The sequence below is a fragment of the Perissodus microlepis genome, chromosome 7 (genome assembly GCF_051167445.1).
Source record: "Perissodus microlepis isolate ML-2025 ecotype Zambia chromosome 7, ASM5116744v1, whole genome shotgun sequence".
NCBI lineage: Eukaryota > Metazoa > Chordata > Actinopteri > Cichliformes > Cichlidae > Perissodus > Perissodus microlepis.
In genome coordinates, this window is record NC_140467.1 from 37,120,086 (window position 1) to 37,363,878 (window position 243,793).

The 243,793-nt window shown below is 39.3% G+C and overlaps 2 protein-coding genes across 4 annotated transcripts; one reads left to right on the forward strand and one right to left on the reverse strand.

The window, feature by feature from the left end:
• Window positions 1-111,422: 111,422 nt before the first annotated feature.
• Window positions 111,423-176,911, forward strand: grin3a (glutamate receptor, ionotropic, N-methyl-D-aspartate 3A). Its single transcript, XM_084934865.1, has 10 exons — window positions 111,423-112,847; window positions 120,740-121,449; window positions 142,052-142,721; window positions 143,509-143,892; window positions 144,464-144,609; window positions 148,650-148,765; window positions 149,490-149,641; window positions 164,504-164,665; window positions 164,934-165,004; window positions 175,007-176,911. The coding sequence occupies exons 1-10, from the start codon at window positions 112,092-112,094 to the stop codon at window positions 175,569-175,571; spliced, it is 3,732 nt and encodes a 1,243-aa protein (XP_084790991.1). The 5' UTR covers window positions 111,423-112,091; the 3' UTR covers window positions 175,572-176,911.
• A 2,774-nt stretch (window positions 176,912-179,685) lies between these two features.
• On the reverse strand, window positions 179,686-236,336 carry plppr1 (phospholipid phosphatase related 1). 3 transcript variants are annotated; one of them, XM_084934866.1, is made up of 8 exons: window positions 236,118-236,333; window positions 216,456-216,566; window positions 204,774-204,962; window positions 190,696-190,828; window positions 188,386-188,636; window positions 186,996-187,172; window positions 181,633-181,764; window positions 179,686-181,074 (listed from the first exon to the last, which is right to left on the reverse strand). In XM_084934866.1, exons 2-8 carry the CDS (start codon window positions 216,513-216,515, stop codon window positions 181,042-181,044), a joined length of 975 nt encoding a protein of 324 aa, XP_084790992.1. In that variant the 5' UTR covers window positions 216,516-216,566; window positions 236,118-236,333; the 3' UTR covers window positions 179,686-181,041. The 3 variants fall into 3 exon arrangements, with proteins under 3 accessions (XP_084790992.1, XP_084790993.1, XP_084790994.1); XM_084934867.1 differs by lacking the exon at window positions 236,118-236,333 and adding an exon at window positions 235,527-235,647; XM_084934868.1 differs by lacking the exon at window positions 179,686-181,074 and adding an exon at window positions 181,086-181,294 and having other exon boundaries at window positions 236,118-236,336.
• Between the last annotated feature and the right edge of the window lie 7,457 nt (window positions 236,337-243,793).

The window sequence follows — 243,793 nt, forward strand, 5'->3', positions numbered from 1 at the left end:
TTAAAGTTAACTTTACAACCATTACAAATACAGCTCAATGCCTTCTTTGTCAAAGTAGAATGACTATGAAAGTTGAGCTTTGTATTTTGGTTTTGGTTTTTCTATATATATATTTTTTGTTATTTTGGATGAAAAGAAATGCTAATTCAAACATCACATAGGAGCACAATATCTGAGAGCACATCAAAAAGTTATGAAAAAGTTGCGCATTTGTGATTCCATGTTGGTTCTGTTTTGTAGTTTTACAGCGTGCTCGTATTTTTCCCAAATCTCATTCCAATGTAAGACTAAAGGATATGCAACTGTACAGAAGTAACACTAGCTTCCCAGTCCAGATCAGTTTTTAACACTTGTCAATGTTGTAATTAAAACATTTTAAGACATCTGGAGGCGTAAAATACAGATCATTGGATTTTACACCTTAGGACCTTTTAGGAACTGACAGAAAGCATGCACTTCAAATTAGCATATTGATTTAATGATATAGGCCTTTACAATATCAAAACAGAACAAAGGACTCATTACTGATATTATAAGCACCTGGAGTATACTTTCAAATTGCTCAGCATTCCTATTTCATTTCTGCATCGTACCACACTCCTGATTATGAGGTCTGTGAAAAGATCTCTGGCAGGGGTATTTTGAAAACATTACAGCAATGAGGTCTTAGCGGCAGCACGTCATTACAGCAAAAGGCTTTGGTGATCACTGTGAACACCATGAATACAATTTTCAAGGCTTAGAGAATTGTTGCTGACCAATTATTTCCATATCAATCAATGATTGCAAGTTATTACAAAAACGCACACAAAATGAGAAGCAATGGGCTCTGTTTAAAGAAAAACAAAGTGTTTAAAAGAAAATACCTCGGTCCATCAAGTCACCTCAACATTAAATTTTACTGGCACTGTTGATGGATGGGAAACTTGTCAGGGATTGTGTTCTTGTCACTACACTGGTGGCTCTAACTGCTTGACCAGAGTGCCTGTGGGAAAAGTGACAGGATCTGGGGGGGTTGCATGAGCTTCTAAGTGCGTCACATCCTCCCAGGAAAGTTTCATTCTGTCAGGTGAAAAGAAGAAGCTGTCAACTCAGTGTTTATCAGATGAGAAATGCAGCTGTCCAAAATCTCCACAGAATAACAGCGGGAGCTATTCAACCAGAGCTGCAGTCCACAGGCCAGTGGAGGTTCAAACTGGGAGGAAAAGAGGAAAATTAATTGGTTGGTAGTAAGCATTTGTGCTTAGAACTGGATGAATTTCATTAGTCTTGGCAGTTATATTACATAAAACACTAAGAAGCAGCAGAAAATATGACAGGTCTGGTCATGTCATGAATCTCTCGTTTTGCTGAGTATTTCTCCCTCCCCTATGGACACCTTATGAATCTGTGTTAAGCCCTGATATGATGGGCTCGGCTGGGGATGCAAACTGCTGTCTGTAGGACTTTCAATGCCAGAGGGCAAAGGCCTTGCTGTGGACAAAGTATTGCAAAAGTCTGCCAAAACAGATAATGACAGCCATCAGCATGGTGTCTGTCTAATATATAGTTTTGAGGAGAATAGGGTGACTGACGTTGTGAGTGAGTGAGTGAGTGTGTGTGTGTGTGTGTGTGTGTGTGTGTGTGTGTGTGTGTGTGTGCGTGTGTGTGTGTGTGTGCACGCATGCGTGTTTGCCTCATGGCAGGTATTCTTGATAAAAAGTGCACCCTCAGCCATTAAGGATTACGTTCAACTGATGTTTTTGATGGAAGGCAGATTGCAGTGTGTTTATATGTGTATTTGCTCAGCTTGAGTAGTCTTAATAAGAAAAGTCCCTCTCTGCTGAAGAACTATCTAGTTGTGTTTTGCCATATAAAGACCGATTAAACTGATTGAAAATTGAAAATCTCAAACTAACCAATGAACAAAAAAATACTGTGCTGGTTTTCTTTCTGGATTTGTTGAAGGTTGTTGAACACAACTGATCATGTCACCTTGGAGGATATTGTATTATAGATTTATCCAAGCAAAACTATAGCTTGGCTTTCAAATTACTTGCCTTCTAGAACACAAAAACACACATTTTGCTGGGCCTTCATTCCTGTATCCAAAAAGGATGCCTCCATATTATTCCGTTCTTTGATGGGCCTTCCTTCTCATCACACCCTTTATCCAACTATATCCCTTGATAGCACCAAAGCTCTTCCCATACATAAAAATTATGTTTTGATGTTAATACATTCATTTATTTCTGCCTTTACCCAGAGGATACAGTTCTCTACTGCTCATACCTGTCAATAGAACAGACACTTGGTTTCCTACAGTCATACAGTATATGTTGCTGAGTCCCAGTAATAGTACTAGTAATGTTTACTTATAAATACAGACACATCCAACTTTATACTGTTTTAAAATGGAAAAGAGTCATCATTTAAGATGAGACACCATCATCTACACCCGACTAAAACCCATGCTGTTCTTTTTAAATTTATTTTTATTACTGGGTATAAGAATTGTTAATATCACAACTTTCTCTGTGTTGTTACTAACTGAGCATCTCTGTATGTTCACAGGTTTTTCCATTTGTTCACTTTTATATATAAAAATCTCACCTCAGTTCACTTTTAGAAATATTTGAAATATTCCTAAATTTTCTAATATTTGTTTTCCTGGACTGATCTACAGAAAGACCTGCAAACTTAGTCTAGTGGAATTTAAGTCATTTACAGAGAATCAAAAAATAGAACAGTGGTCAGGGTGATTTCTCTTAAATCTGTATTTTGTTTAAAATTGTACCTGTTTTTTATCTTGAGTTTCTTAATCACATATGATCTGAATATTGTGATATTGTGTAAGTAACATCTGTACCGGTTTGTATTTGATTATGTGCATAAATGTTACAATCCCTGCTGTCATCTTAGCCACATCACTTCTCAAATCTTTTATTCCAGTTAAGCTTAAGGAAATGATTAAAGGGTCACTATAGCTTTAAGCCAAACAACATACGCTTTTAATTTAGGATGTTTCATGTGGGTCTTATGCAGACTGTGATAGGCATGGTTGATCTGAGCTCGTTCAGACATGGTTACTTTTTGTGTGCACTGAGGATTTTATGGTGGTCTTTGTTTGCACAGGTTTTTTTTCAAAGCACTGTTTTGAAACAGCTCTGATCACTTCTCTCCTTTTTCATTGTTATGTTTAAGTCAGAATTGATTTGGGTTTTTTGTGGGGTTTCATGACCGATGATCAGATCTATCTATTCAAAGGTCAGCCTTGAATGTAATCTATTCCTGTTTGTTGTTTAAGAAACAGAAGCAGATCAGCTGGTCATTAACATCACCGCAAGATACACATTATTGGCACGTACTCATACTTACACATCAAAAAAGCTTTTATCTTAAAGCTGTTGATTTATTAGAATTAGAATATTAGAAACAGAAAAAAAACCCAGACAGTTTTTTTTCATTGAAATGATATGTAGATATATTTCACATATGTCTTCTCACTGTCTGAACTAATCATCAGCAGTAAGAAGGAAACTGAACTAAACAGAATAAAAAAGTTGCAGATAACTTAATCAGAGGGAAAGAAAGCTGTGTGTTTGCTTGTGACAGAGGGAGAGCAGAGTGCTTCAAGCTGTGTTTTAATTAATTGTGTAGCACAATGCAATACTTTTAACTGTTCTTTAACAGGTTTTAAAAAGAGGTATCACTCCAATTTAAGTCGACAATGCAGATGAGAGTGACTCTTAGACCTTGGAGCAATGTGAGATGAAACTCTGATATGCACGTAAGTAAGTAGATAATATACACTATATAGACAAAAGTACTGAGGCACCTACACATAACATCTACAGGAGCTGCTAGACCAGGGATGGGCAACTCCAGGCCTGGAGGGCCAGTGTCCTACAGGCTTTATATGTGTCCTTGATCCAACACAGCTGATTTAAATGGCTAAATGACCTCCTCAGCATGTCTTGAAGTTCTCCAGAGGCCTGGTAATGAACTAATCATTTGATTCAGGTATGTTCACCCAAGTGATAGGACACTGGCCCTCCAGTCCTGGAGTTGCCCCCTTTGCTAGACCATGGGACCCCATGTCATTAAGTAAATGGTGCACAGTTTGTTGTGTTGATGTTACTGTCAGTGGAGGTTTGGAACTCTGCAGGTACTCAGTTAGCAGAGCATTGGTGACTATACAGCTCAGCACCTCTCTTTAACAGGAAGAAACCTCTGGCAGAAGCAGGCTTAGGGAGAAGCAGCCATCTGCCACTCCAGGTTGGGAGTGAGGGAAAGAAGACTAGATAAAGAGAGCCAGAGATGAAAGATATCTATTATTAATCTCAAATAATAACTAAATGCTATAGTCATGACATAACCAGGAGGGAAAACATTTCACAAACTGATTTATTGCAACACTAGCATCCTATTACAGAACTATGCTCAAATTTAGTGAGCTCTTAAGTACAACCCATTCTTTCCTAAATGTTTGTAAAATGGCTAGGTGTTTGATTTTATACACCTCCACTTGTTTGTGTGAAAATATTAATTAATCTCATTCATCTATGTCAAAATTGCATGCTGTATTTAACTATTCATTCACCCAGCAAGCTCCCTGAGAATTATTCTAGCGCTAATCTCACCCTACTTCCACCCACGTTCTTGTCAAGACTCATAATTCATAAGGCAAGCAGAGATCAGAAAAAGGTGAGGATGAAAAAACTAAACATTGTATGCATAAGAGTGCACACTGCTGAATTTGCAGTTATTTTGCTTCTATAATTTAAAACCATCAGTTGAATGAGTGAACTGGTTCTATAAGGCAAACAGTTGCACGGGCTCTTTGTTATCCAGATCATCCAGTGGCCTTCATTGTTATTTCAGTTCCATGGGAGGAGGTGGGAAATGAAGCAGGGATTTGAGGGTGTCTGGGGGTGAATAATTGTGGACAGCTGCAATGTGTGCACTGAAATTATTATCATTTGATTGTGATGTGTTCCTTTCAGTGGACTGTGATGTGTTTATTCTATTCAGTATGTTTTCTGTTTACTTATCTCGTGTAAGAATGTGACTGTGATTCAAACATAATGAGCAGATGTATAATTGAGGACAACTGAACAAATAATCACAGCCTGGTTTAAGCATAGTTGGTTCAAGTTAAAAGAGATCCCTGTCATGAGGTAGGGAAAAACCAAAAGGTCTAAAAAATGTGTCAGACAGGAGGAGCTTTGGGAAAACATGGCTCAGCTGATGTTGCCCAGTGTGCTCATCAACAGGAATGCTAAAATCTGAAATGGCAAACCTGACTTTTTGATCCCCTCTTGAGTGCTGCTCAGCTCTCTTGAACCAAGTGAGATGTCAGTTTGATGAGTACATAGGAAGGATAAAAATGTTTGCTGTATCAGAGAACTTGCTCCTGGAAACAGGGATGTAATAATACTCCACAACAGTTTGCATTTTATTAAACAAACTCAGTTTTTTGGTTTTTGGGGTGTTTTTTCCCCATACAAACACTTCACAGTGTGACATTAAAACTGCCTAATATTGAGTAGGCTTGTGGGATTTCAGCAACCTAATTTTTATTGCAGTCCTGTATAAAATAAGAAACTTTGATATGACATAAAGTTGGATGGAAACAGACAACAGAAATTTTTGACAGCAAACAGAGAAAATATAAAAGCAATGATTTAAAACGTGAAATAGCATTTTACTGTAGAAGGCTCATGGGTCAGTGTCTTAATAAAATGTGAAATCAGAATGAAATGAAACAAAAAACAAACAAACAAAAAAACAACAACATATGAGTCCCAAGTCCCAAGCTTGAAGGTTTGTTCACATTGTTTATATAAAAAAAATGTTTGTATGTACATTTGTGTATTTGTGAATGTGCTTTTGTTAAAACCAAAGTTGAATGTGTTGCTTCTTGTTATGTCTGATGAATTTATTGATGTAATATTTGTTTTCTTAAAAAGAAATGTCTTTACTGCCAGGTGACGTCTGTGGCCGAAATGATTGATATACATGAAATAATGATAACAACAACAATAACAACAACAAAGAAACTGTTTATAAAATAATTTCACACTGTATCATCAAAATTGTTACTTTTAAATTACCCGAATAATTTCATTATACATCTTTTTTTTTTCCAAAATCAAGCTGAAATGGCACATTTACAAGTTACAGGATTCAGAATCAGAATACTACAGTTATCATGCTTGTTAGTTTTCCCTGTTTAAAAACATTTATTTAAAACCTTGTGTTTAAAACCATTAGGTGCTTAACACAGTCTTCTCTCTCTCTCTAACCTACCACTGTTGCTCTCTCTGCACTGTCTACATCCCTAAAACATCTCAGGACTAAAATATTGTTCATTTTCAAGTAACTAAGTAACAAACAGTGATCAAACGAATGCTACTGACAGTAGTTTGATCCCTGATCACATGTCATGTGGCTTGCAGTTAAAATTCCCAAGCTACAAGCTGCCAGTCTTCATCACTTAGTCACAAAAGATTAAAAATAAGATTGTAACCTCCTTCCAACTAGGGAAAAATCAGTGGTTGCCTGAGGACTGCAGTGCAATCTTTTGCTGCCAGAGACTGATGGAAATTAGTTGTGGGAACCAGCTGGTCATCCAAAGGTTGAGAACAACCCAACAACTGGGTGACCACTTTATATCACAAGGGAGGCAACCTGTCTCCATGCACCAGCTTGCACCAGTAACCAGCTGCATCAGCAATGCAGCTCTTTATGATGGAGGATTTGACTTAACTGGTTGGTACTGAGTTGTACTCTAGTTTATTGGTGCCTCGATTTACTAATGTTGCTTTTAAAAGTCAGCTGACTGCAAATGGTAGCAGACCTGGTGCTCATCTGCAAAGCAGATATTTCAAAGTCCATGTGACTATTTTCTAATAAGTCTTTTTTTTAAACCTAGCAGGGATTGACCTACTTATGAAGAGAAATGAAAGGCTAAAAATAATGTGGTTGTTTCTGCAAGATAGCTACCTATGTTAGTTTCTTTCCATGTCACAATGCTAAGGTACTTACTTACTGAGCATATTTACCTACAAGCTACATATATTAACTTACCTTTAGCTCTGTTGTGACGAGGCACTTTTTCATGGTAGAGGTGGGTTGAAGCGCTGAGGTTTTGTGAAAGGTTTCCTGATCCAGTGACATCAAAAGACTCAGTTACATGTTTGTGTTGTTGTAAAACTCTTACTGACCCATGTTATTTTTTGTGGACCGTATCATGGATTAAAACACATTTAAGGACAATTAGCCCCATGTATAGCAAAGGTAATGAGTGTGTGTTACCAAATTTGATAGAAAAATTTGGTAAACAAAAATATATTGCTCATGCTTGATTTAATCAAACTCAAATTAGTAAATGTGTTTAATTTCTTTTTTCAAAATACAGATGACTGTTGTCCAGGCCTTAGATAAATCATTCAGTGCCAATCATTCCTCCATGTCAGGAAAAACCTTTGGCTGTGCCCACCACAAACATCAATTGACACTGCTCCTGGAATGCTTATTACTCCCTTTTGTTAAGCTGTAACATTATTAATAAATCTTTGATGGGTAAAATTATGAGACCATGGGAAAACATCTTAATGTTTATTTTTTGCTCTTTATTTTAAAGAAAACTGTTGTGAAATCCTAAATGTGCTTACAGCTTTACTTTAGCTGTGTAATAAATAGATGATTTTGTTTTTTTTTCTTCTTCTTTTTCCCCCCTAACCAGAGGAGCACTTTCTCTAAACATCTGTCAAAGACTGTTAGCTAAATAGGCTTTTTAGTGGACTGAGGCAGGATCCTCAACTGATGAAAGCTGACTAACACAGGAGAATTAGATTTTACATTGGAAGTGCTACGCTCCTCAAAAACAGAGCTTTTCTTTTTCCATCTCTGCCTTAATCAGCTGTGTTAGAGTTTATATTTTGATTGCAAATCAGCACATCATAAAGCTGCTTTCTACCTTATTAATTGGCCAGCCATAGTGTCACATGCTTCACCACTGTATCACACAATAAGAGCTTATAAGATGCACCCAAACCCAGACAAACATAAACATTTGGCCATACAATATGAACATATTAATTGAATGCATTAAATGACATTTCAGATGGTCACAGTCACATTTGTTTTATCCATAATATTACAGATACATATACACACGCAAGAGTAAATTGTGTCTTAGATTTTGTATTAGCTTTACTTTAGGTTAGGTTCATTGATTTTAGTAAATAAATTGCCCTTTAGTAAAATGAAAGAATTTTCATTTATCAATCTATATATCTGTACATTCAGCAACCTTTAGCAGTTATTGACTTCTTCAAATAACCTTACCTTACTTTTCTTGTAGAATTCTGATGGAGGCTTCTGACTGAGAAATATTTCAAGTTCCGTGTTAGACAAAAATTTAAGTCTCTTCAAGGTAGTATTAAAATCAATTAAGAAAAACCTTTTAGGGTGACAATTACCTCAAGGCTGGGAACATTAAGAAATAGTCCAGATGAGACAAATGCTGAAAGACATCAGAATGTTAATAAAATTCAAGGCAGCTCACCAAAAGTACGAAAATTCAAGCTAAACACTGGTTTGCACAACTCTCCACAAGGGAACTGCAGCATGCAAGGCTGATGAATAATAAATACTAACTAGTCACCAAATTACTTCAACACTTTACCCACCAGAGTGTTTGAACTTTTCATTTGTAATTCACTAATCACTGAAAAAAAAATCCCCTTTTTTCTTTTTACTATACAGAGCAGAAACGTTTTACACTATCACATAACATGAAAACACCAATTGCTGGAGTATTTTATTATTGGCAGAGAAAGCTTTAAGAAAAACCACCAATAGATTAAAAGCCAGAAAAGTATTTTATTAATACCGATTTTAATAAGTTAATAGTCTGTATCCTCCGAGTTTGTGTTTGTTTTTATAGACTTTCGTCTTTATGCTGTCCAGAATTTAATGAAGCTTAGTTGATCATTTGTTGGTTTGTTTCAGCATCCTGGCTGTGAATCATTGTTCACTGTTGTTGTTGTTTTTTTCTTATAGTTTGCTTGTTTCCTGTACCTCCCAGAGTCTGAAATCTTCCGGTGCTGCACCTTCCTTATTAATCTTCTTGTGTACCAGTATTTTCAGAAATTTTTTCGGCCACCTCGTTTTCACATTTGTATTGCATTGGACTTCTTTTTATTTTTTATCATTTTATGTATTTATACATAGATTTATTCCTGGACATTATGCAAGTACATCTATTCATTGACTTTACTTTTGATCTTCATATGCATCATATTGGCTGTAAAATCAAACCAAAACAAAAAAGAAGACAATAAGAGATGAACATACAAGTCAACATGTCAATGCAAAGGAATGCTTAGGCAGATTATGTGCTTGTGTAAGTATGTGGCCCACTGCCATATTGATTGTTTTACAAGATGCATGCTCAGGGTTTGTAGTGTATTTGTGTATTGAATCTGCCGTCCTTTGCCATCTCATGCAATATATGCATCTGAGGGAGAAAAAAAGTAGGACACTGTACAGATAGACCAAATATCAGAATAAGTTACAAAAAAAAAAAGAAAACATGAGAAATTGAAAGACTGGAAGTAAAAGTGTAGGGAAAAAAATAGGACAAATAGGGAAGAAAAAAATCTCATCTTCTGAACAAGGGCCAGATGTAGAATTAAAATCCCCCTTTTTGTGTTTAGTATGCTAAACACGTTGTCGATCACTCATCACTATCCAACTGCCTTGGCACTTAGGGCAGCTCTATCTCTCCCTCTCTCCGAGCCTTTGATGCCAGCTGAGCAGGAGAACGGGATGGGGGGGGGGGGGGGGGGGGAGAGCACACGGTGCAGATGTTAAGTGTGAAGTTGAGTTGACATGCTGTGTTCAAAATATATCACAAGTGGGCTCACATGGAGGAGGAGATTGTTGTGCAAAAGCTTGCAAAACAAGAAGTGGCACGCAGCTTTGCTGATGAGAGGTGACACAGAAGCTCATCAGTCAAAAGCTTTTGAGCTCTTGAGGTGATTTAGGCTTTTAGCTTATATCAACTTGAAAGCATACAAAGATGCACGATGAATATTTGGGAAGGACATGCTGGCACAACAAAAGCGTCAAACAATGTTTATTTCCTGTTTGCATTAATCAATGGTGTTTTTGTCTAAAACAGGGGTGTCCAAACTCCGGCCCGCGGGCCAACTGTGGCAGTTATGAAAGAGTATAATGTACGACGTCATTATGAAACCAAACATCAGGCCTATGCATCCTACACTGGTGCTGAGCGAGAGCAGAAATTAAAGCAAAGGGTAGCTCTCCTGCAGGGTCAGCAACAGTATTTTTTTCGTGCTCAAAAGGTCCAGGAAAAGGCTACAATAGCCAGCTTTGAGGTCGACCAACTCATCACAAGACATGCAAGCCTTTTTCAGATGGAGACCTCATAAAGCACTGCCTCGTTAAAGTCACCGAAATAATGTGCCCGGAAAAAGTGCAGGACATCAACAACGTCAGCGTGTCCAGAAATCCAGTTGTGCGACGCATTGAAGACTCGTCAGCCAACATTAAACTGCAACTGTCTGATAAAGCAGTGCTTTTGATTTTTACTCCATCGCATGCGATGAGAGCACCGATGCCACAAACACCGCACAGCTGCTATTTTTTTGCGGGGAGTGGACGAGAGCACGAGCACTTTAGGTGAGTAAAAAATATATTCCACAGTACCCGTGTGTTAATAAGCATGCATGTGCAGGTACACATGGTTCAAATATCAATAATGCGCATCAATTCTGTCACTACCCTGCTTTTGCGCACCACTTTCTTATATACGTTTTTCTTGTTAACACACAGAGTACACACCGCTGTGCACAGCGTGCGCACACGCAAAGTCAGCTAATCTCATCTGATGCAGATCTGCTCCTTGATCAAGTGACATTTGTCCGGATTTTTGGCACGAGTGGCGTACGATCAGCACCGCGGCTGGATGGCCCGATTTACATACCCAGCGCAGCTGATACTCACCAGAATAATTTACTAAAATTATATGCACTCCTGTTATTAAGTCCAGTTCACTCTGTTAATGTTGATAACGGTTTCAAACGAACGTTAATAGGTGTGTTGCTAAGCCTTATAACTTAAATAACAAACTTGAAATGTACCCGTCCCATTTTCTCCTTTATTGTTTTTTCCCTGTACTGTAAACCTTCTGTCTAAGAAGAAATCTGAGGCTGCTGTTCTGAGAATGAGCTACCAAAGGTTTTTCTGAATAAATCAATAAAGATCCATTTATGGAAAGCTGTGATGAAGGCAGCTTTGTCTTTAATTATATTCAACAATATAACATATTCGACCACTTTTAAGTGATTTTTCTAACTTTAATACACTAAAGTTAAGGTTACCTAATTTCTAGTAAGTGGCCCAGCCCCTCCTATATTTTTATGTATGTGAAAAAAGTTTGGACACCCCTGGTCTAAAATATAGAACTTTTCAATAAGTAACGTTCAGATCTCAGTAATGGACTATAATTATCTTCTACATGTCTGGATAAAGTGCATGATGAGCAGCATTTTATTTTTGCCAGTTGTGTTTGCCAAGACTCAACTGAACATAATTTACAGTAATTGCAAAGACTGTTTTTCCTATTTGAGCAATTAGTTAATAAATGTTTATTTTTTAATAATATATCCTTTATAATCTTAGATCACTCTCCTGAATGCCGAGGCATCTACAAAATTGACAGTATTACAAATACCTTTGTAACACATTCTGTAATTTAATATTTAAAGGATACCTTAGTTTGTTTATTTGTTTTTTTCCTTGCTATACTTTGGAAAACTCAGTTATGCAGTAGCTTATCTGCATCAACTTGAAAAAAAAAAAAAAGGTTTCTAAATTTGCTCTTTAGTTAGAATCAATTGTGACTGTCTTCCCTAACATTTTATGCTTTTACATCCACAAAGAATATATATTTTTCTATTATTTCGATTCACACAATGTGACACAGGCCATTTATGTCCCCATTTTAAGAACTGCAAGAAGGGGGAAATGTTTTCCACAAGGATCACTAAGGAGCTCAGCAGAGGTCCGTTGTACTAATCAGCATGAGAACAGACAAGATAAGATAGCATCTCCTTTTGCCTAACAGCTATTATTGTAGCCCTTTTAAAGAAAGCTATTTTGATGGTAATCACAGCTCAGCTAAACCTAAAGATAGAAGATGCCCAGTGTATGGTTGTGTGTGTGTGTGTGTGTGTGTGTGTGTGCGCGTGTGTGTGTGTGTGCGTGTGTGTGTGTGTGTGCACAGATGCATGTGTGGGTGTGTGCCTTCATGGTGTAGTAAGGAACTGAATACAAAGGAAAAGGAAAAAGTGCAGGAAAGAATAAGAAATATGTGAAAGTAGGGATTTATCAAAGGACATACACACCTGTTGATGTTCAGTGTACCAAAGTTGATTTTTCTGACAGGCTGGAATTCCAATTAGCACACAAGGGAATGCAACTATTGGTAAAACAATCCAATTACAGTTGAAGCAGATGTTCTTTCTAGAAAACAACAGGCAGCAAGAGACTGTTTAGTCATTAGTGCTGTGGCCTCTGGAGCAACAACAATATATGTTTAAAGTGAACGTCTCTAAATCCTCTCACACTCCAAATTCCGCCTTTCCAGTTTTTAACTGCCTGTCACTTACCTGTCTCCCCTGGTTTCCTTTCTATGTCTCATGCACTTTCTCTACTAATTACATGTCCTTATCATGCAAAGTTCCCACCTCTGTAAACTTTGTATTGACAAATATCTTTTGTTAAAATAACCTAAATTCATATATCGTCATAATATCATCTTCCCAACATCCATTTTCTTTGGCAATAATCTAGAGCTATGCTTATTTCGTAGATTGTGAGAACACAAAGAAATTCAAGTAATTCAGTGTTAGCTTTTAATAAAACACCCTGAGGTGAACATCCAAAATCTGGCCACATGCTGACAGCATTTCAGACAACAGGAAATCAGTGACAGAGAGGTAGATGACAGATAATTAGTCGGGCAAGGAGGAGGTCTGGAAAACTGTGCGGTTATCGATCGGGCATGCTGTACGGTAATGGCTTTGCTGCCTCTATTTAACCTGCCTGTCTCATGATAGACACACACACACACACGTACAACAGAAATGCACACTCAGATCCTCTTACACTCTCACACGCGTACACACACACACACACACACACCATCAGCGGGAGAGGCAAGCTATTTCTGTCTCTCTTAGATGTTCTGAGGAGCTGATCATCTTACCCATCTTACTCTACCAGGGTTCCCATCGGGCTTTCTAATTGCTCGACAAGGTTTCTAACAGGATTTCCCTCACAGAGAAAGTCCACCTCGGATTGGTTACATCGTCCTAGGGGGCAGACTGGAACATGGCAGGTCAGAGGTGTCCAAATTATAAGAAACAAAGAGGAGAGGAAGAAAGCAACATATGTCATTTACTCACACACATTCACAGAGACAAATGGCTTTTGTGGGATCATATTTCACACAGGGGAAAGAAGAAGCAGTGTGTCTTATCAAGCTGCAAGACAGACATCCTTGAATGATTGAGCAAATTAGTGTTTTTCTCAATTGTCCTGTTTGTTGGTGTTTTCATATACATGCAGATCTAAGCTTGTGCTCATTTTCTTTTACTCTTTACTTACACTTATTACACCTTTTTTAAAATTTGACTTTTCCTTTCCTTTAGAGTTAAGGTTAAAAAATATTGTGCATGTAAACGTAATATAAGGATAAGAGAGTAGGTATTGCCCAAGTATAATTCAGTGTAGTATATGTGCACAACAATAGTGTTTGAATTTTTGAATGTGTAACAGTGTGTATGCTGTCATAATTTGTGTGTGTTTGTGTGCACTGTACGCCTATGTGTGAGGCTATATTATACAGTATGTATGCATCTAAGCATAATTTTTGACCCCAGTATAGATATGCATGCTTGACTGTCTCTATTATGGATGTATTTGCTCTATACTCTTTTTATGTTTGTGTCTTAAATTGCACAAACAGTATGTCCATATTGTACCACCTCTCTCTACATTTGTTTTGAATTTAGCATAGACTTGGTGCAAAACACACCAGCAGCACAGGTACGGAGTGAAGAGGTCCAATTTCATGACTCAAAGGAATGGATGAGGCCTAGTAGGTGGTGAGCTGCTCTGCATACCTGTGCCAGGACGCCTGTCAATCAACATCTCCATATCCCTAACTTCAGATAACAGGGGGATAAATTGCAAACAGAAGTTCACCCCACTCAGAGTTGTTCTGAAGGGGAAACTATCCTTAGAGGCCAAAACTGTTTTTAGTATCAGGCTGTAAACATGCTTTTTGATGCTGCAATTTCATGCGGGCATTTTAATGTGGAAGTCTGGGATTCAGTTCCTTTTGGAGACAGCCTCAAGTGGAACCTTGAGGAACTGCGGTTTTTGTCGTCCTTGTTGGCTTCATTTTTCCGCTCTGGAGGTTGCCCTCTGGTGTTCAGCTGCATGTGTGTGTGCATGTGTATATGCATGTGTCTTAGCAGGCCCCCAAGTGGCAGGTCTTCTGTCTGTCACAGTGATACAAGCTGACAGCAGGGTCTTCTTCAATGAGCTCATTGGAGCTCAGCCAACAACCTGCTTCATCCTTTTTTACTTCTCCTTCCCCTTGTGTATACCTCTCTCTACCTCCTGTGGCTTAATTTCTTTCCTTCTCATTTATATTCTCTTTCTTCCTGGTTTTCGTCTCTCCCCTTTTAACCCCCTTCTTACCTTTTGAAGGGTATTTTGCCGGCATATAATGAGAGCATAAACAAGGGAAGAAGAAAAGTCCTTCATGTTTTCTTGTTTTCCCTTGGTCACACAGTGTCAACATACCTAAGGGGACATTTCCATTATAAGAGGTTGATACTTGACAACAAACACTGGGAAATTCCACCAGGAACAAGGCTTTGAAAACACAGCTAAATTACATATGAATTATAAAGATGCAGCTGCCATCCAGCCAGATGCTGCACAAGCAAACATCAGATGGAGAATTCAGAAAGTACACGAAAACAAGATGAAACGCTGTGAAACCTTTCTGTTCTACAAATACAACAGATAAATAAACAGCAACAAATTACAATAGGGATACAATTATTACTGTTATTTATAAAGTATATAGTAAAACACACACACATACAATGTTAATACTTTGAAAAATCAAATATTTAGATCATTGCTCATGGAGTCACCCATAGATTAAAGGCCAGTATGCTTTGCAAGTACTGCTAGTTGGATTGATTGATAACAGCATCCTTCAAACACCTCTGCAGCATTGGTCTTTGGGTTCTGGGTCTGACTCCGTCTGTGCATTCCCCTAATCCAATGTTCTGACAGGGTGAAAAAAAAGATTTAAATTTCTCTGTCCAGATGTCTGTTTTCATTCTTGACCCAACTGCGTCTGTCTCTTTTTATATGAGGTTCACAATATGAATAACACCAAGTGAGGTGATACTTCTTTCTGAGGTATAATCAAATGTAAGCAAAGTAGTGTCGCTAAAAATCTGTCCAAACATGTTACTGCTTGTTTCCTTGTTGGATTATTGTTGTTGCTATTATTGATTTTCAGCATTCAGTAATTGTATACCTGATGTTATAGCTGAAAAGAAAACAGTTGAGTACAAGTGCTTTGAGGAATTCATGTGGACATCCAATTAAAGCTAAAATAATAAGAAAATTTGTCACACTTGGTTCTTCTTAAATTAAGCATGTCAAACAGTTTAAAATCCATGAAATTCAAAGACTCCACTTTTAGAAGAGGTATTACCAACAATTCTACAAAAATAGATATGGCTGAAATGCACAAAAGGATTACTTGGTATGTGTTTTATACACTAACTACTACTTCTACACCAGCTTACAATGGAACGATTAGTGCATCTGAAGTACACACGTCTGCTCTTCATTCAGACATTAAGATATTGGTTTGTCCAAGGTAGGTTAGGTCATTTTATTTGCTTCATTTTCTTTGTCATGTAAATTGTGAAATATTATCCATGTTCCTCTGTAAAGACGGTACTTAAGCTAGTGACACATCACATAACTTACTACACTAGAAGGACAGTATCTGTAGTCTCTACAAATAAAATTCTATATATGGAATTATACATGTGCCCATTCTAATAGCATGTCTATTAAAGCTGCAAGTTTCAGCTATTTCTTTTTTAAATCACATTTTCTACAAACAGTGCATAATTGTAACAGCCCAAAAAATAATGGTATTTTTGGTCCATATGTTACGAAACATCAAAAGTCAGTTACATGTGACACGCCTTTCCTTCTTCAGTTCTGTATCTGCACACTGTTATAAAATATGATTCCTAAGCCGTTTAGAGTTTGTTGAATTTGTGCTGAGGCAGTGAGCTCACAGAAGAAATGCTTTGTTGTGCAACCCCACTTCCTCATATTGATCGAGTCAATCAAAATGATTAACTAAAATAGAGTGAGATGGGTTGTGGGAGTGGTTGATCAGAAGAACAAATAAAATCAAATTAAGGATGGGAAGATAGGGGTGGAAGAGGGAATCAGGAGAAAGTAAAAACAATGAGTAAGATGTCAGAGCAAGGATGGGCATACAAAAGGAACATAAGGCAGCTCAGTGAGCAACGAATTGGACTTGTTTATACAGAAAACAAAATGGAGTAAAGTGGAACACATTGCTAAATTTCTGAATCATTAATTGTCCACATGAGAGCTTAATCATATGTTCTCTGATATGTTGTGTAGGAAAGTTAGTCTGAATTAGCAGTTTTCATAGAAACTCTGAATAATATGTATTCAAACCAAGTGAGTGGGTTCATCCGATCAAAGAGACAGAGAATATACCTGTGCATCTGTGCCCCACTACTTTAAGAATGAGCCAAAGAATGAACAAATACATAAACGCCCTGTTGATATTTATTGCATCCTCAAGCTAATTACTATTTCAATTCTACCAGCTCCTGCATTCAAAATGCCCAATAATTTGCGCTTTCCTTGTATTATGTTGGACTGATGTGTTGTCACTTTGATGCATGTAACAAGTTCTCTATGCAATTACAGCATCACAGTAAAACATTACCTGTCCTCTTTTATTTGATGAGATGTTCAGGTTTTTTTGTTTGTTACACAAAAACTTTGAAATACTTGTGCTGGTAGAGGGAATTCCAGGTTTAATCCTCTTGGGACAGCAAAAACTTGTAATATGTTACAAGTTGTTGAGCTCGTTTAATTGTTCTAGAAAAGAAGAACCAAAATGAAATGATCTAACATTGCCATTATTATATGGAGATGTTTGGGGGGGGGGTTGTTTTGTTTTGTTTTTTTGTTTTTTACTTTTCTCACATACCCATTAGAATTTAAGAAAAAGCATGTTCATATAAAGTCTGGCTGTTTTAAATCTAGAAAATAATTCAATAAATTCTGCACGGATTGGATGTGGATGTAAGTATCAAAGCCACACATCATCTCTAAAATTAAAAAAGAGCCACATACAAGTCACATAATGGGTAAAAATGTTATGATTGTTATGATATTTGTTTGATGTGGCACTTCTCACTCCTGTCTTCAGAGCTTATGTTTGGTTATGAGCAAGTGGGGCCAGGTGTTGGCCAATTCAAAGAGACTGCTTCCACTGAGTTGGAACAGTGGATGACAGCAGCCTTTGTAAACTCCATCTGACATCCACCTTTCACTCTCTCCATCTTAGGCACTTCCAACAATGAGCCAGCACATCGTTCTCAGTGTTGACACGAAAATGTATTTCCAAACAGGGGAACTTTTGGAAAGTTAGTTTAATCCTACACCTGCAATTGTAAAACTGGAAAAATGGTTATTCTGTTACTATCTGTAAATTCATATTTATAATTAGTATTTTACCATAAACACAGAGGACCCATTGGTGCATTTGCAGGAGGAAAAGAATGCCCAAATTCTTTAACACTTTCTTCTTCTTTTTTCCCCTTTTGTATTCTGTTAGGAAAATTTAGATTTTCTTAAGTTGAAAAAAAAGATTTTTCCTAAAGAAGATTTAAAGAATAAAATTCTGTTCGGGTTTTATAACTGTGGCAACTGAGTGCACTCATTTGTTACTAAATATAAATATAATATAATTAGGTTAAATTCCTTCTGTGTGAAAAGCTGAGGGAAAGGAGTTTGTTTGGTGAGCCAGGTCCTTTAGATGGAAGTGAGCCAGGTTCTCTGACTGATACTCCTGTGAGACCTCCAAGTCAAATTAGTCACATAGCATGCTAATTCAAAGTTTCCACTTGAATGAAGTTTTAACAAGAGTTACAGAATGTTACCAAATGTGTATTTTAAGATTTAGTATATATCAAGTCATTGTCTTTCAAAGTCAATAATATATCCCGATTACTTTCACTCTTAAGTAACCTGCACACATAAGCAAAATAACTCTCAAAAAAGAATTACCAGTCAATCATAGTTATAGGAAAGCATGTAAATTAATTACATATGCAGCTAAAAGGGAACTTGTAAAACAGCACACTTCTGCTGTCTGCTGAAGCGGCACATAAGAGACTCGGTTTAGCAAAGCGTATGCGTGGTCACATACACATATGCTCTGGCAATGTTTCTTGTGAACACAATTTTTGGTAAATTTTGTAAAGCTCCATTTGGCAAGCCAAAGTGTTATATAAATATAGCTGACTTAAAATTTGGACTTGATAGCTCCTTACCCCTTGAGGTAAGAGATATAAATATAAGTACATAAAAAGAGAATATTTGTCAGGGATGCATGACTCATTTCAACAACGTCAGTTCATGAAAATGTGGGAAAGATGTAGATCGTTTATATTGAAACTGATGACTAATACATATATGATGACACCTACTGAGGATTATGTTTTAAAAAAAGAACTCAGAAAGTTTTAATTAGACTAATTTAGATTAAAAATGCATTCATAGTTGAATTATTATAGCCTGAGAGATAATTTTCAAAATACTTGGCAGGCTAAGTTTCGAGCTGCAAAGGCCTAGAGACCAGTCAGCAAACACCTGGCAACCAGTGGAAAAATGTGCATTCCAATTCCCATGGTTGCATTGAAGGCACCTCTCTGCAAACACACAACTGCTCACTGAGCATTGGTGAAACTTAAAAAATTGCAACACAAATTGGAGACAGAGAATAATATATTTAATTTTCACTACTACTTGGCTTGCAGTTGGCAAGTGTTTGCAGACCAGATGGCATCTTTCACACAGACTATGTGCACAAATAGACAAATGAGGATATTTTGGCCAGTCCTCACTTTGTGACATCTTAAAAACCATGTCTGAGAGATAACATCTGGTTTTACGGCAGAGATTACAATTACATTTTGGTTACAATAAGGGTCGAGGTAAGTCATTTTGGTTTTGATGGATAAAATACTAAGGAATAGATTATGTTGGTGTTTGTCCTAGACAGATGGAAGTGCAGATATATTCAGACTGTTATGTGTGTGGACAGCCCAGTGAGCTCCATTACTTCTTTCCTTCTGTGAACCCCAAGTGTCTGACATGTTGTAACTCTCATTTCCCTCAATAAGTGTGCCAAACCTTCCTGCAACACTATCTGATGGTTAGTTCAATAAGACCCCAGACAAACTCAGACATGAACATTTTTGTACATCCAAAGCTGAATGCAACAAACGTGTTGCAAAAAACACTCTCACAAACCATTACACACACACACACACACACACACACACACACACACACACACACACACACACACACACACACACACACACACACCTTTAAAAGCTTATGTATGAGAAAGAAATTCATGCTGGGAAAAAAGGGTGGCATACAAAGACAGGAACAAGCCCAAAGAAGTATAATAATCACAAAGTGTTGCCCAGCATGTGATGTAGTTAAGAAAACCAACAGGAGCCCACATTCATGAGAGCAAGTAATCCACTGAACGTAAAGACACTCGTGCAGAGTACAAGAGTTGATGCATCATTTACCAGGATTTCCTAGCTGTGCTGACACGTGGTGTGCGAGAAAAACTGAAGTGTATGTTGGTGCTTAAATGTAGATCTATATGTTTTAATATCATATGGTTGTGAACATTTTCAGTGTTAAACTACATGAAATATGGAACCAAATAATTAGATGTGGAGAATGAGGTAGTGCGAAGGGCAGTTAGGGGGTGCAAAGAAAGAAAGAAAGTGAAAAGAATGTAAAGGGGAGACTGAGATTTGGCTTCAGGCAACTCACAAAACTCTTTGCTTCCTCCTCGCAGCAATGATGGCACGATTGTTATTGAGTAGGTGAAGATAGAGGAATAGTAACAAATGATCCAGTGCATCCCACCTGATGCCGATACTGTAGAAACAAGACGTAACAGTAATACATAGATAACTCTGCCACCTGTCTCCTCTAGCTTATGTTATAAAACCAGTATCGTATTGTAACGGCATGAAAAATAAAACAAAAAATAAAAGTGACTTCCAGTTATTCCCAGAACACTTCTAGGGCTTTCCCCTCGAAATAAAATTTCAAATGCAATTTGCTTAATCTTGTTGACATCCATGAAAATAGTGACTCAGGCAGCTGGTTTGCCACCATGCCAAGCTTATGACAAATCAGTTAGATAATTAACTACATTATGTGGCCTGCCTTCAGCTCCTTATTGGTCAAGAACTGGACAAAAGATAGCAAAAACAGTTTTTATTTGTATTTTTTTGTATGTTTTTCACTAATTGTAACTACATGTGAGCAATTTTCCCTGAAAAACAAACACGTGTTAGGACCTCATTTATCAAAGGTCTTACACTCATTGTCTAAAGCAATAGTTTGTTCATGCTTGTTTCATAAAAAGGTGTTGAGGGTAACCTGCTAATTAAATCCCAAGATCTTTACCTGATAATTCAAATTTATCACACGTGCATGAGACTTGGATGCATTTTTGTCCCAAATTGCAATAGCATTTACATCAAGTCAATGCTTTAAAACTTTAGAAATAATATTTTTAAAGTCAAAGTAATGTTTTTTTATGTAACTAAATATGCCTAAATTGATTGATGTAACACCCTTTTTTTAAAAAAGAGAGAAGCACCTTTACATGTGCTGTTTTTCCTGGAGACAAGTCATACAACATCCTTGAAAAGACTTCTTTGAATTCACTCTTTGGAAACACATCACATCTGTCACCAAGCAACACACAAGCACAACTCTTTCATAAGTCTCTGTTCCACCTGCAGAGACTTATGTGCAGCTTAAATTTGTTAGAACGCTCTCACTGCAGAGTGCACAGCATAGCAAACACATGTCCCGTGGGTCAGACAGGAAGGTTAAATAGGTATAGAAGAGGAGAAGACGAGGGAGGTCACCGCAGCTTATCTTCTTTTCTGTCATTCTGCCTGCCGCCCCTCAGGCCTAAGAAGACAGCACACGCACACATATGCATGTACATAAAACCACAGAGACATGTACCTGCATACCCATGCAGTGCATGCCATGGTGATTGACCCACAACAGCAGTATAAATTGTGAGTGCATATTACTTGCACCACAAGAAGAAAGATTGTTCTTACATAGATCTACATGACTGGCTTCCTACCTTCATTTTTGTAAGACATTTGTAAGGAAAAACAATCATGCATTTTTAACTCTCATATAGGAGAGTGAGGCTTACATTTTTCACCCTACTTATACTTTTGAGGCATCGTAACTGGTTTGTGTCATTCAGATTTTTGATCTTTTACATGCTTCAGTACAACAGCATGTAGGAACAACCGTCGCTGTGTGTAAAAGCCAACTCAGCTGTGCATAAAAGAGTTTATGAGTCAGTAGAGTGAGAGTGCATGCTGCTCACAGCTTTCTCTCACTCTTCATAATTTCAGCTAGAAGTGTACTTTAATTTACTGCCAGGACAAATGTGTACGTTTGATGTTCAGTGGTGTGTTCTTGGGGACAGATGTTTGGAGGAAATATTTTCAACACAGCTGGTTATGTGACTTGGAATCGTGTCATTACTTTGATTATGACAGCCAGTTGTCAGATGACAAATGGCTATCAAAATGAAATTCATTGTAGGATGAAGGCATTGTGTAGCCCTGCTCTTTTAGATGCCACCGAGCGGAGGCCTGTTTTCAGGAACTCTTTGGGGAATTATTATTCTCTTTATGGTGTTTAAGGGACACTGAGGTTTGTATGTCACTTTCTAGAATCGCCTGCACTGATAGTTAAGTTATTTATTCTCCTGGATGTAGTTATATATATTACTTCGTTAGAGTTATTTGATACTATGTCTTGCACTATCCTACTGTATATTAATGCATACTACTATTCTTATTGTATATATTGTATATCTTATTCATCTGTTCCTCTGTCTCTCCTGCTGCTTTGAGGTTGTACATGACAAAAGAATTTCCCTCGGGATAAATAAAGTTATTCTTATTATTCATCCCTGTTTGTACATATATGCTGAAAGCATATAAAGAGTGAAAGAGTTAATATTTTGTTATGTGAAGTGGAGCAGTACATGTGTAGCATTCACTTTAAGGTGTAGCACATTTGTTTAATAAATATTTAGTAATAAATATCAAATGAAAATCTTTTGAGCACAGGTTTATTTTGTTTTCCAAAAATGCATACTTACTCAGGAATATTGTACATGTATTCAATTTGTATTCAATTATTATGTATTAAAATGATTATAACTTGTTACTGTAATGCATGTAGCAAAGTCATAATAAAATAACGTGACATTTAAAATGTCCACATATCATTCCCTATATGTGTATATGTTGTCAGCACAAATTTTTCCTCTGTGTTTCTTCTGCTGATTCCTGTTGTCCTGTTCCCCCCCCCCCCCACACACACACATACACCCACCCCTCCTTTATGGTTCTCAGTCTGTCATGTTACCTCTTTGTCATCTTTTCTTAGATAAAAATTTCCTTTCTTTTTTTTTTTTGTGTCCCGTTTGGATCTTTAGCCATCAGAATTGTTGTCTTAAGGCCAAGAAAGATGCCAAGCGGATTTATTTTACCAAGTGGATCATCATGGCCTTGCCATATTGGTCCATTTGATTGACCTTTATTATAATTATGTATTTATTTTATTTTCGGTTGCTACAAACGGGACAGACGTGACTGGGGGATAGGACAGGGAGAAAGAATGAAAGAAAGAGAGGGAGAGAAAGAAAACCAAAGGGGAGAAGAGACGGTGAGAAGGGGGGGAAGAAAGGAAAAAACAAACAAACAAACAAACAAAACGCCTGGATCACCTGTATGGAGAAAAAAAACAGAAGAGAAAGCAAACAACAAAGAGCAACATAATAAAAACAGCACCATCACAATAAACTAGCTAGCAGTAGATAACAGTAGATACTAAATAATAAACGATATTGTGCAGCACACAAGATAGACAGCGCACAATGTGCTTTGAGGCAGCAGCCAAGAAAGGTGTAGTCCGCGTCTGTGAACACCCGTGTGTACACCTGTGTGCATACCTGTGTGGATCAGCATGCTTGTATTCCAAAGGTTTCTCCATGTAACGATCTGCTAGGGAGTGTGGGGAGCCATAGCCCCGTCCACCAGGGTATGAAGCAGGTATGGAGGAGATCCAGGCCCCAGATATCCAGAGGCCCCAGAGTACAAGGACCCGAGGAGGACCACCAAAGGGGGGGGAACCGTGCCACCCTCCTGGGAGGAGCTGAGTAGAGCCCCAAACGAGAGGTCACCCCGCAGCTACGGAGCAGAGGCCAGAGGGGGTTGCAGTGGCGTGCCCGCGGGCTCCGCCGGCAGCCAGCTGTGCCAGAGAGGACCGAGCTTCAGGCCCAGAGGCCAGAGGCCTGAGGGCATCCCACCCCCCGGAAGGAGCCCAGCCGGGCCACAGGCGCCCGGCCCCGCCAATCGGCCACCAGGAGTGAGCCGGTACATGCATGAGCGCCCAGCCCCAGATGACAAGGACCACCAACACACCAACGTCTAAGGGCATCAGCCACCGGCAGGGAGTGTGGTGAGGGGAGATAGGCCTCCGTACTTTAGAGTGCCTGAGATGTACCCAGAGAGGTTGAGTCTAAGACCCAACCTGACATATAGACACAGACAAACAGGCACACGCGGACACAGACGTGCATTCCCACCCCCATATGCACAACCAAATACTCGGCACTCACCCAACGTGTAGACAGACACAAATAGACACTGCACAGACAGTCGCACTCCCCAAACATACTCTATATCCCAGGTCCAGGTACCCCCGCCCCCAGAGGGGCAAGCCGCACCTAGACCCAGGAGATGTAACCCTTCTCTCTGGGGTGGAGGCAAGCGGACCACCTCCTTATCTGCAGTAGCAGGGAGGCCCCGCATCCCAGACCCCAGTCTGACGGCCAGCACCTCCTCCCAGCCCCCCAGCCCTGACGGCTAACAGAACCGGGGTGAGTGAAGACCTCAAACCTCCCTACGCCCGCTCATATGTAATGTTGTTGTGTGCTGTTCTAAAGTGCATTTAAAACTCAGGAGAGCATGGTACTAGCTTCCTCTCAGAGAGCAGCATGGCTCCTCCCGAAAACCCTCAATGTCTAAATGCATTTAAAATTGAGGGTAGGGCACCAGCGCCAGAGGTGGGTTGGAGTACAACGACCATCCTCTGGATGCTGTAAAACGTGCCCACCCCCAAGGCCCTATATGTATGTGTTATGTGAGAGTGTGAGTAATGTGGATGTCTTGGTTGCAGAATAAAATTGAGGCACAGGCGGCCAGAAGGGGACAGAGGGGGAGTGCCTCCCCTGCACCCTGGTGACATACCTGCACCCCAAGCCCTGCGTGTGTGGGTGGGTGTGGTAGAGCGGGAATAGGGAGGCAGCTGAGGATGGGGAGGGAAGAAAGGGAGGGGCAAGCGGCCCCTCCCTGGGGCCAGCTCCCCCGCTGACCCCAGTAGGCACCCCCACGCTCTGGAACCCACCAGGGCAAGGAGGCCCAGGCCCATCCGGACCGGGGCCCGCAGCAGCAGCACTGCCCAGCCCCACAGAGTCCGGGGCAGCCCACCCGACTCCACCCCAGAGAAAACTGCACCCACCCCATCATCCAATCATCTCCCAAACTACACAAGACAATAGACACCCAGGTTGAGTTCATTCTCCCCCTCTCCTATATCTCTCCCCCTACCTGCAGAGTGAGCTCCTGTAGTGAGGAGACCACCTGCAAAGATATAACAACCTCCCCACCAGTTAGAGAGCCCCCTAGTTGGGCCGATGCACCAGAGGTCCCCTGCACTGGGGCTGAGCCCCCCTGCACCCACCCGCCCACTGCTCCGGCGACACAACAGCCAGGACCCAAGCCCCCAAGGCCCGGCCAGCACCCCAGACCGGGGGGCGGAGCACCCCCAGACCCCCAAGCCTCCACGCCCGTCCCGGACCCTCCCAGGGGCAGCCAGGCTACCAGGCCAGTAACCAACGTCCGCCAGCACAGACCCTCCCCCATCTCCGCTGTATGCAGCCACAAGGAAAACACCATCCAAGAGCCCCAGAGCTTCTAACCAGGTCATGGCCACAGCCCCCAGGTTAGGCCCTCCAGGGAAACGTCCCTAGGGACTCCCCAGACGCCCTGAGGCCGTCCCTACCCCCACATCAACCACAATAGCGAAGGCAGGACCAAACCATGACCCCCCACCCCCACTAGGTGATGAAGCCGATCAAAGGAGCCCAAAGGGATTGATCAAATGTGATGGCAGAGGTTGTATCAAGACTAATGTGATCTATTAGATGGTTTTTATATTGGTTAGAATTAAGATTATTTTTATTTTTCCAGTTAATGAGGACCATTTTCTTGGCAATGCATAGGGCCGTAAAAACAACGTGGGCTGTGTTTATTTCTGCAGTGACCTCATCCAAGTTGCCCAGCAAGCATACTAAAGGGGAGGCTGGAATGTTACATTTCAGACACTTTGATAAGTCTTCACATATCTCACGCCAAAATTTCTGAACTGGTGGACAGAACCAAAGAGCGTGGATGTAATTGTCCGGTGTATTTGCTGTGCAGTGTGAGCAGTTGTTGGAAGGCGTATAGCCCATCTTGAACATCCTATGACCAGTATAGTGCACTCTGTGTAATATTTTGTATTGTATTAATTGCAAACTGGGATTTCTGATCCATTGAAAGGTTTTTAAGCATATCTGAGACCAAAGGTTTGGGTCTAAGTTGATTGATAAATCTGCTTCCCATTTTGCAATAGGAAGGGATATTGATTCATCTATTTTAGAAAGTGTTCTGTATATTTTAGACAATAATTTGGGGGGTTTTAGACTAAGAAATTGTACCACACTTGGTGGTGTTTGTAATTCAGCTTCACTGGGATTATATTTCTTTTTTACTATGGATTTAATTTGTTGATATTCCAAAAATCGTTTCTTGTTGATCCCATATTGTATAACTAGTCTGTCAAACGAAATAAAGTCTGTTCCTTCCAATATATGTTCCAAGTATTTAATTCCTTTGCAACTCCAATCTGAAAAGTTTATCATATTATTGTTTTGTAATATGTCCGGGTTGTTCCAGATAGGTGTACGTTTGCATGGGATTAATGAAGACTGTCATTTTTAGAAACTCCCACCGTGCTGTCAGAGAAGAGCTAATATTGATGCTTTTAAAGCATTCATGTCGTTTGATGTTTGAGCTGATAAATGGTAGGTCTGAAATTTCTAGGTTATTACATAGTGCCTGTTCTACATCTATCCAAGGTTCATCTAAGAAGGTGTGTTTAAACCATCTAGAGATGAACTGAAGCCTGTTGGCTAAAAAATAGTGATTAAAGTTAGGCAGATCTAATCCTCCTTTATCCTTGGTCCTTTGTAGTGTTTTTAAGCTGATACGTGGGGGTTTATCTTTCCAAAGGAATTTAGAAATGTACGAGTCTAGAGATCTGAACCAATCTTGTGATGGCTTATTTGGGATCATTGAAAATAAATAGTTTATTTTTGGCAAGATCATCATTTTTATAGCGGCGACCCTTCCCATGAGTGATATGGGTAAAGATTTCCATCTAGCCAGGTCGCCTTCTACTGTCTTTAAAAGTGGGATGTGGTTTAATTTAGTTAATTCTGAAAGTTTAGGAGAGACATTGATACCTAAATATTTTATATTTCCACATTGCAGTGGGGAAGGAGAAGAATTATGGAAGGAGCAATTAATCGGAAGAACTGTTGATTTCGACCAGTTAATTGAATAATCTGAGACACTTGAGAAGGAATTTATCAATGCAATTACCCCAGAGATATTGGTTTGTGAGTTTTGGAGAAAAAGTAACACATCATCTGCATAAAGGCTGATTTTATGTTCTATATTCTTACATTTTATGCCCTTAATTGTTGTAGCCTGTCTAATTGCTGCTGCTAATGGCTCAATAAAAATTGCAAACAGTGAAGGGGAGAGTGGGCATCCCTGTCTGGTGCCCCTCAGAAGAGAGAAGCGGGAGGATGTTTGGTCATTTGTTCTGACACAAGCTGTTGGGGAGTTATATAATATTTTTAACCAGTTTATGAAACAGGATCCAAAACCAAATTTATGTAAAGTTGCAAATAGAAATTTCCAGTTAACTCTGTCAAATGCTTTTTCTGCATCTAAAGAAAATATTATGGTTTCAGTGTTTTTACTGCATGAGTAGTCTATTAAATTAAGTAATCTACGTGTATTTGTTGATGAGTGCCTACCTTTTATAAAACCAGTTTGGTCAGGATGAATTAAAAGGGGGGTTATTTTCTCTAATCTCTTTGAGAGAGCTTTGCAGATTATTTTAAGGTCTACATTAATAAGGGATATTGGACGATAGCTTGAGGGATATACAGGGTCTTTGCCTGGTTTTTGTAAGAGACTGATATTTGCAGAGTTCATATTTGGTGGTAGTCTACCATTTTCTTTGATTTCCTGCAACATCCTGTGAAAAACTGGTGCCAGAATTGTCCAGAATTCTTTGTAAAAATCTGTTGGAAAACCATCTGGACCTGGAGCCTTATTATTGGGCATACTTATCAGAGCTTCCTGGAGTTCACCTGGCGTCAGTGGCGAATCCAGTGCTATTGCTTGGGTGTCTAATAATTTTGGAACAGTTATGTTGTCGAGAAATTGATCAATTTCGTTTTTAGATGGGTTTATTTGTGGTGTATATAAAGTTTCATAGAAATCCCTAAAAATGTTATTTATTTTTTTAGGATCATATATTGTATTCCCAGATAAATCTTTAACAGCACGTATAGTTGTTTTTTCTTTATTGATTTTTAACTGGTTAGCAAGAAATTGTCCGGATTTGTTACCGTGTTCATAATTTTGCAGGCGAAGTCTTTGTACTAAGAATTTAGTCTTTTTATTAATAATTTCATTTAATTCTAGTTTTGTCTTGCGTATTTTGTTTAATATTTCTTGATCTTGGTGTGACACATAGGCTTTTTCTAAGGATTTGATGTTTTTCTCTAGTTCCTGAATTTTTTTGTTTTCTTCTTTCTTCTTATGTGATGAGAAAGAGATTATTTTACCTCTCATCACGGCTTTCCCTGCTTCCCAGAGGACAGATGCTGATGTTCCAGGAATGTCATTAAAGCCTAAATATAGAGTCCATTCTTTTTTAAAGTATTTGATAAACTCTTCGTCTTTGAGCAGTGATGTATTAAATCTCCAGTTTTTTCTTGGTGTAGTATTATTCATCTGTATTAGTGTTAAAGATACAGGAGCATGATCGCTGACAGCTATAGGATGAATCTCAGTGTCTGTAATGTTACTCAGCAGTGAGCTGCTGACCAGAAAATAATCCAGACGAGAGTAGGAGTGATGGACATGTGAGAAGAAAGTGTATTCCTTACTATTGGGGTGAAGGGAGTGCCATGCATCGCAAAGACCAAAGTCGCTCATATACTGTTTGATTATATTTGTGGTTAGAGATTTGACCTTATCTTCTTTTCTGTCATTCTGCCTGCCGCCCCTCAGGCCTAAGAAGACAGCACACGCACACATATGCATGTACATAAAACCACAGAGACATGTACCTGCATACCCATGCAGTGCATGCCATGGTGATTGACCCACAACAGCAGTATAAATTGTGAGTGCATATTACTTGCACCACAAGAAGAAAGATTGTTCTTACATAGATCTACATGACTGGCTTCCTACCTTCATTTTTGTAAGACATTTGTAAGGAAAAACAATCATGCATTTTTAACTCTCATATAGGAGAGTGAGGCTTACATTTTTCACCCTACTTATACTTTTGAGGCATCGTAACTGGTTTGTGTCATTCAGATTTTTGATCTTTTACATGCTTCAGTACAACAGCATGTAGGAACAACCGTCGCTGTGTGTAAAAGCCAACTCAGCTGTGCATAAAAGAGTTTATGAGTCAGTAGAGTGAGAGTGCATGCTGCTCACAGCTTTCTCTCACTCTTCATAATTTCAGCTAGAAGTGTACTTTAATTTACTGCCAGGACAAATGTGTACGTTTGATGTTCAGTGGTGTGTTCTTGGGGACAGATGTTTGGAGGAAATATTTTCAACACAGCTGGTTATGTGACTTGGAATCGTGTCATTACTTTGATTATGACAGCCAGTTGTCAGATGACAAATGGCTATCAAAATGAAATTCATTGTAGGATGAAGGCATTGTGTAGCCCTGCTCTTTTAGATGCCACCGAGCCGAGGCCTGTTTTCAGGAACTCTTTGGGGAATTATTATTCTCTTTATGGTGTTTAAGGGACACTGAGGTTTGTATGTCACTTTCTAGAATCGCCTGCACTGATAGTTAAGTTATTTATTCTCCTGGATGTAGTTATATATATTACTTCGTTAGAGTTATTTGATACTATGTCTTGCACTATCCTACTGTATATTAATGCATACTACTATTCTTATTGTATATATTGTATATCTTATTCATCTGTTCCTCTGTCTCTCCTGCTGCTTTGAGGTTGTACATGACAAAAGAATTTCCCTCGGGATAAATAAAGTTATTCTTATTATTCATCCCTGTTTGTACATATATGCTGAAAGCATATAAAGAGTGAAAGAGTTAATATTTTGTTATGTGAAGTGGAGCAGTACATGTGTAGCATTCACTTTAAGGTGTAGCACATTTGTTTAATAAATATTTAGTAATAAATATCAAATGAAAATCTTTTGAGCACAGGTTTATTTTGTTTTCCAAAAATGCATACTTACTCAGGAATATTGTACATGTATTCAATTTGTATTCAATTATTATGTATTAAAATGATTATAACTTGTTACTGTAATGCATGTAGCAAAGTCATAATAAAATAACGTGACATTTAAAATGTCCACATATCATTCCCTATATGTGTATATGTTGTCAGCACAAATTTTTCCTCTGTGTTTCTTCTGCTGATTCCTGTTGTCCTGTTCCCCCCCCCACACACACACACATACACCCACCCCTCCTTTATGGTTCTCAGTCTGTCATGTTACCTCTTTGTCATCTTTTCTTAGATAAAAATTTCCTTTCTTACATAATACCACGCTTACATAATCTCGCAGAGGCAAAAACACTGACAGACAAATAGTGACTGCCCTGTCTGCAGCACTGCTTCAACTGTTGTTACTGTTTACAAAAGATGAGAAATAGTTTGGAGCAGATGTTGTCATTTTTTACAATTCGTTTTACTTAAGGTTTGTGAGCTGGACTACAGATCACTGGACAGTGAAAACACTCGTGCAGTCTGACCCATGTATATTTCCTTAGCATCTGAGTGTACAAAATCAAAATTTTTGCCTGGCATATTTTGGTGTTATATGAGTTTACAGAAACTTTCATAGAAGTTCCAATACAGCCATACTCTTTGACAGCAAGCCTTAACAAAAATACAAACAACCACCAGCAAACATACAGGCAAGTTCATTTGCACCAAATACAGTATTACTAGGTCACAGTGTGAGTAGGCTCGGGTGTCTTTTAGTTTATTTTAAAGACATTCTTCATAGCAACAGGTTATATTTACTTAAAGTTCATTTACTTTTCACCCATTGAGCTTTTAGTTTGTCTACTCTACCTGCACTGCTGTTACACTCACCAAACCACATTATTCCTGTATTTATCCCTGCACATAGTGGCTCTGGGTACAAGGGTTATTATGTTAGAATATTCATGAATTGTATCAGATAATGATGAGCAAAATCCTGGAAACAAATTCCCCCTACTGAACCAGCCTGTTCAAGAGCCTTGTAGTCTATGTCTCACAGTAATCCCTCAACAAAAGCTACAAGAGAGAGAGAGAGAAAACCCAATGACAACAACAACAACAGCTAGAGTGTAAAAAGACAAAGAGCATGTAAGTAACATAGCCCCTATCCTTTATTATTTTTTAAAATCATCTTTAAAACTGTCAGTTATAAACATGAACATTGTAAAAAAACAACAACATTATATTGTTGAATTATATTAAATATATAGCTAAGTTTTTACTGTACCATTGTCCATGGCTGAGTGTGCTGCCTGGCTTCTGTCACATATATGACAGAGAATTCAGGTAAGTCCAGTTTTGCTTTCCTGATCATCCTCATTTATTCATTTCCCAGCAGCCTGAAGCTCAAACAACAGTCCAGGGAGAATGTGGTTCTGCCTTCAGTCCACGCTTTGTCTGTTTTTTGAATAACTATCGAATAATTCAGGTAAAGTACAAGGATGTTGTTTTTCCATTCTTAGTTTATTATAATAACTTAACCAGTATCTGTCCACTCTAGTCTTATGCTACTCTAAGTAGTAATAATACTATGCACACTGAAGTCTAGGGTAATAACTATAATTTAACTATAATTTAAAAAATCTTTTCCTTCATAAGCATCAAATTGAGTTTTTATGCTTTTAAAGAACCCCTGAGTGGAATTAAAATATCAAACACATTAGAGGCCATAATGTCATCCTTATGTTTATTTGCAAGTTCTCTTAAGTTTCATGCAAGTTTTCTTAATGCCATAAATAAATATATCACATGCATTTGTCCTTTGGGACAGTTTAAATACATAACAAACCCAACATTTAAACTCTTTTTAAAATTACTTGCCGTTTAGACTGGAAAATTGTCTATAATTTCCATAAAAATGGGCCAAATGCCGAACTGAAATAGCTTACATACATTAAAATCAAACCTGCTCAGGTTTGATGTTCTACTAAATCAAATGCCTAAATCATGCCTCACACCATACGTCATTTTCTGCTAAATCAAACCTGGGTTTAGTAGTTTAGGATTCAGACAAAAGTAAAGTTTGTTAAAGTATTTTAAAAATACATTTTTGGGGGGTGGTCCATAAGACTACAGGCTTTTGGTGCAAACCCAGAAAAATAAAAGTTAAATAAAAATGAAAGAATAATTGAAATGTTTTCTTATGATGAAACAGTTAAAAAACTGGAACTTAACCACAATATATTCACACAACCTACACACAGAAAACAGAGTAATTATGTGAACCCCAAAACCCACAAATTGTTAAGTGCATCAATCCTGAAATCTACCAGGTTTTCAAAGAGAAGAGCAGTCAGACTGGCCTCCTTCAGAGCAACCGTTTTCGATTCTTCTGTCAACATCCACTCAAATACAGTCAGTTCATGGAGAAAAACCCCACACCATGCGTGAATTAAATGCCCCTTAATGTCTCTAAGTTGATATTTAGTTCAAAACACAAAGCTTGAAATGATATCCACTTTGTGAGAACAGCTTGCATTCTCTGGAGACATGAAATTACTTTTAATGTTACCACTACAAACCTCTCTTTTCACACTGCTTTCCAACAACAAGAGTGGCGCTTCAAAGGGGTCAGTGTCATCTGGAGACGTGACCAAAAACAATGGCATCTTTACCTCCCCAGGTATATATAATATACATACATAATGTTTAAGACAGATGCTAATATATTAGTTGTAAAATGAAGCAAGAGAAACGAGATTGAGAAAAGTGGAGAAAACCCAGAGTACAGAAACAAAGGGACAAAATGTTTCTTTTTTCATTTTTTATTTTTTTTAAACACTCTCAGGTAGTGCTGTGACAGTACTGCCAATTTGATGCCAATTCTAATTAGAAAAAAAGAGCTCCAAACAACAGTTCCAAAAACAAAATGTCAATGATCAATAGAATTAAAAATATCTAACATCTAAAATCAAAAGCTTCCAATAGCAGACATGTTTTACTGAAGTCTGTTAAACACTCCACTTTGACATTATAATTATTTTATGACACATGTTTATTACTGTATTGGATTCTTTTTTGTATTAGATTTTTAGTTCATCCAACAAGAAGTAAATTACACTGAGATATTTTATTCCACTCAGGAAAGTGAGCTCTTCTAATGAGTAATGCTCTTCAAGATTCATCAAAGCTTATAAGTAGAAATTCTTCTGAGAATTCTTCTGAACTAAAAGCCGGCTTATATAACAATTGCTACATAATCACTAACAAGGTAATATACAATATTAGTAATATTCAGTAACCTTAGGTTTCAGTTTAAATTTCCAGCACCTATTCCACTCTAAAATCATGGTGAATGTCTTTCTTTTACAGCAGATGAACTATCATTAGTCGAGATTTAAAATGAAATGAGTCAGCCTGTGGGTAGGTAATGGCATTTCAGTTAAGCCTTTTTTGCTTCAAATTAGAGTAATACCCTTACGACCAGTGGGCAAGAATCTTGACAGTCTTCTCTACACAAAAGAAAAAAAAGAAAGAAAGAAGAAGAATCAAGAAAGTCCTTAGATTTACTTAAAGAAAAAGTGCTTCTAGACGACAACAATTAAGAGACAAATACTTTTTTTCTGTGTGTCATCCTCATAACTGCATAATCCTACAGCTACTTCCAAAAGCTGCTTCATAATAAACCTCAGTTTTCCGAGTGTGTTTCAGCATGCCGTTTCTGTGAAATATTTTTCACATAAATATATTGCTACAACAGCAAGCTATCTCAGCTCATAGTTCATTATGTTAAGGTACTCCATCAATCCATTTTCTTCCATTTATGTCGGGCCGGGTTGTGAAGTAGCAGCCTAAACAGAGAGGCCCATAGCCATCTCCTCCAGCTTCCAACACCGAAGCATTCCCAGGCCAGTTGAGAGATATAATCTCTCCAGCATGTCCTGGGTCTGCTCTGGTAGCACATGCCCGGAACAATTCACCCAGGAGGCAGCCACCTCAACTGGCTCCTTTCGATGTGGAGGAGTAACAGGTCTGCCTGTGCAGCACTCGGATTACTGAATTTCTCATTCGATGTCTAAGGAAGAGACCAGCCACCTTTCGAACAAAGCTCAATTCTGCTGCTTGTATCTCTGATCTTGTCCTTTTGGTCACTACCCAGAGCTCGTGAATGGAAGTCAGAGTGGGGACCTGGATTGATTGGATTGACCGCATTGATCCTCTTTTATCTAAGGTTTGACTACAAATAACTTTTACTCTTAATGCTGAATCACCTACATTTAGCTGACATCAATCTTGTATAGCACAAAGAGTATTTTTTAAGTAGTTTGGAGTGTAAACATGTGACCTTTAGGAGTTACTCTATGAATGGCATTCATTTTAAAACACTGCGTGGCAGATAAGGAAAGCCCAATGCACACCACGAGTGCTTAAAAATAATGAGGGTCACATCTGACTGGTATGACCTTATATGCATGTAATTCACTCGAGATGTTTTATTAAATTTGCCAGTTTATGATTTACTTCAAGTGACTAATTTCCATCAGCTGTCAGTAACAGCTTATACTCTAATGCATCAGTCATAGAAGCCGTCATGTGTGACTGCATAGCTGATGTAATGTTCATCGTCATTATTACTAGCCTCCAGTATTGCCCATTCTCCTGCCAACACACACACATACACACAAATGTTTTAGAGTGATTTCATCTGCTCCATCATAATGACTGACACATACTCACATAATTATACTACACTGGGTTGTGGCATGTCTGTATCAACGCTGGCATGGTGTGGTGGCAAATTTTCCACATAATTCCCAGAACAAAAAAGTTAAATGTTATAAATGGTTGGTTTTATGTCAGGGTTCTATAGAGTGAATTTACACAGATGATCTGCCTCCACATCCACGTCTATTTCCATACCCCAATCAGCCAACATTCTTTTAAAAATTCACTGTTTCTTGTTATAGTATGTTATAGCCCATTATGCAAAGCTAAAAAATAAATCCCATTCTCTTAACCAGCTATTTAGTACTAAACCAAGTTAACAGATGCTATTTACATATCTTATTCTCATGCACTAACACACATTTTTAGTGCAGATAGCAGAAGTTAGACACAAATGCACCACAACAATTTAAAATTGCTCACACTTGTTACCAATGATGGAAATCCAATACATGCCAGTTCAGAATGCAGGGCTGGCAGGAGCTAGTTGGTAGGTTGATGCCAACAAATGATGTAAACAATCTAGAGACATGGGAAGAAAGAGCGTCTGCAAGAAGTGTTTGACAAGGAGGAAGAGAGGAGAGAGGGAGAGGAGAATAAGACCCAAGCTTAATTCATACTCATGGACTTAGACACACACTCCCACTAAGACTGAGTGCTTAGGGCTGTCCCACCTTCAAAATGTCAAGTGCATGACGTCTTCATTGCATTCATTTTAGCTCACTTTCCCCAAGTCTGTTTTTCCTGCAAACTTTGCCTGAGGGAATTACCCATAGTTCATAGCGTTGTGATGTTAAAGACAGAGTTAGGGAACCCTGAAACCATAAAAACACTGACAACAGTAAACAAGGAATTGTGGAAAGAGCAGCTTACAAAAAGATTACTAGAAGGAAATCCAAGGAATGCACCAAAGACATACTAAATTACACAATACTGCTAAAATAATATTTTTTTTTGTGTATGTCTATATAATTCTTAAACTATGCAGCATCACACACAGTAATTAGAGTGTGTGATAAATGCTCAGTAGCAGTTTTAGTTTAAGGTCTCATGTTTACACTTTTAATTTGCACAGTTGGCACAATTTGCTCATTTGGACTGTCCATTTTTTTTTCTTCAAAGCCTCCCTTAACATTTTTTTTGTTAAATAAATCACTAAATGCATTCATTTTGGCGCTGCTGTCTGCATTTCTGTCCAATTCCTTGGGCACCAGTTAGCCTACTAACACCAATTATAGCAATTCCAGCTCAACTTTTGCGACCCATATTTTAACCTTTAATGTGAAGAACAGTACTAAAAACCATCTTTCCTCCCTTTCCTACAGTATCACAATCCTTTGACCAACTGCAGTTTATTTTAAAGTAACCAAAATGCTTAATGCAAATGTATTTTTCTTGTTTTAAATGATCAAAGCATCCATCCAGTTCCAAAAGTTCACTGTAAAAACTCCCTACGTAGACCACTTTATACACCATTAATTTTTCTAAATAAAATCAAATCCCTCTTAAATAATCTCAACTATACATCTGGTTTTAAACAGAAGAATGTTATCTCCAGTTATATGTATTCGATATTTCAACACTTTGAGAAGACTGAAAATCAATATTAAGGCAAGATTTGAAATATAAACTCAAATGTATTTAGTGCAGAGAGCCACTGTCACATGAGGGCAATTTAGCTTAGAGGTTAGACTTGTGAAAAATATTTAATATCTGCAACAGATATCACATGAGCAGAAATTCAATGATAAGTACAAGCAATGAAAACCCAGCCTTTGCTTTACATTCCCCGCTGACACTCATTAGTTTCTGAAATGTTCTGGTAAGAATGTCAGTCTTTTATTTCTTTTGTTTCACTGTCAGAATTACTGCAATGATATACCTCACCCTTTGGCAGACACCATGTCCTTAGGGTGAACAGTCTCTATCTACATTTGGTTAGACAATCAGATGAAAAGTTAAAGACAAAAAGGCAATGATGAAATGGCACAAATGGACATAAATACAATTTGAACAGTCTATGCAAATAAATATTCCAGTAATCAACACAAGGTGATAAAGGTGGTCAAGACATTGGGCAGTTGGAAGAACTGCATTCCCATGTTGCACTGGGTGAAAAGATGAAAGCTTGTTTGAACAGTATGAGCATGCACAGAATAACTCAGAGATTTGTGTTTCAACTCAAAAACAACACAGCGACAGAAAAAACAAAATTTAAACAAAATTTAAAACATAAATCTGTATGCATACATGACAGTCCCACATTCATATGTAGTCTCAAGCATGTAAAGTGCTTCATAAACCTCTCTTTTTGGTTTTGCATCCTCTTTGCGGAGAGATTTTAGGAGCTGCCTCAATAAAAGTCTATGATTTGTAAGAGGGGCCAAGTAAATCACTTGCAGGCGAGGCCATGTAGCCTGTTAAACATTTGTACACGTTACACCTAAAATGATAAGATTTTAACATTTCATATTGCACTTGTGTAACAAAATTACACCGAAAGTTTAGATGTAATGAAAATTCTAACATTTTATTGAATCTGGCTGAATTAAAATTGATTGATTCATATTCTGTTTATGCCAAAGATATTTTCCTCAATGATTTGATTTGATATATTTCAGTTGTTTTTTACAAAACATTACAGCTTCCTGTTTACAAGTGCAAATAATCTTTTTTTTTTCAGTGCATCTTTTTAAAATTATATTCAGTCATTCATTTCTTTTGTCACTTTTTGTTCCATTTGTTCTTGACTCTGTTTATATTTGCTGCCAGAACATACAAATTATGGCATAATTATGCATGAATGTGCTATTAACAAGGCCCGATTGTGCTATAATTAAACTACTCATAATCTCAGAAATCCTGAAGTGATTTTCTATTGTTTCTGTGTGTGAACAAATATTAAGTATTTTTTTCTTTTTCTTTTTGTTCACAGTTACATAAAAAAGAGAAACAAAACATAGATAAGCCAGTAAGAGAGGTCCAAACTGACTAATTTGTAATTTCTAAAATGATCTAATCAGATTTTGTTAGGTTTTTCTCATAAAATTATTATTTTTTCCCCCTCCTTAACTCAAGTTCCCGTACAGTGAAGCAGAGAAGCCACTTGCCCTCCTAGACCATGAGATCACTTTAAACAGATTACTTTAACCTTTCATATATGGTACCAATTTTCCTTGTTTCCCTCTTTCTCCATTGCTTCGTACTCCCCTATTTGTCTGCAGTCACAGCCCAACAAGGCTTTCTTTATTTTACCCTCTGCTCCGTCTCTTTTCATCTGTTCCCTCATCATTTTCTTGTCCCCTGTTACTCAATACTAATATCTTTTGAGTGCCAACACAAATGAGTCTATAGACCTGAGAAGATGAGTAAAGATGTAAAAAAAATGGAAATGGAACTGATGTCGAATCCACTTCCCCTCCTAACCTCATCCCTAGCTCTAAATCAAAAACAGAAAATAACAAATCCAGTTGTAAGAACATCTATTAAAATATGGCTTCAATTCAGAAGGCACTTCTGTTTGCAACAGGTTAGTAATTTTTTCCCTGTTGCTTTTAACCCTTTTTTTTGCCATCCATTTCAGATAAAGCATTCCAAATTTGGCATAATAATGGTTTGAAGTTTTTTTACAATTTATTTTCAGGAGAAACTTTTAACACCTTTGACGCTCTGATGAGAGATTACAATATACCAACCTCACATATGTTTAGATACCTGCAAATACGAAGTTTTGCAAAAACATTGTTTCCTTCTTTCCCCTACCTACCTCCTAAAAATCAAGTGGATACCATTTTGGAAATGGATCCTTTTGGCAAAAGGAGAATCTCCGCCATATACAAACTGATACAGAGCTTAAGGCCTATTACTTGGGAAAAAACTAAAAATAATTGGGAAAAAGACATTGGGGTGGATTTATCTGATGATGAGTGGAGATCTTGTTTGAATCGTATACATACTTCCTCCCTTTGCATTCACCATGGTTTAATTCAGTTTAAAATTCTTCATCGTCTTCATTATACAAGAGAGAGGCTTTCAAAATTTTTCCCAGAAGCCGATCCTGCCTGTCCCAGGTGTGGACATAATCCAGCAAATGAGGGTCACATGATGTGGTCTTGTCCGAACCTGGATAATTACTGGGGACATATATTTAAAGTATTATCTCATATCAGTGCGCAGAATTTAGTGCTTGATTTCCGCATTGGCATTTTTGGAGTTATGCCATCTCAATACAAAATTAGTAAATCTCAGGAAAATGCCATAGCATTTGCTACATTGCTTGCCCGTAGACTTATTCTATTCCACTGGAAGTCTGATAAGGCTCCTTCATACATACAATGGTTAAAGGAGGTGCTTTTCTTTTTACCACTGGAAAAACTTAGATACAGAGTTCTCTCATCACAAAAAAAATTCTCTGCGACTTGGAACCCATTTATTGACTATATAAAAACGTGTTTTCCAGATGTGTGACATACGTTTTTTGTTTGTTTTTGTTTTGTTTCTGTTTACATGAGCCTTGGGTGGGGAGGGAGGGGGGGGGGCTTCTCTTTTTTTTTTTTTTTTGTTTTGGTTTGTTTTGTTTTTTGTATAATGGCAACGTTTTCATTATGTATTGTGACCATGATTTGTGAAAAAAAAAAAAATTTAAAGTAGAAGTTTAAAAAAAAAAAAAAAAAAAGATGTAAAAAAATGTACCCCTATCCCCTTTCTCTTCTTTTCCTTCCCCAGTGTCTTACTTCGTCACACTGAATACTTTTCCATATAGCTCTTTCAGCCTTCTTTATGCCCTCTACAAAGTTTGCGTTTTATCTCTTCTTACGGTTTTATTATATGCGCATCTTCTTGACAATACAATACCTTTAAATCTGCCTCTTTTATCACCAAAGTTTACATTCAGCAGACAAATCTGTAGAGCTTTCAGAGGCAGTAAAACACCAAAAAGTTAGTAATGCTAGCACCAGGAGGATTTCATGCAATAGTAAAACTTTCTTAGCATTTCTCACAGCATTTCTCACAATGCTAACCAAAAATAGTCACAAAGCTAACTAGCTTACTGTGCTATAACATTTGAGGATTAGCACCAAAACATTTCCTAGTACGTAGCAATGAACCATTAGAGTAATTATTTTTTAAGGTCATGACACAAATCAAAAGTTTGGAATTAATACATCCCATACACGCTAGTTTGGTTAGCTAGTTTGTTTTTAGCCAATGTTTTTAAAACACTTAATAGGAAGAAATTTCACTCAAGCACATTCTAATAAAGGCAGTGTTGGCTTTTTAAAACCACAGCTGTGATAATTTCCAAAGAATACCATACAGATGTTATACATTAACATTACAAATGAAAATGTAGGCTGACTCTACCTACCATTGACATAAAGTTGACAAGTACAATTACTGTAGGTGTCTCTGTTTTTGATTTCTCCTTTTAGATTCATTTGGTTGGTTGTTCTGCCATCAGATTGTCTGGATATTCATTGAAGTTTTCAACCTGCAAGCTATAGAACATTTTATTCTTCTTTTTCATTAGAATTCACCTCGGCTTGTCTTACCTTCCTGCCTCTGAGCAGCTTCTGAAGCCTCATTTAAAATTAAATGCAACATTTTTGCAAAATTAGTCCACATATTTTCAGAATTCACCCTCTTTTTATTTTATTTCTGGTCCTCATTCTGCTTCCTTCTATTGGGATATAATCATTTAAAAAAAATTTGCACTGTCTCCCCTATATCAACGTTATATGCCTTCCTCATTACTATTCCCCCTTCCTTTCCACCTGTTCTCCAGATTTTCACCCATTTGTTATCAGTTTCAGTTGATGGATGTTTAATGTTTCATCACTGACCGTTTTCAACCTCCCTAACATCTCATGCTATGCCCTTCCATGTCAGTTACAGTTAAATATTGCAGTACTAATTCCTCCACCTGAATTTCGTGTTCTGGCTTTTTTGTGAAAAGAAAAAGATTGTTTTTCTGAAATACGTTACAGTTTTTAAGCATAGTGACCCTCCTCACCTGCTTCTTTTATTGCCCTGCTCTTAAACCTTTGAAGAAGTAATCAATCAAAAAAAGGAAAAAGCGTTTATTGATGTTATTCATCATACCATCGTATTTAAGTTTTATTAGGCCACAAATATGTTCTTCCCTATGCATTCATCTTCTGTCCTTTTGAATTCAAATCAATGAAATTTTTAGTATGCCTATAAAACTTAGTATACACAATTAATTTTGCGCCTACTCTGTGGCTTGTATGCAGAACATATTCTCACTTAGACCACAAATCTGTCTTATCAGCAGAAATTGGCACATATACAACTTTATATTATCATAATATAATAATGCATACATGAAAGCACAAGTAAATCATATATACAATACCAGCTGTTTTGCTGACCCATCTGTCCTTCACTCAAACATCTGGGAAGCACCCTGACAACAATGTCTCCATTCAGCATTAGATTAGTGTTTTTGGATGACTGTTTGCTTGTATGCAAGTGTTCAAACCTTTGCAATTGGAGAGGTTTTTAGGATTCAGCAACAGCAGCTGGCACGCTCAGATGTAAGAAAAAGGAATGAGGTAGAGGTGGGCTGGGGAAATGTCTACTGGTGTGGATTGGATGTAAACACTTCTAAAGCACAAAAGATCGAAGTTTCTTTTTAAACCAGGCTGCCTCCACTGGCAGTGCCACAGTACTTTTATTCTACCCAGGGAACAATTACCACTCGCTTGATCTTTCCATCTTAATCTATTTGTTCCTATCTTTCAGCGATGTATTTTTTCTATCCATCTCTCCCTTTTACTTCAGTTTTTGTCTAGCAATTTCTTCTGACTTGTCTGTCTTCTTTTTTTCCCCCACTAATTTTGTTGGCATTTCTGAGATTCATCCCATTTTTATCTGCTAGTATAAGAGCCCTTCTATGGCTAGTGGGCTGCTCATTATTCACTGCAGGAGTGCTACTGAATATAATGCATTTGCTTAACAAAAAAAGCTTTGCTCAAGATATTCAAGTAATGTTTACTTGCTCTGAGCCCTAGAATTTGTGTGTGGCATCAAGTGCAGGTGTTTACAGTGCAATGAGTGATGCACTGTGTGGAGTCAGAGAGATGCATGACCAGACATTTCTGTTATGACAGATAGCAATGAAAAACCACTTCTCAGCTAGCACCAACTATTGACATTGCCTTCTTGTGCCATCATTCTTGTGTCAAGCAGTAAATTACTCACACTGAATACACATTGCAAAAGCTGAGTGGCATGGTGGCGTTTAGGCCAATGATTCAGGCAACTCTGAAATCTTTTTGCTCAAGACTATTTTTTAAATGTGTATGCTTTTTTTCTTGCTTATTCAATATTTGAAAATTATGCTATTCCACCTTTAATGAGATCCAAAAGCTTAAAAAATGTTCATTGTCTAATAAGTGAAGTTAATCCATCACTTTGACACAAAGCAGGTGTACTGAGCCTGATGCAGTACATTTCAATGAAAAGCACAAATTGTGTAAACTAATTTCCACAAACCAATTAGTGCAGATGAAAATGCCACTCTACTATGACTGGCTTCTGTCCAACTTTCTTTAGCATCCCTGATATAATATTATGTAAACAGTAGGAATGACTGATGGTTATGCCAACTGGGAATTTACCTGCTGCTGCAGGAACAAATACCGGTGCTACGAGCTTTACCTTACACTTCCTCTTCCTGCCTGTCATGGCTCTACAGAGGCTTTTGAAATTAAGGCACATCACAATGTTAGGTTACTAAGAATTACAATAAAGTAGCCCTGAATTCAGTAAGTGGTAAAGAATGGCTTTGTATTATTCTCTACAGAGATTCTTCGGCACTGTTGTTGTTTGAATCAGAATGTTGCTCTTGTACATTCAGATCATAAACAGCTGTTAGTTTTCATCCAACACTGTATTTGGTTTATATTCTTTATATAGCTCTTTTATAGTCTTATTGGCTAAAAAGTGAATAATTTATCCTGATTGCTAAAGGCTTAAGGCTCAAGATACAAAATAAGAACATGAAAATCTAATTTAGCAACAAACACACTTGAAACTAAAGAGAAAGAGTAATTATAAACAAAAATCCAAAGTCTCAAATAAACCCCAAAATTCAGGGTCAAAGACCCAGGACCATGACTGATCCATGATCACATAATACAAAGCTCATGCTACAGTGCCAACCAGGTTTAATGTTTACCTACATAGATAGCTGTGAAGAAACCTAAGCAGTGGACATCGACATTACCACTCTACAGTATGTAAAATCATTTTTTAGCCTGCTAACTATCATTGAACACAAGCATGGTTTTGATTTACAAGCCTTAAAACAAGCAAGACCAGATCTAAAAGGTAACATCACACACACCAGCACACACTCTGTTAGCACAGCAGTGTTATCAGAGTGGATTAGTCACACATGGCAAAAGAACCAGAATGATGGAAGACAGAGAGTGAAGAGCATGGAACAGAATGGGGCCATGAAATAGAGATAAAGATGACAGGGTTAACAGAGATCAAGACACACGAGAGAAGGAAGAGTGGTCTGCTGATAACCTGTCTTTGTTTGGGTGAAGAAAAAATTCAAAAGCAAAAAACAGTCACATCACACAGTGAAGAACCAGACCAGGGGCCTCATTTGTAAAAATGCTTTCAGATTTATACTTGAACTTTGTAGGACAGTGCGCTTGTGTCCAATTTGTAAAAGAATATCCATCATAAGAAACCTTACTGATGCTGAGGACCAAGAATTCTTTGAGAACTCTTTTATGCATGTACCATCCTCTCTGTAGCTACAGTACATTTGTCACACGCTCAAAGGCAATTCACACTTTAAACCCTGATGTTGACAAATATTTACAGATTAAAATAGCATTAACTTTATTTTGAGACTACAAGAAGCACACAGATTTAGTGACATTACTAAATAGATTGTAACAATCAAACTCAGATGCAAGAGGGTTTTTTTTTCCTTTTGGATGTAGATGGTAAAATAAATAGAAGCTTTAAAAAGAGGTTACACTGTCCCTCATTTTAAAAGTCTTTGTCTTAAGAACTCAACAACAAACGGCTCTATTGCCCTTACAGGCATATGATTTTAATTTTCTCCCCATCTCACCAACAGATAGGGATGGGAATCAAGAACCGGTTGTTTTACATAACTGTAGTTCAGTTCCTTGGAATCCATTCCAATTACTGGGTATTGAATTTGCATTACAATCTGCTGAATTCAGTCAAATCTGAGGCCATGGTCCTCAGCCGGAAAAGGGTGGAGTGCCTGTTACGTTCCCCTGAGGGGTCTAGGCGGTGAGGGGGAAGTAACAAAAAGTGTCCGGGTCAGAAAAAGGAGACAAGAAGGCATAAGGGTTAAATTAAAGAGTTTTATTAAAGTTTCTATTAAAACTAACTAAAAGAGACGGACAAGCCGCTATCACCATTTAAGAAAACAAACAAAACTCAGGCGTTGGTCAATAAAGCAAAACGTAAGCCAAAAAGAAAGAGCAGCTCACTAGCTGAAAACCACCAAAAACACACACACACAGCTCACTAGCTGCAAACACCACAAACACACAGTTCACTAGCTGTAACCACACTAATGGCACTCTGGCCCAGAGCTCACCTTTCCCTGGGCTTAAATCTCCTTAATTACTGACGAGAGTCAGCTGCGTAAAAGGGAAAGGTGGCACCTCAGGCAGAAGGGGTGGTGGGACACGCCCACACAGGCACCTTCAGGAGGAGGCCCTGCTAGGGCCGTAACAGTGCCCACTCCGGGTCAGGGACGAGACCCTGCCCCAAGTGGAGGAGTTTACGTATCTCGGGGTCTTGTTCATGAGTGATGGGAGAAGGGAGCGGGAGATCGACAGACAGATTGGTGCAGCAGCTGCAGTGATGCGGACGCTGTACTGGTCGATCTACGTCCCTACCCTCACCTATGGTCACAAGCTGTGGGTAGTGACCGAAAGAACGAGAACGCGGATACAAGCGGCAGAAATGGGTTTCCTCCGAAGGGTGGCTGGCCTCTCCCTTAGAGATAGGGTGAGAAGTTTGGCCATTCGGGAGGGGCTCAGAGTAGAGCCGCTGCTCCTCCACATTGAAAGGAGCCAGTTGAGGTGGTTCGGGCATCTGACAAGGATGCCCCCTGGGCGCCTCCTGGGCGCGGTTTTCCGGGCATGTCCCACCAGGAGGAGGCCCCAGGGCAGACCCAGGACACGCTGGACAGATTATATCTCTCGACTGGCCTGGGAACACCTTGGTGTTCCCCCGGATAAGCTGGAGGAGGTGGCTGGGGAGAGGGAGGTCTGGGCTTTTCTGCTTGGGCTGCTACCCCCGCGACCCGACCCCGGATAAGTGGAAGAAAATGGATGGATGGATGATTTCAGTTTGTGTGTGGGAGGAGAAAAACAGCAGCACAGTCTACAGCGTGTATATGGACATTACTTTTATAGTAACACAAAAGGATTACTGCAAACTACTGCATGCTAATGCTAAGCTAGCCAAAAACACAGAGTGATGTTAAAGCCAAGTGGATGCTGAAGTGTTATAACAGGTCATAATTTTGTATTGATTTTGTTCCTCCACACCTGACAGTGGTAGCAATGTAATGAGTAGTGTAATAAATTACTTTCTCCTGGGAGTAATTAAGTAACGTACTGCATTACTTTTAAGAAAAGTGTTTTGTGTAATACGTGTAATATATTACTTTTTTTGAGTAACGATCCCAACAAGAGGTGAAATACATTGACCACATAGCAAGCAATTAATTTGCACAAATCTAATGTCTTTGATATGTTGCTTAGCGATGATGATGACTCTCAAAGCGGAGCCAATGAGAACTGATATGAGAATCATTAAGGAATCGAATTCATAAGTGATATCGATAATGGAATCAGAATCGCTAAATTCTTATCAATTCCCATCTCTTGTTACACCCATAAACAAATAAAAGCATTCTTTTCTTTAGAGACTAACACACATGCACTCTCTATTCATGAAGGCACACTGACACACTCCCCTCGAGGGTGGGCTAGATGAATGGCTCAGCTGTCCGTCTTTGACAGCAGGATTGATGTTGTCTGATTCCCAGGTGCCTCGTTTGACCACAGTGAGAATAGACCTCTTCTCCATGCTTCACTGACCTACCCCATGCATGTGTAAGTGTAAATGTTAGTAAGAGAGAGAGAGGCTGAGACAGAAGAAAAGAATGAGTCAGGTCTCTTTGGCTCAATCACTATGCTTTAATAAGCAATTATTATAGGGGACATGGCAAGATAGAGGGAAGGAAGAAACCTAAATCAGTCAGAGGAAACCTGGAATTGTGTGTACTCATCTACCTGTCTGTGCATACTGTAATGCCATTTTATATCCTTTCCATGCCTTTGGTATCAAAGTTGAGGTAGAAGTACCGGTAGAAAGAGAGGCTGCAGTGCTTCATTAATGCTTGTGATGTTGCTTTGTTAAGGAAATCAACATCATTCTGAGCTTGAGATTCTTTGCTACTAGCTTTGTGTTACCATGGTACCACTGCAGATAATTACTCAGATTGTTACACAGGCATAGAGACTGGTCTACAATCTCCCAGCAACCTCTGGTCCCTAGGGAAAAAGTTTATTCCCCGAACGGCTGGCAAGTGGTGGTTGGAGGTGGTTACCAGTGGTTACCAGTGGTTGCCAAAGGGTCACTGACCAACGCTTGTCCAACTGAGGTCTTGGCTAATGTTGTGTCAAAGTAGTGGATAGCCATTTCTATCCTGGGTGTAGTTTGGACTTTATCATTATGCTCTTGCCCTTTAGTGCAATTTAAAGTTAAAGCGCTGTTTATATCAGACTGCTTTATTATGTTTCTCCTCACACGGAGGTATGTGTGTAAAATGAGAGTATAAGTGAAATGTGATTACTGAATTAAGCACTGTAATGTGATAGTTATCTGTAAAAGTAAGAGTTATGAAATGTTGTTTCACATTATTAACAGCAGACAATAGTGACAATACTCTTGTCAATTACCAGATAGACTAAAAGGCTGCTAGATAAAAAATGTAAAAATAAAAAATAGTGTGAGGTTCTCTAGTAGCTCGTTGCATATTGTAATTTCTGTGTGTTGCGTTTAGTTAATAACTGCAGTGCTTTGATCAGTGTGCATCTCCACTGGTCTGACAGGTGGTCTACAAATAATGTTATTTTATCATTCCAAGTTTAAGTATTACTGACTGATGGAAATGTGTCTCTTGGGTCTTATTCAAACTCATAATGGTCCTGTACAAAAAAGGCAGTTTGCATTTGCAGAAATTGCATGGTGCAGTAATATTTTTTTGCTGTGAGCATTAAATCAGCTTTGTCTTTGAAAGTGCTGTGCAATCCTGTAAGCACCACTTTCTCATTTACATGTAATACCCCACTCAAGGCGATGGTCTCTATCTGAGTGCAGAAAAATTGTCTGTATTGCAGTAATTGCAGTAAGAGGAACAGTGATGAAGTAGGAGTGCCAAACGCTGAAGATGGTCTTTAAACGATATAGAATGCTTAAAAGAAAGTGGAAATTTGCTTTATTTTAGCAGCACTTAATATAAATCTGATAAAAAGATTACAAATGTTTTGATTTTGTCCATGACATTGTAGTTTTACTAGATTTACAGACCACTAGATTCATCCTAATTATTTCCATCAATGTCAAATGCATAATACATTTCACATTCTAAATTGATAAAATGCCTCTTGTCCATTAACCTCTCAATTTTTAGATTTTTTTATAAAAGCAGCTCTGCTCTCTTCACCTTCTCCTTCTCTGTCTTTCATTCTCTAATTTTACATTTTCTCTGTATTCCTCTACTTCTTATCTGTTCCTTCCTCTTTGTATTTTTTCATACATGACAACAGTCCTTTTTGTCTTCTCCGTGCATTAGCCATGGAGCAGATTTTACAGATACGTGAACCACTGCAGTAATCATTTGCCATTTCAGTCATATAGACTCCAGGGTATACATACAATACACATTCATTAAACCTACCTGTAAATTTTACAGGTCATCCTGTCGTTCTCCAGTTTTGTCATTATGAAACTAACCATGCTAAGTTAAAGAGAAAAAAAAGAGACCTCTTTATGTTCGCTGCAGTGCTTCATTAGGACTGAATGATACCACTCACTCTACCAGTCTAAGAGACCACAGAGACAGAATCAGGACTGGAGGAAGAACCATGCCAGATTGTTTTTTATTGACTTTTCCACAGCTTGTAATTGTATATAGCGCCATGTTCCTGGAGGCTCATATCCAGCTCTGATATGGACTGTAATACTGTGTGTTGGCGAGGGGATTTTCTAACAGCAGGACCCCAGCCAGTGCACTTTCATCCTCTACTGGATTGCTACAGGACTGTGCTCTCCACCTTGCTTCATTTTGTGTTTTATACTGATCTAAGCTCATATACAGTGTTTATTATTAACTATATACTCCAAGTGTACTTAGCAGTATAGTCACAGTATAACTAATTAGTATAATTTATTTTAATGTCTAAAAAAATACTAGAATTAATTTTTATAGAAAAAGCATGTTATATTTGCAACATTAAGTACTTTTCATTGCAAAATATGCATTCTCATGATCTGGTACTACATTATATTCTGGATGCAGACTCAGTCCCTGGTATTATTACTCAAAACGCAGAGATAGAAAGAGTTCCCCCAACAGAGCACCTGCAGCACTAAAATAAAAGTGTCTGGATTAGGAGGATTAAATTGTCAATGGGTGTGATAGCAGCTGGCACCAATCAAGGTCAATCAGATCAACTATTCTGATTCATTTTAAATGCAGTGCACACCTTGCTCTGAGGGATCAACAGCCTTGTAAGGTAGAGGATAGTCCTGCACGGACTGAGCACTGAGGACCAGCTGCCAACGTCAGTTTAAAGGCAACCTGTTGTTCCTGCTTATGTCACAAACAAAAAATAAACATCTGAACAAAAAACCCCAAGCCCCATGACTTGACCTCCACATTGATACCCACCCACATTCAGACAGAAAGCAAAGGAAACAGCAGCAGCTCACAAACACACACACAAATGAAAATGGTAAGAAACAAAAATAAAAGGCAAAATAGTTACTGATTGTGTCTTAGACATAGAAACCTGCGAAGGTTTCTTGTGAACAAAGTCACATTTGATTTCTCACTTGTATTGTGTGTGTATCTCTGCATACTAAAAAACCTATTATTATTTTTGTTGCTACATTTGTCCACACTTTAACACTATGAAATATTGATCTATGAATTAGTGGAAAAGCATTAGCTCCATTTTATCATCTTTCTGCACACATAAAATGACAGTATGTTTTTGGGGGGTGGGGTGGATAAATACATCCACTTTATTAGTACTCCTTCCTCGTTGGATATCCTTTTGCCTTCAGAATTCTTAATGGCACAGATTACACAAGCTGCTGCAAACATTCCTTAGAAATTTTGGTACATATTGACATGATAGCACAGCATCAAGGTTTTGATTGGACTGAGATCTGGTTGCTTTTGAGGCCATCTGAGTAAAATGAACTTTGTGATGATTTGAGCTTTGAGAAATGGAGTACTCCACCAGCAGGTCATCTTTCCTCCTGAAACACAGACTGGAAGGTAGCGACTGTTTTGGCAAATTGTGTGTTATAACTGTCTGTAGTGTGTATTTAGCTTTTGTTGTTTCTGGGCACTATACCAGTGTAGTGAGAGATTTGGTTTGCATTGCCAGCAATATGTCAGACTTGTTACTGGTTGGCATTGGACTCCACCACAGCTGGTGACTTCTGTTCACAATATTTATAGACAGAATTTCTAGGTGCATCCAAAAAGCGGAGGGTGTCAGGTCCAGTGGCCACAGGATCTTGTCTTTGGTTTTCGCAGATGATGTAGCTCTGTTGACTTCATCAAGTTGTGACCTCCAGCTTGCACCTGGGAAATTTGCAGCTAGTGTGAACTAGCTGGGATGAGAATTATCACCTTGCATTTGAGGCATCTCTGGGTTTTGTTCACAAGTGAGGGGAGATAGAAGAGGGAGATTGACAGACAGATTGGTACAGTATTTGCAGTAATTGGGACGCTGTATTGCTCTGTTGTAGTGAAGCGAGAGATGTGGATGAAAGCAAAGCTGTCAATTTACAGGTCGAGCAACATTCCTACCCTCACCTATGGCCACAAGCTGGGGTAGTGACGTAAAGAATGACTGTGGATGAAAAGTAGTAGAAATGAGCTTCCTCCAAAGGGTATCTGTGCTCTCCCCTTGAGACAGGGTGATGAGCTTGGCCATTCAGTGGAGAGAAACACTACTCCTACACACTGAAAGGAGCCAGTTGGTGTCTTTTGGGCATCTGATCAGGATATTTTTGAATTCAACTTTCCTTTCACTTTCTTTGATACTTCACTGTGTGCTCCTTGCTTATTTTAGCATAGGCAGTGCAATGATAAGCCAGAAAAGCAGTGAAATTACCCCTTTGCTAGCACAAGGACATTGCACATGTTCTGCACTGCCATAAAATACACTGCCATAAAGTTGGTAAACAAGCAGGGAAGGGGACACAGACACAAGTGGATAAATTTATATCTATGTCCTGATGTGCATTTGTGTGTAATGCACAGAACAGTGTAAGTGTGTACATTAAGTATCTATGGTTGTACTTCTATTCTTTAAAACAGAAAAGCTTGCATCTGATGGTTGAGGGGTCAGCTTCTACCTGACATGAATGTGATTACACATCCTTCTAGTCCAAAATGTACACCAGTTTAAAGCAGTGGGTCATGACCTCATAATATGTAAGGTTTCTAATCTCTGCTGCCTCACCAATTCGATTAGAATGCTTTGCCATAAAAAAAGTGCCCCACTTTTGTCCTACAAAAAGCAGCTAAACCCAGTGGGGTTTCACCCAGAATCACGTCCACAATTTCTAAAATATTCTGTTGTGAAGACATTCTGGGTTAAAGCTTTCATTAAGGAAGAAAAAAGTCTTTCTATTCTATTCTTGCAACAAGACCCTCGTGTAACTCCTGCACTAATTCAAGGGACTGCCTGACTTCCTCCTGGATCATACACACACAGACAAGGAAACGTCACCATCATATTATTACGTCCTTATTCATGAGACTGTAATATTAATGACAATGTACCTTCGCCACATGTCAGTTCACATTGGTATTCAGTACACGAATCAACCTTGCCTCCAGAGGTTGACATTACAGTAAAGAGTTACCAGTAACTAATGAGGGACTCAGACACCGTCTCAGCATAGATTAGAGCCAAGGGTAACTAAAAAGGACACATGGTGATGACATCAAACAGCTTCCTCATGTCCCTCCGGCTCCTTGTCCCCAACGGCCTAACTGTTTGAACACACACAGACAAACAAATACTCTGGAAAAATGCACACACATGCAGAGAGTAATAGCTATTTAATGGAACTGCTCACAAATGCATTACTATCTAGTCAACACATGCACATTATACATCTCATATGTTTCTCCCTCTATCTTGCTCTCGGTCTATCACTTTCATCCACACATATGCTGACTGTCTCTGATGTAATCAAATGTAATATCGGAGTTCAGATCAGATCATGAATGTGACAGACTAGGTCAAGACTTATACTTAACCCTTTTCATCGCTGCAAGTGCACTTCTAACTTACCATAAAGATTGCTGATAATTCACACCTATAAAATGAGCCCTTTCAAACATCTTCTTGACATCCTAATGATGAGATACAATAATATCCTTATTGTTATTAGCATATCAGAATGAATCAACCATGTCCAATAACTAAATGAAAGGGAGCACTGTAGAAAATGCATTTATTAAAGATCCACAAAGAGCAAGAATCACTGATTAGCTCGCAAATATTGAAAATTCTGCATTTCATGACAACTCATCTTTTCTTGTAGAAACCACCCAGAGTTAGATTTTATTTTTAAACTGTCAGAAACACTGGGTGGAGAGGACTCTATTGCAGGACTCAGAGAGGTCAAGTTTAGTGCATTTATTAACAGTGAAACACCAGGGTGATATATACAGGTTGTGATGGGAGAAACAGGGGCTCCAGTGATCCAGGGAAAAGGGGCATCCAAACAATCCAAACTCTCCTCACTCACTCAGCTCAGGCATCCTCTCCAAGCACTCCTGGGAGGGAAAAACCCAGGGAAGGTTTGTATATGAATGAGATTAGTTGCGAAGGAAGAAGCCAAGGAAACCACACTAGACTAAAGAGTGTGATTTCCTTGCCTAACAGCATAATTCAAAAACCCAGCAAAGAATGAATCTCAGCCACCACCGTAAGTAGTGGTCTCCTGATGAGATCATCTGGAACAGGTGGTTGACTGCTTCAGGTGTGTTCATGATGAGTCCCACCCATGAACACAGATAGACACACGAGCAAAGAGAAAGGAGACGGAGAGAAAGCAAAGCCTGGAGAAGCAGCTCATGAGGACTGAGGTACCATGACATAAGCACAGTCTGATGCCTTATGAAAGGCATGTGTCACCTGGTAAATGAGTTGCAAATTTTCAAACATTACTGGCGATTTAACCAAGTAAACACTGAGTTTGTTGTATAGGCAGTAGAGACTGTGGTGTAAAGGCATTATCAGACAGAGTATATTAATGGAATGATGCAGATGCTGAATGCCGACAAGTGCAGGACAGTTGTCAATAGCAGCAGAAATATAATGACTATCTCTTGTGACTTGGGGAATGATTTCATGTCTCTAAGAAGCCTGGGGAAAAAGACACAACAAAAAAGAAAACAATTTTTTTTTTGATAATTAATTGTAGATATTAAACTCATGTGTTGTTGAATTTGACTTTCATCTGAGATTACTTCTTTTAAAATATCCAACTCTTAACACCTATCAGGAGTTTGAATAACAGTTGTTTTCACCTATGCAGACCTAAATGTACCTAATGAGGATAGAAAACTACGGTGAAACATGACTCATCCACTCTACATTAGGTGACATCGAAAAGAAATTTTAAAAACTTTCATTAGAGCCCTAAGCAACTGAGATTTGATTAAAAAGAAAACAGGTTTATAAGCCATCCCTTCATTTGATTGAAGATGGAAAAAACCTCTCCAAACTCCACAGATGTTCTGGTAGATTCTAAACCAGACCAGGTGACAGTCCTAACAACTGCAGCACTATGGCCCTCAACATATGGGAAAAATACGTTCTCAGTGAGCAAGGGCCCCCCACACCTTTACACCAACACCAGTCTGAACCATTAATATAAGGCAGAAAAGATCCATGCTTTCACATGGTTTACACCAAATTGTAAACCTAACATTTGAATATTCTGGCAGAAGTCGAGACTCATCAGACTAAGCAATATTTTTCTAATCTTTTATTCTCCATTTTCATTTTTTGGTACTTCACTACATACTCTTTACATATTTAATCATAGGTTGTGCAATAAAAAGTGAGAAAAGCACTATCCATTTGAAAACACAAGGTCACTGTACTTGATCTGCACTCCCATAAAACACAGATCTGAGGGCTGGCTGGACATTGCTGTCTGACATCACACACCTTTCACAAATACATTTTTCAAACAATGTTATTTTAGCCTTGATGGCTATATACAATTTAGACATCAATTCGACCTAATCAGCAGGAAATCTACTACAAAGAAACATATTTTTAAAGTCTATGGTAGCCATCCAGATTTAACCCTGAACACAACACCCATGGACATCTAGTGCTTGCTGGGATACAAACCTGGATGCCCCACACATTTATCACCTCATCAATGCAGGGATACACTCGCTGTTTTTGTAAAGTGCAAAAATAAAAAGTAGACTCCATTAACAAATTTGCATTTCAGTTGAACTTCATGTGGAAAATCCACTAATCACAGACAGGGCACCGAAATTATTTTCATTTGCTGTTAAATGTCACTCTGATTGGGCTCTGACACAGAAACCAGCAATTGAGTGCACCTGTTACTGACTGTATGTGGCTTAGGGAAATCTGTTTGATTTCACAGCAATACTTGCCAAAGTTTTCTTTTTTTTTTTCTCCATATGCATGAACTGAGAAGAGAATGGTCACAGTGTTTGTCTGTAGTTACAAAATGCTTTTCAGTTGTTAAAAAAAGGATTAAATCTGAGAAAGGTTGCTGTCTCCAAAAAAACAAACAAACTGTTGATTTTTTCCAAAAGATAGAAGAATTTACATACCTTCTAATGCATTTTATCTTAAAAGCACAAGTAAAAAGTAGATATAATCACTTTCTTACTCTTCTGGAGCTGCACTTTCTACAACCATATCACACGGATATCAAAAGACCACACACACCAGCTGCTCAAGATAGTGTTTTATATCCACACTTCGTAAAAGCTACTAAAAGCTCTGCTTTCTCCACACTACGTGATTTCCAATAAAAGCTGACACTGAACACAATCTTGCCAACTAACTTGGCCCTTTTCCACAGCAAGTACACACACAGAGACACACAGACACAAACACACACACACACACACACACACATAGCTGATACAATCTTAGATCTATGGGCTCCCCCTATATAACCTCCCATGGTGCTAAAGAGCAGATATAAAGTTGTTTTTACGTCAAAGAGCAAGGAGTATACAGCACTGTGCTTCTGGGATGGCTAATTGGTTCACTAACTTAATGTAAAGCCTCCATTTCTCTAGAAAGAACTTGTAAAATGACAAGAAAAAGAGTGACTTTTTTTAAGGAATCAAAATAAAACTTTAAAATCATTTTGTCTTTATCCAAGAAGGGCAAAAAAACAAGAAGGTCGGCCCAGTGTGAATGGACACAGTTGTATCCAGTTACAGAAGTTAAAATAGAGAAGCATGCACAAAGTTCAGTAAAAGTGTAAGAAGAGCTAGGGAAAGAATCGTTGAGAGGACAAAATGAGACAGACACCCATGGGTGCTGAGTAAGGAGGACGGGAAAAGAAAGTCAGAGATGAAGACGGAAATGCGGGAAGACAGAAACATGCAGGCGTAGGGAGACCGAGGAAAGAAACGGACAGAGAGACAGATGCTGCAGGACAGAAAAAGCAGGCTAGGCCCCTGTGGAGTCAGCGTGTCAACAAAGTTCTAATTGCCATCTCATGGTGGACAGTGCAGGCAGGAAGATGATGGTGAGGGAGGAAGGAAAGGAAAGGAATATTGCAGTGATAACAGAATGAAAGACAGAGGAAGGACACTGGGAGTGGCGTGTCTAGCAGGATTAGGATCTGTCTGGACTGAAAGAGTATGAGGTTATCACTGCTCTTAGGTAATGACACAAATACGCACTTAAAGACACACTGTTATCGCATTTAAATTTAGATTATTATTATAGGTGCATAATTGCACCTAAAAGATGTTTAGTGACTCAATAGATTTGGGAGGCAAATTTACTTACGTGTTGCACCAACATAAACTTGGTTTTGGTGTGAAAAAAGTACTTCACACAGTAGTGGAAGTGGAAATTCAGAGATTTTTGAGTTTTAAAAAATTAATAGCGTACCAAGTCACCTAATTCTGAATTTGTGACCTAAGAGATGAGCCTCCAACCAAAAGGATTCAAGCAAAAACAACTCAAAACTCCTTCCAGCTCTTCAGTTTTGGCTTTTGGCTGGAGATAACAGAGGGATGACAACATTGACTTTGGAACCTATCCTGAAAATAATCAGGCCTTGGATTGATGTAGGCACAGGAAGTCTTAATAGCAGCCCATTTTCTGCTGTGATATTTTGAATTGGTTTGATAATTTGAAAGTGTTTTTGTTCTGATCAATGCAATTATTTTAATAAACTTTAAAAACACATATTTCCTAAAGTTTTATCATACTCCAATAAATAGTGAAATATTAAACTTCATGGACAGCAGAGATGGTTTTCATCATGAGCTCATGACGCGCAAGCACTAGTGATGTTCGATTCGTGAACGAATCGTTCAATACTCGAGAATCACTTTACTGACTCGTGAATCATGATTCACAAGCCCAACTGACTCACTGACTCATCCCTGTTGCTGTTAGCAAACTAATTCCATTAGTGGAAATATATATAGCTTATAATTAAAATTGTGGGGGGGGGGGGAACAACAGCCAGTTTCTTAACAAAAGCATTTCTGCTCTGAACTGGAAGAAAAAACCCTGAGTAGAAGCTCACATCAAGAAAATAGCTCCTCGGTTCACAGTAGCATCGCTCTGCTAACATGCTAACAGCACATTTGAGCTACTCACCCCCTTCCTTCCTGTGCTGAATCTTAAGCGTAAGCGAATCACTCAGGACTCGCTCACCCCCTCCCTCCTGTGCTGAATCATAGAGCAAACGAATCACTCACTCACTCACTAACCCCCTCCCTCCTGTGCTGAATCGTAAGCGTAAGCGAATCACTCAGGACTCACTAACCCCCTCCCTCCTGGCTCACAGCTTCTTCATCTTCTTGGTTGGCAACCAATGTTAAGGCGCATTACCGCCCCCTGGCTCACAGCTCAGTGGACATTTAGATGAGAAAATATATATTTGACACATTTAAGGAAAATACTAATAAAATACAAATAAACAAAATAAATGTTTATTAAGCAATTTTGATAGGAAATTGCTTAATTTTAGAAATGTTTTTGCTCTTTTTTGCTCTATAAAATAGTTGTTTTTTTTAGAATCATTCATCTTAGCAGTGCGATTTACATGAAAAGAGAAACAAATTAAGTTTGAGTGAAAATGTAAATTTTTTGCACTCTCTGGTCAACTGACTCAGTGAATCAAATGACTCAAAAAACCCGATTCACTTTGGTGAGTGACTCATTAAAACTCGATTCAGTAAAAAGAATCAAATTTACCATCACTAGCAAGCACTCTTTCTAGCAGCAGACCTACACAGTTGCATGCACTTTAACAGTATTTGGGCTTTAGATTGTACATATACAACACTTTGGTAAAGCAGTCAAGACTCCCCCATGAAATATGCAAATCCCTTTTATTGCTACAAAAATAGCATAGAAAAAATGTGGCAGTACTGCTTACATGACCAGTCGCAGAGTATAGAAATAAACATTTTCAGATTGTTTTAACACAAGGGTGCTACAAAACATAATTCAACAACAGTTGTAGTGTAAAAACAATGAAGTACTTGGCAGATTAAACTGAGAAGTTTGCAGTATTGCGATCAAGTTTACAGCAATGCATTGTGTTGGACAGATGCCAAGTAGGCTGTAGCATTCATTTGGTTATATCAAGCGTAAAAGACGTCGTTATATATTTAAGGTGATGCTGTTTGGATTCACTAACTGAATTTTACTTTTCATACTGACTTAATATTATGTGGAGGTTGGAAATCAGCTATAGAGCTTGTGTATCTATTTGTATCTTGTTTATCTCAGGTGGATAAATCCATAAAGGGCATTCAGTAGCAGCAGCACTGGTCAGCTGATCTCAGCCTGTGTACAAAGAAAAATCTCCTGGAGCTCACAAACAAATTATTATGAGATTTTTTTCTGAGTGATTCTTTTCCCCATGCAGTGCCCATACACCTGATCCTATAGTTTCTTCACCTGCCAAATCCCAATTTACCTCTGCTTAAACATCCATGAAAACCCTCAATAAAACACACCAAGTCCTGCACACACACCATGCCACACGTAAAACAGACATTTTCTTCTAACTTCCAAAATCAATAACCATGTGTAACCATGTCGACCACAGTATTTCAGAATCTTTTACATTTTCTCAGTTATCAATGAGACAAGCATATTGCAATAAGACTGATGTGGGACAAGTGGGCACCTTGAGGTATTCTGGGCTGTGTGCTCGGAGTGTTCACTGCCACAAGGTATAAAATCATGATCGAGGTCGGCTGTGTTAAAAAAAAAGAAGAAGCAAAAACTGTCAATATATCTGTAGCTTAAAAAGGCAAGAAAAATCTGTGGTTAAAAACAAACCAACAAATCGTGACTGGGTTACAGCTGCAAAGAGGAACCCTACTCTGGCTGCCTGTGATGCTGTGCATAATTTGGGACAGTTCAATGTGTTACATATTGGCTTTCTGGCACCAAATCCAGATGATGGATGAGAGGAAGCTTCATAAGAGGTGGCTCTTTCTTGTGGATCTGGGCATGGCTTTGATGAGACCTCAATTTCTGAGGAGAGAACATGTTCCAAAGATTTGCGCCATTGTGAATGGGATTCAGGAGGACAATGCTGGTGACCCATCTGCCCAGCCAATACAATCAACACTAACTCCAGTGCTTGGAGAGCAAGTGCTAAAACTCTGTATTTGGGTGAGTTATTGGACTGTTTTCATCTTTCTAGGCAGCAGACAGCAGCAACAAGGAGACATCCTGTCAGGCACTAAAAAGCTGCTTTTTGAGCCACTAAGTGAGAGCAGGGGCCAGATCCTTTGTACTCTGTGTAACCTAGAACAAAGGCAGAAATCATCACACACACGCACTCTTTTCAGATTTAAAGCTCTTTGGGTTCTCTTATAAATCTCAGTTTTTATTAAAATGTAGACACATATTTGAGCCTGACATTTGTTCCCATCTAAGGTCATGAAACAAAACAAGCATTCGCATATAACTTTTTTCAGCATGGTGATGAAAACAAAAAGAAAAAAGTGCTTCTTACAAAATCTGAATCTAACATTCAGGTGGAGAAAAGAAAATATGTGATTTGGTACTCTCAGCTCTGGAATCACAATGTGAAGAAAAAACACTGAATATAAAAATAAAGGAAACAGACTATCAACTCTGTAAGTTCAGAGGACAGAGCCCTCACAGACTTTTAAAAAAAGAACAAAATGGCTAAACTACAAATACATCGCTAAGTTCAAATCCCTCCAACAATAGCAGGGCTGCTATCCTTACACAACTATTATGTAAGGCTGCAGCCTGCTAAATTTTACTACTCTACATTTGGTGTATTGTGGATGCTATGTTGCACATACATATGTAGGTGCAGTGTTGGGGAGTAACGGAATACATGTACCGCCGTTACGTATTTAAAATACAAAATATGAGCAACTGTATTCCGTTACAGTTACCGTTTAAAAAGGTGGTATTTAGAATACAGTTACTTTGTTGAAATAAATGGATTACACGGCGGTATTTTCCTGTTTGATATTGCGGCGGGTCAGGACTGTTTGGGTTTTGTTTGACAGCTATGTTCTGTTGTTCCAGGCGGCAGCGTTATGGTTGCCATGGTGACGCGCTCTCTCTCCGACTGTGTGTTTCCTGGGTGAGAGAGCGCCTTTTTGTTGTTGTTGTGCTAAGCTAATAGGCAGAATGCTACAGGCATAGCCCTAAAGAATGTAGCATCATGGGCAGTGTAGTCCGTGCTGCAGGGAGAATGGACTGCCATACCCGTTATGTGTATGTGAGCGCGAGGAGGGAGAAAAATGACAGTGGAAAAGTACGAGTTGTCATCGAGCAAAAACGGGAGCTGGAAGCATGTAAATATAATAATAACCACTGCAGCCAAGCAGAGTGCCTGACGAGCCCAGTTGTAAGTAAGCTATTAAGACTCGACTGTACACCGTGTTTGTGTTTTCCTCCAAAACAATAAGTTCTGTTGCAGCAGCCTTTCAACGCCTCTCTCTGTCTCTTGCTAGCAAAGTTGACCCAGACAACAAAGTAAAGCTATTTTTCGGCTACGAGCCCGACACAGAACCGACGTATTAGTCAGAGGTCCCTTTACTACGGTTTGGAGCCGCGGACCTTCAGTAATAGTAATAAATCACACAGCAATAGTACATTAATGTAGTTGTAAAAAGCATGATAATATATTAAGTAATCCAAAGTATTCAGAATATGTTACTCTCATTGAGTAATGTAACGGAATACGTTACATTTTGGGGCATGTATTCTGTACTCTGTAGTGGAATACATTTTAAAAGTAACCTTCCCAACACTGTGTAAGTGTATGTGTGTATGCAAATAAAAGTTATTCAGTCTTACAGAATCAGTCCTCTGTTTTGGCATCGGAAAAACTTTTGCAATTAATGTGTAATTCAAACTAGAGTTCCAGAATTGTTTTTCAGTGACTCACGAATGCCTTTTTAGACAAAACCACAGATGTAAGATAAATATTAAAAACCTTTATCACGGAATTACATTAATCTCATAAAAACAAGTTCAACCTTTATCTGTTATTCTTTGTGCATTTTCAATGAACACTAGTCAAACCATCTGCTGTGAAAAACATTGTTTACCCAGAAATTTCAGGTGGCCTGATCCAGTGGATGTTTATACCTGTGTGAAGGATGTGCTCTCATCTGAGACCAGTTCATCAGATCTTTAAAAGAAACAGAGCAATCTGCAGCTGGCATTTATACCATGATAGCTAAGAGGTGGGTAACAGCTGCTTTCCACTTTTTCTGTGAGATCATGTATGAAATCTAAAATGATTTCTTGCCCCGCTCATTGGGTGTCCGCAGCTACAGACTCTGAAAGAGCTGGTGAACTAAATATAATATAAAACGGTATGTGTTATATTATATTTAGTTCATAGAATAGAATAGTCCTTTGTTGTACATTGTACATGCACAACGAAATTGTACATCTACTGTACGTATTAGGTACAAGGTGGCCCCAAATCAACTTCATGGTGTCATAGTAAGGTAACATTCAGATTAGGACTACAATATGCTGGAGTCAGCAGGTAATCCAAATAAAACTAAAATAGAACTTACAAAAATGTGAAAATACAAGTTACTGCCCACAGCAGGCCAGAATTTCAAATGAAAATCCAACATAAAAAAACCAAACAGGTAACATAGGCACAAGACAGGACACACTGATAACTGATGAGCAGAAGGGCCAATGTGGCCTCATTCTATCTGAAGCAGCTCACATTATAGACACATATGCACAAGGCTCCCTTTGGTGTCTGAGCCAAGGGAAGACACTCAAAGATAATCTTCCTCCAAAGAGCAACAAAGTCTACATTAAGATCATCCATACGTGACAAGTTGGGAGTGAGTCCTGTCTAACTATTGCTATAACTCCAGTACATCATGACAAGGATGGTAAAGGACACCTTGTGCATTAGTGTGAGTTACCTGCAACTTGAAAAAATACAAACAAAGAGCGGATGTGAAAAAGGAGGAACAGGTGGAACCAATGATGCAGCGCAGACAGTCATGTAAGAAAACAAAAAGGACACACAGGAAACGGTAAACACTAAGAAATGGAAAAGAAAAGGTGATCTAGTAAAAAGGCTGCATTAACTAGATGTACAAAAACCAAAGTGATGGCAAACACATTGTGTTGACACATGTTTAAGATCAAATAACAAAACCAAGACTACTTTAAAATTTGCACAAAAATAAGAAAAATTAAAGCAGCTCAGACTGTGTCATACAAAAGTGGAACATGCACGTGGATGCTTTATATGGGGAAAAAAGGTCAGTCATGACACTGATGTAATCATCGTTAGTATCTTTTGTTAATCAGTTACCATATGAAGATTTCTTATCACTCAAAATCATTTGTCCTGCTCACTTTTTGTAAATAGCTAAAATGATTTCGGATGAAATTTTGAGACATGGGTTAACAGCTTGTCCTCAAGATTAGCATTTTAAATCAAACCAGCATGTGTTATACAGAATTTGGAGAAAACAAGGGTCACTGGCTCACTGGCAATGTGAATTCAATACAATACCATACAATTCAGTTTGACTATAGAATAAGACTGTCCATCGAGGTGGATTGCCTTTGATTTATATAAAGCTGAATTATTTTCGTCTTTACAGCTTTTTTTTTTTTTTACTGTGAAGCTACTCACTATGTGTAGCTTCACTTATGTTTTTTACTGTACTAGAGAAATTTGGAGAGACTTCAAATTTACTGAGTAATAAACAAACAATTTGGTTGAAAAATCCAACTTATATGGCGATTCAGTTTAGATGAGGAAGGCAGCAATAATGAACTGAGAGTCAATGCACCAAAGAGCACACATGCATTAAAAAAAACATGGTGGATGCACGTATTGATTTTAGAATTTGTGTTGTATTTCATTTTGCACAAGCAGTGTTTGTGTATAGAATTCAAACTGCAAAACCTTGAATATGAAAAAAAATCCTTGCATGCATGTTTACAGATGAAGACAGAATTATTATTTCACAAAGAAACTACCAAAAGTATTAGCCACCCTGATGTTGACAGTCAATTGCATATCCTTTTTGCTGGCCAAGAGCCTGCAGTCATTTAGTTTTTAACAAGTCTCCTGAGTACACTGTAAAAACTGTGACTAGACGTTACTTAAAAAAGTTATGGCAACAAAGTGACACTTGAAATAATTAAGTAGATTTTAATTTCAAAAGATTTATGTAATATTTAGAGAAAATGTTAATTAAATTCAAATAGAAAACAAAAGTAGATATTAATAGAATTAAACTGTAAATATGTGTTGGATTTAGGGACAAAATCTCAAACTGAAGGTTGAAATTGCCCAACTTTAACAAAAAAAATAATTGATATGAAATAAGTCTCTGAGAAAAATTACTTTGAATTTACTAACTATCTGGCAAAGGTTTAGTAAAAACTTCCTAAAATATCCATTACAAAGAAATACATTTTTTTTGTTTTTTCAGTAAAACTCAAATTGGATTCAATAATTTTCCAAATAAACCTTAAAAATAATGACTGAATAATAAGAGAAAATCAAATGAATTTAACTTATTTTCTGAGTAAAATGAATCAATTTCACAAAGAAAACATCAAAACAGTAATTTGTTTTATTGTGGAAAATAAAACACGGTAATTTATAATATAACATTTTTCTGCTTGTATACACTGAATTCTTATCAACAATCTCCTGATCTCCTAAATACATTCCCCTGCTGTAAATTTGTTTTAGTGTCATAAACAGTTTATCACACGGCTTTGTGTACAGAGCAACAGCAACATAAAGGAACTGCATGAATGTAAACCAGTTTTGTAAAAAAGAAATTAATCTTTAGATTAGACTGTAATATCAACATGAACCTGAAATTTGAATATCCTTTACTGTTTCCTTTATCTCTGTTACTTTATGATTGACTAACAAAAACTTTAAAAAAAATGGAATCACTCAATATAACTGTAGAACAAAGGTTTTTCACTCATGTACATGGAATATCAATAATGTAAAGCAACCTTTTATCCCAATTTGGATGTTTAACCTGAGAAAATCTAAGACACATGTAAGAGGAAGTAACATTTCTACAGCTACAGGACTGCACTTCTGTTAAATTTTAAAGTTGTTTTAAACTAATGTTTTATATTAACATACACTATAAAGAAAGAAAAGCTTCACAAGTGATTCCTCCAATTTGTTGCCTTTCAAACAGAATATTCCTAAGAAACTTGTAGGTAATAAAAAACAAACATTAAAATGAAGAGCACAAATACAGCCTGACACATTGCAGGTCATTTGGGTAAGATATGAATAAGTTGAAATTAACTTGAAAACTGAAAAGATAGCTGCATCTAACAAAGACAAACCAAAGGTTTTCAGTGAGCTTACTTCCCTTTCATTCTTTCAGAGTCCTCGTTTAAGCCAATAACTTGTTCTTGAGGCTGTTCACTTTTGGTGAGAGCTTAGCACAATCCAGTTCAAGGAAAAGTTTCTGGAATACTTCCAAGGTGTATTTTAGCTCTTTGGGATAGGCAAGATCGACTGCATATGTCAATCCAACCAGCACTGCGCATGCTCTTGGAAAATTAACCAGAGCAGGCATAACTCTCACACCCTCCAGCACAATGCCAATGTCATCCTCCTCAGATCTAACAGCCTTGATTTTGTAGATTTTCATCCTCTGTTCAGAAAGATCTTGTGACACACCATCCTCATCAGCATCCTGAAACAACAAACACATGGGTTTTCTGACTGTAGTTGCACACATGAAATATTTCCTGGACACATCCTGTAGCTGAATGACAAATAAAACATGATAATGCCTCAAATTATTTGAAACTTGACAAACACATACACAAACACATATGAATAACAAAAACAGAATAATGTTTCTACTTCAACACTTACACTGTACTCTTTGATCAGTTGATCAATGGACTCCCCAAGGTACACCATCAAGCACTGAATAACCAGATTTCTGGTTATGTTATTGCTAGGATTGCTTGGTGACTGAAAATGAGCAAGAATTCCAAAAATTACCATCAGGTAAGTGACCATTTATTAAGACAAAACTGAGAATTGGCAGTATTAAAAAAAACCCTGTTAAATATCAAATTATCATCACATGGAACATTATGTGCGATAATTAGCTGATGTTAATGCACATGCCTGGGTGCTGACAGTCAACACAAAGGTATTGTCAACATTATATAGGTAAAGACAATTCCAAGTTGTATGCTTCAACAAGTTGTATGCTTGTAAGCTTCAAGTTGAGGGATCTTCCATTGCCTGAAAGGAAAGCAACATTATCATTAATAGCAGTCTCCAAAATAAAAAATTTACACAAACACACGCAGATTGTTAAAGACATGTTTAAATTAATGCTAAAATTTTAAAGGTGAGGTTCCTATATAACACAAGGAAACTCTTTATTAGATTAAAAAGGGGATAGGCCCTGGTTTCTGTAGCAATTTGGTGACAGATCACAACATGAAACAAACAGTAATAGGTAAAGTAATAAAATCTCTGACTAAAGATGTTTAAGATAATTCTTCCCCCTTTTTTCAAAATTGCAAATGTGAGCACTTGATATGCAGTCATTCCAATAGATTAACACATTTCAAAACATATAAGGATGTTTACTGTTATTTTCTAATAATGATTCTACAAATTTTCTGGTGAGATATTTACTCTTAACAGTAAATATAAACTCAGTGACACTGACTTAACGCCTCTAAACGAACACAAAACGTTAGAGCACTTTTGCAAATATGCGATGTCTTGATAAACCGAGCAGGTATTTGAAGTTTACACAGCACCATTCTCGCATGAAAATATCTTAAAAGTTTATTTTGTGACCCAGAAAGAGTAATATTTCAAACTCCGCCACTCTGGTCGTGTCCAAATTCATGGACTGCATCCTCCTGAGGACCCGGCCTTCGCGGTCTACGTGGGCCGGGTCCTCAGAAGGTCGGGTAGGCTGGAAGTAAACGGCTGGGGAAATTGGACGGTCTAGCCTTCTGATTAGCGTCACCGCTGTCTCGGTGGAGTTTAATAAACTCGGCCGTCTGCTCCTTGCCATCTAAAATATAACAGGACACTGGCGTAAATTCTCGACCGTCTCACACTTTTGTTTAATCAGTTTTCTGTAGTCAGCTGTGTGAAAATCCCGGAGGATTAATAAAGTTTTATTTTATCTAATCTAATCTAATAACTTTAATCTCAGCCAAACCGATTTACTCACGAACAAATAAAACACTGAAAAAAGCCCAACAATAACATTTTTAGGTTGTCTAAGTGACTTATATATTACGTTTAACCTGAGTAGCGAAACTCCGCGGTGATCTGAAAATGATGTGCCGGGAGTTGTGCCGTTCTCAGCGGCTTCAGTGACCCTCGAGCACCCGGCTTGCTATCGAGCTGGTGGGTAGCAGATGCTCCGAAAACGTCGAAGCACTTTTGCAAATATGCGATATCTTGATAAACCGAGCAGATATTTGATATTTACACAGCTACTTTCTCGCCTGAAAATATGTTAAAAGTTTATTTTGTGACCCAGAAAGATTAGTAAGAGTAATTTAAAAACTTAGTAGCGGCCGCCATTATTGGAAACTGGAGTTTGGCTGGGCTGCGCTATGAATTCTGGGATATGGTAGGCCACGAAGGACACACCCGACCCATCCTTCAAATTCGGGGAAAAGGAGGACGCATTTGTCGGCTCAAAATAAATTTCTCCTCAAAATGCAACACTTGCACCTGCAAACTTTTTTTTTACGTGCGCTCAGAATAGTGGCACAAAATTAACGCCATAAAGTCACGGGGCTCCGACAGCATGATGCGAAAAAACAGTTATGTCGCTGGACTGAGCCACTTTAGCTTCATTAACCACAACTGAAAACCACTGCATCGAGACAAAAGCTTCGAAAAACTGACTGTGGCTGACAAAATCCGGCACAAATGATTTAAACTAAATCACTCACAACTGAGCGCAAAACCTTTTCATGAACTTTTAAACGTGGATGAAAGACGTTAAAACTCATCGGAATATATCGTTGATATTTTTTAATACGGTAAAACATGTGGTTAGTTAAAGCTGTTCAGTAACACAGTCGTGAAGGCTTGGAAAGTGACCTTGTGCTAGCAGACAACTAACTGCCATTTGTGTAAAAATACGATACTATCATTACAGTGATGATTATTAATCTAATTTTGACGCATCATACTGTTTAAAACCTTTACTCAAAACCGATATAAGTTATTGTTTAAACCGTGTCTTATATTCGAACAAATTAAGAAGTCTTACCTCTGACAAAATGGAGATGTCCACTCATGAAGCACGTGTGTCCTGCACGTGGCACAAAGGATTATGGGCGGAAGTGTACAATGATTAAAATGAAAATGCTTTCATCAGTTAAATCTATTAGATTTCTTAAATTTTTTTGGTACTCAAACATTTTTTTTTAAATCTACTCAACAAATCATTGCTGAATTTACCCCAAACAAAACTGTGTAAATTTAAATAACTGAACATCTCAAAATTGTTGAATTTTGCTTAGATTTGATTAAAACTACTCATACACGTTTTTACTTTGTAATAATTACTATTACTCTCCTATTAGATTCTAATTAACCCCAATCACAGTTTTTACAGTGTAATCACAGTTATTTTTCCTTGGCAAATCACTGATGCTCCTCCAGATTTACTGTGGGTTTTTTTTTTCTTTCTTTTTTTTTGCAACACCTTCTTGGATCTTGGTCTTCAGTTCACCACACAGGTTTTCAGTGGAATTTAAATCTGGACTTTGTGTGCTCCAGTTTAGCTGCTGACTGTTTGAAGGACATTTTCTTTCAAAATGTTCATGTATTCTTTTTTTTCATGATTCCTTTCACCTTAACAAGTTTTCCCGTTCTAAATTCATTGAAGCATCTCCACAGAATAATACTCCCACCACCATGTTTCACTGTGGGAACAGTGTTCTTTGGTTGGTGCACCTTTCCCTTCTTTCTTCATTTCTGAATCTTGAATTTTTTGCACAGTGAGGATATTTGGGGAGACCCAACATTTACAAAATAAGCTTAAGCAGTGTACAAGTGAGATGGCTGAGGTTGTTTAAGTTCAGCAACAAATAATAATTAAGACTGCTTTTAAACATTAAATTAGGAACAATTGAACGCGATTAAACAATGAAATTACCTATAAACAAGGTCAATGAATGCGGCAATAGGAATAATAATACTTAAATGTACAGAAATATACAGTTAACAGTTGGTTTAAATAATAATGGATTGCATTCATATAGCGCCTTATGAGACCCACAAAGCGCTTTACAATTCCACTTTATAATTCCCCTCTGGCCATCACCAGTAGGTGGTAGGTGAAGTGTCTTGCCCAAGGACACAGTGACCGAGAGTGTCCGAGCCGGGGCTCGAACCGGCAACCTTCTGATTACAAGGCGAACTGCCAATAACAACAATAATAATAATAATTATTTGATGTGAAAAAAAGTTTATACGAATCATTTTATATATTTTTCCATAGCATTACATTTGAATTTAACAGTTCAATCTTTCAAATAAATATTTGTGAAATTATGATGCATTTGTGAATGTATTTTAACAATCTAAATATGTATATGCAGGGCTCGCAAAATCTCTAGCCCGACGTCCCGGAGCCCTGATATGTACAGACAGATACATTTAAAAAAAACAAGAAAATTGTTTTATTACATTTACAGTGATTTTACGTTAATTTACATTTGAAATGTAAAATCAGTCTATTTATGTGAATTTAATAATATTCTAGAAGAACAGTACAAAACTGTAAAATACACAGTAAAATACTTTTATATTATAATTTTTTTTTTACAGTGTAGGGTTATAAAAGTAAAGTCTTTACAGTTGAGTGATTGGCATATTGTTGCAAGACTGGAGGAATTAAACAAAAACAAAATGCAGCAAGACATTTTTGTCTTTCTTTGTTTGTTTTTTGAGACATAATAATCATGGCAGATTAAAGACTGAGGCATCACAGCATCCAAAATCTGAGATTAAAGAGTGTCGTAAACTTCATGTATTACAGATAGCCACACTGTAGAGATGTGTTGAATGGTACATCACACAAAATATTTATAGTAACTGGGAACAGGAAACTTTTTTTGGTGCTCGTGAGCTGTCATGGGCTGAACTGGTGAGCTTATTGCACCACAGGTTAACAATTCTTGAGGGGAAAAAGATGTCTCCCAATTTAGTATGCTGGCACACTATGCCAAAAAAAAGCATTTGGAACAGATGGCTTGGTGGGCAGAGACCATGGCAATTCCTCCATTTCTTTTTTGTGGCCTGATGCAATGTGTTTAATTTACATAGATGACATTCATTCACTCACACAACTGTGAGGGAGCAGTCCACAGAGCTGGAGTTTCCCCAAGTGGAACTTTACTGTGAAAGGTAGACTGCAAAGATACTTTTAATCACCCATTCGTAAAACTGGACTTTGTCTGTGGCATCCAGGGTAGCTCAGTGTCTCACTAGCAGTGTGTTCGTTACAACAGCATCTTCAGGCTTCAAATTTAGCTGTGGGGTAATTGAGCATATGTGTGTGTCATCATGGTCCTATTGTTGGCATTACCCCTTCATCAAAAACTTTAAAGCTGTTCTAGGTTGACACTATTGTAGCAAGTAAATATGAAGTGCAAAAAACTGCTTCTAGAAAGTTGAATGAGCTCCCATGTTAATAGAGAACGGACGGGTCCACAGATGGGGAGATGGCTGGAATCGCTTATTATAAAAAACATGCTTAAATGGGTCAGCAATGGCAAATTGGCTAAGTGATGTCATAAAATCAAGCTGTTAGTTTGAAGCAAAATTAAGAAACAGTCAAGTTGATTTTCTCCCTTTTATACAAGATTACACTTTCTCCCTGTTCTTTTCAACTGCTTTCTATAATTCTTCCATTATCTGCTTTCACCCCTCCATTTCTGCTCTGTTATTTTCTTTTATCAGTTCATCTTCTGGCCCTCCTTGTAAGCAGAGGAAATGAAAAATATCTATCTGAAGTGCCATTTCCTTTATCCATTCATCCTCTGTTCTCTCCCCATATCTACACCTCTTCTTCAATCTCCTTATTGCCCCATTGAAGTGCTGTAACTTTTTCTGGCCAGTTTTACTGCAGTCAAATAAAATGCACCATCAACTTGAACAGCTACAGTAAACTATCTGACACCCCCCAACAAAAGCACAGCACTTGATAGAGAAAAAAAATGTTACCACCTTGAATGTACTCAGTCCATGGCAAATCTAATCTGTCAAGGTTCAACATAAGGCCAGTTGGCATTTTAACAGAGATGGCTGTTTTTAGTATGGATTTTAAGTGATTATGGGTATTGACCTACAGTTTCAATAAATGATAATATAACCCTTGACTTTCAGGCCACAAGCAAGAAAAAAAATCCATTTTGAAATGTTTCCATATTCCCTGCTGTTAGGTATTTATTCTGAAGAACTATATAACCTCCCTATTTGAATTTTCACTAAATATCTGTTGCTCACCACGCATTCAAAATGAGTAAATATATATAGTATGTATTTTTCAGGAAGAAAAGGGTCATTCTAAGCATTTGCTGTTATTGTTACTATACATTTTATATAATAATATTGCATATTACTCCAATTAAATACAGAACAGCATAGACTCGCCTGAGATCATATGAAGGTGGACAAATTCTATTAATTTGCAACACATTTTTCACCTTTAAACTCCATGGCATGAAATCATATATAAAGTGAGCTTTTGACCTGATTATTGTAATATCTAAAAATAAATGAATAAATACAAACTGGAGAGTTTACAGTTTTTTAGCAATATTTGACTGTATTTTATGAGACAAAGTGACGGGCGATCGTGGCTCAAGAGTTGGCAGTTCGTCTTGTAATCAGAAGGTTGCCGGTTTGAGCCACGGCTCGGACAGTCTCGGTCGTTGTGTCCTTGGGCAAGACACTTCACCTACTGGTGATGGCCAGAGGGGCCATTTGCTTTATAATTAGGGACATCTGCCAACAGTGTTGGTCAAGTTACTTGAAAAAAGTAATCAGTAACTAATTACTGATTACGTCCCGAAAAAGTAATTACTTTACTGATTACTTATTATTTTCAAAAGTAATTAGTTAGTTACTTTTTAAAAAAATTATTTACAACCTGAATAGGTGATAAAGCAATAGCTCTTTCAGCCCAATTCTACTTTTTCGGCATAATCCATCATATAAAATGTAATCAAATGAAAAAGTCTCTTTTTAAAACTTGTTTTATTTAGTTTTAATCTTTTAACTTTATGCATCAAGCAAAAATTAAATTATATGCAACATTCTCTGACTGGAAGAAATTTGTTTAACATTTAAACATTTTTCTTGTCATAGTTCGGCTGTGTGCCGGCAGGAATTGGACCCAAACGCAAACTCACTGGAGACAGGACTGAACTCAAAATGGCAGCTTTTATTGCTGAACACAAAAACTCTACAAAATCTAAACTGGGAAGACTCTAACAAAACACACAGGGAGCTACAGGTAGAAACACACAGCATGAGGGAGAATGCGACCCCGAACTGAGGGAGACGCAGACATAAATACACAGAGGGTTAACGAGGGAAGTGGGAACACACGGGAACACAGGTGACACTGATAATCATAACAAGACACGGCAGGAGTAAATGCAACACTGACGGGAGACGTCAAAGTAAAACAGGAAGTACACAGAGGTTCAGACAGGAGGAGAGAGAGCACAGGGAGAACACAGACATAACGGGCTGGGGAAAACATGGAATAAAACACAAGGAGAGACGAGGGCTCACAGATACACAGAGGGGCACACAGGGGGTAAGAGTCACAAGGGGAAAACACATAAGGAACAATGTAACAGAGCAACCCAGGAAGCATGGCCTAAATAAGGAACAATACACAAATACATGAAAACTAAGAATACAGGGCCAACATGGCACAGGACCATGACACTTCTGCCCTCAGCTGAATGTCTCTATCCAGCTTATGCAGAGAGCTAAACATTAAATGGCTTCAGTAAACACTCAGGAGACCGCGTGGCATTCTTCAGAGCTTTACTGATCCTTATTTTTCTTTTTTGTAAAACTGTAATAACAGAAACAGAATACAGTGTATTCACTCTCCATACAAATACACAAAGATTACATTAAATATTGTTGACTTATGTAAACAATCACTACACAATCTCAGTATCAACACATGTCAAGAGATACAGCTAACACCACATGCTGGTATGCTTCATGTTAGCAGGCTAAACAAAGGGCTAACAGCTAGCTTGTGCTAGTAATGTAACAAACTCGCTAAACACACAAGAAACTCATTACTTTGCTGAACAAGGTACTAATAAGTGGGAACAATAAACCGTTTTGCCACACTTACAGATTATGCCTTTTCAAGGGCTTCAGATGCAGGAAATTACAGAGACACAGAGAAATGGACCTTCCCTGTCGAGCGCTGGGAGAAAACCACTGCTTGCGCTCTAACATGGCGCGACCCTGTCAACCCACTAGATGGCAGGCTTTGCCCAGACAAGATCAGGAATAAACATATTTTCTGACACGTTGCAACAGTTAATTACAGAACGAATGATTATGACCCGCCATATAACAAACTTATAAAAAACATACCTTAGAAATAACAGGAGGGACAGAATAAACATATTTTCTGCACATTCCAGCACATAAAATAAAATAGTTTTTTGTGTTTACACTCACTCTTTCAAATAGATGCAAGTAAAACACAGCAGAAAATAAATAAAATCAAAGACTCCTGTTGCTCTATTTTCACCTGTATAGCAGGAGTGGGGCAGGCGGAGATTTGCCCTGGTGCAGGTGTGCCGCAGCGGTCAGTGGAAGGATCTGGGAGTTTCTCTGTGAATTTCACATTCGCGTGGCAGCGTACTGTCGGTGCTTGCTCGGAAGTTTAGGGGGTTTTTTTCGCTGTAAAAATAAGTTTTCTTCCCACACAGTGAAGAGCGGACGCAAATGTTTTTGTTACTTTTTACGGAATCAAAATTAAAGTAAGGTCAGTACTTCCACGCTTTAAAAGCTGCACGCTCATACTCTCTCCGCACTCAATATATTATCCATTGTTGATCTGCACACAGCTGCTGCCACGAACTTCGCACTCGCTTACGTCATTGTCATGAGACACTCTCGCAAAAAAAATCACGGTTTTGGTAACGCAGTAACGCAGCGTGCTTACGGGAAAGTAACAGTAATCAAATTACCTTTTTTGCAATAGTAATCCCTTACTTTACTCGTTACTTGAAAAAAGTAATCGGATTACAGTAACACGTTACTTGTAACACGTTACTTGTAACGCGTTACTGCTAAAGATGGACCGATCCGATATTACATATCGGTATTGGTCCGATACTGACCTAAATTACTGGATCGGATATCGGAGAGAAACAAAAAATGTAATCTGATCCATTAAATATCAGGAAAGCACCTCACAAAACTTGCGACACGCCGTAACTCGCCTCATAACCTTAGCCGTCGGAGCAGTATGCATCACGTGATAGAGCAGCTGTGGCATGCGAGACCTGTCCGCGGTCTGGTTGAGCATTTGGAGCTTCGCTACCAACCCTGCATTTCATCTCCAACAAAGTTATCCCAGAGAGAAGTAAAGCAAGTGTGTAAGTTCATCTCTGAATGTTTGTAAAGCATTCCCACGTTAAGCTTAACAACCGATTTATGGAGCGACTGCCTCTTCTCTCTCTCTCCCTCTCCTGCTGCTACTTCAATCATGAAACTGATCAATGATCAGCTGATCGGCTTTTCTGTCGCAACTCTCTTTGCACCAGAAAGAGGAAACCGGCAGATAAACAACAGCAGCACGTTTAAGTTTGATAAGCTGTTGTTAGAATTTATTTAATATTACTTTCTACACCAGGATCCTTTTCTACGTAGCTGACGGCTGGTAACTGTGCAGGGGCGGATCTAGCAAAGTTTAGCCAGGGGGGCCGATAGGGCATTAACAGGAAAAGGGGGGCACAAAGAAATACTTTTCTTTCTTATTCTCATTTAAAATGTCTAGCTTTCAATAATTAATTATCTGACACCCAAAGTTTTAATTTGATGTAAAATGAATAGAAGTCCATTACTGTATATAGTAACTATTAAGTCTAATATATACCCTAGTAAGCTATAGTACTTTTTCCTTTGGGAAGGTACCATCTGTGCAGTCTGCAATTCTGTTAAAGAAAGATGTTGAATCTATTTAATATTTCTTGAAAAATAATTGATTTCTGTGCAATTTTTTTTCACCCTGCATCAAATTAAGGTTGATTACGTCGATTAAGCATCATGAGGTGGAGGGTGGTTCCCTATTTTTTTTGTTGTTGTTCTTGTTGCTGGGAGTTTGCAACCCTATTAGTTAGGTTGCTTAATATTTATGCTAAGTACTCTTTAAAATACCAGAATAGGGAGGATGGTGTAGGTTTAAGTTTATTAGATTGATCAGTATTGCTGAACTATGAAATATTTTTTTTGCATACAGGTATAACAGAATAGCTTTAGTGTTGTTGTGTTTTAAACTTGAGTATGAACTTATACAAAATGCAGCAAGATATTAAAAAAACTGTTTTATTGATTAAAAAACACACTATATCGGATTCATATCGGTATCGGCAGATATCCAAATTTATGATATCGGTATCGGACATAAAGTGGTATCGTGCAATCTCTAGTTACTGCCTATCTCTGTCTGCCACTGGGTACATTATCATGGCTATTCCTGAGCTCTCAATTGCTAGGTTGTTTCTGTTTAGAGCACAACTCCATTTGGCCTCCATTTACTCTATGTAGGTTGACATAAAAAATAGCTGGATGACTAGAAGCTGATAGCAAAATATTTCTGAAAAAGGTCATCATTCACCAAGAAATCACTGTGCACTTGTGAAAAATAAGCTGAAACTGGTAACGTGGGTGCACTCCTGTGTGCATGCTCAAAAATAAACTATTAATTATGATTTACAAATTCAATTAAAATCTTAAGTAACCTCTGAGAGTTTTAATTTGCCTCTCTCACACTACTGATGAGGCAATGGAGATTGGATGTGTTTGTAAAGAAACGAGACTTTTCTAAGCCCTTTTGCTTTTTGCATGGCAAATGAGTTCCTGTGTCTTGTATATGGGGTGGTGGCCCTACAGGACCACTGACCAATTCAATCTGGAGAATGGATTTTATCAGTGAACTGGAAAACCCGGTCTTACTCAAATTGCACATTAAAACAGGGTTATAAATAAACAAATAAATAATTAGTGATAGCATTAAAAGTCGTAACACAGCAAGAACTTTACAAAAAGAATTCTAATTAAAAGAAAATATTACACACAACAGAACAAATGCTAAATCTAATGTCACTGTGGATGAAAAATATATATATTTTGCAACTTGATTGCAGAGGGCAAATTCATCTCAATCTATGAACATAATTAACTTAATACAAATCACTGCAAACACATTTTCATTACAACCTGGAGAGCCAATTTTGTAAAAAGTCAAGAAGTCAAAATGTTAATGCGTCTTTTCATGTTTAATATTAAGAATAACCACTTCTTTTCTCTTCAGAACAAGCTTTTCTTATTATAAAGATGTCTTTAGGCTTGATCAAGCTGCCATTCCCTAACCTCCACAAATCAGTACAATCATCTTTATGCAATAATGAAATATTTTTATCTGGAGTGTTTTTATTTTTGTTTTGCATATCATCATATTGCCTATTGAACATGGAAACTGTAGGAGCTTTTGGACTGATGCATTAGACAGCACTCTCCATCACCTCTAAACACCAAATGAGTGACAATCTTGTGACAGAATGGTAGCTTTTATTCCATGGAGGTTACAGAGACCTGCAGAATCAATGTCAAGGTGTACTGAAGCTGATCTAGCAGTACGTGGTGACCAAACACTAAGTGTTCCAACCATTGCATATGCATTAAACAAGGCTTTAAAGAGACATAAACTACTTACTATTCAAATGAGAATCAGGAATCTATACAAACAAACTTGACAGGAGAACGTGCACTCCCGTACTGAAACTGCAACCAACTCATACAAATGTTTTGTAACTTCTCTCAAAATGTAAAAGAACCCACCCACCACTTTAATCACACTCTAGATCTTGTTTTAACATATGGCATAGAAACTGAACATTTAACAGTGTTTCCTGAAAACCCTCTCCTGTCTGATCATTTCCTGATAACATTTACATTTACAATAATTGATTACACAGCGGTGGAGAGTAGATTTTATCAAAGTAGATGTCTTTCTGAAAGCGCTGTAACTAAGTTTAAGAATATAATCCACCCACTGTTATCATCTTCAATGCCCTGTACCAACACAGAGCAGAGCAGCTATCTGAACGCTACCCCAACAGAGGTCGATTATCTTGTTAATAATTTCACCTCCTCACTACGTACGACTCTGGATACTGTAGCTCCAGTGAAAACTAAGGTCTCTAATCAGAAGTACCTGACTCCGTGGTATAATTCTCAAACACGTACCCTAAAGCAGATGACTCGTAATCTGGAGAGGAAATGGCGTGTCACAAATTTAGAGGATCATCATTTAGCCTGGAGAAATAGTTTGCTGCTTTATAAGAAAGCCCTGCGCAAAGCCAGAACATCTTACTATTCATCACTGATTGAAGAAAATAAGAACAACCCCAGGTTTCTCTTCAGCACTGTAGCCAGGCTGACAAACAGTCAGAGCTCTGTTGAGCCAACCATCCCTTTAACGTTAACTAGTAATGACTTCATGAACTTCTTCACAAATAAAATTTTTATCATTAGAGAAAAAATTACCAGTAATCATCCCACAGATGTAATATTATCTACAGCTACTCTTAGTACCATTGATGTTAAGATAGACTCTTTTTCTCCAGTTGATCTTTCTGAGTTAACTTCAATAATTACTTCCTCCAAACCATCAACGTGTCTTTTAGACCCCATTCCTACAAAACTGCTCAAAGAAGTCCTGCCATTGATTAATTCTTCAATCTTAAATATGATCAACCTATCTCTAATAATCGGCTATGTACCACAGGCCTTCAAGCTGGCTGTAGTTAAACCTTTACTCAAAAAGCCATCTCTAGACCCAGCAGTCTTAGCTAATTATAGGCCAATCTCCAACCTTCCTTTCATATCAAAAATCCTTGAAAGAGTAGTTGTCAAAAAGCTAACAGATCATCTGCAGAGGAATGGTTTATTTGAAGAGTTTCAGTCAGGTTTCAGAGCTCATCACAGCACAGAAACAGCTTTAGTGAAGGTTACAAATGATCTTCTTATGGCCTCTGACAGTGGACTCATCTCTGTGCTTGTCCTGCTAGACCTCAGTGCAGCGTTCGATACTGTCGACCATAATATCCTATTAGAGCGATTAGAACATGCTGTAGGTATTACAGGTACTGCACTGCAGTGGTTTGTATCATATCTATCTAATAGACTCCAATTTGTGCATGTAAATGGAGAGTCCTCTTCACACACTGAGGTTAATTATGGAGTTCCACAGGGTTCAGTGCTAGGACCAATTCTGTTTACATTATACATGCTTCCCTTAGGCAGCATCATTAGAAGACATAGCATACATTTTCACTGCTATGCAGATGACACCCAGCTCTATCTGTCCATGAAGCCAGATAACACACACCAATTAGTTAAACTGCAGGAATGTCTTAAAGACATAAAGACCTGGATGGCCGCTAACTTTCTGCTTCTTAATTCAGATAAAACTGAGGTTATTGTACTCGGCCCTGAAAATCTTAGAAATATGGTATCTAACCAGATTCATACTCTGGATGGCATTACCTTGGCCTCCAGTAACGCTGTGAGGAACCTTGGAGTCATTTTTGACCAGGACATGTCCTTCAACGCACATATTAAACAAATATGTAAGACTGCTTTCTTCCATTTGCGCAACATCTCTAAAATTAGAAATATCCTGTCTCAGAGTGACGCTGAAAAACTAGTTCATGCATTTATTACTTCCAGACTGGACTACTGTAATTCATTATTATCAGGATGTCCAAAAAACTCACTGAAAAGCCTTCAGCTAATCCAAAATGCTGCAGCAAGAGTACTGACAGGGACTAGAAGGAGAGAGCATATTTCTCCTGTTTTGGCTTCCCTTCATTGGCTTCCTGTTAAGTCCAGAATTGAATTCAAAATCCTGCTCCTCACATACAAGGTCTTAAATAATCAGGCCCCATCTTATCTTAATGACCTTGTAGTACCATATCACCCTATTAGAGCACTTCGCTCTCGCTCTGCAGGCCTACTTGTTGTTCCTAGAGTATTTAAAAGTAGAATGGGAGGCAGAGCCTTCAGTTTTCAGGCCCCTCTTCTGTGGAACCAGCTTCCAGTTTGGATTCGGGAGACAGAAACTATCTCTACTTTTAAGATTAGGCGTAAAACTTTCCTTTTTGCTAAAGCATATAGTTAGGGCTGGACCAGGTGACCCTGAATCCTCCCTTAGTTATGTTGCAATAGACGTAGGCTGCCGGGGGATTCCCAAGATGCATTGAGTTTTTCCTTTCCAGTCACCTTTCTCACTCACTATGTATTAATAGACCTCTCTGCATTGAATCATATCTGTTATTAACCTCTGTCTCTCTTCCACAGCATGTCTTTTATCCTGTCTTCCTTCTCTCACCCCAACCGGTCGCAGCAGATGGCCGCCCCTCCCTGAGCCTGGTTCTGCCGGAGGTTTCTTCCTGTTAAAAGGGAGTTTTTCCTTCCCACTGTCGCCAAAGTGCTTGCTCATAGGGGGTCATATGATTGTTGGGTTTTTCTCTGTATCTATGAAGCGCCTTGAGGCGACTTTTGTTGTGATTTGGCGCTATATAAATAAAATTGAATTGAATTGAATTAACTACGGGGTCACTGGCAACACAGTGGGGTGTTGAATTTTGTCTATGAATTACATTCGCATTTAATTTCACTTTGTCTTGCAAATTACTTCCAAATCCACATCAACACTAAAACCAACAGTCATATTTGTGCTGGTGAGGCATAACTTCTAGAATCTTTCAAATGTAAAAAAATATCAGCCAAGTCAAGCCTCAACTCAAATTCCACTCAATATTTCATCAGCACTGACTCACCCCTGGAGCAGAGAGGAGAGGGTCACACTGTGTGCTGCTGACACTTGTGGTCAGTTTTGGAGCACACTACAGCAGTTAAAATGCAGGGTGTGGCAGATGGGAAGATTCACAAAAGTCTAGTTTGTAAATATAGCCTGTTCAGTCCTTTACACCTCATCACCTCACCCTACCAGTCTGAGTTATGAAATTAAATTTTAATTAAATTAAAGATTCCCTGAAAGAACATTAAAGAACTGTGGAAAAAAGTTGTGTGATACATCCAAAATGTACCAAACAAAAGGTGCAATTTAGCACTGTTTCAACATGTGCACAGCACTTCAGGAAACATCACATCACCGCAGAAAACACAAGCACACAAAGCATGTTGAAGGCACAGCAGTTCTTGCAGCAGCCACTCTGCCTTCTTTTGGTCACCTCCTCACATGTACTGTGCAAATTTGCATTCTGGAAAAAAAAAAGCCAGTGACAGCTCTTTTACAGTCATTAAACTGAATACCCTGATCATGATGCAGACCAAGTTTTTGGCAAATTTTGGATCAATGAGTCTGGTAATTGTAAACGAAGAGACAATCATGCATAATGCTGCATGATGAATGTACTGGTACTGCCATAAGACAACACGATTGGAAGAACCATTGATCACCAGGCTGATTTCTAGGCATCTGCATTGATGAGGTGTTTTGCATTGATCACTATGGTTAAATATGTGCATGTAGAGGGTGGAACGGAGGGTCTTATGGATCTTGGTTTCTAAAGAAAACATTTTCTGCAGGTGTGCGCACACATGGTTTTTTAAATGTAAATTTTATTTTCTGACCCACTGCATTTTTGTAGCACATTCAGTTTTAGCACGCGTTTTACACTGGGTTGTTTCTTGCAATTTCTCACCCTTCTGTAGATTTCTCTTTGCTTTCTAACTCTTAAGATAGAGAACCCTCTTAACTACTCAGCCTCACTTCATTCTGTCAGGGAGATTGGAGCTGAAAAAGACAGATTGAACACTCTGGGAGCGTGTTTGTATTTTGCAGGGTTTGTAAAAACAAGTGTGCTTATGTGTCTGTCCTGCCTAAGGAGGCCCTGTGTAACTGATGCATAGTTTAATCAGCTGTAAAGGGATATTTGCTGTTGCCAATGCACCCCCAATTTAAAACTTGATTTCCTAATTGCATCAAAATTCTGTGTTAATGGTGACCTTAATTTACCCAGTAAGTGAAACTCTTGAGATTAAGTAGCTCTTTTGTAAAGGTGACCCGGGCAAAGAAAGGCAGTTGTATTTACAATTTTAATGTGTCCCATATTGTGCTAACTAGTGTTGAGGTTAAGTTGTTGTCGACTCACATACAGTACTTAGTTTAACAAGGTTTAATGTCACAGTGATCTGAGAATCAGCAAAAGGTGTAATGTCATGCAGGAGTTCACAGGAGTGAGTGGGTCCACAGCTCAGGAGCCAGTGTCTGTTAGAGACGTTGACTTGGAGCCAGAGAGTTGCAGTGAGTGAATGTTTGAATTGATCTTAGACTCCTTCCTCGATTCCAAGCAGAGGCGGTGGTGGGAGGTTGTCCAATAGTAAATGTGGAGGGTGGACAAACAGGTGAGTTTTGGAAGGTGAGAAAGACTTTCCCTTGGAAAGTAGGCCAACTGTGGATCAGGAGGGTCATCTGCCAATTGAAAAGTCAGTAGCTAATCCAGCCTGCATGCGGATGGATCCTTGGGCAAAAAAGTGAACCAAATGCATCCATCAGTGTGAGCATGTGAATGTTAGACTGAGGTAGAGAAAAAAACTCACACACATTGTATCATTGTGTGTGATTGGGTGATTGAGACTCATCTTAACGATAATTCCTTTACTTGAAGAACACAAGAAAAACAAGAAGTCTTCAGGTAACTGCAAGGAAGAGAAAAGTAAAGTTGGCACAAAGAATACACAAGCAGTTTTCACAAGCATGAGGGAACCTGATTACAACACAGCTCATGACAACAATCTGGTGGAGAATATCCCTTAAATACTGGCAGGTAATGAGCACATTTAGGAACTGTTGTATTGTTGAACGGTAGGAACAGAGCCTGCACACCTCCACCTGTCAAAGAGATTGAGAGAGAAAGCAAATGCTTCATCATATTTTCTAGTCTTTGGCTTGGAAGGAAGTTGGTTTGGGAGCATATTTGGCTATGCTTCATCCTCTGCTTTGCGTTTGTATGGGAGCCCTGTCAATGGTTCTGCGCCCCCCACTTTGGGAACCACTGCCCTAAGCGCTGTAATTTTCCTTATAACTCAAAAACTTTCACACTTTTATTAAAAATCAAAAGAAAGCAATTCTTTTCATGTTACCATCTGTATTTATTTATTTATTTGACAAACATAATGTCAAAGATACATATCACTCATAGGCTTTAGCAATTTGTATCTTGCTGTAACTAGCAATAGTAAGATTTTCAGCCTTGTTGGGGTTGAAGTCCTTCAGGGTCATTTCATGTTAAAAATCGATCCACACAAAGAAGCCAGGATCTGAACAGGGAATAGGTAATATTCCTACTTTGATTAAGGTGAGCTGGTGAATAAATAAGCAAGTTTGACATATAAATGGATAGTACACAAATGATAGAAAAAGTAAAAGAAGTAAAAGACCTGACATAGCAGCACACATATCACGGAATGAAAAGATGAAAACAATGCGTAGGCAGAAGACGAGTGGAGTGTTATCAGGGTGCCCCAGACTCAGAAATAATGTAGCAGTGCACTAACAAGCAGAATAGTGGAAACCCCATTTGCATTGAATGAGAGGCCGCAGCCAAATCCTACTGGCTGGACATGTATCCAGAAGGCAAGCAATGAATCCCCACTTCTCTCTCTCTCTCTCTCTCTCTGTTTCTCTAAAGCTATGCACACTCATAATAATATAATTCACCTTTCTGTCCTTGCTTTTTTTCTGTCTTAGTTGCCTCTGTTTCTTTATCTTATCTGTTCACTTTGATTTTCTCTCATTTTTGTCTTTTTCTCTTTGTTATCCAAGGAAAAAAGACTGCTTGACACAGAATTAAAGTTTTATACTGTACATTTACACATGGAGTTCTGTTGTGTTATGTATATTGCAAGTTACCTACACAGCTTCCTTTCCTTTCAATAAACTTTCAGTTTTGCATTTAATTTCTGCAGGTGAGGACTGTACAAAAAAGGAAAGCTTGGGAGTTAGTGGAAGAAAGGTTTCGATTAAAGGAACTGACCTTGAATTGAATTGCTGACCATAATACAAGAACATTATTTCAATAATTTGAACAATGACAACATAGAGTGCTTGGCTGCATGGAATAAAAAATTTGAGATACCACACTCGATGGAACCTGTCTGTGTGCTTAAATAAAAAACAAACAAATAGTGTTAAAATTGAAAATGGATAGAAAAGGTGAGTGTATCAGTCTTATCTTGATCACTGTGTGACTTTGAAATATGCTGGCAGAAACCTGCGTATTGGAAAATGCTAAAGAGGGACACACTGCATCAGAAAGAGATGCCAGGGGGGTACCCCTTGCTTTAAAATGTGATATGCCAGGGCGTTCCTGATCAAGGATCAGAATATGATTTTTACAAGTGTACTAAACTTTCTTCCAAGTATATTACATACATTGATGTACAGGATGCAATACGCTACCAATGTCATCACAAATCATTTCAAATTGCATTTGCAGTGCAGTTTCAGATCACATAAGTTCTCTACTGGCCTCCATGTAGTTGTGATCTGATCACAACCCATCACTGAAGACTGGTACGGTACAAATTTTATCTCACACACTTTGTGCGTTGTGAGATTTTCCATTTTTAGATGTTTCATATTCAGCAGAGGCTAATATTTTCAACTATTTCAAATAAATAACATTCCACTGTAAAAAGTTAAACATCCAACATAAGTAACAGAGAGTAAAAGTACAGCTTTTTACATGCAAAAAATTAAAAACTATCACTTAGATCAACAAAAATGATGGCAAAATATGGGATAAAATTAGACATTTAACAGCATATATCTTAAAATTTGAGTTGTGGAATGCATTTCTTTAAATAAAGAACACAACAGTATGAAGGAATAAGATGGAAAGTTTTACATTTTTCTTTCCACTGAGACAATCCCCACCCCCACCCCCACACACTGAATATTTTAATGCTGAAATAAGTATCCAATTGAATATAAGTTACTGTAAAGGCGATAACTTAAAACTGTTTTCATACTAACTCAAAGAAGGTTCACCACACAAAGCAAGAAATTACAGCTGACTATGAATTAGAAAGAGAGATAGGGACCTAATTCCAAGGCCTCTGTATTTAAAAATATAAACTATAACCCAACTGATGCAACATAAAGGATCCACCAAGGTTCATTTAGCTCAGAGCTGAGAGCAGAATACAGCTCCACTGAGTAAAAAAAGAGCTGGGAGCTTATCAACATTTTTTTCATTAGTGCCTGAGCTCTCTGAGGGTTGTCTTTTATGTTATGGATCAACAGGCTTTCAAAGCAACAGATTTGAAGAGCGAGTGTGACAGAGGAACTGGAAGAGGAAAAGAGGGAAATACATACATTTAAGGAAGAAAGAAACAGTGCACATGTTAATATATTCTGAACTTCTACACTGACACAGCAGGACATAATCCTATCATACAGAAAATCTGAGAAAGCTGTGCCAAGTAAACATCTACAAATATCTGTGCTGTTTATTGTTGGATTGCACACATACGTGCTACAGTGTGATCATGTAGAAGAAACTGCAGAGACATGGATGAAAAACTATGAGCAGTTTAAATGCCTTTTACAGAGATACAAACATTCACTGACACAGAAGGCAGAATTCAGGTTGGTGGTTGGTGGTTAATTACAGACTCATTAAGTCTCTGTAAGTTTGTAAGAAGCCTTTTACTCAAACAGACACATTAGGCAATCAGAGAGTGACAGAGTGGAGACAGGAAATGAACCTTCTTCTTTATCATTTTTATGTATGTATGTATGTATGAATGGATGGATGGATAGTTGGATAGAAGGATGGAAGGAAAACTAAAAAGCAAAGGACACTCATGAGACAAAATAAAAAATAAAAAATGAGTCGGGAGGTGAAAATGGTCCAAATATGAAAAAGGGGAGGTTATGGTGTGGAGAGGGAATACAGTAATGGGTAGTAAAAGAGAAATAGCAGTATAAATTTCAGAGAAGAGCAGAGACAGACAGCCAGAGTGACAGCCAAGAACGGGGATTCAAAAAAGCAGCAGTAAGAGAGTAGCAGATCATTTCAGGCCAGCTTGTAATGTAATACCTCTGCGAGAGAGGCCCCCTGCAGAGCCAGTAATCCTCTGCCTCTACAAAACAGGGAAAACAGAAAAGTTGGAGAAATGAAACTAAATGCTGACTCTGGTGCCTTTTGAAAAAAAGAGGGTCCAAAACATTATTGGATTATTTTGCTGATTTCTCTCGGATGCAGGCTGATACTGAGGGGTTTTTTTTCAGTTAACGTCGCCACACTCTGACCTGCTTAGTGGCACTGTGTTTTCAGACTATTTCTATTTTTCATTCAGAAACCACTTCTCAGAGATGCAAGAGCACTGAATGCATCTTAAATACATATCAGCATAAATGCATTTGAGTAAATCTGTAATTCGTGCAAGTCAAGGTTAAGTTAGGTTAGTTAAACTACATCCTTGCAGTATTTAAAAAAAGGGAAAAATTAACATTTTACATAATGTTTAAAGAGCAGAGATGATGCAGTATTCCCTCTGACACCACAGGTTCCCCTAATAGAGTGGATGACCTGATTAGACTTCGGAGCTCTCTGTTGCATAACTTTACATATGAATAGGGGAAAAGGGGTAAAACAATTTTGTTGAAACTGTTACTGCTAATTGCTTAGACTGTGTGAGGACAAATTGACATTACAGTTTCTTCTAATTTATCAATTGCCTTATTTGCATAACTGGCTGCATTAGGTGCAGTATATCATTATTATGGACTGACATTAGACAGTTCAAGTGCCTCTTGTCTGTTTTTATGTCTTCAGCAGACATGAAATACCATCTATAAAGTGTCTGCTTCTGCTCACCTAGTGATTTACAGTTGAAGATAAGTTGACTGACTTATGTTCTGTGGTCTGGCGATCAGTGGGAGCTAATATCCGCCCAGTATTATGTTTATTGCATGTCAAACTGGGATGAAGGCACCATCAATATTACCCTGACTACACAGAAGGTGAACTTTTTAGTCAACTTGAAGTTCAAAGGTACTGTTGTTATTATTATTATTATTATTATTATTATTATTGCTGGTATTTATTTGTAGCAATTTCTTTTACACCTTGGTAATAAAGTTGTAATAGTGAAGCTAATCCAGTTAGTACAGTAATATTTTGGTGATAGCAAAAAATTTGTAATATCTGTACATTTTATTTTTTTATATTAATTAACCACCATTAATCAATCAACCACTTTAAAATGGATATTACCTCAAAATAAAAAGAAAATATTGTGTAATGTTTTAATATACTGGCAAACTATTTCCACACCATAGGTGTTTTACAGATTTACCTGCATTCTTTGTTCATAAGTAACAATGTTAATCACATTTTTAATATTGGGGTTTATTATCCACAAATTTGTTTGGGGGAGTTCATATGTAATAACCAGGAATCAGGGCTGTTGTTTAATATGTTCGGTAGTTTATGAATGTATACAGATACAACTGTGTTACTAGCAGATTATTGTAATGCTACCAAAGTATTCCTAATTATTTTTCCTCATAGTTATGCCTTTGTTTCCACATCATTGCCTCTAGTTTCAGGCAAATTCTTACCCAATTACATGATCTTCTGTGCAATATTATTCAGGTGTAATTATTGTCAAATATTAGTGATATGAGCTACGTATTTGCATAATATTACTTTGTAAGTAAGTGACATTGACTTGCTTGATTTCCATAGTATTGCCTTCTAGTATTACCCCACTATAACTACAATATTAACAAGCTGTCATGGGATGTGCTACCAGCATTATCATTATTATTAGTAGTAGTTGTATTGTGGGTGCTATAAACAGTCCTAACTGATGATAGAGCTCTTTCTTGTTTATAAACCATGTTAAATACGGTCCAAATATGATGCTGTTGTTAAAAGAAACCCTTTTCATAATGATTTATCCTCTTTCACTACAGAATCCATGTCAGTCATTTATTCTGTAAAAAATATGCAAATTATAAAAGATTATAAATGTTTAGAATAGTCACACCCCTTTGGCACAACACATAAAAGTTCATTGCTATGTGCCAAGGACTGCCAAGAACAGAAGACATCTGCTGGCAAAATACAAAACATATAAATCAATAAAACATCGATGGACACGGCCTGAAAGAATAGGCTGCCTTATGATGTTATGATGATGTTTAGTTACTCCTCGGCCTCCTTTAGCAGTAATGATATCTGTAACAAATGTAGCATATTTGCAGCTCTGGAGGCCAGGATTACTGAATTGGAGACTCGGCTTCGCACCCTTCATTCACCCGTAGCTAGCCAGGCCCCTGTAGCTGGTGCAGCCGAAGATAGCGTAGGCCCCGCTAGCTGTTCCCCGGCAGACCCCAAGCAGCTGGGGAAAGAGGGCGGCTGGGTCACGGTGAGGAGGAAGCATAGTCCTAAACAGAAGCCCCAGGTACACCACCAACCCGTTCATGTGTCTAACCGTTTTTCCCCACTCGGTGACACACCCGCCGGGGGTCAAACTCTGGTAATTGGTGATTCTGTTCTCAGACATGTGAAGCTAGAGACACCGGCAACCATAGTCAATTGTCTTCCAGGGGCCAGAGCAGGCGACATTGAAGGAAATTTAAAACTGCTGGCTAAGGGTAAACGTAAATTCAGTAAAATCATAATTCATGTCGGCAGTAATGACACCCGGTTACGCCAATCGGAGGTCACTAAAATCAATATTGAATCGATGTGCAACTTTGCTAAAACAATGTCGGACTCTGTAGTTTTCTCTGGTCCCCTCCCCAATCAGACCAGGAGTGACATGTTTAGCCGCATGTTCTCCTTAAATTGCTGGCTGTCTGAGTGGTGTCCCAGAAACGATGTGGGCTTCATAGATAATTGGCAAACCTTCTGGAGGAAACCTGGTCTTGTTAGGAGAGACGGCATCCATCCCACTTTGGATGGAGCAGCTCTCATTTCTAGAAATATGGACAAATTTATTAAACCTCCCAAAATATGACTATCCAGAGTTGGGACCAGTAAGCAGAGTTGCAGTCTTACACGCCTCTCTGCAGCTTCTCTCCTCCTGCTACCCCCCCAAAAACCCATCTCCATAGAGACTGTGTCAGCTTCCAAAAAGACAAAAAAACAAACTAAAAACCAGCAACAAACAACTTAAACATAAACAATTACAAAGAAAGAACAGTACAGTATCCACATCTGAACCAAAGAGTAAAACAGTGAAATGTGGATTATTAAATATTAGGTCTCTCTCCTCCAAGTCTCTGTTAGTACATGACTTAATAATTGATCAACAAATTGATTTACTCTGCCTTACAGAAACCTGGTTGCAGCAGGATGATTATGTTAGTTTAAATGAATCAACACCCCCGAGTCATTCTAACTACCAGAAACCTCGAAGCACAGGCCGAGGGGGCGGTGTGGCAGCAATTTTTCACACCAGCCTATTAATTAATGAAAGACCAAGACAGACTTTTAATTCATTTGAAAGCCTGATGCTTAACATTGTCCACCCCAGCTGTGAAACTCAGAAACCAGTCTTACTTGTTATCATCTATCGTCCACCTGGGCCTTACACAGAGTTTCTGTCTGATTTCTCAGACTTTATATCTAATTTAGTTCTGAGCTCAAATAAAATAATTATTGTGGGTGATTTTAACATCCATGTAGATGCTAAAAATGACAGCCTCAACATGGCATTTAGTCTGTTATTAGACTCAATTGGCTTCTCTCAAAATGTAAAAGAACCCACCCACCACTTTAATCACACTCTAGATCTTGTTTTAACATATGGCATAGAAACTGAACATTTAACAGTGTTTCCTGAAAACCCTCTCCTGTCTGATCATTTCGTGATAACATTTACATTTACAATAATTGATTACACAGCGGTGGAGAGTAGATTTTATCAAAGTAGATGTCTTTCTGAAAGCGCTGTAACTAAGTTTAAGAATATAATCCACCCACTGTTATCATCTTCAATGCCCTGTACCAACACAGAGCAGAGCAGCTATCTGAACGCTACCCCAACAGAGGTCGATTATCTTGTTAATAATTTCACCTCCTCACTACGTACGACTCTGGATACTGTAGCTCCAGTGAAAACTAAGGTCTCTAATCAGAAGTACCTGACTCCGTGGTATAATTCTCAAACACGTACCCTAAAGCAGATGACTCGTAATCTGGAGAGGAAATGGCGTGTCACAAATTTAGAGGATCATCATTTAGCCTGGAGAAATAGTTTGCTGCTTTATAAGAAAGCCCTGCGCAAAGCCAGAACATCTTACTATTCATCACTGATTGAAGAAAATAAGAACAACCCCAGGTTTCTCTTCAGCACTGTAGCCAGGCTGACAAACAGTCAGAGCTCTGTTGAGCCAACCATCCCTTTAACGTTAACTAGTAATGAATTCATGAACTTCTTCACAAATAAAATTTTATCATTAGAGAAAAAATTACCAGTAATCATCCCACAGATGTAATATTATCTACAGCTACTCTTAGTACCATTGATGTTAAGTTAGACTCTTTTTCTCCAATTGATCTTTCTGAGTTAACTTCAATAATTACTTCCTCCAAACCATCAACGTGTCTTTTAGACCCCATTCCTACAAAACTGCTCAAAGAAGTCCTGCCATTAATTAATTCTTCGATCTTAAATATGATCAACCTATCTCTAATGGTCGGCTATGTACCACAGGCCTTCAAGCTGGCTGTAGTTAAACCTTTACTCAAAAAGCCATCTCTAGACCCAGCAGTCTTAGCTAATTATAGGCCAATCTCCAACCTTCCTTTCATATCAAAAATCCTTGAAAGAGTAGTTGTCAAACAGCTAACAGATCATCTGCAGAGGAATGGTTTATTTGAAGAGTTTCAGTCAGGTTTCAGAGCTCATCACAGCACAGAAACAGCTTTAGTGAAGGTTACAAATGATCTTCTTATGGCCTCTGACAGTGGACTCATCTCTGTGCTTGTCCTGCTAGACCTCAGTGCAGCGTTCGATACTGTCGACCATAATATCCTATTAGAGCGATTAGAACATGCTGTAGGTATTACAGGTACTGCACTGCAGTGGTTTGTATCATATCTATCTAATAGACTCCAATTTGTGCATGTAAATGGAGAGTCCTCTTCACACACTGAGGTTAATTATGGAGTTCCACAGGGTTCAGTGCTAGGACCAATTCTGTTTACATTATACATGCTTCCCTTAGGCAGCATCATTAGAAGACATAGCATACATTTTCACTGCTATGCAGATGACACCCAGCTCTATCTGTCCATGAAGCCAGATAACACACACCAATTAGTTAAACTGCAGGAATGTCTTAAAGACATAAAGACCTGGATGGCCGCTAACTTTCTGCTTCTTAATTCAGATAAAACTGAGGTTATTGTACTCGGCCCTGAAAATCTTAGAAATATGGTATCTAACCAGATTCATACTCTGGATGGCATTACCTTGGCCTCCAGTAACGCTGTGAGGAACCTTGGAGTCATTTTTGACCAGGACATGTCCTTCAACGCACATATTAAACAAATATGTAAGACTGCTTTCTTCCATTTGCGCAACATCTCTAAAATTAGAAATATCCTGTCTCAGAGTGACGCTGAAAAACTAGTTCATGCATTTATTACTTCCAGACTGGACTACTGTAATTCATTATTATCAGGATGTCCAAAAAACTCACTGAAAAGCCTTCAGCTAATCCAAAATGCTGCAGCAAGAGTACTGACAGGGACTAGAAGGAGAGAGCATATTTCTCCTGTTTTGGCTTCCCTTCATTGGCTTCCTGTTAAGTCCAGAATTGAATTCAAAATCCTGCTCCTCACATACAAGGTCTTAAATAATCAGGCCCCATCTTATCTTAATGACCTTGTAGTACCATATCACCCTATTAGAGCACTTCGCTCTCGCTCTGCAGGCCTACTTGTTGTTCCTAGAGTATTTAAAAGTAGAATGGGAGGCAGAGCCTTCAGTTTTCAGGCCCCTCTTCTGTGGAACCAGCTTCCAGTTTGGATTCGGGAGACAGAAACTATCTCTACTTTTAAGATTAGGCTTAAAACTTTCCTTTTTGCTAAAGCATATAGTTAGGGCTGGACCAGGTGACCCTGAATCCTCCCTTAGTTATGCTGCAATAGACGTAGGCTGCCGGGGGATTCCCATGATGCATTGAGTTTTTCCTTTCCAGTCACCTTTCTCACTCACTATGTATTAATAGACCTCTCTGCATTGAATCATATCTGTTATTAACCTCTGTCTCTCTTCCACAGCATGTCTTTTATCCTGTCTTCCTTCTCTCACCCCAACCGGTCGCAGCAGATGGCCGCCCCTCCCTGAGCCTGGTTCTGCCGGAGGTTTCTTCCTGTTAAAAGGGAGTTTTTCCTTCCCACTGTCGCCAAAGTGCTTGCTCATAGGGGGTCATATGATTGTTGGGTTTTTCTCTGTATCTATGAAGCGCCTTGAGGCGACTTTTGTTGTGATTTGGCGCTATATAAATAAAATTGAATTGAATTGAATTGAATTATAGACAGAAGTTTGAAGCATCTAAACACTTCCACAGAGTTATGTGCAGTTTACTGAGTGTTATGGTGTGCAGTTGTGTGTTCAACAAAATAAATAAAAACTCTGTTCTATTTAGTTTTTCTTTCGATTTTATAGGTAAATAGCAGCTATTATAATGTGTATAAGTCCTTATTGGTTGACACAGACAGCTGCTTAAGGTATGGAAGAATGATTTTAATGCAACTATCTTAGGCCTTTTGCTTCTAGCCTATATATGAGTTTCCAGAAAGCAACAAAACAAATTTCTCAAAAGTGTTTCCTCAAACATGGATAACTGTTATCTGTCGCTTTTATCATCTAATTCATGATGGAAAGAGTAACGAGACAAAAGTAATAATAATCTTAAAGCCCAATAATTTTGAAAGTTTTAAATGTGAGTGCATGGGCATGCCCTGGTAAACCTTCTTAATCACAGGAGCTGGCAACAATGGCAAAAAGCCAGACTGACAGTCTGGCTAATGACAAAAGTTACTAAGCAGATTGAGTCTGCTGGACTAATAGTAGTGTAATGAGGGGCCACTAGAAGGACCAGATGTCTGGTAAGGGCAGAAAACTCACCAAGGGTAACTGGTAGACAGATGGACGATGACATGATCTGGAAACATCTTCAATGGCTGAGGGGAAGGAGGAGAGTTAGACTGAAGAAGGGTGAGTGTTACACTGGAACAAGAGACAGGCAAGGTGTCACCACAGAAGATGTAAGCCCTGAAATCTCGTGAAGTGCAATTTAGTGTCTAACTAAAATCACTTTTTGAGTCTTTTTATTCAAGCTTTCACAACATTAATTAGAAAATCCCCCCAAATAAAGACTGCAAATGAATTAAGATTAATGGAGTGTCAGAGTGATATTGGACTTGAAGGGCAATTTTGCACTGCTTCACAGTTTTGTCAGGGTCATCTCAAAAAACCTCTTGATTGTACAGGGTTGGATCTAATTTCACCTCAAGAACTGCTTTAATTCTTCATGGCACAGATTCAACAAGTGCTGGAGATGTTGCTTAGATTTTGGTGCTGTTATCACATTGACATGATAGCAGCTGCTGCAGATTTGTCAACTGCACATACATGATGAAATCCTCCTGTTCCACAAGATCCTCTGTTCAACTAAGAGCTGGTAATTTGAATACAGTGAACTTTGTCATCTACAAGAAACAAGTTTGAGATCATTTTAGCTTTTTGACATGAGGGATTATTCTGCTGGAAGCAACCACCAGAAAATAGGCACAGTGTGATCATAAAATGACGGACAGCAACAATCCTCAGGTAAGCTGTGGTGCTCACCTGGTACTAACAGACCAAGAAATGATCCTACACCAGCGGCATAAACCAGTGATACAAGGCAGGATGGATACAAGTTTATTTTTTGTTTACATGAAATTCTGACCCCACCATACAAATGTCACACATTTTCTGTGGGGCGATCGTGGCTCAAGAGTTGGGAGTTCGCCTTGTAATCAGAAGGTTGCTGGTTCGAGCCCCGGCTCCGACAGTCTCGATCGTTGTGTCCTTGGGCAAGACACTTGACCCGTTGCCTACTGGTGGTGGTCAGAGGGCCTGGTGGCGCCAGTGTCCGGCAGCCTCGCCTCTGTCAGTGCGCCCCAGGGTGGCTGTGGCTACAATGTAGCTTGCCATCACCAGTGTGTGAATGTGTGTGTGAATGGGTGGGTGACTGGATGTGTAAAGCGCTTTGGGGTCCTTAGGGACTAGTAAAGCGCTATACAAATACAGGCCATTTACCATTTCTGTTGTCTGCTGTTCCTCCTTCCTATGAGCTTGAAGCAGTCTGGCCACTGTTATTGTTACAGCGGTGTCCTTGTTCTTTGACTGATTCGGCTGCCACCCATTTCTCGTAAGGAGCCAGTGTACAGCTGACTCCAACCTGCAGTACAAAACTGGTGAACAGCTGCTATGTCTGTAAGTGTGGGCCAGCTGTAATGAACTTCAGTAATGTATCACGGCTCATGTTGAGGCTTTAACTGATGTGGTGTCATGGTGTCTTTGAGTAAAGCTTTTTAATAAAATATTATGATTTGAAAACCGCTTTGACTATTTTTTTTCCACCTGGATTATTACCTCCCCAGACCTTTTTTCTGGGACATATCAGGCATAAACGAGACATTTTTGCCCAGTGGACTACTGTACACTGAATATTTTCTATGTTTTTGGGACAATTCAGCAGTTTCTAAAATACTCTGGCAAGAACAATCACGTCATATTCACTTGAGTCACCTTTCGTCCCCATTCTGAAGCTCAGTCTTAATCTCAGCAGTTCATCCTGACCATGCCTACATGCTTCACTACATTGAATTGGTGCCAGCCAATTGGCTGATTAGATATGTGTTTACAAGCTAATGAAATGCTGGTAAGTGAATTATAAATTAGTAAAAGTCACATCTTTAGTCACTTTACGATCATTCTAGCTTATACCTTATGGCTCAGTGACACCTCTGAGTTTTGGATCCTTTTCATGTTTTCACCTATTAAAATAGCCTTAACACACACTTAGGAATACCTTTTCGTTCGTAATAAAATATTTCACTACACTGTAGTATACACGTTTATTATCCAGACTTTTGGCGTATGTTCAAATTATTCCTACCCTTAAGGGTTTCACTAAAATACTCATCTTAAAAGAACTGTCTGAGCCTTTCAGAAGGAATGTTTGTTTCTTATGAATATAACAGTTGAATTCATTACTTGAATTGAACTAAAAAATCAACTTAATTGCTTACCAAAGAGGCAATCCATCTGATGAGTCCTGCTTTTTTGTATTACAGCAGCAATCATGTTAACAAAAAAAAAAAACAAAAAAAAACACTGGCACATCTAAGGGTGCCTCTCGGTGCCTTGCTTTGACATTTCAATCACACATTAAAATTGTGAATTATCAAAAGAAAAATTAAATTGGAGGACAAACCAACAGCAGTAAAATTAATTGTTTGATGTGATGACAAGACTGCTGTTCAAGTCAAGTCAAAATGTTGTTGATGGCAGTTTACTTAGACAGAGCACCAGGTGGCTTGAATAATGGGTTTAAAACCTACATTCACTGTGTATTCAGTCACAACTTTAAACATTGTCATATCTTCTCTCAGAAGGACCCTTAAGTATGCTGACAACATTGTGGGATGATCTGACGGTGTGTTGACTGTTCAGTATTTCCTTTGTACTTTCTTTGCAAAGCTTCATTTACTTAAGTGCATATTTGGTATATGCAAAGCAACCCAACAAGCTCCTCTGTGTCTCACCTGCTGGCTGACATTTGAAAGGCTCAGTCACCTTCAAATGCCACTTGGCTTTCTGCTCAAGTTGAACAGAACATTTAAGCAGTGCTGTTAGTGATTCTAATTTAAGTTTTACACTCAGATGTCAGCACCTCCTGGTGAAATGGATTTCATTTGGATAAAATGAGAAAAAATAAGGTCTCACCCACAAGCACCTCACACCTAGTTAGATTTTGGTAGCCTGAACAAAAGTTGAAAGGTTATGCTGTATTTTGTACCTTAATTTATTCAATCATTAACTTGTCATCTTAACATGAGCAGGTTTGCTATGATAAGTACTTGTGTCTCCCTGTTATAATTCATTATTGTATAATTATATTAGACCATTGCACATCTCCTCCACGACCTATTGGTCAAACAGCCAAGCACTTTCAGTAAGAGACTTCTGCTCTTCTCTGATAAGAATACTAGGAAGTCATTCCTTCCAAAAGCTATTACTCATAGAATAATTCTCCACTGTGTTGGATGAGAATTCTTCTGACAGCATGGGGATTTTCCTCATAACAGAACATACTGTTCACCTGGAATTCCCATCTATTATAGTATGCATAACATTAGTTAGAACTCAGATTCAGATATTATCTTTCTGGTATTTTTTTTCCAAATGTGCATATATATATATATATATATATATATATTTATTTATTTATTTATTTATTTATTTTATATACAAATATTGTGCTCAATGTTTATCTAGTTAAAAACATACTTGACTAACATGATGAGGACATCTGAGGTTAACTATCCACCCATCCATTTTTTGCAGATCACAGGGATGCCAGGACCTCCATTCACCCAACCATCATCGGGGTGACAATGAAGCTTTCTCAAGCCACATGAATGACAGTCTCACAAGCATGTTGTGAGTTTTCCCTGGCCTCCTTCCAGTTGGGTATGCCCAAAACACTTAGACGCATGGTAGTCAGATGCCAAGAACCCCCTTAAGTGGCTCTTTTAGATAAGTAGTCAGCGGTTATACTTGTAGTCCCTCGCAAAGGTTTATCCTCCTCAACCTTCAGGGAGAGCTAATTCTTGCTGCCTATCAGCTATCTCAATTTTTTGGTCACTATGCAGAGCTATGAAAGGAAGGCTATGAACAAAAATTCACCTGTAAATCAGCAACTTCACTGTCCTGCTCAGTTCTCACTTTACCACAACGAACCTGCACAGGTTCTGCACCAATCTGTCATTCTCCTGCTCCATTCATTTTGTCTCTTCTTAGCAAAAACACGTGATACTTAAACTTTGCAACTTGGAGAAGTAATTTGTCCCCACATCAGAGTCGACACTCAAGCCTTTTCCAGATTAGAACTATAGCTTCAGATTTGGAGTTGCTAATTCTGATCCCAGCTGTTTACATCAGGCTGACAAATACCCCAGTTTAACCTTGTGGTCATCACTTGATGAACATGTTCACAATATGAAGCAAAATCATAACACACATTGCGTTCACATAAGCCATATAACAAAAATCTCATTTTCCTGTGTTTGCTAGATCCAGTGCAACCTAGCATTGATATGTAGGAAAAGTATTCACACGTGTAATGCTGTGGGGGTACAGCATTACACATGGCCAATAGAAAAGAAGAACAACAGGGAGCTGGAACACAAAAAATGGCACAGTAAAGATAAAGCACAACACAAATTATCTCAACCTAGCTGTCAGTGCAGTGTGTGCTGCCTTCTGTTTGAAAGCACCATAAAAGGGATCAAACATGGTGCACATAAAGAACAGAGGAAATACAGAGGACAGAGAGTCCCTTGAGGGAGGGTGCATTGACACTGACAGAACACCTGCACCTGCAAGCACAAATGTTGGCTATAAATGATCTAAAAATTAATATTTTTTTAACTACACAAAAATTAACAAAGAAGCACAGTGGTGTGGTGGTTAGCACTCATTGCCTCACAACTAGAACGTCCTGGGTTTGATTCCACCACCTGGCCCGGTCTTTCAGTGTGGAGTTCACAAGTTCTCCCGAAGTCTCACCTATGACAGCTGGGATCAGCGCCAACCTTGTTAATCTGTTGTGAACATAACATAATCTGTTAATTTATGTTGAATTAAACTGGATAATTACAGATGATGACTATAAATATTTTATAATGATATAGAAGTGAAGCCTGTTTCCACTGCTTATTACATAGTTATATGATAAATCCCACGTTCTCAAGTGTTAGTTAAGACCGAATGTGGTTTTGTGCGATGCATCAAAATTGACCCGGACCATACTATGAAGGGATGAAATGTGAAGGGTAAGGATTAAAAAGAAACAGCTCCTCTTATTGCTTGAATAACTGTCCATGAGTCTCCAACAGCGCTTTGCAGAAATGTTTTCCTTCTCCTTCCCTGCAAAGAACCTTCAGTTTTTAGATGATTTGAAATTTTTTTAATCATGTGCTGTTTCAATCCAACCTTTTCTTTGCCAGCCTTGTGTGCAGTTTAATCTCATTACAAAAAAACAAACAAAAAAAAAAACAACCATTTTAAAAATCAACAGTTGCGAAATCCTTTGATGAAATTGTAGGGTTTTGGAGAAGTCTTGCATCAAACAGTCTGCTGTGAACTGTGTTGTGTTTTAGCTTGAATTTGGGGCAGTCAATCCTGTACAAACTGCCCATTGGTAAATGACTAACCTTTCCATGGAATGATTTATTTACTGTTTGAAGAACTTTTTAAATCACTTGCCATGATCACGGCATGATAACACCACACAGCTTCGATAGAAAAGAGAACATCAAAGGTCTAAATAAATAAATATGATATAAAACATCATGAAATACTTGCAGCGTCTGAAGTGCAATAGTAGTATGCAGGTTTTTCTTATATCATATTCACACGATGTGTTACACTTGCTTTTGCCTTATTAATATAAATAATTTCAAATTTAAGTAATTTAGTTGCCTCAAAGGAAGCTTATACAGCTTTCATGCAGCTTATCATCGAAAAGTGCCCCTCTGTTGTTTACCTCATCATCTGACTGTTTCCTGAGCATGGGGGAAAAAAGAAAAGAAAACAAGTCTGACTGACTGGCTACATTTGGAGTCATTCACACAGATAGTTGATAGTTTAGACAGTTAATAGCTGAGAAAGCACAATAGCACAGTAGAAGTGAGACAGAATAATGCTATGATCATTGAAATCTATTGATTGGGATTGAGTCTGTAATGTGTGTTTGCCACTGCACATCTTTGTGTGTGTGTAATTCTGTGCTCACTTAGATTTGCATCTATTTTTAGTGGAAATTACTTTATGTAATGATGAGAAATTGGGGTAGAAAATTGACTTTGCTTCCCTTTGATTCAAAGGCAAAGGTCCAGTTGTTCTCCTGTGAATAGCATGCAAAATAAATCCTGGCAATGCAAAGTTTTGGCTGCTTAAAAAAACACATTAGGAAGATATGGTAAAATTTGGGAGTTCATATAATACACATATTCTGAGGCCTATAGGCATGAGTGTTTTGCATCTCTTTGGTGTTCTTTTTTAGTCTCTGAGATTTGGTTTTACATACTGATGCAAATAATACAGCAAAACACCACCATTATCCCTGGTACAGCTTATGTTGCACGCCTTCTCTGAAGTCTCTAATGCTAGTGGTGTGATTTCACTCATTCTCTGGTTTGGGTTCACAGGCTCAGACAGCTGTGTTAGTTTTTAACGGATGGGATATTGCTTATTGTCAAAGACAGTCTGTATGGATAAACATTCTGTCATTATAAACAGAAAACACTGAAAGTATTGTATGCTGGAGTCATTAAAAAGCAGAAGCTGCTCTTTTGCATATATAGTGCACTTGGACATAATGTACCAAGACTGCTGGTCAGGGACAGACTGCAAAATCTTAACTGAGGTCCCAAGATATAAGTAAAATACTGTCTAGCATGCTGGTGATAGCATCATGCACTAGGGCTGTTTGGCTGCCAGTGGTACTAGTAAACTGCATAAAGTTGTTTGAGTAAGGAAGTAGGAGGAGCGCCTCCAAATTCTTAAACTTCACCTCCAGTTAGCAGCTAAATGGTTGCAATTTCAACACAGTTGGGTGTTTTAACAGGACAGTGATCCCAAACAAACATCAAAACATGTATTTGTAATGGATAAAGGAGGCGAACATTAAGTTTCTGGAATGGCCTTTTCAAAGTCCCAACCTCAAACCCTTGAAAAACTTGAAAGCCATGTAGAGGAGGTCACTCTTCTTGTGAATTCATATTATTCGTTGAGAATATCTGGCTGACGGGTTTCTTTAAATATGTGGCAATTATTTATTTTTTTTAATATGTAGGAACTTTATTATTAAAACAGCATGGTTTCATAATGATATTGTAATCTTTATCAAATATCCATGAGGTGCACCAGTGGCTTAGCCCACATCCGTGTTTGAGCAATAATGATCAAGCATTTGTACGGCTAAAATGAAGAAACCTTGCTGCAAGTATCACACTCAAGATTAAACCTTCTAGAAATTAAATCCTGTCATCCCTTCACAGATCCCGTATGAGCACTATGGATGGAGTGAAACCTGCATGTCTCTAGGCTATGATCCCTCACTCTGCCCATATATCTTCTTGCCATAATCTACCAAACCTATCAAGCATTTTTTTTCTGACAGTTCTTTTCAGACAGACTCAACCTGTCTGTCTACTGACCTGACCTTCCTACTTGTCAAAGGAATTTCGGCGGTTAAGGATACAGAACAGTGGAAAACATTTAGCTTTCAGTTTTCCTGTCTACTTTCACATAATCCTTCATAAATATTATCTACATATCCCTTTAGTATCTAACCTGTTTATTCTGCAGCTTGTTCTACTCTTGGTACACAAAGGTGTGAATAATCACAAAATCACAACTGCAGTCAACCAATCAATAGTTTAATTTCATTTGAAAAGCACTTGATAATAAATGCTGCAGAATGCGTGAACATATTTCTGTGGTGGCTCATATCCCATCTAACTGGTACACCGCTCTGTCAAGACAAGCAATCCATCAATTTACACAGACAACATAATCTCAGGGGTTCACCATGGCCGATAGGCAACATCCCAAGTTTCCTCTATGCACTTAATTTGCACAGTAACTTTTATACTGTTTATTTGACTAAAACATGCCCTTTTAACTCACACATAAAATACATCTCTGGGTGTGCAGTATTTTCAAAATCATCAAGCACATATAGGCTGGATTATTGTAATTTCATAATATCAGGAGATCCATGAAAACTGCAAAAAGAGTAATGAAAATACAATAAATAGAAGGGGAGGTCATATTTCTCATATATTAGCTTTTCTTTATTTGTTCCCTGCAAAATTGAGAACAAAATTTCAAACCCTACTGCTAACATAACCCCCTAATGACCAAGCTCCATCATATCTGAAAGACCTTATAATACAATATTATCCCAGTGGGCCACTTCACCCTCATGGGGCAGGCTTACTGGTGGCTTGTGGAGTTGACAAAAATTAAACGAAAAGCAGAGTCTTTAGCGTTTAGCTGTGAAAACAGCCCCTTGTCTTTGGAGAAAGAGAGACTTTTAAGATCAGACTGAAGAACTTTCTATTATGATAATAGTTAGGTTCATATCAGGTGATACTGAGTTATGCTGCTAGAGGCAGAGGCCTTTGAAGTGTGTGTGTATGTTTACACATCTTTGTAAGGACCAAAAATTGGAATTCGGTTTTAGTATCAGGCTACAATTAGGTTATGATTAGGTTTAGACTGAAGGTTTAGGGTTTGGCATTCATTTTTGATGGTTAGGGTTAAGGTAAGCGGCTAAGGAAAACATTATGCCAATTTGATGTCCTGACTAAGATATGAAAACGTGTGTGTGTGTGTGTGTGTGTGTGTGTGTGTGTGTGTGTGTGTGTGTGTGTGTGTGTGTGTGTGTGTGTGTCTTTGTGGTGTATCTACCTGTATCTTTGTGTGTCTCTGGCTACAAAGCTGCACATTTTGCTGGCTGCTGAACATTTATTGTCCTCATCTTTTCACCCTGCTCTCCCCTGATCTCAGCTGATTAAGGCAAGAGGACTGCCTTCCCTGAACCTGGTTTTGTTAGAGTTTGTTTCTTTCAGATGTATGGTCAAAGCTAAAGGGTCCCTCACAATAAAATTGCAAGTGCTGTAGAAGAAGAAAAAGAACACTGTGCAAAGATGAGATAGGCTTGACATCATTTCTGAGACAGGCATAACCCAAATGTCCTCTTACCATAATTACTGCCATAGAAGTGCTAATGTCACTCCTGGCTATTTAATAGTATGAAGTGTTCTTCCATAATGGGCAGTGGCATCTTTGCAGTTAGCACGAAGCTAACATCAGTGTGAGATTAGTGTGACAGGGATGATGACTTCTAGTCTGTGTCAGTAATAGCATTCCTTTGTTTGCCAGGGTCCTCTACCAGGAAAATGAAAGCATGCACATGAGCTGGTGTAATAAGCATCTCACTGAGATGAATAAGAGGTATTGATTAAGTATTGCTGATGTTTGCAGAAGCAATTACCAAACGCTGTATGGATCACAATGTGGCATTTGAGATGAGACTGCAGATCTAAAACGGCAGCTTTACCTTGACAGAAGGACACCTAAAGGACAGAAAATGGTACAGTCATTTCTTTCTGTGGTGACACTCTTTTCTCCCTTCTTTTCTATCCCTGTTGATGCTGATACCATTAAAAAAATTAAATGGCATAGATAAGCAGCTCTATCTTAGTGTTAAAAATGAGGTACAAACCAAAAGGGAGAAATATAGAAATTACTGGTTAAATACATATTGCTCAAATTCTCACGACCAGTGAGACGAGGAGAAGAATTTTACCTACTGACAACTATCAGCTGTAGGAAATATGTATTCAGAAGTTATTTTCTCCTTTGGTTTTTATTGTCTAAGCTGCTCATATTACCTCCAACCACGATACAGCTATGACTGTATGTGACATTTCTGACATGTCATTTACATGTCAGAAATGTTGGAAAAACTATGCTGATTTAAATGTGGTCAACCTCCTCTTTAAGGTCATCATCTTGTTCACTTCCAGACCACTTTCAATGCAGTTCCTACTTTTAGATCACTAAGGTGAGGAAAAATCACAATTTTTCTGGGTGTCAAGCAGAGTCGTTTTCAGCAGTTGTCAGTTAAAGAATCCAGTCTCCAAACCCACCATCGGGTGAGGAGTGAGACCAGAAACATGCTAATAATTTTTTTTTTCAGCATTCACAGAATTGTGCACTTTGAATTAGTCTCCCGGGGTGAGACTGTCAACATGGACTTCATCTGTAACATCCTAAAGTGTCTGATGTGTCCTAAATGACTGGAACTGTGATTCATGTCAGCGTGTCATCATGCATGACTAAAAACACATAAACTAACACAGTCTAAACTTACCACCTGCCTCATTCACCAGATTTGCCTTCCTATGACTTCATCTATTCCCCAAAAATAATCATCAGATTGAAAGGTTGCTGTTGTGACACACTGGAGGAGATTCAGTGCACATCATAGAGGCACAAGTACAAATGCACATAATGGGACTTCTTCAGAACCATCTACAGAAGAGAAAACGACTCAGTGGTGCACAACAAGAGGATCAAGCATAAGCCAATACAAATCAGGGTTTTCATTTTTTTTTCATTTTTTTTTTTTTTTTTTTTTTTAGCTTTTTTAGCCATTCCCAGAAAGTTTTGATTACACCTCATATAATATACTGATGAGCCTTATTTTTTAAATTCTTAAGCAGAAAAAAAATCTCATATCACATGTTACACATTAGATAAAACAAAGGATGCAAAACCTTCCTCTGTGAAGAAATTCAAATTGTTTATACCTTCTTTGGGAAAGTCTTTAAAGTGCCTGATGCACTAAGCCTCATGTGTCCAAAGGCCTGTGTAAGAAAAAGCAAAGAGCTTTAAGCCTTTAGCTGTCCTGAAGTGAGGCCTTCACCTCTAGCCAAGGACCAGGGGTGGATGGACTGTCTCCAGCTGAGACCCTGCAACATTTACACCTTCAGAGCTGTCACACCTCGCCCACAGGAGGAAAGGAATATTTTGGCCATCATTCACATGAACATGTTGAACCACATTATTCAAAACATTTGTTGTAATACAAGAAAAAAAAAAGCATGACAAGTATGTTGCATCACATATTGTGGTGTAATGGTGAAACTGACACCCAATTTTCTTTTCTGCAAACACAAACACAAGTTTAATCGTTTTACAATTAATTTACAATCTCAGCACAAACAATACAAATTGATAGGCTGTGGTTTTGGTTGTTTTGCACATACACTTTGAATTTGTTGCACTAAATTAACAGCTGACTCTCAGGGTGCTGTTTGTTCCCAGCTTCCCCCTGAACCAAGCGCAGGAAATGGAATGGGGCAAAGTGAAATGCCCTGCCTTGAGATGATTCTACTTTAAGAGGAAACCTTTTGACTCAGCTTCAACATCCCTGCAGTGCAAATGGAAGCAATGAAAATCAATCACTAGGCTCATTTTTCTTCTCACCCCAGTTCACCAATTTGCCTCTGCACCAGTCAGAAATATTTTAAGTGCTCCTTATCTTCGTCAAATCAAAGAGCTTTAAACCACCGTCTACTAATCTAATATCCCTCAAACTTTTTCCTACTGCAACCTTAGTTCTGAAAAAGTTGAGTCTTATGCAGAATGTAAATCAGAGCAGAATTCATTTAAACTGTATGCATTTAAATGTGTGCTTAAATGATCTAAAAATAGGAGAACTAGGAAAAGAGAAAAGATAAAGGCAAAACAAAATTTGAGGGAAAGAATCAAAACAAAGACAGGGCAGAGAAAATAACACAACAGTCCTCCCCAACCATGCGGTCCTTGGGGTAGCCAACAGAAAACAGAAGTATTGTTCTCCTCTGCCGAATCTCGGTTTTGAAATCTGGGGCGATGGTCCAAAGGGGAACTGACAGACACTGTCTGTCTCTGAGATAAAATGGAGCTTCAAAGCAAAGGCCAGTCGCAGTTTAACATTGATTGGAAAGCATCAAAAATGTTTTCTCAAAAAACTAAAGCTGCCCACTCACTAACCTCAGCTTTCAGTGCATTTTTTCTACTGTTGGTGGTTCAATATTGTTTCTTATACACTTTCTTGTTGTCCGTCTTGCCATGTGTGTTTCTGTTCATTGTATGAGGATGTCATTATTCTGTAAGCATTAAACACGACTTTTGCACAGAGGGGGTCAGGCAGAACCCAGAAGTATACAGCTGTCTTCAAATCAACCACAGTACCAAAAGTGTAGCATGTAGGGTGATTACAACAGTTTGCAAAATATGTTGTAATACCGAAATGGATGTAAATTATATTTAAGCTTAAACTCACATTTCAAATATAAAGCACTTGGTACACTTAAACATAATCAGTTATAAATCCTTGTGAGGATGTGCACATATTAATTCACAAACACAAACCATTGTCAATAGGATTTTGGCACCTGGAGGAGATAATATTTGAATGAAACATGCACAGAAATAAACTGTACTCAGCTCATGTGGGAGATGACTTAAGTGAGGTACTGATGTATTCACTTTCCTTAACACCTCTAAACACCTCATGCCAGAGTCCTCTGCTGGTGTATCATATTAAGATGAGACATAAAAAGAAAGTAAGATGGTACGCTCTGAATGCTACAACTGACAACAACATTATAAACATGTCACATACACTACAACATGACAATGGCCAAATATAACAGTATGGAAAGATGTTAGATCTTTTTCTCCTGCTAGATGTGATTCAGCATTGAACACACGTTATTTGCTTCTTCACATTATCTCTGTATTGTTACAATACACAAAGAAATATAGAGTCCAGAGAGGACTCACTCCATCATCCCATTATTTTACAATACTCACCTCAAAATTAGTCTTTTTAATAAAAAGTAGTTTATTTATCAGGTATAGTTGCATAGTTAAATGCAAAGAAGTTAGAAAAACAAGATATGAATGAAATAAAAATGAAAAAGTATGGAAAATAATGAGGTGGCATTAAAAAGCTTTGGTACTATCCAGTATCAAGACTTTATAAAACCCATCTGAAACTGTGTCATTGAGTTTGAGTTCCTGTGAGTGAAAGAAGGGAAAAAATGCGATTCATTGGAGGTGCTGCTGTTTGAATACCTAACGTGAGTTGCTTAAAAATGTATAACTATGAAATATAATATGGCTTTAAGTAGAGTTATTTTTCATGTGTGAATGCTTGACCTTGGCAGGGAAGTGCTTCAAAATGTAAGTCATGCTGTGAAGAACTGATTAACTACTTGAGCATTTATTTGTTCTTTTTATTCTGCGCATGGTGGTCATGAGTGAAGGGTTAAAGATACGAAAACTGAATAAAAAGTTAATATCAAGATCATAAGTATTTTAATTGCAAAAATGTTGTTGTTAGCTCCGTCCATCAGTATATTGAATTTGAAATGAAATGTTGAATACAACATTAAAGTGTCAAGTCTTTATTTTTACATCAATACTGAAAGAACAGACTTGGCTGCTAAATACTGAGTGTTCATACAACTGAAGTGAAGCTCTATGAGAGACTGAAAAAAACAACAAAAAAACGGTTACATTTTTAAATAGGCACACAGAGAAGAGCTAGAAAAAAAATAATCTTGTGGACTGATGGAAAATCAAGCATTTATTGCTTGGAGGTGTACCATCTGCCAGTAAAACTGGCACACTATCTACAGATACCACAAGTGCTTCCAAACTCACTGGCATTTTATCATTCAGCAGGACGATGACCCAAGTGGCAACCACTGTTGATGATTAGAATCTGTCACCTTAGTCTCAGTGCAACATGCATTCCCACAGTCTGAACACCAACCATGCAGGACAGGCAGAGATATCCCACAATAAAGAATGGCCAAAAGGCCTGTGCAGTTGAGGACTTCGTTATGTCTGTTGGTTAAAGACCTCAGCATTGTTGTTCCAAGGTGTGTCCTTACAGTGTGAAGCCCACACGTTTTTTCTCTTTATGTTAAACATCACAACAGAATAGTCTAGAGCTACGTCAAAGCAGGGATGTCAAACTCATTTTACATTGTGGGCCACATACAACCCAGTTTGATCTGAAGTGTGAAAGACCAGTGAAAAATATTTAAATTATAATGAGTCCTTAAGATGTGTTAATATAAGAAAAAGAATTGCAATTTCAACAGTACGTATCAGTTTTTTGATATAATAAATGTATAAAATTACAAAAAAAAGGTACCTCATTGCCAAGACTGTCCTGTATTTATACAGTAAAGCATAAAGTTTTTGGTTCATTTACATTTGGTTTACTGTGGACCCACTGTAAAGAAATAAAATAAAAAAATCTACAATAGATACATTTAATCTTTTACTTATCTACTTTGGTGTAGTGTGAATGGCAATGGGGGAGGGCTTTATGAATAGAAAAGCTTTAAAACTTGTGAAAATACAGTTAAAAGTTCAAAATATGTGCAGTTCTTCAGCTCTTCTTCTAATATTCTTCCAAATATTATTAATATTATATTAATATTACAAATATTATTTCCAAACTGAAGTCTTTGCCGCGGAGATCATAGTCCCCAGGACTCATGTTTGGTACCCCTGGTCTATATAGACCAGTGGACTTAAAATTAAATATATGGTGAAAGTGAGTAAAATAATAAACACCAGTCCTTACATCAACAGTGGAGAGCTGAATCTTGGATGCCTGCTTTCTAAGCAGTGTTTCAGATAAAATGCCAAATCTGAGACTAACCGAGGAACAAATAACATATATATATTTTTTAAACTTAAGGAAACAATAAAGATGAGCAAAAGAAAACAGACAACGATCAGAAAAATATTATTTAAAAAATGTGGTTTGGAAAGATGAATCTAAATCTGATGTTTGAGTATATTTGAGAACAAACAAAAAAAACCAAAACAGGATATCTGTGGAAAAATAGTCTGGATATTTACAGTCTGGGCTAATGTAACATACATGCATGTCTACATATCATGAATAATTTAGCAAACACCAAAAGTTTAGCTTTGTAACTCCAAATGCTTTGTTTGACTGTGTTCGTACGTGCGTGTGTGTGCAACAAGACAATAAGACAGACAAAAATTCATTCCTATGAACAATGGGAGTATTTGATATACACAAAAATTCAGTTTAAAGGTTATGGCAAGTTTTGAGCTGCGACAGCAGACTGATGAGTAGGGATGAGTATCGTTTAGGTTTTATCCGATACCGGTGCCAAACCGGTACTTTTGAAACGGTGCCGGTGCTTAAACGGTGCTCAAACCGGTGCTTAAAGAATGGAGAACACAAAATTGGTCCAAAAACCTCTCATGTTCAGCTGTTTTTTTGTAAAAAGATAACAATGTTAGCCTTTTCTGCAGCTATGGGGCATATATGGTATCACTCTTGGCTGGAAGCAGTGCTTAAACAATGGAAAAAACACAAACTTTGTCCAAAAACCTCTCATGTTTAACTGTTTTCCACTTTTTCTTTGGTCATTTTAGCCTTTTTGGCCAGGGTGAAGGGAGTACCTGCCATCAAACAAGAAGACAGCCGCATGTAGCTATGATGATGTTTGCTAGTTCACCTTACATGCATTAATGTAATAACGTGGTGAGCCTACTCAACGTAAATTACACACGAACAACATTAAGCTACTCACGCAGAGAAGAACGGCTTCTGCTGCCATCATCATCCGTCATCATTTCTGCTACACTGGCAGGGCTAGGGGCCAGGACTCTCCTCTTCGGGTTTTTGGGGGATGTTGCTCCGGGTCCGATAACAGGCACCACACCCGCAGTAGATGCGCTCGGTGTGAGGTCTCGCAGCAAGCTATCAAATACGGCGCATTTCTCGGCTTTTAAAAAAAACGCTATGCGTCGCCAGGTGTTTCATCGGATTTGAGGTGTTACCTCCTTTGACAGTATCACAGTATCACCTTAAAGCACTTGTTGCAGGCTGCTGAGTTTGCATCTTTTGCTGTGAAGTACAGCCATACATTTGACCGGTCCTCCTTGGACATTTTTAATCTGTAGCTCTGCTCTAAAAGAACGTACGTACCTGGCCCCGCCTACTATCCTCGGAAACGTAAAATGATTGGCTAGAATCTAAAGTGTATCACAGCTCAGGGAAAAAAAAGCACTGAAATAAAGCACCGAAATGTGCGCTGCTTTTCGGTCTGGTTACTACCGTTTATGTCAGAACCGGTGCCATGATGGCACCGGATACCGGTACCCATCCCTACTGATGAGGGGATTAAATAATTAAAAAGAGGCAGTTGCTCATCCTGTCTCAACTGAATCTCGGCTTCTGTACCCAGGTGAAGCAGCTATTTGTGTGTTAAACTCAAAGGCAAATTATTATTTTATGCCCCCTTACAGACAATGCTGAAAACACTTCACTTGAACACAGATTTTGATGTATCAGTAATGAAGTCCAGTTTTCCCCCAAAAAAAGAAGTAAACTGTGTCAGACATCCTTATAACAGAGTATTTTAACACCTTAAAATACTTTTTTTCCCTTCAGTAACTTTAAGACATCTGACCATAGAATAGACATTAAGGCGGGGCGCTAAAGCAGACAGTAATGTGATTTGCTGTGATGCCAGCAGCTACTGAAAATGGCAATAATAGGCACCCTGGGATGAGAATGCATTGAAAACAAAATGGTTTTGATTGTAAGCTATTCCGTTTTTTAAATGTCATTTCTTTACTTTGTAAAAGTGAGAATGCAGATGTCATTGTTCTTATAAATCAATGAACATGTATAAATGAAAGGATTTTGCCTGTGTGCATCGAGGCTGGTGCAAGCTGTGTTTTCAGGTTTTGTCTCCAATAAAATCTCAGAAATCTTCCCATGTGAGGTGTAATCAATGTCTGTTTGTGTGTGAGAGAGAAATAAACCATAGGTGAATTTGGCTGGCAGGTGAAGGGGTCAGTGAAGTTTTCAGCACTGCTTTGGCTGATAGTCATAGGAAGGCAGATGGACAGGTTGGCAGAGCGATAGACAGGCCGACGGTTGCGCAGTGATGCTGACAGAGAAAGAAGACAGACAGGTGGGCAGAACAGCAGGACAGGTGAAGGAAATGGTCACAAAAGCAGACAAGCAAAGCGGACAGAGGAACATGGATGAATATTCAACCAGGCAGGGGGTCAGACGGATATTCAGACAGGGACAAAAGAGAGGGCAGGCTTTAAGGTGTACCAACTAGACGAGAGGAGAGGCATATGAAATCAGATGTGTTTGCAAGCAGAAAAACAGAAAGGTGGCTGGTAGGTACAAATAATTCAATTCAATTCAATTCAATTCAATTTTATTTATATAGCGCCAAATCACAACAAAAGTCGCCTCAAGGCGCTTCATAGATACAGAGAAAAACCCAACAATCATATGACCCCTATGAGCAAGCACTTTGGCGACAGTGGGAAGGAAAAACTCCCTTTTAACAGGAAGAAACCTCCGGCAGAACCAGGCTCAGGGAGGGGCGGCCATCTGCTGCGACCGGTTGGGGTGAGAGAAGGAAGACAGGATAAAAGACATGCTGTGGAAGAGAGACAGAGGTTAATAACAGATATGATTCAATGCAGAGAGGTCTATTAATACATAGTGAGTGAGAAAGGTGACTGGAAAGGAAAAACTCAATGCATCATGGGAATCCCCCGGCAGCCTACGTCTATTGCAGCATAACTAAGGGAGGATTCAGGGTCACCTGGTCCAGCCCTAACTATATGCTTTAGCAAAAAGGAAAGTTTTAAGCCTAATCTTAAAAGTAGAGATAGTTTCTGTCTCCCGAATCCAAACTGGAAGCTGGTTCCACAGAAGAGGGGCCTGAAAACTGAAGGCTCTGCCTCCCATTCTACTTTTAAATACTCTAGGAACAACAAGTAGGCCTGCAGAGCGAGAGCGAAGAGCTCTAATAGGGTGATATGACCTTGTAGTACCATATCACCCTATTAGAGCTCTGCTGAAAATACAGTTAAAAGTTCAAAATATGTGCAGTTCTTCAGCTCTTCTTCTAATATTCTTCCAAATATTATTAATATTATATTAATATTACAAATATTATTTCCAAACTGAAGTCTTTGCCGCGGAGATCATAGTCCCCAGGACTCATGTTTGGTACCAAGCAGGATTTTGAATTCAATTCTGGACTTAACAGGAAGCCAATGAAGGGAAGCCAAAACAGGAGAAATATGCTCTCTCTTTCTAGTCCCTGTCAGTACTCTTGCTGCAGCATTTTGGATTAGCTGAAGGCTTTTCAGTGAGTTTTTTGGACATCCTGATAATAATGAATTACAGTAGTCCAGCCTGGAAGTAATAAATGCATGAACTAGTTTTTCAGCGTCATTCTGAGACAGGATATTTCTAATTTTAGAGATGTTGCGCAAATGGAAGAAAGCAGTCTTACATATTTGTTTAATATGTGCATTGAAGGACATGTCCTGGTCAAAAATGACTCCAAGGTTCCTCACAGCATTACTGGAGGCCAAGGTAATGCCATCCAGAGTATGAATCTGGTTAGATACCATATTTCTAAGATTTTCAGGGCCGAGTACAATAACCTCAGTTTTATCTGAATTAAGAAGCAGAAAGTTAGCGGCCATCCAGGTCTTTATGTCTTTAAGACATTCCTGCAGTTTAACTAATTGGTGTGTGTTATCTGGCTTCATGGACAGATAGAGCTGGGTGTCATCTGCATAGCAGTGAAAATGTATGCTATGTCTTCTAATGATGCTGCCTAAGGGAAGTATGTATAATGTAAACAGAATTGGTCCTAGCACTGAACCCTGTGGAACTCCATAATTAACCTCAGTGTGTGAAGAGGACTCTCCATTTACATGCACAAATTGGAGTCTATTAGATAGATATGATACAAACCACTGCAGTGCAGTACCTGTAATACCTACAGCATGTTCTAATCGCTCTAATAGGATATTATGGTCAACAGTATCGAACGCTGCACTGAGGTCTAGCAGGACAAACACAGAGATGAGTCCACTGTCAGAGGCCATAAGAAGATCATTTGACAATAAAAAGACAGAAATGGGATGTTAGATAAAGAAAGCCAAAGTGGAACAAAAGAGCAAAGTCAAAAGAGTGTACTGGAAGCAATTTTACCTTTTCACATGTTTTAGGTTACGTTTTGGTCTGGTGTCTGGTAACTTTAATATAAATGATAGTATAATAATAAAAGTCATTATCAATATGACTAATTGAGTGCAACATTTATTGTAATGTAACACTTTCATTTTTGATCTTCAGTAGGCAGTAGTAAAGTAAGAAAAAAAATTTTATATAGCGCTTTTCAAAACAGTGATCTATTACAAAGTGCTTTACAAACATGTTAAAAATACAATTGAATGAAAATATCTTAATCACACAAAAACAGCATAATACACAAAAGCATTATAATAAAGCATGATCTTGAGGAAAGCTACTATTCCATTTCAAAATGCCAATCCACACCCTGTGGCTGTTGCATTACTGAAGCAAATTTACTCCTATAACAATGATCTAAAGTACAGCTCGAAACTATGCAAGACTTATTTAGCAAAGAATTTGTCATCTGGTTTTCTGTGTATAGTGGCACAGAAATCAGACCTCGGGGTATTTAAGTTGTTGTGAGAACAGTTTGATTAAAGGGTATATAAGTGCCCATTAAAACAATTAACACTGTGGGAGGATCTTCAGGAAGCATGTCGCCACATTATCTCATCAAACTGACAGCTATAGTGTAAATGTATAAAAGGCAGTGGATACTGCAAATGGACCATTCTTGGATGAAAGCAGTTTGGGTTACAAAATGGTTATTTTAAATAAAAGTTGTCGTTTCTATCCTGTCTGTGACTTGACCACATTTCCTATTATCTCTCAGATTGGATTACTAAAAGTATGAGATTTTAAAAAATAAAATTAAAAGTAATAGGGCACTGTGAAAGTGTGGGCCTCTGGAGACTAAGAAAAGTGTGTTGTTGTTTGCATATGACCAAGCCAACCCTGATCACTAGTGGACCACACAATAGTCTTTTGATGTGTGGCGGTTGTTTAATACTTTGGAAATATTCCTTCCAAACAGAATGATCATACTGTCTCAAAAAATGAGGAATTTCCTCGAGTCAGGTGAGGATACCAGGCTACAATACGAAAGTGCTGAAAACATATTTTCAGTATTTATATACAAGTGGGAATTTCCACCACTAAGCCAAATTTAAATGGCATGTGGAGGTAATCTTCAATATTTATGTGATTGACCTATTTTTTCATCAAGACCTGGAATAAGAATGAACACTGTGAAGCCCTTTTGAAAAGAGCTATGCAGCATATGGTGGCCTGGTATCCCACTTCAACACACAGTGTAAGACAGGCTTAATTCTCACCTTGAATATGTCTCTTGATGTAATTTTCTTTCTGTTTTCCCTCCATCTGTTTTTTCATTTTCTTCAATAGCCTTGATTCTTTAAAGACGCAGCAACTGAAGCACCATCTTATATCACCTCACATTCTATTTTCATTTACCTGTTCTTCTCCTCTCTCACTCCTCTGCTCTTCTTCCCCACTTACCATTCTCCTCTCCTCACTTTTCATCTCTTATCCACGGTTCCCTCCTAAGCTTTCCCCCCCCTCACCATAACCTCTGCTTCTCTCCCCTCCTACCTACCATTAGTCACCACCTCCCGCTCCTCTCCTGTCAAAATTTCTCTTCCCCGACTCGCTCCCTGTTTCAGTCCTTTCCTGTAAGGTCAGCCCATATTGGATCGATCAGGGTCATCTATCTTCCACTATCTCAGTGGGCGTGCCTCCTATTTCAAAAGTGATCATTAGCCAATCATTAATCTAGATCAGACCATCAGACCATTAACCAATCTTTAATCTGGATCCTGTTTAAACTCGGCCTGCTGATTGGGTCCCGGGTGACCTCTGACATGTGAGTTACCAAAGAAACACATCCGTTAAACAATGTATGATTGGGTGTCCTCATACATAAAACAGGTAGCTGTCTGGTTTCGTCTCCAGTAAAATCTCACAAATCTTCCCACGTGACACATAATCAATGTGCTGTATTTTTTTTTTTTTTGACATGTCGGGATTATGAATAAATGACACCAGTACCATGCCCATGACCATGTCCGCATTTCTTTCGCACTGACACTGTGAAAAGTGAGGGGTGGCTGGGTTGTAAAGTAAACATGGGGTTAAATCTCCTTGGAATGTGCGCAGAAAGACCACGCTCTGGTGCCAGTGGTCTCACCAGCACAGAGGCTGACTCGAGCCAAGCAGCGCGTGCGCTCTGGAAAGCTTCTACTTGGGTGTCTTTTGTTTTTCTGGGTGTTTTTTTAAGAAGGGGGAAACGTTTTAAAAAAAAAAACAGCTGCCTTTGCCCCTGCCTTGTGGATGATAATGGGATGATTTTCCTTTGACTCCATTAAGCTATCAGACTTTTCCAGAGGTGGATTTCACTGCTTTGGAATGTGTTTGATGCACATTAACCTTTTTCGACCTAGGCAGGGCTTGCCTACACACTCTGCTGCATTTTCTTTTCTGCCTGTGGAATATGTGGAAATGTTTCCGTTTGTTTCCACGACATGTTTAGTAATCCGAGGCTTGAATGATGAAAATCTTTTGAGATGAAAAACAGCACTTTTGGAGATCATTTTTTGCTTGTGCGCGGCTCGTGCCTAATCTCGCGCCTCAGCAGCCTGTTGTCTGTGTCCGAGGGAAAACGCACAACTTTACCACGAGCTGGAACCGGTCCTGTTGCGGGGGCTACCGCTGGTCTGTGCGGCACACCAGGGCCACAGGCAGGGGGCCAAGACGCAGACCAACGGAGCGGTCCCGGTGTTCAGCCGCTGTGTGGTTGGACCGGGCATCCGGAGGAGCTGTGGAGCGGGGATGATGAAGTCGGTGGGGATGGTGATGATGAGTGGCCCGGCAGCGCGACCAGGCACCAGGGTCTTGCCACTAATATGTTTAGTGTTGTGCGCTCTCATCTTTCTCCCGATTTGCGCTCACTCGCACCCGCAACCGTGCCAAGTGCTCAAACGAATCGGCCACACGGTTCGGATAGGAGCTCTGCACGTTCAGCCTCGCTTGCTCTCTGCTAGGGCTGTCAGCGGCTCTGAGGACTGGGGAAACGAAAGAGAGTTGACAGAAGAGCAGCAGTTGGAGTTGGAAAGACCGTTTAAAACAAGTGCCAGTGCGCCTGGGTATGGAAGCCTTAGGACTAGAGCGTCCGTTAACAGTCAGCGGGGCGCAAACAGGAATAAAAGCCAGGCACGCCAACGGGAGGAGAACACCTCGGCGGAAAATCGCGTGTTCGCACCCCGAGACTCGGTTTTGCTCGCCGTCGAGGCTCTGAACCGGGCTGGGTTGCTACCCTACAATTTATCCTTGGAGATTGTCATGGCTGTTGGATCCACACTCGGAGAACTGCCCGCGTTCTCCTTTTCCTCTACGGGCAACCCCGAAAACGAGGACCCGCTGTCCTTCGTGGAGAGTGTATGTCACACTGTGGTTGTGCAGGGGGTTTCTGCCATGATCGCCTTTCCACGGAACAGGGACGAGTTCGTCAAGTTGGAATTCGTCTCACTCGCGCTTCAGGTACCTGTAGTCAGCGTTGTGCAGAAGGAGTTCTCGCGCCACAGTAAGGTAAAAAGTTATTTCCTAGCTAAATTTGAACTGTTAACTGTTGATTGCTTCACTTCGGCATACAACTGCAATGTGCTGTGTCTGCATTGGTGTGACGTGTTATAGTAATATAACGCAAGAAACTTTACATCGCAGTCTGACAACCTCTTTAAAGTGCGTGTACACCATGCACCGAATGCATGTAATTTATTTAACTAATTTAAATACGTGTGGATACAGACTACAGTGCACCGCGAGCCATGAGTGGCCATCATTTAAGCCTGGGACTGGAGCTAGAAACGCCTCCTTCAGTGGCTGATTGTTGATGTCCTTTCAACAAGAGCACAGATCTTCCCGTTCTTGTTCAGCGTTTACCCAGTCAATCAAACTTAAATGGCACAATTTAAGGTGAAATGGCACAAGCTGGCTTTCATAACTCTGAAACTCTGAAAAAAAAGTTTCATTAAACAGTCAAAGACAAAAGGAGCATGGGGAAAAGCCGCTCTGTCCATGGTGCTGAAATCTGCTGAATTTAAAGGGTGTTTCAGCAGAAAAAAGAGCAGTGCTTCTCTTCTGCAGAATAAAATGTTTAAAAATGTTTTGATTGACAGTGTGTAGTCAACAACAGTGTGCACCTAGCAGCACATGCCCCGCGGTATAGATACATAAACAAATACTTTGTTGATATTCAGAATCCCACTATGTCTGCATAAGTAGACGTTCAGCACTGTGGTGAAGGAGGTTACGGCAGTATAGTGCAGTCAAAACTCTTAGTCATAAGTCAGTGTGATGCTATATTTTGACATCTCATTTGCTGGACAACGGAGGTAAAGGCAGACAACACTCTTTAGTTAAATCACTGTGTTTGAATGTACATTTATGACCTAACACCTTTCCTTTTAACAAAGAAGTAAAATGTTGCTCCTTTAGCCACCCAGCTACAAATATTTAGCAGGCCCATATCTAATAATGAGATTAGTGTCAGAAAACTGTAGCATACAAGAAAAACTCATTCATGCAGAACCGTTTTAAGCTGCATAACACTCCTCTCATTGGACCAGTTCAAGCGGTGAATCCACATAATAAACCATGGAGGAGGTTTTGAGTGTATTTCGGTGGTTTTACAGTGAGGCTAAAACTTTGCTTCATTTTTTTTTTTACATTATACCACTGGAAATACCTTGAGTACAGTTCCTTGTGTATACCATATGGAGTCCAGACTTGGCAGGAAACCATTACATCACTATATATACTAAAGTTTGCAGTGGTGTTCTGATTTTTTTTCCATATACCAATATACACCCCTTATTATTATTATAAATAATGAGGTACTTTAATACTTCAGTAAACATTTCTTTTGGCACAAACATATATTCTTTTGTAATTGTAACTCTTTATTTACTCAGACTTACATATATGAGTCAAAAGTGCTCAAAAAATTTTAATAGCTAGACAAGTTGTGAAAAATCTGAATACTTGTTGTTTACAGACATCATATATATCTATATATATCTATATATACACAAACACAATATAGATTCTTGTCAGGGCTTTTGGAAAATAAAACAATACCCTGAAACCAGTATAAAATGATATGGATTTTTATTCTGATTTATGTCAATTTTTAACAGTTAAGGCAAAAGAAGCAGCAGTTCTTAAGTTGGAGATGGTTGAAAAATAAACTCTTGCACAACACACCAGTGCGAAGCTTGCTGGTGGAGTTTGCAGCTAAAATGAGAGCAAAGGGGAAACTAGTTAGTAATGTAAATACTATATTCATTAGCGTGGAGGGGCATCAGTAATAATTCTGTGGAAAAAACACCTGCTGTGAGTTTGCCCCCTTATTTGTTTGTGCTATCGAGCACAAGAAGGAATAGGCACACGCACATTCCCAAAAATGATTTGGTGTAATACACTGTAAACCTCTTTAATTGGGTGATGCTACAAAGAAGAGATATTGCACATCAGTGAGAGAAAGCCAACAATCTGCATGTGTTTCTGTATTTGTAATATTCTACACACAAACATCCAAAGGAGGGACAAAGAATGTGTTTTTTTCATGCACACATCCAAACCCATTAGCTGGACTGAAGGGTTCTGGGATACTTGCCACCTACTAGGGTATAGTAACGTGTGTGTGTGTGGCTTTGTCAGACAGTTTGTGTCTGTTTATGTGTTGGTGTATGTGTGTGCGTAAGAATGTGTGTGTGTTTCTAGGATAATATCTAATTTCCTGCTCTGTGCACAAGGAACGGTTTCTCTGTAAGGAGTCAGCAGGTGTTTAAAGTCAAAACTGATTCCTAGAAGTGAAATAACAGTAATGGATACAGCTGACAAACCAAAAGTTAAGGATGATTGATTGATAGAGGAGTAGATGGGAAGACTGTTGAATGGAAGGATGAACATGTGCAAAAAACTGACTAGGAAATAGTGTGTGCAGTGCTTGTGTGAGACTTTTAGAGAAATGGCTTAACTCCCTTCTGACTCAATCTAGTTTCACTGGCAAATCCCAACTGCAGGCTGACAGCAATTTCTCTAAAACATTTTTTGTGTGTGAAAAGTGCGAAAACTTTTTGGATGTCTTGAGATGATCTCATTAGTGTTTATTTCCTCACTTTGTTTGACCTTGAGTTTTTATTTTATCCTGGAAAAGTTTAAAGTCAAAGTTTAAAGACAAGGTTCACAGCTGAACATTTGTGTAATACAATGAATCATCAAAAAAAAACCTTTTGATAACGTGATCTGCCCACAGTATGTTATGTAAGTGTCAGAATGATGAAGCTGCATGAGAATATGGAGATTATGGAGCAAAGGATAAAGTGACCTCAGAGTAAAGGAACTGGGCTGGGAGTTGTGGTGAGTGGTTTTGATAGCAGGAAAGGGATGAGAATTTAGCATATAAAAGCCAAAGAACTGAGGAACTCTTGGCAAAAGGAAGCTTTCTGGGAAATACCAGTCATCTCAGATAGGGGGACTTAGTTTTAAAGTGGAAATATATCCCATGCTGACCCAGAGACTGTGGAAAGATAGCTACATACACGCATATATACAGAAAGACAGAGCATCTTCACTGACAACTTAAAGGATATATGCAAATATCCATTGCTACTTATTCCAGTTATGTGTCAGCACTAACTGTATGCGAAAAATCAACATTGCTACCATAGGGTATGCGCCAATATCATGATGTATGTGCAATATATACCATATAAACACTTTATTAGGTATACTGCTCCAATGTAATCAGACCTACAGAAAACATGCAATAAATTCTGTCTATACTGAGCAGCCTTTCCACATAGTGTCATGCAAATGGTCATTCAGTTTGAGCAGTCGACTTGCAATCTTTAAAACATCCAGCAATCTAACAGTATATGTGGTATAAAAAAGTATAATAGGCCCATGTTAAGTGCTAAGTTTAATATATGTGCAAGAATGCCTATGTAGCCAAAGGTTTGAGCTTTAGACTGCTCTTAATCCTTAGTTTCCATCATGATGTCAAGAGAGTGGATATCATTAACGCGATCATCTCAGCCACACAGCTCTAGCTGTGATCAGTGCAGTATCTCCCACGCAGTGTTCAAACCTGTTTGCGAGGGCCATCCAATCAGAAGAGACTTGGCTTCAAGGCAAGGCTGGCCTTGAAGGGAGACAGAGGATGAACTGAGGGTGCAGATAGATAAGGATTATTTTGAACTGTGGATCCTCCACAGCTTTTCTAGTGGAATACAAAAATAAAAAACATGAAACTGGTACTGAGCGTAATAGGTCTTCCATAACAATTCAGTTGTTCTGCAATGCATTCATTTAACTAAATTGGTTAACTAACGACTGTATTACAATAACAAATGGTAGATGGTTATTGATTTTTCTTTGATTAGATGATTAATTGTATTAAGAACAATAACTAAGTCATTACTGGATTTGTCCACTGGCTCATGAGTCTGTCAGTCCATGCATTCTTTTACCATACAGCAACCTCTGCAAGTTTCTTAGCACAACAAGTTGCAGCTAATGTGTTTTAGATGTGGAAATCACAGGGGAAAATCATTTTTTGAAGCAAGGAGGGATTAAAAAAAGAGAGCACAGTGACAACAGAGCCGGGATTTCACAGCACACTGAAAGCAGCAGATCTCTGTATTTATGTAGGGGAGCAAGGAGCCACACTCGGTACAATTTTTTTTCCTGTTTATTTACATGAAGAACAAAGAGAGGGTTACAGATTTATGGAGATCACAGTGCAGAAGTGCCGCAGTTGAAAATAATCCATCCAATCCTCCTGGAGAATGAGAGCAGGTGAGACTCTGATGCCCTGTGGACTGCATTACCATTTTCCTCCCTGATAGAGGACTTTTAAATCTGAAATAAAACATTTGCAATTGCTTTTGTAGGTGCTTTTGTTCCAGCAACAATCTATCCATGTATATGCAATAAGCTGATTAATAAATATCCTATTTGCATGTCTATTAGACAGAGTGATTAACGGGATAAATCAAATTAAACAACAGATTAATCTAATGAACTTTTTTGTGCAAAGCTTGTGTAAAAGTTGTAAAGCAATTAAAGTGAGTCACTCAGGCCCCTTAAACAACTTTAATTCTGTGTTTGGTGTTGTGGGTTCAGGCAAGCAAACAAGTGTGCGACTGATTAAGTGGCATATTGTATACTGGGTACAGTATGCTGAGGTATACTGACGCAGATCTGGCAGCTCATGCAGCTCATGCAGCCCTCTGACCTATTTAATGTTATTTCAAGTATTACAGGGATGAGAGTGTCACCTTTCAAATGTATCTGCTCTGATCTATGTGTGTAGTCTGCATTTAACTGATTATTGTAAACAAATTAGCAAATTCATTACCACCAAACAGGAAATAACTATGCCAATGAAAGAGCTTCAGACTATAGCTCAACACTATGGAACTGAGTGTTTTGTTAACAAGGTATGTCTTTTGGAACCAACCAGTGTAGAACAACTTGAAACCCAACATCAATTATTCACCTTAATAGTGAATTTGATTATTTATTCTCTGACAGTAATGTCTTCAGACACCTGCTGAGTTCAATATTGACTCTTCTTTTATCGTGTTTCTATTCTGAGACTCTTGAAGAAAATATTTCAACTGCTATTAAAACCAACATGGTCTTTCATTCATAATTTGAATACATCAACGTACGAATAAAAAAGACTTTTATAACCTTTCATGAACATAAAATTAAATAAAACTGAAACTAGAATTAGAAACATAAACTGGAAATTTGCAGATTCTGGTGAAATTGCCGTGTTACTGCCGTAAGCTGCGACTTGCTTTCAGTTTTACATAATAATAGTCCTGTAAGCGACCTGATGGTGGTGCTGCGATGAAAGTGGGTTGGATTGGATTGCATTAAAGAGTTAACTGTTAAGAATGGGACTGTGTTCTTTAGCCTTTAGTGAATTCGAGTAGCAGAAATTTGCATCAAGCAATATTTGTTATTGTACTTTGGCAAACCTTAAATGTGGCACGGGTGTAAAGACTAGCCAGACTACTGATAAAACTTTAAGTTCAAGAGTTATAGGCATTTCACTTGATTTGGCATGATATCTCAAATCAAACAGATGTGCAGAGAAGACTGGATTCAATATAAAGACCGGCACTGCTGTTTCATAGTTGGTTACAAACTAACGTGAGCTCATAAAGTTTGACATTTTGAGCAATCATGGTTTTAGCGTGCTGGAATAGTGGCAACTGAAACTCACTGGACACTTCATTGGATACACCTTGCTAGTGCTAAGTTCGAGCCTTTCTCTCTTTGGAAGTACCTTAATTTTTCATATCTGAAAAATTCCTCTCAGGTTTTGGTCTAAATTGGTATGATGGTATCACACAGGTGCTGCAAATTTGTGGGCATCAAATCTATGATGTGAATCTCCTGTTCCACCACATCCCAAAGGAGCTCTGCTCAAACTGGATCATTTTTGTGCCAAGAAAATATTCTCCACTCCATTAAACCATAACTACCACTAAGTGTTGGTAGAAGGCAGTGAAGTGTTTTTCTTGTTGTTTACACCAGATTTTGAAACTCATCAGACCAGCGAGCCTGTGTTAATCTTAGCCTCAGTTTCCTGTTCTTAGCTGACAGCAGGTGTACCAGGTGTGGTTGTCTGCTGATATAGCCTGTCATCTTCAAGGTGCAACATGTTTGCATCAAGAGATGATATTCAGCATACCATGGTTGTAATGCATAGTTATTGGAGTTACAGTTTCTTTCCTTTTGCGGCTCTAAGGAGCATGGCCATTCTCATCAGACATATGGCATTTTTATTTTAAGAACTTCCACTTATTGAATTGAATAGTTTCTCTTTTTTGGGTCATTCTCTGTAAACCCTAGTGATGATTGAGAGGGGAAATTTCAGTAGATTAGCAGTTTCTGAGACACTCAGACCAGGCTGTCTGGCACCAAAAACTATCCCACAGTCAAAGTCACTTAAATCACATTTTTCCTTATTCTGATGCTTGTTTTGAACTTTAGCAGGTTGACTTGACCATGTCTACAGGCCTAAATGCATTGAGTTGCTGCCACATGACTGGCTGATTAGATATCTGTGTTTAATGAGCAGTTGAACAGGGGTACATAATAAAGTGGCAAGTCAATGTAAATAACAGGGGGCTGGGGACTGTTTATCAGCCAGTGTTTGTTACTTAATTTAATGTTAGGGGCAAAGTTCCAAAAAATCAGCAGTTTTGTTTGTTGCACTGCTACGGTTGGAAATAAGTTTTCGACACTGGCAAGGATTTGTTAGCGGATTACAGAATAACAGAACAAAGGAACCAAATTCAAACATGTCAAGTGTATGAAAACAGTTAAACCAGCTCTGACCTATTTAGAATGAAAAATGTCTATTAGAAGAAGAGTAATACGAAATGTGTCACCAATGGTGTAATACATGCAATGCTGCATTACTTGCATAAAGCGCTAAATAAAGCGCAAAATTTTTACCTCTGCAGGTGGTACAGCAGATTTAAAACTTAAAGCCAGTTAGGCCGTACATTTTGGAATAAATCTATTTCATGCTTCTCATTTTACTTTCTTTCTAGAAAGATGCTAAAATTGGTGAAAGGTTTTCCTCACAGCAACAACACTATGAGACTGCACAATTTTATTGTATCAGATGAGGTCCTAGTGGTAATCAGCCACCATGTACTCATTGATCTGTCTAGGTCATTAATCAACTGCTGAAATTATGAATCACATAAATTCAACAAAGGTGTAAACTAAATTAAATGTTGTGGTGCTGAGTAGGTGAAAGGCTCTTTTGAAACGAACTGCAATTCTTAAAGTGACTACACAATTAAAAAATGTGATTATTTATAGAAACAGGTAAGTGGAGGTTATCCATTATACACAGCAAACTATGTTAACTGAAGACAAAAAGTAACTACATTTGGATTTATGAACCCTTCTCTTTCTCCTGTTTCTTCTTCTGCTCTTCTGTTTTATTTCACTTCCTTTTTCACCAACATCATTTCTCCACTATCCTCATGTTGCTTTTTCTCACAATATCATAAATTCCAAAACCAATCATCTGATGCTGTGTCTCTCTTGCTATCTGTCTCCCATATACAAAATCCAACTGATTCCCATCGACACTTTGTCCTCCGATCACAACATTTTTATTCCCTCCTTTATTTCCTTCTGTTTATGTTTAACTGTCCCTCCTCTCTATCTCATATTATTTAATTCCATTGCCTTTGCCATTTTCTCATCCATTTATTTTAAATCCTTAAATCTTCTCCTCCTGTCACACCTATTCACCTCGTTCCTTTTTAAATGCACTCCTCCACTTTTCAAAATACAACTTTTTTTTTACCTTCCACTCCATTTGCCAATTCAACTCCCATTACACCTGTCCTCCTTTTACCAACTTTTCACAGAATCCTCTACATTTCCAAATGGCGATGCGAACTGTGGAGGCTCCACAATCCCAGCTGCTCTACACCCTGCTGATGATGAATGGCTGGTGGGACATCAGCATTCTGCTCTGCCAGGAATGGAATATTAGTGACTTCCTTTTCCTCATCAAGAACAACACCCGCTTTCACCTGGGCACTCTTGTCAACCTGACAACTATTGCCTTAACCTCTTCAGTATCTTCATCTGCACTATCAACCTCAGCGGTGGCATCAGGTATTGCAACCTTACCCTATTTTTCCTCTGCTGCCTCTTCTTCTTCATCATCCACTTCTTCTAAATCAGACCAGCAGCAAACTCTCCTGCGACAGCTGGAGGCCCTTAGAGAACACTCATCTACAACAGGATTGGTGACATTTGGGTGCGACATTCGCGAGGTGCGACGTTTGTGGACGCTGGTCACGCGGATGACGCTTCCAGAGTTTCACTGGGTCTTGGGGGACAGCCAGAATGTGGCTGAGCTGAGAACAGAAGGGTTACCCCTGGGGTTACTGGCCCATGGGGTCATGGGATCCCCTTCTCTGGATCACTACGTCCATGACTCATTAGAACTCGGGGCGCGTGCCGTGGGCAGTGCTGCCCAGGATAATCCTGCCTTGGCACTCATACCAGGGACTACCAATTGTATGGATAAACAACAGAGCAATGGGAGCTCGGGGGAATACTTGGCAAGGTAGGGAATATACAGATACAAAGTTTCATGCAATGTCCTCAAACTCTAATAAGGCATTCTATAAGCACGACTCACTTCCATAGGGTGCAGTTATTATTCTGCTACTGTATCGGGGGGAAGAACAGTCAGTTTTGTTTTGTTTTTTATATTTGCTTAGGCCAATCACAAACATTTTTGGTTGTGCAACATTTATAAAATGATGGTGGGGGTGAGTCTTCTAAAAAGTGGGTGAGAGCACGTTTTGTTGGAACATTTGCACATGGGGAAGCAAGCATTCATCATGATGACACAGCTCTGTGGAGAAATGTCTGGCTGTGTAAGATCAGGTCTTTGTAGGTCTTATAGCCATTTGAAAGAACCTAGCAGGCCAGCCGTACTGCATCCAAATCTGGATCAGAACTTGCCACTTTCAGTGTGTAGGCTGTGAGGACACATGTTGTGTTCTGTAATAAAGGAAATTTTGAAAATGGTTAGAGGATAGTGGGAAACAGATTGCCACCAGCATAGTGGATCAGTGTAAGGCTTACTATATACATGCAGTTTGCAAACCAGACAAACCTAAAAAATGTTGTGATAATTATGCCCCACAAAATGATTATTTCAGCAGCTTAACTTGATGGATTTTGGTATAGATGTCTTTTCTATATTTCTTCCCGTACAATAACAGAAAAAAATGATGTGTGTCAGTTCAATGTTCATGTAAAATCACCCAGGTACCACTTTACTATCTTACCAACATACAAAGGTATTCTGCCCATAGTACTAGTAAACCAAAAACATTGTCTCTTGCCTTTTTCAAACATGCAAAAAATGAATTCATTGGCAAAAATTAAAAGTTACCCAGTACCAGCCAAACATATTAAATGTGACACAGAAGACAAAATATGCACATACACTGATCTGCTTCCGTTTGGGTTACCACTGCAGCACCACATTCAGTGAATATAACACGCTTGAGAGGTTGATGGAACGTTTGTGATAATCCAGTTAACTAAACTTAGTCATTCAGGATTGCTGAGTTCTTATGGAGTCCATGATTGACAGCTAGTGCTCCACTAATTTGTCAGAACAGCAACTATGCTTGCAAAATGCATGGTATCATCTGGAACAGGCATGATTATGCTCTCTCAGTATGACTGAGTGACTGATATAGCTTGCAGCCGCTGGCCCAGGGCAGTTTGCCAAATTACTGGAGCAGTGGCGATGCCAAAGATCAACTTACTGTATTCATATAGACTCTTGTGAGTATGATGGTTGTTATATTTTCCTTTATAGATATAGATAGGGCCCAAGCAAGGTAATCTCTTAAAAACTCTCACTGTGCTAAAGAATCACAAGTGTCATCTTTGCGTGGGATTGGATATTGGTCTATACGTATTATGGGATTCAGTGACAAATAAGTTCTTTGCCTGTTGTCTTTTTTTCCAAAAGATACTGTTAGCATTGCCCACTCACATCAGTTCTTTACAGCTAATATTCCTTGGTGTACCGAATACTGAAACACTGCTTAGATTTTAAGCCGTATACAACATGACTTGCCTGTGAAACCTTGGTCTTGCGCTCTCTTCAAGCTCAGTCAATCCCCTCCCACAACACTGAATCTCTATACAGTATTTCTGACACAACTTCAATTCTGTTTGGCGCATGGCCTTTATCTCATGCCAAAGAGACATATATGTGCCCATATTTCACCTTTAACTTCAGCTTTTGCAGTACTGTGATTGTCGCTCCTGTGTAAGTTATCAATCCCACATTTGTATATTTCAGGTTGAGTTTAGGAACATTTTCCTGGATGTGAGCACTGACCCACTGCCTAGTTTCATCTTTCATGGCACTCTGTAAACATTAGGTGTCAGCCATATAACTTCTGTCACTGACAAATCATCCTCATTTGAGTCTCTCATGTTACCTCTGTACCTTCTTGTCCTTGGTTCTTGTTTTCTTTGTCTGTCTTTAATTTACATATTTTCTCTATGTACCCTATTTTATTGCCCATCCTGCAACTTTTATCCTTAAACCAGAAATCTGCAGGATGGTGCAACATTTTAACACTTCTTAATCAAGTCTGAGTTTTGTGTACTACTTTATGTGTGCTGTGTTTTCCATAAATATGGAAATTTCCAAATTGCAAGTCAATGTTAGTCTATATTCTGTCAAAAGCCATTTCAGATTGGCCTCATTGCTCAGTCCACACACAAGCCTGTTCCTTAGTGCGTACTCCCCGACATGGCAATGCTCTCCTAATCTATGAAGCTCTGCCATATACTCCAATATGAATTCAATATTTGACTCATTCCTTTTGTAAAACCTGAACCATTCAGCTATCGCCAGAGGTGTTAGATTTAAAAGCCTCTTTAGTACGTCTGAGATCTCATCAAAAGTTTTGTAAGCCAGTTTGCTAGCAGGGCAAGTTGGAAGTTTTAGTGCCCAACTTTTTAAACAAAAGATGATCATCTATCCATATGGCCCATACTCCCAGACATTTTTAGTTAGTTTTGTTTCCTTTTCACAGTGTAATTACTAGTCCTACTAGTCCTAGTCTAGTCTTTGTTCAACACTTTCAACACTCACATCCCCTCCTCCAGCTAGCTTTCCCATCATCCTAGCATCTATTCTAGGACGGACAAATGAAAGTCCACTGAAGTCGCATCAATAAAATCTGATGCTATTTTGCTCATCTGTTGCAAGGTAGGGGTGTGTTTTTCTTATCTTTGTCTCATATATTAACAGCAGTCTTCAATGGATTAAACTACAAGATACAGTTTACATGCCTTAAATCTTAATCATGCAGGTACAACTCTGCTGACTCACTTATTCTGTTAAATAGGTATGGTAGGTATGGTACTAGTAAATAAAAGTAGTACTATTTGCACTTTTTTCAAATATGTAAACAATGTGTCCTTCCTCTTACTACATAGCAATAGAGTTACGTATAAAGGAGTGGTTATACATATTTTAGACCATATTGTGCAAAATAGGTTATATTATATATTCAGCAGAATATTTTGCATTCTTTGTATTACAGTAAATATCTGTTAGTGTTTCAGGGCTCTTCTTTCTGTTATTAATTAATGCACCAATTTAGTGGAGCTTAGGCTTCATTAAATTAAATATACATTTTAAACAGTAAGACTTACACAGTACCAAATCTGGGTTCTCGCCACCCAACAATTAATCAATAATATCCAAATGTACAGTGTATACATTACTCTACTTCTTTCATATCTTTCAAATGTTTACTCGAGCAGTAACAAATAATTCATACACACCTACACCGTCTTGCATTTGCACAGCATGTAGTTTATGGGGATGCACACTGTAGTACAGTCAATAACTGCAGCACTGTGGTAAAATGCTAATGTGTAATGAATTGCATTTAACAGCACTGTAATCTGCAGCTGCTCCACTCTAGAGATGTAAGTGACAGTGGATGTGTTTGACCTTTCCTGCTAAGATTCTCCTCAAAACACTCGAATCAGCAGAATGAATATCCAGTGAAGGTAATTATTAAACATGATGAGCTCAGAGGTCCTGAAGGTCCTTCCATTGCTTTACTTTATTTAAAAAAGGGTGTTGATTCATTTGTCAGTGTTTTACATATTGCAGAAACACTTGCCAAACAGGACCTTTTGTCCAGTGAGAGTCCTCGTGCAGTCTTTGACCCCATGAAAACAGGGAGAAACTACTTGATGAGGTTTAGTTTCCTTTGTATGTGATAGTGGTTCTAATTCAAGCTGTTTCACACATGAGTGATTTGGAAAAGTCAGTCGCACACCTGCCTCGGGAAAATCTGAAAGTATTGGAAAGACTTATATGGAGAGGCTAGAGAAAAAAGAAAAAAAAGCAAAGATGAATGTTTGTAAGCAACCTGCAAAGATGAAAAAAAAAAAGTTTTTCTCCCCAAATCGTTCGTTTCAGTATTTCTAAAGCTCTGAGACTGTTTGGGCTGTCTGATCACATTCATGCTAAAGGGATTAAAAGATACGGAGAGTAGACTTATATTGAGTCAGGGTCATCATCATCTGTTACCATTACATTTTTTTTCCACACTATGAAACATATTACTGTGTGGAGTCTAACAATTACATTAGCTTTTCTTTTCTTTTTGAAATCATTTGTAATCTTATTGTGGAGGCAGAGTGCTTTAGTGGTCAGATAAACTGACCCATCTAATCTTTTTTTTTTCTTTTTTTAAAAACAACACTGGCTGTGGTAGCTGGAAATAATAGATGAGAAACCTAGAAGGCACAAAGAGGTTAGAGCAGCCAATCAGCAATCTTAAGGGTGTTGGTCCCCTGAGTCCCTGTGCAGATGTGTGTAAATGTCATTACATCTTTGTATATGGTAAACAGACTAGTACTTGCATACCATTTTATAATCTAATTGACCAATCAGAGTTAACTCTGTATGCAGCCCACTGAATTGAGTTAAACATAATTTTTTCTTGAAAGTTAAAAGAATATATCTGAAACATGCACTTTGTTAAATTATGTACATTTTTGTTATGTTTTTTTTTCTCGCCTATAGCACATTTAAACAACAGAGGCTAACCCAAGGTAGTGCCTGCTAGGGGGATGCTGAGGCTTGAACCATTGACCTTCCTGTTAGTAGATGACCCACTCTTCCTACTGCCCCTTGTATGACCACTTACAGAAATCTGCATATGAAAAAAACATACTAAACTAGTATTGAGAACACATATCTATATTAGACTATATGTAGGAGCTGTATTTTCACAAGCTGAAGAACATCAGGTACTGAACTAATCGAAATATATTTATTTTCGATAAGAGTTTTTAGGGCAGAATTTATATACACACAGAGGCAAACTCACTCCAAACCTTAAAAACAAAACCTGTCCAGTTTTGGGTTTTTTTTGTGTGTGTGTCTATCAAAATACATATAGCAAAGCCATGCTCAAAACAAACTATAAATAAACATGAATAGCATCAGTGCTCTTACAGTACTAAAACAAGATGAGAATAGTTAGTAGGTAAAGCATGAATGTAATGTCTTCACCAAATGTCTCATGCTCTAGCTTCCTCTCACCAGAGGAAAAGCAAATGTTCTCTTTAGATAAGGGGCTTGGTTTCCTGTTGTTAGACTTTTTTTTTTTTTTTTTTCTGCCTGTCCCGTTTGGCTCTTTTGCCATCAGAATTATTGTCTAAAGGCGAAGAAAGATGCCCAACGGATTTACTTTACCAAATTGACCATCCCAGCCTTGCCGTAATGGTCCATTTGATTCACCTTTTATTGTTTATTTTATTTTCACTTGCTGAATTGACCCTGTGCACGAGAAAATGCTAACTTCCTGGTTTGAGACCGGATGTGGGGTTGTACATTTCCGGTAGCTTTACTTTGCGGTCAATCGCTACTGCTTAGATATACTCCAAAATCATGTCCAAAACTCGAAAACGGAAAGATCGCGTTAAGTTACAAAGAGCAGAAGGTGGGAACACTCACCACTGTTGTGTCATAAAAAATCTAATGATCAATTTTGACGTTTAAAGAGTTTAGATCATCAGTTGTTTACATCACTCAACACAAGCAGAACTGCATTACTGCAGCAGAAGACACATCGTCCACATTCAGAAGCACATCTCTGTATAGTGACTGGTCTTATGATTTAAACAGGCAAATGTTCAGCATTCAAACTACAGGTGAAGAATAGTCAAACCAGATGTGTCCCCGTTATGTCGATATCAGCTAGTCAAGTACACACCTACACAGCATGTTAACAAACCGTGAAAAAAGCCACACAAAAAATGAATGATTGCTGGTAAGGGTTTCTATACATTAGTATTTACGAAGGGTATGTTGTGACTTACCTTCAAAATTACAGTGGTCCCTCGCTAATAACGCGGTTCACCTTTCACCTCGCTGTTTCACAGATTTTTTTAGTGCAAGTTTGCACGTTTTTTTTACGTCACATTGTGTCCTGCGTCCTGATCGCTGCAGACGATCTCCTCCGTGACGTCTCTCCTGTACAGTACAGAATCGCTGCATCGATCGCTAGCAGTGTGACTCTGAAGTGCAGTACTGTATGTCCACGATGTCCACCAAACGTTTTGCACTGTCAAAAAATAAAATTGGCTACTTGATTTCACCTATCGCTGGTTATTTTTAGAACATAACACCCGCGATAAACGAGGGACAGCTGAGAAATATAACATTTGAATCCCTTTTCTCTTTTGCTCTGAGGCACGGGGAAAAAATATCGAAAAGTCGATGAACATCATTTACAAATATATTGGGTAAATGCCCAAGACATCTATAGAAATGTAAATCGCCGCTTGATTCATTCATTTGCTTAACTTGTTTTGGACCGTAAACAAGTTAAGAAAACGAAAGTAATAGAATAAACAACATCACAATGATCTATGGGAATATGACAGTAAATACTAAATATTAAACATTCTTGTGCACCACGTAAGATCGACAGCGCACAGTGTGCTTTGAGGTAGGAGCCAAAAAGGGTGTAGTTTGTGTGTGTGATCACCCGTGTGTACACCTGTGAGCATGGACGCGCTTGTTTTTTAAAAGGTTCCTTCATGTAATGATCTGCTAGAGGGTGTGGGGAGCCACTGCCCCGTCCTCCAGGGCGTGAAGCAGGTATGGAGGAGATCAAAACTCCAGACATCCAGAGGCCCCCAGAACACAAGAGCCCAAGGAAGACTAACTGAGGGGAAGCCGCGCCACTGTCCCAGAAAGAGCTGAGGAGAGTCCCAGATGAGGGGTCACTCAGCAGCCGCGGAGCAGAAGCCAGGGGGGGTTGCAGTGACGTGCCCGTGAGCTCCGCCGGCAGCCAGCTGTGCCTGAGTGACCGAGCCCCAGGCCGAGAGGCCGGGGGCACCCCACCTCCGAAGTGGCCCGAGCGAGCCCCAGGCTCCAGGCCCCGATAAGCAGCCGCCAAGGAGTGAGCCGGTGTGTACCTGGACGCCCATTCCTGTTGTTAGACTGATCATTTAGTGAAGTCCAACTAGGGCTGTGCGATATGACCAAAATATCCTGATATAAGAATTCAATTGTCCCGATAACGATATAAATCACAAAAATGTAACATTTTCTGTAAATTCTGTGAATCTCGGGCAGCTCGACTTGCGGGAAGTGTTTCCAGCTGCGCGTCATGTAGCTGGAGTCGAGTGTTTTAACCGATGCATGAAACGATACATTTTTAGACATAAGTTGTAACAGCCGCCGTTTTCTTTGTGAGTATTTATTACACGGCGTGCTGCGGGGAAAAGCCTGTTCTAACGTTTGAGTCTAAGGTTTCTTTTTTAGCACCTGGCTTCTCTTTTTTACTTCTCATCCGTAAATAATCTGCTCTTTCACGTGATTCAGTTTATTTTGAAAAGTCTCAACAGGATCTTGAGCTTTATTGTGAAAGATTTATGTGGAACATAAACAAGCGGACATGCGATGGTGTTACCGTCGTTGTTGCTAACCAAAACGCATAAAAACAGGCGCTTGTCCGTCCGTAGTGTGGTTATATTAAATAACTAAAAGAGAGAACTTTAAGAAATTAATTTAGCCACTACAGTGACCATCAGAACGATGAAAAAATTTATTTTGCGACACCACGAAACAAACGATAGCGTAAAATGAAATGATAGACGTTTTTATATCGTCATCCGATATATATCGTTATATCGAACAGCCCTAAGTCCAACCATAAAAATACACAACAATTCTACAAATCAATTCAGCATGACCTCAGCCACACCTCTAAGGGGGCCGTTAATACAGACAGTGGCAGACTTCTCTCCCTGGACCCTGCAGCCAGTCAGAAAATGCAAATGAGAGAAAATCTCAGACACATTTAACAGAAGTATCTGACATTTTTCGGAACAAAACCACAGCAGAACATGTATATAATGTTAGCTTAACTGAAATAGAGAGGCCATATCACTACCTTAGTGGTAAAGAAGCCTCTACAACAGATAGATTTTAATTGCACAGAAAGTTTATGTCAGATAAAAGGACATGATCATGGACACAAAATAGAGCAGATCACATGTTTTACAAGTTTATGAGTTTACCTTAGCCTGCTTGTGGTCTTCATATTTTCCAGCACTCTTAGATCTCTGCAGTGTTTGTACCTCTGATCATGCTAGGAGGGTGCAGGGGACATCTTTAAGCTTTAAGGCTGGGCTATATGCTGGCCACCTCAGCAGATGTCAGAGAGAGTCTTGTATTTTTTGAGCTCTTTGCAGCTTACTTAGTTGCCGCTTCTTTTTTATACCGTAAGAAAATATCAGATGGGCTCAAGTAAACCTTCAATAACGTGTTCAGCATATATGATGCAAACTTTAAAAGAGAGAAAAAAGCAATAATAATAAAAATAACGAGTGTCATTCCGGTAATAAATTGGTGGTCAAAGCAAAATGAATCTGCATACACAGAATGACAAAAGGACTCATTAACAAGCTCTTTGTGCTTCTAATGAGACACCTGAGTCCACCTGCCTTTCCAGAGTTTTGACACTTCTGGAGGCGTTAGTGGCCGCAACTGTAATCAGGCTGTTTCCCACATGAAGTCTGCTCCTTCTGCTTAGTTTTGATTTGGTTAGATGCTAAGAAAATTACTCCACATGAATAGTTATATCCAAAGCTTAAATGTTTATTGATTGTATAAAGATTTTCTTTCTTACCATCACACTCGAGTTGTTTTTCCTGAATGTCTTATATTTAGGAGAAATCCATCAGTTTTTCCTGCAGTCTTGATCAGCCGTTGCTAGTTACAATTGACCAGTCTTGTGACATTGGTCTCACTGTTACTGAAATAAGGGTCTCAGGTTACTGCTGAGTTTGTACAGATGCTGTGTAAATGCTAGCAGAAGGTTAGCACAGGGCAGCTGTGGCACAGGTGGTTGTGTGGGTCGTCTATCAGTCAGAAGGTCAGTGCGTCGATCCCTGACTCCTCCGGTCTGCATGCCAAGGTATCCTTGGCGTCCTTATGCTGAGTTGGCCTCGATGCATCCACTGGAGTATGAGTAAAGGTTGGAAAAATGCATCTTCACATTTCCTCTCTTACTGTTAGAACTTTCTTGACCTGGGTTTCAACTATATCTATATCTATTTTTCGTTGCTAAATAGGTTAAAGGTTAACATTAAGATTACTGTGAGCTGAAACTGCAGAAGCATATTATTTATACCAGCTATGCATCACTTTTAGCAATCCATGCTGACATTTCTGTTAGCATCCTCACGTCACTTTATGGCGAGCTGTGAGTGCTGACAATTCCTTATGTGTACGGGACATAATTTAAATTGATGCAGTGCTTGGCGCATCATCTAATACATCTTAATCTCATTTTTTGTCTTCTGAAAGATTGAGGTACTTTGCAAATCTCCCTATATACCCACAGGACCATCGATACCCAACTGGGAACAGTGTTGGGGAGTAACGGAATACATGTTCCAGTGTTACGTATTTAAAATACAAAATATGAGTAACTGTATTCCGTTACAGTTACCGTTTAAAAAGGTGGTATTTAGAATACAGTTACTTTGTTGAAATAAAGGGATTACACGGCGGTCAATTCCTGTTTCATATTTAGGCTATGCCCTCTCTATTTTTGGTAAATCCATGCCGGTGGAAACCCAAACAAAACACGCATTAAGAGGCTCAAATGCCAGTGTCTCAATCTCGTGGCCCATGTCACCTCTACTTGCGGCCCGCATAATGACCTGAAGAAATTTTTTTTTTAAATTATTGTTCAAAAATGTATTTAATATGAAGGCAATAGGCAGAGTGTTACAGGCATAGCTCTAAAGAATGTAGCCTCATGGGCAGTGTAGCCCAGTTGTAAGTGAGCTATTAAGACTCTACTGTACGCTGTGTTCGTGTTTTCCTCCGAAACAATAAGTTCCGTTGCAGCAGCCTTTCAACGCCTCTCTCTGTCTCTCGCTAGCAAAGTTGACCCAGACAACAAAGTAAAGCTATTTTTCGGCTACGAACCCGACACAGAACCGACGTATTAGCCAGAGGTCCCTTTACTACGGTTCAGAGCCGCGGACCTGTTTTATATATGCACGGAATAGTTTTCTATAGGAGATTGCTGCAAAAAGTGCAGCCTTACCTAATGTCCACCCTACTGTTACTCATTTTATATTAAGATCTAAAAATCTAGTTGGTATTGGTACGGCGAGTATCCTTCAGTAATAGTAATAAATCACACAGCAATAGTACATTCATGTAGTTGTAAAAAGCATGATAATATGTTAAGTAATCCAAAGTATTCAGAATACATTACTCTCATTGAGTAACGTAACACGCTACAAAATACATTTTGGGGCATGTATTCTGTAATCTGTAGTGGAATACATTTTAAAAGTAACCTTCCCAACACTGACTGGGAATCAATCCATTAAGCTATGACTTCAACTATGAGAGTAAAATGACATAATTGCAGCTAATCACTAAGTTAAGTAGATACTGGAATCCACAAAAACAAACAAACAAAACAAAAAGAAAGAATCTGTTTTGTAGTTCTTTAACTGCATTACATTACTAAAATTGAGCTGATAGCAATGTAGTATCTAATGGGATATTTAAATGTTTCTTAGATCTTTAGTAATCTACAAGAACAATACACAAGTGCTGCATCTCTTTACATTCAGCCTCCTAAATACACAGTAATGTCTCTTTTTGACCCTTTTCTTACAGCGAGCAGCTAGTCAAACAAATATCTCTCCATTTTCAAAATTAATTAAAGTGTATTTACTTTTACTCTCTAGTTATTTCTCCAAATGTCTATTACAAATCTGCGGGAACATATTTCCCCCATGGTTTACACCATTCATACCCAGCGGCTTTTTAGAGTGAAGATTGTGGTCATTTTCACTCATTTCATACATTTCAGATTCAGTGAGAATTTTGTTGTCTGAATAACAGGTGCTTGGTGGATGAGTTGACCTTAAGGGAGCAGTTGTCACCGCAGCAGTGTTGAAGCCAAAGACCATGTGACAGATGAGCAACGGAAAGATTGTAGCTGTTCTCAGTTGAACACTGAACTCTTCAGGGCATCTGTTTCATGATTATTATGGACCTGGTTGCAGCAGTTTTGCTGGGAATGCCATCAACCTCTCTCAATGGGAGAAAGCAGGTGACATATAGAGGTGTTTGCCACCAGACAGCTGTAGTGTCATGGGACTTGCGGCTGGGACACTATCGAAATAACCAGCTTTATGCTAACCCAGGGCATGTGTGGTGCATAGATATTTTTAGCATGATGGGAAAAATCTAGAATTCATAGCAAATAAGGGCCTCCAAAAGCAGTTTTACCTTATTCTAGCTGAATGGCAGTAATATGCTTACTGTATAGAAAAGTAATGACAAAAACATCAGAATAACATATGAAATACAGATTTATGCAAACTGGGAATGACTATGTTTTGTATAAAAAGGATTTTTGTGATGCTACACTTTAAAAAGGCACATAAATCATTTAAAAAGGAAGTCAGAAATGCAAGGTCTAGCTAATCTGTGAAACAATGAAACAGCTTAGTTAGCATCATAGCCACACTTTCACAGGTCACAAGGTCAAGACCAAAACACGAATAACTTTTTAAAATATTTACCCAGACGTTTCCTTCTAGGTTCTGTAATAAAACTAGCAGAGCGGACATGAGACTTACACAGGGGCTGTAAATACTGCATAAAATGGAAGGAATTTGAGGAATATAAATTGAAAGTAATAGGAGGTAGCTGTGTACGTGGTACTCATTAATCAGTATCATCCTGCTGTCTTGTTGTCTGATAGCTAAAAACTTCCACAATCAGTTTATGCTGATTATGGAAGCTGTAGTTTCATTTTTCAAAACCCAAAACAGCTGTTTAGGTCCTGCCATGATGGCTTAATTAGCTACAAAGAGAACAGCAGGCCCCAGATGTCACACTTTTTGAAATAAGACATGTTCCCTATGTCACTTCCTAATAAGATACTAATCGCTTAGTTAGAATTCCTAATTCTAATTTTATGGATTGGACAAATCTATCCATAAAATCCACATAACTGCACTGTAGGATTAAAAACTGGTATATAGTTTGAAGTCTGCTTTTGACATGTTGAAAATTGAAACAAAAACTCTAAGAGATCGCGTTTTTGTACCATGACTACCAATATAAATAAATGGCTCGCTTTTGTTTACTCTAGTTAGCCTCCATCTGGGTCCTCCAACTCCACAATATATCATCTGCATACTCCGCAGTTCATGACACACTAGAATACTAACTTGTGTCAGTGTGCAGGACTGGAGCCTATAATATTAACTAACAATTATCCCACAACTCATTTCTCACCATGTTATGGAGTCATACAAACGTAAGTAGGTAGTGTAAAAAATTATGTTCTATGTGGAGTATTTGAGTAAAAGGGTAATGTGTAATACATCCCAACACAAATTCTAAATTGGTCATAGGTGTGAATGGATAACCAACTGTTTAGGTTATCAGGTTACCCTCCACCCCATCGTCTTGCCCCATGTCAGCTGGGTTTTAGGCTCAAGCCCCACCTTGACCCTGATCTGGATATGCAGTTCAGAAGCTGGATGGACTGGAAAATTAGAATTTTATGTATCACTGATTTGTGTATATCACATTTATCTGCAGGCGCTGTTTCAAAGAGGATTGAGTGTTTGCTTGTTTAAATGTATTGAAAAAGTCAACGTTTTTCATGGGCTTTACTTATTTTTTTCACACAACTGTAGACAGGCAGCTGTTCACTGAAATTGCTCCAGGGATAGAGAACTAATCAGCCAGTCATGCTGTAATGCGTGGCTGGTGGGTAAAATAGCCTGATCGTATGGAAGTTGGATTTAGTCCATTTTCAAGTGAAAATGGTTCTCAGGAAATCTTGCAGTTTATTTCTACCAGGTAAAATTTAATTGTCTCAAATTCAAATTTAGTTGTATCAAATTCCAAAATATTGAATATAATATGCAGACTAAATAGACTGACATACTTTTGAGATACATAAAGATTAATATTACATTATGAGAGTTTATATAATTAATTCATCTACATCATAAATATGATTTATAGTTACTGCTGAATATTCTGCTTGACTCTGCAGTTCATATATTCAGTTTTGCTTTAATTTCCATCTCTCTCCATCGGGCTTTGAACCAAGAAAGATCAGTAAAGGATCAGGCTGTGCATAAACCCTTCATTCTGACATTTACATCCGAGATCTTTTTTCTTTTCTTTTTTCTATTTATCACTGTGTTCCATTCGCCGAGCACTCTAAAAGCTGGACTTTTTGTGACTCATTCATTTGGTCCTGTGGGAAAATTCTTTCAAGGCAGACCACTTTGTATTATGAGAAATGAATTGCCTAAAAGAGAGTATACTGCATAGCATCACAAAGCGATGGAGCGCTTGTGCGGGAAGTCAGTGTTCTGCAAACTGTACTGCAATCAGCTGGCAAAAAAAAGTAGTTTTCTAGAAAAATGCTTAAATCTGTTACATGTAAGGAATTATAAAAATCAAATGTTTTCTATTGCACATAATATGTTACATTTTGTATCTGCTAGAGCCTGATGAAACACTTTTATAATATAATAATAATGTGCATGTGTTAGTCCCCATAGGGAAATTACTCTGCATTTAACACATTCACCCAGTGAAGCAGTGGGCAGCCACCAATGCAGCGCCCGGGGAGCTGTGTGTAGGGACGGTACCTTGTTTGCTTATTGTTTCATTGAAACCTTTACTGCAGGGGTGTCCGATTTCAGGCCTCAAGGGTTGGTGTCCTGCAGGTTTTAGATATCACCCTGGGTCAACACACCTGAACCAAATGATTAGTTCATCACCAGCCATTTAAATCAGCTATGTTGGATCAAGGACACATCTAAAACCTGCAGCACACTGACCCTCAAGGCCTGGAGTTGGACACCCCTGCTTTACTCCAACTGCCCAACATTTAGAAACCAAAGCCATTTAATATCTGATGGTTCTACAGATTATACTTTCATTAAAAAAAATGCATGTCCTGGGAAAAAAGTTGGCATTGTCCCCAATTTATGGATAGTTTAGAAAACAAGGATGAGTAACGCTCACATGAGGTGCATATTATAAGCAAGAAAGAAGTAACACTTGCTCTTTAGCTTATCAGTAATATGTAGTGTAATAGTCTGTCAATTTTAATGTTAATTGCAAGAGAATAAATGATGAGGACCAACCTCTGTGTTTCACAAATGTAATTCTGTCTTGCATAATAAATCTAGCTGTGGTTTGCAGGAGTGCAAATTTCCATAAATATAAAACAAGATTACCACACTCTCTGGTATAGTAGAAAGCTTGACTGGGGCAAGTCAAACGTAAGCTGCATAGTAAAGTAGCTGCAGGCCATGCATACATGCTTGTTACACTTGCACATAAATCAATGTTATTTCACTTCTATATTTTTTTTAAGTTATTATGATTTTCAATGTTGTTTCACTTGATACGTATTGCAACATATAGACATAAACATGTTGAGAAACCACAGTTTAATAAGCCTTCTCTTATCTATTGTTGCTGTTGCAATAGTTTTGTTCTTAAATCCAGTTGATAGGATTAGTTTAAAACAAAATACTGGCATTTGAGGGAACTGTGCAAAAATATTGTAAACATATTTGGGTTTTTTCCAAAACATTTTAACAATCAGTCATCAAAGATAATATTTAAATCTGATTCAGGGGACCAGGGATGTCAAGCATAAGGTCCAGGGGACAGAATCTCCCCAGCAAAGACTGAAGGAGTTGCAGATTTTGAACTTTTAACTGCTTTACAGTTTTTCCTGTCAATAAAGAATGACCCTCATTCATACTACACTATTACTATTATTAGTAATAGATAAACAATTAAATAACAGAAAGTTGCTGTTTTTTCACTATTTTATACATTTATGATTTTACAGTCGATTCACAGAAAGACAGGAAAAAAAGAAATTTTCTTTGAATGAACAAAAACAATAGTTTATCATTACAGTACAGAGCAATGAACTACAGAACTTTTTCTGTAATTGTACATGTTTATCATGTAGCTTCACTGGTTTGGCACACTTGAGATTACAGTAGTGAATATGTGGCTCAATGTGTAAAACGAGTTTGACATCCCTACCATAGATGGTTGACTGAGTAAACAATCTGATATAGTGGCTCTTTATATATTTATTTGGGCATTCAAATAATTTGGATGTCAGGTAGGGCTCACTGAAAAAGGAAAACTTGTTTTTTCACTTTTTATGACAAATCAATTCTAGTTGGGATTGGGGGTTTTCCAGGGGGTTTAAAGTCAGTGTGCAAAAGTTAAAATCACACATGACAGGATAGCAAAGCCTAAGAAGATAAAGGTAAGATATAAATGTGCATTTTCACAGAGATACACTATACACCCTTCTGAGAGTTCAGTGAGCAAAAGTCCTTTATAACTAGATATTGTGCCGAGACAAATTTCCACAGGTTATCTTATTTATTTTTCCCCACCATAGACAATCCGTCTTGATAGAAATCATTTTAAACTGATCCATGCCCGTCAAAGTAAAGGTTAGTACCCACATGTGCCAGCTGGATGAACCATAAAGATAGAAAATGGTATATGATAAATGTCCCCTCTGAGGCTTGTATTCCCTGAACCAATGTCAGTGAAACACTTTGTTTGCTTCAGGCGAGGATTGGTTTAACAAGGAGGAATACTCTTGGCAGAGATTTCTATGCTGCTACAAAGGCAGCAGCATTTCCTTTTTTCTATATTTTATTTTTAAGAGCAAAATGTTTTCTTGCTTAAAAAAACATTCATTGTTGCTGATTAATGTTGTGAGAGTAATGAATAAGATGGATTTAAGTGCACTCCCATTCCTTTTCATTTAACTTGCTTGGTCACTGATGTACACACAACAACAGCCTTGTGGTTATATCATGTTAAAAATCTTTTTTATTTTTTTTGGGTGATACATGAGGCGAGAACACAAGGCAGCCTTGACACTGAGTTAGTCTTGGTCTGGAAAATATATGATTCACCCAGACGTCATTCTTTGGCTACAAATACCATAATTTTATCTTTTCATGAAGTGGAAGTGAATCACGTCACGTTGAATAAAAAGGTCAACCATACTTTTTATTTCGCGCATAAGAGGTAAAGTAGCAGCTCCGGATGTAGTGAACTACAGCACGTCAGCAAGTAGTTTTGAAGGTCAAATAATTGTTTGGTATGATAAGTTGAGTGGTGAGAAATATGGAGCTTAAGATAAGTATATTGGGGCTTGGTTTAAATATTTTAGCTACATTTATGCTTGGAGATGATTTCTCAAACTGAAGCTGTTTTCGTAGGAACAGGCAGGACAAACTGAAAACAAACTTAAAATTATGTAGTGTAAACTGGCAGACAAACAGGCAATGGTGGTATTTTAATTAGGTTAGTTTGTTTAAAATAGTGTTGAAATTGTAGTTAGTTGTTGAGAGCATTAATGACATCTCTAAATGTTTTTTTGGAATTTAAAGTGCTCTTTATTTAAATAATCAATGTGATTCTTGGTTTTCTTAGGGATCACATTATTTAATGTATTTCCTTCCCCTTAGTGTAATCAGTCAAACTGTTTTTTCCCAGTTTCATTTTGATAAACTTAGTCTTGTGTATTTTGTATTTACTTTAAACTTCCTTGTCTAATTTTTCTGATGACTTGGAGCTATGTTCCCTGCTGTTTAGCATCTCCCTAAGTGCCTTGTTGTAATCCTGTTTCCTTTGTGTACTGTTCTCTAGTTCCCCATGTTTCTGTTTCCCTGCTTTCTCTCGTGGACTTTGGTTTGCCTTTTTTTAAAAATGTAATCGATGCCTGCCTTTGACTCTGCATTTGAGTCATCCAGTCTGCCTTTACAAACATTTGTGAGAGAATGGGTTTTTAAAAAATAACTCACTGAATTCTAGCACAGTACTGTTACAGGTTGTCACCAGTGCAACAAGTAAGTTTGCAAATTGCAAAAGTGGAAGCAGTTAGGAACCACAGCAATTTAGCCACAAAGTGGCAGGCCAGATAAAAAGCAGGGTGGCAAAGTGTTGAGGCATGTAGTGAAATCTGCCAAAGCTCTGCTGATTCAATAACTGCAGATTCTAACCCTCCTCTAGTATTAACATCAGCACAAACATTATGTCCTAAGAGCTTCATGGCATGGTTTTCCTTGGCTGAGCAGCTCCACTTGGAGTAATGTGTAGATGGCCCAGTGCGTTTGTGTGTCTCTGAACTCGATTCTGTGTTCAAAGACATCCAAAGTCAGCAGAGACAGAGCAGTCCTGTGGGTGTGCCAGTTTAACTATCCTGAGCTTGTCTGATTAGAAGAGTTCAATAGTTCATAATGAGTGTAGCCACTTAGGATCAATCCCAGTTGTAATAACTATCCTTGGAGTTCTGATTACGTGATTGGTGTTGCAGCGGTCTGACCCTTTTTTTTAACTGAGTCCTTATGTGGATGAAACACATGGATACCAGTTTAACTTGGACATCTATATCGATTTTTGCTACAAAACTGTGCTTCGCTTTTCACAACTACTTTTCTGAGACACCTTGCCTATATTAATCTGACAGTAAATTCAGACTTGAACTTGAAACATATTCAAATAATACAGATGTCTTGCCTAAACACATTACCTTCTATAATACGTGACCTTTTAGTATGAAAGTGACATTTCACATTTAGCATGGAACACTTTCTGCAATGTCAGGAAACTGTGAGAGCATGACACTGGCTGCCATCAGGAGAGAGACACACTCCCCAGGTAGTTTAACATCTACAAGCTACTGTGAAAACACTGACCTTCAGACAGCTTGCTTGAGTTGTCAGGTTGGCTAAAAACCTGTAAAAGATGAAGGGAAGTTGACAAGGTGGTGGGATGGGAAATTTTTCAGTGAGCAAGGTGACACGATGGAGATATTTTGAAAAAGGTCACTTCAGGTACATCATTACCTCCTCAAGGCATATCAAAGAGCTGTGCATCTACCTGGATGCCTGCATGTTTTCTTAAATTCAAACATATCCAATCCAGTGTGTGTCTTTCTTGTGTGTGGGTGTGAGTGTGTGTGTCTGTTCTGGTATCTGACACTCTCAGACAGCCAGTAGCATGGCTCAGTGAGGGAGATGGCGTGATCACTGGACCGTGGTTTGTCTTATGCTGTCACACATACACACACTCACAGATAGACAGCCACTAAGGCCGCCAAGATAATACACCTCTCTGGTGTTGCTTTTACACCAATAAAGTGGAAATTGATATATGAACTAACCAAGAGTAAAACATAATTGTACATTTAAGCCCATAAGTCCCAAGAACAGAGATCCAAACATGTCTGGATAGAGGCGATAAAGAATAAAAAAGCAAGACAGCAGAAAACTTTTTTTTTTTTTACAGCTGTGCATCCTGCAATTTACTTTATTGTGCAACATGAACTGTGCTCAGTGCACACTCAGTCTCTCTGTTGTATTTAAGATATAAAAGAAAATGGGTTTCAGCTTTCTAAGTCATAAAGAAGACATATGCATATGTCATGCATATTCATATTTATCAAACATACTGTCAGGGTAGCATCATAAACTTGATCTGAAATGATTCCTCTCCAGGCTGAGCTGATCATAAGAAAATGCAACACTGGTTACTTGTTCAAACAACTGCTATTAATGTGTGTCAAAGTCAGAAGTAGTCAGCACGGTGTTGTTGTGCTCTCCAGGATCAGGCTGGATTGGATCAGTGAGTAAACAAAGCATGCAGTGTTGACAAGACAGACTGATGATTATTTCTTGTCTTTTGGAGGGTTTTTTGTTAATGGTTTTTAAGATTACCACAATATTTCAGCTGCTTTCACCAAGTGAAATTATTTTTATTATTTTTTTTACTAATTTCATTTGTTATCCAAACAATCTTTCATCTGTTTCAGTTAGCATCATTTTACTGTACCCACTAAAGTGAAGAGAAGTGAATGGAACTTTAAAATGTAACATTGAAAGGACGCCCTAAATGATACTTACAGAGCATCTTGAGAACATACAGTTGTCTACAGCAGTGGTCCCCAACCCCCGGGCCTCGGACCGGTACCGGTCCGTGAGTCGTTCGGTACCGGGCCGCGAGAGTTGAGGCTCAGGTGTGAAATGTATGGTTTTCAGGGTTTTTATCGGTTTTCAGCGTTATTTTGTTATCGTTTTGATCGTTTACTCGGTTTTCCTGGGTCTTTTCACGTGTGTTATGAATAAATCTTCTTTTTTTCGGTACCGGTACTAGTTTTATTTTGTTGTATTTATCCGCGACACCTTAAAGGCCAGTCCGTGAAAATATTGTCGGGCATAAACCAGTCCGCGGCGCAAAAAAGGTTGGGGACCACTGGTCTACAGTCTAATAAGACCTACGTTTTCTTGAACCTTCTATATTCTAGAAATTTAGTGCAAAGTTCTTTCAAGCTGCTTTATAATGTGAAGATCATATAATAACAGAGAGAAAACCCTAGTAATCAAATGACAAAGAAGGAGAGCGACAGGACAGAAGGCGCACGGTGGGAGAGAACCAGGGATTATTAATAACTGATTAAACGCAAAATGGTTTATAAACAAATAGTGAGTGAAAAGAGGTAAGTAAATGACATGTGATACACACATATACACACTCAGAAGTAGTGCGTAATTGCATACGGTCGAATTGATTTTCTTTTCATTGGTTATAATCCCAAATAGTTTGGAAAAATGCTCAAACTCATCCATCCATCCATTTTCTTCCACTCAAACAATTCAGGGTTGTGGTGGGGATGGAGCCTTTCCCAGCTCCCATAGGGCAAGAGGTGGACAGTTTACCAGTCTGTTGTAGAACTAATACTCAGAGACAGACAACAATTCATACCTGTTAACTTCCATGTATTTGGATTTTGGAGACAGAGAACCCACACAACCATGCTGTAAATGTGCAAATTCTATACAGAAAGACCCCATCCAGCCAGTGGATTTAAAACCAGGACATTCTTCCCATGAGGAGATAGTGCCAACCTGCAAACAGTGCTCCCACACACAAAAAATGTATATAAAAAATTTACCTATATCTCTCTTTTTGATACTTCAAATGTCTTTGATCACAAAAGACAACAAATGGAATTGAATGCACAGAAAATATTGACTTTTTAATATAATTCATTTAAGTCATTTAAGAGGGCTGATTTCTCAGAGAAGCACAAAACCTTTAAGATCTAGCATTTAACTGCATTAGTATTAGTGCGCAAAAGAGATAGACTTGTGTTCAGTTTAGACAAACAAATCAAATTAGATTACAAACCTGTTCTCTTAAAACTTCCTGTAAGAATATTGTCTACAGGGGATAAAATGTGCTATTATACTGAACATCTGTATGCACTGAGCCCAGAGTTTGATCTTTGATTGACTTTTGACTGGGTATCACTCTTTGCAAACATAATAAGTATATTGTTAAAAAATGTTCCCAAAATTTTAATGATGTTTGACATTAAGCATGTGTCCAGTAAAACTGTGTGTACCCTTCTGCTCGCCTTTTTTCTCTTCCAAGCTTCTTCACAATGTTCCTCGCTCCTTTTTTTCCCTGACACTTCTTGTTTTCTCTTTCTCTTCATTCTCCTCAGATTTGTAGCCAACACATCATTTGAGGGCCAGAGCGGTTTCATATCCAGCAACAGTCAGAGCCAGAATGTCATCTCAGAAGCCCATCACTACATCTGGTCCCTCCAGCTGGATCCCTTAGGCCAGCCAACCTGGACCCGCCTGGGACGCTGGCGCAGGGGGAGAATTCTGATGGACCCAGCAGCCTGGCCAAACCATCCAGGTTCTGGAGGAGGTGGCGATTGGCGCCGACCTCCACGGTTGCACATGCGAGTAGTGACACTGGTGGAGCACCCATTTGTATTTACCCGTGAAGTGGATTCGGATGGGTTATGTCCTGCCGGGCAGCTGTGCCTGGACCCACTTACCAATGACTCTTCAGTTTTGGAAGGACTTTTCCAGAACCTCAGAGGAACCAATGGATCTGTTCCCACAGATCTAAAGAAATGCTGCTATGGCTACTGCATTGATCTATTGGAGAAGCTGGGGGAGGACATGGGCTTTACTTTCGATCTCTACATTGTTGGTGATGGGAAATACGGGGGGTTTAAGAATGGTCGTTGGACAGGATTGGTGGGTGATCTTCTCAGTGGTGCTGCCCACCTGGCAGTGACATCTTTTAGCATTAATTCAGCTAGGAGCCAGGTGATTGACTTCACCTCACCTTTCTTCTCCACGAGCCTAGGAATTCTGGTCAGTGTTGCTCTTCACTCTCTGGCTTCTTTTTTCCTCCTCTTTTCCTCTCCACTTCTTCTCCTAATTTCTGTTACTCTTTAACCCATCTCTCTTTGATGTGTCATTGACCTCACCTCAACTCTCTCCTCTCAGTATGCAGACGGTCAGTATCAATATGTTTTACCACTGCCAACCATACATTATTGGATTCCAGTGCAATCCCATATGCGGGGCTGTTCTGGGGGTTATACAGCTTTGCAGAAAGAACTTATTATTACAATTACTGCAGCTAGTCTCAACAGCTGACAGGCATAGGGATGGTGGTAATCACTATTGTTACTTTTTCCTAGTATGCTGCTACAGATGTAGACATTCTGCTTTATTTACAGTGGATGCATTTTCTATTATCTGTATTTTTTTTCTTTTTCCCATTCCACTAGAAGTATCTCTCTTACAAACAGCAGCGTCAGAAACAGCATTTGCTTCACAATCACTGGACTGTGAAACCAATTTTCTCCAATTGAGGCAAGGGTACTATAATGAATTTGCACCATCCCACTGTGATCAGTTTTTATTATTATAGAGTTTATTTGTAGTGAAGGGAGAGGGAGGATGGGGAGGGGGGCTGATAGGATCTTTCCATAATAGTCCTAATTAATGTCTTCCAAAAACTCCACATTTCCTCTGATTTATGAAACATTCAGAACAACCGTAACTTTTGATAATTACAACATCTTTTCAGTTTTGCAATATTCCTTATGCAGTGCTTTTTTTTTTCTTCAATCCTGTATCCCCACCTGCCCAGGTGCGTACTCGTGATACAGCTGCACCCATCGGTGCCTTTATGTGGCCTCTACACTGGTCCATGTGGCTCGGCATCTTTGTTTCCCTCCATGTCACCGCCATCTTCCTCACTCTGTATGAGTGGCACAGTCCATTTGGTATGACGCCACGTGGACGCAACCGCGACCGAGTGTTCTCCTTCTCCTCAGCACTTAATGTGTGCTATGCCATTCTCTTTGGAAGAACAGTGGCCATCAAGCCACCAAAATGCTGGACTGGGCGTCTGCTGATGAACCTTTGGGCCATCTTCTGTCTATTCTGTCTGTCCACCTATACTGCTAACCTGGCTGCTGTAATGGTTGGGGAGAAAACTTATGAACAGTTGTCGGGAATCCATGATCCAAAGGTAAAAAACAGTATAGTATAGGAGAAAAGTCTTTAGTCACCACTCATGTCTTTATATTGGTGAGCCAAAGGAAAATATACAAACAGATTTATTGAAACACTGACTACAGTGGAATATATAAGGAGAAATATTCAGTGTGATATGAGTACGTCTTCTTCCTGTGTGTATATTGATATTATTAAATCATAATAACAAATTACAATGATAGCATTTTGGTTCTGAGTTGTTTTTGTTCAAAATGAATTTCATTTAAACAAACATTTAAAATGTCTAGAGGTTATTTGTTTGCTTTTGTACTTACACTGATGTTTCATTGTCTTAAAATTGTTACTCAGCAAATATACTCTTTAATTAAACACCCTTGTAGGGGAGCGTGGGAATTAAGGTGATTAATTGGTTTTCGGCAGCTCATTAAGTCACTGAATTACAAGAATGCAGGAATGTTTAGAGTCGGCATGTTCAAGAAAAAAAAAGAAACAAATTAGTGTAAAGAAACAAAGAAAATGTAAAGCAACAAACTTTCTTGATTTGAGTTCTGAAGGTATCTTGTTTTATTTCTTCTTTCTTGCAGCTGCACCATCCCTCTCAGGGATTCAGATTTGCTACAGTGAGAGAAAGCAGTGCAGAGGACTACGTCAAGAAGAGTTTCCCCGAGATGCACGAGTACATGAGAAGATACAATGTCCCGGCAACGCCAGATGGCATACATCATCTCAAGTAGGGCTATAAGATGCATACAGGCCACATATAGCATACAGGCAGACATACATTTTTTTGGAGGACCATAATCAAATCTTTATTGATTTATGCTCAGTCTTTGCTGATCCAGGTACTGCTATCAGCTTTCCTAATATCCGCTCAGTTAGGTAACTTCTCTAGTCATTGCCCCTGAAAATCAACAAGAAGAACAAGAACAAGAAACTGCATCATCTTTGATAAAAAAAAAAAAAAGTAAGAGTGTGCGCATACTGAATGAAAGCCAGATTTGAAAAAAAAGAGAAGAAAATTGCATCCCTGCTGCTGTCATTCCCCACCACAAGCCTGCCTGTTCTCATTCAGATCTTACCCTCCTCTTTTTCCTGCCACTGCTGTCATCCTCAGCCCTTTCAACATTCAACTAGCAACCCCATGGTGCATAACAGAATATAGTTTTAGGTTTGTTTGTTTTTTTAAAGACAGCAGGTCTGCATGGAACACAATTTGAACGGATGAAACAAGATTTATTTTTACTGAGCTTGTAAAATGCTGATTAGAGGGAAAGCAAAAATGTCATCTTTAGAAAATTACAACTTGGCAACAAGACAGTATACAAATGTGCCGCAATGCAATCCTCTGCATTGGGATTTACTTCACTAGGGACTAAGCATTATGTATATACATATGCAAGACACTTGTACACTAACAGACTGATAGTATATCTCTAATATATACTGCACTAATTGCACTAAAGTTTTCATAGAAGTGTAAGTATACTTGCTTTTCTTGGATTTTACTTTGGATCATATCTTTTGTCATATTTTGATAATTAATTCAATGTACTGCCTGTGGTGTGGAGGAATGTAGTCTTTTCAGCTTCAATGTTTATTTGAGGGATAATTAGAGTGACGTCGGCTCTAGTGAGCAATGTTTTTTTTTTTCTTTTTTCCTTCCTAATAAGAACGGACCAACTTTCCAAAGTACACAGTGCTATGTAGAAATAATTTTTATCTTTTTTTCAATGCCAGACTGCTGTTTAGCAAAAAAAAAAAATTATTTATAGTTTTAATGTCCTCCCCCTCCAATGCCTTGCTAGTGTTGACAAACAGACTAAACTCCATGCTGACCACTTCGTAAGCAGTTTAATGCACTTTGACATAGTCAGGTCAGCCTGGTAAAGTTCAAACTAAGCATCAGAATGGGGAAGAAAGGTATCCAAAGTGACTTTGAATGAGGCAGGGTTGTTGTTGCCAGACGGGCTGGTATAAGTATTTCGGATTATCTTATGGAAGTTTCCCACAGAATCATCTCAGGGATGAACCCCCTAACGAAGAGAAAATATCCAGTGAAAATGCCATGCTGATGTCAGAGGAATATGACAAGACTATGACAAGACTGAGCAATAACTCAATTACCCACTTACTGCAATTATGGTATGCAGAAGAGCATGGAGGGAGCACTCCTGTCAGCTAAGAACAGGACACCGAGGCTTCAGTTCACTCAGACTCACCAAAATTGGATGATAGATGATTGGAAAAACATTGCCTGGTTCAAATGAGTTGCTATTTCTACTGCAACATCAGGTGGGGTCTGAATTTGCCATAAAGAATAGCATAGATCCACTCTGCCTTGTATCAGTGGTTGGGGCTGCTGGTGTAATGTAATGGTTGTTTTGGGGGGTTTGTTTGTTTGTTTGTTTGTTTGTTTGTTTGTTTGTTTTTCTCTTGGCACACTTTGGGCAAAATAAAAAAAACTCAGCCTAACTGAATATTGTGAGCTTGTTTGACCACATGCTCCTATCTTCTGATGGCTGCTTCCAGGAGAATCTCTAAGCAATGTTTCCAGCACCTTGTTGAATATATGCCATGAAAAATTAAGGCAATTTTAAAGGCAAAAGGGAGCCCAACCCAGTACTAGAGGTGTACCAAACAAAGAGCAAGCAGTACAGCTGAATATTGAGTGTATTTTCACAAGGAGGTAAACATTAACAATCAAAACCAGGTTTTAGGGGATCTTATAAGAACATGCTGATGACGCTGACAGTGATCATGGGAATGGTAAATAAGAGTGTGCCACACAGGCTGTTGGGGCACACTCTTATTTATCAAATGGATAATTAACAAAAAACAAGACAGATAAACAAAATGCTGCTGTATATGTAACACACATTGTGAAATGCTTGAGAAAATACAGTAATTTAGATGACTACTTGGAGTTGTCATCCCTACACACTAGGCACCAATTACAGTAAGCACTGATTTTTATCAGGGCAATTCTTTTGTTTTGTTTTTTCAATAATGTTTCAACTTTAATGACCATGTCTCACCAGTGCTACTGAAACACCACTGACTGCAGCATGTCTTCTTTATAATTAGAGCATTTGGAAAAAATTCACTGGCTGAAGCATTACAAGCCATCAGACAGCTGTCATGTACCATTACGGCTGGCCTATTAATGGATATATAGGGAATGCTACTCTAATACGACAGAGAAGACAATTTATTAGAGAGCAATTTCAACCTGCGAGTGTACTTCATAATGCAAAGACTTATCCCTATAACCCCACAGTAATGGAAACTCTGGCTTTACATAAAAGTACATCACAGACATTTTGATGTCAGTAGTGGTGTTTTCCATTCATGCAAATATGTGATTTATAGATAGATGATGTAAAAAGGGATGCATCATGATTTAATCATATTAGTTTGTTAGATGGCTGATGTCAAGATAGTGCTTTGACCATAAATGACATGCTGTGGTAAAAGACCAAGGATGCAAGCTGCAGCATAATTCAGCCGGTAATAATGAACAGGCAGCTTGCGGGGAGAAGATAGTGCAAGATTTCAAACGCTGTCCTTGATAACAAGCAAAACACAGTATATCTTGAAAAAGTCTTTGTAGCGCTTGTATCCCGGTAGACTCTAGCTGTCAGTAAAGACATTTTAAAGTTGATTTGTAAAAGCCTCTCAGAGTGTTGTGACTTAATATCTCACCTCTATATAACAGACTTGTGAGGAATACAAATAAATTGGCAAAAACGAGTAGGTAGGCAGTAATTTTCTTGAAAGGTAGCCAATGAAAGGATTGGGGAAAAAGTAAAGGCAAGGCCAGCATCAGAATTATGAAGTTCAAACAAGGCAAAAATATTTGTTGAATCACTTACATTTCATTCTCAGTGATAATTTCAGGGTGTGCTGCCATTTAAAAGGCTTTGTAAAACGCCCACAAGCGCAAAGAAAAACAATTCATTCTTGCATGCTTTTATGCTTTATTCACTGTTTTCGGTTTCATTTTCAGTTTGTATTGTGCATTAAGTAGCACCATGTCTGCAGTCAGTCTTTGTGCTTTACCATTAATTAAACTTTGCATGTTTTGATTTCCAGAGAAGAAAAATGCAAACAGTTTTCATAGGGCCTATATATTCAGCTCTGCCCTACACATGAAGTTAGGTAGAGCATAAAAAAAGGTTTGTAGGACCTGTTAAAACAGAATGACTGAAGGTGAAGTTCATTCTTTCTACTCACCCTGTGAAGTCAGAGAAGCGACACGAGGACAGACACAGGGAAAATAAGCCCCAGAGTCACAGACGAAGACTGAGACAATGAGCTAAGGTTCATTTAAGTTACTGTCTCGTGAGGTGGTGAAGATTAATTTTTCATGTCAAATTCAGAAGGCGGCTTAAAATAGTGTAAAAGATTTGCTGTTGGTCTCCTGATATTGAGAGAATCACTCAATGAGTCTTGCAAATTATCCATCTATCATACTGCAAATGCCAGTTTGTTTACTTGATGTAGTATTACAAAGTTCAACTGCCTAAAAATGACCCACACAATATAAATTACATTTATTACAATTATATTTGAATTCTTATTATGTTTGCAAAATTATGCAGCACAATATATGCATAATCTCTTACTGTTTAGCTTGAGGATTGATGGCAAAATTTGAGTGAACACAAATGTTTGATTTCATCACTATGCTGTGCTGGATGAGTGTTATGAATGTGCACAGGGTACTTTTTGCAGCTGCAGTGTACTTACAGTATGTTGTTTTGCTTACAGGGCTGACCCTCAGAAATTGGATGCATTCATCATGGACAAAGCACTGTTGGACTATGAGGTCTCCATAGATGCAGACTGTAAAACACTAACAGTAGGAAAACCTTTTGCAATTGAAGGTAATGTGCGAGCATATCAATTATGAACATTTTAGATGAAATCTATCACTACTATGTGAATAGCATCCACCAGCTCTGGTTTTAATCATCACCTGATTTTAAGAGGTCTTTCTGCATCACTGCAGACTAACTGACCATGAGCAATTTTAGAACAAGCCTAAATTTAACAATATCAATCACTCAACGTTTACACAGTGGTTAATCTTTTGGCTTTCAAAAGCTTACACTCTCCAGTGTCTACTGTTAATCTGTGGTCCATTTAGAAAGCCTCTTCCTCCCGCTGTGAAAATGTTCCCGTGGCGGTTGCTTCCATTACAAGCCATCGTAGTCCCACATTCCAGCGGTGTTGTTAATTACTTAATGCACTCTTAAGCCTTCAAGATACAATACACATCAATCAGCACGCTTCCTACCAAGGAAAGGTACTTTTGCAATTGGCTGTTGCTGAATTTGTCACACTTTCCTGGCCTGCTAAGACGTTCAGAGATATAATTATATCATCAAGCTTTGCTTTGGAAAAATTATGACTTTTTAAAGTAAAAAAGCTAAATTATCCAGACCTCCAAGTGTATCAGCTCAGCAGCTTGTTTTTCCCATAGCTGTAGACCAGGGAAAGAATACAACAGCAGCATGAAGGTGACATGAAAAAAGGTGTTTTTGCCGTTATGACAGAAGAATAATCGCTAAAGAGTCTCTGTGTGTGTTTGTGTGTGTCCAATGGCAGGCTATGGCATTGGCCTCCCTCAGAACTCTCCACTCACTTCCAACATCTCGGAGCTTATTAGTCAGTACAAGTCAGATGGCTTCATGGACATGCTGCATGACAAATGGTACAAGGTCGTTCCCTGCGGGAAGCGCAGTTTCGCTGTGACTGAGGTAAGATTAAAGCGGGGCAGTGTAGGGAAAATAGAGCGTATTTATCATTTCATTATATCATAAATGATCATTTCTACAATTTCAAAATCAGAACAATATAATATAACGCATTTGTCTCATTTTTATGTCTTACTCAAATCTTACTCAAGTTTCTTTGCTGTCAAATATTTATGTGGAATCTCTATTTGAAAGCTCTGAAAAGTCTTATGTACCCCACACAGTGACTTACTCAGAAAAGTAATCTTTCATATTTTGTTTACTACACTTAAAGTCTACTTCAATAATTATACTACAAGATGTCAATGCAAAAGAGGCCATTTTCTCGAGTAACTCATAGTATGAGAAATATATGTTTTATTAGAAATGCAATACTAGTTATTTCTGGCCATATTTCTCCCCGACTGTGACTTCAAACACTATAAAAGAGGCTCCTATAGCTCAGTGCAGACTGCACACAGCATACTGCGCTTGATCCTTTTGTACTTTGTTCTTTTTATTTATTTTCTTAGCTGCTGTGTGGATGGCAACATAATGTCTGTCGATCACAAGGATGTCGCCTAAATAAGCACTCGTGATTTGTACTTTTGAATGACAGCGTCTACTCAATACTTAATCTTAAATGTAAATTGCCATTTTATGAACTCAGAAGCAGGAGTTGTGGCAATGTGGCACGTTGCATTTCCACAGATTCAATGTCACCTAAGTGAATCATTTCCCGGTGTGTAGCAGCTAGATGTGTTATAGATGCTATCTAGAGCTGCAGACATTTAAATTGCTCCGGGTACAATTCATTTTGCACCATCATACCTCAGTCTGCCTAACGTTACGGAGGAGAAACCTGCTCAACTGATATTTAGCTTCATCAGGGTGTGTATTTCAATTTTTTGCCTCACAGAAACCGCAGTACGGTGATCATGTGCACACTTAGGGTTCTCATATTATTGGTAATGATTTTAAATATCAAGTATATATCATTAACTTAAAATGACCTAAACTGATTTCTAAACTTTGTTGTTCACTTGCATACATCGGGCAACATCAGCAGGGACCTCATGTCATATAAGCAATATGAGTTACTGACAAGGTTGGCCCAGTTTTAGCCCTGCTCAGCACTTTTTTTTTTAGCAATTATTTATACCGATGAATGACTACCACCAGCAGTAAGCCTAAGGATTCTGAAAAGATGAAAAATCTGATGGATTGGCTTCACTGAGGTACAGTAGCCAAGCTCTCTGGCATTCACCCAGCTCTCCATCACCCCAAAGAATCTGATCCCATTTGAAGTAATAAAATCAATACCAATAAATTGCATATTATTCAATTACCTAACATTAGGAGGGCCAAACTTAGCATTACCGAGAAATAAATGGTGATAAAAGAAGTGAAGATGATAAAAGTGATGTGCTTTTTTATTGATTTTTTTCTGCTAATTTATGCAGTCAAATGGTGAAATATAACAGCACCATTAGAAATGATTGTTGTATATAGTGGTATGAGACTAGAAGCGTGTGTTACCAAAAACCTGTAGCACAGGGGTCACCAACACGGTGCCCGCGGGCACCAGGTCGCCCGCAAGGACCACATGAGTCGCCCGCGGGCCTGTTCTAAAAATAGCTCACCATAACAACTTACAAGTAAGCTGCATCTATTTTTATTTTTTCTTGCTATTTTTTTAAATCACAATTGCATTGGTGTTAATTTGTTAGAGATAATATATAAAAAAAATGTTTATTATTAAATATTAGATCATGATCTAATATTTAGTGCTAGCTGGTCTCCACGGAAACAGTTGCCGTGAAGACCAGCAAAGGCAAAGGTGAGGAGATGAGGAAAACATGGCGGAAAAAAGGAAGAAAACATATAATTTTCACAGTGAATGGGAGGAAGAGTTCTTTTTCACCACTGTGAAAGATTCATGTGTGTGTCTCATTTGCGGGGCAACTGTGGCAATGGCAAAGCGGCACAACGTGGAGAGACATTTCCGAACGTGTCACACAAGCTACCATGCTAACTACCCAAAGGGCAGCACACTGTGAGCGGAAAAGGCCCGCGAATTAAAGGCAGGTTTGAGCAAACAGCAGTCTTTTTTCACGAGACCGGTGAAAATCTCTCAAAAAGCAACCGAAGCCTCATTTAGAGCTACACATTTCATGATTAAGAAAAAGAAGGCATTTTTAGACGGGGAGGTTTTCAAAGAAGCAATGATGATAATTGCAAAAACTGTGCTTAAAGACGAGAAATATGGAAACGATGTAATCTCCACTCTCTCCGATGTCCAGCTGGGGGCAACTACAATTGTTAGAAGAGTGTTGCGGGAATTGCCGTCTTGTGTGTGACTGGATGCAGTAAGGAGTGTATGTGATATGTGTGTGAGCATGCGCGTGAAGGAAACGCGGGGAGCGAAAGAGGAAAAAGAGAGGGAGAGTGTGTCATGGGTAGAGAAGGCGACCGGGAGCAGCGTTCTAACGGGCTACAGCCTATGCAGTGTGTTTTTCGAAGTGTGCAGTACTGTTATTAAAGCCTCATCTCTTCTGTACTCTCCGGTGCCTCGGCTGATTTCTGTCTGCCTCACTACTCCACAAAAGTGAAGGGAGTTAACCCCGAAGGAGGACAAACTTCGGCCCTGGAGGAAGCATCTCCCCTCGCGTCTCCCGACCACGGTCAGGGGACTGACGGCGAGGAATGGTTAACACTGGCGACCACGAAGGGACCCTCTCACGTTGTTAAAGGAGTGGTGAGCACTGAGAAAAACCGACAGGCTAAAGCGGCTAACGATAAAGCCGAGTGACCGTAATTACAAGTGTATTAGCCCGTAGCTAAGCTAACTCGCGATGGCCGCTGCTCGCCATTCACGTGAAAACTACGGACTTGAGACCAATTATTCCAACCCGTTCATGTCGCTGACCAGTGTCTCCGAGGGTGCCGCGAGCATTAGGGAAGCTAACAGAGACAGAGCTGTGACTAAATGTGAACATATGAACCCATTCCTGTGTGGCGAAAGTTGTGCTAACACACACGCTAATGGAGAGGGTGTATTCGCGCCGCCCGATGGTCCTGCCCAGCCGCAGTTTTCCCGCACGAATCCCTTCGTTGATGCTGAATGCCGCAGCTACGGCCGTGAGAGAAACACAGGCAGCAGCATGAACTATTATCCAGCTCCTACTCCCCAAATGAAAATCCACTATCCAGACTCAAACCCATTTTCCTCCGCTCACACGGACAGTTTTGTACACAGCACACCGGCTCAATTTAACGCAATGTTAAATACACCCATGCAATGTATGCCTTCCAGTAGCCTTAATGAAGCCATAAGCTATGGGCGAACCACTGCACAGCATAAACCCCGCTCGAAACCAGGCAAGACCCGCTGTGTGCCCCGTCAGCCCCCATCTGACAGTGAAGAGGACGGTGATCCTAGAGAGAGAGTCCCCACCCTACGTCCGGGCCAATATGACGGCACCACACCGTGGAAGGAATTTCTGCACAGGTTTGAGAGCTGCGCTGAAGCCAACTATTGGTCAGAAAAAACAATGACAACTCAGCTTAAATTCTGCCTAGTTGGAGCAGCAGGGGCCATTATCCACAGAAATCCCCGCTCATCCAAATGGGATTACCGCCGCCTGGTGGACGAACTGGAAACTGCATATGGCCCTTCTTCTGACCATGCAGCCGCTGTTGCTGTAGAACTGAGGCAGCGAGTGCGTAAACCTGGTGAGCCCCTGCATGTTTTCAGAGATGACATTTATGGGAAAGTGGCTGTTGCATATGGTGATAGAGCAGAGATTGAACAAGACTCTATAGCTGTTGAAGTTTTCACCAATGGGCTGGGTGATGCAGAAATAGTACAGAAGTTGCTAGAGAGGCACCCAGCCACACTTGCCTGTGCATACGAAATAGCCCACCGACACGAAACCACTAAAAGGGCTGCATCTTATGTAACCAGTGCCATGCAGCAAGGAGCCCGTAACGCAGCTGAACGCCGGCCCCAAGCTGCTGTCGTCAGAGAAAAAGACAAAGATGAGACTGTTGCTGAGCATGCACCTGCAGCTAGCCCCTCACCGAATCGTTTTGTCCCACACACACCCTCAACTACACCGAACAATCACCGAAACTTTAAAAGGAGTGGGGTTCGCTGCCATAACTGTCAAGGTTGGGGCCATGTCCAAAAGCAGTGCCCTTCCCCTCACAAAACCACCAAGGCCTTAACATTGAACAGTAGCCCTTGGGACAGCCCAAAACCCACCGTGCTCCACCTTAAGTGCCAAAGCCAAGAAATGAGTATCCCCATGCGCCTCTACGAAGTGGAGGTATGTGCTGTTTTGGACAGTGGGGCGTCCAAGTGAGCGTGCTGCCGCTGCCCTACTACAACTCCATCCACCCAGACGTGAGGCCACCACTACAGCCCTCAGTTGTTAAGACCTTGCTTGGTGTGGGACCTGGGGACGTGCCGGTGCTAGGTGAAGCCCAGATACCTGTCAATATCAACAATCGACAGGTGGATGTTGACTTCCTGGTGGCAGATATAGCAGGAAATGAGGTGCTGCTTGGGCATCCCTTCCTCACTCAAGCTGAAGCACGTCTTGATTTCGGCAAACGCCGCATCATTCTGTTCGGTGAAGAGGTGCTCTACTACCAAACCGAAGCCAGTACAAAGTCACATGCAGTGAGAATAGCTAGAACTGTGGTGGTGGAACCGGGGCAAGAGTATATGGTGAAAGGCAATGTGCATCCTGGTGCAGCAGCTTGAGGTGACATGATGCTTAGTCCCACCAAAGGTTTTGTTGAGAAGCATAAAGTACTTATCGCCAGAGTCCTAGTCAACGCACAGCCTTCTAAAGCTGTCCCACTTCGCCTTTTTAACCTTGGCAATAAAGCAGTAACAATTAAGGAAGGATCCATTGCCGGGCTCCTCCAGCCAGCTGAGGCCATGGAACCCTCCATGGTCTCCCCAGCTGCAGACTCTCTGACCAGCCCTCCTGTGGTTCCTCTGCATCTGCAGGAGCTCTATGCCCAGAGCTCCACAGACCTCAATGACTATGAACAGCTCCAACTGAAACGCTTGCTTTGCACTTATGGACATGTGTTTTCTACAGGGCCTGCTGACCTGGGCCGAACCAGCCTTGTGCAGCATGACATCATAACCCGTCCTGGTGCCCCAGTCAAACAAAATCCACGAAGAATGGCAGGGGAAAAGCAGCAAAATGCTGATCAGCAGATCTACGACAGTCTACAGAGCGGTCTCGCCCAACGCAGCTGCAGCAGTTGGGCCTCGCCCATCGTTATGGTGCGTAAGAAAGATGGGACATACCGCCTCTGCATTGACTACAGGGCTCTCAACGACCGCACCATAACAGACGCCTACCCGCTGCCCCGCATCCAGGACACGCTGGACACACTCTCAACTGCCAGATGGTTCAGCACATTAGACCTCGCATCAGGCTACTGGCAGGTTGAGCTGACGCCTAGAGCACGCAGGGCCACCGCTTTCTGCACTAGGACAGGCCTCTTTGAGTGGAACGTCATGCCATTTGGACTATGCAATGCCCCGGCGACGTTCCAGCGGCTGATGGACCGCGTCCTGGCTGGCATGCAGTGGGAGACCTGCCTGGTCTACTTGGACGACATCATCGTGCTGGCTAAGGACGTGTCGGGGATGCTGCAACGGCTTGGCCAGGTATTTTATAGACTTCAACAAGCTAACTTGAAACTGAAACCTGCCAAATGCTGCCTCTTTCGCCGCGAAGTTGCTTATCTTGGCCATGTGGTATCCGAGCATGGTGTGGCTACCGACCCCAGCAAAGTTCAAAAAGTTCAGATGTGGCCCACACCTACGTCCATCCAGGAGGTCAGACGCTTCATCGGCCTGGCCTCATATTATCGCCGGTTCGTGAAAGATTTTGCCTCTATAGCCGAACCCCTGCACAACCTGACCAAGAAGAACGCACATTTTCAGTGGCATGCTGAGCACCAAGCAGCTTTCGACAAGCTGAAGTGTCGACTCACCTCTGCCCCTGTTCTTGGCTATCCACTTGACCATGGAGAAATGACACTAGACACTGATGCCAGCGACACTGGCATCGGCGCGGTGCTGTCACAGATGCAACAGGGCGTGGAACGTGTGCTGGCATATGGCAGTCGTAAGCTATCAAGAACTGAACAAAACTACTGCACCACACGACGTGAACTACTAGCCGTCGTGGATTTCACGTCCCATTTTCGCCAGTACCTCCTCGGACGGCCTTTCAAAGTGCGCACAGACCACAGCAGCCTGCGCTGGCTAACAAAAATGAAAGAGCCAGAAGGACAGTTAGCGCGATGGCTCGAGAAGCTTGCCGAGTACAACTTTGAGATCATCCACCGTCCAGGTCGAGTGCACACCAATGCTGATAGCCTCTCCAGAAGACCCTGTCGCCAGTCCTGTCCATGCAGAGTGCAGGACCCCCCCAAGCATCTCGGGGGGACCAGTCATCGGGCAGTCCAATGCGAGTTGGACTCTGACACCAGCTCCCTGTTGCTGAGTCCGGTGAGGGTGGAGGGACAACCGGCTACTACAGCGGTGTGTCTAGTGGGGGTAAGTCATAACACCACTACACCAGAAACAAAGACTTTAGACCAAACTGCTCTTACAAAGTCAGACATTTTATGTCAAAACACTCCTACCAACACAGACATCTCAGAACAGATAATTCACACTAGAACAGACATATCACACCAGAACATTTCCACTAATACACACACTGTAAAGCTGACTGAGAAAGTATATGTGGCTAAAACCCTTGATACTGCTTCTCTGTTTCACGGCTGGACCATGGGGGAGCTGAGCCAAGCCCAGGACGCTGATGCAGACATTGCACCCATACGCGCCTGGATGGAGGCCAGCAGTGAGCGCCCCCCATGGACTATTGTTTCACCATGCAGCCCAGCCACTAAGACATACTGGGCTCAATGGAAACGGCTCTACTTCAGAGATGGAGTTCTGGTCCGTCGCTTCTACTGCCTTGACGAGACCCAGTTCTATCCCCAAATCGTACTGCCACGCAAGCTACAACCAGAAGTGATGGGCCAGATGCACGAAGGGCCAGTGGGTGGACATTTTGGTGTCGAGAGGACTGTGGCCAGACTACGAACCCGATTCTATTGGTATCACATGAGGGAAGACGTCGCTCTTTGGTGCCGTACTTGTACCAGCTGTGCATCCAGGGCCCAACCCCAGAAGACACCGCAAGCTCCGATGGGAACTGTCCGGGTAGGAGCCCCAATGGAGCGCGTTGCGCTGGACATTATGGGACCACTGAATGAGACGGAGCGCAGAAACCGATATGTGCTTGTGATACAAGACTATTTTACAAAGTGGACTGAAGCCTTTCCTATCCCAGATGAACGGGCTGCAACCGTTGCCGAGGTCGTTGCATCTGAGTGGGTGTGCCGCTACGGGATACCTCAAGCACTGCACAGTGACCAGGGACGCAATTTTGAATCTGATGTGTTCCAGGGGGTGTGCAGTTTGTTTGGCATAGACAAGACTCATACAACGCCATTCCGACCCCAGTCAGATGGCCAGGTTGAACGTTTCAATGCCACTCTCCAGAAGATCCTGGCCTCCACAGCAGAGTGTTGCCATTGGGACTGGGACCTGATGATCCCGTACGCTGTTATGGCCTACAGGGCGACCAAACACAGTGCTACAGGTTTCACCCCAAACTTCATGATGTTTGGCCGAGAACTGAGTGAGCCGGTGGACCTTGTCGCAGGTCTACCTCCTGATCCAGACAACCAACCCTCAGCTCCAGAGTATGTGCAGCAAATGCGTGAGCGGCTGGAGCTGGCCCACCTCATCGCCAGGGAAGCCCTGGGTGAGTCAGTCAAGCGCGCAAAAAGGCAATATCACAAGAACTGTTGCCACACACAGTATAAGACTGGAGATCCTGTGTGGTATCTCATCAAAGGAACACGTCACATCAAGAACAAGGTCAGAAAGTTCCTCCCATCGTATGAAGGACCATTCTTTGTCCTGGGGCAATTGGATGACCTAGTTTATCGGATCCAGAAGAACCCAAGGTCTAAAGTGAAAGTTGTCCACCATGACCAGCTAAAGCATTATCGCTGCCGCGAACCACTGGACAATACCTGGGTCCTTGATCAAGCTCATCAGTGGCCACCTACAGAGGTCCCACCACCAGCTTTAGAGGATGACCCAGCAGACCGTGATCTGGGTCTGCACAGTCTGTTCTCTACTGCAACTGGCAATGGCCCCAGCTCCTCTCAGCCTTCCGTCTCAGTTGCAGCTGATCCCGCTCTGGTTGTGGTTGTCCCATCGTCCCCTTCCCATGTAGACCATGAGAATGGTGGGGGTGTGGTGGGTGAGCCAGACCACCTGGGCCAGCAGTTTCAGCGACCAACTCGTCGGCGCAGAGCTCCAGACCGGTATGGAGTGTGGATCACTTAGCTTGGTTTACCTACCATGGACCGTTCCAAGTAGGACTGAAGATTCAGTTCAAGTTTAAATCGTTTCAGCCTCCTACACTGTTAGCTACAATGGTTTAAGAGAGCTATATTTTTCATTGTTCCAGTGTTTACATTTAAAAAAAAAAAAAGAGTGAGTAAAGTATCTGAAGGACCTACGGGGTTATCTACATGCACTTATCCATTTGTATTTGTGCCTTCCTAGATGCTAGGATAAGTTAGTTATTCCCGGTCGCCATGTAATAGTTACAATTGTGTAATTTCTTCTCTACTTAACAGCCCTTGAAATGCTTTATTTTGCACATGTATGTACACCTTACTAGAGTCAACGTCTTTGTCACTGAAGTGCACTAGTTGATACTATACCTCACCTTATATGCGGTAATGGCTAACACTTTTATCTCCTGTGGGCTCCAAGTGGTAAAGGGGATTGTGTACCAGTTTTATGCATTACAATGCTGGAGTGGAATTATTGTTTAATTGCCATCCAGAGTGGGGGTAGTGTTGCGGGAATTGCCGTCTTGTGTGTGACTGGATGCAGTAAGGAGTGTATGTGATATGTGTGTGAGCATGCGCGTGAAGGAAACGCGGGGAGCGAAAGAGGAAAAAGAGAGGGAGAGTGTGTCATGGGTAGAGAAGGCGACCGGGAGCAGCGTTCTAACGGGCTACAGCCTATGCAGTGTGTTTTTCGAAGTGTGCAGTACTGTTATTAAAGCCTCATCTCTTCAGTACTCTCCGGTGCCTCGGCTGATTTCTGTCTGCCTCACTACTCCACAAAAGTGAAGGGAGTTAACCCCGAAGGAGGACAAACTTCGGCCCTGGAGGAAGCATCTCCCCTCGCGTCTCCCGACCACGGTCAGGGGACTGACGGCGAGGAATGGTTAACAAGAGTGTCGGCTATGTCCGGGAACTTGGCCGATCAGTTGGATCAGGATCTGGCAAAGTGCAGTTGGTTTAGCATCCAGTGTGACGAGTCCGTGGACAGCAGCAGTACAGCACAACTGATGGTCTTTATCCGGATGGTATTTGATGGTTTCTCCACAAAAGAAGAACTTCTGACACTACTGCCGCTAAAGACAACTACGAAGGGAGTTGACATCTATAACGCGGTGAAGGAGTTTTTCGCGAAGAAAAAGGTACCGTTGGAAAAGCTGGTATCAGTGACTACCGACGGGGCTCCTGCTATGATCGGCCGACATACGGGATTCATCGCTCACTGTAAAGGTGACACAGAGTTGCCAAACTTCATGCATTACCACTGCATCATTCACCAGCAGGCGTTATGCGCAAAGGTGATCGGCTTCGAGCACGTCATGACTCCTGTCGTGAAGATCATAAACAGCATCCGCTCCAGAGCTAAACAGCACAGAACATTCAAGGTGCTATTGGAGGAGCTGTCAGCTGAATATGGTGACCTGCTACTACATACGGAAATCCGGTGGCTCAGCAGGGGACGGATTTTGCTTCGTTTTTTGTCACTTTTGGGTGAAATCAAGGAGTTCATGCAATCCAAAGGGGAAGACACATCTCTGCTGGAGGACACTGAGTGGACACTTGACCTTGCGTTTTTAACAGACATTACTGGGAAACTGAACCATTTGAACTGTGAGCTGCAAGGCAAAGGTAAGACTGTTGCTGACATGATAAGTGCTTTAAATGGATTTAAAGCCCAGATGAGCATTTTCTCTGTGCATTTACAGAGAAAAAAGGTGCTGCACTTTCCCTCTGTGCAGATGGTGCTGAAAGACAATGCTTCTGCATCTGAGACTTTTGACAAAGTTGTAGAAAAGTACACTCAAGTCATAAACCGACTTGGTCAAGAGTTTGAGAACAGGTTTTGTGACCTTGATCAGCTTGAGCCATGTGTCTCATTTGTTTCCAATCCTTTCATGAATGTGGACACAACATGCATTGCTGAGCAACTAAGTTCAATGTTCAGCTTGGATGCTGGACAGGTGCAAATCGAAATTGTAACATTGCAAAATGACATCCACCTCAAAGCCTATCAGGGTGCACCAAACTTTTGGTGCCTTGTTGACACAGAAAAGTACAGTGGTGTATGCACAGCAGCTATGAAGGTTGCCAGCCTGTTTGGTTCAACCTATCTTTGTGAATCAGCCTTTTCTGACATGAACTTCATCAAGAACAAACACAGAACACGCCTCTCTGATGCACATCTGCAAGACTCACTCAGAGTTGCAGTGTCAAGTTATACCCCAGATTACAACACACTGGTGAACAGCATGCAATGCCAGGTTTCCCACTAACAGACAAAGAAAGCCATATTAGATGTTCTCAGTGGCAACATTAGTGTCATGTCAAAGTTGAATTTAATTATTGAAAAACAAATGTGTTTGTTAAGTGTAACATGTGACAATTTGCTTTAAAATGCTGCCAATTTGGTGAAAAGTTCTGTAAAATTTGAAAGTTGATTTTTTGTATGTTACATACATACAAAAATAATGTATGTAACAGTGCATGATTTGTTAAAATTTGTTAGTGGTAAGTGAAAATGTTGTAGAAGTGATCACTTCGAAATGTAAATACTTGCAGAGATTTATAGAAATAAAGCGTTGCATATTGATATTTATGTTTCCTACCTTGTTTCCTACTTGCATTCTTTATAATTATGGTGAAAAATAATTAACATAATTAGTGTCTGTACATAGATGAATATCATTAATTATTAATGATAACACATAATTAAGTTAAACTGAGGAAATTTGTTATTTGAGAAGTGTGTGTCAAACTGGTAGCCCTTCACATTAATCGGTACCCAAGAAGTAGCTCTCACTTTCAAAAAGGTTGGTGACCCCTCCTGTAGCATATAGTATGTGTTTTCATGTGCTGAGCCTTCTAATGAGCAGTGTTGGGAAGGTTACTTTTAAAATGTATTCCACTACAGATTACAGAATACATTCCCCAAAACGTATTTTGTAACGTATTCCGTTACGTTACTCAATGAGAGTAACGTATTCTGAATTACCTAATATATTATCATGCTTTTTACAACTACATTAATGTACTATTGCTGTGTGATTTATTACTATTACTGAAGGTCCGCGGCTCCGAACCGTAGTAAAGGGACCTCTGGCTAATACGTCGGTTCCGTGTGGGGCTCGTAGCCGAAAAATAGTTTTACTTTGTTGTCTGGGTCAACTTTGCTAGCGAGATACAGAGAGAGGCGTTGAAAGGCTGCTGCAACGGAACTTATTGTTTCGGAGGAAAACACGAACACGGTGTACAGTCGAGTCTTAATAGTTTACTTACAACTGGGCTCGTCAGGCACTCTTCTTGGCTGCAGTGGTTATTATTATATTTACATGCTTCCAGCTCCCGTTTCTGCTCTATGACAACTGGTAGTTTTCCACTCTGCTTTTTCTCCCTCCTCGCGCTCACAGACACATAACGAGTATGGCAGTCCATTCTCCCTGCAGCACGGACTACACCGCCCATGAGGCCACATTCTTTAGGGCTATGCCTGTAGCATTCTGCCTATTAGCTTAGCACAACAACAACAACAACAACAAAAAGGCGCTCTCTCACCCAGGAAACACACAGTCGCAGAGAGAGTGCGTAACCCTGTAACCATGGCAACCGTAATGCTGCCGTCTGGAACAACAGAACATCACAGCTGTCAAACAAAACCCAAACAGTCCTGACCCGCCACAATATGAAACAGGAAAATACCGCCGTGTAATCCATTTATTTCAACAAAGTAACTGTATTCTAAATACCACCTTTTTAAACGGTAACTGTAACGGAATACAGTTGCTCATATTTTGTATTTTAAATACGTAACAGCGGTACATGTATTTCGTTACTCCCCAACACTGCTAATGAGGAATGTTGGAGTGTGCTATTGGACACAGACTCAAATGTGTTCTTTATTCACTGAAGCTGGAGTATTAGGCTACGTTCACACTGCAGGGAAAGCACATCAAATCCGACTTTTTTGACCCTTTGCGACCCATATCCGATCATGGTATGACAGTCTGAACAGCACAAATCCGATATTTTCAAATCCGATCTAGATCACTTTCGTATGTGGTACTGAATCCGATACATATCTGATGTTTTAGAAAGCAACTGCTGTTTGAATGGTCATGTCGCATTAAATTCGTCTTTTACGTCACTGACACAAGACAGACGCCAATAATCAGCGCCAGAGAAAACAAACGAGAAAGCATGGCGGCCATTGTTAAAGCACGGGCTCTCTTTTTTTCTCAGTGTCCTTCTCTCTCTAATTAATTTGTCAAAATTCTGTCAGTTACGACTGTGCAGAAATTGATAGACTGCTGCAACAACACCTACTAGCTCTGTAGCCGCCATTTTTACTTCCGCAAACAGAACGCGTTGTGTGTGACGTCTTCTTTTGCACATGCGGGCCGCTTTGAGGGCCGTGAACCGTTCACACTAGAGCGCGTTTGCTGTCACATTTCCTTTGTAGTATGAACAACCAGACAAAAAAAATCGGATTTGATCAAAAAATCGGAATTGAGCATTAAGACCTGCAGTGTGAACGTAGCCTTAGATCAGATTAATGTCACATATATACAGTGAGCTCATCTTGACTTTGAAGGATACCGCAGTAGTTTTTTCCCCTACCCCAATGGATTTCTATAGAGTTTAAAATGTATGCCAGCACAGCCAAAGGTTACTATTCTCTTTATTCAACAACTTCTCAGGAATCATTATCTTTCACCCTCCAAAATTTCATTACTGCTAGCGTGCCAAGTCACAAAAATGCATTGATAAATTTAATCCATCATGTATGCTTCACCAACATGACTTTATAATGTAATCACTGCAGCTGCCCCGGTATCAAAAAGCTATTGCACACTCAGCACTAAAAAGATTCTTATGAGAATATACGTAACTGCAGTAACTGCAACAAGTGGACAGTTAAGCAAAGTGTGATATCACATTTGTAGATGGCTACATGTATAGACTCGCACAATAATATGGACACATTTAGAACAGAACGAGTGTAAATTAAGATGTGTAGGAGGCAATCACAATCTCGATCGAAAGTGTGATATCCCAGAGGGATTCTCTTATATTTCAGAAGAATGAGAGAACTTGTTCCAAGAGACTTGAAATTAATTTCATGACGTGTTTGCCCTGAGTTTGTAAATGCAAGGTGGTCTTACTTCAGATTTCCAATCCTCTGAAAAATTATTCTGTTTTTATTTAAATGAAACAAGCAATTTTTACTTGTGACTGACTTCGTAATGATATTTGGAGGCTATCGCCCTTAATTTTGCCCTCAGTTTCTTTTTATGAGCAAAATAAGCTAATAATCCATATGAATCACATGTAAGCAATACATTTAATATATTATTTATTGCATTGTGTGTCTTAAATAATTAGACAATGAGAATTTCAAGCTATAAGTATAAAGCTTAAAGTCATTTACTGTCATATGAATAAGAGGACTCTATGCAGTCCTGTGAAAATCTAAGTACACCCTAAATTACAGATTCAGTTACTTATAAAACCATCTGTAGCAGGAATAACTTAAAGTACTTGTTTTCTATATGACTTTGTAATGCCCTCACACTGTTGTGTGACTTTTACTGGGTCATTGCAACACCTTGATTCTTTCTGTTGTCAATGTTCTATGCTTCATTGTACTGAGATCATTGCCCTGTTGCATGACCAAAGTGAAGCTTCAGCAGTTCATCAGATTGCCTAGCATTTGGCTCTAGAATAGTTTGGTGCAGGGGTCCTGTGGCTGCAAAACCAACCACCAACCACCAAATCATCATCACTAAAGTGTTGTGCTTGACAGAGGTGTTTGTGCCGATATGATTTGTTTGTTTTTTGCCAAACATCTTTGTTTTGGTCTCATCTGTTCAAAGGACATTGATCCAGACGTCTTGTGGTTTCTTCAGATTCAGTTTTGCAAACATAAACAGTGCTACCATGTTCTTTTTAGAGAGAAGAGGCTTGCAACACTTCCAAACACACACTTCTTCATTTTTTAAAAAAAATCATACTGTCATGAACTTTAATATTTAATGTGCTAACTGGAGGCTGTAACATTTGAGGTATTGCTCCTGGGTTTTTTGCAGTTTCTCTGAGCTTGCAAGGTCTGACCTCTGGGTAATTCTGCTGGGGCATCCACTCATGGGAAGATTGTGTCATTGTGTTAACAAACAACTGAATGCTCCAGACCAGTAAATTGCCAAAGCCTTTACTTTTATAGTCCGTTGCATAGCATCCTGCGAAAACAATCTGTTTCACTCGACTGTTCATGGATTGTTTTTAAACATCTGCTTCTCCATATGCATATCTGTATATACACTCCCTGTATAACCTCCTTTATCCTTCCCACCTTTTCACTTTCTCAAGTTTCTCTATCATATACTGATTGTCTCATTTCTTTCTCTCCAGACGCTGCAGATGGGTATAAAGCATTTTTCTGGTCTGTTTGTGATGTTGTGTGTGGGCGTGGCTTTATCTTTGCTGACCACCATAGCGGAACACATTGTGTACAAGCTGGTGATCCCAAGGGTCAAGGAGCCACGCTTCAAATACTGGCTACACACAAGCCAGGTACGGACCAGACTCACACTCAAACACACATGTGGTGACCGTGACTGTGGTCACACTATAATTTAAAAATAGTTTGTGCAAGCAATTATGAAAAATCTACTAAGATTTATAAAATGAATAGTTTTTATCTACAGTTTCTGGTTTTGCAAATTTTGTGCATTTGTTTTTTGTTCTTGCTTTGTTGTTGCTGCTTATGGTAAAGTCTTTCAGACACTTAAAAATCAGACACATCATTTACAGTAAGCACATGTTGTTGCTTGTTTTCCAGAGATTACACCGGGCCCTCAACTCAGTCTTCACAGATGACAAACTACCGACTATTACAAAGCCTGAAAAGAGGTACTGTTATTGTCTTTAAAGTGTGGGCATTGTATTATTTCAGTTTGGTCTTTCATCATCTATACTTGATGAAACATCCATCCCTAAGTGACTGATCCGAATCTGATCTGAGCACATATGTGTTGTAATTATTTATGAATTGTTTGGAACATTTTTTTTGTTGCCTTCATCAGCACATTACAAAAAATCAGTATATTGTGCAACAGATCCATTTTAAACACTTTACACCAGTTTTTGTTGTTGTTGCTGTTTTTCGCAGGTGTGATGTAAGAATTGTTTATTAAATGCTGCTTATTTTCCCATCACTTTGGATTTTTAAACACAATAACATAGTTACATATTACAAACGAAGATGAAAAATGCTCCTAAATGTGATGCATGCTTAATAGACCACATTGACTGAGACTAAAAATGCAAACAAGGTGTTCCTGTAAGAAGCCAATATTTGAAAGTTAAATGGTGCATTGGCCAAATTATAAGCTGAACAGTAAGTGACATCAATTAACATCCAAATGGAAGTTAAGGGACCCATTTTTAATCAAAAACTAAATAGAAAGGTCAATCTGTTGGAAGCCAATTATCAGTGAGGGAAATTGAGAAAATAATCTCACGCTGACGTCACGTGGTATTGTTGAAAACAGCGGGTGAGAAAGGGAGAATCAGTAAATCATGAAAGCGTCTTTATGTAGGCACTTTCAGTGTCCTTTGCATGGGGCCATTTAATTGCACATATTAGTACATATTAGTTGCATACACTTTAATACTGTGTGCCATAGCGTAGCCCTGCCCTCTTCACATTTAACCATCAAGCATCTAATCATACCACCACCCTTTGTCTTGATTTGGTTTTACTTGGTCGCCCCTTAGAAGCAAAATAAAGTTCCATTTTATAGTATAGTATAGATTGTCCTGCATATTCACATCTACTACTCACTCCACACTGAGAGCACACTCAGGTGGAGCACTTAAAGTGAGGATTAAATACACTTAATAATTATGGAGCCGAGGCCATGTGAGGGATGCCTGTGGTAATGAGGATGGATTGCCTACTCTTGCATAATTATACTCATTCAATCAAGTTATTCTGCATGCTGTCTAAGAGTCAGAAATTATTACCGTCTCATTGTCAGTGCTCTGCCGAAAAACTTGTGTGGCAAAAGTGTCTTTTGTGCAATCAGAGCACTGAAATCAGATCTTCCTGTGCAGGATTTTATACTCTAGACAGTTTCAGTTAGAATTAAACTGTGCGAAACGATGCCAAAATGCATCATTATCAGTCCTAGTCTGTACTGTATGGTACTGAAAATCGCTATACAGGATAACCAAATGGAACACATGGATGGAAATTAAATTGGAAATCACTACCACTTAGGATGAAGCTATAGCACATTTCATTTCCTAAGTGTGTTAACTGGGATGTAGGAAAACCCACAGACAGCAGAGAACACTGTCTGTGTGAGATAATTAGCAGCAGTGTCTGTAATACCGTGAAATATTCTCGGATGGCCAGTTAAGATTGCATGCTTTGGTATCAAGCACAGTGTTAAGGTCATGAAGCTCTGGCAATGACTGACAGCCAGGCTAAAATAGGATTATCTGTCGCTCTGAATACACCAATGATATCAGTTACAATTCAGCTACAATACTCTGTTTCAGTAGTGGAGAATTGTTCCATCTCTTTAATACCTAATACTAAGTACTAAAAACGTAATATCTAATACTAAAATTACGTAAATTAGTTGGGTTTTTTTTTTAATAAGCAGTACACTTATTTAACATTGTATTTCATATTATTTTATTTACAGTTTTCTTTTTTTGTGGCCTTCCATTTAATATGCATTATTTTATTTTATTTTGTTTTTATCTGAGTAGGGTTTTCATTTTCTAATCCCACTGTCTCATTTAGGAAAATTTAAAATGTAGATATGATTCATGCCATGGCTGACATGTGCTTAGATGGAATTTGTGGCATGTTTTTAAAAACCTGCTGACACAGGTCAAAATAAGAGACAAAAAAACTGTAAGCTAGTTTTAAAGTAATTTACTTGAGACTGGTGTTCTACGCTGTAGTCCAATGCAGCGATTCTATATTTTGCTTAATAAAAGACACCCTCTGACCTCAGCATAGCAAGCTGCGTGTGTCTTGTTTTGACTGTCGATAGAAACATCTGTACTGATATACGGGCTAGGAAAATAAAAGTTACTGGTGAATAAAATGCAATTTAAAAAAAAATCTTTTTAGCTTCGAGAACTGCTGCAGGTAAGTGTAAGTAGGGAGAGAAAACTTCACTGATTGACATAAGATGGAAAAATAACTGCAAGTACTGGAAGTTGTGATTTTCAATACTATCGGATGCTGTTTTGGTGTATCCAAGTTTTGTTTTGGCCTCTCATATAAAGAATATAATTCAAATCGAGTGCATCTTTAGTTCAGGCTGGAAACAAAATCAAGCTAATAGTTCAGCCATATGCATTTGGCAAATCTCTTGCAGGGCGTGCTGTTTAGGTAATTTTAACTTCACACTTCAAGCTGCTTTGCAACCAACCTCTACCCCAGCTTCTTTTTTATGTAATGTGTCACTTAATGTCAGTTATCATTGATGATTCTTTGAATCTTTCTGCTTTTGGCTTTTCATATATGTTGGAAGGGTTGTGAGAATTTCAATGGAGGACCAAAAATCTAACCTTTAATCCAACCAGTGGTAATACACAGAAAGGCAGCATTGAAGCACAAGTAATGCGGACATAGGGCAGGCAAAATTCAAAAACATGACAAAATATCATACAAGAGGAAACCAGAGACTAAAAACGTGGGCCGAAACAAATAAAAACACCAGGAACTCCAGAAAAAAGGGTACAGGAAAAAAAATCACTAGAAAACTGGACTAGTAGTAACAAGACAATATGGGAGAACAAATGGGTGTATATATACTGGGGTGAGTGATTAAGTAATTGGACACAGAAGAGTAATTGGTAGTTTGGGAATGGATGTAGAAAGCAACGCCGGTCAGATTAATCAGGTCATAGATTATAATTATCAAGGATGGGAAAACTACTAAAGGGAGGAAGTAAAACTGATTAGAATACACAAAGACTAATGATTACAAAATATAACAGGAAATGACTTGAACCGGAACATAACACTCCAAAACCAAAGGTGAGCAACTTTCCAAAACTTAAATAACTACACATGGAAACAACAGTCTTTCTATACATACATCTTGATTTTAAAGCATAGATCCAGTACATTATTATAGAGGAAAGTTGTCTCAGGCTGGAGAAAATAAATAAAAATGTGTGCTATGTGAAGAAGACGTTCTAATGTTGCAGAAAAATAATGATTCGAATTTTGACATGACTTCAGTGTGAGTTGCACACATTATGTTGCACATTTTTCTTTCTGACCTTGATAAGCATTATATTTTGTGGGTCACTGCATGGTGGTAATTTCTACAAGGGCAAAAAAAGTAAAGTCTGTGTTCATATATTTTCCATTGAAATGGTGTGAACACTGTTTCAATCATTGTACCAATTCATAAAAGATGAAGGGGCCGCTCTCAGAGTTAACACCCTGAATACCAAATCAAGGAAAATTGCTTAGATGGATGGATAAACAATGAAGGAATCCAGCTTTTTAGTTAATGCGAAAGGAGGAAATGCTGTAGAATACTAATGAAAAAGAATCATCTTTATTTATCTCACACTTTTCAGAGCAGTGGAAGTGCTTTAAAACAAACAATAAATAATCAATAATATAAGCAGAAAATGGTTGAAAAGAAGGATAATATATGTCAGTTAACATTAAAGTATACAAGTCTATAAACTGACTCCTTTTATTTCACCTTTGGCTTAAAAGCCTTAATTTTCCACAAATGCTTTAGTGCTGACAGTGCAAAGACCTCATACCTCTATTTCTTTAAATCTAAATGTTCTCAAACACACTGGGGACCTACCTGTGAATATCTCACTTCGTTCAGCCTTACATACTGGTCATATTTCCTGCCTTCACAGTATGCTCCAGTTCCATTTTGATCTGGCCCAGAATTCCTTCATAATAAGTGTTTAAACCGAAATTGGAAATATATATCAATTGATATGCATACATACATCTATTTTCACGTAACATAATTTCCTGTTTTACCAAAAGATAAAAAGATAACAGCTGTGACGATTCAAATATATTTTATCTACTTTTTATGGGGTTTATCATATAACCATGTTAAACACTGTGTTTAATGCTATAATATTAAAAAAAGCTAATTTTAAATATTAAATCAACAATAATATAACATTAATGCATTAGTCAATGTCAGAATATGCAGCATAATTTTCATTGTTTTTAAGGTGTTCTTTTTTGAGCAGTGTACACAAATTTTTAACATCTGTAAAACAGTATGAAAAATTTAAATATTACATTTTTTGTGTATTTTGGGTTACTTTGGAAAAAGACTGGTTTAAAGGATGAAAATTATTTTATTTTTACTTATTTCAAACATTAAAATTAGTCAAATTTGACCTGTATAGAATGTAATAGTTATAGAATAGTTGAAGAACTTCCTACTTGTTACATTTGTAAATGCTGAAACTTCCATGATTATCTCAAGACTTCAAAATGTTCCGTCTTTTACTGCAGACACAAGTGCAGGTGTCCTCCTGTCAAAAAGATGCACATATGAATTTAATAAAATTAAAAACAACTCTTTTCATGTTGTGTGTCAGCTTTAGCTTACAGTCTCTTTTGATGTCTGGAGTATCAGATTAAATTCTCCTTGTTACTTTTTTTATCGCCAAGTGAAAATTCCTTTGATTCAAAGAGCTCGTCTGTTAGGCTTTACTTTGTGTGATGAGAGTATCTCATCTTCACTGCTTTAATAAAATCATGTTAGTTTTTTTTTCAGCTTGCAGAGGTGGTCCAGTAGATTTTAAAAAGTTTCTTTTTGGAAAGGAAAAGAAAAGAAATTTTGTTCTTTTGTTAGACTTCAAGTTCAATAAGGCCTACAGCAAACATTGGAGTTGAGAGGGAATATGTTTTATGCTATATTGGTCCTTAATATACTTTAAAGTTGTATTTTCATCTTCAGTAATAAAGAGCAGACAGTTAAGGAAATCGGAGGTATTTTTATTATGGTCTACAGTTTGTATACATAAAATATGTTTTCTTAACTTGACTTTTCATACTTTGAATCATAAATATAATTTTGTTAAATGCATATTTTACAAAAATTGTGTGTTTCTTTAAATTGTAACACTGAATATTTCCCTTGGCTTTTAATTCTCTAACTTAACCAAACAGCTCATAATCTTTAATAAATCAATTGTAGACAATGAAGAAATAAATGAAGCTTATTATATACTAACTGAACTAAGCAATGGAATAATAGCTAAATATACAAAATCAGTTTAAATGATAAGGGCAACATCAGCCTCTAGCAAACATTTCCATGGTTGGTGAAGCATAAAAGCAAGGACACAGTGGTATTTTCTCCAGTGATAACAGAACACTCATCTTCTCAACTTCTCATTTATGTAGTGTAAATGCCTTTATTTATTTGCCTTTATTTATACAACAGGAGATAAGATGTACCACAATGTAAGGAGTGCTCTGACACTTTGTTTATTTATTTAACATGGGTTTATTTTCATAGTCAGTACAATCAAAGAAACTGACATATCACCAAGGTGAACTACAGTTACATGTTCTTCAGAGGTTGTGTAGCTTTGAAGTGCTAGTCAAACCTCTTTGAATTGTGAATTTATATTTTCTTGTTTGTTATCCTTCTACGTTGCATGTTACGTGATATTAAATGATTTTTAAAAGGCAAGAGGAATGATGTACATTGGACAATGATTAAGGATCATAGTGCTACTAAGAATGGAGGACAGCAAAAGGGGGGAGGGAGGAAAAGAGAGGATTTGTAAGGTAACACATGTTAAAGGTGCAAATGAACATGAAATCCGTGGTGTTGTGTCAAAGTAATGTCTCTCTGGACCTTCAGTCCACATTACTGCTGCTAGTGCTTGTTAGCGCAAAGATCACAGTGGACCTGGGGTTGGATAGGAAAGGTTTTGGGGATCAGGGCTGGTGGCAGAGGAAATTAATTGGACATGAATTTGACTTCTATATTGAGCTCTGGCAATGTCTTCTTTTTTTGTGTTCAGTACCTACATGTGGCGATAGCCTATTCATTAAAAAACTTGTGCATAAGACTGAATCCAAGCATCTGCCAAATATTATTTGGTGAGTTGCTGCTATTCCTGTGGTTTTTCAAACTTTAACACCAGGTTCAAAGTTCTGACAAAACTCAATTGGCAATATAACCATTTAGCCAGTCAGATAATGAGATGTACTTTAAGAAATTCCAAAAACAAAGCAGAGAGACCCACCGGCTGTTTTTTGATGGCCTAGCCTTTGGGGACAACAATGAATGTGCAAATGTAGGGCTTTTTAAAAAAGCTAATAACAAACTGTCATTGTGGGAAGATAACCAATACTTTTGAGATCGCAGTTTGGCAAATGCATTCCCTTTTTATGCTCTCCACATGGATGTTTTACTTGCATTCAGCAGCGTTTTAAATGGTCCATAGAACTTGGACTACAAGTAGAGCACAAATATAACTGGGAAATGGTCCAGTACTTATTACTCAGATCATCCATTTGGTGGATTACCTGCTAGAGGATCTTTGCTACTACAGTTATGTGGAAAACGTCCACTGCATGACCTCATAGAGCCGCCTTTAGCAGCAATAACTTGAAGCTTTCATTTTCTGTATGACTTCATCAGTCTATCACATAGGGGACTTTTGGCCCACTCTTCTTGACAGAGTCTCTTCAGTTCATTGAGGTTTGCAGGTTCACACAGCTGCCTGGACTTTGTCAGGACTTTGACCAGGCCATTGCAACACCCAGTTGCAATGGCCTGGCCCAGTAGCTGTGGTACAGATGGCCTCACATTTGACTCTGGAGTGCTTTGGTATACAGAGGAGCTCATGATAAACTCAATAACTGAAAGGTGCAGAGGTCCTGTGGAGGTTTCTTCCGAGCAACACTTTCAATCAGCCTCTTACTTACTTGTTTTTTTAATCTTATTGTACTGTCATACTGACATTAAGATGTACGTGAACATGAACATTTGAAGGTATGACTTGGGGTGAATTTGCTGTAGCGCCCATCCTGGGAAGACTGTGGCAACACGCCTGAATGCTCCACTGAACCAAACTAGTGGTGGTCACACTTGCTATTGGTCAGATAATCAAGTGCATTTGATCTGCAGCATCTGGCTGCTAGTTAGTCAAGGTGTCTTTATATACTGGCAAGGCCTTAAGCCAAGCTAATATCCACCCACAGCTTTTCTTTAAAAAAATTGTTTCGTTTTGTTTCATTTTACCAAGAAATGTACACGGGCTTAACAGGATAGATATACCGGCATTTCCTTAGGGAGGCAAAAAGCAATTAAATGAGGAGGGTTTGGTCCTCATTACCTGGAATGACCTGAAATACTACAGAATCACTTTAAAAATCTATCATCTTTTAGTCCTACCTAGACTACTGTATCTGTTTATGTCTCTACCTATCAAAATCCCCAAATCTCAGTTCCATGACTGGGACAAACAAATATCTTGATTTATTTGGAGCGGGCGGAAAACCTAGAATTAAATATAGCACATTATTAATTCATAAAGATAAAGGCAGCTTCTCCCTCCCAAGTCTCCGAGATTACTACCTTGCTGCTCAACTCAAAATAGTTATACAATGGTGTGATGATACTTGTGGGGCCCGATGGAAAGACATTGAGAATATGTGTGGGGTCATTTCAATACAAGCCCTGATAGGAGATCAGAAACTGGCAACAGCTTGTCAGAAAGAACTGAACCCCTTGGCATCTTTTACATTGCTTATCTGGTTTGAGTTAGTAAAAGAACTAAATCTAAGGAACCACATTCAAGTACTTAAGTGGGTGGCTTATGACTGAGTTTAAACCAAACCAATTGGATTTACAATTTAAGAACTGGTCACATAAAGGCATTAATGTATACTGTAAAATAATGGATAAGAATGGTCTTCAAAGTTTTCAAACATTACAAAAAAAATATGAGCTATGAAAAAGTGACTTTTTCAGATACCTACAATTGTGTCAATATTTGTCCTCAAAAGTGACTAAAGAAATTAATACACAACCTAATGAAATAATTAATCTGATTTCGCAAACATACATTAAGGGATGTAAGCCAGTTATGTTTAAACTCTACCAGGGCATATTAAAAAGTAGGGGAACTTCAACAGATTATATAAAGGAACGATGGGAGAGAGAGTTGTCCACAGTTATAACTTCTGAGCAATGGGACAATATGTGTGAGACTGCTACTTCAACCTCATCTTCTGCATACTGGCGAGAATTTAGTTGGAAAAACTTGGTACGACTTTTCATAACACCAAAACAACAAACATGCTGGAGGAGCTGTGGGGAAACTGTTGCAAACCATACCCACATATTCTGGTGTTGTCGAAAACTTCCAAAATTTTGGGAAGATGTTATATCAAAGATAGAACAGACTATAGGCTTTAAATCAAAACAACGGCCCTTCATAACATTTTATTTAGGAGACTTACCCGAAGAATTAACAAGCAATAACAAATATCTCCTGAAGATTCTTACTGCTGCAGCGAAAAAAGCAATTACTCGTAAGTGGCTCTGTACTGACCCCCCTGTTCTGGATGACTGGTTGAGCGTTGTTGAGGAGATTAATAAAATGGAAAAACTTACCTTTTTGTTAAGGTTGCAAGCTAATATTTATACCACAAGATGGGACAAGTGGTTGAAATCTATCCGAAATTAGAATGGGATTTTTTTTTTTTATTCCTGTTTGTGCCTACTCACATCTATATAAACTTCTGTATGCGTCGCCGAGGCTGCTCTTACATTTGTAGATGTGTTGTCAATTCATGAATATAAAGTCATGTTCTCACTGCCAGAATTGCTTTGTAGGGAAAAAACTGTGTTTTTCAGTCGACTGCTTGTTTTGTTACTGTTGTTTTTGTTTGTTTGTTGTGTTCCTTTTCTGTTGTAAAAAAAATATGTAAAACCTTTATTAAAAATTAAGTAATAAAAAAAACTATTATCTTTTATGCACCAAATGAGAAGATTTTGTCTGCCTGTTAGAAAAAACATCAGTATATTACCATACTCACACTCTTGTAGTACAGCATGCCAAGGATCCTTGAGCAAGATACCAACTGCACGTTGCTCTCCAATGCATTCATCAGAGGAACGATGTGTTTGAATGCTAGATAAAAAGCACTTATGTAGAAAAATTAATTGAAAAAAAAAGTGCTATGAATGGATGAGGCAAGTTGTGTAAAACGCTTTGACTGCTCAGGTAGAGTAGAAAGGTGCTATCTCAAGAAAAAAAGCAATGTCTCTTACTCGAATACCACAGTCAGTAGGATTCAACTATGTTAAACAAATGTCCAAAGTTTCATGATGATTCAAAAATGATATTTAAATGTTGTCTACTGATCGGCCAGCAGAGCTATAAGTCATCCCTAAGAACGTGGTGCTTGTGTAGACAAAATAAACAATAAACAGGACAATACCCAAAGAACACCCTTTTCATGCAATGACATATTTAAGGAAAAGCGAAAAACTATTTCTTGGTAAGCAGTCACACAGCTATTCTTCCAAGACTCTCAATGTAACCCCCATAGCAATCATTTCCAGTCTTTACCCCCGTAAGCAATCTTCTAGAAATTGTTCAACTCTTTCAGTCCAGCTCTGTGTAAATTGCTGTTTGTCATATAACACGTTCAGAATTGTGTGTGCAGTGGCAACTCATGGTTTAGCCATAGCTGATGCCTTGATTTTATATTGGATTCAGACTGGAAACATTTCAATTCAATTCAATTTTATTTATATAGCGCCAAATGACAACAAAAGTCGCCTCAAGGCGCTTTATATTGTACAGTAAACATGCAGATGAACTGATGAAGGTTTCTCCTATTTCCAGGTGCAATGAGGGAAACAACCAGTCTGCGCCTTGGAATCCTGCAGAGTCGTCCCACTGCAACAGGCGAAGGATCCTTCCTCAAGAGATGCAAAATGACCTGGAACGCCCGTCATCCCAGGATCTCCCTCCTCCACCGCCCCCTTCTCCCCTCCCTCATCCCCACTCTCTCCCTCTGCTGGAGAAACCCCTGCCTATAGTAACTACCTCTAATGGTCGCTCTGACCTGTTAGGGAGGGGTTTGGACCAAGGACTGGGGGCAGGGCAGGGCGGTTCTGGGCAGTGCCGTGCTTTGGGAGTGGGCGACTGCGGTCCAGGTCTGGGTGTGGGACGGAACCCGCTGGTTCAAGAACTGTCAGAACTGGAGAGTCAAATCCTTGTAATCAAGCAGCAGCTGCAGTCTGCCATGAGGAGGAAGAGAGAGCTTGAACAGTACCAATCAGAAAACCAGCAAGCAAACCAGACTGCACCCAGTCAGCCCACTTCACACCAGTCTAACCAGTTTGTTCAGTATACCCAGACCCACCAGCAGATTAAACAACACAAAAACACATGTCCGGAGTTGTGAAGCCAGTCCCAATTTGTCCAGGAAAGAAAACCCTGGTTAACACACTGGACTAGTTTTCAAAACCTCAGCTGGGTCCCGGAACAAATCCTTGCCTGAGTTCTGAAGTTAGAACCCTCACCGATTTCCAATGGCAGGATCCTCCTTATGGCACTGGAGCTCCCCTCAACACTGCACTGAAATGTTTGGCAGTGATCAGATCCTGCTCTGCAATTCCAAGTAGGACATTTTCTCACTCCTGGAGTGAGATTGAATTAGATGAGAGGTGCTGGATAAGGGTGAACCAGGGATCTTGAACCAAATCTGTTCTGTTGTATCACTGAAGAGCTTTGCAATTCCTTCCCCCTCTCAACTTCCCTTATATTACCATTTTCTTTAACTCCTTTTCATGCCTATCTGGTTCTTTTACCCTTTTCCTGTTTATTTCTTCCTTTTGTCCCTGCCATGCCTCCCCCCCTAAAACCTCATTTTTCCAAGGGTACAGATTTGCTTGCTATGACATTAAGCCTGATCACAGATATGAGGACTCTTTGGTATTTAAGCTTAATAGACTAATTCACCTGAGTCTTTTAAGACTCACTGAGGATTTCAAATGACCTGAGGTTGAACCCAGTCATCTAAGTCTTCATGTTTGTGTGTCTTGCTGAAACCTTGTATCTTTCAGCTATTACCATTGATGTTTCTTGCCTTTGGTAGCATGTTTGTATTGATTAGGGGTATTTTTTCTCTAATAAGCTTTTGAAAGGGTCGGTGGGGTGGTTAGATGTAATCGTTTTTTAAAAAAGATAAAGCTTTCGCAAGACACATTTACATACGTAATGAACACCAGGTTGACATCTTATGGTGGATTATAAGCGTACACACAATCTTATTTATGGTTCACTGTATAATGTCCTGCACTTCACTGATGCACACTGAATAAACAAAGTCACCTTAACTTGTCAGAGTTTGAGTTAGGGTATAGACGTATTTCACAGTGAGATCACAACAATGGCAAGCTGGCAACATAAAACCTAAAACAGGATTAAATTGAACAGTCTCCAGCTTTTTCCGCGGTCAGGGACCCAAAACAAAACCTTTCTGTCCAGGCTCTTGAGGTCATACTGGTGCTCTTGTAACATTGTGACACAAAATACACACTTTTCAGTTCCTCATTTAAGCCAGCTGTTAAATAGTAACTGTATGAACACAGACCACTAGTTTAACTCTGACACGTTATTAAATGTGATTTGCATTCAAAAATGAACACAACACAACAGTTCCCTCTCTGGGGCCCTGTTTCCTTGCATCATTTCTCTTTGGGTTTGGACATGTTCTGTTATTAAATATCTTATTTGCACTTATCTTAGTTGCGGCATTTCTTTTTTTCCCCCAGTGTCTTAAAAATGTTCAATTTTACAGGTCTGTAAATGATTTCCTGTACAAATTAGAAAGCAGAGTGTGGCATGCTAAGACTCTGAGGCTTGCTCCTAGCTCAACCTTGGTTTTAAGTTATTATGCCTCCAAAACCTTGACGCTGCTCGTTGCAAAACAACTTATTTCAAACAGGTTTTTTTAGAATCCTTAATCTCATTTATATCTGGCAGCAAAGTGGATTTACTGCCAAGTGACTCAAAGGAAGACCAAAAGCTCAATGATTTTAAGAGGATTTAAGGTATTTCCTTGCACTTACGAGTCCCCAGCTTCGGTAAGAGAGACAAGTGTGAATTGACACTTGAGAACAATGGCTGACAGCCACTGCAAACCAGACTTTTTTTTGTATTTATAAAAGCTTCACCATTTAGATTCATCTGTAGTTACTTATTTCAGCTCATTTTAATAGATTATTTTATAAAAACGTACAGCAGCTATATATTTAAAAACTCAAACCACTCAGAGGTTTGTTCCCTACCTTGAAAACTACATTTGGTTGTTGCTATTCTTCACTCATATTGCTAGGGGACAGCAATTTGGACAGGAAGGTATACTCAGAACAGCTAACGATGACATTTTACGAAGACAGGGCATGGTAAAATACTGCCGCACACACAAACACAAACAGCTCCTATCTATTTAGCCAGTGTGTCTGCAGGGTAAGCGCAGGCTGTCACAGCTGAAATGAATACCTGACAGAGCAAAAGAGCAAGTGCACAGACTGAGCCGTCAGCTTTCTTTGTGTCTCTGTGCGTGTACGCCTTGCTTAGCTATGACATAAACATCAGTGAAGTCGACGCGGCTGTAACAGGATGAATCACTAGAGAAGCTAAATAACCTGGTTTTAGCACAACTATGCTCATTTTAATCAGTTTTCTAGGTAGCACAGGTAGCAGCTGGACAGGGGTGTGGTGTGAGGGAAAAGAAGGGCTGCCTGTCACAAGTTATAACATGAAAGAAGAATAAAGCCATATTCATGGTGTTTTTTTTTGAGTGCCTGTGTAAACACAGGTTCACTTAAACATCCCGTTTTTCTTCTGGCTTCACCCCCAAAGCAACAATATGAAGGCTCAGACTCAAATTTCAGTCATCGGCATTCGTTTTACTTAACTTTTCATTCAAAAACAACCCTTAAGGTGTACTAGTACACGTTCTTTATTAAACTCAAAATTTAGGGTCATGGTCTCAGGGTTGACTGCTTGATTCAAACACTGACCGCCAGATTAATTAATGTTTACATTTACTGAGCATACACTCCCAGTCAACTCTAGGCTTACTGATACCATGTCTATGAAGCCATTGGTGTAGCCGCACTCTGTTAAAACAGATGGTCTAAAACAAAAAATCATTGCAACAGCTCACAGTTCAGTTTCCAGGGATGCATATCCTCTAAAAGCAGTAATCTTACAACTCTGTTTTAGAATAACTGACTGCTTTTATGTTTAACATGTTAGGCTTTGAGTGAACATGTCAATATTAGCATATTTCAATATGTCTGGAAATATGTGGCTTTTTCTCATCAGAATCTTATCAACCTATCAATCAATCAATCAATCAATCAATCTTAGTCAGTCTGTCTATGTCTATGAGCACAACTCCTCTCCAGTAGACTATTCGACTCACAGGGTTGCCAACAGGTTATATTTTGGTTACAGGCCTGTGTGATTTTCTACATTTCAAGTCTATGGTTTTAAGTTGTTAATGTGAATTTCTGTGCATGTAGAAAACAAAAGATTTGCAATTTACATCAATTTATCACAGTTTATTAACTGTATTAACACAGACAGCTTCGATAGTAGACTCACTGTCTTATTGTCGTTTTATTGCCATCCTAACATACCAAAGTCACCTTGAAGATGGCAACTGACTGCAAGTGGCTGCAGATCTAGTGCTTAACTAGAAAGCAACCATTTCAAAGGCAATGAGATTGCATGTCTGTTGCACATGGTCGCAATATTTTGATTGAACTGAAGGTTTGTTCAGTGAAATTGTCCTGTGACTCAAACATCTTGAATAACAAACCTGTTTTGGTTTTCTTCAACCTAGGAATGCAATATGTCCTTGGGCTGTCCCTGTAATAATCCAGTGACATTTAGTGATTAAGGACCAACTGCATTACACTTCCATCTTGCAAATAAAAATCCATCTATTTACTATTCAAATGAAATCAAGAGTTAACATTGGCTCAACTTTTAACATTCAGGAGTATGTAACACTCTCATAGAAATGATGATGCACAGTGTTTAGGTATTGGAAAATTAATTAATCTAATGGGTACCCATCCAGTTTCATACATTATATTACGTCACATCACAGCGGATGGTCCAACAGTCTGTGATCGCTCAGATCAACATTTATCCATTGGCCTATAATCAGAAACTTATTGAGTGGAAGGATAATGTGACTGCATTTTTAGCATGCAGATGACACAGCAAAGGAAGTAGGATTTGTATGCAGCTGAAGTGACACTGCAAGGCTCAAATCAGGGGGAAAAAATGGTAAGTAATGAAAACAAATCTCTGGATATTCAGACAAACACAAGGACAGACACGTTTCACACTTCTTGCATCAAGGTAACTTACAAGTACTGACTGTCAAGATGGATTGTCCTTGTCGTTGGTCACATATTTTCTAAGTAAATGTAAAGTTACCATTCTCATTGAAGCGTTTGAGTACATAAAAAGAAACACAAGAGGACACACTGTTGCTACTGACTATTTAATTTTTTTGGACAAACGAAGAAAGAAAATATATGTAGCATTTCAGCTGAAATGCCTTTTTTTGTTCTCAAAGTAAAAGACAATTGTAATCACAATGATAATGAGTAATATCTATAAAACATCTTGACTTCTCTCTTCATGCTGGGCATATCTTCCAATAGGAAATGGAATCACAACATTGCATCACAATCCACTGGTGGGTTGGGGAGAGGGAGGGGTACCTCGAGGAGGAAAAGTGAAGCAGGAGTCATTAGCCTGGTTTTCAGTGAGGAGGGCTAACCAGGCCTCAAGTAAATTACTCAGTTTCACTTGAAAAGAATCTCTTATATTTTTCGCCATGTACTTATTAGGGATGTCTTCCATTGGAATTTCAGTAAATATAATTGGAAAACCATACCAGCATAATCTATACACGGATCTGGCATGGGCTAGCTCCTCTGGATCTCTCCATAGAGAGCTTCCTGTTAACATCAAAGTAAATCTGCAAATTGGGGTGAAGCACACTGATACCATGCATTTAAGCCAATCAGATTTTTGTATATTTAGCCTGATGACATGTCACTGCAGGTGCAAAAACACATTTTCTGAGCATTTCAGTGACTCATCCTTGCCATTTCCTCCTAAGGGGAGAGGAGTTGTTCCCCAAACAACTGATACCAAAACATATCCAGGTTTACAGCAGGCAAACAGGTCCAAATGGATCATAATAGTCATACATATTAACAAAAATCCATAAAAAATATGACCTGACATGGTCAGTTAATGTACAGAGATAATAAAAAGAAGGATTCTGTCTTTTTTCTGTACAAATGACAAACACCACAGAACAACAACATCAATATTTTTTTTCCATAGCAGATTTTTCTTACCGAGTGGGGTACATGTGGTGATTGACAAGGCATTTCACCCGGCAGGATGTGATGTAAAACAGAGTGAGTCAGCTGACAGGAAGTGTGCAGGTTTTAACATCGTCAGGATAGGCTACAGCACTCGCTCATACAAAATGTACAAAACACCGTCCTCTAACTACAAACAGCACACCTTGGAGGAAAAAAATGTCCCATGTTTCAATGATCTCAAATAACCTGGAAAAACAATCTGTGCTTATGTTGCGATTTGTGATATTGTTGCCTGATCTGTGTGCCTTGGGAGGTTGAACTGAGCATAGCCCAACTAAATGAAAACCACTGCAAACATGGTGTATTTTGTCCCCCAGGTGATTTAAACAGATATATCAGGAGTGGTTTTTGTAAGCATTCGGAGCCACGTGACATGCGTCCTCGTCATTGTGTCTGGAAGTGCTGTGGAGACGCAAACGTGACCCGGTGCTGCCCCCTTAGTCATGTGACCTCTGTCATCGATGCCGAGTGGTTCTGAAAATGGATGTTGGAGGGAGTATGGGGGGAAAAAGGGGACAGGGGTAGAGAAAGACAAAGAAAGAAATGAAGTGGATGGAAACAGAAAGCGTGGAAATGAAAAGGTAGAGGAAATCACGTGTCAGCTGGTGCCAAGAGTGCTCTGTGTTAAGTTTCTGTGCATTTGGTTAGGAGGAAAGGGGTGAAGTGCAAACGTCAAGCCTGCCACGTGTCATTGCTTAGTGAACAAAGAAAGAAAGAAAGGAGATAGAAAGAAAGAGAAAGAAGGAGAGTACATTTTTAACCAAATAACTTATTGATAACAGAAAATTATCTTTGGATTTATGCACCACCCTCACTTGGACCTTCTAAAAAGGGCATGAAAAAGTAGAAAAAAAGTACATGGCAATAAATTACGGTGACACCAAGTTCTAGAATTACAGAATTCCTTATCTGAAGGGAGGAATTTGCTTTAAGCTGTAGGCCTTGAGGGAATTCTGCCAATTAATGAAGAAAGATAATGTGCATCATAGAGATTAAAGTTTATGGGATTCCAGGTTAAGTGTTTTTAGCTACCTGTGCGCTCAGGGTCTCCAGTGGGCTCTCCACACGGGGGAAAGTCATCAGAGGCAGACCGCGGTACTCCTCAGTCTTCTGTTTTGCCGCTGCACTGTGGACACCTTTGAAGTTATTCACCACACATATACCCTGTAAGGTATGAGGACAGTTTAACATTAATAGTGAGACAGGCAGAAAGACACACCAAATCACACGAACATTAGAAACTCAAACACAAAAAGTCCGAAAAAGTTGTTTACACTCTATAAAACGAGTGAAGAGACTTTGTAGTGTAGCTTGATGTTACAGCCATGTTCACATCTTGGTGAGGCTGCACAGTGGTGCTTTGAGGTTAATGCTATCATCAGTAAAGTTGCTACGGCGATTTAAGGAGGTATAGTCGAGGTTGATCACTGATACGTTTTGCAAATAAATGGGCAAACTGAAATGTTGACTTGAAGATCAAGTGTCTACAATTCATCCAAAGGGTTATGAATATATGTAATAAATAGTATGATAATCCACAACAACAGCTGTTGAGATTTCACTAATTCACAAATTTCAAGGAAAGGGCAGCTCAGCTGATTTTGGTCATTGTATGAATTGATATGGCTCATTTGGAAAGGTACAGGTGAGGATAGGAGAATGACAGTCTCTATAGTAGGTTTCTGAAAATCCTTTATTCATCATTAACTGTTCCCCCCATACTAAACTCTACGCAGCGTGTGTGTGTGTGTGTGTGTGTGTGTGTGTGTGTGTGTGTGTGTGTGTGTGTGTGTGTGTGTGTGTGCGTGCGCGCGTTTGTTAGAGAGAGAGAAAGTAAAAGAGAGCGATCCCCTCTCCCAAATAACATTTGTTCCCAAAAATGCATGTGAATTTGAGGGAAAGGAAAACACGTCTCTCTATTTATGAATGTCATTTTAATCCTCAAGGGCTGGACTGAACTACTGGATGAGCGCCCAAAAAATTAGTTTTGTTCAAGGGGATATTATGCAGTCAATTTTGATGCATCTTCATGTTACAGTCTTGCTTCATACAGACCAGTCGCAAGGAACTTGGATGACCTTGGTCATTTTGTTTGGAGGCATGAGCTGTGATGTTGTTTTAAGGTACAGGTTCCTCTAGTCACTGATCTGACAATTAGTATTTGTTTTTTTAAATTTTAAAAGAAATCCAGGGCCACATCTGGTGGATTTTTTAAAATACAACAGCTAATGGAGGTCTGAAGCCCAGTGTGAGTCTGCTGATCAAAGGGCATTCTGGAGCAGGCTGTCTCCCTTTTGGTTGTTATTTTCATTTTCAGGATTGCTGGTTTGATCTTACAGTGCCCTCCCCCATACAGTGTCATGTACCTACAAACGTTTCGGAAAACTAACATCCTGTTCCCTTTCAGCTTTAAATGGCGCAGCAAGAGCCAGCTGTTTCCTTTCTCAATTGCTTTTTGGGACAAATGTTATAGGGTTTTTTTTGCTACCTTAAAAAATTCTCTGGTGGGCTTTTCTTTTCTTTTTTTTGGTGTGACGTGGCTACATTTTCCACATCACAACTTTTACTGCAGTGATATAAAGTTTATATGGGTATAAAAGAGCAATCAAACATTGCGTGAGTCCCTTAAAGCTGGATATCATTTCATCTAGCCAGCAGAAATGCTTCAGGGTGCTAATCTTTGTGGGCTAACAGGTGCAGAAAACAGATGCTGTGTTTCTTCATTTGTACGTTTATAAATTACAGGTAATTGTATTTTTTCCATTTTGTCCACTAGTCAGAATTTTTAATGGTAGAGACACCAGTAAGGTTGCAGTCTTTGTTAACTCCTCCACAGACTAGTTAATCAAAGAAGGCAGCCTGAGGGAGATCCCACCCCACCAGACACCAACCGTGCCCTCAGGCAGCAGCAAAGGAGAAAATGAAGCAGGAGGAAGCTCAAGGTTTTCTTGTTTGTGGCTGTTCATGGGCAGTGAATTTCTAGTGCTCCCAGACCAAGTAAATGAGTGAATTATAGCTCCTAGGGCAGAATTTACAAATAACTATCCTGTTTGACAATTCTTTACATTTTTATCACAACAAGTTTAAATTGCATGTTGATGTGGCTGTTGTAAACACATTTCTATTAAACTGAACCACCTCCTGCTTTTTCATTCCCCATTGCGTGTCCTGTCATTCATGCAAAAACAGACGTGTGTGAACTGCCGCCTATTGTTTCAGATGAAGACAAAGTGAATCTGAAGATTGCCACTGAAACGCTGAATTGAAAAACCATTTAGAAACTTTCCTGGTCTCAGATTTTTGCAACACAAAAATGTTGCTTTTTCCCAGACTTGTGATTAAAAGAAACTTGAAACTGTGTTGGCGGTTCAGTACTCAATGCAATGTATTATTTATTTTATTTCCCCCCCCAGTGGAAAGTAGTTTGTTGAGGTGGTTATGAAATGACTTTGGATTACTTTGCACCATCACCTGAGATGCACTGTTCAGTAACTGTTATTTAATTGTGTTTTTTGTCCCCTCACCGTCAACCGGTTGTGGCAGGACGTTTCTTCCTGTTAAAAGTACGTTTTTCCTTCCCACTGTTGCCAAGTGCTCGTTCAAAGGGGGTTGTTTGATTGTTTCAGGTTTCTCTGTATTATTGTCAGGTCTTTACCTTACAATATAAATCACCTCCAGGTGACTGCTGTTGGGATCTAGATAAATAAAACTGAATCGAATTGAATTGAACTGAATGTAACCATATGATCTTATGCTTTACATAATTTCATATATCAGCATAAATCTCCATCCCAATCCAGTCACACTCTTGTACTTCTAAGCAGCAAAGTGATACGGTTTGCATCTCCACCCTTACAAAGTTATTTTCTATCTTCACATTGCCCATTATGCAGATAATTGAAGACCCTATTTTATCAATTCATCTTTGATAGCAGATGAATTGTAATATTACCTCTTACAGTGGTTGCGACCTATATGAGTCATGCATGCCTTTTAGGTGTCATTTCTACATGCTGTGAATTAGTTTGGAACCACTTTCAAATTTCAGGGGATTTAGCTTCTATTAGACTCAGCAAGTCAGCATGCGCCTTCCCGTGAATCAAGTGGACAGCTTTATATCTTATGTTACCAACATCATCCCGGAGCCAATTCTAAAACCAAGTGCTTAACAATGATCCCTCAATCTGCTGGCAGCGGACAAATCTCTTGAAAGACCAAAGGCATTTGCTGTTTGGTGAGTCCATTCAGATCTCCTCTCTGTGAGCACTGATAGCAGCAGGATTTAAACTATACCTGCTTTCAGCTCTCTCTTTATCAATTAATTTCCTGCAAGATAGCAGTCCATCAACTTGGCTCAGTTCTCATGTGAAACGAGTTTGATAAGCTTCATTGTAAATATAAGGCAAATACAGGGGAATATGGTCAACCTTCATTCATGGTATGCTGATAATAAACTGAAAATAATGTTCAATGACGTAATGACAGATTTCCTTTTCTTTAAGCACTTGAGTTAAAGGCAACTAGACTTACACTTCAAGGCCCTTAAGACTACCATGACCTGGATGGGTGAGAACCTGCACAGACAACCCCATTTCCTTTTATCTTTTCCTGAAGATCAATGGCATAATGTATATCACTTTTAACAGTTTAATCACTGAAAGCTACTATCAATTATCAAAGAAACAGGTGCAGTGGGTCCACCTCCTCATGGGCAGGGGCAGGGATAGCTCAGTAGGTAGAGTGGTGGCCCCATGATCGGAAGGTCGGGGGTTTGAATCCACTGAACGGCTACCTTGAGGTACCCCTGAACAAGGTACAGTCCCTACACACTGCTCCCCGGTGCACCTGCTGAGTGGCTACCCACTGCTTCACTGAGTGAATGGGTCAAATGCTGCAACAGTAATTTCCCCACGGGGATCAATAAAGTATACATTATTATTATTATTATGCAGCAAGAAAAAGATGTGACCACAGCAGGAATTATTTAAAGAATAACCAAGACCAAGCTTCACCTGCACATGTAAATCACACTATTCCAATGCCGCTAACTTTCTTTGGTGCAATGTTGAGTCAGACTCTTAATTTGTGACCTTTTTTTTTCACTTTTTGAGTCGTGACCAAATCAAGATTCTGGCATTTTCACTCATCTCTGCTGTCCTTGGTATTTAGTTCTAATTAGTTTAGCATACACATTTAGCATACACTCTACTAAAACATTACATATATTAAACATTAGCTCTTTAATACCATCACTGTAGACAGATGACAGCTGTAAAAGGACTTCTGATTTTCCCCTCATATCAACCAATGTACAAATAACAAACCTCTAGCTTCTTCTTCTTATCTGAGTCTCTCCTCCATGTGTCTCCGGCATTGGCACTCAGGACTCAGCGGCAATTAGAAGTAATGAAGCCTCTGAGGTTATTAAATAAATCTTTTGGATGGTGGGGGCAGGGGGTGGGGGGTCCCCTTCACCTTCCTTTCTCCTGAGTGAGCTTTCCCATTCAGCACAAAACAACGTGATCAGTTTAAGTTGCAATTATTACCCTGCATTTAATAACAGCATAAAATATGATGAATAGTCTGAAAAAAGCACATTAACTTGCAGCAGAAGCCAAGCAGTTTGACTAAATCTCGCAGGACACTGATGTTGATTTTACATTATGGACAGCAGCCCAGCGAAACTGCTGTCTTGCTTGGAAAGATGAGCCCACTTTGCACATCTTATCCTCGGCAACTGCTACGGCAGTTATTTTACGAAGGTAAATAACAGGATGCCTAACCTCTGGAGTACGGAATCTGAATTAATCACATCACTGGTTACCTCCACGATCTAAAAATTAATTAAAAGTAGTGTTTACCTCATTTTTCTTCTCTTTTTTTGTCCTTGCGCTTACAGATTTCAGGTTGAATCTTGGGTTGTTCACTTCCTTCTTCTCTTCAATACCCCACAATCAGCCAGTGTATTCTTAACTTGATCAATGTAGCTTAAATTACCCTTATCAGATCTTTATTGAGCATAACATAAATCACACCTCATTCTTTTTTCACCTTTTTATATACTTGGTGCCCTCTCCAACACTTGCACTGTCACTAAAATGAATTTCATCAAAGATATACATAAAAATATTTGCTGTATATAAGAATTTTAAGGCATAAATTTTCACATGGTTGACTTTGAAATGAAAACAAACCCACGTTAAAGGCTTTGGGAAGCTGCAGCTTGAATTAATCATCCAATTACCAGTTTGGGTTTGTTCCAAAATGAAGCTCAAAATGAATATTATAATTTGAAAGTAGCTCATGACCAGAATCCACCTTCTCTTTTCTCTCTTCTTCTCCGACCCCTTCTCCACCACCTTCCCAAACCTAATGCAAGTTCTAGTAGTCCTCACCAGAAACAATGCAATAGCTGATCCCAGTATAAATCCAGCCACTACATCTGAACAGTGGTTTCGATACTCTGAAACTCTGTTGAGGCCGGTGAGGAAGGCGGAGCAGAGTGTGCCCAAACAGAGCACTGGTTTGGCCAAGCGGCTGGACTTGGTCTTGATTGTACTGGTGATGTACATCTAGAAGGAGAAAGGTGGAAAGATTAGACGGTTCTTTGTCCCAAATGTCTTTAACAAAAACAAAACAAAACAAAAAAAACAGGCTCTTGCTCTTCTGTTTAGGTGGATTAGGAACAGAGGTCCCATGCAGAGCAACTGGAGCTTTTCCCACTAAAATAAAGTCAAATACTTTAACATTTCAAAATAGTGCAAAGCCCCCATGGTATAGCAAATCAGTCAGGAAAGGCTGTGAAAAAGTTACATCATAGTAGTGCAAGATTCTGCAAAACAGAGAGATCTTTTTTTCCCCACAGAGAATAAAAAATTGAACCTAACAAGAGAACCCATTAATAAGTGAGAGGACTGTCAGCATTTAAAAACAAAAAGGTCTACCTGCATATATTTTCACCTCTTGAACTTTCATCTACCTCTATTCCAATCAAGTAGCGAAGGTATCGAATTCATTTTCATCAACAACAATCTGTTCTTGTATTCCTGCTGCTCCTGTTGATAAAATTTGCACTTCCACTCTCCTTTTTCCAAAGATGAGGCCCTCACCCTGTCACTCAGATGTCAAACAGCTGCTCTTCAATTATCGCTTCAAAAAGTAATTTTCCATGCGACCTCCAGCCAATTTTCTAAAAACGCCTAAACTGTCGCTGTGCTAGTGTGAAATATTCCTCACCACAATTTCAAATAGCATGAAGTCCCTCCTTGCCAATTCCTCCATCAAAGAACCAAAGGTGCTGTGTTTATAACAAATACTCCTTCTTACTCAGTAGTTTTTAACTCCACATACAGTACAGGTATGTGCAGTACAACTTTAAGCAGCCCGGCTCAAATTATATATTTTCTGTCTGGTTTTTTCCCCACAGACGAGTAAACCAATTACCTTCTATTCTAAACTAGAACATGACATTGCTTTTAATTAACTATGCTCAGGTTGAATCCCTGGAGAATTTTCTTTGTCTACACATTATTGGTTGGTTTCTAATTTAAAATGGGATAAACAAACACAAACGTGAGTGTTCACATGTGCTACAAAGGGAGAATGAAAGGAAATGAAATATACACCTAAATGCAAATATCGTTACACACATTCATGCCTTAAAATATATCGCATGCTGTTTAATTAAACATATACTGTGTCATTACATTAGATATACGTTTTCTAAAATGTTTTTTCAAGCCTTTTTTTGTCTCTGAAATAAAGGATAAGGTGCGGTCCTCTCACCGTCAGGTAAACGGCAGAGTAAACGCTCAGCGAAGCGTCCTTAGATGGGAACGACCGCCGAGCCTTCTCCACCACCACGTGGTTCCCGGTGCAGATGTTGCCGTTGACGATAAACTGGTGATTAAAGCGACACTCGGTGCCAGTGTAGTTGGGCTTGCAAACAGACAGGAAGTAGGGCGAGAGACCTCCAGTCACCACCTGGCCTGCATTGACGAAGATGTCTGTAGCAAACAGACCGAATGCAAACACACCTGCGGCACCACAGACACACAGACGGGAGAGGAGAGAAGAGCACGTGAAAAGACACAAACACAGAGCAATGAAACAATCACAAATAAACACAGAAGGGTTTATATAAGTTATCACCCTCCAGTGTGGGTGTTTATCTAGCTCCCAGTTCCACCACATTAAATCGTGACTATTGTGTGCGTGTGCAGACATCACTGAAGATGTCACAGTGTGGTCTGCATCACTCAGACAGAATGGGTGGTCTGTCTGAGTGATGCGGACCACCCAGTCTGAATCAAAACAAAGTGCAAGTTAACTAATGTTGAAATGGAAGGTGAGGAAAAATGGACAACAGCAAGCCAAATCCAGACCATAAAAATAAGATAGCGTTTAATATAAATGATGGCGCTGACACTTTTAGCCCACCAACACTGACCAGTGTCTACGTCTGCATTCCTTTTGCTGTGAAATATGACTGCTGATTATCTAGCTTGCTTAGCCATGAAATTAATGTGCTTTGTGTTGTCATCCAGGCGGGTGGGGTGAGGGAGTCGCAGAGGGAGGTTTTGAGGGGCACGGGGACATGATTGTGTGAAGGGCAATGAGGGAACTGGGGGGAGGAGGGGGTTAGAGTGAGAGAAGAGAGGGGAGGGAACAAGTGAGCAGGAAATGCCTTAACAATTTCACAAATTTAACAGGTCTCAAAATATAAATCAGGTGAATTGCTGATTGAATTTCTAGTGTGTTTTGTAAAGTTTTTTTTCTTCAACTATGACAGGAAAGTCCAGCAGACTCTCTCTACTGGAACAGAGTCTGTCTGCCCAATTCTGGTAAAGCGTTGTTATAAAATAATCAAAATTCAAAGGTTTTATAGAGCTTTTATAGAAAATTGACACACGGACTTGTCCTTGTTTTTAAAATATATTTCATTTCCTTTCTTTTCCATGATAACAGCTGTTAGCTTACCATACAAAAACATATAAGCAATATTTGAAATACATCAGTAAAAGCAAAGGCTTCTCCACAAACATTATTTTACATGAGAGGTTTCTCTATCCCAGTATTTGCCTGGCCTTTGGTCACTGGTCTGCATTGGGCAGCGTTCTGGTGAAAAAAGCTAATATCACATATCTTTGCCCACAACAGTTGAGCCTCACTGAGTTTAGCAGCATATTTAAATTTAATTAAAATGTGACATCTGATGCTCAAGCAGTCAACATCATTTAAACGCATTGGTTCAAATTATATTTACTTGATACTTGAGCCAAAAACATTATCCAACTTCACTGTAAAAACAGAAAAGTCCTCATTCAACTACGATGTCATTTTTTTAAAAAGTTTTTCCATTTTATCTACAGCTGTTCAACACACTACATCACTGTGACTCAACAACATTACAGCAACAAAGTCAGTACCAGACACACATGTCACAGTTGTTTTGCTACTTGATGGCCATGTTTGTTGAGAGCCCCTTTCTTTACTGAAGTACAGGATAAATCAGAACTGTTAAAAAAGTTTGTTTTTTCAAGGCGTAAGGTGTAAATCATCAGGGTTGCTAAATCCATGGCTGTCTGCATTGGAGCTCCCCTCACAGGTGACTGACAGCACCGACATTGAGTTTAGTTGTGAATGTACAGCATGCTGTGTCGTGGTTAAGGCTTGGCTGATGTTGCAGATGCAACTTTTATTGAGCTATGACATTAATAAACATTGCTCATATAGTTTTGTATTAAATTAAACAAAACAAGGCTGAAGTCACAAGCAGCGTCTTATTGTGATGGATCACAGAATTGCATGCTAATGTGCTTTTGAATACTAATCTGATCCCTTATTCTACACACAGTCTTTGTGGAGAACTGAATGAAATTATTTCAATCAGATCAGTGATCCATAATTTTCCGGTCTTTCAGTTCATCGCAGCTGCACTGAGGTGATGCGCCAGGCAAATACTGGTGGGACCTTACACATGCTGAAACCCAAAGTACTTTTCATGTGTATTCAGAGTTTTCAGTCACTGTCTGGTACCATTAGCACAAGTGGCCTTAGGGCAGTTTAGAGTACATTGCAATACAAGGTTCTTACCTATGAAGCGTATGATGCGGCGGATGAGGGGGTTGAGGTAACAACAGTCTCCTGTCACTATTGTTTTCTCCTGGGCCAACAGAGCTTCCCTCGTTGATTTCATCATGTACATGGACACCTCTCCGATAAAAATCTACATACACAAACACACACAGGCACAAAAAATAAAAGAGAATATGAATAGGTGAATATGCACACAGAAGAAGCAAAAGGAGCGCACAGAACAAAGGCAGAGATTTCAAAGAGGGCAGACGTGATGTCTCCTCCTTAAATATTTAAACTTGTATTTGTCAACCTAAATAAATAAACTTTTATTCTGAAAAACCTGCTAAAATGTTACATCAAATATCTGCCCGACAGGGTTGGATGTTTTCTTCTCTGCACAGTCTATTTTCACTCCAAAAATATTAATATTTTAGAAAAATAAATAAAAAATACAAATGCTGTGGCAAACACAATTAAACCACAGACAGACACACAGAAACACAGTGTTGTGATCTCAGTCAGCAACATGCAGCATCTACTCCTCACCTCTGGTGCTGTGCACATGCTGCCAGGTTAATAATCATGGAGAAGCCAGAAGGCAAGAGGAGGAATTTTTCCCTCCCAAAAAGATTTGAGAACCAAGGAAGTCTAGATTACGTTTACTTTTTAAAAAACTTTTTTTTAAAATAAAGTATATGAATATGAGCTATTAAAAACCCAGTGCAACTTTTTTTTAATAGAACACACATCACAGGGTGCCATGTGCAAACATGAATCATTTTCCAAAACAAAAGACACAAAATACAGCAGAGCAGTGCACCATGCCTGTATGTGTTGTATTGGCTCAGCAGGGATAATATTAAATGAGAAAGGTTTGTTTACACAAGAATAAATATTTGAAAGCAATACAGATTGTCTGAAAGTTGCACTGCATAATATTCTGTTATACTGGGGCTTAAAATTTGTGTTTTAACCCATAAATAAATACCTTTACTCTATAAATAAATGCAGAAAACTGACGCATTAAAATGCAGGAAATTAAATGTCTGACTATCAAAAAAAGAGGACCCTCTAGAACCCGCACTTAACGTTTTAACAAAACTCACACCCAGCGAACACACAGAAGGAAATGGGGAAACATTAACTTTTGGCATCCTGTTATGGAGCAGAGAAACATTTTTATCCAGTCTGGCCTGTGTACATAAACCACTGTGCCTTAATGCAGCCTTTCTTCAGGTCCATTATAGTTTGGACATTTCATCAGGTCTAATGGAAAAACTGCTGCTGGACACACAAAATGGATCTCGTTGCCAGTCGCCTTGGGTGATAAAGACTGCTTCAAATAAATGTGTGTGTTTATCAGAGACAGTGTGTGCATACACTTAGTGCATATGTGTACACCCATGTGGTTTTGGCCTTTGATGTGTGTTTGTTTGGGGCCTTAGGACAGGTGAATTTTCCTCCATCCCTCATGAATGCTTTCTCATCATCATGTTCTTGTAAACGCAACTCCAGTCCATCTCTTTCTGTGTGGCAGTTAGCAGCGGGAGCAGCTCGTGTTTTGATGTCAGAAAATGCAAAGTAAAAATTTTTTTAAAAGGAATAAATGAGCACTGAAAGCACTCACATAAAAATCAGTATGAACCGTCTAAATCTATGCACTTGATTCAGTCCTGTCTGCAACTGTCAGCATGACTAAAGGTGGATTCATATTTTCAAATAACCATTTGTGTCACAGGATGGGAGGCATAGCGCATAGCGAAACAAGGATCAAATGCATCATGGCAGAAAAATCAATCTCCTGATGTCTAATGATCCAAAAATGTCTATCTTTGCAGACGGAGTGACCAAAACAAGCTTTTGCAAGCTTTAAAAACTGTAAAAGGACGACAACTTGTAAAAGTCAGACTAGCAGCAGTTGCAGTGAACCAAAATACATTTTGCATTAAATAAAAGGTAGCTGGCATAAATAATTATTAAGCCTAACTGGCTTAATTTGAATTTATTTTTAAAAGAGCCTCCTTTTTTAAAGTACCAATAATACAAATTAAAAGTCAACCAATGTTTAAAATTTATGACTGAAGTTTGTATAAATAGTCAACAAAAATACAGCCAAAACCTGTGCTATAATTGGAAAGTAACAGTAATAGCAGCAATGCTTTTTAATAAGGTTCTTATTATAAGATTAATTAATTGGGGCATGCTCCCAATGAGACAATGGATGATGTCCTTGTGGATCTCCTCCCAGATCTGGACCGGGCATCACTGAGCTCCTGGAGAGTCTAAGGTGCAACGTGGCAGCACTGGGATGTTCTGAAACATAACGTCCCAGAGGTGTTCCACTGGATTTAGGTCAGGCGAGCATGACGGCCAGTCAGTGGTATGGAACTGCCTTCATACTGTCGCCCCTGTTCTCATCTGTGAAAAGCACAGAGCATCAGTGTTTGACCTGGTATTCTATTGCAAATGCCAATTGGACTCCACAGTGCTGGGCAGTGAGCACAGGGCCAACCTTGTGAAGTCTGTTTCTGATTGTTTGGCCAGAGATTTTCACACCAGTGGACTGCTGGATTTCATTTTGTAGCTGGCATCTTTATCCTGTTCCTCATTGCACAAGGGAGTAGATACCAGTCCTGCCCAGGAGTTAAGGACCTTCTAAGGCTCTAGGTTTCCTAGAGTAACTGCCCGTCTCCTGGAATCTCCTCTATGCTCTTGAGAGTGTTGAGAGACACAGTAAACCTTGTAATGGCTTGTATTGATGTGCCATCCTAGAGGAGTTGGACAACCTGTGCAACCTCTGTACTGTCTCTAGACAACCTTTACCACATGCTACCAGTAGTGACATTGACCCAAGTGTTCCTTTAATTTTTTGAGCAGTATGCATGTGAGTGTGTGTGTGCATATGAGAGAGTCAAACTGTAATGGCCAAGTGAAAGAAATGATCCATCAGCCAACAAGGTGAAATGCCTCATGTCATTATGTAGCAGCAAAAGACAGAATGACCTGATGAAACCTTAAAGTGACTAATCTGCTGGGTTACGACCACCACCTTCTCCAGACCCAGACAGAAGACTTATAACAAAAAAAGGTGCAGACCAATTTCTTTGACCTGTCTGAGACTCAAAAAGAAAGAAAAAAACTGTTTTTAAAGGTAAAGTCAATGTGTTTGTCCCCAGTCAAAAAGAAATTACAGTCAGAACAAACACAGATAATTACCGGTATAGCAACTATATTACAATCACATTACAGGATTTTATGTTTTACGGATATTTTTCCTTTAGCAAATAGGTCCCATGTGATGTCAATGGGTATATAAGCTTCAAAGGACATACATGCAGCTGATAACGTTCTTCCTTCTTAAAGTCCTTTGTTTTGACATTTAGCTTGAGAAGCTGCTGATAATTAAGCCAATCACTGATGTGTCATCTGCAATCGTAACTTCTAATCTGGATCTGTGTGATAATATGAATACTGGGAGGATAGGAGGAAGATCAGGACATAGTCACAGTGGCAATCCTCACCACTTTGTGTTGACTTGAGAGCAAGTTCACAATCCTCCTGCAGAGGTTAAGTCCCAGGCCTTTAAGTGTTGATTCTTTAGGGAATTATGGTAATGCATGCTGTGCTTAAATATACGATTTATTGGCACATCACTGAGAGTGTTATGACGTGTTGTGGGTGAAGCATCATCAGTGGAGCTATACCTCTTGGCAAATGTATCAGGTCCAGATTGGGTGACAAAATGTCAGGAATAAAATACTTCATCTGCATCTCAAATGGATTTTCCTATGATAGATGGAGAACAGGGTGGCAGTCATTTAAGCATATTACCTTACCCTTTCTTGGAACACACACAATGACTGATGATTTAAAACAGGAGGGGACAACAGGCAGGGAGAGAAAGAAGTTTAAAAGACTCCTGTGAGCTGCATCCTCTGATGGGGATGCTTCTGGGTCTGGCTGCTTTACAGGTGTTGACATGCTGGAAAAAACTTTGTGCGTCATCCTCTTTAATGATCAGAGTGCCAGCCTTAACGTTTTTGGAAGGCCCCTCAGGGAGAGTGGCGTTCTGACTCTCAAAATGGGCAGAAAACTTATGTACCTCATCGTGGAGCAAGACGGTGACATTGGCTGTGCACCTGGGCTTACCTACAAAGTGTAAAGTGCTCCTTCCACATGCTCTCAGGGTTGTTACTGCTGAGCCGCGTCTGTACCTTGTCTCTCTAATTCCACTTGGCTGCCCTCATAGTGCAACATAGGTCATATCGGGATCTTTTGAATTCTCCTTGTTTTCAAAGGCAAATACAGCATTTTAGGGTGGTGCAGCATTGTTGTTCGTTCACTGTTTCTAGTTAGGTTCTAGTTAGATGTTCATCCTGAGCACCAAGTTTCCTGTACACCTGAGTGTCTCTGTGTATATGTTGACATTAATGTTAGAGGCACTGGTGTCCCATCAAATTCCTGTCTGCTTGCACCCATCCTTTAATTGAATTGTGTGGCTGTAGTTGGGTCTTCGTAAACAGCCTTAACTGTGCTTGTCTACGGAGCACGTAATCTGTAAGGAGCAAGTATTTTGAAGGTATTAGTGTCCCATTAACAAAGACTTGAGATTATAGGCCAGTAGCTTTTTTTCAGGTTGTAGGTAACGCTCTGATTTGACAGAATACATCAGTCTTGCGACTGATGGCTCTGCTTTCACTGCTGTGAGATTTGTTAGCATGTGCTTTGTGTGGAAACAGAGCTTGCATTAGCAAAGAAGCACACTTCTCTTATCATCATAACACATACATTTCCTCTTATAAACCACCTTGGCCAACAGCTGTTTTTAGACTAGACCACTTTAATTTCTCATTAATGTTTTTATAACCCTCTGTAGATACTAAATGTTAACGCATCGCATAGTTTTGTTTAATTCAGCTGAAAATGTTATTACTGTAAGTAGCTTTTTAAAATCAAGATGTCAGGCTGCGTTTGTCTGCTGTTGCTTTAGAGATATATGACGCTGTGAAGTCCACATATCTAAAATGAGGTACATGACGAATTGCTGGAGATTAAATAAAACATAAAGTATTTATAATGAGCTGAACCATATAACACTGGTGAGATTTATGAGTTTATGTACAATTTTCCAATAATACAGTTTTACGTGCAGTGTGATGTTCCCAAAGTGTTTTATGTTCAAAAACCTTCCAATGAGGCTTAATGAAAACAATTCTGCAAAAAAAATCAAGACTTATTGCCAGTTATCACAAACGGTTGATTACAGTTCTTTCTGCCAAGGTTGGCATCCACTTATTGTGTTTAGGTGTGCAATTATTTTTTCATATAGGGCCAGGCAGGTTTGAACCCCTTTATTTATTACAGACTATTGGTCCTACTATCAGTGAACTGTATTAGACATTTGATAAATTGTTCACGCTTCACTAATAAGTGCTTTAAATATTACTGACAATACAAAAGTTTTATTAACAGATCATTTATGTGTATTTTATAAGGATTTATAAGGACCTCATAACCTATTAACTTACACTTATTACAGTGACTTTAACCATTGCCACACAGGTGAACACTGGTTCAAATAACTCTTTTTAACTAGTATAGGATCAATGTGTTTCCATGCAGGTTTTTTAAATGATTAGTTAATTTTATTTTGTTTCTGTTTTGTTTTTTTCTAAATGATGGCATTCACATTTTCTAGCAGCTAGCACTTGCCTAGAAGCATTTGTCTCACTAGAGCCTGTTTCATCGCTGAAAAGGTTAGGTACTACTGACTGATTGTGTTATTTCAACTCATGCAACCCCCCACTTTCCTTTATACAAATGTCAGTAAAAACCGACTGAAAATAGCCATCTCTATGTAACATGCCAGAAAACTGAAAAACAACTTGGCATTCAACTGACACAATGATGTTGGAGCAGAAAATGAAAAGGTTAAACAAGAGACATTAAAAAGAACATGCAAACCTTTCTGAGAGGGCTTTTTTTCAGTAAGTGACCTGACATGAGAGAAAAGAACAGACTTCCAGTTTGTGTATCCCAATAGCTTTGAGACATCAAAACTTGTAAAATCTGAAGTCTCTGAAATATCTGTGATGTTAAAAATGATATCAAGCTGCTCAAATGTTTGAAAAAAAGGGACACATAATAAATGACACTCCTAAAAGTTTAGTGTTAGGACCATCCTTCTTTATGCATCTACATCATAGTTTTTCCTTTTCCAGCTTCCACATTATAATGCGAGTACTAGTCTTTCTCTGAACCTAAATTACAACATTTTTCATAAGGAGAAAAAAAAACTTAGTAATACAAGTGTAGTATTTACTGAGAAATAGAAATGTCTTTGGGCTATGCATTAAAGAGCAATTGCATTACAACTGAAACCAATGAGTCGATGGTAGAAACATGAAAAACATGTTCCTTTAGTTAATAAGGACAGAAAATGAAAACGGGGCAACGGCTATAACTAATGAGATTCTTCATTAGCAACTACTGGAACAATAAAGACTGTTAACAGTATAAAGTATTATGTGGCCTGTTCATATTGTTGGCAAACTGATATACCAAACAACATTGAGAAAATAAAAAAAAAATAGAAATATCAGGGTGATGATTGGTATTTAAATGCTAAAAATGGGTCATTTTAGCCTGTCGGTAGGAGGAACATGGCAGCATCATAAAATACGATTTCATTTTTGTGAATCTAAAGATCTTAGATATTAATGCAATTGAATCAAAATGCATCATTTTAAACCAATGCCAGGTGGTTGCTTGGCAATATGGCAACGCCATAATATCGAATACTGATCAGAACCTCCAGGGGCCTGAGATGCATCTGTTTGCCAGGTTTGGTTGCAGAAAAAGAAAGAAAAAAAAACAGACACACAGTTTTGTGTAATAATGGAACAAAGTGTAAAATAAACACTTTGTTAAGTCAAAATAGAGCTTGTTTTGACTTAACTGTGTAACGATACAGTGACATAACTTTTCCCAACTGTGCACTTCCCTTCAACTCTTTAGAAGATATTCATGTCTTTAAGCTCATCAGTTTTGTTTACAGGAGCTTTGAGGAGCTGTTAGACCAATTAGCAGCTAATGAAACAAATACTTCTCTCATGATTCAATGCAGAAAATAAACAAAACTAAAACAGAATATGACTCCTGAAACACCAAATGAACGCTGATACTGCTTTGTGTCTTTGAGGATGTGTGAATAGGATACAGTTTGCATATTCATTTCAGAGGGTGATAATATGTAAAGATGTCGAGCTTAAGTCTTGCTACTCTGCCAAGAGGGGACCCCAGTCTCTGGGCTGGGGCCCTGGCTGGGCCTCGGGGGCTTGGGTCCTGGTTGGTGTGTTGCCGGGGTTGTGGGCGGGTGGGTGCATGGGGGCCCAGCCCTGGCGCAGGGTGCCGCCGGTGCGTCGAGCCACCTGGGGGGCTCTTCAACTGGTGAGGGAGGTTGTCAAATCTTGCAGGAGCTTTCCTCTCTTCAGGAACTCTCTCTGCAGGAGGGGGAGATACAGGAGAGGTGGAGGAAGATCTCAGCCTGGGCGTCTATTGTCTTATGTAGTCTGGAAGATGAGTGGATGGTGGGTGCAGTTTTCTCTGTGGTGGGGTTGGGTGGACTGTCCCGGGCTCTGTGGGGCCGGGCGGCGCTGCTGCACTGGGCCCCGGTCTGGATGGGCCTGGGCCCCCTTTCCCTGGCGGGTCGCGGAGTATGGGGGTGCCTACTGGGGTCAGCGGGGGAGCTGGCCCCAGGGAGGGGTCACTTGCCCCTCCCTTCCTTCCCTCCCCATCTCCAGCTGCCTCCCTCTTCCCGCTCCACCACAACCACCCCTTGGAGTAGGGGTGTGTCACCAGGGTGCAGAGGAGGCTACCCCCCCCCCCCTGTCCCCTTCTGGCTGCCTCTGCCTCAATTTTATCCCACAACTTAGACATTCACATTACTCACACTCTCATTACACATACATATAGGATCTTGGGGGTGGGCACGCTACACGGATTCCAAAAGACCATCAGGGTGTACAACCTCACCCCTGGCGTCGTTGCCCACCTCTCAATTTTAAATACACGTAGACATTGAGGGCTATCAGGAGGGACTATGCGCTTACCTGCTGCTCTCTGGCAGGTAGCTCCATGCCCTCCTGGGTTTTAAATGCACCTTAGAAGACACATGCATCAACACTACAATGAGCGGGTGGAGGGAGGTTTGGAGTCTTCTCTCACCCCCGTTCTCTGCGGCCTGTTGGAGCGGGGGGGCTAGAAGGAGGAGTTGGCCGTCCGACTGCGGTCTGGAGTGTGGGGCCTCCCTGCTGCTGCGGAGTCGGGGCGGTCTGCCTCTCCCCACCGCAGGGAAAAGGGTTACACCACCTGGGTCTGGGTGTAGTTCCCCCCTCCAGGGGCAAGGGTACCTAGACCCGGTTCGTAGAGTACGCTTGGGGAGTGTGATCGTGTGTACAGCGTCTCTTTATGTTTGTCTCCACGTTGGTTGAGTGTGGAGTAAGTGCATATGAGAGCATGAGGGTGGGAATGGATGTTTGTATCTGTGTGTGCCTGTATGTCTGTGTCTATATGTCAGGTTGGGTATCAGACGCCACCTCTCTAGGGACATCTCAGGCCCTCCAAGGTTTGGAGGCCTATCTCCCCCCACCACCACTTCCCCTGCCGGTGGCGGACTCCCTCAGACATCGGTGCGTTGGTGGTTCTTTGTGTCTGGGGATGGGCGTCCAGGTACACACCGGCTCACTCCTTGGCGGCCGCTTATCGGGGCCTGGAGCCTGGGGCTCGCTCGGGCCACTTCAGAGGTGGGGTGCCCCCGGCCTCTCGGCCTGGGGCTTGGTCACTCAGGCACAGCTGGCTGCCGGTGGAGCTCACGGGCGTGTCACTGCAACCCCCCCTGGCTTCTGCTCCGTGGCTGCTGGGTGAGCCCTCATCTAGGACTCTCCTCAGCTCTTTCTGGGACAGTGGCGCGGCTTCCCCTCAGTTAGTCTTCCTTGGTCTCTTGTGTTCTGGAGGCCTCTGGATGTCTGGAGTTTTGATCTCCTCCATACCTGCTTCACGCCCTGGAGGACGGGGCAGTGGCTCCCCACACCCTCTAGCAGATCATTACATGAAGGAACCTTTTAAAAAAACAAGCGCGTCCATGCTCACAGGTGTACACACGGGTGCTCACACCCACAAACTACACCCTTTTTGGCTCCTACCTCAAAGCACACTGTGTTCTGTTGATCTTATGTGCTGCACAATAATGTTTAATATTTAGTATTTACTGTCATATTCCCATATATCATTGTGATGTTGTTTATTCTATTACTCTTGTTCTCCTCTGCTTGTTTTCTTTTTTCTTTCTCAACAGGTGATCCAGGTGATCGATAGATGCATTTTTTTTTTTTTCTGCCCATTCTGTTGGTTTTTGTTTTTTGCCCTTGTCCCTCTTCTCAGCTGTTTCTCTTTCCCTCTTTCTTTCTCCCCTTCTTTCCCCCAGTCAAGTCTGTCCCGTATTCAGCAAGTGAAAATAAAATAAACAATAAAAGGTGAATCAAATGGACCATTACGGCAAGGCTGGGATGGTCAATTTGGTAAAGTAAATCCGTTGGGCATCTTTCTTTGCCTTTAGACAATAATTCTGATGGCAAAAGAGCCAAACGGGACAGGCAAAAAAAAAAAAAAAAAAAAGAGGGGAAAAAGGGAAAAACAGAACAAAAAAAACAACAACAACAACAACAACAATCAATGCTGCTTTAAGCTTTAAATCTCTTCTTAATGAGCCCATAATTTTCAGTATTGCTACCAAGACACACAATTCAGGAAGTGGAATAAGCCACAAGGAGCTAAAATGGTGTGTGATAAAATGCACAGATGTTGCCCATTTTGGGAAACATTATCTTTTGTTTCTGTGGGATGTACACCTGGCAAAAGCAATATTTTATCATCTTGGCACTGAAAATGATAAAACGGGCTCTATTTTGCCTTATGCCATGGTTGAACGGGTTTATAGGCTGTTGCATGAACACAGCCCATCTAACCTTCACAGCATCCCATTGGTCCGGCCATGTGGAAAACTGCATAATTTACTGACTCTGTACTAATTGGCCCACGTCCCAGCCCTGCCATCATTAATTCTGACTGAATGCCCCTCTGTTTTATGACACATGGAGATGGAATGACACACAGTGTCAAGCACCTGACAAAGCACTCTCAAAGGGCACAATTATAAGGTATGGGATGGCGTACCAATGGCTAAAGGCAATTTGTAAAAGAAAGGCCATATAGAGCATATTCCAAAGAGAAAGTCACAAAAAAGGGGGCAGAATAAAAAAAACAGTGGAAAGAAGTGGCAGGATTACAAAAAAGCTTTAACAGCTGACACGGCACTCTCTGAGGAGGGGATGGGACTAAGACTGAGTATTAAATTACGCAAACAATGCGTTAAACAACTGCTGGCCTTTTAGTCAGCTACTGTATATAGTAAATAACGCTTGCAAGTGGGTTCAGTGCAATTTACAAGTCAAGATAAAGGTTGAATGAATAAGTGACACTTGGAGAAAGGAAGAAAGATTTAATCTGCAGGTATAATGCGAAAATCATCCACTAACAAATGTTCCAGTGACAGAGTGGTGTTTATAAAGAAAGGATAACAACAAAATAAATAATTATACTTATCTACTGACTGCACACCATGACCAAGTATACACACATGCACTCACTGACCTCTTCATAAGGTACACCTCTTCAATGGCTCCTTATTGAAGATTCAAATTAACCAATCACATGACAGCAGCCAAAGCATTTGGGCATGCAGACATAGTCGAGATGACTTGCAACAGAATGGGGAAGAAAGGTCATTTAAGTGACTTTGAACATGGTTGTTGGTTGTATGCGGTTTCTGAAGTACTTGGACCAGCCAATCTACTGGGATTTCCTCACCAAGCCATCTCTAGTGTCTACAGAGAATGGTCCAAACAACAGAAAATATCCAGTGAGTGGCAGCTCTCTGGGAGGAAATGCCTCAGTGATGTCAGAAGCTAAAGGGGAATGACCAGACTGCTATCATACTTGAGGCAATTGTAACTTAAGTATGCACTTTTTACAATTCATGTATGCAAAAGAACATCTCTAAACAGACAAAACATAGAACCTTGAAGCAGCCACAGCAGCATAAGACCAGCATGAGTGTCATTTCTGTCAGCTAAGAACAGAGAGCTGAAGCTACAGTACAATACAGTAAAATAAAAGGTTAAAAAAACCTTGCATGGTTTGACGAGTCTCGCTTTCTGCTGCAACATTCAGATGGTTGGGTCCGAATGTAGCATAAACAACATGAACACATGGATGTATCCTGCCTTGTACCAAATGTTCAGGCTGCTGGTGGCCTTATAATGGTTTGGGGGATATTTTCTAGGCACACTTTGAGCATTCTTTAAATGATATAGTCTACCTCAATATTATTTCTGACCATGTCTAACCCTTTACGACCACACTGTACCCATCTTCTGATGGCTGCTTCCAGCAAGTTGTTGTGTCATTTCACAAAGCCCAGATCATCCCAAACTGGTTTCTTAAACACAACAATGAGTTCATTATACTCAAATAGGCTCCATTATCACACGATCTCAATCCAGTAGAGCACCTTTTGGATGTGATGGAACTTGAGATTCTTGAGAATCTTCAACCAGCTGCTGCTATCATGTCAATATGGACCAAAATCCCAGGTGAGTGTTTCCAGCACTCTATTGAATTGATCCCATGAAGAACTAAGGGAGCCCTAAAGGAAAAAGAAGGTCCAACCCAGTACTAGTAAGGTGTACCTAATGAAGTGGTCAGTGAGCACACCCACTTACTGAAGTAATCACTGCAGAAAGGTGAGTCAAAATTGCACACAGATGCACTCTCACCCCATGAAGTGTAAATAATAACGTCTGTCACATTTCCTGGCCAATCAGAGCACCCTTCTAGATTTTAAACCAGCTTGTGTTATTGTATAAAGCATGTCAAATCTGCATGTGCACATATGTGTGTGAATGCAGAGAGGTGTGTTTCTCTCCGTTCTGCTGACACATCAAGAGACCAAACACCTACATGGAGGTAAATGCAAGCTATGGGATGTCTTTTATTTCCTCAATAAAAGTGACAATAATTCAGATTTTACTTCAGGAAACACGCTTGTGACAACAGTCGGTGTTCAAAGCCTCTATGCAAACACCTAAAGTAGAAGCGCATAAAAACAAGGGACCAAAGGAGGCAGCTGAATGATCATAAATAAATGGGTGGTAGTGTATGTGTTAACGGACTGGTGTAACGATCACATCCATGATTAGATGCCTGTTAAAATTGCAATAAAAACAAGGTTATGAGGGAAATGGACATGTGACACTACTGAAAAGGGTTTTCTATATTCATTTAGGGAGCAAAATTTAGATTACAATCAATGGAACATGTAGCATGTGAGCCGGCTTTTCAACCACTCAGTAACTCGATTAGCACAGTAGATAAAATAATACCAAGTAAGTGCAAAAAAGCTGGGAAGTTGATGCTGATTGGACATTAAAGCTGATGATCCACGATCTTGTTTATGGTCTTTACAACAAGTCTGTCTTTTTGAACAAGAAAACCAGGACACAAAAAAAAAAAATGATAAATGAAAATTAATTGTCCTACAGAAAGAATAAGTGATTACACTACACTTCAGAATCACAGCAGCACATCAACCAGTCAAACCCACTGATCCTAATCTCAGTTCTGTACAATCTCCAGCACTGGTGAGATATTTTGATTTTGACAACAAACAAATGCTGGTAAAATAGCTGCTATCAGTGTATCCATAGTACATCTTCAAATACATATATACGTGGCCATTTGACCTTCAGACAGCAGCTACTCAAAAACCAAACGTTCTCTGTATTCTCAGACTAACTTTTTTTTTTCCTTCACATATGGCCCATTGGAGAAAAAAATACATTTTAATATCAAACAAGCAAATGCAAACACGCTTCAGGAAGTGTTCAGAAAATATTTGACATGGGTTTAATAATGAGCTGACCCAAGGGCTCAGAGACAGATGGTGCCTGTTGTGAACGGGCTGAAATTAATAAGCATGGAGCAAAACTGACACCTGGTGGCTGAAACTCGCAACTCCTGTTTGAGGCATTTAAATCAGCAGTGCATGCACGGTATGAGCGTACAAGTCAGCTTGGAAATGACTGTTTTCAGAGAATGATTTCTTATCTTTGCAGCTGGAATTTTTTAAACACCAGAGTAGTAACACATGGCTTTGGTGCATCAGGACTGTGCCACCCTCAACAGATATGGCCAAATATGACTCATGGTATTGATTACACGTGTGTGCTTTACATCCTGTGACAAATTAGCCTAATATGCTAATAATGCCATTACTAGGCAATGGATTTTGCATAACATGTCCTTGTTAAAATGTCTGCAAACAAATAAAAGTCATGTCAGTGAATGTAATTCTTGCCTTCCATGAGATATGATATGAAGCTGTATTTCAACGTGTACTGCTCCCTGTATAGCACAGCCTCACATTTCACTTTAGCAGGATGTTTTGTAGAGTATGATAAACAAGTCAAAGAGATTCTACAGACAGGAAATCAGGGACATACATATTATTAGCTGACCCATAAAAAGATATTGAAAGAGTACGGCCTGCAGGCATAAACTGCTTGCCGTGAAATCTTTCTTGCATATTTTTCCATATTTTACCAGAGATAGGTATGCAGCTGCTGTAGCGTACAGACAGAAGGCTGAATGGATGATATCTAATGATAGGTATATTATTTGCAAGTCAGTTTTACTTAAAAATGCTGCCACAAAACTGGGTCATGTCACGCAAAATTACAACTTTAAATTAGCCTGCATATACTAGGACACCTAGCAGAGTAATGATAATTGCATTTTTAAATTATTCACTCCTCAAAATAAATGGATGCGAAGGATTCGAAGCAAAGTCAAAGATGAGGAGACCCTGAATAAATAAACCCAAGCCGGATTTAATGACGGCTGTTTACAAGAAAATCGTAAAACAATTCGAGCAATCCACAGAGAAGACCTGGTTTTAAACACTGCTGTTTACTTACTATAGCCGTCGGAGCAGCGGCCACCACACAGTACAGGATGAGAGGAGGGACGAAGCTGGACTCCTCCGTGCCAGGGTACGGCTTCATCAGGTCAGCATCATTGCAGAAGAAACCCTGCACGTGGACGCTGAACAGGTCCGTGCACTCCATGTAGTAGGCCAACAGGACCGTGCCGGACATGATGACGAGCTGGAAGAAGAACATGTTCGGAGGGAGTTGGAGAGGAAGAAGAGAAAAAAAGAGAAGGAAGAGGGAAAGAAGGGAGATGTTAGTTGTGTATCCAGTTCATCGAAGGCTGTCCTGATTCAGATCCCAGGTGTTAAAAAAAGTAGATTTCATCCAACGAGTTGTATCTGAGTTGATTCCTGAACGTCGCTGTACTTGGTTACGATGTGTCTAACAGGTTTTAATACAAAACCACCACCTAAATCCTCTAAAATCCCATCTCTTTCCTTCTCTCTCTCTCTCTCTGTTTTTCCTCTGTCTCATGCTAACTCTGGTCGTGTACATACAGCCCCCTCCACCACCACCACTACTGGCACCACCATCACTTACCACCTCCCTTCCTCCCTCACCCCCACATCCTTTTATCCCACTATCATCTTTTGTCTCTGGCCTCCTTTCGCTGTCTTTCTCTGCAGGCAATTTTTTTCATACATATAAATATATATAAATATAGAATCTTTCGTCAATGATAATGAACCAACACAGAAATAGAAATTGCACCAAGCTGCACCACAAGGCTTTTTAAAGCTGTTTACGAAAAAGCAGCTGCATTTGTGTCACTCACCCACTAATGTCCCAATAACACTGTCAATTCAGAAAATCGGCTGGGGTTAAATATCAAAGGAAATCGATGACACATTTTCATTCTTTGACGCGATCAAAAATGAACAACAACGTCACGGGAAGTGGAAGGAATAGTGCATCAAAATCAGTCGAACAATACCAAAATACTATACTAAATGAAAAGAGTTGTTTAGTAAATTGGTAAATCAGTGGCACTGGTCTGCGCCTCACCTATGACTACAAATAAGCAAGTAAGAAGATGTTTTATTGATCAGAAGAAGAATTGATAAAGTAACAGAACATTACACAGACTGGCAAAGACTTGTTGTATAAGCACTCATACGCTTTAGCAAACTTTTTCTTGGTTCAAAACCTTCCAAATGTTTAAAGTTACGCAGAGAAAGTTTTGTGGGGTTTTGGTTTTTTTTATTTTAAGTATTGTTATTATGATTGGTTCATATAAAACAGGCAAATGCTTGTAATTCTGCCATCCAACACTTGGTGTCGCTAAGTGACCACAGAGTCAGTAATCCTTCACAGTTCTGCAATTCTACACTATAGCGTCACAGTAATCAGAGTCTTTATGTTTGCAGGACATTTTAGAAGGCATAGTTATCATTAAAAAGGTCAGTCTGACCCAAAGTTAAACATATATTTAGTCACCTCTGGTAGAAATGTCTGCCTTCTCTTACAGATAATGGAACTAGGTGGCATTTGCCTTTTTTGTTGCTCCGAGCGCTAAAGAAATACATGTCATGCTGTTTTGAGCACGGGCCTCTCGCGTCACCAGTAGAAGCATTCCTTTACTGCTCACGCTGCTTGGTTTGTGAAATAAGTCCCGACTTCTGTGAAACAGTTTTTCATATGCAATTTGAGTACCAGGCGAATGGCATGTTGTTTCACTACATTCAAGAGAAGACAGACATTTCTATAGCAGATATCTTGAAAATAGGCAAGACAAAAACATTTATATTTGATTTGGGGTCGAACCGTTCCTTTAATTATCAATCATCTCTCCAAAATGTTGCAACAATGTTCAGCTTGGTGTTAGGGTTTATTATCTCGTTGATGAGACAATACGGCATCACTGACACTGACAGCTTAAGAAAGAGAAAAGTTTCTATGAAAGCTGGCTGCCTCATTATAGAGTCATCCTTTTGTTTGTGCTAAAGGCTACATTTCCCATAAATATCTGTTAAGCAGTTCAACAGCCAATCACCTGTTTAACCGCTGGTTAACAAGTCTTTACCCAGCCAATCACATGGCATAAAATTAATCTAACTCTCAAGATGATCTGCTGAAGCTCAAACTGAGCACCACAATGGCGAAGAAAGGTGACTTAAGTGACTTTGAACATGGCATGGGTGTTGGTGCTAAGTGGGCTGGTTTGAGTATTTTGGAAATTGTTGGCGCCAGAGGTCAGACTGCTTTAAGCTGATAAGAAGGCAACAGTAAGTTAAATATACACTTGTTAGTGTATATTGTTAGAACACATGTAGAAGAGCATGTCTGAATGCTACAGCAGCAGCAGACTTACACAGTTGCCACTCAATTTTTCCTAAAAACAGGAGACCAAGGCTACAAGTCACACAGGCTCTGGAAAAATGGACAACAGAAGACTGGACCACTGTTGTCTGGACTGATGAGCCAAAGCTCAAATCATCTCAGGTTAGTTTAGTGAACATAGCAGCGTACTCAAATGACCTCCATAGTCTTCAGATCCCAATCTGATAAAGCACCTTTCAGATGTTGTGGAACGTCAATGAGGACCGAAACCTGTGAGGAATGTTTCCAGCACCTTATGGAATCTATTCCATGAAGAATGGTAGGTACCCAGTACTGGAGTAAAGTGAGAGATTGCAATGTTTGCACACCTTTTCTGTGTCCTGAGTTTAAAAATAAATTACTATATACAACTGCTGCTTTACAGAAATTCAACAGTATGTCCTTTTCAATTAAATTATTTCATCAAAAGTGATCGTTTTTCCAATAGAAAGCACATGACATATATATGTATTATATGAACTATAATACATTAGTGTGTGAACCAGACTGGACAATCTTGCCTGCAGGGTCCAGACAGCGAAGGCAAGAAAGCCGCTGTGTCGACAATGTTGGCACGGGCAGTCATGTGACAGATGGCTCTGTGAAGACGTCCAGGTGAGCGCACCTGTGCGTTTATGTGCACTTTGTCTGTTTTAAGCCTACTCTCTGAATAACACCAAGCTAGTTTATATTATTTTTTGCCCTCTGCTGTTGTTACCAGGATACCCTGCCGTGGAGAACATTTTTGTGCAGCTCACACACAATCTCATCTACTGCTACGGTGAACCATAACACTCTGATGTGCACCATATGTAGCCTTGTCACAGGTCATACCTCATAACTAACAATAACAAGCAAAACAGAGCCGCTCACATCAGCAGAAATCCTCCATCTTAAAACTGCTCGAGAGCATCCAAATTACAGACACGGATACTGAATCCATTTCATGATTTTATGATGTTCAGCAAACAAGCTCCAGTAGGGTAATCGGCTAAAACATTATTCAGGTCTCCTCTGAAAATATGTAAATTCCTCAGCTCGCAGAAATGCCATGTAATACCCTGTGGGATCACGTACCGAAGAATGTCAGGTATACGGGACACTGCATATAAACGGGCTTGGACAGATTAATTGGAGGGATGCTATTTATTTATTACTATTACCATGATTTCATTCAGTGTGACCTTCTACTTATTTGCATTTATTTAAAACAGGCTTAAGCTTGCCTGAAGCTTAGTCACAACCACATTTGTATTTGCTCGCCAAAAAAAAAAATAATTACAGTTGTTGGAACAAATAATTAAGCAGCATTTTACATCTTTACAAAGCACACCTATTTCCTCTTTACCCCACAATATTATTCTATCGCTCCAAACTATAAATCATAGAGGGTCATAAACAATCAATAAGCCATTACAAACGACAAGAGTCATCACATTGTTTTAAATCTTTAAAACTGTCCAAAAGAAACATGTAATTTCAGCTTCTTCAGCCTGACTCCGCTCTCTCAGCAATCTATAGTAGAGCCTGCACGGTTGTGAGTTACACCTATAATTACCTTTTGATGTTTAAGTGTACCAAATCTCACTCACCTGAAAAGAAAATTGTGGTGCAGTCTAGTTCCTGGAGGCCGCTCTCCACTTTTGTGACTTTCATAAGCTGGTTTTTCTGTGACACTTTCCCACCTGGTCAAAAGTCCATCTCTCTGCATAAAGCATTAACTTGTGGCTGCATTATATTCACTCCAGAGCCAGCGTCATACTGCATTAGCTATGTGGAGGGGAGACTGACAGAAGTCTGGCTGTAATAAAATGGTTATACAAAGTTAACGGCAGCTTTCTATTATCCTTCTCCACTGGAGTGTAAAATTCACCTATTTTAGCACTGAGGTGTCAGGGAAGGCTTTTTATTTATGTTTTTTGGTGAAGCTCTATTCTTAATGTGGTGTTTCTCAAAGCGTTTGGCTCTTGGTCGAAATAACTTGCCCATAAAATATGTAAATCTGCTTTATAAACATCATAACCTCTTTAATCGATATTTTCATATGTGTCTAGTATCTACATCTAATGTGAAAGGGACAGGGCATTTTGACAAACACAAACAGAGCCATCACCTTCACTTTACCGTTTTGATTCAGTCTCTCTTTGTTATGTATTTTTAATTACATCCTACAAAGTCAGTTTGATCATAATAGCCATCCAAAATTAATTAAATCTTTCCTCCCAAAGGATTTTTTTTTATCTGCTCTCCCTTCACTCCAAAATCTTTTTACTGTCAGTACCACTGCTCATCTTCTCCCTCACATCATGAAAACAACCAGGAAAATGTTATATAAATCCAACACAAAGTCCTAGATTTTCATTTCACTGTCATGTTGTGTTAGTAGACTGGAAAAAAAGACTGACAGAAATGGGCATCTAAGCCTGACTTGCCAGGCTTTAGACCGTGACATTACACTTCTGTTGTCAGACTTGTCTGTAAGTTACACAGAAGACAGCTACTGTTTTCTGGTTGTTTTGTTTTTTCTACAAACAGGCTTCCAAATTGGCTACTTAAAGTATAAATGAAAATGGGCATGCAGTTATTTTCAAATGGTTTTATGCCTTTATTTAATTCTTAATAGTGCAAAGACATATCAGTGATTTTTGGAAAAATGCAGGTTCATCTACTGTACTTTGGTCAGCAACACCTTTCAAAAAAGTTGAGTCAGCAGCATGTTTACGACTGTGTTTCATTAACTTATTTCCCAACAGTCCATAAGTGTTTGATCTATTTATCACATTTCATCCCCATCTTAACTGAAAGCCTTAGCTTCTCTGGGGCACCTGTTTTATACCTCATCATGTTACTAATTAACCTCATTGGCTGAGAAACGCTCTGCCAAACGTCTGCGTTATATAACTTTAAAAACTAAAAAAAAGATGAGAGTCATAACAGAGTCAAATTTTGATTCAGGTCCATTCATGTGTTAGGCAGAGTGTCTTTGCCACGTGGAGTTTCAAGACAGATGATTAAATCTTTGTGCAGGGTGTAACAATTGCTCCTGCTCAATTTCAGCAAACAGTACTGCGCTAAAGTCTTGATCCAACTCTCACTTCTTTCTATTTTTCTTCAAGGGAGTCAGACTTTTTCACTTCAGACCTCATACACAACCATTTTCAGAGAAGTGTTTTTATGTCTATTAACCCACTTAATACCAACCTATGAATTTTCCTGAATTTTATGAATCATTCCAAGCCACCTGACTCAATGGATGAACCAGTGTTTTATCTGCACTACAGTGAGAACTTAGCAAAGAAGGAATTTTAAATTGTATTTTTAGGCACTAGCAGTCTGTCGCAAAAACACACAATTTCTTTCTTTAGTTGACTCTGTGAAAAATGCTAAAGATAACACAATTTGACAGGCATGAAATTGTATTTTTGCACCAACAAGGAGATTTCCAAAGTGCTATTAGCTGAAAACTTGGCATATTTAAGTATGATATGCAGTGTGTCTTCAAAGAATCTGTGGAAATTGGACAAGCAGAGGACAAAAGAAGAAGCGACAGGCCAAAAAATTATATACAATGGATTAACAATGTTTAAAAAGTTATATCCTTAAGGCAAAAAAAAAAATCCAAGAACTAGAAATGCTTCTGGTCTAAGGAGCTTGGAAAGAAAAGTGTCTGGACTTCTTTGAGTTGCTTGAAGACGTTTCACCTCTCATCCGAGAAGCTTCTTCAGTTCTAAGGGTCAAATGGTGGAGAGTCCCAGATTTAAACCCAGTGGGAGTTTCCCCCCAAAGAGGGACAAAGGACCCCCTGATGATCCTCTACCTAATCACATGAGCCAAGGTGTGAACATCTTGGCTCATGTCCGATGGACATGAGCCATCAAAGTCCATCTTCTGTCCATCTTTGAACAGAGGCGGTGGTTTACGACACCAACTGTCTGCCATCTATAATCCAGTTTTGAGATCCCTTCCCAGACGCCTTAAGGCCCATTTACATCCTGGGCCATCTGACCTCAGGAAATCACATGATAAGGTGGGGCTAGGTTTCACAATGAGCTCACCCGAAACCCTGGCTGATTAGGACCCACACCCGCTTTCACACCTTGGCTCAGGCGATTAGGTAGAGGATCATCAGGGGGTCCTTTGTCCCTCTTTGGGGGGAAACTCCTACTGGGTTTAAATCTGGGACTCCCCACCAATTGGACCCTTAGAACTGAAGAAGCTTCTCGGATGAGAAGTGAAACGTCTTCAAGCAACTCAAAGAAGTCCAGACGCTTTTCTTTCCAAGCTCCTTAGACTACGATGACCTGGATGACTGAGAACCTTCACAGACAGAAATGCTTCTGGTTCTTCAGTTGATCCATCTACTGTTTACTAAAGCCTCACCATAAATGGTCTCAGTGGAAGGGTTGCTGTCAAGAAGCTATTCTTAAGAAAGCAAAAGAGGAGAAAAAGACTGAGGTATGTCGAAATATATAAGAACTAGACTTAAAATCAAAGGCATCAGGTCATATAGAGTGATGATTGGGTCTCATTTCAGCCAGTGGTGCTCAGGAACTTTTCAAAATTGATGGAATTAAGAATGTTAAAGCTAAAAATTGAAGCATTGTGCAATGAGCTTGACAGAGAACGGAACAAAGAGGCAGCGGACATCCAAAGAACAGCTTTGAAGGTCCTTCAAGAAGAAAGCTAGCCTAAGAGAGTTCAGGCTGTGTTAGAGAATAAAGGCGGTCATACCACATAATGCTTTTTAAACTCATTAGAATTCACTCTTCATTTTACAGCAACTTTACAGCTGAACTGGGTTTAGAGTATGAAGTGCATTTCAGCTGTTTTTGTACAAAAAAAATATCACCTCGGGCACATTGAGTACACCTGGGCCATTTTCAGTTGTTTTGTTAGTTTAACAGTTTTTAGAAACAACTAATAATATTCATACTCTGAACCTAAAACCATTAGAGCCACTTATTTTAATGAATATTTCAGACAGACAGCTGTTTGCCTTCACTGCTCGTGAGACATAACAGCACACACATATTCACATTAGCTTCATTTTCCAGTACAAATTACGTCAAACACTGGAATTCAGTTCACACAATATCTGACTTCTTCTGAGCTAAATAACAAAGGCGCTCCGTGCAGTAATGACTGCACGTTGGGAAGTTTGCTGTCTAAATTGTGTATACCTAACTAGAAGCTTTAATTAAAGCTTCTAGGAGATAAGGAAAACAAAGAAGATAAAAGAAAGACATTTTCTCAAGAGATTGGTTTACTTCCAAATAGTCTGGCAACCTGTGCTGCTTTAGCAGGCTGCTAACAGTAAGTGCATCCAGCTTTTTCTTCAACCATGCAAAACCTGAAAAAGCTAGATAGCTGTAGCTAGATTAATGAGAGCCCACAGCTCTATACATTACATAATCCCATGCAGGTACAGGATATATCGGTCCTCTCTTTGCTCCTCCCAGCTTGTCTCCACAGCTCAGCCTTTAATTAATTTCTCATAACTTTTCACTTTTTCCTTCTACTTCCTTCCCCCTTTTTTGCTTGTTTCATCCTATCTGTTTCCTCCCCCCTCATGCCCCATCTTTTTTTTTTTTTTGCAACCCCTTTCATCTCCCAATTTTCCTCCGCACACTCAGAGAGACAAATGGCAGCAACAAATGAACATCCTGACGTCAAGTAACAGATGAAATAAAGGCAACAAGTTACACGAATAAATAAACAAATCACCACAAATAAACATCCTCCCTGTCAGACTGCCTCTGGCAGTGAACTACATGGCCCAGCTGCTCCAATCAGGCCCCTCCGTCTTGATCACGTGACGGCAGTGTTCCTCTGCCTTGCTGTGTTCGTGACAGGCAGGGTGAGTAAGAGAAGGAAAGGAGGGAGAGAAGAAACAAAAGGAGCAGGAAAAAGGAGCGAGACGAACGAAGATGTAGTGATTTAAATGATGGGAAACTGGGTGAAGGGGAGAAAGAGCTCCTGTGGCACCATGTGAAATAGGAAGAGAAGAGAGAAGAGATTGAGGGAGGAAGCAAGTACAGCCGAGGAAGGAGGGGCAGGAGAGAAATGAGGCTGCGAGGACGTGACGAAGACATCAAAGAGGGGGAGAAAGAGAAATCGAGGATGAGCAGAATGAAACAGGGAGATAGAGAGCATGCCTTTGACAAGTGTCGCTGAAGAAAAAAGGGGGAGTAAGTGAAAACAGGGTAATGAAAATTAGAGAAGAAGCTTGCTACTCATCAGGGTATTACAGTGTCTCTCCTAGGAGCACTCTGCCAATGACTTTTTAAGCTTAGATTGTGATGCAAAAGCCAATAAACCAAATGATGAATCTGAAAGCAAAATCTTCCCATTTATTGGGCACTGATACATAGAGACAAGATGATGAATAAGAATGTAGTAAAGCCCAGTTTGAAAAATGCTAAATATGCCCTTATAGAAGCTCTAACTGATGACTACAACTACATTTGAAATACCATTTAAAGACTCAATATATAGCTGCACCTCATCGCTTTAGCCTTGCAGTTCTATAAAGCCGACTGCTTTGAGAGAGACGTATAATAAAAAAAAAGGTCAATATCGAAGCGTGAGAGGCCAAGTTGAGATTCTCTTCGGAATAAATATGTCAGATAGCCGAACGCTGATAGAGCCACCCCAATATGTAATAAGAACTGTTGGGACCAAGCTAAAGTTGGCAGTGTAGTATTGTATGAGAAATGGGGAGCAAATGCTTTTTGAAGCAAAATCTGACCACTGAGCAAATAAAGAAAGTTCAAAATAGGTCACATGATAGCATTTATTAATACTTCGATTCAGGGAAAATTCATTTTGATATTCCGGAAAAATAAATTACAACAAAAATTGGCCAATATTGTGCAAAGAACACGTACACGAAGATGTCGTCATTACTTACAGATGAAGTTTTTTAAAAGTCACTTTGTTCATCATCACACTAGCATTGAACATTTAGCCAGTAAAAAAGTTAATGTTCATTTGCCACTGGCATTGGTGAATGACACATGTCCATCAATAAGAACTGGCCTAGAGGCCGGTGGGTAACCCTGAAGCATCCTACGGTCACTAAGGAAAATCTACACTCCCCTCTGATCAGCTAATGGTTGCTGGAAGTTGCTGTTGGCAGGTGAAATCAGTTGCAAAGAGGGCGCTGCACCAAAAACCTCCTTGTGAGTCCGTTGGTTGCTCACAGAGTACTATAGCTTGCATGGAAGTTATCAGCTTGTCAGCAAACACTTGCTGTAGCTGTAGTGATACTTGGAAAAAAGTGTGACGCAAACCAGAAACATTTGCCTTTAAAAAAAAAAAGGGGGGGTTTCTTCGGTGCTGCAGCCGACATATTTCGATAGGTGAAACTTTGGAAAACAAACAAAAAAGTCTGAATCTTTGGTGCAAACTATATGCAACAATCTGCTACTTGGTCATAGCAACATGCTAGCGAACAAACTGGGGACTGCCACCAACCTCCAGTAATCACTCAGCATATTTTTGCCTAGCCACCGGTAGTTACCAAGGAGACACCAGCTGACTTTAGTCCTACATGTCTGGGGCTTTAACAATCTATTTCACAGCAGCTGCCAGCAGCTTCTAGCATCCACCCGAAACCAGATAGGGAAAAACATGTATTCCCTGGTGGTTGCCAGATGGTCGCTAGGCCTATTGTATATTACCCAAAATGCTCAGGTAATGTATCAAACCCACTGTTAGACTTATTGAATATAAAATCCAGTCTGATGGATAATATTTCCAACATATTGCTGTACTTACATTTAAAACACTGACTTATCAGTACTTACCACCTAGATGTTTAATGTGTCACCAGCTTAATCAGTGGTTACATTAAACCCGCCCCTCATTATATCTCCTAATGGTTTTTTTTGGTTGTTGTTTTTTTAAAGAGGCCATCTCAGCATTCCACACAGCGTTCAAGCACTGACACTTCAAAACTCTAAATGAGCAAATAACTGTACAATGGTGACACATCGTCTGTCTAAAAGAGCTTTTTTTAATGATGAGTCACATCTCACATCTAAAAATAATGTGTATTTTTGATGTTGTTTTGTAGTTTATAGTTACTGTTTATAGCAATTTTCTTGCATAAAATAACCAGTTTGGCTCAGTGGGGGTGAAAGTGACATAGTAACTGACTACATGTGATCTGTGAGGTAAAAACATACAATCACTGCACATCCATGGCCACTGTCTCCTGTTGTTGTTTTCTTTTATTTGTTTTCCATCTAGTATTTTTAGCTCTAGGCTTTTCAAAGTGAAGCTGGTGTAGATAATACTGGAGCAAAATTAGACAACACAATCTCATAAGTGACGGTTATGAAACCACATAATATTATAAAGGAAATTATCATCTAGAGGAAGTGCTAGTGGAGTGCTAAATTGCAAACAATGTACTGTTTGGACTGAAGCATAGACTTATTTTGGATGAGAGCTGAGAGGCAGAGTACACGCTGGATCTGAGGAATGGCTCCATTTCTCTCTTGTAAAATAAAGTATGTTGGATTCATCGGTTTTTGTTTTGTTTGTTTTTTTGTCACTTACTGCACTTTTCTTGAGGAGGCACATGTTCAAAGAGAAACCACGTGATGTCTGTTTCATCACCATTGCAGATGCTGAGAGCATGTGCAGCAGTTCTGATTCTCAGAATGGTTTTCACTCTGGCTGTGGGTGGAAATAAAGTGTTCAGTGACATTTCCTATTGCACATCCTATCAGTGTAGTCTTAAACTCACTACACATGCATGCGAGAGTCACATTTCACTTATCTTGGAGGACACGCCCAGGATCACACTAGCAGGCAGTAACACTAATTAACAGAAGGTAACAGTCCCATTATGGATGAATGTCAGGAAAAATGAGCGAGACAAAAAGGTCGGGCAAGAAAAAAGCATGAGATAAAGGCAGAAAGAACATGAATGTATAAACTGATCTGAGACTGTGATGCAGGATATTTCGTCTGAGATGCGTGTCTCTGTGTGAGAGAGAGAATGAGTAAAACACAAAGAGAGATGGAGGAGAATAACACAAAGTGTCCTGAGACATCTCTCTGATTAAGGACTTTCAGCTGACACAGTAATTAAAAATTCAGGAGCTGCACAACTCTTACACACACACACACTTGCCCAATTACAAACACGCATGCATTCAGCTCCACACTCATTTCAACACTTTACACTCTGGTTGTTCACTTATGGTAAATTAACACTCAAAACCATATTTCCATCATGTTCATTTGCCAAACAAGGGTCATATGCATGAATTTACCACTTTATGCAGAAGCCCAGATTATCACGCAAAAACAATGCATGCACGCACACTCCCTCACCTCTACAAAGATGAAACATGGGATGATGGAGTAGCTGCGCAGGGTGTTGTTAGACGCCATCTTGTCTCCTGTCGGGAGACTAACGTTCTCAGGATTCACTGCAGGGTCACTCTGCAAAGACAGAAACATCAAGTGTCAGCTGCCATCATCTGATAATGACAGAAATGCATCTACTTCATCTATTTTATCAGGAGTCCTCAGCAAGATCGGCTATTGATGAGAACCATGTTAACTATTACTATTTTTTTTACATTTACAAAAGATAATAAATAATTTAAAAGCAGATAAGAGATTGCTTTGTTACATTGCAGAAACTAAATTAGAGTTCTAATTGTCAAAAAAAAAAAAAACACTGCACACAAAGATTGTGGTTCGCCAGCTCCTTCCGAGGGATCCCCACAATTCCCAGATCTCTTAGGAAATTCAATCCCTGTGTTGTTGCCAAGGTCAGCCCTTGGGTCTTTTACCAGCCAGCTGTGCTTCCTGTCTATTTTTGTCAATCAACATAAGGCACCTAAGAAAGCTGTTTGGCCTTAATGACTGCAAGAGAAACAGTAAGAATTGGCTTGTGTGCAGGTGCAGTTTTCCATATCTAAAAATCTCCTAAGGCCTCAAACACCATGGAGAAAAACTGATCCCCTCTACTATGCAGCTGTAGGTCACTTGAGGTCATTTAAGCATCTGGTCTTCAGATTCCAAATGTTTCTGAGTGAGAAAAGAAGAGTTGGCATCACTTTATATTCACCCCAATCGAGTCACCGCAAAGTTGTGGTCATTTTCATAAGAAGTCCCCTGCTTTGCGTTCACCATCACTACATCATATCAAATTTCACTGGCATCCTAAAGCTACTGTTCACTATAGGAGTGCTAACCTGTGGACACAATTTAACCTAAAAAGTATATACAGTGATGTGCAAAAGTCTTGAACCTTGAGCTGCACAACACGCTTTTTTATTCTTCTTAGTCTTAATTAGTCTTTAATTTCTTCTTAGTCTTCAGGAAAAGTTCTCCAGGCTTCTTTAAGGGCATTCTCCTCCACCATATTTTACACATGGCTGTAGACACTCGTTGTTGTATATCTCTCCTGATCTTCTCCATACATATTGATAATGATTTAAAACAAATGTTTCAAATTTGTATTCATCACTACATAAAACCTGCTGCCACTGATTTTCACTTCAGCTCTCGTATAATGTGGCCTTTTCTCTCAGTTTCTCTTCCTGATGAATGGCTTCTTGACAGCCACCGTTCCACTGACATTTCTGATGAAGTCTTGGCGAATATTAAAGACCGTCTGAAGGGCTAAATGCATGTCTCCCGTCCTGTGTCAGGTCATTGCTGGATTTCTTCCTACTTTTAAAGGCATGACTTTCAGATACTGCTCATGTGCTGTAGAGGTTTTTTTATGTCTGTCACTTTTGCCCTCCACAACAAATTGTCATTTTTTGTTATTATTTAAATATTGCTTATGCCACCAACAAATTATTTATTTTGTGATAGGCAGTTAGCAACAAAAGTGCCTAAAGATACCATTTAAAATAGCTTCTTTGCTAAATACTCTGTTCTCTGTAGACTAAACAGGTCAATCCCTCAAGTTAGTTGCCTTAAATGATTCAAGCTAAGCCACTTAACTTGACCTAGCTTAACCAAGAAAAAGGAAATACTCTTTTTAGACTAAAAAAGGGCGAAAAAGCAGCCAATGTCCAAAGCAAAAGTTTGGAAAAACTGTGAAAAAGCTTGAAGAACCATTTCTCATGAACACGTCTGGTTCCTTTGAAGCAAAATGAGGGTTGGCTCAAGACTTTTGCACAGTCTTCACTTTTTGTTAATTTTCTTAGCTGGTTTTTTGCTAATTTCTCAGTCTGGGTAAAGCTCTTTAACTGTATTTTTAACAGCACAAAGCCCAATACAAAACACATCTTCAGAAAGCATTTACTAATCCTGTCAGCTTTGTTCAGTTGAGAACAAAAGCAAATTCTTAATGAAACAACACGGCAGTATTAACCTTATTAATAAAATTCAATTTAACTTCTGAAGCCGCGCTGATGGAGCCAATCTTCTGCACTCGAACTGCCGCTGCTTCCGTTCTCCTTCTGTCAATCTGTCGTGTTCTTTAACTGCATTTCATTATGGCTTCTAATTGTCGAAAAACAATAACATAGCTATTCCCCACAGAGAACAGCAAGCTCACTAGTGAGCGTGAGAAACAAATATGTAGTGAACAACACCATACTGGAAAAACAAAAACAGCAGTGTCATTTGATTTTCTGCATCCAAACCAGTCTGATATGGCTTTCAGTTTCCAATTGCTGAACACTGGCAGCGCAAGAGGTGCCTTACAGTTTCAGTGGGTGTAGATTAGGCAGGATTAAAAAGTGGTTAAGGAAATCCAGAAATGTCAGTATCTGCTGGAGTAATTGTTGATTTATTCGTGTTAATCAACAAAGCTCTGACCTCACGCAGATATTTAATGTGTCTTATTGGCTTGTAATCGCTCCTAATTCCTCATTAAAGGGTAACCTTGCTAATTTGAGCTTCTCTCTATCTACAGCACAATTCTGAATCATGAAAGGCTGGAGGAGCATGAACGAGGGGGTCTGTTACAGAGCAAAGTTGGAGAGAAAAATAGCAGTTATTTAATTTGTGCTTTCTTAGTTTCTTTCTCTTTTTCTATCTTTTATCTAAACTATTCATCATAAATGAACACCTGCTACAGAAAGATTAGATGGTAGAATTATACTACTTCTGCTTTATACCTCATATATATTCATGCATATACATATCTTATGAGCGCCTCAATTTAATATTTGAGGCTGTGTGCCTTTATAATATAATATTCTTAAAAAGCTGCTACAAGTAAAGAATTAGTATAAATTAATACTTTCACATTTTGTTGTAGGGTTGTTTATCAACATTGGTTCTTTTAAGGGTAGTGACTAAATGACCAAGTTTGGATTCACACTAAATCAATCACATTTCTCTACCAAGGCACAGATGAGAGCAGGTGAGACAAGAAAAAAAAAAGAGAGACCATGTGACATCACTTCCAACAAACGTAGCAACCTACAAGTTGTTTCAGGCTTTCACTATGCGTGATTTTCACTACACAAAACCTGAACTAAAAGAATTCATCAAATTCATCATTAATTCAAAAGCAACTTATATTAGACTGAGCGTAACAAGGTAAGGGTCTAGAAACATAACTGCAAAAAAGCTGCTCAATTAAAAAACAACTAGACACTAACACAACCAAACAAATATGTGTGCTATTGATATAATGTTTAAAAATTTCATTTTTGAACATTATAGCCAACATCAATACTGGTGCAAGGCTAAAACTGTTTCACTAGGTTCCTCTAAGAGAAGTGTTACTCAAATTACAAATGCATGGCAGTGGGTGCATTAATGAAAACTTCAGAGAACATACAAACGCATAAGGCCAAACACACAAAGCCATTAACTTGCATCTATTAAAAATCATAGTTATTTTTAGTATGCAATTCAGAATGAGATGCAATTTTTCAGATGATAATCTCTATAGTCAAGAATCAAGCAAAGAAAAAAAAACCTTACAGAGACTGCAGGGAAATCGTACAGTCTGGTGACAAGAGTCACAGCTAATGCAATGATTCTGGGTGGTCTGTTAACTCATTCCAGTTTGCTATAGTATCACTAGTGAAACTAGATGTTACACAGCAGGCTAAAACAACCATCAGGCCACTGAGAAATGTCCCAGTGCTCCCAACTGGCTAGCAGTCACTGCGGATAATGATCACATGACCATGCATCCTATATGTGTTTAAAGCTACAGTAGGCAGGAATCTATACACATCCTCCTGCAGCAGTTCTCTCTCCCCTCCCTCTTCTAAGCCCAGAGATGCACACATATGCAAGTGCTTCATGAACTTTCCTTTTCCAGATGAAAGACTTCGTCAGATCTGGTCCTGAAAAGCAACATCCTAAAATCTCCCATCAAGGACTAGATTTTCTAAAAACAGAGCCCAGAGGAAGTGCGGGAAAACATCGTAAGTACAATATACGCCAAAATGTTTTTTGGGGGGATTTTTTCCCAAATGATGCCAAAACAAGTATACAAAAATACATTAGTCTCTGCATTTCTTCCTCCCACTTTCTAAAAGAAGTGCCTCCCAGCAGAAGCTTTACATTAAAAGAACAAACAGGAAGGTGCATCAATTTTTAAACGCAGGGAAACAAACAGATGAAACACCCAGAATTTCAAGTTTTTACCTTAAAGGTCATGAATAAAGTAAGTAAACTGTACACAATGAATTAAGATTTAATTTGATTTATAAGATTTATAGTTGTTAATGTATAGATAATTATTATCCATTATTAGATAAATATATTAACTACAAATTATTAAAATAACTAATAGCTTGTTAAAGGGACATAGCAGTTCAGCAGTTAGCTCAAAGATTTTTTTCTCATTTTATTAAATTGCCTCAAGTTGTCTATATGCTGAAAAGACACAGTAAATGTTTAGTTTAATGCCTTTACTGGAACACACTACCAGACTTTGTTCAAGATGTCAACATACCCACCATACTCCTAATTGTTTTGTAACTGCATTTGTCCCTGTGTGGTATTAGATTACAAGGGACAGACTTCAACAACACGACATTTAATAGTGATGCTGCACTTACTTCACTTACTAAATTGAGAGTGATTCAATGTGAACCTACTAATATTAAATTTGAAATTCAAATGCATCTTTACCCTTCATACTTTTTTACTTATGCATGTCACAAAAAGTTAATTAAGATCTACAATCACTAGACACTTTATTAGGTATATCTGGTACATATTTGACACACTGTTAGTTCCCCTTAGTTCCTCGTGTTCTTGAACACCGCCTCACTGTACAAAAATGGCCTCCACAGATTTCAGTCAGATCAGGATGGGAGATGGGAACGGGTAGATTCAGATCATGGATGTGCAGCCGACAAATCTGCAACAATTGTGTGATGACATTAAGTCAATATGGAAAAAATAATCTCAGGCAAGTTTCCACCACCTCACGGAATCTTTACCACAAAGAATTAAGGCAGTCTAGGTGTGCCTAACAAAGTGCCCAATGAGTGTGTTTCCCTGTTATTACTGATGATTTAGAAGAGGTAGCAAAGGCAACTGCATTAGCAATAATATTACCAAAATATTAGCATCTGCTATACAGCACTGTATACTGGAAATACACAATAAGCCGGTCTCTCTGCTAAGTTAAAGCCTCACACAAAGATTTATTGATCCCAACACTCACCCTGATTTGAAACCAAACACTTCAGTTTCACTGAGTCATTAGACAAAGGCAGACAGCAATGTTGGCATGTCTAATCAGTCCCTAAGTGCCCGTCCCATCTCATTTAACACTCAATCCAGGCTACTCAAGACAGTATTAGATAGCAACAATCCACCCATCAGTTTTGTGGCTGCAGGATATCATGCTGCTACATCTTATATACCCATAAAAGAAAATGTTCCAGTCTATCTTCATCTACCCGTGAAGAAAGATCAGTGCACGTGTTGCTGTAACACAGCATCACTACAGACGTGGAACAGACTTGCTTTGTTGCCCAAGGTCACATGAGCAGTGTGGATAGCTGTCTAGTGTGTGTGAACTGAGGTGTTCCGGTTTAAGGATCGACTTCCAGTTCACTAAAATTGCCAGCACCCACATCAAAAGCCTTGAATGTCATAGAAAAATCTATTAATGGAACCCTACGCTAGTCATCCTTGCAATCCATCTCAGTACACATTAACAGTATCATCAGCCTCCGGTGACTCAGTAACTTTTCAGATTATGGCATCAACAGCAGAGAAGAAATTGAATAGTCATAGTCATAAAAAAGCCTCCCAAAGTCAGTGACCATACTAATCACATTAACAGACTCCAAGGTATGATATGTTTAAAAAAAAAAACAACAAAAAAAAAACTCAAGAGCAATTATTTATAATTTCTACATCTTACTGCATTCAACCATGATTTTACAAAGGCAGTCAAATGGAAAGACTTGCTGTTATTTTTGTTGTTTTGCGTTTGTCGTTGTGGTAAATCTGATCAGAGATACTTGTTTGAGTTTTTATGTACTACTAAATAACTCCCAGTGTATTTAGTATGCATGGACAACAGGGTACATTTGTTTTTCTAGACTGGTGCATTAAAAATGTGTTACCTTTGAGATTTAAGTGAAAGCACAGCTGATGATAGTCAACAAAAATAGTCAGTAGAGCCCAGCCGATGAAGACATTTGGACAAAATATCTGTATTTGTGTAAAACAAATCAGTAATATGGCCTAGGAGTGAGCGGTATAAACGGTATACAGTAGAAACGATATGAATTTGGCCAATGGTAGAGATTTTGACTATACCGCAATAGCGCATGTTGATGGTGTCATCAAGCGGCGCCTGTTTTGGTCTAAAGCATCGCAGCGGCTGCAAGCAATATCATCTGCAAATTGGGTGACAGTAGCGAAGAGACGAAGCACGTTTTGGAATATCAGCCAAAAACTGTGCTTCCTCCACTTCCGTACCATTGATTCATTAGTGTTGAATTCTCTCGCAGCTGCTCTATTCCCATGTTGTTGCAGTATATTAATAACTAACCTCGTATTGTGGATGGATAATCTCAGTTGTTGTCCTGACTGAAGTTTGGTCCGTTTACAGCATCCTGCCATGCGATTGCATTTGATCCTCACGTCAACTTTTATCAAGTGGAAAAAAGTTAGCGTTCATCCACCAGCTTCACTTTTTATGTTATGCTAACATAGCTGTGTCGCTAGCGATCACGTAGCACATCATTATATACCAGCTAGTCCAACTTCAGTAACCCTACAAAAATCATTGCTGTTTAGTTTCCTGTCTACAGCAGAGCTGTACGTTTTATTTTTTTCTAGAAACCTCTCTGTCAGAACATGGCATATCATGTTTAGGTGGAAACTAGCAAGCTAACTTCCAGCTAACTTCTAATTCTGCTCGATTTTCATGTTTGCCTGGATATTAAACTTAATTGTTACACCTGGTAAAGCAGCGACACTGACCAATTTATTAAAGATGAAAGAATTTATTAGTTCTTAACATTTTTAACGCTCAGTGTTCGTTTGACTTTGGGACCTGAAGCGGACAGAATTTTGGACCCAGATTACTCTGCGAGGCTCCTGACTACAGTAGCGGTAATGCTCCGACAATCCATTAAGCGGTGCAGCTTCGTAGCTTACCAAAGTCGTACTAAAACATTTTTGACAGATTTTTTGAGCACCGTGTACCACATAAAATCAGTTCGAGGTGAATAAGCACAACCAGAATTCATACATTAAGGCAAACCGGATTATAAGGCGCACTGTCGATTTTTGAGAAAATCAAAGGATTCTAAGTGCGCCTTATAGTGCAAAAATAAGGAAGAAAAGAATATATTGCGATATATATCCTTACCGCACATGCTTTAAGTTATACTGCGATATGGATTTTAGGCCATATTGCACAGCCCTAATATGGCCTCATTCTGTAGCAGACAGGGAATCAAAGTCAAACGGAAGACGTAGCAAGTACAGTGCCAACCTCCAGACAATCTAGTAAACAGTAGGATCCTTTTACATGTACACATGTAAATAAGGAAGTGATTCGATTTTTGTCAGACCAGTAACAAAATATGAAGGAGATGTTTTGGGGTTGTGTTTCCCATCCAAGCATCCTGGCAGTTCATTTCATTATAAATCTGGTTAAAGTATAGGTTGAGTGGGAGTTACCGGATCTACTGTTTTTAGTTTGGGTTTCTATTAGTTTTCCAAAACTAGTTTAGGAGAGAAGCCGGAATCTGATGATCCATTGTGTGGTTGGTTCAGGGTTTTCTCTGTCTTTTGTTTGTTTTAGCTGGAACTCCCGTTTCCTTTTGTTTCCAACTGCAATTTCTGTTGAATGGCAGCAGTGTTGTGGTATCTCAAATGTTGGGTTGCTTTGAACCTTAAATTTAGGGATCATAACAGTAATTTACTCCAAAAAGCTTTAAACTAGTGACCCTCTGTAAAGTAAGAAAATTGAGTGTTTCCAAAACTGAATCTGTTAAGTATCTATTAGTGAAAGGCTTGAGACTGTTCTGCCTACACCTTTACTTACTCCGTGGATAATACTGCAGACATGGATGGGGAAAAAATGCAGCAGTTGAACCGCAATCTCAGTGATTTTACTAGGGGGCTCTTTGACAGATGATTGAAATCAGAAAATTGAAGGGGGCTGCACTCAGCATCCAAACAATTGACACCACATTCATTTGTTGCTCAGACACTACGACAGCCTGAACTGCACCTAGTCATGGTAAAGTCAACATGATTTCTCTTTTTCTGGTGCCTAAAAACCCAGAGTCTGAAGAGAATTTCAACAAAGGAACACTTTTCTTCCAATACCAAAAGACACTTAATTACAGTGAGTCAGATGAAAGGTGATCTGATCGTCTCACCAGAGGGTAGATCATCAAACGAGCTGCCTACAGGCCTCGTCACGATTCATCAGCATCTCCTCCTCTCAGCCACTCAGCTGTGATGACTTTGTCTGGATGTGACTGCTTTTCTCTCACAGACAGCAAGAGCTGACTGTGAAATATTGAGCACAGAAATATTGTACCTGATTGACCATCTCCTGGTCTCCAGCTGAGTTGTTCTGCTGGAGTGTGATGACTGTCTGAATGTCACAATGACAGAGTTTGTGATAGAGCGAGTGGCTGGGCATGGAAAAATGAAATATTACCTCCCGTTATCACTGCTGGCCTGTTGTTGCCGTAGCCTTGATGTGTCCTCTTTCTACTCTACTTGAACAGAGCTACATCTGTTACTGAAGTCTAAAAAAAAAACAAAAAACAAAAAACAGAATTTTTAAGGCACCCTGGCTGCTTCAGTACATGATGTTCAGAAATACCAGTACAAGGAAATATACTACCATCTAGTGCAGCAGCAACCAATATGAGAAGGCTTGGAGTCTGCCCCAGAGTTTATGTTTCATTTGTGTTATGGTGAGGTCAGGAACAATGCTCATTGTTACGACTGTTGTCGTAATTTTATCTAATATGTAAATCTGAGTGTGCAGGTGCCTCTCCGTGACCGGTGCATCCAGGGGGACGGATCGTACCGATTGGCTAATGACCAGGAGGCAGCATATAAGAAGACACCGCCATGGACGGCCAGTCATTCATCCTTGGCCCATCCCAACCGGCAGACTGTATGTTCACTGTTTAGTAATGTTTGTTTAATGCAGGAGTATGTAGGGGTGGACCGCCTTTTTGTTTGATTACAGTTTTCTCCTGTTTTTGTTAGTTAGGGAGGTAAGTCATTGTCGTTTGGTTTAATTCTTTTCAATAGGTAAGTTTGATTTATCCCTGAGATAGGCTCCCTTTTGTTTGTTGTTTTGGCCTTAGGTTCACCCCGAAGTTATAATTCGCTCCCTTCCTTTGTTTCTAAATTCACTCATTGTAAATAAATCACTGTCACGGGTCGGGGATGAGTTCCTGCCCCAAGTGGAGGAGTTCAAGTATCTCGGGGTCTTGTTCGCGAGTGATGGGAGAAGGGAGCCGGAGATCGACAGACGGATTGGGGCTGCAGCTGCAGTAATGCAGACGCTGCACCGGTCCGTCGTGGTGAAGAGGGAGCTGAGTGTAAAAGCGAAGCTCTCAATTTACCGGTCGATCTACGTCCCTACCCTCACCTATGGCCACAAGCTGTGGGTAGTGACCGAAAGAACGAGATCGCGGATACAAGCGAATGAGCTTCCTCCGAAGGGTGGCTGGCCTCTCCCTTACAGATAGGGTGAGAAGTTCGGCCATCCGGGAGGGGCTCAGAGCCGCTGCTGCTCCACATCGAAAGGAGCCAGCTGAGGTGGTTCGGGCATCTGACAAGGATGCCTCCTGGACGCCTCCTGGGTGAGGTGTTCCGGGCATGTCCCACCGGGAGAAGGCCCCGGGGCAGACCCAGGACACGCTGGAGAGATTATATCTCTCGGCTGGCCTGGGAACGCCTTGGTGTTCCCCTGGATAAGCTGGAGGAGGTGGCTGGGGAGAGGGAGGTCTGGGCCTCTCTGCTTGGGCTGCTGCCCCCGCGACCCGGCCCCGGATAAAGCGGATGAAGATGGATGGATGGATGGATGGATGTAAATAAATCACTGTCAAAAAGTATTAATTGCGTGATGTGCTGCTTGGGGTTGGACGGGGATGGATCACCCTTGTGTTATGGTCTGGCCATGCCTAGATGGGTCATAACATAACATAGACTGTGATGTTTGAAAAATGTTCACTTGCTACCCAAATGTGCCAAGAAAAAAAATGCCCGCAGCATTACACCATCAGCACCAGCCTGAACCTTTGATACGAGGCAGGATGGATCCATGCTTTCATGATGTTTATGCCAAATTCTGACCTTACAGCCAAAATCACCCAAATTGTCCAGTTTTGGTGAATTACAGCTTCAGTTTCCAGTTCTTGGCTGACAGGAGTGGCACCCAGTATGCTGCTTCTGTTTTCAGAGTCGTTCTTCTCAGTTGCTGTTGTTTTCCTTTACCAGCTCCACCAGTCTGGCCATTTTCCTTTGACCTCTTGCATCAACAAGCAATTTTGACCCAGAGAACTGATGCTCACTGGGCCCAGGGACTTCCTTTGGTTGCAAGTCCAACTGTGTATTTGCATGTAGAAGTTTAAAAAGATTAATCTACGTCTCAAATTATTTATGACCTCAATAAAAAGTTTGCTGATAAGCTAATGATCTAAATCATTAGTTAACATGGCTTTACCCTGGGAATACACTGGGTGAGTGTCGTTCACACATTGTAGTAGCATTCCAGTATTGGAGCTTTCTGTGTGCATGGGGAATTTTATTTCTAACACCTATTGGATTTTCTATGCCAATCTTGTATCTGTCTTATTGCCCTCTGGGATGCACTGTGGCACCTCTAGTGGAATCGCAAGCATTTCTTTGAGTGACAGCAATCAGCTCCATGCATTGAAGTCCCTCTCCTTACATATTACATCTGGTTTTAAAAAAGCAAAATAATTAACAGCAAAAATGCTCAACTTCAGCCTTAAAATCAAGAATCCATGAACCAATGGGGGTTAAGTCTATCCTTTACAGTGACTTCACATTCTTATGCAACACACAGAGTATTGAAAGTGAAACGTTTTAGTAATGCTGCAGGCCAGCCAGCTAAACTTGGCACAGAGCTTGGGAAACAGGAAGCTCCAGATATGGGTGACAGTTCTCTTTAGGCTCATGACTTCGAGCGCCCCCGTTCAAATCGTCTAAATGTTTTCATATTTAGCAGTTTTAGATAAAAATGGAAAACATGTTTTGGATGGTGACATGCCAACTGAGCATTTAGTCCGTCTCCACCCTACACCGTTGTGACTTAATAACAGGACTTCAGAATAATGGCCCAATGAGGCTCACGGTTATGATTCACAGCACAAACTACGGATAGCTTTTTTCAACAAAATGTTTTCCCGAAATGATCACCACAGAAAATGGTTGATGCAGAGCTCATTTTGCTTTTTCTTCTTTCGCCTCTTCTTCTGACTCCAAAACAGCGTGCAGCCAAAGAAACAGAGATGTCCCATGGCTAACACTCCTGCCAACAGAGCATCTTTGTGGCTATAAATAGTCAGTTTTCAATCTTCCCTTGTAGCTTCTTTAAAAGTGCTTCCTGGGAAATCTATCCCTTTTTTCAGATAGTAGGGTACATTATTTAATACTCTGCTGCTCAAGGATTAAATGACAAATCAATAAATATTTTTCAAAGTCCAAAGATCATTCCTGGATGGAAGATCCACAATCTTTTATTGAACCAACCTCTTCACACTAATGGAGTCTTGTCATTACACATTTTTTTCCACATACACATGTAAGAGTGTTAACCTAAAATAATGTCATCATCTTCCCTCTCCCATCTCCCCCCAAACCAAAACGTCAAACAGGGCACTGACTCAGAGCAGATAGCGTGAACAGGACAGGAGACTGATAAATAGAAAGAGACATGAGAGAGGGCACACAGAGGACCAAAAAGAAGATAAACGTGTTGTAGGTGGGTCATTTGGGAAGAGAGAACTTTTGCTACCTCTTCTGGGTGTTAGCTTGTCTTTTTAAATCCTTCCTCCTCTTGCTATCAGCCACAGTTCCCCAGGCCTCCAATATCACGCTTACCACTTGCACATATGGAAAGTAATTTTTAGTGTTCAATATAGCATAGCACAGCATATGCACAGGTGTTAAAGATACATATTGTTTGTGATATTATTGTAATAAAATTCTCTTGATTAAAATTGACTGTAATTATTTAACCTCATTAATTTATTAATGAAACTAAACTTTTTACTTGTGCAATTAGATGAAAAAATATGAAAACTATTACAAAATAATTTGTCAAATGTGCAGCTCTTCCTATTAGATAACCAAGCTCACATTTTAATTCATAAATGTAAAAAGAACTGCATGCCAGAAGATGAAACAAGAAAGAAAAAAAAAGATCAGGAACATTTTTTGGTAATGTAATACTCAAAATATTCCCCTAGAGAGAGACTTTAAAGAAAGCGAGGAAGCAAAGCTAAGCATGAACAAGCAGCAGGGAAAACACTAAGTTCGTTTCCCTCAGATGTCACCAACTGGCAACACACTCGAGAAACAGTTTTTTTAAAGTCTTTAAAAAAATTTCTGTACATTTATTCAACCGCTGACCTGAGCGTCACCCCCACGTCTTTTTTCTCATTAAGCAAAGTGGCACTTGTTCCTGTAGCTCATTTTAGTTCATTGCTGCAGCCATTATGTGACAATGTCACATGTCTGAATTCTCATTTCTGCACTGGAGAAAAAAAATTAAAATTATAATTAAAGGTTTAAGTATCTCCTACTTATTTATTATGAGAACAATCTAAATAAATCCCAAGATAATATATTGAGTTTTAAGTTTGAGATTCACTCTTAATATAATCACATTTGACTAACTTGAGGCTAAACCAGAGTTCCTTATATATTTAAAATTACCAGAACTGTATGGAGTAAATATCGTCTAATTTCGTTAGCAAACAAATGCAAATGATTCAATGTAATTTGCATATTTAACTTGGGGAATGCATTTTCCCCCGAGGTTTCCATGTTTTCTAAAGCCATGTGCTCAGTGGCATTGTGCAAGTGTTTCTCGCACTTCCTTGTAACATCTCCAGATTTACATCTATATTTAGATCAAACAAGCTCTTGATCCCTGAGTATTGAGCTATTTTTCCATAACAGCCACCAGAATCATCACAGCAATGTCCCCTGGACCCAGCTGGAGATAAGGGAGTCTTTCCCCTCTGAGATTTCTTAATATTTCAACACGATCATGCTACCGTGGCTTCTCATTATCTTTGTATCATTTCGTTTGAAAACTACATACCCTAAAAAGATTATGAGTGCTAAAACAGCATTGGATTGTCTGCAGTTAACTTTGGTCATGCATCAAATAAGGATACAGCATGTGAATAGGCAGAGCTGGTTTTAGAGTAGGTGGTAAATATTCAGTAATATATATCCAGTTTAATCATTTATAATTCAGACCTTTGCTGAGGACTTTCCAAACCCCCAATCAACACTAAAAGATAAAACAGTTCAAAAGTTCACAAACTGCAGCATCTTGAGGCACTGTTTAGATCAAGAGGAAAAACTTTTTCATGTTTGAAACTTTAAATGTGATCTTTAAATTCACCAGGTAATATTTATCCATTTTGGTTGGGGCTCAAGTACACCAGTGGCCTAAAATATGGCCGTGTTAGTGAAAATCTTCCTACCAATAATTTTGAATTCAATAAAAAACCAAAATAAGATGCACAGAGAGATGTGCGGATTGACCGTCTGGAGAACTGAGTCAGCCAATTTCCAGCATTCTTGGCTGAGACTAGTCAGGCTTGTGTATTATGAGCCGTAATGCCATATGAGCATTATGGCGATGATGAGCCAGTCCGTTTCATGCATGTACAAAATACTCACAGCACCACAGGCAAACAGCCATGCCCACACTCACAGCCACATGCATTCATTAGCATGGAAGGTAATGAGTAGGGGGACCACTAAAATGTTTGCAAATAAACTACCAACGCAAAAACAGCTAAAGCTTAAGCCATCATGTGCTCAGAGTGAACCACAAGCCAGCAGCCTCGGTATGAGCAAAGGATCAAAGCAGTTACTAGGAAAAAATCTTCAAAAATACAGTTTTACATTTATATAGCAGACAAAATACATCAAAAAGTACATTTGGAACCTTTGGGGCTATTTTAGGCACTCTTTATTTGGTATGCATGGGTCAGACAACACTCACTTTCAAAGTCAGCCTTTAATTTCATATCTATATCTTTTGTATTTGTGATGATACAACATCTGTCTGCAGACAGACAGAAAAAACAGACATAGAATCAACTGCCTAAGTACTCAAAACTGCCTTTTTAATGTGCCCTGTTACAGTATGTGTCAAGTTAACTAAAACTACTTTTGGAAATAAATAAACCTAAGGCTCTGATGGAAATGTTTATTGATACGTCTTCACAACTGTCAACTGCCTTCAAAAAAATCTTGTTTTGTCATACTTACTGTGATGCTACAATGAAAAATTTTCAAACACAAAATCTAAACTAAAGTGAGCAAATTGATACAGGAAATTTACCTAAACTAATTAAAAAAAAAAAAAAAAAACAACACAGATGAGGTGAGTCAGAATTCCTAACGCAGGTCATTCCACACCATCATTTCACACAGCAAACGCTCAGATGATTTGTCTTTAAGCATGAGGTGGGTCACCAGGTTTCTGGCTGATCTCAGGCTGCACTGCGGTTAGTACGGAAACAGCAATTTGAGAATATATTTTGAAACCAGGCCATGAAGTGCTTTAAAAGTAATAAATAATATCTTAAAATCGATTATCTGAGTAGGTCACCATCCTCATACTGACAGTTCTGGTTACAAAAATGTCGAACAAACTAGCTCTGCTATTGATTCATTAATGAACTCTGGAGGTCCATTTAAAGGATCACATCATTCCCTTTCTCCTCTAATATTTCTAGTAGCATCTCTCTATTTAGAGTGTTTGACATTGACTTTTCCAAACAAATAACTCTCTCTGAAATTGTTGTAACTACTTCTACACTGTGGCTCCCAACAAACTCAAATAACTTTATATCCAAAATATAATGACTAAACAATGACCCTCCAATGTCTAACTAAACATTTTGCCTGTTCCATTTAACACCTAATTAACGTGTCATAATGTTATTAAACTATTTTTTTCTCTAAATATTTACTTACATAAATTAGAATGCTTCCAATTCTGGAATAACATTAGTATAATTATAATCTTACAGTTTATTTGCAACACTGGTATTACGCAGTTGTTCCCTCCGAATTTCTATTATCTGTACTTATGAGGTATTGCTGAGTCATGTAGGCCCATTTAAAATGCATTTTTCATTCAAGTTTAAATCATTTGAACTAACACACATGCATCTTAGCTACAGATGTAGTTTCATCTAAGTGAGCCCTTTTGTAACAGTCACAGATTTCTTCCTAATATTGTGAAGTACCATGCTGCATCATCAAGCATTTTTCTATTAGCTCATATTCACCTTCTCACTTTTTGGGTAATTTTTAATAATTTCTCTTGCAAATATATATTTAACTGCATTATCTGGCGCACAACTGTCTAGCTTGTGGCAAAACAAGGGGAAATATTCATGTAGTATTGCCAGTGTTATTGCTAACTATCCCTCACTGAAGCTGCTTTCATGCATGAACGACAGTTTAAGGAGAATCGGGTCGAGATATTTTTCACTGCTTTCCTTCCTTACACATAGCACACAGCAGGACATGATCCACGCGACTGAGGTGAGAGATGCCCGGGAGACAACACGTGACGCCTGTTTGCTAGCTGTGAATGCAACAGAAAAATAAGCTGCACATCGGTGTAGTTCGATAATCACGCTAACACTGTGCTAAGGAGCCAGAAGTTTAAAGACAAGCTAATTTTTGATCTGGCTGTGCTGGAAGTGAAAATTCTCACAAATGCACACCTTGTCCAGCTCAAAACCTTATCAGCTGCATATATCAGTCTTCTTAGATATGGGAAAGCACTCTCAACTCCAGCAGCAGACCTTATCTCACCCTTGGGGCAACTCATTCCCCAGAGACATCACAGTGACAGATATACTGCCCAATGAAAATACCCTCACAGCACTAATAACACCAGCCCCCACATGTAGTGGTAATCAAAGAGCAGACAGCAAAGCTCAGGATGAGTATGTGTGTGAGGCAGCCTGCATGTATACATGTGTGTGTGTGACTGCATGTGATCAATAATGAGTCTCTAGTGTGGGAGTAAAAGTGGTGCTGGATATCAGACATGAGTTCAGAGGTCACCGGTTTCAGCAGCTTCACTGCATTACTGATTTTTATTTCTGCATTTCTTTTTTAAACAAGTCATTTGCTGGAGTTTCCTTGCAATTATTTCTATTTGTAACACATTAGGACCACATGAAGCCTGTCACGCTGACACTATATTTATTAAGTGCCATATTACAGCTTAGTGTATTTGTTTCCACAAAGAGCAGTAAAAATACAACTTTATTCAAGTTCAGCCTGAATTTACATGACTTCATAAAAAGGAATAAAAGAGGCAAAAGTGTTAACTTAGATATCCAGTGTTGCTGAGACAGCTCACGGGTAAGGATGTATATTGAATTTCACATTTTTATTTTGATTTATCACTTACTTATGTGAGGACGAAATGATGCACTAGAGCATAATTTAATTTTCATAAATCTCACGAGATGGTTTACTCCGCTCCAGGCAGATCTCTGAGTATTTCATCTGGAGATTAAGGATGATAAGACAAGCACATTTTAGCTATGGAGTCTTGGGTCATGCAGAAGCAGGGCTGCAGAGCTTCCCTGCTAGTATATCTCAACGACTACTTTGTTAGGTGCACCTGTTCAACTGCTTGTTAAAGCAAACATCTCTAATATATCGGCCAATAGCATGGCAACAACTCAGTCCATTTGGTCATGTAGACATGTGCAAGGTGACCTGCTGAAAATCAGCATCGTACTGGGGAAGAAAGACAATTTAAGTAACTTTAAACACAGCATTGCTGGTCCTGCCAGACCGGCTGGTCTAAGAATCTCAGAACAGGGATTTTCCCTCACAATGATCTCTATTTACAGAGCATGGTCCAAAAAAGAGAAAATGTATAGCCAGTAAGCCACAGTTCTCTCTTGTTGATGCCAGTGTTCAGAGGAGAATGCCCAGTCTGCTTTGAGCCGATAGGAAGGCAACGGGAAGTTGCCTTCCTATCAGATGAAGAAGAGCATCTCTGAATACACAGCAGATAGGGAGCAGAAGACCACACTGCGTGCCTGTCCTCACAGCTAGGGAAAAGAAAGATCTCAATCCAACGGAGCACCTTTGAGATGTGGTGGAACAGGAGATTCATATTATGGATGTGCAGCAAACAAATCTGCAGCAATTCTGTGATGCTATCACATCAGTACAGACCAAAATCTCAAAGGAATGTTTCCACCATCTCATTAAATCTGTCCACAAAGAACTAAGGCAGCTCTTAAGGCAAGTACTGGAAAGCTGTACCTAATGAAGTGGCAAATAATTGCAAAGTCTTGACAAGTGCATTTTTATTATAAGGTTCAAGGAGGACTGCAGTGCTTCCTGCAATGTATATAGCCAAGAGTAAACCATATAAAAGGCACAAAGTCTATAAATAGCTCGGTGTAATACTCACTGCTGGTTTTTTTCTTTAAATCTAAGAACAATGTTAAAGAAAAATGGGACAAATCGTTAACTGTAAAGTAAATGGTGCTAGTATATGCTGAATATGTTAACTGCAGAGGCCCACAGAAAGTGTCACTGAGCTGCTAAAACTAAAATGATCATATCAATAAAGAAATGTGACCTTAACTGCACATTTTTATGAGAGCAACCACACACCCTAATGAGGTTTCAACTTCATGACCCAGTAGTCATGAAGTATAGTTACAGTATGTCATTGCCAGGCATATGACGTCATTGTGACCTCAGCCTGTCATATTATTACATTTCATGGAAAGGCAAAACACACACACAGACACACACAAACCCAAAAATATGGCCTTTGCTGTGTAGAGTGAGACCTCCTACACAAGCCTTCCTGAGTGCAGGCGATGTTTACATGTACTACGTAGTGTGATATACCGACACACTCATGTAAATGCATACTTGTGCCAATAAGGAATTGCATGTGCCAAGAGGAGTCTTGTATTCTGCTGAAAGCCAAAGAAATGCTCCCCTGATGCCCAGCCACATGCCATCTGTCTGCTGCATGATATAAATCCTCACTATGCAACAAGGACGAGCATGAATACACCTGTAAAATACAGACACGCACACACAAAGAGGAAGGCAGAGAAATTCACAGGTTCCACCTACAAATACTAACTAGAAATCTGCCTCACTGGGCGGGTCACGTTATCCCATCTTATTCCAAGTGTTCAGCCAAGAGACACGTGGAAGATTTAACACACATGGCAACATGCATACAACTTCTGTAAAGACAATATTTGCCCATTACTAGAAATGGAAGCAGACAGCAAATGCAATTAATGTGCACGACTCACACAAACAGCACTTGTTCAACAGCATATGAGGAAAGAAATGACTTCTAAGCACCTGGGCACTATTTACCGACTGTGCTCCTGAGCTGGGAAATGTATCATTTTATAGTTAATGACACCAGATTTTTTAATACTTTGTATTAATTGATCACAATACTTTACACACCTCATATTAAAAAACAATCCTCGAGCATTTTGACCCAATGAAACTAAAAAAAAAGCTTAAAAAAGGACAGCAGATAAACGCTTACAAATGTATAAGGGTTAAACACGCCTTACCCCATAAACGTTTGCATTCTTACTATGTCATCACTTTAGAAAAATAGGTTATTGTATTGTTGTACACAATTCTTTCTGAATCTGAGGCCGAGGCTATACATCCATTTCAGAATATAAAGAGAAACCATACCTGCGGACACACACACGCTGATTTCGCGGTTACCCCCTATACACCATCACACATCTTCTACCAACCACGGGATTTCAGTCATTCATCAGAAAGGCATCTACTGCGCCGTGCGTGTCTGGGAGGGCTGTGGACTAGGCAGTCTCTGATTTGGGGGGGCGGGGAGATGGGCCAATTTTTTATTTTTTTATTTTTTAGCTGGACCGAAAACACAATTTTGCTCAGCAACAGAGGCGACACATTTGCACAAACCTCCGCTTGTTGTTAATGGATACGCAATACAGAAGCAGATGAAAATAATCGCCAAAAACAAAATAAAAATCATATTTGTGTGAGCGTAAAGCGCCACAGGGAGGTCACTGTTGCTGCTGGCAGAGACAGGTGTCTAAATACCGATATCGATTCTGTGCGAGCTTTAAAGCCATTATTTTCCACGCATTCTCACTGAACCCACACAGAAAGCCTTTTTCATTGAAGAGGACTCCAGCGCTTTGACTTAAGGTCCGAACTTGCCCCAGCAACAGACAATAGCTGCACAGTCCCGTTTCCTCTCATTTCTTCCCCACAGCATCTGCGGGCAACGCAAACACTTACCGCGATGAGATGGAGAAATATTCCACATAAAATGTGACTCCATTAAAGAAGAAGGTGAAGAATGTGGGTGGGGGGGAAAGGGGGGAAGCCGTGAACTGCACCCACGCTACTACCGCTACTACTACTCCATCGGCTGGGCAAAGCGTCCGCTCTCGGTTTGTGATGTGGATCACGCAGCGTGTGAGCCCATGAGGATGGATGCTGTGCCTTTTCGGGGGGCGGGGACAAGACGCGTACTCATCTCCAATGGAGCGTATTTAATTCTGTGTAGGGACCCTTGTGTCACAATCAAGTAGGCTGTGTAGCCCACTTTTATCCAGTCACCCTGCCCTGTAGACCTCCAGGTTAGTGGAAAAAATCCTGGATTTATTCACCTTGTCTCAGAAAGACAGCATGATGTCTGTTCAGGTCTGCTTAATATATTCATGGAGCTCCACACGTTCACAGGTGGATGGTTTCTGAGATGTGGGTGCTGCTGATTGAATTCTGAAGATTCATACCGGCGCTCGTGTTTGGTAAAAAAAAAAACAAATAAACACGATTTTTGCGATACTGTAGATAATTCAGATTCATTTTTGCTTATATCACAGAAATGTCGACACAGGTGGATTTGACGATGAAATGTACACACATTAATTCCAAATATGTGATAATTTATATATGCCTGAAATTACTAACAGCTCCTTTAAAAGGGCACTTTCAAAAAGTTTTCTATGCAAATCATATCACACACCTCTCCATGTTGCCTGTACGCATTATCTAGATGTGGAGCTCCTCCAGAAGCAGTATGGGCACACTTTACTTCCTCGTTGGTGTTAGACCCGCCTCCACAGAAACCGAGTTTATCCAATAGCCTCAATCCTTGAAGTAGCTATGCTTCTGGATTTTTTTAGCCCCATTCATAGGGGAGTGCTCTTACTCTAAACCATGTAGGGCTAACGCCTAATTCTGACTTTTTTCCTTTAGTTTTGAGACTTTTTTTATATTCAGGATTCTAAGAGGAAAATTATAAATATTACAGAATTCTGAAAAAAAGTGACAATTCTGGGATTTCTGAAAAGAGTTCATTCAACGCATATGGGTGGCCCCATTCCTTTTCTGTACAATCGTATCTAATGTTAATAGTAATTTTCTTAATGACATAATGTGCCTATCTGAATAGATTTGTTACCTGGTGTTATGCTAGTTTTAGATATACCTACAGGTCACTGTTAGCAGTGGCTGTGTTGGGGTTTTGAATGAGTACAAATAATTGGGAGACAGTTTGATGTGTATAGAAGCACACTGGTAGTTTTTGATTGCTTATTTGTGAAGGGTTTTTTCTGCTTTTTGTAGTGTGGCCAATGTTTTTAAGTGTCTGTTTAATATGAATTCAATAAAACTGCACATATGGCCAGTATGAGTGCAGATGAGCAACAGGACAGTAGAACACAACTTTGTGAGTTTGAGGTTTGAGAGATCCTCAGTGACATATTGCACCCTCTCGATGGTGACATGTTAGTAGGACAAAGGTACAGGATCCCACTTTTTCAAACGTCTCATGCCCAGAGATCTTTTCTACCTTGTATTTTAACACGGTTGAACAAATTCAGTTCAACAGTCCATGCTGGGGTCCCCATCTTCCTGTTCTATGCATTTTTGGTCTATTTCTTTAAATACAGGTAATATAGTATGGCGTGGGGGGTATTTGCATATAGTTGCGTTTTGATTTTGAGCTGATTTTACTGAAGCACTTTCTTGCTGCGAATGCATGTAGCTGTTATTTTGATGGTTATGGTTATATTTATCCAACAGTTGCCACTAGATAAATGTATAATTTCTGAAACCATAGTAAATGTCACAGCTATTTTTCCATTGATTAATAAGGCTCATTTTCTCGGTTGTCTAGTCACCGATCACCAGTTTTTAAAATAGCTGTGAAATTTATATCGAAGAGTTCAATTTTAGGACATGCCTCAATTTCCAGAGGCGAAATTCCTTCTGAAGTATAATAAACCCAATGATAAACAAAAGAAATATTCTGATAATAAGAAGCATTCTGAAGGGTTTTATGCTTAATTAATTGCCAAGGGCAACTGTTAAAGCGTTGTCCCTTTTTGTATTAGGCATACTCATGATCACTTCCTCAGTACAGGGGCATGGTTATGCTAGGGAGGGTTTGGGCTAAGATTTTACTTCTATGACTAATTAGAATAAAACACATTCATGGATAGAACCACAGTTCATTTTGATAGCACCATTACCTCATGGTTGAATCTTGTGCTTAATTGTACATTACATGTTACATTGATTTGGTTGGGTATTTATTTCTAACAGAATTTTCTGGTTTCCCTTCCCGAGGGAAGACCATTTCTACTTCTTATCCATGTTTTTTTCCCCAAAGTGTAGCTTATTGAATAATTTATCTTGTCTCAACGGATAGACTAAATTCCCACCTCTCCAACCCAGTAACTTGTAGCATTAGCACTGTGAAAGCACTGCTACCATAACTGGGACGGATGCATTTAAGCCAAATCACAGTATTCATCACTGCTACAAGAAACACTGGTGTGTTCAGTGATCTAGATTCAGCGAGCATGCTACATTACACTCCATGCTCAGGCTCCCCATCTTCCTGTCCTGTGCATTTTGAGTCCAGTTCTTTCACTCCTCCGCTTCTTTCTTAGTAGCTTTAGGTCACATGTACCAAGCTGAGCATGTAAATACAGGTATAAGACCTGATATTACTGTAAAAATCAAGAAATGTCCAAACAGCACAAGTTGATTAGCAAAGGGGATGCAAAATGTTATGGATGGATTTGTATCTAATTTTTGGTACTAAATGGGGGCAGTGATAGCCTAGAGGAAGACAATCGTGATTGGTACTGAATGGTTTTAGGTACAAGTTAACACATTATCTGAAGCATAAAGGGAAAAAATTCCTTTCTTAAATAATGCGTTATTAAAAAAGAACCCAGATGTAGTCACATTTCTTTTGAATGAATGCAAGGATAATTAGGAATGATCCAAAATGTCAAAAAACAGACTCAGTAAAGAAAAGCCTTAAAACTAACAGCAGCATGAAATGAAATTAGTAAATGCATTTACAGTAAATACTTTCCATTTGCTTCTGCTTTTTTCTCATGTGATGACGATATACCATGGGACAGCTGCATAGGAATGCACAGCTGGGTGGACATGTAAAGACTCCTGGGTTAACACGTGCCATTTGGTCTCCAGAACTTCATCAAAAGAATATTGTCTAGCGACATTTTACTTTTTAGTGTCAGGCATGTTTGTGGTACTTCTAAAATACTGCAACCTGTTAGTCAGACTGAAATTCATTTTTATACTAACCAGCCGCTTTGTTAGGTCTCTTTTTCAGCTGCTTGTTAATACTCGTTATATGACAGGAATTCAGTGCATTTAGGCATGTAAGCATAGTCAAGGCAATCTGCCGAGATTTAAATAATAATGCAAATAATGGTGATTTAAGTGACTCTGAATGTGACATGGGTGTAGGTTCCAGAAAGGCTGGTCCGAGTATTTCAGAACCTAGTGATTTGTTCTGTTTTGTTTTGTTTACTCCAGGGAGAGTGCACTAAAAAAGAGAAAATATCCAGTGTGTTGCAGTTATCTGAGTGAAAAATGCCATGTTGATGCCAGAGATCAGAGGAAAAGGTATGTGTGCAGAAGGACATCTTTGGATGCATACCCCGTCACACCTTTAAGCATATCAGCTACAGCGGCAGAAGAGGACACCAGGTGTGGCTCCTGTCGGCTAAGAACAGGAAACTGAGGCTTCAATTCACTCAGGCTCACCAAAATTGGATGATAGAAAATTGGAAAAGGGTTGCCTGGTCTAATAAGTCTAATCTGCTGCAGCAACATTTGAATGGTAAAGTCAGAATTTGGTGTACACTATATGAAAATATCAATCCATCCTGCCTTGTCTTTAAGGCTCAGGTGGTGGTGGTGGTGTGATGGTAGGGGCAATATTTCTTTAGCATTAGCTTAGTTTGGTTTGTACCAACTGTGCATATCTTAAACACCACAGCCTACCTGAGTATTGTAACTGATCATGTCCATCCCTTTATCACCACAATGTACCCATCTTCTGATGGCTGACTTCAGCAGGATAACATGCCATGTCACAAAGTTCGAACCATCTCAAAGTGTTTTGTTAAACATGATAATGAGTTTATTGTAGTCAAATCACCTTCACAGTCACCAGATCTCAATCCAATAGAGCACTTTTGGGATGTGGTTGAAAATGAGATTCACATTCATAGCAAACAACTGTGTGATGCTATCACATCATATCAGTCAATATGGAACAAAATCTGTGAGGAACATTTCCACCACTTTGTTGAATCTATGCCATGAAGAGTTAAAGCAGTTCTGAAGAAAAAAGCATGTCCGACTCGGTACTAGCAAGATGTTCCAAATATAGCAGCTGGTGAGTGTATATCTATGGCTCATCAGGAGGGAATATGTTGTGATAGTTTTCAAGTTCCTCTTGCTGGAATGTCTCAGATTAATCAGATTGTGTTTTGTTTACTAATATTTTGTTGACACTTGTGCAAAAAATTTGGTGTTTCCTCATTAAAATAAATGTGCTGTTACTACTGGCGGCTTTGCAGGACACATCCTGATTGTAAATGTTGTATATAGTTGGTTAATATGTCACTGAATTTGGCATGATGAAGCTTTTATTTGTTTGAGTCCTATAATATACTGAACTGGGTGGATTAAACATTTAATTGCTACTGATAGAACTTCAATAAACGCAGAATTTAAAAAACGAAATACTGTATTTGAACCAGTATGATTCTTTAGGCCAGATGTTCCAGCATGTCCAGTTTTGCTGCACTAAATTTCCGAGAGTCAGAGTCAGTCAGCTGGGAAAACTGGTTTACAAGAGAGAGGTCAACTGAGAGTTATTCAAACAGTCAAACAAAACAGCCCGGTGTGGTCAGAGCACACAGGATGTCATTGGAGTAGCAGGAGCACAGTGTTTGTTACAGTAGTAATCTGATATTGAAAATCCCCTTCCCTGAAAACATAATCAATATACTGAACAGTAATTTACAACAAGAGCATGATACATTATTTTCTGGGAAATGTAAGAATTTAACCCCACCGCTACCAGCCATTTTAGCAGATTTATGGTTAGGGTTCACATATTTGGTGGTCATATGTTCAGGGTAAAAGGATATTTCACACCTGAATCTAATTTACATTTACCTGTGGCCTCTACTGTTTATCCATGAAGATCATGAAGATATCTGCTGTGGAGACATCAGCCTTTGCCCAAATAAAGAAAGTACATGAGAATTGCCATGTAGTTCTCACAGGTCTTTCTGGAGCATCAGACAGCAGCACACACTAACACCATCAGAGACTCTGATGTGTAAAATAATTTCATTTTTATCAATATTTTTATATGCACCTAAACTGACATATACTGTACAAACACACACACAGAGCAATATCTGCTTTCATTGCATCCCACAGCACGCTTGTCATCTCATATAATCTATGCCTGTTATGCCTGTTATGCTCTCCATCTGCCAAAGAGGCTTGACACAGACTCAGCAGCATAGCATAGTGTTTTACCAGTAATAAAGCATAGTGGTAAGAAGATGACTGGAGTGCAATCCAACATCTAAACTGAGTTTGGAGTCAAGAGTCTAAATATATATTGTGCTCATTGTGCTACAGTTTAGATGATGGGGTTACATAGTACCCAGCTTTACTCCTCTGCAAAAAAGCTAAAAAGAACAAGGGGAATTATTACAGTAGAAAAGAGGATGTGAAGACAGGTGGGCAGAAACAATTATCAATAAAGACGTGTGATTATACACCCATCAAGGTTATTAGGGTGTAAGAAATATTCTGGCTGAACCACAAATAAATGTACAATAGAATCATTTCATGTCAGTCACTGAAGAATAATTTAAAATGTTTACTCAATTCAACTCAAATTTATTTTAGAGCACATTTTAAAGCAACTCCCACTGAGGAAAGTTTCTTTCTGTTAAAAGGAAGTTCTTCCTTCCCACTGTCGCTCAAACACTTGCTTATAAGTCATCTGATTCTTAGGGTTTCCTCTGTTTTCTTTTTATTATTGCAGAGTCTTTACTTTACAATATAAAGCACCTTGAGGCAACTGTTGTTGTGATTTGGTGCTATATGAATAAAACATGCTTGAATCAACCCTGATTTATAACTTTCTAATATTGTCAGTTCTAATTAATCACTTTCAAGGCCCTGCACATTTGTACGAAGCCAAGAGGTAGCAAAGGATGGTCACTGCAGACTGAAGTCTGGCCTCACCAAACAATCAGTAGTGAAGAGAACTACTCCTACACTTATAGAGCAGGAACTATTTTTTCTAGCGCAACATTTTTGCAGAAGCATTTCACTACAGCTGTCTTTTCCATGTGGGCACCTTTTCACAGTACAGTCAATTTAAATAATAATCTTCTTATGAACAAGAACATTTTTATACACATAAAGTGTAAGCTAAAAAGATAACAAGGCTTATTATATATGTGTGTCCTTGCGGTGTACTGCAACATGGTAGTCATGCATGCATAAGGAAAGTGTGACTAACCAAAAAATGAGTGTTTGGCCTTCAGGGAAGAAAGGGACCACGGTAAAAATGAAATGAAATGACACAGATTTATGCAACATCCTAATGTAAGGCAAGAGTCTGCCAAAGCCTAACCGATCAAGGCCTTTTACTTCTGTTCAAGCAACCATGCATTTCAGGTTCTACCTAAAATTAAATATCTGCTAAAAACACATTTTAATACCTTAGTTTTTGTTCAAATTTTTTAACATTTGCTTTTACACTTCATTCTGGTGACATGCTCTTTAACTGGAAAGTTTCACACATGCATATGTATATGTATCCATCCATGTATGTACATGCACCTATTAACATCACGTTAATATCTGTACACTGTAGCTTTTAGACCAAATGTGAAGTAACTGTGGGATTTTAGTAGTCATTTATTGATTACTACAATATTACTTCACATGTGTAGCATTCTCCAGAAGTCCCATGTTTCCCCCATGTAACAAATCAGCAATAGTGGTATGTCCTCTTCATATTGTTGTCACGCAATTGTATTAATGGCAGAAAGGCATGATTTTTACCTTTTTAATGTGTGCAATGTGTATTCTGTATTTTAGCGTCTCTGCTCTTTTCACAGGATTGTGTGAGACTAATGATAGTCACACTCCAGATCTCCCTCTTCAGCAGTTTGCCAACTGCCATGACTCCTCTCTCCAGCTCTCAGTTAAGTCTCTCAGTGGGTTTCAAAAGACTCTCGCTCTTTTCTCCTACACTAATAAGAAGCTGAATTTGTGCAACTGTACTTACTGATGGAGCCTCAGAGTCGGTCTGAGACTGACGGGTTAGTGTGTCTGTGTTTTGTGTGTGTCTACGACCCCATTATTCGGGAAGCTTATTGATCGGAGGGTGTTTAGTTTCTCGGCAACTCCTAAGCTGTGGGCTCGTTTCCATGGTAACCACACAGGCCAGCCGTGAAGCAGTGGCCTTGGCTGCAATCGATGTTGGAGAGGCACGCAATATAAAGAGCAGACAATGAAGAGGTTTTAAATGTACTACTGTCAAAGCCACAGAGTAATTTACAGTGAGAAAACAGACAAATACTTTGATGCTA

What these genes read in the sequence shown, in the direction of transcription:
- grin3a (XM_084934865.1), top strand. Translation starts at nt 112,092, where the DNA reads ATGATGAAGTCGGTGGGGATGGTGATGATGAGTGGCCCGGCAGCGCGA. An exon ending in CGGGAATCCATGATCCAAAG is followed by an intron (nt 143,893 to 144,463) that starts GTAAAAAACAGT and finishes TCTTTCTTGCAG; the next exon opens with CTGCACCATCCCTCTCAGGG. An exon ending in GATGGCATACATCATCTCAA is followed by an intron (nt 144,610 to 148,649) that starts GTAGGGCTATAA and finishes TTTTGCTTACAG; the next exon opens with GGCTGACCCTCAGAAATTGG.
- plppr1 (XM_084934866.1), bottom strand. Translation starts at nt 216,515, where the DNA reads ATGGCGTCTAACAACACCCTGCGCAGCTACTCCATCATCCCATGTTTC. An exon ending in CATGTTTCATCTTTGTAGAG is followed by an intron (nt 204,963 to 216,455) that starts GTGAGGGAGTGT and finishes TTCTTCTTCCAG; the next exon opens with CTCGTCATCATGTCCGGCAC. An exon ending in CCGCATCATACGCTTCATAG is followed by an intron (nt 188,637 to 190,695) that starts GTAAGAACCTTG and finishes GTGGTGCCGCAG; the next exon opens with GTGTGTTTGCATTCGGTCTG.